This window comes from Haliotis asinina, chromosome 2 (genome assembly GCF_037392515.1).
Source record: "Haliotis asinina isolate JCU_RB_2024 chromosome 2, JCU_Hal_asi_v2, whole genome shotgun sequence".
In the NCBI taxonomy this organism is placed as follows: Eukaryota; Metazoa; Mollusca; class Gastropoda; order Lepetellida; family Haliotidae; genus Haliotis; species Haliotis asinina.
This window is the reverse complement of record NC_090281.1, coordinates 4,265,269-4,524,077: the sequence shown is the minus strand read 5'-3', so window position 1 is coordinate 4,524,077 and position 258,809 is coordinate 4,265,269. Positions and strand designations below refer to the sequence as shown.

The 258,809-nt window shown below is 39.5% G+C and overlaps 1 protein-coding gene across 8 annotated transcripts; it reads right to left on the bottom strand.

The window, feature by feature from the left end:
- Positions 1–16,524: 16,524 nt before the first annotated feature.
- On the bottom strand, positions 16,525–242,575 carry LOC137273155 (ras GTPase-activating protein nGAP-like). Of its 8 annotated transcripts, XM_067805633.1 has the most exons (25): positions 242,348–242,571; positions 185,144–185,268; positions 183,245–183,383; positions 152,949–153,008; positions 140,774–140,833; positions 104,044–104,162; positions 100,679–100,782; positions 84,328–84,426; positions 82,808–82,852; positions 37,133–37,354; positions 36,600–36,701; positions 29,908–30,006; positions 29,404–29,489; positions 25,848–25,902; positions 25,170–25,302; positions 24,415–24,577; positions 24,203–24,282; positions 23,400–23,578; positions 22,203–22,351; positions 21,925–22,000; positions 21,676–21,766; positions 21,268–21,378; positions 19,727–21,073; positions 18,843–19,045; positions 16,525–16,869 (listed from the first exon to the last, which is right to left on the bottom strand). In XM_067805633.1, exons 1-25 carry the CDS (start codon positions 242,415–242,417, stop codon positions 16,614–16,616), a joined length of 4,173 nt encoding a protein of 1,390 aa, XP_067661734.1. In that variant the 5' UTR covers positions 242,418–242,571; the 3' UTR covers positions 16,525–16,613. The 8 variants fall into 8 exon arrangements, with proteins under 8 accessions (XP_067661734.1, XP_067661735.1, XP_067661736.1 ...); XM_067805634.1 differs by lacking the exons at positions 82,808–82,852; positions 84,328–84,426 and having other exon boundaries at positions 242,348–242,575; XM_067805635.1 differs by lacking the exons at positions 183,245–183,383; positions 185,144–185,268; positions 242,348–242,571 and adding an exon at positions 164,604–164,737 and having other exon boundaries at positions 16,527–16,869.
- Positions 242,576–258,809: the final 16,234 nt, after the last annotated feature.

The following is a 258,809-nucleotide window of genomic DNA, read 5'->3' as shown; positions in this document are numbered from 1 at the left end:
ATCAAACGAGCTTTATAAAGGTCAATATGTGGCAATATGTTTTATTAATATAGTCCAAAACATATCTTTTTGTTAAACACACCATCTAGGCTATAGTGAAGTATTATGTATTATAAGATGAAGTCTGGGCACTTTTATTGAATGACTGTGAACAACAAAATCGCTTTAACATACAAATGTAATGACTCATCACATACCGGCCAAATGCATGGTCTTTTCATAACACTTTCGTTATCCAACAAGTTAAAAGAATTACAAGATTATAAACAATATTATGCCATGTCAGAAATGGTTGTTTAAACTTCACGTAAATGAATCACCCGAATGTGATGACTGTAACACTTTGGAGGACGTTTGCCATTATTTCTATAAATGTTAAAATGTTACTTCAATGATTATTCATTATGCGGTGTTTCTTTCTAAGTATTCACAGCAACAATTTTCTGTAGAGTCACAGATCACTTTGCCTCAACATTTGAGTTTCTAAATATGCATTTAAAATATTTTAAATGTCTCAATATACCGATATCAAAATTTCAAAGACAAAATTTCTAAGAAGAATTTTATTATAGATTTGAATATGGATGACAAGAATTTTTTATGGATGATCAACTTCTTTATTGCAGGGTAGCGACGTTTCGGTATAGATTCTTATACCGTTTTCAAGCGTGTGGGGAATGGCAGGGGGAGTACAATATATATACAGCAGAGATGAGCATGTGATGACAATACAACAATAACAGGATTAACAATAACTATTTGAGGTAACAATACATTAGAGAAGTGTTGAGGTAAGCTGATAAAGGACTGAAGCCAGCGGGTGAGTTGACAGAAGCCAGAGTGCTTCCTGGCTTCCACCAATTAATCCACTCATCTCACTCTGGCTTCTGTCAACTCACCCGCTGGCTTCAGTCCTTTATCAGCTTACCTCAACACTTCTCTAATGTATTGTTACCTCAAATAGTTATTGTTAATCCTGTTATTGTAGTATTGTCATCACATGCTCATCTCTGCTGTATATATATTGTACTCCCCCTGCCATTCCCCACACGCTTGAAAACGGTATAAGAATCTATACCGAAACGTCGCTACCCTGCAATAAAGAAGTTGATCATCCATAAAAAATTCTTGTCATCTTTATCTCAGCAACTTCTAGAATGCCTCTCAAACAGTAGATTTGAATATGTTCTGGAATTTTAGAAATATTGACAAGTAAAGTTTATATTGGTCGAAGCACTCATGATAGGTTAACAACAGAAATTATAATGATTATTGGTGAAAGGTCAAAGTTGTACACCAATAGTCCTTGAGCAGATAGACTTGACCACGTGGCATTTAAAGCCATTACCTCTTTACCGTCAATTTAATCGGCTTCCTACATTAATGTGTGACGACTGTATGAAAATAATATATTTCTTCAAAATTGTTTTTATAATAAATGGGTTATAAAATATCCAATACCACTCTGTTTTCTTCATACTTAGAACACAGCAAGTGGTAGAATCAACCAACTGATGTGACTGTCACAGGAACTGCAAAATTAACGCTACGGCGGATGCTTTTTTCACTTTGGAAAACCGGTGAATTAATAACCTTATAATATCTCACATAGAGTGTCTACACAGTGCATATAGGTTATTCACGACTTATCAATAAAATTCTAAAAATTGTGGTTTGCATCGGAAGATATACAACAAAAGCTGAGGCATCAGAGATCATTACCTTGACCTTCTATTTCACTTATAGCCGTCTCAGCGTAGGACCTGACCTTGTCGGCCTCGACCAGCAGGTCATGAGCCATGGCCTTCAGATGATACCAAATGGTCGTCAGGGCAGAGTCTCCTGAAATATCAAGTAGTGAATTACAGTAGAGATCGGTTGTGGCGAACATAATGGAGCATACGTATTGATTTAAAACGAAAATACAGTACTTTCATGCTTTGTATATATTCTGGTGTATGGTGTAGTCGTGCTATGATGTACAATGATGTACAATCGACCAGTTTGTTATGCGGTGCTTCTGTAACTGGTCATTTACTGGACATTAAACATCGCATTACAGATTGATGTCATATTGCTGGAATATTAAAGATTACGCAAAAAGCAAAACAAGCAAAAAACAAACCAGACATGTGGATGATATAGTCGACCTCTACTGTACAGTCTACCAGTGTTTTCAGTAAAGCTTCTGTAACTCTTCATTTACTGAACATTAGCAACAAGTCTACTGGCGCCACATGGACACATTACAGGGTGGCGTCTTCGTCTGGCTCCATCCATGTACGGAACTACAAACACTGCAACATTGCTGCTTTAGGTTCAGAAAATTAACCAAAATGGATTTACGTAAATAGTGGAAATATTGTTTTGATCACGAAGCATTGTGAAATGTTTCAATGATTCTTGAGATTTATTGTACACAAAGATTGAAAACTGAAAACCAGTTCATGATTCGAAAACACCAACTCCTGGGATATACACTGTACCTATTCCGACGGTGACGCTTCGTAGTATGGTGACTTAATGATTTGTTATGAAAGAGTCTGTAGTTTTACGCTGCCTTTAACAATATTCCAGCAATATCACAGCAGTCTGTAAATAATCGAATCTGGACCAGATAATCGAGTAATCAGCAGCATGAACATCGCAAATGGGCACCCGATCCCTTTAGTCTTACAAGCAAGGTTACAGAAGATCAATTCTAACCCGGAAGTTCACGGGTGGGGGACACAAGAAATGGACTTCAAACAATGTACCCATGAGGGGATTCGAACCCCGGTAGAGCGAACGCTTTAACCACCAGACTACCCTACGAGACCGTCTAGTTAGGATCCGACTGTACAGTATTTCTGTTACTTAAACACAAATGAGCTTTGTGTGGGAAGACATCATCGAACACTAATGATACCAAACGTCCGTCCGTCTACGTGAAGACCGGAAGTGATACCCCTCCCCGAGTCATACCAAAAGCCGTCAAAACGTGGTACTTTTTCACCCTGTCTCGTGCCAAAGGAATAAAACGAGGACTTAAAGCACGGTGTGATATCTCAATGGGCGACCACTATAGCACTGGTACATTCTTACTAACATACTCTCTGCAATAATCTTCAAAGCGAGGTGGAACCGCATGCTACCTCACTTAATCGTCACTTAAAGAAAACAGTCTATGTTTCCAGGGACCGGATTTTCGACGCTCACTCAGTCGTAAGTCAAAGCTAATGTATGAGACTTACGACTGTCTTGACTCTAAGAGAGCTTCGAAAATCTAGCCCCTGATCTACAACAGTAGCATTTTTATCATCCAAAACTGTGTTGTACAGGAGATATCGCTTGTGCGAGATCAGACGATATCTCCTATTTTGCACAATGCCCTGACAATGTTATGACGTCATGAACTTGATATCACAATGCTATGACATCGCTGGACTGTCAATATGCAGCGAATAGTCTTGCAGTTTCCGGGAATCAAATACTGTTCGATCATGTTTTCCAACCAATCAGATTACAGAACACGGTGACTTTTGGTTTACAATTGTCATTGATAACTAAAAGAAATGATTTTGGATGGTAAATAGAATCTCACCCGCGTGTCTACTGATGTCAGTTATATCAACACTTGTCGATAAAGGTAAAAATATCAACGCCAAGCTCGGATATTTGTTACTTTACCAACTCGTGTTGTGGAGACACGCGGGTGAGATTCTCTATATAACCTTTCTGACATCATGTCACATATCATCAGACAAATGGACAGCTCAGTGGGAACTGCATCACGTCATTATATAGTTACGCCCTGTCGTGAATGAGTTTGCTGCCACACCGCAATATTCCTGCCAGATAACGACACCAGGAATGGGCTTCACACATTCTCCCCATGTCGGATTTCGAACTCGGGTGACGAGCAAAAGCTACAGCCTTTAGGCTGTCCCTCCAACCTGTATTCCCAGACACTTTACTCAGTCTGGGTATATATGAAACATTTTCCATCAAAAACCATAAATATCTGTGCAAAGCACATTGTTTCGAACTGTCAAAAGTTATACCTGAAACATCCACGTTAAAATAAATAGTGTCCTTGCTATTCTTTGAGAAATATTTCAGCCGAGTACCCTCGTCTTTCAGATTTGTAACTGACGCCAGTAGCTCGGAGTCAGCCGGTCCTGGAATAAAATAACCAGTTATGGCGATTATGTGAAAATTGTCTCCTATTGTGTACCATGAGTGAGTGTGTGAGTGAGCGAGTGAGTTAAAATTAACATGGCTTGGTTATACATCAGGCATAAGGCGACGAGAACAAGTTGACATATTCAAGTTCTATAGGATTAGAAGGAGCGTAGTGTTGCAATATACAAGTGCTGAGATGTTTCAAATAATACTGTCAGTGATTAATATTACTGTATCCAGTTAAAAGAATTTGCCTAATAACTGTAGACTGGTTATTGCTCTAGGTTGCGGATCCTAGTCAACGGGAAACGAGCAATTTTGGGGCTTGCACCAAAACAGGAAGAAATGCGTACTTGCATCATCTTGTGCTGTTCCTCGTTGAGCGGATGCCTGTAATAGAAGGAATGGTTCTACTATCTACTATGCAGGTGCATGACGTACATCCGTGCTACTTTTATGGTCTTTAATAGCTGCAGTTTTTACATATTGTCCGACGGGCAGTTGTGTTGTCGTTAAGGCCTTCCCCCTTTACACAGAACATCCGGGTTCTATTCTCTTTGTATGTGAAGTTTATTCATGGTGTTCCTGTCCTGATATTGGAATAGTGCCGTAAAACCTAATAAATATAACCTTCGTCCTTATTCATGGACAAAAGACCTTTCAACACTCATGATAAATCTCTGCTAAATGCAATCTCTACTGCACAATTACAACCACACCATTTGAACATGTTGATGAGTCACTCTCAAATAGTCATGACACCAGGTATAAAACCTTCTATTGTACAGTTTGAAAATTCCATAGCTACAAATACCAATACATTGTCTAGTGCTAATTTTGCACCAGCCTTCTTTCGTCAGAGTGCTCAGAAAATATTTTCCTCTAAGGATGGCATTTTAGTGCTGAACGGAAAAACTCCACACTTTGGAGGGTTTTTTTTCAGGTCATACCATTTTTGCTTTTTCTATGTTATGAGCACAGTAAACAGCCATATTAAACCTATTAGTAAACAAATACGTGGATAAATGTTTTCCGCGTAATGGAGCCACAGCATGGAATTCTATAGAATACTCCAAACGAAACTGTATTTAAACAGACACATTTACACGGCACGACATTTGAACAAAATGATGGGAATATTTGCTGCAACCGCAAAGATCAGTCCCACCCCTTGCCCCATTTGTCAATCGATGGACACTGTCCACATGCCTTACGACTAATGACAATGTGAGGATAATATTCAGGTATACTTACAATAATAAAGAGCAGAACGCAGAGATGAGTACACATCTTGACTCTAAAAAAAACACTCGAGGTTTATCAGTACTTTCAGCTCTCATTTATAGTGTCGAAGCAACAGTATTTGCATATGGCGTTCTCTCAGTCAAACTGTACCGACTCATCTCGACAAGTTCTGATAAAGGAGTTCCCACCGAGTATAGGGTCACTGCCAGACACTATATCCTCTTTTGCATACACATTTACTCCTGTAGGGATATTTACTTATGGGGTAAATTAACTTTCAGGAGTTAAAGTATATTTCCTTTCTGTTCACATGGATATTTAACCGGTAAGAGTATATCTGTCTTGCATACCACCTAGACATCTGGTTTGGAAGACGTTTGATCATTTAATCTTCAGACACAAAATGAGTAGGCTGTTGAATTTAAAATGTAGACGCTTCTGCAGTATGATTTATCGACAGGACTTGTCCAAGGTCGAACAAAGGACAAGAATGATTGGGCAAAGACCCTTTCATGAACCAGTGGGTTGAGAAGTTTTGGATGACTTAAGGAAGTTTGGAAAACAGGGACCCTAATTAGTGAGAACATGTAGCACGAACCTGAATCAGCTCAATATCGAAATGTGTAAACCTCCTTGTCGAAACGATTTGAAAAGATGTGTCAAGAAAATTAGAACATGCCCTATTTGTCACGGCTGATTGCATGCTGCAAGTTCTTTACTACAGATCGTACCATGCAAGGACACCCTTATCACTGTATCTTTACAGTGGTAGTTGTTATTTTATGGCCATCATTATCCCAGTTACATCTTCAACGCAGTGGTGTAGGGGATAGATACGTCATCTGTCTTGGACATCAATGAACAAGGCTCCTCCGAGCACAATGTCTCAGCCCACCTAACTGTATGATGAAAATATAAACCATTAGTTCTCCAAGCATGCAGCGAGGCGGTATGGTCTCCAAGGAGTTGAAAAAGTATCGGATTGTACAATGATGTCAACTGCAAGGAATATTAATATACCAAGTACCTTGTGCATGCATAAAGAGTGGAGATGGCATGAGAGAAATACAGACTGGTGGATGCCATTGGCTGGGCTGTTACAATCTACATGTAGACGGAGCTAGTAATCCCTCTATTTACATCAGAACAACGTGTATTAAATAAGCATTAATACAGAAATGGAAAAGACAATTTGAAAAACTGAAATGTAAAATATTTACGTGAACTTTGTAAGTAAAAGTAAACACAATGTCATCGGTACGAATTTTGCCTTTAAACGATTTCTTCACGAAAGATACAATTCTGAAGTGACTATATATTTATGCAATATTTCATGTAACTGCAGAACCCATTGGGTGTATGTTCCGTAGTCTGGCGCGTAGCAATGTTTTCGTGTAAGCCCGATAGGGGCGGAGCGTATTATTCAGATTGAGGGTATTGAGGGTTTGTTCAACAACCATGTGTAAACCGGGGCATTATTTTTTCATGGCTATGCCCCTGGTAATGAACCTGTCTCAGTCCGCGCTTATACGCATAACAGAATGGTCGGAATCGGGGAAACTTGCAACAACCCCCAGGGGCAAAATGGCTGAATAACAAAACATCAGTCAGCATGCAACAATTTTGTAATTGTAATTTTACAGTCATTTGGCTCCCTTACCTCGGGAAGATGGTATTTCTGTGTTCAAACTGTTTCCCTGTTTGCTGGAGTATATATTTATCAAAACATTGCCAGGAATTTTCGGAATAGTCGTGTATGGGTGTTGGTTTTTGTCTGTGTTCATATCCCCACCCCCACCCCCCACCCCATGAACTTGTGTCTCTTGTAAAACCTGATAAACATTAACAGACAAGCGCTTACTTCTAGCTGCCTCTGCATACGACTTCAAACCTGCGTGTTACCTATATCCAAACCGTCAACGTTTATGTCATGATTGATTAACTCCACGGTTTTAAAAACATCCCCTGGTCACGTTGTTTCTTTCCAATGAGCGAGTTTTGGCACTATTCCAGCAATATCACGGCGTGGGAAACCAGAAATGGAAATTAAACTCGGGTCATCTACGAGAACAAAGCTTTAATCGCTAGACTACCCCAACTGTCCAGATTTCTACGGAAATTGATTCTTATGTAGCTCATGATAAATGTGTCAGGACTCAAAGAGTTAAGGGTTCGAAAACAGTGCTTGTTGTGGTCTGTATTATCTCGTCTATCCCTTTTCTAACACGGCGAATGAACCCGCTGTCTCACACGTATGCTTTATAACACGCGCACTTAACGCCCCAGGTGGTAGGTAATACATTTACTGTGCCAGGGCACCAACTTGTTTCTAGATCGTGTCAATGTATTCAGCTGTCAGTACCCAGTTCCACACAAGCAGCACCTGCTCAGCAGCGAACATTTGGTTTTATTTCTCGATATTTACTTGCGTTTTGTAAGATGACATGAATGCGCAAATTTCAGCTATGTACATATTGACCGTGGACCAGTGGGAGAAGACAGTATAGGAGAGCCATTTCACTGATGTCTAACCCCTGTTAGGGTTTCTGTGTAAGATTTCCTTGTGGTAGATAATGAACAATATAATACTGTCAGAGAACGTTCAAACGTGGAAGCCCATAAGATTTGTTGTTGAACATCCGTGCTGAACAGTGTTCCAGGAGGTTTGTAAATAATAATCAGAACAAACAACAGAGTGCATGAAATCATAAGGCTTGATGTTAGTAACGGGGATAGAATGATATGCATCAAACAAGACCTTGGGCCTGACCAACCGATTCCGTTAGTCGCCTCAAACGACAATCCAGACAGCTGGCATTTTAATACTAAAGGGACAGCTTGATACCAATTCATCTCCTAGTGCTACAGCCACCTGTTTAAAAACATGAAAAATGTCCCATTGGGTCTTTCATTTGTGGGGGAAAATACCCAACAACAAAGCAGCAAATGACGACAAATCATCGGACTCATCATGGCGGAAAGCCAATTACCTGAATGCCAAATCAACAATTTTAAGCCCACTTCTGATATTCTCGCTATATGAATGTATGTACCTTGAGAGTGTAAAAAATATCCCAAGTGTAAAGGTAAACTTTGCCCTTTACATATGTCTCCTATAGATTTCTGTGTCGTCATTGTTCATTGTGCCTGGAGGAACGTCCTCTGAGGCACCGAAGGAATAGATGAGTCTAGACTAATGCTTAGCCTCTGAATATACATAATTTTCACAGTAGCAAACTAACCTATGTAAACTGAAAGGAGCCCCAGGAAGACCAGAGATTCAGAACGTGAACCTGAGGAAAACTAGACTTGCTTCATTTCGGGCTTCTACATTGCGGGGAGGCTTTGGCAAAAGGAGAAAAATGTGGTTCAGGTACTGTGACACAGACTATGGTCAGACCATAGGCCTTTTTCAGTCTGGTTAATCTCAGCGGTAGGTTGCTGTTCGCTTGTATGTGAGTCACCGTGCTACTGGTAGATGTCAAGATTTCAAAACTGTCACAGAAGTCTGAGATAATAGGAACACGAATACCTCTGCATTACGTAACCGATTCCTTAACGCAGCAAATCTTCAGACAGAACGCTTCCATGTTAACAGTGTAAGGACATCTCTCGACTTTCAACGTCAGACGGACTCTGCTGTCGGCGGCTTGCATTGTGCGTTTGAGATGGAGGAGACATCAATGCCAGTGATCTCGTGTGCTCTTAACTGATGAAAGCAGATTCAGTTTGTTCTTTCTATGATGGTCGCCAAAGGACAGACAGACAAGACGATGTTTGTTATGTTCTCAATGTTAACTTTGAATTAAATGAAGCACGGTGCAATACCTTTTGCAGCCCTTGCTAGATTTAGCAGTCAAGAAAACCAAATTTAGTGCTATCTTCCTTCCTTCGATTTGCATTCGCAAAATATCGATAATTTCTGTATATCATACGTGATTAAGCGTTATTCGAGATACGGAATTACTACAACGAAGTACCAGAGGAGTTCCGCATTCCAAGCGGCGGGGTACATAGAAAATGTTACTCACTTGCAAGTGGGGTAAACTGAAAATAACGGACGAGCCATCAGCCAATCAGAAAGCGACATTTAGGTGTGAGGTATGATAATAAACATTATGATGACACTCTTGGTTCTATCATTTCTAAGAAACGTTTCTATGCATGTGATAGGCTATATATCATTTGGCCCTTTATTAATGACGACACACGCACGCACACACACAGGCGCGCACAAACTAACTAGCTTCGGTTTATGTTAAGAGGGAAACGTCCACCACGCTGAGCTTCAGATAGAGTAACGGTTACAAGAACCTTGACACTGCAAACCAAAGGCCTTAAAGAGGACAATGGGTGTATGCTTCCTCCTATTGTTCATAGGCTGTTTCATTCAGAACATTAACCTCTTCAAATTAATTCGAGGTGATTATCACTTCAATTGTATTACTTACATAGGCCCTCACTACTGTGTACCTTATGTACTCTCATAATGTTTACATGTTCGTAGGAAGTCGCGCGACAAGTACACTTTCGCACACACGATCCTACAGAAACGTTTTTCCCCTCTTGCCTTTGAATGTGTTTAGTTTTTGTTTGTACGCTCTGTTATATGAATCACATTTGAATTTAGATGATGTTTGGTGGTACCTGATGTGCCGTTGCATGGATAAGAATAGTTGGTACTGAATTTACAAATACTGCAAGAAAATGTTGTGCTTGGTGAAGACCGAGACGCCCAATCAAAAGTTACGCTTGAAGTGCTTGCTATGTAGTTAGTTGACTTTAACAGAACAATAACTGGGGCTTTAATTTCTGACTCTATGCTAATGAAGCTCAGATCGAGACGATCTATTACAGTCATCTCTGCCTCTGCATGGTCCATGCGCATGTTTGAAAAGACTGTACGATAGCGATCACTGCAAGAAAAAAGCATGCACAGTGGGTGTACAGTCACTGGATCCCGATCACTTCACGATCACACTTTGATAGATTAAATGAATATCATGCATTCAGCTGGGCAAAAACTTCACATGTATGTGGAACATGTATCATCGACAGTATCGGCTCATAGAAATGCTGTAAAATCAGAGCAGTAGGAAATAGAATAAGTAATTGTCCCAGTGAAGAGGCATGTTCTGCCGATAATCGATGATTGCTTTCTTCATGTTGAAACTAGCAATTTGAAACTTTCAATACATAACCATTAGAACCTGTGCAGTCGTGAAACGTTAATATTTAAATGATATTGTTCATCGTTCTCAAATGCTGGCTAGAGTTTTAATCACCGATCTTAAATTCACCACCAAAACAAGCACGAGATCAGTTAGTAGTTACCCTAATACTGCACTCTGCAGGACAAGAGTTCCAGGGTGCGACACTATTTCTAAGCGATACACACCCCTGTGCTGTGCACAATGAAGTCGTGCAGTTGCTCACTCTTCAACAGTTACTGATTGTCGTGCAGGTACCCATGGTCGATGTATACCATGGAATGCGCAGAATATTCGCTCCACAGGTGGCTGGCTAATTAATGCTTGACGAACGAGATCTGTATTATATACATAACCAACATGTGGTCACACTCATGGTCTAATGATTGACATATACCCACGACCCCAACTTCGGTTGATAAGATATGGAGGCTAATTTTGGTTCCCCTCGGGCTACATGTTTTTGTAATCTCGTTAACTGAAGTAAACCTTAGTCCTGGAATAGTGTCAGAAGAACTGATTGTCACGTATTATCAAAGTCAGAGCACTACTAAGGCTACCAGTGGATGTGACAGAGTGTGAACAAAATACCATCTCAGGAGTTATAGAACTGTATGTGAGCCCATTGATACACGTTTATACTTACTACAGCACTGCACCTCACTTCCACACAGATGTTCTCACAACGAGGTCAGTGTTAACTAAATAAGCTGACTGTGATTAGTTAACAAGGCCTGCGAACTTAAAGTGAGTAGAATCGGGTATGTATTAACGAGACATGTAAGGCACTTGTCAGTACGACAGTAGACCAATCATACCAGTTGTCAGAGGTCAAAGACTGTGCTCTAAGTATTCCAGTGTCTGATTGCCTCAAGTGTTCCTGTGGTGTGAATAATCCAAGTGTTCCTGTGGTCTGGATGCCCCTAGTGTTCCTGTGGTGTGAATGCTGGTAGTGTTCCTGTGGTCTAGATGCCCCAAGTGTTCCTGTGGTATGGATGCTCCTAGTGTTCCTGTGGTGTGAAGGCTCCTAGTGTTCCTGTGGTGTGAATGATCCTAATGTTCCTGTGGTGTGAATGCTCGAAGTGTTCCTGTGATGTGTATGCTCAAAGTATTCCTGTCTTCTGAATGCACCAAATGTTCCTAAAGTCTGAATGCTCAAAGTGTTACTGTGGCCTTAATGTACAAAGTGTTCCTGTGGTCTGAATGATACAGGAATTCGTGTGGTCTTAATGCCCCAAGTGTTCTAGTGTGAATGCTCCAAGTGGTTTGAATGCTTCCAGAAGTCTAACTCCTCCACGAGTTCTTGTGGTCTGAATGCTTTGGGTGTTTTTGTTTCCTGAATGCCACAAGTGCTCCTGTGGTAAGAATATCCCAAGTGTTCCCATGATCCAAATGCTCCAAGAGTTCCGAGTTCTCAATTGTTTAGGTGGTAAGGCTCATTGACTTGGTTGACACATGTCATTATGATTACACGATGCCATTTAGTAAGTGGTCAAATGCAACATATGTCATATTTGGGATTTCACTTTCTCAGTAAAGTACAAATTCTGGTACTTTTTTGGTTGAGTCCCATCCGGAATTCGAACCCGCACCCTCAGAGTCAGACAACTAATTGCCAGCACACAAAGTCTGCCGCCTACCCCTCTCAGCCACAGTAACTTCCACAAAAATGACAGTCGGACAACTGGTAGTCTAGACTGCGTACTTTGTGTACCCCTCTGATAAGTGAATTGGCATGGCTCCAACGGCCGAAAGCTATGATTACATGATGCCATGGGAGCCCTGATAATTCACACTTATCAGAGGGGTACACAAGGTACGCAGTCTAGACTACCAGTTGTCCGACTGTCATTTTTGTGGAAGTTGCGGTGGCTGAGAAGGCTAGGCGGCTGACTTTGTGTGCTGGTGATTAGGTGCCTGACTCTGAGGGTGCGGGTTCGAATCACAGATGGGACTCAACCAAAAAAAGTACCAGAATTTGTACTTTACTGAGAAAGTGAAATCCCAAATATGACATGTTGCACATGTCACCATATCCTAATTGCATAGGCCAATATTGGTGATGTTGCTTACTGGGTTGTCTGGTGCAGACACTATTATTTACAGACCGCCATAACATAGCTAATATACTGCTGAGTGCAGCGTTAAACTAACCTCACACACTCCATGCCCAAAACATCAGACCAGATGTGTTGTTATCACTGCAGGGAGATCCCAACCCTGTCAAGGCAACCTCTACAATATCAGGTCATCCATACTAGAACACTGAGCAAGTCAGTGAACAATAGCACAAAGGAAAAACACAGCTCTTTATCAGTAATTTATTCACATTTCATCTTTCGTCTCTCACACCCAGCCATGACTGCCATAGGGCAGTTCTGGCGGCAAGAACTACACGCAATAAATTATTCGATTTTGGTTCATAGTCAGCAATGAGTAAAAGGTTATGTACACTTGACTGTACACAAACTGGGAAATGTACAATGGTGTGGTTATAAAGATCAGTGGTGAATAACTGTTATACGATCCACCATAAATAACAGCTACCACATTGGTGATGAATAACAGTTATATCAATGATCAAGTAAATAATACCTGTGAGGAAAAACAGTCATTACACCAATGGTGAATAAAGGTCATAACATCAGTGATGAGAGTTGCAATGACACCAGTGATTGGTAATGGTTATAACAACAGTGTATATAACTGTTATAACATCAGCAACTGTAACAGGATTTATCATCACTGATATGTCTGACAGTCTATTATGGTGTCGTATAACTGTAACTGTAATAACAGTAATGATAAATAACAGTTATACCAGTCCAGAGTAACTGTAATAACACCATTGGTCAGTGACAGTTATAACAGTGCAGAGTCACTGTAATAACACCACTGGTCAATGACATTTATACCAGTGCTAAATAACTGTAATAACACCATTGGTCAGTGACAGTTATACCAGTGCTAAATAACTGTAATAACACCATTGGTTCATTGACAGTTATAACAGTGTTGAATAACTGTTTTAACATCAGCGGTTGATAACAGTTATAACATCAGTGGTTGTAAACTTCACAAATGTACACGGGGGGAAAATGCAGGGGACAAGGAGTTGTCTCCACTCTAGCCAAGGTAACATCATGCACGTCTTATTATTTCCCGAACTTGTCGAGAAGTTCTATCTAATTCCTTAATAATCATCTTTTGCAAATGAATGTTTATAACATATCACACTGAGAAATTAATCATTAAATATTTCTGTCCAACTCTGATAGCAATCACATGGTATTACATGAATGTAACTCTTACCATATAATATAATAATATCTTTTATTGTTTTCAAACACAACCAATTCAATTTCAATAGATCCTTAATTTCTCGAATGAGAATTCATTAGTATTTGTAGATCAATGTGTGTGTGTGTGTAGTAATACTGGACTGTTAGTACATGATGTGAACACTGACTAGAGATGATCCTGCCCTGCCCAACAAGATGGGTGAAGCCTGTGGTACATTATCCTTGTCAGTCTAATACTGCCACGACATTCTCTGGGACAGTGCAACACTGAGACATCAGACTTGTCAAACAAATGTCTTACTTCTGGAACTCAATCTGAAGGATTACAATAGCTAACACCTTATAGAAACTTTCCAAGTGTTTTAAATTTTTCTTTGTGTGAATGAGGCTGTGTGAGACAGACATTTGAGTAGTGATGCATCAAATGTCTGGTGCATTGCAATACTTATCGGTCATGCATTCATGCAAAACAAGTATATTTAGAGTGCATTGTAAAATCACATGAACATTACTTGTAAAGTATAAAATATTATTTTCTACTTAAACATTATCGCAAACGGTAAGTTGTTCATTAATTAGTGAATGGATATGGTTTCAGGAATCATTTGACAAACCTCCAGCAATATCACGGTGGACACCATAAATAGGTTTCACACATTGCATTCACATGGTGAATGTTTTCATTAATTAACTCAAATCCACTTTATACAATTGCGTTGGTCTTCTGGTACTTATTCCACATGAAGGAATAACAGATGTTATTTGTTATTTTACCATGCACCTCACCACAATTTCCCTATCAAGATATTTATCTTTACAAAATGTATTGCTATGGCCTCAGTACAGCCTTGTGAATTTGTCTTCGCCTGCAACCATCAGGTCAACAAATGCTCATCAAAATGACGCCTCATTGTCGTACGCCCCAAATGTCCCAAGTGACTACAAAACAACCATCATGAACATAACAATCTCAGGTGATGAGGTACAGGGAGATATTGCACAGACTGGAACAAGTCATGAGCAAGTAGCATCTCAAGTGTCAGAATTACTGTGATACAAGCTACTAGCTCTGCAAGGTAATGGAATGCCAAGTTACATGTGACTACTCTACCTGTAAGGCAGGGGATAGATACACCAGCAGCCCCACCAGTCAAATATACTAAATTCTTGTGACGATCATAGTGAAAATATTTGTAAATATTTCATGTTTTTGAATACCTTTTTAAAGATCCGAAATACCAGATTAAGGATTCCAAATTATGTACAGAGTCCGTACTATTAATTCCAGAAATTTACTGTATTTGTATAAGGTATGGTACAATCATTCAGAAAACTTTAATAAATTGGTTATCAATCTGAAAAGTCACTATCAAAATGGTAATTTCTTGAGTATTTTTGAAAACCAAAACAAAGAACACTGTATATTTGGATATACATAACTTAGCAAGATTGAGTAACGATGTTACTACTACCCACTGAGTTACCAGTCTTCCAGCTTCACTACACTATGATTGAACAAGTATGTTTATATCACCTCTACTGTGTTGTACACAGAAGGCTGACTGTTGGCCATTAAGCCTAGTTGTATAATCTCCCGACTGGGGCTGCTGTAGTTTACAGAGAGCTAAAGGTGTCAGGTGTGCAATGCCCTGCCTCGATAATATCGAAAAAATCACAAAAGAAAAGACATGACATTTGGAGCCACCCCAGCATGAGGGCGGAAATGGTGAAAAACAAAAAAAAGTATTAGCACCAGTTTAAAACAAAAATGCATCTTAAACCAATGAAACTTGGTCAGCTAAAAAGGCTCCATTCTCATGCATGCCTTTTATTCATTGTTCCTTCCAGAGAGCTTCAGTGAGAACCGAGGTACAGAAGCTGATGACATCGTATGGCAGTGATACATGAATTATACAAAATATACAACAAATTCAAGCTAACTAGTACGGAATCTCACAAAATCATCGACACTCTTACTCTAGCATGCTCGTGAATTAACAGAGTTATAAAGATGCATTAAATCTTAACTCTTAAATTTAAACTTTTGATTACAAAATAAAATGAATATAGATTATTCACAATGAATCACAGATTACAAGGTCACTGTTCACATTTATCCATTCGGTCAGTCTTTCATGATTGTTTGCTTCCATTCAGCCAACCTGGTGTCCGACTAGAGTTCTCTCCCTTGAACACTTTTGTCCATCTAGCACCAGTCTTAAGAGACTGAATCAGTCATAAAATCCCCAGTCCAAGCCCAGGCCCGAACGCAAGAACATGGTTAAATATAGCACTAAAAGATTCCTTGAAGGAACACCATCAGCCATCAACAATATCGGTCTGCACTCCAGATATAGCCAAGTCAGACTGTCAGTCATGGCAATAGCACTATACATAGTTGGACTATTTACCTCAAAGCTATTCATAGCTTCAAGTACAGATCATGAGTCTTCAATGGATTTCTACTCATTTGTGAAAGACCCAATAAGGTATCCTGCATTCCAAATGCATTGTTTCTGTATGATGAATATTATAAGTCTTGTGCCATTCATACATATATAATCCCACAACGAAATTCCATAAAAAGCTTGAGAAGCTACTGCATGTCCCTAATGAGTTCCAGCCTCAGACCAGCCACTGGTCAAAGATGGAGGGCTACATTCAAGCATCACCAATATCACAACTTGCACAATTAACACGAACTGCTTTTGAACCCCCCAAGATCGGCAGCAGTGATCTTGGCCCTGGGAGGCCCCGAGATTCCGTTTCGACTCTGTGTAGTGTTGTAGCGTTCCTTGAGGTCATTGAGCGCCTGCAAGAGTTTGGAGTTGGCACTGTCCAATGTGTGGATCCGCCGTTCCTGTGCTTCAATCACTTCTTGTTTCTTTGTAACTATTTTCTGCATCTGTTGCTGCTCATGTTTTAACTCCTCCTCAATTGAGACAAGTCTGCAAAAACAAGTTGAGAAATATTAAATCACATGACAGTTTGTACAAACCATTACATCCTCCAACAGCAATCTATGTATCTAGTGGTGTATGCTCATTCTAACTTTTAATCAGAAAACCTGATGACATTACGTGGAACATGTTGATAGACAAAGTGGCGGCTATGTGTCATCATCATAGTGACATCTAATAAAGTATACAAGTCTGTCTCCTGCAGTTACCAGTAACTCATAGAATGGTTGCTTGGCCGTTTAAGAAGCACTAAGAAACATCCAAGCTATATGGCAGGAGCATGTAATAATTGAGTCCGGACCAGACAACCCAGTGATCAAAAGCAATAGCATAGATCTACAAAACTGAGTCTGACCACCTGATCACATTAACCGCCTATTATGACAAGCATGTATTACAAAAGACCAATTCTAATCGGCATCTTCCCGGCTTACTGATAGAATAAAAGGTCAAGCAGAGTGTACATATTGGCGGAAATGTTTCTAGCCCATCTTACATCTTCCTACATCTGACACAGAAAAGAGAACATTTGTATGGACAGTATGCTCTGTGTCAGGTGACCAGCAACAGGTGGGGTGAACATGTACTGAATAAATAATGTGTTCCTTTCATGGTTTAGGTACAAAGACATTGCAGGTAGCACAGGACTGTATCTCCTCTACATGTATTCCACCATGTGCACCACCCATGAGGATGTGCATTTATTAACAGGGCTGAAAGCAACAAAACTGGTCACCAGGCAATGGTTCGCTTATCCACCATATACAGACAGATTAGCTACATGTGACTGCAGACTACCCAGGTGGTCACCAGGCGATGGTTTGCTGGTCCATTGTGTATAGGCAGACTAGCTACACGTGACAGTGGACTACCCAGGTAGTAACCAGGCGATGGTTTGCCGATCCGCTGTGTATAGGCAGACTAGCTACACGTGACAGTGGACTACCCAGGTAGTAACCAGGTGATGGTTTGCTGATCCGCTGTGTATAGGCAGACTAGCTATACATGAGTCTGGACTAGCAAGGTGGCCGTAGATTTGGTTTTCTAAAAGACTCCTTCGACTCTTCTTTAAGTGCTCAAAAATATGCAGTGGTTTGTTGGTGATCTGAGAGTTCATGCTCCTCTGCTCAGTAACAAAGCGCATTGACACCTACACTACTTCAAAAAACATCTAGATTTATCTAAAGTGTATATTTACATTTGAGACCTGCTGTTAATGATGGCTTGTCTCTGCCCATGTTTCTCTTGTGAAGAAGCTAGTCTACAAAAAATATCTAGAATTATCCAAAGTCTGCAAACCTGCCCGCCTGGGGTACGCTCGTCTAACCAGTGTTTAGTCACCTTCCTATCAGTATTGGATGCATCTCCTGTTGCCACATTTGACAAAAATCAAAAGTGGTACACCTTGTTGTGGGAGAGGATAGACAAGGACATTAGTCTGTGACTTTCAGGTGGTGGGGCAGCCTTATGGTTAAAGCTTTCATTCCTCTCGCTGAAGACCCAGGTTGATTCCCCACAGAGGTACTATGCGTGAAGTCCATTTCTGGTGTCCCCACTGCAATATTGCTGGATTATTGCTAAAAGTGGCGAAAAACTTAACTCCCTCATTCACGCACTGAGACTAGCAGATGGAGAGGTTTATTTGGCAGCAAAGGTAGGTAACTCTGTCAGCATTCAATGGAGACCACTATGATGGCAGGGTTGACTCCCATTCCCATGAATTGAATGAATTCAACCATCACCTCATCTCTTGTGACCACTTCTGCAGAGCCAAATTTGCACATCTAAGGCAGGTATTTCTCAGTAAATTTGTCTAAACATTCAGTAACAGCATGGAAGGAATATAATCTTTCTGTAAGGTGTTTACATGATTATCTCCAAAATATATGTATGACAGTCACAGGGACACCTGCTGATCACAGTAACCTATAGGATTATAAGAGTGTACTTGCATTTCACACCTGTTAATAATGGCCTGCATTTGTCCGTCCTTTTCTTCCTGTTGTTTCTTCATCCTTTCCTCACTCATCTCGAGCCGATGCTGCCACTCGTTGATGAGGTCACGTGTTCCCGCCTCATGGTCCTGAAGTCGGCCTTCGGCTTCTCGCAGCTGCACCTGAGCCTCTTGCAGCTGTGTGCGAAAAACTGCTACATCACTCTCAAACTGTGCACAGAAAACAGACAACTTTTAATTTGATTCAAGACATACTGTTCCCATTAAGAGTAATCTTTCTCAGAATTTGCATCCAACCTATAACATTGCTGAGAAGGCTGGCATGTTAACACTGTAAGTTATCATTTCTAACTTACTAGATGTAATTTCTTAGAGAGGCATTTCAGAAGTTGTATAGATGCTGGAAAACCAAGTTCCATGGATAGTCAACTTCTTTATGGTTGTGAGTGGGATATTTCAGTGTAGGTAGCAACACCATTATCACTTGCTTGATGATGGCATTAGTAACTAGTAACCCCAAAATGTCGCACTCTCTGCAATAAATAAGTTGACTATCCACAGAACTTGGTTTTCCTTTACTGGCTGGAATAACTGCAAATTAATGAAAAGTAACTTTACATTTTAATACTACAGCCTTTATCCAAAACCTAAGGAGACACTTGTTTTGCTGTTTAACACCATACACAGCAATATTCAGCAGCTATATTTTGAAAGCTATAGAAGACAACATTCAACAGCATACCTATAACTTGGACCTTGCTTAAAAGTTATACAAAGATTACTTGACAGAGTCAGGACTCTGCAGATGCGAACATATAAAGGATTTTCCTCCAAAAACATACAACACTTCTAACATGACATCCACACTGTACATGTTGCAAGAATGTGTACCTCTTGTTTGGTGCGTTCCTGCTCTTGTAACTTCCTCTGTACAGAACTGATGCCCATGTGTACAGCACTCTGGGGTGACAGGCGCCGATTGCTCCAAGACAAGGTGTCGTCTCGAGAGAAATTGTGCCCTAGAGAGCCTGAGCTACAAGAGTGAGCAGGGGAACTGTTCTGAGATATCACAGAGTCTGTAGCTGTTCTGCGCAGCTGCTCACTATACTGCTGCTGTTGCAGACAGCCAAAGTCCATGCTGTGGGACAGCTGATATGGTCTAACAGACTGTCGGTCTTTGGGCATAGTGTCATAGTACGAACATGACCTCTCTGGGCGAGGACTGCTGGTTGCTTGCAAGGGACTAGAGCTTCGAGGGCCGAGAGAGAATGATGCTGGGTTATTGCTTGAACTCAACTGAGATCCATTTGTTAGAGGCTTGTCACTTAACGATTCATTACTGGTCGAACTAGAAAGTTGTGAGAGTTTGCGTAATGGGTCATTTGACCGTGAACGTCTTTCCAGTTTGACTGGACTTCTGTGCTTCACCGTGCTCGCTTCGTCATCACTACTGTATGAGTCAGAGCTCGAAACATGACGAATCGAAGGTGGGGTTGATCCACGACTAGACTTCTGCTGATGTTTGTACAGAGGATTAGAGAAGGACAAAGGTTGCATTGGGTAGTGGATGATGGGTGATTTGGTAATCTCCCGACAATATTCTGGCTGATTGGCTGGGTCTACCGGAGAGTTGGATTGGCTGTACCCAAATGATTGATACCCTGACGAGGCAACCGTTGACATCTGGCTGATGGACATCTGGCTGCCATGGGTGATTGGTTCCAGCTCCATCGATGAATTCTGCTGATCCTCGTCCATGAAGGGTATTAAGTCTATATATTCATGGTTTGCAGTAACATTCTCAGCTGCATTCACAATCTGATTCCAAGATTCGTTAACTTTCTGTTCGTTGATTTCACTCTGAGGTCTGACAGACACATTGGCTACTGCACTCCTGTACGAGCGAGAGTACGAGTAGGTATTGTAATGTGTGTAAGTTCCATTACTCCTAGGGACAGTTTCACTGCTGCTGGTTGAGCCAGTGCCACCATTTTGAGCTGCCTTGCGACTGGCAAAGATTGGCAGATCATCGGCACTTTCCCCACATTGTCGGAGCATGTCGCGGAGTACCTCAGTTGGTGAGGTGTTGATCTGACTGCTCGGCGTGCTCATCATGTTGTCGTAGGCTTGACTCTTACGATTGTTCTCTGGTTTTGTCTTGCCGACCTCAGGGTTTTCAAGGGCATTGCTGATTACAAGCAGGTATCCCTCCAAACGTTTCAACTTCAACCTTGTCGCCTGGGGAGTAAGAACAAGGATATAACTATGGACCTGGTCGTAGGAAAAGTACTGTTTTTGACTTTGGACAAAGGGAGACAAGTTACCTTTCAAAACTATCAGAATAGCTTGATCCAGCTCATCAAGTTAAACATCAAGTAAACCTCATTACTTATTGTTATTACAAGAATATCTGTCTCATTGGCAGAACTCACCTCTGGTGCCTTATCAAGATATTCCTTGAGTAAAGTATAAATAATCGAGAGCTCCTTGCCAAGGTCAATGAAGCCATCATATTCCAAGAACTGGTTGCCTCCATCCAGACTCTGTGGAAACAATGTGAGATACTTGTAAGGCAAATGTGCTATACCATACCTAGGATCATTAGGGGGGAATAAAATGTCTGGGTGAGGCAATAAAATACCTCAGCTATCATCTGTGAGTAGCACTGCTTTTTGTGGTGCCATGAATATCAGAACTAGTTCTGAGAAAGTATTACACTTTCATTTAATGATTCTTCAAGCTAAATTTTGCAACTTGTGGTAATACATAAAGTGACTGTCCACCATTGTCATCATCATCATCATCATCATCATCATCATCATCAACAGTGAACAACTTACTGATATTTTCTTGAGGAAGTTCTTCATATTGGTAGCCTCTCTCTCCACAAAACTGTTCATGAACGTCATAAACTCCTCCTTCCCCCCGAACCTGCCAACATAAATGTCCATTAGCTACATAAACATTCTTCTGACAATATATACAGTTTGATAAAAACATCCAAGTTATATCATAAAATGTCTTGGGAACTTTATAATTGTTCGCTTACAAGAAGAGTATATAGACAATGAGAGTGATCCCCTGCTTACTTGGTGAAGTTGGCGAGGGTCTGGATGGTCTTAGCAATGAGGGTGAGGTTCCGAGCTGCACGCTCCTGGGGATACTCTGAAACAACAATTCAAATATTTGAATTGAACTGAATTGTGTGAATCTGTATTCCATGTATTCCTTGGTGTGTCAACTCAACGCGGGAGAAAAGTGATGAATATCTAAACATGTCTACCATGCATTTCAGGGATGCTCCTGACAGACCTTGGCACAGCAAACTACATTACCCTTCTACACCTCTGATGGAACATGTGCTTACCTTGTGTGAGTTTGAAGAGACTAGGAGACAAAATAGCCGGACACAGGAAGCGCAGAAAGATGGAGGCACTGATGAGGTTGTCGCTGAAGTCTTCCTTTCCTCGCTGACGACAGCGATCACGGAAACTCGCAAATACCTCCTTCAGTTCACTGAAAGACATTAAAGACAGCCTCTTAACTCATTGGGAGACAATAGGGTAACTCAACTAAATCACTGGAAGACTCTAAGGTGTTGCAAAGCATAACATCGGTTCGACTCGATGTTACTCAAGTGTATAGACTCCAGGTTAGCAGGAGTGAGGTGTCTGTTCAGGCAGACAGTGGATGTGGTGTGTTACAATAATAGACTCCAGGTTAGGAGGAGTGAGGTGTCTGTTCAGGCAGACAGTGGATGGGGTGTGTATAGACTCCAGGTTAGGAGGAGTGAGGTGTCTGTATGGGCAGACAGTGGATGTGGTGTGTACAGACTCCAGGTTAGGAGGAGTGAGGTGTCTGTTCGGGCAGACAGTGGATGGGGTATGTATAGACTCCAGGTTAGGAGGAGTGAGGTGTCTGTTCGGGCAGACAGTGGATGTGGTGTTTTACAATAATAGACTCCAGGTTAGCAGGAGTGAGGTGTCTGTTCGGGCAGACAGTGGACGTGGTGTGTATAGACTCCAGGTTAGGAGGAGTGAGGTGTCTGTATGGGCAGACAGTGGATGTGGTGTGTACAGACTCCAGGTTAGGAGGAGTGAGGTGTCTGTTCGGGCAGACAGTGGATGGGGTATGTATAGACTCCAGGTTAGGAGGAGTGAGGTGTCTGTTCGGGCAGACAGTGGATGTGGTGTTTTACAATAATAGACTCCAGGTTAGCAGGAGTGAGGTGTCTGTTCGGGCAGACAGTGGACGTGGTGTGTATAGACTCCAGGTTAGGAGGAGTGAGGTGTCTGTTTAGGCAGACAGTGGATGGGGTGTGTATAGACTCCAGGTTAGGAGGAGTGAGGTGTCTGTATGGGCAGACAGTGGATGTGGTGTGTATAGACTCCAGGTTAGCAGGAGTGAGGTGTCTGTTCGGGCAGACAGTGGACGTGGTGTGTATAGACTCCAGGTTAGGAGGAGTGAGGTGTCTGTTCGGGCAGACAGTGGATGTGGTGTGTATAGACTCCAGGTTAGGAGGAGGGAGGTGTCTGTTCGGGCAGACAGTGGATGTGGTATGTACCTGGGGAAGTAGCAGTAGGAGTTGATGATCTTCACCCACGCCATCTGGCTGTACATGTCCAGGTTCTTCTGGTGACACTGCAGCTGGGCGTTGTTCGGCACCTTAGTCGGGTCAACCTCGCAGTCGTCAGGGGTCTCAATGATGGACTTGACGAACTCTCCCAAAGTATCTTGCAGGTACTGGTCATAAAGTACTTAGTGTTAACATTCATTCAGTTCACACACATATTCTTTAGTGACACTTTCAGAAGATGGAAAGTACAATACTGATGAACTTAAGGACAAGAACATCACTAATGTTGACAGTGTGACATTTCAATACAGAATCTTCAACCTTTTTCAAGCACTTAAATAACATGAAGAGGACAGGATATAAATATATTGAATGTAACAAAGAAAACACCATAATTAACATATCTGACTAGGCAGTTAGCTAATCAAAGCCAGTGAGTTGACAAAGGTATAAGAGGTACAAGCCAGAGATGTTCAAACTGATTCATGTTGGGTTACTTGATCATTCTCCATTCTCCGGACTATTATTTGCTAAAAGATATCACTTATGTATGGATTTCATCTATTATGAGTATCACACAAACTCTAATATGTCAAGCCATATCTTCTTCTTTTCAAACATTGAGTTATCTTACACACATTCCTAGTAATTATCTCCCCTTGATCAGGCTGGTAGCCATGGTCAAGGGCTGACATCAACCAGTATACAGTTCAGTGTAATGGCTTATTTAGTATTTGCAAAATTACTCGTCCAAGTTGACTGTGTGCACCTGTGAGGATAAGAACACTCACCTTCTCTCCCACCAGCTTCATGTATGCTTCCATTGCCTTTGTTGCAATACTGTTCCCTCTAAACGTCAGATGTTCATTATCTGGAACACATTTCAAACGTTTCTGCTAGCCAGTGGGTAGGTGTATGATACTAAATTGATGAAAATTACACTGCAGTTTTCAGGAAAATATAGTCATAAACTCTTGAGAGTTCGTAAAAAAAATGTGCTCACCGAGTCGTGCTATTTCAGCCATAACAACATCAGACAGAAAGTTTCTAGCTCGATTGAGCTTCTGCATGATATGTACAAGGGTGGTGGCAAGGTCCTCCTTCTCTCGGACATTCATCAGCGGTTCCACAGCCTCACACAGCTGGCAGTAGTCTGTTGTCAGGTACTGTAACATAGGTCATTTATGATTGCATATTAGTCGGAGTTCTCTGAGTAGCATGCAATCCAGCCCACTTGTAAGACGCTAGAAGGTTCTCTTCCTCCTACTAAGTATCAATCCAGCTCACTTGTAAGACGCTAGAAGGTTCTCTTCCTCCTACTAAGTATCAATCCAGCTCACTTGTAAGACGCTAGAAGGTTCTCTTCCTCCTACTAAGTATCAATCCAGCTCACTTGTAAGACGCTAGAAGGTTCTCTTCCTCCTACTAAGTATCAAACAATGGCTGGATTGAGGCACACTTTAAATAAAGTTATAAGAAGACAACAAGCACATATCAATTCAAAACAAAGCCCTGAACAGTCAGTTGTGGTTATTTATTATCTCCTGTCACACAAAGATTGCGATATAAATAATGTCATTTGTAGGGCTAGTGGACTGTGATGTGGGCTAACAGCAGTTTTACTTAACTAGCCCTCCTGGCCAGTGACTTTTCAAAATTAATTCATACACTGCACCCATCCACCTTTTCTTGACGAATAAAGTTTCTAAACTCAGTCTGAATGTAATCTAGTTGCTCCATGCAGGACAATGTGCCTACCTTGACTAGATCCTGGTACAGCTCTATGGGTAAAATCTGCACAGTCTGATACCGAGCCTTCAGGCGAAGTATGGGCAGATCACTCTTGGTTTCCTTGCCAGCTTTCCCAACAGTGCCCGATGCAGCCGTAAACCTGTATTCACGAGTTCATGTTAGTTACATCATCACGGTCAACTGCCACAACTGTCACAACCATCATCTGCTACAATTGTCAACTATTACAACTGTCAACCTTCAACTGTCAACTGTCAGCTGCCACAACCATCAACTCCCACAACTGTCAACTGTCAAGTGCCACAACTGTCAACTGATACAACTGTCAACTGTTACAACTGTCAACTGTTACAACTGTCAACTGCCACAACTGTCAACTGTTACAACTGTCAACTGTTATATAGCTGCAGGTGTTTGCAATGTAAAGCACTTACATGAATTTCACTTTTGAATGGGAGTCACAATACTAAATTATTGTGGAAACCGCAGTGTCTAAGTGGGTTAGATTGCTGACTGTGTGCTGGTGATTATGTGCTTGACTCTGAGGGTGTGGGTTCGAATCCTGAGTTGGACAAAAGTAATTTAATCTTTATTCTACTGGGAAAGTGTAATCCCAAAATAGGACACATGTCACCCATCTTCACGTACAACAATTGTATCTGATGCATGTTCCTTAATACTTACCACTTCTCTACAAACTGCCGGTTACTGATTTCTGTCACCGGAATATTTATATAACCTGCAAGAGAAAAAGCACAAACTGTAATATTTAAAAATTCTGCAAAGGACATATGTTCATCAATGATTGAAATCCCATCTAAGAATGATATTCCTTCAACTATTTCACAACACCACTGGTAAACACTTGGTTCTGTAGGCTATCCTGGGGCCTGTTCCTCAAAACAACCATAGTCCTGTGACAGTTGTAAGTCAAGGTTAAAATATGGGAGTTACAATCATCTTAGCACTATGATAGCTTTGTGGGACAGGCCCTGGTTTCAGTTTGGAGTGACATGTCTCCCATCACTGTCACTAGTAACTGTGTTTCGATACTGTTTCACCCAGTTTGGATAGATGACAATTTAAAGTATCCTGTCATTAGATTCACATCAAAGATGAAACAGAGACCGGGGACAAGTTAGTTATCCCATTAAAACTGAGATAAGATTCAAACTGGATTACAAGAACAAACTGAACACTGGATCAGTGACTAGATGAATGAGCATTTACTTCTGTCAGTGTCTAACAAATCAAAGATCTGTCTTATTCTACCTGACACCAGGCAAGGTAATGAAGTTTAGACACAGATAGCAAGTCCCCTGTCGCAATAATGAACCAATGTGCCATTACAAACAATAACCTTACACGTCAGACAATTAAAAATATTAAAAGAATTGCATGTTTCATGTCATCGAGTCAAATCATGAATTTACATAACAAAGAAGATATGTTACAAACAGCAATAGCCAGATCAAACACACATTTCCTGTCAATGTTTTCAGTTTTACAACAGCATGAAAAGAGAAACAACAATATAAACAAAGGTGAATATAATCTGACAAACTTTCTCAGCTAACAGATTCTGGACATGACACCTTGTATCCTAGCTGGCTAATTTATCTAACATTCTCATGAAATACCTGGCCATTGTTTGAAGGTGCAAATCGATCAAGTGTTTCAACAAAATTCAAGACCAATTAAAAGTTGACACGGAAATGACACTGAGGTTTGTGAGAGTGAGAAATACCTTGAACAAAATGATTTTACAATATGTCAGGACTTTGGGAGGAAATAACAGTTTGCCAAGTCAACAGTTCCCAGGGTCTGTTTGTGATCAGGAAATTACGAACCCCTACTCGCTGTTAATAGCCAAATATTAACAGATCCGCTAAACCGTGTGGAAAGGTCAGAAACATTATCAGCTTCAGCAAAGGGGTGTTATTCTCAAAACTGGTCAAACTTTCAGCTTATTTGAACTCTTCCAGTCAATAACTGTTACAAGAACATTAGTCACTAGACAGATAGTCTCAACCTCGTCCCCAAGCTTCACAACTGCTACTCTCGGCATCTAGATCAGTCCTGACAACATTCAGTTATAAAATTTAGTCTTCATTCATTTGGTGCACATTTTCAACAACTGGTCTTAATGTGCACAGTAGAAGGTTAATCAATGAATTCCTCTTGCACATGGTAATAAATGTTTGCAGAACATCCCATTAATGACTGTTGATAAGTGCTTGGACCATTTGGGTTTTCCAACTACAGAAAACACCTCTGTACATGCTGCCAGTCTTAGTCTGATGTAAATATCAATCAGATGAACAATCCACATTACAATTCCTAGCGGATGTTTTATTCAAGAGCAGCATTCATTTGAAAATCTCAATTCAGTATGATTGGAACTTGGGCTAATCTGTCTGTTTCTGCCAGTGACTTAATCTGATGAAACATGCAACATACTGTGACAGATATTTGGCTACAGACACAGGTGTATAGCTTCAGACAAAGATTTATGGTTACAGATACAGATGCATGGCTACAGACACAGATATATGGCTGCAGGTATTGATATATATCCGAAGGTAAAGATTATATCAGCAGGTATAGATACATAGCAATGTAACCATCACTTTATGTCCAGCACAGTTCCCTACTTTTCAGCTCAGGTTTAACATCACTGCAACAGGCTACTGGACCACAGTGTCATAGTTCCATAGAAATTACTATATTGGTAAAAGCCATGACGCTGACCAATCAAGACTAAAATGCTGACAAATGATCACTGTAATATCAGTATAACTGGGCACAAGGCTTAGCGCGCACTTGCAACATCAACCTGTCTGCTATCCCTACATGACCTGGGCACAAGGCTTAGCGCGCACTTGCAACATCAACCTGTCTGCTATCCCTACATGACCTGGGCACAAGGCTTAGCGTGCACTTGCAACATCAACCTGTCTGCTATCCCTACATGACCTGGGCACAAGGCATAGCGCACACTTGCAACATCAACCTGTCTGCTATCCCTACATGACCTGGGCACAAGGCTTAGCGCGCACTTGCAACATCAACCTGTCTGCTATCCCTACATGACCTGGGCACAAGGCATAGCGCACACTTGCAACATCAACCTGTCTGCTATCCCTACATGACCTGGGCACAAGGCTTAGCGCGCACTTGCAACATCAACCTGTCTGCTATCCCTACATGACCTGGGCACAAGGCTTAGCGCGCACTTGCAACATCAACCTGTCTGCTATCCCTACATGACCTGGGCACAAGGCATAGCGCACACTTGCAACATCAACCTGTCTGCTATCCCTACATGACCTGGGCACAAGGCTTAGCGCGCACTTGCAACATCAACCTGTCTGCTATCCCTACATGACCTGGGCACAAGGCTTAGCGCGCACTTGCAACATCAACCTGTCTGCTATCCCTACATGACCTGGGCACAAGGCATAGCGCACACTTGCAACATCAACCTGTCTGCTAACCCTACATGACCTGGGCACAAGGCTTAGCGCGCACTTGCAACATCAACCTGTCTGCTAACCCTACATGACCTGGGCACAAGGCTTAGCACACACTTGCAACATCAACCTGTCTGCTATCCCTACATGACCTGGGCACAAGGCTTAGCGCGCACTTGCAACATCAACCTGTCTGCTATCCCTAATTGACCTGGGCACAAGGCTTAGCACACACTTGCAACATCAACCTGTCTGCTATCCCTACATGACCTGGGCACAAGGCATAGCGCACACTTGCAACATCAACCTGTCTGCTATCCCTACATGACCTGGGCACAAGGCTTAGCGCGCACTTGCAACATCAACCTGTCTGCTATCCCTACATGACCTGGGCACAAGGCTTAGCACACACTTGCAACATCAACCTGTCTGCTATCCCTACATGACCTGGGCACAAGGCTTAGCACACACTTGCAACATCAACCTGTCTGCTATCCCTACATGACCTGGGCACAAGGCTTAGCACACACTTGCAACATCAACCTGTCTGCTATCCCTACATGACAGTTGCATTTAGCACTCTTACATAAAGGAACACCAGAAATGGGCTTTACACACTGCATCCATGTGGGGAATCGAACCCGTTCCTTCAGCGTGATGAGCAAACACTTAAACCATAGGTTCCCCTCTGTCCCTTCCCCCCAAGTGGATATCCTAGGGTGCAGGAAGACATCAATATACCAGGCCTGAATCAACAGTTTACTTACCGACTAGAGTGTTTTTATCTTTCTTTTTCTTCCGGTCTGCCTCCCGGAACAAGTTGACAGTGATGAACTCCACTGGTGGCAGATTACTGCAAAATAAAAACATTGCAACTCCATCTGTTTGATAGGCTAAACAAGTGTTTGCATTTATGTTTTCATAAACTTGAAATCAACAGGTGAAACCTTCAAACACACTACTGTTTCCTGATAATGGAACGTGGAAGGGCATTTATGGCATTACTGCACTGAACAATTTCACTCATTTCATATTGTTGTGTTCAGTAAAAATTTCTGTTATAAATGAGTAACTTGTAAAGTTATCATTGCTGTCTATTAGCAAATTGACTTTAGAGAGTTATAAATGTAAATAATTGGATTTCTAACTTTGTGTTAAACTGCAACATGCATTTACACTGTGCACAAACTGTCTTTGGACCAGAAAAACCTGTGATCCATATAAACAGCACTGACACGATTCCATCACTATGTAACACGGACTACACTCACTTGAACTCAAAGTGTTCCCCCCAGAAGAGCATGTCATTCTTGGGTTTACTGGATGTCCGGGCGTACAACGTCTTGTCCAGCAAAATCTCACAGAAATACCTGCAAACAAACACTCAAACTAGGACACAAACAAACTGAGTAAAGTCACAAAAGCAAACATAAAACTCAAAGTCCAGTTACTTCTGTTAAGAGGCATAAAGGACTTTCTGATTCTATGTATATGTGAGGTTAGGGATTGCTGGGGTCAGGGGCTAGTGCTTGGGTAGTCTCTCTGATTCAGCAGATGTGTGGGGTAGGGTGTTGAGGGGAAGGTGTGTGGGGAGGAGAGTTAGGGTGCTGGCTTGGGGGGCTGCTAGGCTCAGGAAGTGACATTTCAGTGTAGATGCATGTGATAAAGATGTTGGCATGTACATCAAGATGTTGCTTATATCGGATTAAAGAAGTTATACATCTACAGAACTATCTCTCGTTTCTTTGATTCAGACTAGATAAGGAGGATGGGGGTGATGCACAACCTGCAGCTTGTCACTCCGAGATCATTAGTAAGGTGGTGACAAGGCTAAAGCAGAGATGGCTTCCCCTGTCATCTGATAAAGTGTGACAATGATTCAATACATCCCCTACCATGGTGGTCTTAGTGCTCACCAACATATTGTGTACAAGACAGTTAGATTCACAAGTGTCAGCTACACACTGATAACATCACATAACATGATTCATAGGACCAAGCAAGAAATCAGCACACGGGACAAATAGCAACAACAGGATATAATGTAGTTAGATTCCGATAAGAATGAAAAACAAGCTACTGCTGCAATAAATCTAATTAAAGTTCTTTCTAAGGAAAAAGCATCAAACAGAGCTGTGACTAGATCTTCAACATTAAATTATTTGCAATATAGTGTCGTTAGATTCTGTCCAGCACTTACATCACACTGAATACAATGTCAAGCTCCAGATGCTTTCTCAGCATTCATTATGTTATGATTACACGATGCCATTTAGAAAGTGGTCAAATGCAACATATGTCATATTTGGGATTTCACTTTCTTCAGTAAAGTACAAATTCTAGTACTTTTTTCGGTTGAGTCCCATCCGGGATTCGAACCCGCACCCTCAGAGTCAGGCACCTAATCGCCAGCACACCAAGTCGCGGTGGCTGAGCGGGCTAGGCGGCTGACTTGGTGTGCTGGCGATTAGGTGCCTGACTCTGAGGGTGCGGGTTCGAATCCCGGATGGGACTCAACCGAAAAAAGTACTAGAATTTGTACTTTACTAAGAAAGTGAAATCCCAAATAGGACATATGTTGCATTCATTATGTTCAATTTAAACTTTCAATGATATTTAACTGCTGCATCACTTTATCATTGTGAAAAGAAGTCTCTATTCCCACACATGAAGTGACAGTTATGAATCCCAGACATTCCTGGAGTTTCCAGGTTGTACTGGCGGAGCTGGGAGACCCTCACACTCTCTGACACTGATTGAAGCCAGCTCACAACTTGTATGTATTTATGTCTGCTTAGTGGTTAGGTAAATAGTACTGAGAGACACTAGGGAGACATAATTTTCTTCCAAGAGACAATCATCGGTGTAATTTGCACTGAGAAAGGGTACGAAAGAACAGCTGTGACAAAATAAACCTGTCCTTTTCTTCACACTTCAGGGCATTTAAACAATCATTGCAACAGGAACTTGGCACCTGACAACATACTCGGAATAATTTGCCAAAACTCCAATTGCAAAACGTATCACTGAGCAAAGAAAAAGAGAGACTTCATAATTCTTGATGTTATCTCTCCTAAATTTATGAAGCATATATAGTGATAGCTAAGTGATGTATTCCCATCAGTGCCTTATGATTCAAAATTGACACTTTAGGGGGCCTCTTGAACAACAATGTATTCCCAAATCATTTGCTGGAGTGAAGTACATTTTAGGCTGCTTTCAGCAATATTCCAGCAATATCGCAGTGGGGGACACCAGAAATGGGCGACAGACACTGCACCAATCACAGGAACCATAGGTGCAGCAAGTAAACACTTTAACAACTAGGTGACAACTAGGTGGATGTGCTCATGCACGCACATACCCTTCTGTCACCAATGTGGGGAGGTGGGGTAGCCCACTGGCAGAAGTGTTTGCTCATTATGCCGAAAGACCTGGGTTCAATTCCCCACATGGATGCAATGTGTGAAGCCCATATTTGGTGTCCCCTGCCGTGATATTACTGGATTATTGCTGAAAGCAGCGTAAAACTAAACTCACTCTGTCACTTATGGAAATAAAGAGTAAGAGTTATGTGCCCTTGGTTAATAATTCAGCAAAACAGTCAGACAGTCAAAACAGTCAAAACAAGACAGCCTAAAATACTTGAGATAGGGACCTGACACACTATTTTCAACCACCTAAAATATGTCAGTAAAGGCTATGAAGAATCATCAGATGACAGTCATGTGACACGGACACACATAAAGCCGGCTGTAAAGATAGCAGCAGAGTTAACATGAAACGTCGGCCATGATTTTCCTCACAGATGAATAAGCTTTATTGGAATAATATTTACATCCAGTGCTGAAAATCCCATAAATGCCCACATGGCTTTGTTGACATTCCAAATCTCTAATAACGTACTATTTTAGCTCATAAATTCAGACATAAATTTCACATGTACAAGCATGTGGCAAATTCAGAAAAAAGTCAAATCTCACAAAAAAAAACTAAAAACATCTGAGCTTATATAAATATTCAAATCAACTTATTGTTTGTCACAGTTTAAAATATCAATAGGGTTTCATTCTGTTAAAACAACAGTTCAATTCTCAATACATGATGCTCCTTTTTCACACACTAAAATCCATGCCTTAAATTCACAAAGTTTTCCATTCAAGTAACAATCAACAGGGAGACACGTGTAGCATTTGAAAGATTTTAAGAATTATGGGTAAATATGACACATGGGGACAACAAAACATGGTGCCGCGTCACGAGGATTGATGTTTGCCGAGAGTGAGCTCCAGTCTTAATCTTGTAACCTCAACTTAGTCTTTCCAAGAACATGGCTGATGTCGACACAAACAAAAATGGCACATGTTCACCCAAAATCCATCATAATCGCCTCAACCCAAAAGAATTGTTTAATCTTGGCTTGAGGGCTACAGGGCTTGGCTTTAGAACCATTGCAGAGCTTTGATGTCAATTGATAGGTTCTACAATGATTTGTATGCAATTTGAATTAACTATTTGCATCATGAGAAACATACCAGAACCCAAATGACATCTGAAATTTATAATTTTAGAACATATTCTTTGCACAAAGGGATTATCATGTGAGTTCATATTTCATCAGTAAGTTTATAAATCTGCTGGTTACCAATAACTTTCAAAAACAAGTCATATAGATAACATATCTGCACCTATCTTCATCTTTTAATCAACAAAAAACTCAAATTCATAGGGGAAAACATTTAATCCTCTTAATATTATACTCAAAAGAACCACAGGTTTCGAAACATTGAAATCTCATAAAAGTAAGCATTCATGCTTATGTTTTCTACCTTAAAAACATGGCAAAAGGCCAGAGTTGCATTTGATTTCATGTTCAGTATGCCCATGAGGCTTATTACATAAACAACTTGGTTCATGAATCCATAATAAATCCAACAGAAGTTCTTCATTTAGCATATTCTTACACCATTTGTTTGTTTGTGAATTATACATTTTACACTTGTTAAATACATCTCTCTCTGTGTTTTGTTCTGACATGAATAGCTGAGGTATGTTACTTAGGAGATAAACATGGTGTGTTGGAAAATCAGATATATATAACAAAATTGTAATAGCTCTAAATTTAATTTAAAACTGAACGCCTAGCATGAGGTTTTAAATAAAAAACCCAGTCTGTTGGAAAATCAGAGGTATATAACATGATAATATACCCCTGAATGATTTGGATTAACCAATCACAATCCAGCATTTACTGACATCATGGTAGAATGTAAAACATACTCCGTGTCACCAAGACCATGACACAATGCACAAGAATGACACTATTCACTGGTGGAAAAACTGTACCAGAGGTTACAAGACTAAAAGATTAATGAGTTGGGTTTTACATGGTTTTTAGCAATATTCAAGCAATATCACAGCTGGGGACACCAGAAATGGGCCTCACACGAAGTATCTATGTGGGAAATCGAACCTTGGCCTTGAGCATGACAGGCTTTTGACCACTAGGCCTTAAGACTAGATGATCAGTATCTTTCAGACTATTTACAGTGTTGTTGGGTAGAATGATCAATAAATAGATGGTTCATTTCAACATTTTGTAGTAGTTGCCCCAGACATACTGACCATATATCAAAGAAGCAACAGACTTAAACAAGAAGCAAAATAACCCCGCTTGTGTAGCATTCAGAGACAAACAGAAAACAAAATGTCCATTCTGTGACATGGAAAGTGAGAGGAATGACACCAGCAAACTACCCTGGGGGAACTAGAACTATACTCATGATAGAGAGCCTGACTGAACCTGGCACAGAATATATAGTGGGGGGGTACCCTGCTGATGGAAGCTGTTCAACCCCCAGGGAACATTGAGATCCATCCAAAACCTTGGCTCAACCTCAATCTTCTCAAATCTGTTCTCTGAAGGTTTATAACTATCACAACGTCCATGACCTAAGTAAGTGACATATCTATGGGTACAGTTTTCCTTAGTGAAATGACTAACCGACTATTATAGACTAACTAAATATATAGCCTCCACAAATTTAAATATTGACATGTTATTAATACTAATTAATAGCGATAGTAATATTACTAATTATTAGTGTCGTCTACTGATTTTGAAAAAATATTTGGTACAGTATTAAACAAACAGAAAAAGCTCCATCTCTATCTTGCTGTGAAACACCTCAGACTTCCCCACCAGACCTCACAAACATCTATCTTTACACAAGGCTGTGGCTTCATAATGAAAATATCATGGACTTTTGTATCAGCATTTTCAAAAATTATGAAAGGCACATAACCTGGTATGGTTAAACTGTATTTAATTCAAACAGAAATGTCAAGCCAGAGCCAGAGCCAGAGCCAGAGCCAGAGCCAGAGCCAGAGCCAGAGCCAGAGCCAGAGCCAGAGCCACAGCCACCATCAGCTGCTGTACCAACACATCTACATAATGCATGTTCCCCTGCCTTAGCACCTTCCCTCCCTCAAAGCTCAAAGTTTAAAACTTTACCTGTTTAAGTTTCACAGATTAGTTTCAAACATGGCATTCTACCAAGAAGGTTTTTAAACTTCAGTTCTGTTGGCCAGATATGAAGTATTCAGCACCAGTGTCTATCACGTGAAGAAGCACAAGTTCATACCGACTTGCTATGTCATATGGTACACTGTGCTGCTGATATTCTTCCAAACTGTTCTTCTTCAAAAGACAGTGATCATGCCTGACACTTATTTTTAACTGTTTTCACCACCATGTCAAAGCTTCATGTCAAAGTAAGTTTATGGACATGTCAGACAAATCACAGCAGCATCACACCTGATGCACAATATTCCACAAGCTTGTGTTCTGGTCTCAGAGAAAAGGTTTCCAATAGCTTGCAAGGACTTGTTTATCTTCAACACTTCATAAAAGATGCTTTACATGATCGTCATTCAATAACATTTTAACAAACATCAAATTTGAAACATCAGTGAAATGTTTGATTTCCAGCAAATATTTTCTTGGCTTATGCTGTATGTCTTGCCTTGAGGGTTGATATGGTTGTACATAGAATGCCATACAGATGACAGAATGCTATATAGATCTGTACAAAGACACCTACCACACAGCTTCAGGGTGTAACAGTTGGTCAGCCTAGCTTAATACTATACACATGTCCTTGCTGTTTGGGTAAGTGATTGCAGCCCTATGACAATGATAATTCACATATTCCAACACCAGTGGTACCTAGTGTTTAGTAAAATATTAACATCTAAATATTAAAGACATCTCAGATGCCAAATCTGACTACGACTCCTCAGTCCTCCACTGCCTCTGGCAAAATGCTCTCTGTCAACTCTTACAGACATGTTAATCTTTTAATCCCTACACAGTTAACCGTTTAATCTTTTCTCACATATAACACAACACGAAGCAACAGAAGCTTCTCAAAGAGAAACCGATATTCGTTATGACCAAGTAGCGACTTGAGCCCCTGTTATTGTGATAATCAGTTAGCAAAGAAGTGTTATCTACTGGTATTCAGACAGACGACTGCATGCATCATTCATCCTCACAAACTAAGTTGCATGGAAGTCTTTACATACAGGCATGGATTAACTCTTAACCTCAAAGAACCATTTCTTGAAAGCAAAAATGTTCAGATAATAAGACAGCAGTCTTCCTGAGTAGACAATGAGCCAACAGACACACCATATATCCCAACTACATAATTTCACAGTGAGGGAATCTTGGGATTCTAATGACTGGTGTCAACTGTATTAAAAACTTTCCACTTATCAGCCAAAATATTTAGCAACTTAAGCTTGTCGAGAGCAAAGTTACTGACATATATAGGATTCAAACCCATGAACAACTCAGCTAGGCATGGTCAAGGGATGCGAGGTTGTACATTGTTGTGTCTCTCAGGAGAAATGACTAACTCTGCCGTGGAGAAATTTCAAAGGTATTTGAAACACTTACCTCTTTTTTGGAGAGACATTCTTTGCTTCTATCACCCAAAGTTTCATGGAGTTATCTGTCCTTCGACATTCCTCCTGGTTGGGGCGAACAGTTCGCCGCAAACTGGGGGAAAAGTAACAACTGGTTTTAGACTTACAAACATTAGATTCTGACACAACTATGGATCTCAACTCATGGATTGTTGATCTTAACAATAGATCCATGGATCTGTCTTGTGGTTTCAAGCAAATTCTCAAACTATCTTTAGGTTGAATAAAAGTGATTCTTTACCACCATGGCTAAAAAACCAAACTAGGGTATGGAACTGATACCATATCACAGCAAGCCCAACTTGAAACCCAGAGACAAGTTTCTTGTGTGTACAAGTTAAGCAACTGTGCACAGTGAACTATGGAGTCATATACAACTGTGCCATCAATGTTCCAACAGAAAGACGTCAGACACATGACTGTTGAATTCCAGTCTTTCAACTACACATCTACTATGTTCGACGTGTGAGAGCCCTACAACTAAGTTATACAAGAGTTACCTACCTTTCTATCCACTTGTCCCTTTCCTCGGCAGTGCGGCAGGAGATGTACTTGCTGCCATGGCTGGTGGATACTTGGAAGCAGTGGTCCTGTCCCAGGACACTACTGTGAAGCGGTTTGATCTCCAGGTCTGGCGCGGTCAGATCGATTGAGTGCATACTGGAGGGATTAGTCAGGAGAGATTCATGGGAACGCGAGGTCCGTATCCGGGAACTAATCAGAGACCTGCAATCAAACAAACACGTTGAGAACATGGTAGACAATGTTGAAATGGACAACAGATCTACTGCTAGAAATGTTGGAAGTTATTAGCGAAGTCAGTGTGCTGAAATGACATGATGACAACAGAAGGAAACAACAAAAACACATAAATCTGCACCATCACAAACATTCCACCTGGAAAGATTCTAAAATGATGTAGGTCGTAGAGGATGACTGAGTATTCTGGCAAAAGATCAAACATGGATTTCAAACATGTTTTCTGTTCTTATATCTCTTATATGTTCTTAAACTCCATCACGTAACAACATCAGAGTTCATCTAGCTGGCACCTAGATGCTATTTACAAATCCTACTTTCCTTCGACTGTTCATATGTTTCATGGACCCCAATCCAAGTCTCATATTATTCATGTCATAATATAGCAAAGCTCCTTCTAGTTAACAATTCTCTGTAATTTTCAAATTCCATGTTTCTTCAACTGCATGTGTCGGCAGCAAAAGCTTCACACAAATGTGTAAATCTTCAAGAGACAGATGTGTCGTTGTTGTTACACCAGCTACGTAAATGATGCACATTCCAAAGTCCCTGCTGTGGCCATTCATGAACATATTGACACTTGTATGTCATAATGAATATCTGGCTGGATACCTCACACCTTCTGATACGTTCCTCACAACTTCTTCAATCAATAATCACTGACCTAGATACAGAAGGCACGGATTACATTTCCCATTAATGTCTTACTGGCATTCCTTTTGATTTACCAGGATCACAGGTTGATAGGAACACCTCAAACCAGATTCTGTCTGATTGGAGGACACATCTCATGAATTGTTTAAAATGCTTATAAAATTCCAGTATAATTGAAATGAATCACAAAGTAGTTGATCATCAGATAAGTTTCGCATTTAATTACTTGTATTGTGAACTGACTGAATATATGTGTAAATTATCTATACAGAAATATTGCAACTGAACAACTAAAACAGAAATCAATGAAATACATATCTTTGAGCTTCCAAAAGAAACAGGAATTACATAATGAAAGCTTTTAAAGAAAATAATAAGAAGTACCAATTGTTTATAAAACACCACCTGATTGGACAAAACAGTAATCCCAACCACACATCCATACTGTCTTCCTGAAAACTGGTGGTCACTAGTGTCAGCTGAATCCTTGTGGGAAGTACATCCGGATTGTAAAGGTGACAGCTCCCTCCAACTACTTCCACTCAAGTGGTTTACATCACACTACATCCTTTGAAAACATACAGGTTCCGTATGAGTGAGTGACACTTAAGTTGTCTGGAAAACACCACAAAAATCCATCACAAAATCGCATTATCCCACGGCAACAATAACACTAAATTATCATTGTTTTCCAAAATGACCTATTCATCTGCTACACCATAATCATTGAACTGAAGAAAAAACTCACAAAATCGAAACTAACAAGAGAAACTGTCTTACACGTACACTGTCAAAGACACCATCAGTTAACACAAAAACATCATCTAATAAGAACAGTCCCAAATCACAGTTAACTATTAAAATAATTCAGGTCAGTGGTCCAGCACAATGATAATCAACTCAGTAGGAAGAATTCATCTCCACCAGGGACAGCCATAGACATAGGTGGGTTTAATCTGATCACTGGTTTCAAGTGTTCAAACATCCTACATACATATAAACAGAAGCAACAAAACCCTTTCCAAATTGTACCCCTGTCACTATATCATCATCACATATTTGTTTCAGCAGTGTCACAGCTGTATGATTTTGTTTGTACACAAGTCTGGACCAGATAATCCAGTGAGTATCACCGTGTGATACAATGACAGAAATTGTGTTTATGAAGGACTAAGAATTAGAAATGATACAAGGTGTTTGTGATAAGGTGAGCGGATGCTGCCCCACTGTTTCAGCCGACATAAACATAAGCTAAGTCTAATCGCCTGAAATAATTCGGGAACGTATGGTACAAGTCATAAGAGAGACAAAGGAGCCAGTTCCATGTTTTTCTTGGAAGAGGCTTGTTAATTCTTCCCCTGGAAATGAAGAAGCACATCCTCAACATTTATCGCTGATTCAGTGGAGGAGTGACAGGGCTCTGTAATAACTGCCCCAGGAAGGAAGTACATGAAAACTAGTTCTCCATACATACTCAGGATATAAAGTGTTGGTGCACCTCGGCATGGGCTGATACATGACATCATGGTGGTAGGTATGACACAGCATCAAGCAGTAACTACCGATATAATTAAGATATATGAAATGCTATGCAATAAATATCTTATCACATAGAACTCCCTAATGAAAACTGACAAACACTGAGTTGACTACTGACTTTAGAATCTGCCATAGTGTTGCCTGAATCAGATGTATAAGTTGTCAAAAAATTGTCATCATTCTTCACTAACTTGTGACATGAAATCACTAACCACATCTGTGACAACACCATCACCACATCCATGAAGACAGCAGCCCCATCCCAGCACCACCAGTTGAACACCATCACAGAATGGTGTCAAACACAAACAGCATCAAACAACCATCCACACACATGAATCAGACCACAGTTCTTGCCCCAGTGAACAAACTGCAACTTCAACACGCAAGGCTGCAATTTCTGATTCCATGCAGGTTCATTATACCATGGTAAAATAGCATCAATTCCAGCTCCATGTGTTTCCTCCATGTCAGTCCTGTGTAAACACTAGCTGGTCAGCTGACTGGATTCCTGCAATGCATGTCTGGCACTGACAGATGGCAGGTATAACCTTGCCTGACCCAGGGCAGGCCAGCTGACCTAGAACACTGTTAGGTCATGGGTGTCACAACTGCATTCTAACCTTATTCCAGATTACATCTTTCATCGACCAATGGTGACTTGGAGGTCAGATGGTTGGTAAATTAAATCTTATCTCTGAAACAATTTAAATGATCACAAACAGAGTCAGCAGTGCATATGACGGATGGTGGTATCATCCTTACCCTTCTTAAATATACAGACTGAATTCACAACAGCATGGTTTTATTCTTAAGTAAATGTGGGACACTATGATACAGCCATGGGAAACAGCAACCTCAGCAACAGGATCATCAACATCAACCTCAGGATCAAGAACCACATCAACGTATATCAACGTCAACCTCAGGATCAACACACATCATCATCAACTCCAAGATCAACATCAACATCAACCAAAAGGATCAACAATCACATCAACACCAACCTCAGGATCAACAATGACATCAACATCTACCTCAAGATCAACACACAACATCAACCTATGGACCAACACACACCAACATCAACCTCAGGATCAACAACCACATCAACAGCTTCACCATAATCAACATCTGTAATGTCATCATCGATAGACACATCCAATAACCCCATATGAGATACACAATGACATTGTGAAAGTGGTCGAATGTAACACATTATATTTGGGGTTACAGTTTCTTAGTAAAATGCAGATTGCGCGCTGGCAATTAGGTGCCTGACTTGTTTTGTTTGAACCCTGGATGTGACTCAACCCAACTTAATTACTAGAATCTGTACTTTACTGAGAAAGTGTAATCCTAAATATAACATGTGTGACAACTCCATCCTAAAACACAGCCTCCTGCTGCAGCCGATGCTGACACACAAGCACAGGCTAGTGGTGTCCACTGGAACATTGTCTGCACAGACAGCAAGCTCTAGATTGACAGCTCTGAAGCCACATAAATTTCTTATTTTTGGAAGATGAGAAATCATGGTCAATCTGGCTGATTCATGGGTGGATGGACATAGGATTGTGTATTCAATGTGTGGAAGGATGTGACATCAAGATGTATAGCGATCCCTTCAGTGTCATGGTAACCATATCCAGCATATGTTTGTGATGAAGCAATGACAGTCAGAGATAAGGACAACAGTTTGAAGGTGCTTATCTCACACAAGATATTGAGGTTTGCTGGTGACAATATGCTGAAAGTCTGGGATGACAATAATGTCTGGGTTTACTTGTTTTCTGCGGAATATAAATCATCCCTGTCAAAGGGAATAAGTAACGTTTCACAATCAGGAAGAAAATAAATTGAAACTTTAGATAACTAGATTTGTTAGCATTTGTTTTAGAGGGTGAGTAAGTGTGGTTTAAAACTCCATATACCACCAGATATGTGATGGCGTATCGGACCAAACAATCTAATGATTGACATCTAGATTACCAGCCTGTGTACATTCAGGATGACATGCCAAGTCACCAACATCAATCCCCATCCACTACCTGTTTCTAGGCTGATGAAATTTGTAACAAAACACTAAATACATAGTACGAATGCAAGGAAAATAACTGATGATGGGATGACCCATTTGCAGAGAGCTGAGAGGCCATGAGGAATGCAGATGAGCCTACATAAAGCATCCTTTTCATTGAAGCTATGTACAATACTGTTCAAGTACCCTCATCAATCTGTTAAACCCTTTCTAACAGCAACACACATCCCCAAGGGCATTATGTCACGTATTACATGGTCATGTTCAGCCCAGCAAACAACACCATCTCCATACTGACGGTCTAATTGGATGGAAGAAGAAGGATCCCTAGGGATGAGACCATGTATAACTTTGTTACCTTACCACCCTATACAACATGCTCTTAATGGTTGCTGATGTCAGCATATCTGTTTCTATGCAGTAGACTCCCTAGGGCTCTGGGTCGTATATCACATCTCTCCCTGCCCACAGGAGCCTAGCAACAAGCTGTTACAGACTGATGACATCACAGCTATGTGGAACCATTGGGAACCCTAGGGAGCCACTAATGTTATGGCAAGTCACGCGCTACATGGACTGAATTAATGCAAGGCAAGTTAGTGAATGTTTCTGTGTGCTGTTTAAGGCAGGATCAATCTGCTACCAGTATGCCTATGGCCTAACACAAAGCCATAACAGTGTCACTTGAAAGTACAACAATGTATATAACAGTCACAGAAGGCACCAGCAGATATGGGATTTATAACATGGAAAGTTCATCTGACATAAATACCTCACATTCAAAGTGTTTATCTTGAATGTAATGGGGAGAGAAAGTTGCAGACTAGAACAAAAGGTGATATATATGTCCACAATTGGTGAATAACGTCCATGTAAACAAGTAGGGGAGATAAGATCCTCCCTCTCTATCTAGACTGCTACTATAAATGAAGGACTGACCGGATACTGGGGCTGCTAGACAGTTTCAGAAGTTCAGTAGGTTATGGCGGAGGTACAGGAAGAGGGACAATAGACATTCAAGTAGCAGCAGATCAATCACATCAAGGTGGAGGGTGCAAGGCTAGTTCTCTGGGAAGTAGTACTTGACCAATTCTACTGGTCACTCATAATAGGTATTCAGGGATTTCAGGAAATAAGTATTTCAAAATTGGAATTTATCATTTCAGTAACAAATGGTCCATAAAGTTCACAGTCCTAAAGTCGCATCTCAAAAATATGTCATGATATATACAATTTTAAATGAATTCTGTATATTGCCATTCTGTATATTGCCTCATATTGCTTCCATGTGATTATACTACATGAGATAAACTGCTGTAATGTACATCATTTATGTATCTATTAATTCTATATGTTTGTAACTACTGTGTTCATATTTGTAGTTCATAGAATATTGTTACTGTTTCTTGATGGAATGCTATGCAATAAATATCTTATCTTATCTGTATGTGGCCAGTGAAGAGATTGCACATGTAGAGAAACTTGTACAGGTTTTCAAAATTACCTTACAGCATTACGATAAGATACGGTAAGATATGATATTTATTGTATAGCATTCCATAAAGAAACAGTAGCAGTATTCTATAAACTACAAATATAAACACAGTAGTTGGAAACATATAGCCATAAAAGACCACTAACATATGCACTCAACACATGGTCACACTAAAATATTTGGCCTCAAAAGCTACTCCCAGACCTTCCCTCCCCTCTTAAAATCCCCCACAGTGATGGTCCAATGCAACCCCTCTCCAGTGAAAGTCCTATGGATGAACCCCTTCAACAATGTGTAAAGGGAGATTCTGTGACCTCTCCCCATCTACATACTATGGGGAGGGTCTGTGACTCCTTTCCCCATGTATATGCTACCAGGAGTTTCTGAGAATCACCTTCAACTATCTGCTGAAGGGAGGGCCTGTGATTGACCTGCAATCAACAGGTCACAAGATAAACCCTGACTTGTCTTGAAGGAGGGGGTCAAGACTGACCCTTGACTGGCTGCCACTGAGTCTACTGGCCAGGCCATGCTGTCCCTTGCAGAGTCCTTAAGTATCTCACCCTATTATCATTATAGAAACCTAGTTAAGTACTTGAGCCCCCTGAGGGTGTACAGCAGTTTAATGACCATCCTGCTTTAACTAGTAACATTCCTGTCCAGTGCCTTGCTTTCAACACGTGGCAATAATGGGGTTTGAAGAGAATGTTATGGCAAGTTTAGAGCCCCATGTATTTAACTGCTGAAAGTCAAATAGCACTCCCTATGGGGTGAGGTTTATGACAAATGGGAACATCCCTCATGCAGACATGCTGACAGAAATACCGTAATACAGCCTATATTGTATTCACATTAAGCAGATCTTGGCCATGGTGTGTGGCCTGACACAGAGCAGTGACCACAGACTGAGATGCAATAGGCTGTCATGACAAGGGCAGAGTACACAATAGCTGGATTCAACTACAAGCCCACCAATCCATACGCCTCATTGTTCTACCTGATTGCTCCCTTGATATAGGAGACAGGGACTCTTACCTGGGGCCTCTGTATACTCACACTGTCATTGAGCTGACACAGGGCAATCACAGAACCTGTAGGTCACAGAACCATTATGGAGTTCACAGAACCCCCACAGAGGTCACTGGGCAGTCCTGGAACCCTTACTTAAGCTATAGAGCTGATTAAACAGTCACAGATATGACTGAACAGTCAAAGAGTTGTGAGAACAATCACAGGGCAGTCGCATATCACCAGAGGGGTGGTCACAGTGCCAACACAAAGTAACCACAGAAGACATACCAAGGTCATAGAAGTCAAGAGATCAAAATGTCTACATCTCATATTGACATCACTTATCCTGCTTGCCATGTGATGAAGTAGATGTGTGATGCAGGACTATCTCCAAGAGAAGGAACCACATAGATCACCGAGTGTGAGTGGGGCCCATGGTATAATATAGTAATGTCATTGTCCACATCACCTCAGGGGACAAGCCACTTTCACAGCATGTAATTCTAACCCATAATTTTCAATAACCTATGACAAACCGATGACAAGATACATGACTGACGGATCTATGGTAGGCAGACAGATCAGTACAACTGAATGCTTTCACTTATCTCAAACATCACATACAACATTATTTCACAAACCTATATTTATGGTAAAAAAAAAAAATTTAATTCAGGCCTCAAGTGACATAAAAGTTTTTGTTGACATTTGACCCCACCCTAACCACAAGCTTCACTGTAGAAACACATGTGAGAATGCTTGGGCTGGAAACAATCACTAAGAGGTGTACACTATGTTCCCCTGGGACAGGCCATCAAACATGACGGACACATGTTGGTGAAAGCTCCCCAATAAAAGTGCAACAGATCTGCCCCCATAAACAAGAAGTGAATGCACCCATATGGGTATGGAATGTCTGGGCTTAAGTGGAAAATGGGTTTGTGATGAAAACAGAAGCATAGGTCACTGGCAAAATATGTGACATCTGACAAAGTAAACACTCTATGTATGGGTAGCACAGCGGTGTATGGGTTGCACAGCGGTGTATGGGTTGCACAGTGGGTATGGGTTCACTTGTCCCCATCAAATTAAGCATCAAATCATGGTGCCCTGTCATAACCCCTATGTTAGATAAGATAAGATGTTGCACAGCATTCAATGAAGGAACAGTGGCAATATTTTATAAATTACATTATAAATATTACAATTAAAAAACAAGGACCAGAGAAATTGTAATGTTCACGTTTCAAGAACAGAAGGGCTCTCACATTTAAAAGCACTGCCATTAATGCACAGGTTTAAACAATTACAGATGTTTATAAACAAGTCACTCACCAGCCTGTAGGTCATGCATATCTACTGTGTTGTCAGGTTTGATACATTTGGAGCCAAGAAGTTAAGTGATACATTTCCTTAAATCTAATTTCAACTTCCCTGAAGTACACATCCATGTTAACAGCCTGCTAGACAAACACTTAGTATCTGAATATATGTAATCTCGATAGTAACAAACAAACCCATGTAAAATGAAAAAGAGCCCCAGAGAGACTTGAACCTGAGACTCAGTACATGTCCTAATGTTCACTTTCACTCTAATGCCACACATAGATTCTATTCAATCAGTAATTGTGTCAGTTACCATCTTAACTTGCTGACCATACATAATTCAAAGCTTTCCCTCTGCAGGGAAAACTAGGCAGTAGGGAAAATAATGTGGTTCTGGGACTCCTTCCTTCATCATTTCTCTGACCTCTGACCTCCCTCTCACACTGACCTCATCCATCAGTCATCCAATGATTCTGTAGATCAGCACCAGCTGGTGCCCCTGTCTACGTCTCCCTGGGGCAATGCTCCTACCTGAGGGGTGGGTGGCTGAGGTAGGGTAGGGGTGGTCATCATGAGCGGGTAATGTCATTCACCAATTTGACATCATATGTACACCACCAACAGGTCAGAATCTAGCTATACCCTACCCCATCCCAGGGGCACTACCCATACCTTAGGTGGGTTATTGTGAGAAGCCAGGGTCACCAGGTCAGAATCTAGCTATACCCTACCCCATCCCAGGGGCACTACCTATACCTTAGGTGGGTTATTGTGAGAAGCCAGGGTCACCCTCCTATAACATCATCTACACACTACCCATGGCTGATCAATACATTCCTTGAGCATCAACCACAGAATCACACAAGCATTGTTACTGATCTGACGATATGTATGGTGGACTTCTCAATCACACAATGAAGACGCAAAGAAACAAAAAGGCATTGAACCAAGAATGCCTATGAGCGAGAGAGAGAGAGAGAAAGAGAGAATACATATTGTACTGAAGGAGGCACACAGTTCAGAAGAGCCTCAACAGGATGTGCAGCATGTGTGCTCCTGAGGGTAACATAGACAAGCTTTTACACAGTTAATAGGTAGCAAGACATACATCACATTAAAACTTTTGATATATGAGGTTAATTTGTCAGTAAATTGATCCCAGTTTATGAAGACAGCTAGAATCCTTTGAGGATGGTGAGCAGGTCATAAGACAGAATCACCAGGTCTCCACACACATGCATGCTATTGGCTCTCTGTAATGATAACCTTCTGATAACTCTGCCAGATTTGCCACTGCAAATCTCCCCAATCTTCATCCTCTAATCTTAAATCTGTGTATGTTATCTGCTTCTACTGAATTCTCCCCAGATGGGACTGCTATCTCCTGTAGTTTGTTGACTTTCTGTACACCTGAATGATCAAAGACCTACATATCCGATACAAGCAGTAGTTTACTCATCCAACATTGTTATCATACCACTGACCTTGATTAAACCAGTACTTCCAAATGTAGAATGTTGAAAAGTCCACAAACAAATATGCAACACATATCCCATGGCTAAGTGGCCCCTTTGTATCCTGAATGCTCAATCCATCAGGCTTTATCAAACATCTTGCCTTGAGGTATGAAGAATGATGTTTCCCAGGGCATTGTTAACAGATCAGTACTGCTGTACAGTGTGTGTGTGTGCCATGGATGAGGGAAGACAGGACAAGAGCTAACATCATCAAGTGTGTTCCAGCAACATGCATCTGTCCTATCCCAACACAAAACTGTAGTACCTACAGTGCTAATGCCATTATTTCTGGGAAAAACAACAGATTCAACAGATATGATTTCTTGATAAAACATCTGATAGGGTGAAGTAGGGATGTTTGGTTGGGCAGTTGCTAGTGATCTTTAAGGGTGAAGGGTAGGCTGGGTTCACTGATGGTGGGAGTGGCCTGAGAGTTCATAATGTCCTCCTGTGAGAGAGAGGCAGAGGGCATTAGGCATGGTGGTTGTATTAAGTTCAATGTTCCTACATACTAATTCCTCACTAAATCCTTCTATCTCTCAGGGTTGCAATCTGAGCTGCAAGATCCCAATTTGCTTCACATTTCAGCAACCAAGTCGGAGGTAGGAGGTATGTTGATGAGGTCCATCTATCACCTCCAACTGCCTAGTGATGACGACAAGCTGTAAATTGAGACAGATATTCAGGCAGACAAGCCCTGATCTTGACATCTCATTGATCAGGTGAACTAGCATGTATTGAACTGCATGTCTGGCTTAAAGACGGCCGCGATAATAAGGCAGGGTCTGCTACAGATCTTGTAAACTCCTGCAGCAATTGACCCTACAATAAAGATCAATCAACAGCAGCTATGCCTGTATCAAGGCATCATCAAACAACGTCTGCAGCTGAACAGCAATTTTTAATGCATCTAAATACCAATCTTTCTTGCACAGAATCAAAGTCACATCAACTTGACCACTCAGAAATGCATTTTTAAAACACTGAACCCATGAAAGACATGTATTAACCGGACTGACTGACATTATGTCCACAGTAAACGAATACTGTTGAATGTTGCCATTACCTGCCTTGGGTCACAGCGGTGAGTCACCACCGTCCCTCTAGCACTACCGAGATCAATGCAGAACACAATTAAGTACTCTCTGCGACACTCCCTTGGTGGGCAGACCATGTCGACTGACTAACGCAGCTGACACTACACAACTGCCTCAACTGTATCAACACCAACTCCATTCAATGGCCACACAATCACTACCTGAACAATTGCTGCACATGCAGGAAACAGAACAACACAATCATTTAGGAAAATGGAGAAAATTGATCATTATACACAAATTTCTGACTACCATTTTATAAATTCATTATAAAACATGAACATATGTCATGAAATACAACCAAGGAGATCAAAACTGCAACCAAGTATGTTGAAACATCATTAACTACAACTAAATAGATAGACCTATCTTGAACTACGAATGAAGAGACCTAAAGATCCATCTGTACAATGGAGGAAACCAATGTAAGTTCCAACTAAGGAAGCCCATGAATAACACCACATAACATTCACTAGAGATCATTTGCTTGAAATTAATTGTTCCTTTTAAGTTCATGGGCTCTAAGAGGAAAAGAATCTTGCCTACAGGCCATGAGCAAAACGACCGGTTTAAATACCTGCATTCCTTTCAGTATTGCTGGAACAGACACTTGTCTTCTCGAAGAAACAAAGGATAAGACTGTCTTCATTACTACGATGTATCAATGACAACAATGTAGTATATCCCACCTTGATGAGAAAAGACGATCACATCTCAACACAAAACTCCACATCTTATCCTTGCCCCGTGAACACCGCTTCATCACTCGCCTCCTCATCGTCAAGGAGTCACTGGAATACATGGCTACACCTACATCCAAGGACATCGCTGCTACAACCAGAAAATCGGTCACCACAAATACATCAATGTAAACTGTCCGAGACCAACATCATGGACTGACCACACTAACAGCGCTGTGACAAAGGCTGCAGTGTTGATGAAGACCTATACCACTCATCAGTGATTCACGGATCATCTGAGTCACTGCCGAACATTCACCCACCGTGATGCTTCAATCAAAGGCCTGTGTTGACAAACTTCACTGCCCGTCAACAATTAACATGTACCTAGACAGGTGAGACAATAGGTGTTCACAACAATAATGGAAACAAATCAATGTCTGTGAAACATGTCCATAGTGGTGCTGGTAGGAGGAAGATCGGAATCACACAATATCTATTTTGATTTCGGAGGTTGGAAAATGAAATAATTTCTGAATAGAATAGTAAAAACATCTTGTTACTGTTAAGATATTTACAATCAGTTATTTTTATGATAACCCCAATTTATCATGTTCACCATAGCTGGAACATGACTGGATGAGAAGAGTTTTGGCCAGCCAATATTTCAGGACAGGCACTCTCCAACAGCACATGAGGAAATACCCTGGTTACCAGGAACAGTAAAAGATAACAATCATTGTACCAGCAATTTACAAATTTTGATCACTAGGGACAGAAATTCAAAATCCATGCAACACACACATACAAACCCCACAAATGTCATCAATGGTAGACACAAATCCAAACCTGCCACCCACAAGTCCAACTGTGCCACTGATGTCAAACACATATCCACATGTCCTACATCTATCAGAACAGAACCAGCTGGGTCACGTTACCCCACATTTAAAGACACTGCACCCATACACAACCCGGGTCAACCAGCCAGTAGGTCCCTCAACCAACGTGTTCACCTGGTGCCATCCAGAGTCTCACTCCGATATTGAGGAAATTTGTCAATAATGTTGCGTTTTCGGGGACCTTGCTGATTTGTGGTGGAATTTCCCGATCAATAGCCACAAGCATGTTGCATTGAGCCGCGCTCTGTAACGTTATCATCAATGCCTGTGAGAGCTGACTGCCAAGGATGTGTCACACTCAAGGAGTGCCGTCATTAATTATGTAACCACACTGTCTCAGACCCGCTTCCTTTAACAATACATAGTGGCAGGAAAGAATTAGAATTTATACAGTTAAAAACTGGGCTGGAATCTGCCACAACAGTTGGTCATCATAGAGGAGAAGGATATTCTTCTGTTACCTACAGACCCTAGACATCCTGTGTAAGCCTAACCTCATCTTAGGCACAGGCAGTGGGGAAAATGTTTTAAAAAACGTAAGCCTGGCTGACCTATAATGGCTTATATTGTATATCACAGTGACTGGATCAACCATAGTGAGCTATCAAACACAAGCATGGATGTTGATGGTTCACAATTATATTTCCCAAACATCACCTTTAAGACCCTTTATTGACAGTTTGTCAGCAGTTCTGGTTTCCGATTGGGTAAACTGAATTAAGTAGACAGATAAATGTCAAAACATCTTTCCTAACTCCATCACATTACTTTTTAATGCAGCATCGAGTACATTGAATTACCTTGATACAATGCCAGACAGAAGTCTACACAGGAATAGCATACACAGTGGGCAAGGTGTAAACAGTACAGAATCCATTATCACGGAATAACCATGTTATCACACATGAAACCATGTTATCACATAATGGCATTTTAAGAAATAGAAATAGAGTCTGAGATTCATTCATAACCTTGCGAAGAAACCATCCCCAACATCTGTCCACATGTCGTACAACCCCACAAGCGGTGTAGCAAACAATGGTCAAGTGTTACAAGCTAAATGCCCCCAGTCTATGTGTCCCTCTGACCTCTGTGACCAATCTGTAACAATACTGCACAAACAAAAACAGTTGGTGTCCACCTGATCCTATATCACAGACCTTAGTCGCCATCACTTGAATGACTTTCACCATGTCCTGTACGTAATCGAAGTAATGGAGCCACTGCACTAATGACTCCACCGCCTCCCTCAAGTGTCACCTTCGCTATTATCAACTGTGAAATTGACCCCATTGACCAGGGCTAGAACCCATGGTCGCCAACATTGGGCACCCTAATGACTAGTTTCAAATGTATGATCAGTCGCTTGTAACTTCAGGCGATTACTGAGCAGAATTCTCCTTCTGAGAGCTGTGAAATGAGTTCACTCATGCCTGTGATACCGTCACAGGGATAAGTTATCACATATCTCAACACAATTACCAAGGTGAGGTTGTAACTCATGAAGCACAACAGCTCTAACCACTCCACAGGATTACAGGTATACCTTTACACCACTTGAGGTCTATCAAGAAATAATTATTGTCACAACAGCTCTAGGTCTGATAATATCTAATTAAAACATTGGATGAAACATCTTGAATTTACTAGAGACAAAACCTGTTTTTGAAACTGGTGTCATTAAAACTTCCAATGTTAACAAGAACAGATACATGAAGTTATTTACCAGAATTTCCCAACCATCTTGATGTAGACTTGGTCAATATACAAGAGCTACTTGGTCCCCACGATGTCAGCTAATCCACCACAATCAAACTTGATGACACTCCATGTTCGGGTAAGTTTGCTCACCCTGCACACATTCATCAGTCATCAATGTGACCATGGTATAAAAAGTCCAGCTTTGTAGAAAGTATGTCCAGCGTTACGTAACAGGGAACATCCAGGTAAGTCGTCATCAAACACACAGCTCTTACAACAGAAAGAAACGTCTGTGATTTCTGTGAAAATGTGATTTAGGCTTGCACACTGACCAGATGTGACCAATACCACCAACACCTCTCTTGTGGACACATGGGATGTACTGTGTATATGTGACCAGTATATCACAGCCAGTGGTGAGTTGACAGGTGATTTACACAAACCAAGACAGCATCAATCATAACTGCCTGACAACCATGAGATGGCTAGAGTATCCACAGCAGTCACACACCAGCAGTGACAGTACAGAGATGTTGTCAACAATCACAGGTCAAGTGTGACAGTCTGAACCTGAAATGAAGTCACTAGGTAGTCACAATGTTCCTTCACTGACAGAAGAGGGTTAGCGTAGATAAGTACTGCTGAAGGTACTACATGGGCTGTGTAAGACGAGGCTGAAACATAACCTGCCTCTCGGCTTTACATTGCTCAATGGCTGTGGTGTGTAGCCTACAGCCTTGCTGTTCAGCCAGGTCAGTGAGGTTTGATCTCCTTGTATAAACAACACTGTTTCCTCTCTCCACAATTCTAAAACAATCCCTGGCACAGTCCTGCTATCTGATTGGCTGGGATGTTAATCCCACCTCACATCTAACCCCCCCATTGGCTTCAGGCACCACTTAAACACTGCTTTGTGTAATTGTTGAAAATTAGTCTTTTATTATGAGCGTGCTTATTCAGCTAAATCAGGATTAAATTTCTCTTTAACTCAGCTGGTTTTGTTCACGTTTGTAATAATTCATTATCAACTCAGTGTATTCAAACAAATCAACGTATGTTCCCGATAACACATGAAATGAAGACAATTGGCAATCAATCCCTGGATATAGGATTACTTGTAGCAGTTTCTTAAGTACAAAACACTGGTAAAAAACAAACATAAAAATTCAAAGCACGTACTTGAACAAATCATTATTTTCAAATTTCTTGTTTTCATTTAGCTAGTCATGATGATTTAGAGACTTAACATGTGTTTACCAACATCATGCATGTTTTTGCAAACAGCTGTGATAACAAAATTGACATCTATCACATATTATGTTTTTATTAACACTGTGAATAATCATTGAACCTAAAGAAATTCTTCTCATGTGTATATTTCCAAATAGATCCTGAGATACAATTCATTTTTAAAGTTCAGAACAAATCTCAGAAAATATATTTGTAAAGTTTAAAGTAAACTTGAATAAACAGTCAGCCAGGTATAGATAGCAACTTGTGTTGATAGCAATATCCTTGAAGACATAGACGCTTAACTAAATAGGGTGAGGGGGGCGAGTGGAGAACTTGTTCATGACTATTGTTCTTCAGTCAACTCAGGATGTGTTATCAACAATGGCAACCCAAGCACATACTCTGTGATCACATTTGCTAATCCTCTCTCGAGTTAATCTTTGGCTTTTGATGTGCAGGAGTCAGGTAAACAAAACAATAAGTTAATTGAGACTGGCACCTTCCTATACACTTACGTCTCACAGCTGGGGATTATCCCAGCTGACAGCTCAGTTTACACTGTGCTAAAACAACTGTTTAAGGCCATGACTACAGTCTCTCATCTACAGCCAACATCAAAGCTTGGAATGTATATCTCGGTTAATCCTATTACAAGATTTTATATTTTTTTTAAAACATCAACATTGAGCATATAGAGACACATGCTGTCTGTTATAAACCAGAAGATCATGGCAAAAATACTAAATATTTGTATCCTTTATTTTCATTAGTTCCTTGAAAGGACTTCCACTTCTGAACTGAAAATTGAATTTAAAATATTTTAAACATTTCAAACATATAAGATGACAGCATATAATATATAGCATAAATTACTAGACTTCTGAAACAACCTGTAAACAGCTTCTTTCTGAGACACTGAGTTGGGAAGTACTATATAAACCAACTTTATTAATAAAGCTGGTCTATATTATCCTGCAAGATTCCTTGCAGATTACTTGAAAGTTCAATAATTATAATCTGAATGTAAATAAACCCCAAACATCTACACAGTTAAAACATACAGACAGGATTCTCCTTAGTAGACATCATCACCAAGACAACAAAATCCTTGTATCACCCTCCATCATCTTCACACTGCCAACACCAAAGCACCTGGAAGCAGATGCCAGGAACTGAGGGATCAATTGCTAATTACTCTAATTACCATGGATCTCCAAATTAGCAAGTGCAATCATCGTTATGAAAGGTAAGATTACCTGTATGGCTTGGTGCCAGCTAACACTACCTCTACAGAGGAAGAAGGAGGGTTATTGGCATACAGCCTTGTGGCGTGGCGACGAGAGGTCATAAAAATGTCAGATATCCATGCCAACATTGATTTTGGAAAAAAGTTCAAAAAGATCCAGTTTGACATTTGACTATTTTCAATGCCAGGAGGGGCTACTTCAGAGACCCCCAATCTGAGGAGTTAGCTGGCTGTGTCTGTGGTGGGAATATGGAGGCAACAGGATGCTAGCTAGCACTGATGTCAGGTAATACTGACCTGTAGTACTACCAACACTGAGACCTGTGGGCTCAAGGCCCGCCCCTTACAAACACAAAACATATTGTATGGATTTTATTCATTCTTAGGTCTTAACATCAGTTTCATCTTGATCCAGATCTGACGTGCAGCTTTGTCACATGAACTGTTGATAAATCAACATCTGACATAGAAAATACATGTATTGATATCTAACATCTGTTACATATACTGTAGGAAGGGTGGTGCGGTAGCTTAGGGGTCGTCACGTCGAATACCCGTGTGTGAAGCCCTTTTCTGGTGTCCCCCTCTATGATATTGCTGGAAAATTTCTAGAAAGCAGCATAAAACCACGCTCACTCACTCTCATATACTACAAACCCATAAACTCAATCCAACATGTGAAAATAAGTCAATCAATTGTGACCAGAAACTAAATGTTTAACATAGCGAATTATACTACAACCTATAATTCTCAAACTACACTACTATTGATCCCGACTGCAAATGCCATATACAACCATCTTGACCTTAATCTTCTGACTACATGCCATAACATCTAATGTCATTCATTAGATGACATTTTCTCTTGTCCCGATACTATTTCATATATCTATGCATAATGGAACGGTCTTTATGTGAGCTTGTTGACCAATCCAGTTCATGAAAATGTTGTTGCCTTTTCATGAAATAACTATGTTTAAACCACAGATACTACAGGTATATTTCACCTGAGGATTGTTTTTGCTGATAAAATTCCATACATATTATCTGATTACTCATGCTATGTTTCCTTATTATGTTATTAAAAACAATAAATTTGTTGATAGTCTAGCTCTCTATTACCACTGTGCTGTGGACAGTTTGACTGGTGTGTACCACTACATTACCTGCATATCTATCGTGGTTGACCCCGGTCAAGTTTACACTGACCTGTCAGTCAACACATTAACCCTGTAATTACAAAAACAATGCCATCATTCTCAACAGCACTGTAACTTACTAAACAAACAATGGCTGCTACTTCCTGTTGAAGGATTTACAGGACAACCGACACAAGAAGATAATGTCTATCACAGTATCATACCAGTCCTCCATGATCAGCATGTCAAAACACTGTCATTACAAAGTCTGTCAATCAAACATAAATGAATGAAATATATGACTTCAACAGATGAAAGTCTCCATTAAGGCTGACAAAAGCTGTAACCCAGCAAGGTTGTATGGAGTAAGTGAGTGAGTTCAGTTTTACGCCACACTCAAGATTGTACAGAATATCAAGTCTCGCAGATTCTAGAGAATTAGTTAAAATTAGGTGTCCGTCACAAGTCTCAAATGACTCAACTTTCTTTTTTTTCAGTTTAGATATTTTGACATGTTAAGAAAAGTTCCCGTGACTAAATGTCACAGCAAATCTACCACATCCAGTGCCAAAAACTGGCCAAGTTTAAGACTATCTTAGAATGAAGAGAGCATCGATTATCTAGGCGGAGCAAAAGCTATTCAATAATATTTCACATAAATGATGACCTTCATAACCATTAAATATTATTTCATTAGAAGCTGTCAGCTCTGTGATTGCCTAGTGAACTTTTATACCTCTTTCAACATTAGCTTAAACCTCCCAGTCAACATTTACATATATGGCTATGCCATAATTATTACTTGTCAGTCCCTCCATCATGTTGGATGTGAGCAAGTATCTCCAATCAGGGTTGGCTACACACACAAACATACCTGGTACAGTACTCTTAATAGGTTGTTTATCAATTCCTGTCTCCATGGTGTATTTGGTGGTGATGTGAAGCCAGGCCATGTCATCCAAAAACATGTTAAAACATTGAAGTTATTGTTACTTGAACTAGCAGGAGACATTAAGGGGATTTAACAAAGACCATCACTTTACAGTAAGTGTACCTTGCCAGCTGGTTTCAATTTTAAACAACAGCAAGGTATTACAGGGCGCTAGCTCTTCAAGAGTGCCATGTGTCCGGACTAAAACATGCAGATACACACATGCACATGCATCTCTGTACAAGACACTTTGCCCAGTGTTGAAGCATATTTCACTTTACACCATGTAACCAAAGTCCAGACATTTATTGTGGCTTAACACTCAATGTATCTTATTGTCAAACACCACTTTTACATAGATGCCAAAGTTGAAATATCTGACCATGATATGGAATACTGATAAATGCACTAGTGTCAATTTCTATCAAAGGGCATAACTGACTATAACCCCCATGGTGATATGAGCATTGTTCCCTGAGGATATCACATTGATATCACCTAGGTGGGATATATGTATCATAACAAGCATCTCATACCGTGGCACATGCTAAGTCATGGTTTTGTTTAACATGGGATAATCTTGTCTACATCATGTCCATCACTGGACGGACGTCATCATCATGTGATCAGCTGGTGGAGCAATGTAGGCGTGATGTGTCAGTGTCATCTACCATAAATACCAAGCTGTCCATTCATGACAATACAAGAAGTGTCACATTAAGTGTCACGTTGCTAACAGTCAACTCTTGTTTCTCTGCAACCACAGACAGAGCAAGAACGTAACGAGAGGGAGCTTGCTTAACTGTCACAGTTTATACCTAAGTTCAATGACTAACATGCAAGAAAATCAATCCAAGTATCTTGGATATTCTTCTTATACCAAACATCTACATACTAAAGCCACATATCCTGGCAATAAAAGTCAGTATTCCTACATTAATAATCATTTATCACAAATCATTCATCTACATATGGATGAAATATTTACCCTGCAGTTTAGCTGATATACTTATCCCAGTGAATATACAACATATGCCATAGATCAACATATGGATGAACAATTCATCCTGCAACAGGGTGGATATACTTATCCTGGTCGATATACTTCATATACTATGCTACATTCCATCTAACTGTCCCACTATACTGTATTGACAGAGGAAAGGCACTATTGTTGTATATTGACAACTTAAGTTCATGCAGGTCCCCTCTGTAACACAAGATGGGGCTTGACTTACATAACCCTATTACATCGATGTGACTCCCATCTTTAGGTGTGTGGACTAACTATACAAACAGAGAAGAGCCCAGACATGGCCAGACATGAGAAGGCCATCATTCATGATGGCTTACCCTTCCCAGGGAAAGAGTGAGTGAGTTTAGTTTTATGACACTTTTAAGCAACATTCCAACACAACGGGGGAGACAGGAAATGGGCATCACACATTTTACTTGTGTGGGGAATCAAACCTGTGTCTTCAGTGTAACAAGTGAACACTTTAACTACTTGGCTACCCCACCACCCCTGGAAATGGTAGTGATGAGGCTGATAGATAAATATTAAATTAACTGACTGACATGCGAATATGGATGCTAGCAAGATAGGAATTAAGAAAGTATTGATCTAGCATTTTCCTCTCCCACCTTGTGTTGGACACACTGCGTGTGACTGTCTGTGACAACACATGCACAGAACTCTACCTCTACGATCAACTAATCATGAACTATAAGAATGAACATTCCCTTACTCATGAACAACAATCACATGTAACTCATTCACCAGAGCAATATAAAATTAATCCTAGTTATATGAAGCATATATCTCAGAAATGCACTGACATATACTGAATATTTACAAGAGCTATATATATATATCACACTTGTCAATGCCAAAAGATTGAGCCAATGAAGAAGAAAACTATCGCTGAATTAACGGATATGGTGAATTAGCAGAAGACCCAGGTGAAACCCAGCATGTAATGTAATTAGTACACACATAGACATCATCACAGATACAGGAAGTAATATCAGATAAAATGAGTTGCCATGGAGATGGGCAGTCAATATTACCTTCCCTAGGGAGAATCAGAGGTTTATCTGTAGGTAAAACTATTTCTTTACCTGTATGTTGCCGTAGCAAACATTAGAACATTAAAATGGCCAATCCTTTAATCATCTTAAACTTTACATCAACCATCAAAAGCCTGATATGATTTATGTGGAAAACCTGAGTAATCTGGTACATTCTGTCTTCCCTATGATGTGCACCCACTTGTCATGTTAAGATGACTATCATATAATTAGTTTATGGCTGATTCAGTGTTATCTGCTAATAAGCAGAATGGACAAGGGTCAGTCTCTGGCCAATACTGCATAATTCATTCACTTAGCCAGCAGTCAGTCCATCGAGGTGTAAGTCTTGTCGTTTTGTTACTGTAACAACAGTCTGGCATCCATTAGGTGACAACACCCCTTGATATGAGTGGCCGCTAAGTCATTTGCTAGCCTGAGTTACATTGAGTCTGTTGGGCATCAGTCCCTTAGGATTTGATGTAACTGATGATGCATGTTAAATCCAATGGTCAGAATAAATCACCTTGATGACACTGCGTGTTGGCTGTTCACAACATCAATCACTGGATTGTCTGGTTCAAACTTGATTCATTAAAACATAAGGTAGCACCATCAAATGACTGGTGTTCATGTGGTGTCATACACATATCTGATGTATAGCAGTAATGAGATGGTAGGCAGATGTATGATGAGGTTGTACATGTGGCAATCAAGTCTTTTCTGTATTCTTGAAACAACAATCTCCCAAACAGCCCAAGCACCCCTGTATACATAAGCATATACCACACCTCTATATACATTTTGCATACTCAAAGTCTGTGTCTGCATAAAGGATATATCACACCTCTGTATATATATATTGGATATACGACACCTCTGTATACATAATACCACACCTGTGTACAGATATTGCATGTACCATGTCTCTCTATATATGCTGCATATATAACATTTCTGTATAAATGCTGCATACAACACATCTCTGTACACATACTTCATACACCTCACCTATATGTCCACACAAGCCTCACACTACCTGAAGCCAACATTCACCTGGTTATCTCCCAGGTGACAGGTAATTAGCAGAGAATTCCAGGAATGTTTGTGGATTGATTGGGGCATTAGTTCCACATGAATGTACAAAATCTACTTTCATCAATACATGTCACCATCTTCCCGACATTCATGTTCCAGCTAAACCATTTACCTAATCAGGACAAATCTCATCTCGTTCAGTAATTGGATCCTTACATTATCAGCATCAATGATGTGACTAGTTCATTATAGGTACAATTTGTAACAAGGTGCTACAGTTGGTCAACTTTGTACACTATGCTACCCTGGATGGTGGAGAGTATTTGCATGCTATATAACACACATATAAGTGATCATATCCTTCTGAACAGTGATCACTGTGTTCATCCCTGACATTCAAGCTGTACCAGTACACATGTTATAAGTATGTCAGTAATCCAGATAAACATGAATAAGGAACTATACACATTGTTAAAAAATAGCACTATTTAATGAAACATATTGGTTGCATATTGGCTGTATGACCTTGTAATTCAACAGTGAATTCTCTTACAGAGTGATTGAGTGCACGGGCTAGGTGGATGAGTGAGTGCTAACGCTACTTCCAACAGTATCCAGCAGTATGGCTGCACATTAGCTCAGTGTGGCGACCGGAAAGCCAGAGGTGATGCATACTTTGGATGTTTCCCAATTTGGTGACACTCACAATACACAAGGACGGAACACTTTGACAGAGTGTTTTGAAATACTGAACACTGACAGCTGAACATACAAGCCTGTATTGACAGACCAACTGTACATACAGCATCTTACATAACTGCAGAGTCTTACTGTGTACAACAACAACCAGCTTATATCACCATATCACATGACTGTATCAAAAACCATATCCCACCCCTATATCCCCCAGCTGTATCACATGCCTGCATCACATTTGTTCACAATGCACTGCACTATGGGAGGCATGAAAAAGTAAGTGAATATGGTTTTACACCAATTTTATATTCCAGAAATAACAAGCATAAAGAAATCAGCAATGGGCTTCACACATTGTTTCGAAGTGAGGGAGTGAACATGGTTTTATGCAGCTTTTAGCAATATTCCGGCAAAATCATGGCATGGGACACTAAAAATGGGCTTCACACATTATACCCTTGTGGGAAATTGAACCAGAGTTTTCCGTGTGAAAAGGACACATTAACCACTAGGCTATCAACCACAAGGAAGAGATAAGATGAAGTGACATCTGATAACTCCTTATAACCACCAACCTTCCGTCTGTTCTCCAAGCAGATGATGTATCTACAACACCCATCAATGCCCATCACAGTCACAAACATGGTGGGATTCATGAGGTGACCAGACTTCCAGTCATCCAACTCCTACATTTTGATCTCCCTGCTAACAAATCCATACCTACTTCCTGTTCAGTAGCTCACTTGTTATAACGACATGTAGAGGTAATACAGATGTGCCTTAGTAAGGTGTCCAGTGCCGACAGAATCTATTACAACCACCACATCAATCCTTACTTTTATAGTATCCAATTATGACGGCTTGTATCAATTTTCATAATAAGACAACCAGCAAATGAGAGGGCTGGGTTCCAATACGATTAAAAATAAATACACAACACAAAATATGTTAAAAACTACCTCATATTTTCATACTTTTTAATGTTAGGGATCAAAATGTATTGTCAACGGAAAAGACTGCGTGCTTCTTACTTTGGGTAGTATTTATACCCTTAGAATATTGTTTCACACTGAGTCAAATCAGCCATTTATTCATGCTGCAAGGAGAGGACAACGCCCACAAACTAACATTAGTACAATAATATTCTCCACGTCCTTCATGGACAGGAAACATCTGACATGAACATGTTTGTATAGTGCTTACAGTGACCAGTCTTGATCAATATTCTCCACCCAAACTCAAACTGACCAAAAGTTCCAACAATGTTGACAATCTCCAAGCAGTGCAGAATCCGTCTTCTCTGACACCCAGATAATCCCAAACACTTGATTCCTCCTGTGAAATCAGTTCCACCTACCTAATCCTATCTGTCAGTCACTTTGATAATCCTGGAATCACACGTTACTGCTTCCCTTCCCAGATCTAGCCAAATCTTCCCACAGTCCCTTGAACTCCCAAACATATCCCATGATGCCTGAGGGATCTCTGACATCCTGGGGTCTAGAGTTACCTGTGATCTCCTGGACACAAACACAAGGACATCCCTTCATTGAAATATCTTCCATGACTCTGTTGACATGGAAACTGAATACTGTACCAAATTAGTGAAAGGTCAGCTTTAGTTTGAACATGACTGTGGTCAGCTCAGCTGGTCAACATCTCTAGGTATCCATGCATTTAATGGATGTCTCGGAACCGATTAGAGTACGGTAATTTGTGTACTTGGTGAATGTGCAGGCTTTCATTACAGCTCGGATTAAACCCAATATGGCATCTTCATCAATATTAGTACAGGTGCGCCAGTGTCATTGTTTTGTCAAATATTGTACTCATGAAATACAGAATTACACATAAATAGGGCTGTCTACAACCTGCCCTTAACATAAAGTTAGAGCTGTCTACATCCTCCATAACACAAAGATAGAGCCATCTACAACCTCCATAACACAAAGTTAGAGCTGTCTACATCCTCCATAACACAAAGATAGAGCCATCTACAACCTCCATAACACAAAGATAGAGCTGTCTACATCCTCCATAACACAAAGATAGAGCCATCTACAACCTCCATAACACAAAGATAGAGCCATCTACAACCTCCATAACACAAAGATAGAGCTGTCTACAACCTCCATAACACAAAGTTAGAGCTGTCTACATCCTCCATAACACAAAGATACAGCCATCTACAACCTCCATAACTCAAAGATAGAGCCATCTACAACCTCCATAACACAAAGATAGAGCTGTCTACATCCTCCATAACACAAAGATAGAGCCATCTACAACCTCCATAACACAAAGATAGAGCTGTCTACATCCTCCATAACACAAAGATAGAGCCATCTACAACCTCCATAACACAAAGTTAGAGCTGTCTACATCCTCCATAACACAAAGATAGAGCCATCTACAACCTCCATAACACAAAGATAGAGCCATCTACAACCTCCATAACACAAAGATAGAGCTGTCTACATCCTCCATAACACAAAGATAGAGCCATCTACAACCTCCATAACACAAAGATAGAGCCATCTACAACCTCCATAACACAAAGATAGAGCCATCTACAACCTCCATAACACAAAGTTAGAGCTGTCTACATCCTCCATAACACAAAGATAGAGCCATCTACAACCTCCATAACACAAAGATAGAGCTGTCCACATTTTCCATAACATAAAGATAGAGCTGTCCACATCTCCATAACACAAAGATAGAGCTGTCCACATCTCCATAACACAAAGATGCTGAGTGAGGTAATATTTTAACCTCACATCATCAATATTTCAGCTATATGATGATGATCACAAATATAGAATTGTCTACATCCTCCATAGCACAAATATAGGGCCATCTACATTCTCCAAGACACAAAGATAGGGCTGTCTACAATTTATTCATAACACAAAGATAGGGTCATCTACATCCTTCATAACACAAAGTTAGGGTTGTCTACATTCTCCAAAACACAAAGATAGGGCTGCCTACATTATTCATAACACAAAGATGTATCATCTACGTTCTCCATAACACAAAGATGTATCGTCTACACCCTCCATAACTACAGTGCAGGCCTCTCCATAGCATGGATGCTACACTAGTGTACAGCTCCTCTGGCTTGAGCTACAGACCATCAACAAATATAGAAACAAGCCCAGCCTCATCACAGATCCAGCTGGTCAAACATCCTTGTTACAGCATCCTCTAACCAGACAGGGCATAAAACATCAGCAGTTGTATGCACATCCATCATCCTTACCTGCCTCTGTATCCTTAAAGCTGTACATCTCCGTACATCCACAACCTGTACATACAGACTCATCACATGGCTGCCATTTCCTACTCCGCCATCCCTATTGTCCAGTGATGGCGATCGCTACCACCTGTCACCAGAGGGCTTTGCAAAGCCAGGCCGCAGGGCCTCAGAAGACAGAGCCCCGATGTTAGCCGATCAAATACTGCTGGTGTTTTTGTGTGCTGGCCAACAGCACAGACTCCTTGTTTTAGATGTTTGACAGTTTCTAAACCATTTCACCTGTTGTGCTTGTTGTTACGCCTCACCGAGCGACGGCTTGGCCAGGTTGAGAGATTACATTGCAAGATCACTGATATTGTAACACCCTTTGGGGAGAAGAAGAGGGAGTATGTTTTCTCATCCATAAATCAGATATATTTTGCCCAGGGTAGTGAGACAAAGACTATGTCTATGTGCAGTTTCAGACAGTATTACGTACTGGAAGAAAGATCCACGCACATTTGGGACAGGGTAGGACTGGGGAGGAGGGTATCAGCGTTGCTTGTATATGGCCTTGGACGAATAATCCTGCATCAGTGTAACATTGATATTACACTACATATCAATTTAATAGAAATGTAGCTAAACATTGAAGTTATCTAGATAAAACAAGAGTGAAATTAATCTTATATCTTGAGACAGAAAACAGCATTTAATTCAATTTTACCAGAGTGATGACAAAAATCTAAAATATTCCAAATACAAATATACAAATGTAAACCCAAGGTTACTTCACCAATAAGATCTGGGTACCTGAACAATATAACCTTAGCAAGGCTATAGGTCTCCACAATAAAGAAGTCTCTGTCTGTTTGAACATGCGTCTATGTGTCACACAGCTAAACTAGTGAACTCACTATTTCCTATCACTCAGGCTTAACTAGCCCCTTCAACTAGAATCTCTCACATCACATCAATGGATATACTTTACTCTATGTAATCCAGAAACAGCTAATTTGCCGCTGGAATGTTCAAAATAATGAAACACTAGTGTCATCAAATTTCAGCTCCCTTGATAATTCCATACATCATGTATTAAAGCACTGACAGCAATATGTCAACTGATTATCTGATAGGTGTTTACAATCAATCATAGCCAGGTCGGGGCTTATCATCTTTTTCATCTCTGACAAATTCAACAAAAATAGCAGTCAGATGATATACAAATCTGTCAAAAGTAATATCCTGGACTGTCATAGTCATGTAAAACACATCGCCCAGGTGTTAATGGACGGAGAGGTCACCTCATACATCAAAGGACAGTACACATGTACGTACATTAAACCGAGGAAAGCATGCATGGGCTCATCAATGTCTCGTCACCATCCTGAGGTCCAGTTTCACTCATTAAAACACTTTTATCACTGTAACCGACCCTAATGGGGAAATGAATGTCCTCATAATGGCCTCCAACACACCCAGTCCAAACTGTTTACACTTTTACTGGTCAGATTTCTATCTTAATGGAAAAGGCTTAACCCGTCCTACCCTGATTACACCAGAATGTTTGTGTGCACGAGTTCAGGTTCCTTTGCATAGTAAACACACACCATATTGTCATTGTGTTTGGAAGGTAATATTTACCTGTGCCAAATCAACATGCTGTTCATTAAATACATGGAACAGAGGCTAGCTTTGGAATTATTATAACACGCTTTATCACTGGATTAAAAACCATAATATTAAATTTATAAAACTTAAACCATTAGCCACTAAAGGGCATCACATCTGAAGCTTAAGTATTGTTTTCTTTTTCTCAAAGTTTTACTTATTCTTGGTCAAACGTTTTACAGTAGGCATCCAGTAATTAACTTTAAAATACAGACAACAGTTAACAGTGGAGCTGAGTTGCATTACTCTAGCCATATAGTGATGAGATCAAGTTTACAATTTTTAACTCTCTAGCAACACCTAGCAAGTAGCTGAATAACATACCTGAGGATTTTTAGTGTTATCCTGAGAATCATGGTGCAGGTATTGTTGACAAAATGACCTATAGTTATAAATGTACCTGGAGATGCTATGGAGGAAGGACACAAGCACCAGGAAGAGGAACCTGCATCACTCCAGCAGGGAGACAACATGGATGAGATTGCCCTGCATAAACACTTCAGGCAGGCCCCTTACACTGGAGTGAGTGAGTAAGTAAGTGAGTGCGTGAATGAGTGAGTGAGTGAGCTAGTGAGTGAGTGAGTGAGCTGGTGAGTGAGTGAGTGAATGAGTGTGTGTCTCTGTAATCAGCAAGCTGTATATGAAAAGCTTAATTATGGCTCATATGATGCCTGAAAGACTTTTGATGAGCTTGGCGACTGAGGGTATTTCTAATGTTAAGTGCTGAAATATGTTGACCATAGAAACCACTGAAAACTAAATCATATTTGTTCCCTAACAGTCAACAAGAACACAACTACCTGACTCATTTTCCATACAGATTGACTTGGCTGTGTACCTGAGTGAGGTCTATGTCGTCTGGCCACTAACAGTAACACTGTCCACTAGTGCTGGAGAACAAGCAGCCGAACGCAGTCCTCCCACCATAAATAACAGGCCATTTGTCCAGAAACCATTCCCAGCATGATTCTCCCACCACCCTGATAGTGCTCCCCAGAGTCAAGTACCATATAGATCCTGTATTGTCAGATGGCAACAGTTGGAACATCTCCTAGACCCTACCAGAGACTCCTCCCAGACATCACTAGACCCCCCATTGACCTGCCCCTGCTTCAAAGGGTGGGAAAATGAGTGACTAATTAACCTAATTAGAGCTAATTGTGGAATCTGGCAACTAGGGGAGTTCCAGAATAATCAAAAACTGAAGTGTTGCTCTCGAAGAGCAAGAGGCCTGTGTATTGTAGGGTTGGTGCAACTATTCCCTTGACACTGGACACCAAAGGTGCTGTACTGTATTGAGTTGATATCACTGTTCCATCTGAGATCTGACCATCACAGGGTCGTCCAGTCAGCTAGCTCAGTATTGGTACACCAATACCCCAGTCTGATGTATTGACACTATTGATACACAGTTATCCACAGCACATACTTCAAGTGTGTAGAATGAGAGGTATGAGCTCCAGTCCGACAGACATATTCAGTGGGAGTCTATGCAGAAGGTACCATACAGAAGGCTAAGAACCCTTCAGAAGGGCAAGGCATCAAGCTCACAAACATAGAGGTCCTGGAGACTCCTAATTACTAGTTTTAAGTGTCCTTGCAGACAAGATAAGGGTCCTGTGAAGCAACAGTGTAGAGAACTGTAGTTTTTAGAGTCTGGAATGAATAATACTCTGCATCCCCGCAAGAATAACCATATGCCAGTTACTCCAATGTTGCTATTTGTTTAGGGCCAAGTTGGATGGTACTAGAACATTGCATGCAGTTATTCTATGACGTCTGCCGATTGAAGAACTTACCAAAATATCTTGAATCTTGAAACAATTGAATTTCATGTCAGCATTCTGAAGAGTTTAATCTAAAATGCAGACCCTCATTTGATTATTTTAGCTTAAAGAAAGTAATTGCCTCTCGAATGTTTACACAAGAGACATCAAAATCAAACTTCAGTAAATATTTCTGTAGTAAAGGTTTTTCCTTGTTTATAAACATTGTCTTGAGGAACCCTTGAGTCTCAGACTGGGCAGATATTGGCACTACAGTCACATGCAGTGTGTGAATGTGTGATGTGTTTGAGTGTGTGATGTGTTTGAGTGTGTGATGTGTGTGAGTGTGTGAGAAATGTGTGTATGTGTGATATGTGTATGTGGCAGAAGGATGTACAGTCAAAACATAAGAGAACTGTATCAATGCAATGCACAGAGGGTCAGGTGACTGATTTAGAAAAGACAACAACCTTACAAATGTCTGTTCTCACACACAGTGATTATCATAAAAGTGGTCACTGAATATAGTGGTCACACTCAGTGATGTGCTTCACAGTGAGTCATCATTTACAAAATCAATCACTTGATTGTCCAGTCTGCATTTTTTCCTGGCCACCATGATGTGGACAGAATACTCTGAAATGCAACAGCAAACATGTAGCAAAGTATCCTGTAATTCTGTCTAGTTGAGTCAGCTGCTTCATCTGATGGAATGACTTACAACACTGTCACACAGTCACTGTCCAGCCTTCCAGGCCAGTTGTCAAAGGTTAATGACAAAACAACACCAGTCAACTGATTGGTTGTCCAGACTGAGGTTGATCTGCTTCTGGCCACAAAGGCACTATTGGGGATCTCTGCTTCAAGGCAGGGGATCCATGTACTGTAATGACTGCCTACTTATCACAGAGTCTTCAAAGCAGTGGACACGGCGCTCATTACTTTGGTGCCAGAAGGTGTTTGTCTTGAGAGTCTTGGAGGCAGATAATACTGATTTATTCTACATAAATAGTTTGGGTAGAACCAAAACTTAGTAAGAGGGTGGGTGATTTGTTGATGAAGTGCCATGATACTCATGTGTTCACTGGACACCTGATCAAGCTGTGTGTCACTATTAGAGTCAGGACTTGATGATCATCTGGCTACATTCCTCCCATCTCAAAGATAAGGCAACAACAGGGAGTCACAAAGGAAGATAACTGCTCATGATATCAATCTCTCAACTGTCTCCTACAGAGCCAGTTATTTCCAGGCACTGGATATAGAGCTTTAGTGAGTGAGTTTAGTTTTACAGCATTTATAGCAATATTCCACCAGAAATGGTCTCCACACACTGTACCAACTAGGGAATCAAACCTTGGTCTTCAGCATGATGAGTGAATGCTTTAACCACTATGCTATCCCCACGCCCTTATAGAGCTGGAATATTTGTAAGGTTGGAATAAATAAGCAACAACCTCTAGTCTGTCTCTCAGTCCCTCTTCAGTATTACTTTCCCTACAGCCCAGCCTTCCCTGCAATGCTGGGGGTGGGCCTTTTCAATGTAAATGACTTTATACATTTACCATGAAGGAGTAGGACTTAGGTTTGAATCCCACCTCCCCGCACACCGCAATGCTGGCGGGGTGGGCCTTTTCTATGTAAATGGGATTATACGTTTAATATGAAGGAGTCGGGGATAGGTATGAATCCCCGGTGGGACTCAACCCAAAACAAGTACATGTACTATAATCTGTACTTTACTGAGAAAATGTAATTCTAAGCATAACATATGCCTCAACTGACTACTTTACAAATGGCATTGTGTATTATTGGAATATCCATATCCGGAGACTGATGATCCCAACATGTTTATACCACTATCACCACTGTCAGTATGGATTCTTCAACCACTTTTAAGACAGACTAAAGTAGTCATGTGATAAGTCTTACATTTCAGAAAGCCATCCTCTTCAAGACCTTGCTTCTTCAAAAATCCCTGTTTATTGCCAAGTAGCCATCTTGACTTGTACCACACAAAAAATAAACTGGATTACGTCAAACACTAGCTGTTTAAAACTCCCCTACAGCTCAACCCTGTGGTGGTCCTCACTAATTACAGTTAAGTAAAGTGAAAAACAGCACTTGCACTGCCTGGTATGTGCATTAAACTTGGTCTAATTTCCCTGACGTACATCCTTAACAATTGTTACAGTACAGTCTGCTGAATTTTAATATTCATGTACACCAGTTCGTCTTTCTCAAAAAGTATCTGTCAGGAGTAGCTGAAAATGCTTTTATTCATTTTAATGGCCATCAAACCTCCATTTAGAAGCATCAAAGATGTTTTCAAGCAGAATTCCTTCACAATACATTAGCTTGAGAGAGGTTCTGACCATTGGGTCATTTATAATTCCTTTCAGAATGTTCTCCATACCTGTCATTCATAACAAAGTCATGTCAGTTAAAACCCATGTATTTTGCACATCGTGGATTTATTGGGTCAACTATGTGACTTGAATAGCATCACAACACTCAGGACCACATGACTGAATTTCACATCAATATTTACATCAATGTGATGTCATTGTAGACTTGCATCTCAGCAGTCTCCCTATAGGGTGGGGCAGAGTCATCACACACACAGAGTACCCCAGGGGGTTTTCTTGCCCTGTATCAGTCTCAACTCCCTGCGTGGTGTGCTCTTGTCAGATTCAAGGGCTGAGAAGGTTGTGAGTGTCCCGTGTCTGGCTCCCTTTGGAGATTCAAAGGCTGGGGAAGTTGTGAGTATCCCAAGTCTAGCTACCTTTCGGGGTTCAACAACTGAGGAAGTTGTGAGAATCTCATGTCTGTCTGCCCACCGAAGTCTGTCCCACATGCATGTCTCCCTGTGCGATTCAAGGGCAAAGAAGGTGGAGAGTGTCTCACGCTGGCCTCCCCTATAGGACGCGTGGGCTGAGACAGTTGTCTGCAGCTCATGACAGTTTCCTTTTGGGGATAAAAACAAAACAAAACAAAAAAAAAAAATAAACACAACAGATTCTACACTAACCACTCTTGTCACAAGAGCAGACAGATATGGAGAAACACCATACACCAACAAAGTGGCTTATTGCTCACAATATCAACCACAGGTTTATCATTGACTTTCTTAAAACATTCTGAATGTCACAATCAAAGACATATTCAAAGGAAAGCTCAAAGGAACTTCCTCTTGTAGACTTTCAGTGTAATACATAATAATTATTACTCTAATGTCCTTTTTCCTATGTGTGCTTGCCCTGTTTATCTTTAACAGTGACAATCCTGCAATTGACAAAATGACACAATAGAAACATTTACATGTAAATCACACCATGAATCCAGCTTTATCAAACAACCTATTGGCACTATGTCGACTCAGGTCTCGCATTTAGACATTGTGTGTTATTCCAAATAAACAGCAATCAAACAGAATGCTAATTCTCAACATCTAAACATTGATTTCACGGTTCCCCCCTCAGATTTAAGCAACATGACAGACACAGTCAAGGCCAGCAAACGTGGATAATCACATTCTTAAATAGACAATGCTGATGCTGGCAAAGCTCCCGACTTGGCAGGAGGTCGAACACGAAGTCACTAATTACTCTGTGAGTTTTCTGAGACAATAAGTTGGGAGGTGGAGGATGAGACAGTGTATGTGTTGCACCCATCTGGCAATGATCTCATCACGGCCCCTGTGTATTAGCAGATAAGCCAACAAATCAGGAACCAGGGGACTCTCCTGACAGTCGGCTACAAATACACAGCTCATCTCCACCATTGCTGAAGTCACAAAGCTACATCTGCCATGTATTATACAAGCTTTGATATATTTGTACTGACTTGTTTATCAGCAAGGCCCAGAAATAGATTCAGTACAAAGAGAATAAAAGCATATATTTTTCAGTTTTACAGAAAATATGGTCCTCTTTTCACCACTGACAAAATAAAACAGCCCTAATACCCTAAACATTAAAACAGATTCAATATAAAGGTTGTATTTGTGTTGGTAATTGTTTTGATTTGTATACCAATATGGTCCTATTCTAACCAAGGACTAAATGACACCTAGAGGAATTCAAAACAGATTCAATCTAATGCGAGTCAAAGTATACATTTTAAGATTTGTCTGCCACTCTTATACAACTAACAAAATGTCAGGTTAGGCAACAGAGACATAAATATGAGCCTTGTAATATTTTATCTGTCCTCGTATCAGTCTCCTTGATGATTAAATGCCAGTCCATACAAGACACACTGGGTATCGTATGAGTTCTGCAGCTATGAAACTACATAATGCCAATCTTGCTTCTTCACTGTACAAAATGTCAGCCCACTCAGTGGAGACAGACATAGGTTCTACTGCCAGGTGTGTGTGTAGATCTCCACCGTCACAAAGCCTGCTGGTCAGGGAACAGACTGATAGTAACAACTCCCTGCTCTCCATCACACATACCGACATTTAGCAAATACTTCGTAGATCAATGTGCCTGAATGTATGTTCTCAGCAAGACTGAGACACAAGTGCCAGGCAAACACTGTGTAAATGACACAGCATTTATAGATACAAAGTCACTAGATATTCATGTCAAATGACTGGTACAAATCACCCATGTCTCTACGACATATCCGTCTGTAATGACAAGACTCCAAGAAGAATATCATGAGCAACGTTACATCTACTACAAGCAATAACACTCACCAGACATCTGACGCCAACACACAAGTATCCCAATAAACTGTCCCCAACTATTCACGAGGTATTACATGGATCTTCCTTCCTCCTCCCCAGCTGAACTGGAACATCTGTCGTGATGAATGCAGGCCAATGTTCCTGGACCATCAATGTCTCAGCTGGGGCTGCAGATGACATCAATGTCTCGTCCTACTTCCTAGTAATGGACACCTCGCTGTTAATGTCAGCCTTTGGTACTCAACCCAGGCCAATATACCCAGCTACAGCTCTACTCTCTCACTCCTATCTTCTCACTACTACACTGTAGGTACTCCCTCAGTAATGTCTCCGCCAACACCAAACTTTCATCTTTCTATTATCCTTGCAGCTCCTATGCAGGTCGATGCTAAAATTAGCACAGCGCCTGCTCATTAGCAATAATTAGCGTGTCTGCCTGTAACAATAGACCTAGTTCGTGGTAATTCATAACTTTCTCCTGGCTGTCGAAGCCCAACACTTCACATTGTTCGACCTTGTGATCACTGGTGTGTGAAATCAGGTATGGAGTTTGTGTTTCCAACTGAATGGCACATAAGTAATATGCCCTTCACCTGACTTAAACTTTGCACAGGGTTATGGCTTCAGCACCTGTTTATTGTCTATATATAAATGTCATGCATAGACTACTAGACTACGATTCAGGAATACAAAAACACCATTCACAAATCGTATTTTTGTGATTAATATTTAAAAGACCGTTCAACATCAAAGAACAGTGAATCACTTCATGCATGATAAAATGTCACGTTGTGATGTTTTGACGACAATAACAAGGTTATAAATACACTTTCAATATTGTAAAGGTCATACTCTGTATATAGAACTACAATGTGGCATAGATTAATCCCCATGATCAGAGGCAACATTATGTCACTGATCCTCACAGTTTAAAGTTTGTCTGCCTGCCACAAATAGCCAAATCATATTTTCAATGTACAATATTTTCTGTCAATATTATTCAGTTTCAATTTGTAGCTTCAATTCTAAGTGAGTGATTGAGTGGGTGAGTGAGTGAGGTTAGTTCTATGTCACCCTCAGCAATATACCAGATATATGCTGGCAGCCTATAAATAATTGAATCTAGACCAGACAATCCAATGATCAGCAGCATGAGCATTGATTTACAGAATTGGGTACAAGATGGCACATGTAAACCAAGTCATTTTGACAAACAAATTGACCATGTTTACATTTTTCATCACTTTTAAGCAGTAGAACTGAAATGTTGGAAACAGGTGTATTATCACAACACTTCTATGTTACTAGTTACTAAACTACCTTCATTACAGTTTTACTTGTCTTCAAATCAATTTATGTGTCTCGGGCTAACGAACTATCATGAATTTCAAATAGGGTTTACGATAAGAACAAATGTGTGAAAAGAAAGGTCATGCACAAATGTGTTTACACACATACTGATGCACTTTAACTCCTCACACATCTGTCTACAATGGCACAACTGATACACTCAATGTTGGTACAAGTGATGGTACAACTGACACTCTCAATGATGGTACAACTGACACTCTCAATGATGGTACAACTGACACTCTCAATGATGGTACAACTGACACTCTCAATGATGGTATAACTGACACTCTCAATGATGGTACAACTGACACTCTCAATGATGGTACAACTGACACTCTCAATGATGGTACAACTGACACTCTCAATGATGGTACAACTGATCATGACACTCTCAATGATGGTACAAATGACACACTCAAAGATGGTACAACTAACACTCTCAGTGATGGTACAACTGACACTCTCAATGATGGTACAACTGACACTCTCAATGATGGTACAACTGACATTCTCAATGATGGTACAACTGATCATGACACTCTCAATGATGGTACAAATGACACACTCAAAGATGGTACAACTGACACTCTCAATGATGGTACAACTGACACTCTCAATGATGGTACAACTGACACTCTCAATGATGGTACAACTGACACTCTCAATGATGGTACAACTGACATTCTCAATGATGGTACAACTGATCATGACACTCTCAATGATGGTACAAATGACACACTCAAAGATGGTACAACTAACACTCTCAGTGATGGTACAACTGACACTCTCAATGATGGTACAAATGACACTCTCAGTGATGGTACAACTGACACTCTCGATGATGGTACAAATGACACTCTCGATGATGGTACAAATGACTCTCTCAGTGAATAAACAAATGTAGCTGCTGTACTCCAACAGAAGCTACTGGTCCTACATCAATAAATCATTGCTTCCTCTTTTCCCGAAGAATTCTACATTTGCTTCTGTAGCAACCATCACAATAGATGCCGTAAAGATGCTGTTCAATCAGACTGTCAGGATCAATGGCATGTCTGCTACTTCTCGTGGCAGATGCACCATTGCCAGACTGCAGTGAATGGTTGAGGGATAAACCCCACCCCACCCCCCGTATCTCACTACATCAAGCAGTATTGTCCTGCATTCTATTGCCGACACAAAATCGTTAAAATTGTCATGCACATTTGTGGGGGCATCATTACAGGAGCAATATCATGTGTTCTGAACCTACTAACTGTACTACAATTACCTGTACTGCACCTTTTTAGAAACTGATTTGTATAAACTAAATGATGAAGAGCATAAAGGCATGTAACCATGACAACGCTGTCATTGATACAACATAAACACTGTCACATGGAAATTCTTTGAATTATTTATTCATGATGACAGTTTTGAGAGTGTATGATCTTTTACAATCTGCCTATAAATATCTTCAACTTGGCTAAATTATTTAGCAATTACAACATTAAGAGAAGGCTGAGAATGACAAATGCCAACTTGCTTTTCACAAACGTCTACTCCACTGATGCTACTTCTGTGAAACATGAGTTAGCTTCCAAATTATTTCTACACACTAGAATTTTCTCAGTAAAACCAGAAAACATTGCATGAACATAGCTGAAATATTAGTTGATGAGAAATCTCATTTTCTTTGCTCAAACTTGTACTGCTAACAAAACATCAATGTTTTTTGTTGAGATGCACCTGCTTATGCAAACACAACATCAAACATAACTGTTTGACGAGCAATTAATCAATCATATTAAACTGATCACTGGACAAGAAATAATATTTTCCTACAACATTTCTTTCCACCTTGGGGATTATCTGAAACTGGAGACAAGTTTAGTTCCAGTAGAACCAGCTGTCTGCCGAGCTGTCAATCACAATCACAATATGATGCCAAAAAACCCACGTAAATTAATCATTTTTCAATTATGGTGTATTTCAACATGGATGACACATAGCAGGGTTTGGTGAGTTTGTATACAGGCATTGTAAACATACAGCCACTGACAACAGACTGGAAGATGGCGGCACAAAGAGGGGATCTTCTCCTGTATGGAGGTGAATAGAGTCACGTGTCACTGGCTCATATTTCAGACGTTATTCAATTGTCTTCGTTACATGTAGGCTACATCCCATGTCAAGGAGTAACTGAAGTGAATATTTAGTCTTTGTGCTTGGGAAAACATATGAATGCCTCATTATTGATTAGTTCCTTTTTGTTAATTCACCTTTGGTATCAACCTCCCCCCCTTCCCCCGTCCTACAAACATGGCATGTATCTGCCCATGATTATTATTTTTTTTTAATGCAAAAATCAGCCTCTTTACAGATAAGAATGTAGGCTTGTCTTACCAACTTTGCACCTGGATTCATTTCATTGATATCAGTAACTTCAATTAACCCTGAATCATATTTTTATGTTAACCCATACCAATTCATTTCAAGAAGACTTTTCATTTGAAGATAATGAAAACTCGGAACAAACCGTCTAAAACATGTGTTCACTGAGATAATGTATTGAACACCATTCACTCCTGTATGTTCTTGGTTACTTGACAGGGAGATGGCCAACTTCATTAACCGGTATTGGTCCTAGTTTCATTAGATATATATCAGCAGTGTGGTATACTAATGTTTGATTGGACAGCTGATATAACTAATGTCCTGACAGCAGGCTATTGTGATTGGAATAAATGGATGGTACCTTGGCAGTAATTCGAGGGTAACAGGCCACCTCCAGTGATAGGATACAGAGTCTTGTGTCTGAGAGACAGATGAGAGTCCTGGAAATCGGCTGACTAATGCTGATGTGTCGAAAGGAAAGCTGTTTAGGCTGAGGTCAAGCTGGGCTATATAACCTGATATCACACTGTGATGTTTCTATAGTATCACAGATTCAGGGACATACACAGTCAATCTATAGGATGTACAGAGAAAAGCAGTACCAGATTCAACACCAAAATATAATTGAACGAGTTGATGCTATTGAGAAATTACTGGAAGATGTTCACTGAATGAGTTCAGGACTGTTTGATGCTTAAGAAAATGCCAAGGGTAAATGCAGTTGGTCTGCTGCAAAATGAAACATTGAGGCACATCCGACTGAGATCCCCACCCCCTCCACAGTGCAGCACCAGTAACAGCCAGTAAAACCTGCCTGGGATCCAGGGATCACACTGGTACACAAACACATATCATAGTGGGACATCACAGGATCATGGTGGTACACACCCTTGGATCATAGTGGTACACACCCTTGGATCATAGTGGGACACACCCATGGATCATAGTGGGGCATACCCATGGATTATAGTGGGACACACCCATGGACCATAGTGGGACACACCCATGGACCATAGTGAGACATGCCCATGGATCATAGTGAGACACGCCCATGGATCATAGTGGGACACACCCATGGACCATAGTGGGACACATGCATGGACCATAGTGAGACACGCCCATGGATCATAGTGTGACACACCTATGGACCATAGCATGGGGATGGCAACAGGAAAATCGATTTTCAGTTGAAAACTTAATACAGTCATTGAATGGGGGCTCAGACGATTCACGAAATTGATTAGTTTGAAATAATGGATCCATGGATTTGCGGAAAAGTGCAATCCCTGATAGTGGGACACACCCATAGACAATAGTGGAGCACACTATGCATCACAGGACACAGGATCAAGGTGGGGTGCACCAATGGATTATAGCGGGAAATACCCATAGATCATAGTGGAACACACCCCAGGATCACGGTGGGACACACCCATGGATCATACCCCAACAAATGTCTCCAAAGACACTATTCACACCCATATTTGCTCACCAGCAAGTAACAGATCAGGCTTCTAATCAGAGCAAGACCCAGAATCAACATCCCAAAGTGGCTGGGAAGAAGTAAAGGCTGTATGGCAACCCAGATGGCAACAGTCCCATGTTTCAAAACAATGTGAACCTGCCCAAAACATGAAGCATGTATTTGGTAAACAGCCTGGTGTTTGAGACAACACTGACAGACTCAAGTCAAACCTGTTTTCTTTCTGAAGTTGGATTGCTGAAAGACCTTCCGGTCAAAGGTTAGATGGTGGAGGCAGGTTGTGAAAGCAAAATAATTTCATCCAGAAATAAGAAACATATGAGAGTATCTAGGGAATTGGCAGGGGAGACCACTCCATGGACACACGTGGACCTTGACAGGGCCAAGCTCAACACACAGCCAATCTCTACAACCACTACACAATTCCACACTCACTGACACTGATTCTGTTACTACTTATTCACACAGACTAGGTCCGGCATCAAACAGCATGCTAGTATCTGCATTATCCTTCAGAAACTTACAGCATGAGGGCACAACTGACAACATCAAGCCCCAGTTCCCTGATGCATCCCATACCATAAGGTTCACTGTCACCTGTGCACTTAGTGTTTCATGTTGTCAGGAAATAATACTTCCTATCAGCCTGTTGGGCCACAAAGGCTGCTGACAAAGTAACACTAATCCCTCCAGCCTGGTAAAGGCAGTTTGGATCCTTACACGAATAAACAAAGCATTTCATAATCCAACGTTGGTGTACTCAAGAATTAGGTTTTTATTTCAACTGAAGAAATGCAGTTTGAGTATTTGTCGTAATGAGCAGCAGGGGCTTTTACAAAATTGACAAAGTGCGTGTGCTTATTAAACCAAAGTTGAACATTACTTTTCAGAGATCAACAGATGAGAACATATTGGAGTCAACAGTCGATGAAACTCAAACCTTTCCACAACAAAGATGCAGTGCAGTAATATACTTGAGCACTATGGTGTCCTCTGTAGCAATATAGACTGTCATGGAAGTTTCCAGGTAAGTAGAGAGGACTTACAAAGACAACAAACAGTCTGACATAGAAGCTGACTGGAAGAGCTTGATCTATAGGATGGTAAGTCTATCACACAGCCTATTTCACTCTCTATTTCTATACACACACATTTCTACTGCAAGTCTAGAATGTGTGGAAAGTCTATATTTCCACTGTTTCTCATGGCTCCGTTTCATTATATCTTTTCAAGTTTTATTATGAACTGTTTTGTTGGGTTTTTTTGTTTATGTAAAAATGTTCATTTCAGAGGCTAGATGTTAGTCTAATTGAACAATCCACTTTTCATCCAAAACCACAAAATATCTATATAACTATACCAAGCAAGGCCACAATCTCACCTTCAGGCATAAATATGCCCTGGCCCAATTTCTGTTACATAGTAAGGGACAATAAACAACAGAACATAAAACATTTTTTTTATTTCAGGGACTAAATGTGAGATCCTAGTCGGCAAACACTGGGAATCACCCTGCTTCTGAAACTTTATCATGTCCCATCATCTATCTAAACTTAATGGCGGGCAGCATTCCAAAGACATAGCCAGATTTATGACACAGCTATATCTTAGTGAACAGACGTTAAGAGATGTGCAAAAACAAGACATTTTTCACCTCAACTATGCTACAAATAGCATCCTGCACCCTCTAGGTCCTCTAGCCACTGTAATGAGTGAGTGAGTGCGTTAAGTTTTATGCTGCACTCAGCAATCTCACAAGTTTAGTCAGTAGTTTATCAAAAGATTTACCGTTACTTTGTTACAGAGTCATAATTTACATATCAGCTTATTAGGTCATGGAACCATTTAATTACTTTCACGCGAAATGCAGTGAACCTAACTTTAGCCTGTATTAATTAATAATTAATCAGAATTAAAACCTACTTGCTACATCACATGATAACATATTACACATCCCAAGTGCTAGCTGACATTGTGCACTGAGACTCTCAACTGATCAGACTGTCAGAAAACACTTTGTCTCCAATTAATTACAGCTTAGGTCACAGTCCCACCAGAATTTCATTCTACCCATCTGCCCTTGGACCATTGTCTTGTTTGTAACTGATACGGCTTTTATTCCACTTCATTAGAGGAAAAGATCAGGAATTCTCTTCCACATCCAAATTCCACATAAGTAGACACAAACCACTATTTTAACAAAAGAGAATAAGTTTCTGCATGGTTCTCAATGAATGGAGAATGTTAAGACAAATAGTGATAAACTTATAGCTATGTTCTTTTCTAAAAGCCTAAAATGTAATAAAGCATTGAACAATTCCTTCCTGATCTCCTCATATTTAACCCTATTTGGCGTGCCTCTGTTATGAAACATTACAATTTTTCAGACAGAAGAAAACAGCTTTTGCCCAAAGATACAGACACTTTGTCCACATAACACAGACATTATGGACAACTGTGGTAAAATCCCATTTAACCAGCGAAGATGACTTTCTTCATGAGCCAGTGAGCCAGTTTGTCTGAGCTATTGATGGCAGGAACGGGATGTCCTTGGGATGTTGTGGTGGCGGGAAGGAAGACGGTTGCATGGCTTACTCACCTGGGCCCATGAGCATGAAGAAACAATAGCATGATACAAATACTGTAGGTCTTTGCCTGGCAGATGTAACATAAAAACAGCTTTGTGCAGCCCTCCCCAGGAAATCTGGCTGCCCTGCAGGATTTCCAGTTTAGTCATGAATTACTTAATTGGAGTCGAGCTGCTGCATCAACAACTTACAGAGCTCACATACAGAAATGATAATTTCATAATTTTCTTATCTAAATTTACATTTCCCTTAATAAAACTGATGTGAAATTATAACAGTAGCATTTGACCAATCAATATTGAGAAAAAATCATAAAAATATGATTTAAGATATGATGTATGCAAATGCCAAATTGAAAACCTAACGTCACTCTGTTCTGTAACCTGATTGGTTGAAAAACATGATCAAATAGTATTAGATTCCCGGAAACTGCAAGACTATTCACTGCGTATTGACACCTAAACAATTGTTTTGTTGTGTCATCAACAGTGGTGATGTCATTTAAATCGTATTGTGACGTAAAGTTAGAATGACGTCACAAATGAACAGCTCCAGATGCTACCATGGGAACCAGCTGAAACGGCCTGCTGATGACACTTCACTGCTGTACCCTACTCGATGTAAAGGAGTGCAGACAGTAAAACTCTTTGGTTTACTTTTGTGTTTACAATGTCAATAAACATCATGTGTTGGCCAATTTCCAGGTGTTATTGAGTATTTGAAGCACGGGAATATTTCATTTGAAACCTCCTTCTGACGCCTTCAGTTCCAAATGCATTCCTGTGCTTCAGATACTAAATAACACCCGGAAATTGGCCAACACATGATGTTTATCTCCTAAATGTATAGTAACATAACATCTTGACATGACTTTATGGCTTTTCTCCATGTGCTATGGAAATATACTGACAGCAGAAGAAATGCAAGTTTAAGAAAAATGAAATCTCATAAAAGTAAGCATTTAAGTTTATGTCTTCTATTTTAAAAACTTGACAATATCAGAATTGTGTTTCTTTTGCAAGTATAGTTCCTGATTTCAGTGATCTACAAGACACTTATTTCACTGTTTCATGACTGATCACACACTCCAGTCATCTTACACCAATATCCTCACAATACATCACTTTCCCACACATCTCCTGTTGTGTCTGTGTTCTGAAAACACCTTGATCGGTACCAGTATATCTGTTCAATGAAACACGTTAACAATAGTCAGTTATGTTCCGGAATGTCAGCTCAAGGTGGAACCTATACTTACAGTGATAGAACCTATACTTATAGTGATAGAACCTATACTTATAGTGATAGAACCTATATTTATAGTGATAGAACCTATACTTATAGTGATAGAACCTATACTTATAGTGATAGAACCTATACTTACAGTGATACAAATAATAGTCTTCCCATATAAACAACACTGGCCTTGGCATCAGCAACAACAATTTCAGCATTTGAGAGACCAGAATTAGGGGGAAAGAATTCTAGCTCTTATGAATATTTGGTAAGTCTGGGGACTCTTGTGTGATGATAGCATGGCCTGAACTAAGTCTGAAGATTTAACATTTCTCAGAAGCAAATGACAGTCATCCACAAAAAGAGACAAGAAGAACCCTAAACATTCTTAAGCTTAGCCCTGTTCCAGTTACTCCCTTCTATTTTAAACTTTTATTCTCCATAGGATCTGATAACGTACACTTGTCTAGGACAGCTGGAAAAATATCACACTTAGTGGAACACTAAACAATACAGGTGCTGGATCAGCCATGTATCACCACAATAAGCTGAGTGACTTCAGAGTCAGTTATAGGATGTTCAGGATGAACTGACAATGCACAATGACAAGACCTGACTTGAACCTTTGACTGCTTATCTGCATGTAAGTCTGCAAATATGTCTGCATACAGTTCTGTAAGTCTGCACGTAGGTCTGCTGGTACGTTGACATGTAAGTCTGCATGTACATCTGCAAGCCTGGCTGTATGCAGATCTTCTGCGGCCCAGATAAGCTGTGTATGTGGGTAACATGAGCACAGAAAATTTCCAATTATATGTTGATAAATAACTGTTGCATACCAGTTACACATTTAAAATGTAAGGTACGCAAAAGGTCTAAAACATATGAGTACAGAATAAATTCATAAAATTGTTTGCATAATGGAAAATATATTTATTGCTATTAAGTTGTATTGCCAGTATAGGATGAGTGATTTTCTATGAAACCATTTCCATTATATTTAAGTTTGGTATAAAGGCAGATAAAATATAAGGCAGTACATACCTGCATAGTAAAGTTACTTGATAACAAACACTTAGGTGTGAAAAATCACAGAAATACTCACATATTGGAAAGCAGTGGGTAACGGAAAATGAAATAACCACTCAACATTTATGATACCCATTCCGAAAAAAAGTACAATGGGTACAGTATCCACAAGAACTAAATCTTATCTGGAGCTCTGAACCTTCATGTTGGTCTACATGTAAATCTACATGGAGAACAGAATGCAGATCATCATGAGTGTACAAGTAGATGAGCAAGTAAGGCTGTATATCTGAATGTGGGCTAACTGTTCTCACCAGCTAAGAGTCAACCACATGCAGGAAACTCATCATAGATCATTATGCAATACAACACCAATCATGAATCAGTCTCAGATTACTATTTCTGTATAGATAACAAGTCACAGCAGCAATTATCCATGCAATGTTCATATCACACAAATGTTATCACTGAAATTAAGAGACACATTTAGGGAAGACAACAAGAAAGTGGTTCAGTGCTGTCTTTCTTGAATTATTGCAGCAGCACATCAGTCAGGGAACCAGTAAAAAATTAACACCACTTAATAGTCAAACAAGGACCACATCCACAATGTATGAATACTTTCTGCTGCCCCAACCCACACACCACTTCAGATACGATAACAGTTAAATGAGGTAGCTGTGTCCAGCTTCAACAGGTTGAGAAGGTAACTGTTCAAGCTTGAAGGGTGTTAACATGGCAATATCAAGCAGCCTCTATGTAAGTACTGGCAAACAAGGATAAGTTGAACTCTGACCTGACAATTAACCCATATTAGCATGTATGAGTGACGCCCACTAATACTTGCCATTGTATGTGAAGAGACCCCAGGTTGTCCGTGATCTAGTGTCATGTGTTACCAACTTGCTAAACCGACTGTGTGAGTCATATGAGCAAAGCATATACAAATAAATTTCATCACCATGCACTGTACGTGCACTAGTCTACATCTGCTCTAGCTTTTACAAACCAAATGGGTCTGCTCATTGCCATGCACTTCCTACTTCTCATGAACATATTCTTTGCAATGGTCTAACTTATCCTTGTTTGCCAATAAGCATCAACACAAAACTGGGTGTGTTCCAGTACACATTTCATTGCAAAAATTGTATGTGGTTACAATATAGTTGAACAATCAAAGGTGAACGGAACATTTATGAATGATACCTACATTTAAATCTTTTACTGATGGTTCAGGTCAGTCATTACTGCAGTGAAGCACTTATACTGACTAGTGCATGTCCAATAATACTGTACACGCTCCAGTTTTTGTGTTTCCATGGAAATGCACAACACTCATGCAAGATTAGCCTCTATATACAACTGACAACAGAAGCTTCCAAATATTAACACACCAAATTCATTAAAATTATTTTGCAAAATCCTTTACTAAACTGTTAAATTTTCATAAACAGTGTCTATCGAGTTTATCACAAAAACTTCAAAGCCTTTTAATGAAATTGTCACATAAGTACAATTACCATTATTGATATCAATATTTTATCATCCTGAAACATTTTTGATGGATGAAAAGAATAAAAGAATTTCATTTGTTTCAAATTTGCTGAAATATACATAATTTTACAAGATTCTGTTGCCATGGCAATGAAGTGATGAATTTCCTACCATGTATGATCATTGTCGGGTGTTCTGACAACACACTCACAGGGGCTGTGGGGAGAAACAATGGGAGGGGTCAATGACACAACCAATGCAATTTCAACACGAGGCAGCATTAGACAAATTCACTAAAGCAAGCATTACAACATCTTGGTGACATCCTGAAAATTTCAAAATTAAGAACAGTGTTATTTATGGAGAACTGTTTTCATGCAAGTATTAACTGAATATTGTAATTTAGAAATAGAATCCATAAATACAATTTAAACAATTTTATGCAAGTCTTAATTATGACATTTTCTGGTCATAATATGATGAAATCAGAGAAGTAAAGCCTTTGTGTCTCTTGGGTGAGGTTGACAATGAAATCAGTGAAATTATCATATCTTAAATATTTAAATTTTTATTCCCATACACTTTGAAGTTAAATTTTTCAGTAAATACAATAATGAATTGGAAAGAATTAACACTACAGGCATTCTTTGAACTTGGGTTTTTTAAAAAAATATGCAAGTAATTTCCTGAAGATGATGGATGTGTGACAGCTAGTTGTGGGCTAGGACTATAGACAGCACATTGTACGCTCCTGGGATGCAGCTCAAGTGCACCAGCGGTACACACAAGGATACCACCCTGCCAAATAGCTGCCCGTTAGTGGCAAGTTCCATGCCCATCCATAACCATACATTCCCTCAACTTCAACTTGTGTCAATTATTCAAAAGACATTATGAAGGTTCACTATTCAGAATGAATGCTGAACAGTATGTGCATCAGAAAGAATTCCACAAATAGCAGCATGACCTTACATTTTCTTTGTAACTTTGATGTGAACGATAAAGAAAACATGAAGACTAACATCTATATCCAGTAACAAATATATCTGAGCACTCGATATGCACCATGTCATTTGCAGCTATTAGCACATATCACAGCTTATACCGTCTCATATACCACAATTATCACATATCTCACAGCTTACACTGCTACATAAACGTATCAACACAAATCTCCCTGCCTTGAGTCATGGTGTTGTATAAAATGATAATCACATGGCTTGCAACCACCCTGTGATATAAAACTTTCATAATGACTGCTTATACTTACTGTGTTCTATAAACCTTTTATCACAAATCTCATTCCTAAAACTTATTGTGTTCTATAAACAAATTATTAATAATCATCCAGTTCTATAAATCTATTATCACATGTCTCTCTGCCAATACTGTGCTCTATAAACCTATTTACTATCATGTCAAGTGTTTATACTTTTCAAATATATTGCTTTTCACACTTCCTGTGATGGATACTCACATATAATGTGTAATAAATATTTTATGTCACACACTGCACACATGTCCAAGTATTCTTTTATCAAGTTTTTTTCATCAAATTTGGTAATTATTCCACAAAGCATTTGCAAAGCATCAAAGCATCAAAACAAACTTAACTAATGAACACAAGAGGCAGGATTGACAGCAACAAAATTCAAAATGAAAAATAAACAAACCAAAGAGGGACTACTCACAACACATGCTGTTCAAGTTCAATAGATTTGGGGCGATTTCGTTTTCGATTCAGTCGACCAAGGCTCATACTGCGCTTCAAGGAACCAACTAATGAGTGGCTACAAGGAAATACACAAAATAAACACTACACAAAATGCAACAGCCAACAAAAGAAAATAAAGAGAAATTCATCAAAAGAGACAACCAAATCAGTTTCAAAATTTTCAACCCAAAGTATTTTGCAATCATCTTGAGATGTTGAAAATTCTGAAATTTCAATTTTATTCTTTTGCAATGGGATTTCAATAAAACTTGTATTTTTTAGTACAAATTACAATAGACAATTATAACAAGAAATACATACACTCACAAATACAGTGCTAAATTAGATGAGTTAGACTAATCAGTAGTAAAAGATTACACACTGAATGGCTTACAAGAATGCTGTGATGCCAGCCAGAGAGAAATATTTTGCATTTTCTTTCATTCCCAAAACTTAACAATTTTAATTCTATTTATCCATTTACTGATATGGCATTTTACACACTTTATATTCCTTTAACAAAACATTTTTGGATGAACATTACCAAATCTTTTTGTTGTATGTCACAGAAGTAACCAACCACTGGAAAATGCTTCTTAGTTCTCTGTGATGACATTTCATATAATCAACGATAAACAGAAATAAAACAAAACAAAACAGAAAAATTAGAACCCACTAAACCGAGGGTTCAACAGAACAACAATGCATGCTGGATGGATGACAAGTTCATTTATGACACAACTGAAAATAGAGCTGACAATGCAAAGAACACATTAGTATCCAAACATCAAAATAAGCAGTTACATGCCAAGAGATAAAATTCAGCAAAATCACAACGCAACTGAAAGGACAACTTACAACATTAATGGTAAGCTGGTGTCACTTGTGTCAACACTGGTTGACAGGGACAGACAATGTCACTGTACCGAAACATACTGTGGTACACTGTCAACAGGAAGTCTCTTGAAACGGAAACGGCTGACATGTAGATTGGGAAACGGAGTGTGAATCATACAAGCAAGAAGGCTCTACAGTCCAGCAACTCCAGCACATACATGGTGACCAGATATATAGTTTATTTCAGGTGACATGTACATTGTTCACTTCATAATCAATAAAGAATTATTTACAAAAAATATTCATAATCAATATCATAAAAATAATTGAAATGCTGTTCATGTAATTAAGATGTGACAAAACTAAGGCTATTTTCTGTGGAGAATTGAGCTGGGTCTGTTAGAGCACCAGCAACACTGCTATTTCCTGTGGAATAAAACCCTGTCATACAGCACATATGAGCTTGTACTGCTAGATCTTATATCTTAATTTGTTGTGAGAGCTGGAGCGACATGTTTTCATGTGACTAAAAAATGAATGAATGAATGAATGAATGAATGAATGAATGAATGAATGAATGAATGAATGAATGAATGAAAATAGAACTTGTATGCTCCCCTGGAAGTGATTGTACACTGATCCACTGACTTGCATACAAAGAGGTGGAGAATTCTATTATTATTTATGAAGCCCTTCTTGCTTCAGTAGTAACGTATCTATTATGATTATTTCAATTTAAACTTCACTTTTTAAACAACTTTCTATTACTATTGATATTTAATTATGCAGTATAATATGGTTGTACATTGTATTCATCTAAAATTGTCAATATCATGACATGTTTTGGAAACAGTTTCGGGACCTTTGTTTGAAAAAATTATTAAGAAAGTGTAGCAACTTTTTTATCATGATTAATTATTGTTGTTAGAAGTGATTCCCTGTTTTTGCAATAGTCTGTATAAGATATTATATGGTGTTTTCCGGTTATTATCCAGTTTGTTCAGTTGTACTTCCCAACTTCTAAAATGCCACGCCACGCCATGAACACCACAGTTCTTGCCACAAGTGAATTCAAGAAATATGCAGTAAAGTCAACAGAAAATGCTTGATCTCCAGTACATTATCTGACACTCTTCAGTGTTTCAGATCCTATACCATTAGCACCAACTTATCTGCCTTACAGATTTTATAACCCAATTGAATCCCATTGAAACATTAATTCAATGAAACCTCTGATTGGCTCTTCCTGTCCTGGTCTGACAGACAACAAGTCAATGTAACAAGCATGCATACTCAATCTCCCAAGCAGGTGCCCCTCCAGCCAACATGCTCTACCAGTTTATCTTGTCTGTCTCGGATTAAAACCACATGGGTACACACTTCCATTTTCCTGGCTGAGATTTACTTTATTTTCACTCTCATTCAACCAGACTAATTTATTAGAAAAGCTGTATTTTAATCCGGTGATTAAGAACACTGAATGAAACATGACCATCGTTGATCAAATTCTAATTGCCTCAAATTGAATCAATCTCAGTTTAAATTTGATCAAAATAATTTAAGAGATTCTTCATACAGGATGATGGATCAAATTAGATTTAATTCAGTTGAAATTCTTTTTTCACAAAATACATCTCATCCAAGAAGACAGTTCTCATCACACTACAGGCCATTCAATTTGAAACATCATTTATCTTGCATTGTCGTGTCTTGATTCCCGGGTAGGACCTCCCCACACTGATGACTATTCATATTCAACTTTTCAATTTCTATCAAAAACATATCCTTAAACGGCTTCTCATTTCCTGAATAGAATTAATCACATCTGAAATTTCAAAATCTTGATTGAATGTGAATGACTGGCTTGTACTGAATGAACATCAGCTTTCAGAATATAACACAAACTAGCACTCAGTTCCTTCAGATAAAACATAAAAACAAGGGCTTCAGCACCACAATATCTCCATGAACAAACCAAAAGTCTTGCCTACATGGGTCTGGCACAACTGAGTGGCTGCTATCCAAGGTGGCAACTGTCCTGCTCCCAACTATATAATGTAAATAAAACAATAAACTCGAGCCATGCTTACATTTGATTTGTATGATTCGTGTCACATGTGAGGAAGGAATGGAAAACCAGATACCTGAAGACATGGAAATATGTAACCACATGAAAAACTGACTGAAGAAACTTGAAGAGCACTACCTGCAGGGACAATGGCGCCGAGAAGCCCAAAACTCTCTAAGACAATGAGACAGAGACAAAATAAATTACATTTACTAAAATGTGTGCAAAATAAACTCAAAGCCTCTCACTTCAAATAATGGCAGCCATATGATGTCTATACACAATAACTTTGGGCAGGTATAGCTACAGTAATATATACCAGTACACTGTTCATTACATACACTGGAATGTCTGATGAGATAACCAAACGGGCACGCTTCCAGAAACTGCCATTAGGAATGCACTGATTTTTGAGAATAAAACTCTGAAATGCACCAGGTGAGTTGTGCATGTTATGTTTTGAAGAATCTCACCTGAAAGATACAGTTGTTTTCCATCCACTCTAGTTAAGCCAAGCAGGAGACTGATTGGTGGTATCTGAGATGTGTTGGCAGCCAATACAAAACGTTTCATCAACAAAACAACCAACTTTTGGTTCTAACGTCATCTGCAGAAATCCAGAAGTCAATCCAGTTTTCTTCACTGAAGTCCAGTTAAACATACAAATCTACAAAACCACCCAAATTCGCAGATTTTCATTATCAGAAATATGCATATGTGTAAAATATACACAAATACTTCACACAATATCCTCCCTAACCTATGCTTTCCTGTCAATGTTACAATGTACCCTTCCCTTGCTCACTGTCATCCTACATCCTGGCATCCTCATGTTTGCCATATATACTAGGCACATATTTACACAGACCAGACTGTTAATGCCAGTATCATTGTATCGGCCAGCGAAATGAACAAGGCATCCCTGATTCACTGACAGCCTCATCAGAGTGTGATAACACATGATATACACCACACCTTGTCAAACACCACCTTCGTTACACACAGTCTATTGCAAGAGTCACTAACTGGTGCCATCTTCAATTAAGCAATAAAGTTATACTGAAAACTGAAGCTGACACAATCACATTAAGCAATCAGAAAACATTTTCCACTCAACTTCATATTAACCAGTCATCAGAATAATCAGCATTTAGTGCTCATCAAGCAAATTACACATCTTCCGAACAGACCCATCAATTTAAAGGGGATTTGTCCTAGGGGCAACGGGTTCTCCCAACTCACTTCACTGACTTCATATTTTACAAGGTCAGTGAAGGCAGACATAAAGGTCCTAGGTTTGATTCCCCTCATGAGCATTTTGTGAGAAGTTAATTTCTGATACCACCAGCCATGATAGAGATAGGATAAGATATTTGTCGCTGAGTATTCCATGAAGGAACAGTGGCAATATTGTATAAATTACAAATAGACTTGGACCACAGTAAGTACAAAGATACAGAAATACACAGATATGGTCCACATATAGATCATGCACATTGTAACAATTTAATTTCACTAAATTGCTACAATGATAAGTTGTGCAAGACCTGGGCTGGACATATCTATATAGGGTAACAACAGAGTCTCCCTTTTACTGCCAGTCAGTCCTTGATAATGAATCTAAGAATCAACCAGCCTATTACTCTATACCACAATGGACTACAAGGTCAAGAAAAATTGGCTGATACTAAGTTTTGATTAGGATCTATATCTTATTGCATACAACGTCATGTTCCAGTCACACTACAGCTGACAGATGTTAGCTTTTATCGTCTTGTCTATGTGTGCTATGTAGAGAGGTGTATATACAGTAGGTGTAATTACAGCCTGTATCTAAGTGTGACAAGATAGCATCTGCTCCAACACATGTTGGGCTGATATCTTCTATTATTTGTCATCACAGAGAAAACATGGCAAGAAGTACTATCCTGGATCTCTTCTCTGTCATGGAGAACTATCTTCCACTACATCAACACGAGCTACCTTGCTGTCTTGCTTCAGACATCTAACATGCCAGTAACTTGCTACATAAATTTTATATGTATATTTACATGAAATATACCATCTACCAACAAAATATCTACCAACAAATCAGTAAGTGAAATGACCATAAACATCCTTTAGTAGACTGAACCTCCACCATAGGCTTGAGCTTGCAAGCAAGGTTTTGGATAAGGCAAAGGTCCAACAATACCCAACCGACATCCAATAAACATGAAAGGCAGACATTATAGATATCATCTATTGTCGTCCTGTTCTAACACGGCTCAAGTCAATGAATGGTTTGCTTGGCATGTAATTAAAAGCATGAAATCCTTGTAGAACGCAGGCTCTGTGTAACTATGCTGACAATATCATAAACGTGAGTTTACAAAACTTATTGCTGATGCAATGTATTCATGGAAAGAAAATATAGCATTTTGCAAGGTGTTCTTGAGTTAAGTTAAATCTGTAACAGTCTCTCATTAACAGAATGTGCAACATGGGAAGACACTGCCCCTTGTTTGGTCACACTTATGACATCATCATTGTCAGTGTACAATCACTGGTGGCTAGGCCTCATGACTGAAAGTACTGATGACTTAGGTATTGCTGCAGACTAACAGCTAGTCTCTGAAATGAACATATTTTACAGAGAAAAACACTCAAAGTAAAAATAAAACAACAAAATATAATGATAAGGAGCCCTGAGACTTTCTTCATTTGTGAAGCTGTGGAATTGCCACAGTTTTAGACTTGCATGAGCTATCCTAGATATATTTGCTTCAGGTCTGTATGACAAGACTATTATTCCTGTACAAGAAATTGTTACCCTGTGGCATTGGTATTTTAAGTGAATCTTGCAGCCCAGAACAGAACAGCTATTACACCACACATGGAGCAATGATGGGCGTGCTGACGGCATCAAGCATCATGGCTTCTGACAAGGTATGCTGGGTTGCTATCTGCTCGAGATCACACCGAAGATAAATGTCTGTACCACAACAAACATGCCACAACTGCTTCCATTACTGACACCACGTGTTCAGTGACAGACCCAAGAGGGGCAGGAGCACTGGCTCACTGATGGGTGCTTCTGACATTAATGACACCAGATGATCCAACTATTATCCTCACTACTATACCTTGGATCACACAACAGTTACAAATCAGAAGACTCAAGACAAACAGTATTGTCACACTTGTTCCATAGTGTATTGTCTCCTGCGATAAATATCATCAATCTTAATTCATGTTTCTAAATACTACTGCCAGACACAGCACTGATGTTATCTTCTCAATGCCAACCTGCCAATGACCATGCTGTCACTCTTTCTATGATATTATAACTGTTCCATCCAGCAATCTGGGTGCTAAGATGATCACAGCATACAACAGTGTTGCTAAAATTGATTTGCCAAAAGGAAATGGGCCTTTACCTAATAAGATGAAAGCTTCCAAGGGCCATCCACAACTTGTCACTCTGTGATGCTCTACACACCAGCTCAAGGTGACATCAAAGCCCACCCACCAACATGATGAGTTCCAGGGCAGTTGTCTCACAAACATGAGATACTCTATATTGGTAGAAGGTAAATTAAGACATCTCTCAAGTATTTCCCTGGGATACATTTGTTGAAGGTGACAAAAACGTTTCTGAAACAATGTAGCTATATTAACCCCAAAGAACAGAAACACAGATGTCATTAGTGAAACTGTGATTTCACCTATCATTTCATGCTCTGAACAAACAACTCCACCTGAAGCGCCTACAGCCAAAACCTAGATCTGACACTAATGGTCACTGAAAGCATGCTTTTTTTTCCATGTATGTTTATGTAGGTAGCTTCCCTTTGTTTGCTCAAACAACACCAGGGGGGTGTTGCTGCCAGATGACATGTCTACAAGTGCAACCCACAGCATGTACTACAGGTAGAGCTTCCATGTCTCTGATACATCCCATTAGCCCCTCAGTTGTGTGTTATGACTTGTTTGTTTTTCTTTATACAGAAATGAAACAAAACAAACAAAATGCAAAGAAATACAACAAACAAAATGCCACCAGCCATCAGTTTGTATTAGTTAAAAGACAATAGTAAACAAAGTGACAGAACCTACACACTAAACAATGAAAACTCAGTTGCCTTTACTTCCTGATACTTATGTCATGGAAATATAGGTAACATTACCCCTTGAAATGTCAAAAGAAATCAGTTCCACAATTCTCTCAATACTATGAAGCTGCATTTATGAATTGAGAATGCACGAGGCGTTGAGACAGAGACTTGGTTGGTAAGAGGAATCAGAGTGCGTTTTTAAATCACATCAGCAGTATCTCAGCCATATCGTGACTACAGGATCAGAACACATGGGAACATACAAGAACACTGTCACATTTACCACTGCCAGAAGAAGCAGTTGCTGGTGCTGGTGCTGCTGCGGAAAATCAGCTGTCATCACTATCAACCCCTAGCCCCACACCTGTCCTGTTCACACCCGTCCTCTTCACACCTGTCGTGTCCCTGCAGTTGTGTCTGAACAGAAACTCCTAATAGGAGTAGGATAAGATCCTTGGAATGTTCATAATGGGTGCATTGATGCACTGAGGAATGGTAATGAAGTGTTTCGCATATAAATGGAGTGAGTGAGTGAGTGAGTGAGTGAGTGAGTGAGTGAGAGTGAGTGAGTGAGCAAGCAAGCGAGCGAGTTAGTTTTGACGCTGCTTTTAGCAAAATTCCAGCAATATCACCACAGCAAGGGACACCAGAAATGGGCTTCACATTGTACCCATATAAACTGAGAATCAAAACTGGGTCTTTCATGAGGCCTGTGACAACCAAAAGCTGTAATAAATATGGCATCCCACCATGCCCTGCAGAAGTGGAAATATAATTATTATTCCAATTACCATTATCAACAAAAGATGACTATTGTCAAGAACAGACTTCTCATGTTGTTTTAGGATGATATTCGTCTGTGGTCAGCCTATGCTGAGTGGACAGCAATACATCCTACAAGTCTCCAACACTGGAACAATCTCCTACATAATTAACACAATTGTATTTTTCCTCTATTAGTGGTCAAGGGAGACAACAGCAGCTGAAATGTGGAGATTGTGGTTCCACGCTGTCTGAGTACAAGTGTCCCAAGTCACGTGACCACCAACCACTAGTCTGAATAGTGTGCACCGAAAGTCGGTTACACAGTAAGTAATTCCAAGCTGTCTGCATTTAATAGGTCTATTTATTCCTTACTGTGATACTGCTGGGCTAAAACACAGTTACACAGCCACTTGACACATCCGTTACACTTAGTATGAAGGAAAACAAATACTGCTGTTTACAAGCCAACACTGCAACAATCCCCTACAATGTACCGTCTACATCCCATCGAACAAACACTGAACAACCTTCAGATGGGGGCTAACATGATCCCTTACTGTAAATGTTCCTTTCCATACCCACTGTTCTGAAGCATCATCTCGGGTTGAAAGTTACCATATCTTTCAGAATTTGTCGTATCTTTACACTGTTCAAGAATCATGTTCACCATTACAAAGAACCTGCTCTCTGTCAATTACAGTCAGTTAAGTGTGACCCTGATACTAGACCAGTAGACTAATAGACAGTACAATAGACAGCATAAGCTGGAGGAACATCAAATAATCTGTTTTTCATTCCAAAATGGTCATGATCATGATAAAATCAAAAAAAAAATTTTAACATTAGGTTTTACACATAAGCGATAATCATTCTCTGGATGATCTGAAACTGGTGTTGTACATCAAAAAATATTTATCTGGATTCCATAGAATTACTTTTTATATCTTGAAGCATTGACACAAGAGAGCATCAGTACCAACCTTCCAGCCACCCTCCTCTCCTTTCCTACCACACCAGAATAAAAAACAGGCTGATCTCTATGTAATATGGACAGCTCAACATCAGACAACAGCAAATATAACATTCAAATTTCATGTTGACATTCAGATTTTCCATAAAGGACATTTAATTTTTAAAAAAATGCAAAACCAATGACTTGAAATATTAATGCATACTGAACATCAATGAAACACAACTTTGTTTTTTTTTCAAGTTTTAAAATAGAATACAAATATAAACACTTACTTTTATGACGTTTCATATTTTCGAAACTTTCTTTTGCTGTTCAGCATATATAGCTTTTAATGTTAATGGAAGGGATGAACACATGGCAGTCTATTTCTCCTGAACCATATCATTTACTTCTCCCACAAACCCTCAACATCGCTAAAAGGGTGGTACATGTCAGTTGTGCTACAGATATGTAAGGAGCCCTAGCCAATACCAGAAATGAAAATGGTACCCTAGTTGTACTAACATGATAGTCCCTTTGACTCAGAACATGGAAGAGTTTCTTCAGTCTCGGTATCACAACAGTTGTAACAAAGTATGAGAAGCATATATGGGTGTGTAAGGAGTTAGATTTTGTTCATCTACCATTTGTTATTTAGTGCTGCACTCAGCAATATTCTGACTACACAGTAGTTGTCTGGACTAGACAATCCCGTGATCAAACAGCAATATTTATAAAGAGGTAAAATATAAGAAAGAAGATTTTTATGGATATCAACTTCTTTATGAGAGAACACAACGTTTCGGAGTTAATGCTTACTCCTTCATCAGGTGAGGTAAAATAGTACAATGTGTACTTTGTTCCTCAAGACTGAGTGGAATAGCCCCTTGAACACCCTTCCAAATTATTCTCTAGCTCGACAAATGTTTCTCATCTAAAGGCTGTGATAACACTTCTTGTTCTACCCACTGACTTCTGACCTTCTGCCAATCAGTGTGTTGATAACAACTTACAGACATGGGCCATAATGCACCAATCAGAACACTTGACACAACAGGTCAGACACGTCTTCCCAATTTCCTGCCTATCACCCTAATTACCTTACCTTCATAACAAATCTAATCACCGGTTGCTTCAATGATATGAGAAGGTGGAGGCCAATTAGCAGTAATCAAAGGCAGAAAGCAACAACAAAATTTTATCACAATTTATCTGAAAGAGTATCAATGTCCAAAATCATGACATTGTTCAAGTTTTCGAGATTCTTACTGTTTTGAACTTCAGGAAATGCAGACTCATGGGAAACTAAATGGCTTTTGTCAGCATATGCTGCATGTTTATGTTTACATTTGAACAGAAAATAAAAACCATTTGTTCTTCCTCCCCCCCCCCACCCCCATCTATTTCTTCACCTTGTTTCACAGGCCTCTCTCTCTCCAGTCCCAGAAATATAGTGTCAAATTACTTCATGATCTTCTCTGTTCCAGTTTGAGTCACTCTTCTCTCCATCCCAACCACCCACAGCTTGACACTTCATCAACACCAGACAGTGCTCCACTATCTGCCCTGCATGTTTAGAATCTCCTCAACTCTGTACACTCAGAGTATTTCTTCAATAAGAAATGTAAGTTTTGCAGGAAACATGATGTAACACATTAGTTAACACTTACACAGTGGCCCCTGTCAGTACAAGTACATACTGCCACACTAACAGGAAGGGATCAAAAAGGGAGGGACACATATCAGCTTGTACATGGTAATCAAACAGTTTTTTCAAAACAAACTTGAAGGAATATACTAAGGAGACATTGCATCCTATTTCTTAAATCCACTTCCTCTCATCAGAGTACAATTTCTATTTGCAGCTACAAAGATATTTCTCACAATTAATTCATAATGTAGCAACATTTAGAAACATATTTCCTTCCGATCCCATATAAATATATGAGACATGAGAGAGGAGATCGCTTTCATTCACAGCAATTTAAAGGTCAAAACACTTAAGCTCCATTTTTTAGAGTTGTGAACTTGTAAACTTTATATCAGCTTGTTCCTACTGATAACATAACTTGATCATAATAACATATATAATATCTCCCGAAGAGCCAGCCAACCATTTTAAAAACTCAAATTGAAAAAACTTCAAGTCATAAACTGTTCATAATTGAAAATGTCACTTCAGTTGGGGCTGGCATATCAATGAAATCTTTAGCTTTATTTTCAAGTGGAAAAATCACACCCACTACAGGCCATAGTTTGTCATATTCATGCTCAGCTTCTGATCCTTCAGTAAGATAACCCTTGCTTTCATTTGCAGCAAATAAACAAAAGCAATATCTTGAAAAAATATATTTTTATGTTTACTTGGTGAATGTCAGGGGTATCAAACATTTGATAATGGAGTTCATGTATTTCCTGTAGCTACAGAAAACAGTAATTCCTTTTGTGAATCTCATTAGGAGAAAATGCAGACTGATAAGTTGGACAAATACTCAATCTAATTCATCCAACTGTGTGTTTGAAAATGAATAAAAAAAGCCATGACTTTATGATCAAAACAAACAAAAACTTAAAACAAGAATTTATGCAAATTAACAAAATGAATTAAGCTAAACATTTTTTTTCCGCAAAATGATGCCGCAATCAGAACAAAGTCTCCATGGAAACAGTGTTACCAGCCCCTTCCTTCGGCCCCTCTGCCATGTCTCGACATACATCAGGTTTAACAACACAAAAGTATGCCATTTGTTATGAACATAATTTGAACATTTTCTGGATACACAATACCTAAATTTACCTCATCAATCATGCATGTGTTATATATGACATTCAAACAAGCACCACTTCGCACTCTAGGACATCAGGTTGGAACTTACGCATGTACAAACTGACACCAGTGAAAATCATATGTACAAAATTGTTATCATCAATCCACGAGCAAACACCTACAAACTTCCAGTCCAACTTCACCTTAAGTTTGAATCTGAGTCCCCACTGTCACCCACCCACCCATCCACCCAGCTCTTCTCCCTTGACCTGAAAGCCCTGATAAGAAGGTCGGCAACAATATCAGGTCCTACCTTGCAGGTCATGATGTAAGAACCTCACTCCTTACAAGCCACTCGGCATCCTCAACCATTCTTGGAAGGATAAAAAACTCAACTGACAGCCTGACTTTCCTTCTTCAAATTCTGACTCAGGCCTATCACGCTACACATGCCTTAGGAACTCTCACTGGAATACGCCATTACACACCCAGAGGGGGCACAGAGTCTACCACTACTGGCAGAGAGGGGAAACAGGTTCCCAGCCAGCATTGATATCATTTTTACTTCCTTGCTTGAAACTTAAACTGCACTCACAACTTAATAAACTCCCTATGTTTCAAACAGCTTGTAAATTCTATAATCTAAAACACTCTAACTGACATGCAACTACTCAATATTTCCGTACAACCCTTAAATCAAATCGACTGTTCAGAGAATGTAAGCGGTAAATAAATATTGTGAAGCTTCTGAAAGGGGAGTTTTTGTTAGATTCTAACATGACCATAGGAAAGGCACGAGTAACACCTGATGGGGGAACACACTAATCAATTATAGGTGCTACCTTTCTTCTGCCAGCCTCTCAAACTTCAGACAAACAAATAAATAAATCTTCCTCTTTGCCATTCATGGTAGTTCCTCTTTGTGAATTCTTCTGCTTTTTACTGGCATAGGAGAAAGCATCCTAAACTTGCATCACCTGTCACTCGATATGCTATACCTTACATTTATCTTTTAAGATCCAGGGTTAGAATTGGTCTCCAACATTGCATGTTGACGTTGTAATCTCTTAATTGCCTTCTCCAAACTACAGACCTCCATCACATAGGCTGAGTATTGGTGAGTGTGCATTAAACAATAGATTACCTCGTATTAACACCAGAACATATTTTGTTACTGGGTAACATCTGAAATCAGAGTAGTATTTCTAATGCATATCCATGTTACTGTGATCCTCTCTGACCAGATAAATACATTTCCAGTATACTGACTCATGTGTGGGGAGTTACAGAAATGCTGAACGATTGTCCAGGATATAAGAGATCTACCTCCACAACGCTACAAAGTCAGGAACTGCTTTATACTACTCATCACAAGTTAAATAACACCTTTTGCTTTCATATTACTGCTATCATTAGTTAATTCTACTGAGGGGGAGAAACTTTGACATAACGAGCCAAATTATTCAGCCAAAGCATCTGTATTGAGCGAGTGAGCGAGTGAGCGAGTGAGTGAGTGAGTGAGTGAGTGAGTGAGTGAGTGAGTGAGTGACTGATGTTTTACAACACTTTCAGCAATGTTCCAGCAGTGGGGACTCAAACCTGGACTCGAACCTGGATCTTTCGCGTGACAAGCGACCGCCTTAACCTCTTGGCTAACCTGCCTCCCCATAAACAGTAACAATAATGACATCTACTGATATTTGATCATACGATTGTTTTGAAAACTCAGGATTCACCACTATTCAAGCTTCTTTGCAAATATTCAAGCTTGAATCAGATAATCCAGTGATTGATATTGTGTGCATCAATCCATCACATCAGTGAAAGTTTTACTAACAGCCTAGGCATTGAACTGCACGTGTCAGCTGTAAGTTAAAATTATGATCAGTATAGAACACTTTCGACACCAATCAATTTAGTTTACATTTTAATCATCTTGAATCAATTTACCTGTATATCAATAGTCTCTTTCGTTCACTGGTATGTTGTAATTGACATGACTAAGTTCACCTTGCTGTGGGACTGTCATAATTCAATTCAGCTCATTCTGGGACTGTCAGTTTTGCTTGCAGTGGAACTGTAAATTCAGTTAACTGAGGGACTATAAATTCTGCTTGCAAATGGAATATCAATTCAGCTCGTCAATGAACTAGTATGTCAGTTTGTCAATGGACTATCAATGTCAATGGGATACCAAGTGATATCAAGTCTACTTGTCAATGGATCATCACGTCTACTTGTAAATGGATCATCAAGTCTACTTGTCAGTGGATCATCTGGTCTACGTCTCAATGGATCATCAATTCTACTTGTCAATGGATCATCAATTCTACTTGTCAACGGACAATAGATTCTACTTGCCAATGGACTATCAACTCAGCATGCCATTGGACTATCAATTCTACTTGCCAATAGAATATCAATTCTACTTGTCAACGGACAATAGATTCTACTTGCCAATGGACTATCAACTCAGCATGCCATTGGACTATCAATTCTACTTGTCAACGGATCAGCAATTCTACTTGTCAACTGACAATAGATTCTACTTGCCAATGGACTATCAACTCAGCATGCCATTGGACTATCAATTCTACTTGTCAACGGATCAGCAATTCTACTTGTCAACTGACAATAGATTCTACTTGCCAATGGACTATCAACTCAGCATGCCATTGGACTATCAATTCTACTTGCCAATGGATCAGCAATTCTACTTGTCAACGGACAATAGATTCTACTTGCCAATGGACTATCAACTCAGCATGCCATTGGACTATCAATTCTACTTGCCAATGGATCAGCAATTCTACTTGTCAATGGACAATAGATTCTACTTGCCAATGGACTATCAACTCAGGATGCCATTGGACTATCAATTCTACTTGCCAATGGACTATCAATTCTACTTGCCAATGAACTATCAATTCTACTTGCCAATGGACTATCAATTCCACTTGCAAATGAACTATCAATTCTACTTGCCAATGGACTATCAATTCTATTTGCCAATGAACTATCAATTCTACTTGCCAATGAACTATCAATTCTACTTGCCAATGAACTATCAATTCTACTTGCCAATGGACTATCAATTCCACTTGCCAATGAACTATCAATTCGACTTGCCAATGGACTATCAATTCTACTTGCCAATGGACTATCAATTCTACTTGCCAATGGACAATAAATTCAGCTTGGTGTGGGACAGTCAGCTCAGCATGCAATGGGATGTCTACATCACACATAACATATCTAGCAACATCCCAGCTAAACCTGGCAGAAGCTCCACCTCAAGAGAGGCAGATTCCTATGCAGGAATGCATGGAGATAGTTTATAGGAATATTTACCTCCTACCACAGGTGCTTGCCTCAACACATCTGCTAGCTGCTGATATCAGCATATTTGTTTACTTTAACTGTAATGGACTACTTTTTTCATTCTCCCAAACAACATGTCTGCAGAGACATTGTGGCTTCGCTTCCTCTACAGGCCCTCCTTGCCAGCTCTGCAGGCCTTGGCACTAACCCCTATACATAAGTAGTATAGGTTTGGATGTGCAATGCTTCAAGCCTCATCAAATACTGTCTTGCTAGTTGATTCTGGCAAGTAAATGCATTTTAATTTGTTTGCTTTCCTTCAGCAATCCCTAACCAAGCTTCATATTATTGGTCTGGTTATGATAAGATACCTCAATATTGGGTAATTTAGCACAATCAGCTCAGGTACAGATGATTGGCCCATAATGCTAGCTTTTTCATCAAAGCCATGCATTTAGAGTCAACTGTGGCTTTCTTCAAAGAGTTATCACTCAAAAGTGTCTCCTCTGCTTCTAGGAAGAAAACAAACCTTTGACACTCACCCTGTGTCTGTGGCAAGTTTCAGAAGATATCGGCTTGTTTGTGTAAGCTCTGTCATTAATGATTCTTATCAGTAGTTGAATCACATGTTTCTCGATTATTTGTCTTAGATGAACTATCAGCTTCTCCAGAAATGTTGTGATTGAGTTAGGTTTATAATCTCTTTAAACATAATTTGAGTTTTAAACATAATGTGAGATTTATTATGGTGTGATGAGCTTAATTATTTGGAGGTGTGGCCTTGTGAGTTGCCCTGGGATAAGAATGTAATACACTCAGCTCATATTCAACTATACATAGCCAGTGAAATATCACTTTAGAATTCTGCAATTGGAACAAAGATGACCATTGCTTGAGTATAAGTGAAAATATTCAGGCTGATGCTTTGTCACAGTAGTGTTGACGTAGCTCCATACACATGACAGGGAAGATAATCCTTGCAACACCCTGCACTCATGAGGATGATCTTGAGCTGCATTCACAAAAACTCAGACTGTATTTTTCCTTTCCTCTGTCCTCTAAATATCCTTAGTATTCAAAATGTCCTCTCTCCTCTAAATATCCTTTATATGCTCAAAGTCCTCTGAATATCCTTTGTATTGTATTGTCCTGTGTATTCACAGTTTCCTCGGATCTCTCAATATTTTTTATATTCACAGTGTCCTCAGCATTCACAATGTCCTCTGCATTCACAATGTTCTCTCTGTTTTATTGTCTTCTCTATTAAGTGTGTCCTGTATATTCATGACGTCCTCCATAGTAGTATCACCCTCTATATCACACTGTTGTCAACATTCACACATCCTTGTTACTTGAAATGTCCTCAATGGTACTCTCCATATCCTTTCTGTATCCATCCAATCAGAATCACAGTTAAATCCAATTATGTAATTTTCCAAGAAAAATATCCAGAGCCTGAAATAATCACCTACTTCAACTAAGCTAACCTGAAAACAAGGAACTACTTTATGCATTACTCACGTGTCATTTTCAGAGACGTTTGACCCAGATCTCTTTCGGTCCAGTTTTGTCACACTTTTGGTTCTTTTCAAATTTGTCTTGAATCCTTTCTTGGTGAAAAAGTTCTGTAAAAAGAATGAGATTATTGAGTTAAGGTGAAATTATTTAGTTGAGGATACAACTGTTAAAAGACAAGCTGTTTCAGACCGACATCAAATTACATATGTTCTTGTTGGACAGACGAATCCAGCTTGTAATATTGTACATTTACATGACTGTTACCTGTTGCATCGACGTGCAATAACACCATAGTTACAACCATACATTGAAGAGAATCTAGATGACAGATTGAGCAATTTGTTACTCTGGCATCCATCCAAGCAACTTCCAATCACAGCTCGTTTTTCAGTACATCCAGCAATGTTTGAAAATAGTTTTCAATTCATTTGTTTCAGGAAATTGTCTGTTCCCATCTCAACAATACATGTACCAGCAACACTCTTCTAAATGCAAAGAAATCCGTTCTTTGATGACAAATTCAGAAGGAATCCCTTTTTTGATCGAAAAAGCAGAGGAAACTCTCCTTTAATAATAAATGCAGAGGGAATCTTTGGATCATAAATACAGAAGAAATCCCTTCTTTGATCACAAATACAGAATGAATCCCTTCTTTCACACTTGATGAGGGAATTCCTTCTTTGACCAAAATACTTTTTGGATCACAATTTTCAAAGACAATTTCTTCTTTGACCCTTAGTGCAGACGATATTCTCCTCGGAAACCATGCAGACTGAAATTGATAGAATCATAAAGCAGAGGGAATCTTATTACAGACCATAAAGGTTCCTTAGAAATCCCTTCTCACAGCACACATGCCAACAGAGCACAGCTGAAATATGCCATGATTGAGATAGGATGATGTAAGAATGTGATCCCTTTGACACAATGGCAGTGTTTACTGCATACTGAATCTAAATACCAGTATTTCAGATGTCACAGAGTTGGCTGCCTAGTGCCAGGGGCCATCCTGCTGATAGGAACCACAGTAGAAGGCATTCCAGGCAGAACTATCCTGGAAGTCACACTGTGAATGTATGCTTGAAGATAGAATGAATCTACACTCAACGTTATAATGTGACAGTTATGACTTCAAATTACAATAAAAATATCAAAGAAGCTAAAATGGCAGTCTCTCTTTTTGGTCATATTCCCTGGAAGGCATTTGCCATTCTAAACATAAAACATAAAATAAACATTCCAGAGAAGTTGAACAAGACTGAGCATGGCTTAAGGTGGTGAAAGGTTCAAAATTATTATTACAGAAGTATGTTCTATGTATGGTATGTTTATGCATCTACTTGTTGGTAGTATGTATCACCATGAACTCAGCCATATACGAATAGCTCCTAAATGGCAGTTCCTATATATCTATGCCAGTTAAATTCCCCTAAACCTGTCATGGTTAGTTTACATACATTGTTATCTGGGAGGGTACTCAGTCATACTGATATTATGTAAACACACATTTCCCAAAAGACTGGTGCGTAATGAGTTGTGAAAACACATTCAGAAGAGTTTTAAAAGTCTGAGGATAGTCTATATAGCTGAAATGAATTATGAATCAACTGCTGCTTGTGTCACACATCACTATACATCATACAGATCTTCTCTCATGGAACAAGGAGCTTCACTGACATCTGAAGAGTCTATTAAAACTGTTTAATACAAGCAATATTCAAGTGAGTGAGCGAGTTCAGTTTTATGCCGCTTTTAGCAATATTCAAGCAATATCACGGTAGAGGACACCAGATGGGCTTCAAACATTGTACCCATGTGAGGAATTGAAGCCCGGTCTTCAGCAAGATGAGCAAATGCATTAACCACTGAATATAATTAACAAATATTATTCAAGACATATGATAGTGTTCTGTAATTAATCAACCAACCAATCCAATGACAACTGTCATGAGGAATGACCCATCTGTGAACAATGACCATCAACTAAGAGACAAAGACCACCTGATCAACATGGTCACCTCTTATCACCAACATTTTGGGCTTCCTTTATATCAAAGTGCAAGAAATGATTAAGATATTCAGTCCAATGCTTATGAGCATGGATTGTTTATAAAACTCCCAGTCCACACTCCTAAGATTTCTGGAACTGATGAAATATCTGGAAAGGTCCATGGGATCTGATAAAATATTTGCCTTTCACTGTTAAGTATGTCTGACACTAACATCTGAAAAGGTCCATGGGCTCAACATCTGAAAAGGTCCATGGGCTCAACATCCTTCAGTAAAGTTTTCAATTAATCCAAATGCAGAGAGTTTCAAACTGCATGTTGGAGGGGGGATGTTGGCACCCTCTGTGATCCGTGGCCACCCACTCATGTACAAGGACACCCAGAACTTCTCTTGTGTCAGTGACATGCACAGTATCCCTCCCTGGGTCAGGGCACTCCTTCCACGTCTGGGTTCCCAGGAATTGGATAACACCAGGGTCTGTTGTTACAGCATGCACAAGCAGCTGGGGGAGAACCCAGTGCAACAAATCAGAAGACTACAAAACATCCCCAACACAGCAGCTAGAATTGTCAAACAGTCAAAAAAGGCCTGTCACATCACTCCAGAAATCAGGTATCTCCATGTGCTGCCAGTCAAAGAATGGATACACCATGAGACCCTCACGGTCATGTCAGTGTATCAATAATACAGCTCCTGTTTATCAGTGTGATCTAGTGGAAGACTTGTCCCTACAAGAACTCTCTGTTTCAGAGTGGTGAAATGCTACTGAACGTTCCCAACATCAGACTCAGGACATTTGGCAGAAGATCCTTAGCGTATAATGTAGCCATTGAATGGAACGATCTGCCATTGGATCTGAAATCAACTTTTACTCTAACTGGTTTCAAAAAGCATCTTAAAACCTACCTGTTCAACAGAAATGGCTCATAAACATGAGATATCTATGGAAACTGCTAGAGCCTTGAGCACACTTTGGTGTGAAGTTTAGTGCAATATAAGAATCCACATCATTATAAGTATAAACCGGAGTCATCACAGTTTCATACAGAGATTATTATTAGGATTTCTTTTTGGAATTTAACCCATAGTGACAACAATAAACAGTACTACAGGATGTCTTCTAGAATCAACTTCTGCATAATGAGTACACACCTTAACCACTGTGTTGCCCTACAGTTCAAACTATTATTTCACATTTCCCTTCACCAAGTCTTCATTCTAGTAATGTCATGATAACAGTTACCATGAAGAAAGCCTTTGGCACATCAACAGATGTGAAAGTGAAAGTAAACACACTACCACAGCTCGTAGAATATGCTTTAAGTCTTGGAAATCAAAAACAACATATCAGTACTGACCACAAGACGCGAAGACGTTGAAGGGGAGTCCATTACGTCGTTGTCGTCAATGCCGGCAGCTGAGACAAGGGGCACACTCCCCCGCCTCTCGTTTGCCGCCACTTTCTCAAAGGATGAGTCTGTAAATAAACAATAAAACATGCTTATTATCAATCATAAATCATATTAATTCATCATTCTGATCAAACAATCCCGGCAAATACTAAATCTGAAAATAAACACCTCCAACATTTAATTGATTTACAGGAATAAACACTACCTGAAACACAGAACAAACAGAATGGAATAAACAGCATCGTTTATCCAGCTCAAACTGAATTGCCTAACAAGCAGGATCACTCACCAATAATCAACAAAGTGTTTTGTGCCCGTCAATTACAAATTATTTTAGGCTAACTAACTGTTCATATCAAACGACTTAAACATGTGAATATCCGAATATACAAAACACTGAATTCTATAAAATGCAATGTGATTGGTTAACCATGTACACCTTTAGGATTTATGTTTGATACAAAGAAGACCTAATATCAACTTTTAACACAAACAACAGAGCTACATCATCAGCTCTCAACAGGACTTGTTTGTCATTACAGCACTATGTTAAACTATCACTAATAAGGGATTAGAACTGTCTTTGTTCTATCTGACAATTCACTCATCCCAAACTTGGCTCCATGGGAGATATCACTTGGGTGATATTACTGCTTCCCAGGCCATTATGACATCATCAGTTACTATGAAATCACAGTCACCTGTCTGGTACTGATGCTGCTGAACTGTACTCACGATCTAGACCTGGTTTAATACTGTCTACAAAATGCAAAATGTCATTGACTACTATATGGAATCCCTTCCTTGTCTTTAAATATTAAACATATCAACACAATTCCATAAAAGTTGAAATCTCTGAGGACATCATTATCAATAGACACTGGGGAAACCTGACACAATCTTAGTCAAGTCAGACTACCTAACTCAACAAAACAAAATTCTATCATGGCATATGCCTTAAAAACAAACACTCAGGAGTTATTTCCCTTTGTTACCATACATCAACATCATCACAAAATGCGGTTAGTTTTCCCTCAAACCCTAGCATCTCCGTAAGTTCATTCAGTAATTCTTTTAATGTTATTTCTGGACACACAATGACATGAAATATTCACGTAGGTTGTAGCCAAGTTTCCTTGTAATATGACAAGGTACTCGGAGTCAAGTAGCTCCCGGCATATATCAGTGGTTTATAGCCCTCTACATGACAAATACCTTTGTAATATTACCCGCACAACCCAAGCCTGGCTCCTGCCAGTCGCCTGCCAGTATTTCATCAAAGTCAATCCAAATATCCCCCTGTATGTGACCTATGGGAAGCTCCATCACATCAGGGGAGGTGCTATATCATTCCCAGCACCAGGGAATAATGGACCCAGGGGTTGCGATATCACTGATATCAACCCCTCACAATGTCCCTGTCAGCTATGGGAATCTCCATCTCCCTGAACAACGTCTAATAGAACCATTAATTATTTGGGGATGAAATAATTCCTGTCAGTCTTGTTTTGTGACTTTCAACTTAATCTTTATTTATGTGATCTTTGATTTATCACTAAACACAGAAACAGATCATTTGACATGTTACAAGATCTAATCTTCATTCAAGCATTTGTTTTCACACAGACCATCATTCTACACACAATAATTGTATGTTTAATATTTCAATTTTATGATGATAAACTATTTCCAGAAAGTCAGGGTCTTTGAAGCACATGTAAAATGTTCTGTAATTAGTGGTCAAAATAGCCACTAGTATGTTAAACCCTCCACCCCACCCCATGGGATGACAAAGGTACCTGTTTGTATCACAGCTAACCTTCACAAAAACTGCTTTTTATCTACTTCTGACATTTTATAAACTTATGTCATTCCTTGCAGTTCTTGTAAGAACAGTTAATCGATTACAAAACCATATCATAATCACGCACCATTATCTTGCAAACATACACTGACACACATTATAAACCAATTTTGAAATTGTACAATTGTATGCCATATTGCCTTGTTTGTTTCTGCATCTATGGTATGTATAATCCTTCACCATGTTCCTATCACCCCCCAGCCCACACCCTCCAAGGCAACAGTACTACAGCAACCCCTGCTCGACCCCCTCCCCGACCCCAGCATCACCCAAATGACATCCGCCCTCATCACTCTCCCACTAATCAGGGCTTAACATCCATCAGAGCTCAGAGCTATAGTTACTTGGTGCCTGGTCCGCTAGCTGATAAAACTGTTCATTAATCAATGTCAAACTTTTTACAGGTTTCCACATCTGGCATGACAATATATGTTTCTTTATATATACAGCATCATTCTTTCATAAAGAACTGTCTCGGGGTAGAATAGGCCTTCAGGAACCCATGCTTGACATAAAAGGCTACTATGCTTGTCGTAAGGCTCTGCTGACTTGGTTGACACATGTCATCGGTTCCCAATTGCGCAGATCGATGCTCATGTTGTTGGTCACTGGATTGTCTGGCCCAGACTTGATTATTTACAGACCGCTGCCATATAGCTGGGATATTGCTGAGTGCAGTGTAAATCTAAACTCACTCACTCATAAAGAAATGTGAAACCATTTTTTTTTTATTTTAAGATCAGAGACATGTGATACATATCAAACTGTCAATTCATATAATCAAATTAGCAACGGGGCCACTCAACAACATAAAAAAAATGTTTGCCCTAAGAAAAAAACCTGAGGATTTTCATCCCAGAAAGAGACCTCCTTCAGTTTGTTTGAACATGCTTGAGGAACATTATCTTTCATTTAGATTATCACTTACTGCACATTGAAATATAAGGGAAATCATTTATTACTCAACCAATCACTTCACCCTGACATGAAGACTCTACAGCAGAACCTCCTGGTATCCTGGAAACCAAAGCCACGTGCTGATTTCCATAACAGAAACAGCTAGAAGATGTATCTGTCACCATTACTAAACAGCAATGCTTAAACATCTTTAGGATCAGTCAAACTAACCTGCTTCAGGGACATCAAGTAGCCTTTTAGTTCCAAATGACCTATATCTCACCCACCCTTGCTCCTTTCCTCCCCTTCTCCTCCCCTCACCCTCCCCTCCCACCAAATGATGGGGCCATCGCTGACTTCATCATTCTCCTGTGATGCCACAAAAGCTAAATACTGACTGTGCATAGCTGATCGATCACAGTCAATACAGCCAGCGATGAATCCGACTCACATCATTCATCAGACACATTCCCAACTCAAACTAGCTAGTATTTCCTATCAGCTGTAATTCTTCTGGGTAACATTTCCTTAAAAACACTCAATAATGTCACTTGTCATCTAATCAAATATTGTCCAAACTCATTATTAAATAACTGTCAAAAGTTGTGTGTGGTATGTGTTTATTGTTAAATTTTACACCAGACTATTAAGAGAATCCTAGTTTCAAACACTGAAAGCTCATAAGTAATCTTGCTGTTGTTCAACACTGATCTTGTACACATGAGAAAGGAAATGGTTTCAAGAAAAATTTTACTCTTTACTATTTCATTCTAATTTGTTCATTTTCTAACTACTGAAGACCAGACCAGTTTTACTTTACAGATTTTTGTCCACTGAAAACAATCCAAGAAGAAATCAAATTGGTCTGGGACAAAAACATCCTCAATGTCAATGTGAAACATTTTTACCTTCAAAAACTGACAAATGATTCATTTACTCAAATTTTAATTTAATTGATAAAAATCAAACAAAATTCTGAAAGTCTATAAAAAACAATTCCAAATGAAGTTTATCAAACAAAATTTACTACCAATACAAAACAATATTCATTACTTAATTATATCAATTTCCTAAAAAATTGTTTAAATATTTATAACACGTACAGAGATTGTCACAATTACTCCTAAACGATCTGAACCAATATATGATTGACAGTTCTTTGTGCACTATATAAAACTAGCCATACTGTAACTACCCATGTATCATGCTATATTCACCATCAACCTTCAGGCCATATAGTTCCATATCATCTGGGCCACCCATCACACTGTGTATGTATCACATACATACTCACAGAAAATCAATAAGGTGTTTCCTCAATGGCGCTACTCCACAGCCGACATCAGCATGAGTGTACAACTCCCATGCATTCTCTCCTAAGTCAACATACCTGTCCTAATTTACACACCTGTCTTGCTTGACGATCGTAACAGGTCAGATAACGTAAATAGTGATAACCTCGACACCACTTTGCATAAAAAACAAACAAACACACCCCACTTTGACAGGATTCTGAATAAAACACTCAATTTTAAATGAAAACAAAGTTTAAACCACTGGCTTTTCAAATCAGTTACAACAATATGTAAATGTATTTAACAATGTTTAGCCGGTGTCATCTGTTACATACAGACAGGTGCTCTCACATCAAGAAATCTTTCACCACAGGCGACTGGACATCTCATGAGAAAAATCTATTAAATATTAAGACCTTATCATCAAAGAAATAAGTTGCAATACAGTAGGAACTAAAGGCTACACAGATTGTGAGACAATTTATTCTGTACAAAATAGTTTACAGATTTACAGATTTAGAACAATTTGGTGGATATGTTTTTAAATGAAGACCAGTGGATAGAAAAAATGCTTACATTTTTGTTAAGTAAATAAATATACATTGTAATGAAAACAATGAAGCACTTGAATGAACTGACCGACTGATTGATGGACTGAAGCACTGAGGAATGAATATATGGGTGGATTCCTGGACAAATAGGTTTGTGATGAAATCACTGGTGAAGTGGTTGAGATGAAGAACAAGATTAATAAATAAGTAAGGTGGAAGGACGAATTAGAGAACTAATTATAACGTTTGGAGGAAGTTTAAGTCACAGAAGATGACACAGCCTGACCATTTCCAGATAAAGATCCTGTGAAGTAGGGTGTATCTGTGGTTCTGAAGCACGTACAATGATATACTCTGAAGCTTCTGAAGGTCAGCATAACACATGGAGGAAACACTAGCAAACCTTGACATGCAAGTATATTCTCACCTGCGCTAATCTCTCCCACTTCCTCGTTAACTTCAGGTGTGAGAAGTTTTTTCTCTGTTCCTTCCCGCTTGGGTTGGGTACGAGAACACAAACAAGGGCAAATGTATTCCATTTTATCCAAGAAACTTTAGATTTCACTGATGAGGGCAAATGTATTCATCCTGAAATGTATTTCACATGACTTTCAGTTGTCCACAGCTGATATCAACCCATGATTGAGACCACACACTGATGATCAGCTGTCGCAGGTAAACTTTTCCTGTAATTCACAACGTCCGTTAATCCACTCCTTTCAATTCAAGTTATGCGCAACAGTCCACGCTGTCATCAGAAGTGTGATCAATCACGCTTGGCATAACAGGTAAATATAGGTATGTATGTCAGCTGATATTACTGGCGGATATATCAATAAGCTGTCACTGCCGACCCCAACACAACCCTTACGGGACACTTAAAGCAACTTCACATTTATTATGAATACAGAAAATAAATCTTAACCGACTGTTCAACTTTTTTTCAACTTGTAACCAAGTTGCCACGAATCAATCACACGACTTTTCCTTCCAGATTGCACCATGACACTGAAGAGGAATCAGGAAGGAGACCTCATCACTTGGATGTTTACCTACATGATATATATAGACCTTTCATGACGGAATATCTTCAGCTGACAGTCACGTATGTATGTGTGACAGTCATGGATATATTCAGCCCCAGGATCAGGAGCTGACCGCAGACATCACCTCCGTTAGTAGTCCTCCATATATCTGTATATCCTTCACTCGAATCCATGTCACTCCCCACATGTTCAAAAAATGTAAATATGTCCACTTACATACAACAATGCTGACAACTTGACAAAATGTTTCAGGGATTGTTTTCTAAGCCTTCACACTTTTCAAAATTATTCTCCCCATGTTCCAATCAACCCACAATAAGAAACAACCGACAGTAACGGAGCATATAAATGAACATCAATCTTGATTTCCCACAAACTTGTGTTTAATGCCACTGAGGTTATGGTTCTTATCAAGGCAGATATTGTGACAATACTTAGCCAGCACTGTTACAATCAGAATCAACTGCTGCTTGCACAGTTTCTGTTTCATGCACAACCAGTCTTCTGCATCCTGGTCAGCATCACCCACTATGTAATGTAGCTTCATCCAATGACTGTGATGCATTGTGTCGTGACAGAATCTCTGTTACATCTCAAATCCTACAGGGTGGCGCCCATCTCTTGTAATCTCACACTGTAAACATTTGCTGTTTAAACACTTTCACTCTGCTTAAATCATCATAACCATCACTCAAAACACCTTATCACATCTCCCTATCACCTGTCACAGGTAAGGCAATATCTAATTACCCATAATACTCTCTCCTCTCCTGACGTATGGCATGTAGAGAGGATTGAACATCACAAATATATCTATGTCACTACGCCCTAGAATTTCAAACACCTAACGTTCACTGAAGCTTGCCGCGCTGCTCCCTCCTGGAGCGCACAATTCTGTTCAGCACGAGTTCAGCTTATTGTAAATAATCACGACAGTGAATAGCTTTAATGTCCTCAGAGTCGTCTGTGGGCTGCGTTGTAAAGAAGAGTTGTTGTAGTCGGTCAATTGTTGAATGAGGAATATCATACACCCATCATTATATAACAACAATGTCGCTTGTGAGGGTCTCTGTTGCCTTAGAGGACACCTCGTTAAATTACCATATCAGTGTGAGTGGTTGGCAACGTCAGACCTGCCGCAGATAACCTTCTCTCTGTATCAGTTTGGTTTCCTGCTTCACTGACTGGTTCATTGTTTTAAACAAACACACCTAGAGGAACACCTGCACTGGACAAATTAAAACTGGTTGTTGAAGCCGCTTCCTAGTCCAGTGACAAATCAACAACTACATGTATCAAGGCCAACCAAAACATGAGGCTGTTATACAATAAATAGGTGCTGGTTTTCCGCTCTGAGGATTCTACAACATCAGACCTGTCAGACATATCCTTGCAGTCACACATGGCCAGCTTTGTACATTCATGTTCACTTTAGGCAATGTGAATAGTGTTTGATGTCCATGCCATGTATAGCTCTCTTGCTGTCACATAAGTAGGGATGTTGTACACTGGATATACCAGCTCATGTCAGATTTCACACTCACAACATGTCTATATCACTTTATTGAAATCCACGGTAGAACTTACTTTATCTTGATTCTGAAAAACAAAAATGTTCCACTTTGTCCTCATGATCAAACAATTACTTGATATCAGTTTTCTCAGTTAAGGCATAAATTGATACTGAAAATATCTTGCATCGCGGTTCAAAATATTCAGATCATTTTGTTAAACACCCATCATCGCAGCAGCAGGTCACATGATCAATGTTTTCCTGGTCCCGTAAAATCCAAAATCAAATATCTGTTCCATGTTCAGATGATTAAAAAATGGAAACACATCCATCTCAAATATTTCAGTCAAACATTAGACTCCATCAATTTCCTTTGTGTAAATATTACAAATACACTGTGTGATGAATGCTTTCTCTTCGTCACACACACACACTGAAATAAGTATATTTCAGGATGCTTAACTGACTCACATGACCACCTATGGTATCTTATGTATATTCTCCCCTTGTGTATACACAGTGGTATCAATCTCAAGAACACTAAATTTGTAAATTTTATTTACACAACACCATGCACTCAATGAACTTCGGTTTCAACACTAGAAAATACAGCATCTTAACACAAACTTCACTAAAAAAAATAACTGACTGGAAGTATATATGGAAGTATTTTAAAATTCTGTAGCTCTATGGCATCTCCCTTGTTCAGTCAACCAATAGATGTTAAAAGATGGTACTTAATGTTTCCTTGGTTGGCGTTGGCATGAAGGGTAGAAGGCAGCCACTGGTTGGCTTTAAGTATCAGTGTGTGGTTTTCAAGTTAAAGTTTGTCAATGTGTCTTTGTAAGATGACAAACTAGTAGACACAGCTATCTACCCTACTCACCATCACAATGCTCAGTGTCCCATGTTAATCTGAATTCACAGACATTATACCCCCTTTCACACCCCATAAACAAAAAACAAAAAATTAAAATGGATGAACTTAGGTTTAAAAATCTCGGAACATCTCTGAGTTTTAAAAAAATATCATTTTTCTTCTTAATATTCTCAATAAAAATTCTCTCCAAAAAATTTGCCCTTGAAATGACATATTTCCTCTTGTTGCTGCGGTCCACGTGTTTACTTTTGCTGCATGTCATGGAGTTAAATGATGACACTGTGGTCCGTGTGCACTGAGGACACTGCAAGTCAGCTTCCTGTGACGTATATCAGCGGAGGTCACTCAGTACATGTTATAAGGACGTAAGTGTCTTCCCTACCAATTACCAGTTCCTGTTTATGAACAAATTCCTGTTTCTAAATGGAGCATGTAATGAGTAAATCCATCTCCTGCCATCTTAAGTGGAGTAGTGGGTAGCCTAATGGTCAGTGTGTGCTTGTCTGATGTCTGTGTTCAGTTCCACACATGGGCAGCATGAAACCCACTCATATAGTCTTTAATGCCCTTTAACCTACTCATGGAGGGTGAGTGAAAGTTTGTTAGTGAGTTTCTATATTAACCTATTACGACACAATGAAATAATTACATATTCTTTCAATCCCTTTTTTTAAAAATCTATATTAATGATGAGTTGCATATACACCCAACATGTGATAAGTACATAGTTTTACATATCGTTCCTGCATTCCCTGTCCCTGGATGTGCCACACAGAAGCATGTTGGATAACGCACATGGTGTATATTGTTTACACCATCTCAAATGCAATCTATGCCAAATTAACTGTTTGAAAACTGGTATCAAATATGATGAAAGTGACATCCAGTATAGCCAATTTTGAACTAAGGCTACATTCTACTGACACTGAGTTAAAGAACACCCACTGTTTACACATGACTACTGACACTGAGTTAAAGAACACCCACTGTTTGCATATGACTACTGACACTGAGTTAAAGAACACCCACTGTTTGCATGTCACTATGGCCCATCAATTGTGGCTACAATAATTTTAACAAAATATTGTCAAACTTTACATAAATATTTGAATGGTTTGATAAAATATCAATTACAAATATAAAAATGGTTAAAGTTTACTCTTAGTATCTAGAGTCTTATCGATAAGTCAATTTTACCAATCTTACCATGCCAAAACACTCTCGTCTTTTACCCTATCCACTCTTCCACCCTACCTGTCTTCAAATACAAGGCTGCTGACAAATTCCAGACACCTAAATACTACAAGATCCCTTTAGATCTGGGAACTGTTTTTCTCTGTGAAGCCTTGTAATGGTTGACTGCCAGGTCCCCTGTGTCAAGAGCCATCAATACCACTTGGAACGGTTTCTCCCTGTGAAGCCTTGTAATGGTTGACTGCCAGGTCCCGTCAGGAGCCATCAATACCCATTTGGAATGGTTTCTGTTATCCTATGTATCTCCAATGCTGGAACTCATTAAGACATCGTGATCAAGTGCATCACCTCCTCTACACTCTCCTGATCAATTTCTGGACTTTCCCTTCATCACTTCTTTGATGATTAACCTAGGTTTCTTCATCTTTGTTGGAGTGGGGACAGTTGTGATTGAATCCAAGCCATGACTACAGCACACTAACAGGCTTGACAGTTGCTCTAAGCCATGGAAATTTTAACACTAATTTTAACCCCTCTCCAGTGAATGATCTTCAGGGATCAACTGTGTCAAAACACATAAAAACGTCAAACTGTTTCCAATTAAATACCACAAATAAGCATCCAGATGAAGCAGCTGACAATCCCCATTCCAGTGAATCCCAACATGCAACTCTTTGTTGAATGAACAGCTTTACAAATTTGTCTGTGGAGTTTGCCCATATGAGAGTTAATGCGACACCATATCCGCCCTAGTCCACCTTCAGCTCCATGCATGTCACACCCTCAGATGCAATTTCCATGCTCATCAACATCAGTCCCGATGGGATCTGTTCACGGATTTGAGAGGTTAATTCCACAGAAGATATCATTTCAATCAGACACACCAATATGCTTCATTTAATTCCCATCCCTCTATAAATGCATTTCAAAACAAGTTGCAATTCCACCAACAGAGGGCACCATTGGCATGTGATGTGTCAAGATACATAACACAGGTCATGAGTTGATGCATAGCTTCATCCACTACTCATTACACACACAGACAGGCATGGCCATCATCAACTGTTGTCACAATTAAACCTCCCAGCAATTATCGAAACAGGATTTCTTACTGGCCTTGTTGCAATAAATTCAAGATGAGAACCGATCTTTGGCTCTCATTTCAAGCTGCTGTTCACAGATTTTTCCCACCAGTCACAAAACTCCAGAATTGACAAACTCTCCTTCAGAAGAATACTTCCATTTGTGAAGGATGATAATTAAGTTAGAAAAGAGAACTGAATCATTCCAAAGCAGAGGACATTAATAGGTTCCCTAACGAATAATTCCCAGAAATTGAATCATAAATATCGGCATAAAACAACACTGAAGTTGAACACGTCAATTTTACTGGTTGATAAACTAGAGAGTCAGGTATCCTGCATCTACTGGATTCATCCTGAAATTTCATGACTGCATCAGCTGTAATTAGCACAAATATGAGGGATTATTGCTTTCCAAACACTCATCACTTCCCTCCATGCCATTTTCTTCAAGTTCATGTCATGAAACAGAAACAATTCTTATACAAACGGTTTCACAAGCCTACAGCCCACAGCTGACACAATGCTGCTCAACTTATCTTCACTGACAGAATGTGTTCCACTCCACAGATCTCACATAAGACAGCTTCAAAGTCCTCTTTACTGAGAGCACTTGCTTCAGATAGCTTCAGTTTTTCTTTACTCACAGCACTTACATAAGACAGCTTCAATTCCTCTTTATTCACAACACTATAACAAAATAGTTCCAAATCCTCTTTACTCACAGATCTTACATAAGACAGTTTCAAACTCCTCTTCACTGAGAGCACTTGTTTAAGACACCTTCAATTCAACTTTACTCACAGCACTTAGGTAAGACAGCTTTATATTCTTCCTTACAGCACTTCCTTTGCTAACGGAATTCTCCCACTTGAAGATGAGTATTGGTAAAGCTGGACTAGTGCCATCTAAAGATATCACATAGAGAATATAGGCAATACTGCTTATTATCCCATTGCAGCAACCACTTCTGTATTTTACATCATACTATAACATTCTCAGCAAGAATGTTGTCCTTGTAAACACTACACATGTTTCAGTTGTGTTTTTCCTGATCACTCTATTAACAAGTCTCTCATAACTTCATCAATGTAGGTTTCACACAATTACACTAGAATACTTCCCATCAACAACAGGAAAACAGGCTGCTCACATCTTGCTGAAATACTCCACTGTCACAGGTTTACTGAGTGCATGTTTCACAGGTTTACTGGGTAGATGTTTCACAGGTTTACTGGGTGCATGTTTCACAGGCTTACCTGGTGGTTTTGATCGTAAATTCACATAATTACAAAACAGTGCTCTACAGCAAGTCAGAATACCCACTGTACATAATGGCTTATGGAAATCTTCACAAATACACAGCAAATTATCCTCTTCTTACCATGAACTGAGTTGTTACAATAATCCTACACATGGCCAAAGCTCCCAATGTGCTCCCCATCATGCTACAAGAAGTACTCAGTCAAGCATGCAGCCTAATGTCCTGCTGATTGTGCAGATATGACCTCATTTGACTGATCAGTGAAATCTATCAAATTCAAATGAAAAGCAATTTGTCAACTCAGCAGAAATTCTGTTAGGGCCAATGAGTTTTTTCATTCAGTTTACATCAATACCAACTTTTCCATGCCAACTGTCATGTTTCTGCAGCCAGTTAGATACCTCAGCCCATTTTAAGAAAAACAGTCTATATTTCACAGCAATGTGCTTGTCTTGACACATGTTTCCATGAAAATGTTGACTCCTGGCCAGTCTGATCCCACCTTCCTCAGTGTGAGAAGGACTCCATAATAACACACCCTACTTAGTCTTGGTCTCTCCCACCTTCCAGCACATAATCCTCTCACCAATAAGTCATTAGTCACGATTTCAGAGGCACACTGACATTGAAGCTACCTTCAGTTTTCTTAGACACTTTGATATGTATGTCAAGGCTTGAACACATGAAACATCTTGCCTCTCTTTCACCAGTCACCCCATCTATCCATCATTGATAGGTTCCATCCAACCTTCCTGACCAAACTTGTTCCAGCAATCTCCAGACTCTCCGTCCCGACATCCTCAGAGGGCGATATCACTCGTATCCACCACTCTGCGCTAGTAACGCACGTATCCAACTCTATTTTCATCTATTGATCTGTGCTCAGTAACAAGAATCCACAAAAACATTTAGTCATGCTGTTCTGACTTCTCTTCATATCAGAAATCATACCCAGGAACTTATTCCACCTCCCAGCACTAACAATACCATAATTACATGATGGAGGAAATATCTGATTGAGAACTGAATTCCAGTCAATTGATACGGCAAATCCATACATGCTGGCCATGTCACTTCCAGCCCACCTAAAGCTCTATGTGTTATACAACAATACTTTCAAACATAATTGGAAAAAGATTTCCTGTCATTTTCCTTGAGTGCTTCTATAACTGAACACAACCATGCCAGTCTGAAACTTCTATATGGAACCACAGGCGCCAATTGATTTACCATTTTCTTCAAGAGTTACCCAGCATGTATAATTTGTTCACTTAAAGTAGGAATCCTATTGGCTACCTTCACGGTTCAAATAGACATAACACAGATTAAATGTTGTTTAATTATTTTTCCAGAGTGTTAGTTATTCACTGATACTGATTCTACCAATGTGAAACATTTATTTTAAACTATCTACCAACTTTAAACCTTCACGCAGACATTTTTCTAAATTGAAAAATTGTTTTTGCCTAATAATGTCTAAATAGCATATGTTATTCTCCAGGCTGTATTGTGAATTACCACTGCATCTGTAAGTATGTGTGGACTTTAATGAATTTCTCCTACAATGAATCTCCTACGTCATTTAATCAATATGGTTGTCCCATAGCAGAAGCATGATGCATCTGTTAGTACCTTTGTAAGTCCTACTAGAAATGTGGTCTCCGTAGCTTATTTTGTCAATACTCAAACCTTCCCAAATACAGCCTATGTACTGTCTTTCTTCAAACTCTGCTGATTCAGAGTACTTGGCCTTTCCCATCCAGTCATTGGCCATTTAACTGGTTCTTTTGTCCACTTTATGCAGACAGACTGTTTTTTACCAACAGCAAGACTTCAACCATCAGTATACAGACACAACCAGACATTCAGAAAAAGATTTGTATAACCTGTGTGGAGACACATAGATAAATTAAGCAAACTTAAAAGAAGGAGTCACAAAATAAATTTTCCTTTATCAGACAAGAAGCTGAAATGGAAAATATGGATTATGCACTCTGATAGATAAGATATGTCAGTGTCATCAAACAAGCAGAAAGTTGGAATCTTGTTTCATGTAATCAGATGGAGATTTGGGGAGTTCATGTCAATACAAGGCAGTTATATCAATATTCCTCAAAGCATTTCCTGGTCAAACAACTGTATCTGGTTGCCTGATGTCTTCCATCTGACACAGATGTGACATCCCATGATGCATTTCATCACCACAGCGTCAGACGTACAGATGGACAGTGAAGCACATGGACCCTTGGTTGGACCAAAATATTCACAAGCACAGATCCATGTTCATTTGCTTCAGTCAGTGTGAGAGGTCTGGTGTCTAGGCACACATACATCTCCATATTGGCAACAATACATACACTCTCGATAGACAGGTACTTGGTCGGCTGCCAAATCAGAACTCACAGGCACACGAGGCCTCCATTTGCCTGGCAGTTTATGTCTGAACCACCTGGAGCCGGGTTTACTTCTTTCAGTTATACGATGGGGTGTGGATTGTTAAAACAAGAGTAACACTGATCACAGATACTTTCCACTTTGTCACTGAGTGGTTCTTTCAATGTCCCAGGACACAGATAAACACTAGAAATTCAGCATGATCATTAAATGCTTCAACCACAAGTGTTCTCCACTTCCCTAAGTGGAAATCACAAAAGCATAGATTTGGTTTGATTATGATTCTGACCACAGGATCCTGCCACCAAGTGAAGCAAACATTTCCACTGTCTACTAACCATTATGTTTGTGTCAACTGTCCATTTTTCTCCATATCTACCATCCAGTATCTCCATGTCTACTGGCCATTACCTCCATATATACTATCTGTTATCTCCATATATACCACCCATTATCTCCATGTCTATGGGCTATTTTCTCCATATCTGCTATCTCCTATCTCCATGTCTACTGGCCATTATCTCCATATATACTATCTGTTATCTCCATACCTACCATCCATTATCTCCATATCCACTATCCATTATCTCCATATATACTATCTGTTATCTCCATATCTACTGTCCATTATCTCCATGTCTATGGGCTATTTTCTCCATATCTGCTATCTCCTATCTTCATGTCTACTGGCCATTATCTCCATGTCTACTGGCCATTATCTCCATATATACTATCTGTTATCTCCATACCTACCATCCATTATCTCCATATCCACTATCCATTATCTCCATATATACTATCTGTTATCTCCATATCTACTGTCCATTATCTCCATACCTACCATCCATTATCTCCATGTCTACTAGCCATTATCTCCATATATACTATCTGTTATCTCCATATCTACTGTCCATTATCTCCATGTCTACTGTCCATTATCTCCACGTCTACGGGCCATTATCTCCATATATACTAACTGTTATCTCCATACCTACCATCCATTATCTCCATGTCTACTAGCCATTATCTCCATACATACTGTTATCTCCATATCTACCATCCAGGGGTAGAATAGGCCTTCAGCAACTCATGCTTGCCATAAAAGGTGACTATGTTTGTTGTAAGAGGTAACTAACAGGATCGGGTGCTCAGACTCGCTGACTTGACACATGTCATCAGTTCCCAATTGCGCAGAGAGATGCTCATGTTGTTGATCACTGGATTGTCTGATCCAGACTCAATTATTTACAGACCGCCACCATATAGCTTGAATATTGCTGAGTGCGGCGTAAAACTAAACTCACCCATTCACTCACTCACCATTCATTATCTCCATGTCTTCTGGCCATTATCTCCATATCGACCATCCATTATCTCCATATCTACCGTCCATTATCTCCATGTCTACCGTCCATTATCTCTAAGTCTACTCACCATTATCTCCTAGTCTGCTACCTCAATACCCCTTATAGTCTTGAAACCCTTAACCAACATTGTTACACAGTATACACAATCTCCCTCCATGGTTAGTTTAGGTTAAAAGTGGCAAAATTATCAAATTACCACAGTAGGCCAAGTGTTCCACCACCAACTTTCACAAACAGAACAAGCCATAAATAAGTGATTGTGAAGGATCTCTAACAAAACACACAGTAACCAGCCAACAGGTGCCCCAGACTTCAGAGTGGTAAATCAATTCATTCATTTCCTTTCATGTCTGTCCTCCATGGATTCCTCAACAACCTTATCCTTGCACAAAAATTCATGTTGCCTCCTGTATGACTTCATCAACATCTTCACCTGTTTGGACTGGATGAAGACTACCGACCAACTGAGTTGTTGAGATGGGGTGAAGTCAGGAATAGCATTTGTCAACACTTCCTTGACCCAGTTACCTTGCCCTCACTATATTCTGGAATAGTGGGGCAGTCAAGTGGTTGAGGCATTTGTTAAAGACACAGGTTCGATTCCCGACATGGGTACAATGTGAATAGCTGATTTCTGGTGTCCCCTGCCATGATATTGCTAATAGTGGGTAAAACTCAGTCACTTTCTCACCATGTTGCCTTATCTCCCTCCACGTTTACTGTGTTATCATACCCCAACAGAATTAACTGATGATCATACTGTCAACCACTTGTTTGCCTGGACATAATTTACCATTTTACATACCATGGACATTCCACATTACAATGTAGAATTATTCATCTGCTGTCCAATCCCAAAACTTCCCATTCCCTTTCTTTTGATTCCTTGCCACAAAGTCCATCTGCTACTTTTTCTGTCACAATGGATAGACCCACCAAGTCAGCATGCTAGCACCATGCCTTGAGAAATCAGCTACTGGCCACTAACCTCAGCATCCCGAACACCCTCACTGATCTCATGCCAAATACAAATAGACAAAACTGAGAATAATCCTAGCATTCAGATATTGATCAGTTGTAAGCCAGGCATATGTTGAGACTGGTCACAAAGTCGGTGGAAGCACCAGCATATATTGACTGGCAGAAAATGTCTCAGGACGGTGTTTGGTAACTTTACTTTAAAACTATAAGTCCAGTAAGTAGCTCAACACCCTTGACATGTGAGGTGTTGTTGTGACTTGAAATAATGACAGCTCTTATAGACAACTTTCTTATTATCGAGTGATACATTATGACAATTAAATTCCTCAATGGTAGAAGAATTATAAAGCCTCATACCAAATTGGAAACAGATGGCACTTATAGTTTTAAAGTAAAGTTACCAAACACCGTCCTGTAACATTTTCTGCCAGACTATGAAAGATGAAATCTCACCATTCTCATGCAGCAAGTTACGGCAGCAGGAGAGCTGTTTGTTATTCTACAGTGAGTGAGGGAGCATGGTTTTACAAGAATTACAATGTTACCTAAGGGCAACCTGTTATATGTGCAGCCTGACCATCGATATGTTACATGTCTGTGTCTCCTATTTTATGTGTTCTGCTTTTGACCACTAGTTTTGTCAGTTCCTCATCTGTATATCCTCAATATCAATTGACTAAATACATGTCTGTGTCTCCTGAAGTCAATTCATATTGACCCATCTTCATATACACCCCTAATTTACGCTCTGAAGTTCTTCGCACCTCCATTTTGTTTGATTGTAAGGTACAACAAAGCAGCGCATGTTTAGAGTTTCACCATTAGATTCAGTAAATGATTTACAATAGGGAGAAGCAGCTGTCTGGCCGCCAGTACCACACCCATGTATTATTCACTAAACAACAACATGATCGGGGTCAGCATGACAGACATAATAATGATCACAGATGCTATGCACCTAACAACCTCTCTCAGTCACAATGTGGAACTACCGACTTCCTACTCAGATCTAACTACTCAGATCTAACAAGGAGCAGCCAGTTTGGTTGCTCTCTGACATACAGGCAAATCTGCTTGGTTGATATGTTTACTTGTCCTGCCTAAAGTGACTTAAAGTTTATTTAAGCCATTTCTTAAAACAAATATTTTGAGCATCTGTAGTGTAAAAATAGATCTGACATTAAATGATGGGAAGTCTGAAGAAAACATATTTGACATTCATGCTAGACATAAATTTCTCAAAAGTTTCCGGAGAAAATTTGTTCCTATCATCATGAGAATACAATACAGAATGTTCCCACTGAAAATGAATTCCCATTGACAAAGGCATGACAAAATCTATTTCAGTTTACAATATCAACCTTTGATAATATTGTACAGAAATGTTTTTAAAAAAGTCAGCTGTTTAAATCAGATATCTTATCAAGACTAGCTCTACATTTTCCCTTCAGTTCGTTTTTCTACCATGACATGTAAGTATGCTCTTTTTTCAATGGCTGTTACTAAAAAAATTGTTCGTGACAAATTTTCAATAAGTACTTCTGACAGCCAGTTCACTGCACATAGGAATATTTTGCACTCATAACTCCTTACAAAGGTAAACAAACATGTTGTCTGAAAAAGTTACAGTAGAATATGCATCTTCTTTGATGGGTTTAGGCAACTGTGCAAGGCGGTCAACTTTAAAAAGTGGTAGGTTCAACATGTAAGACGAATCAAACAATCACTGCTTCTTCCATCTTCGATGTCTGGTTTTTTCAAAACTGACATCAGTCAGCTTGTCATAAATAAGTACTTTCGGAACTAAGCAAAGCACTGACATGCAGCCAGGACAACCAGGTTTCGAAAATGGCACACACCAGTGACATCAGAACAAAGGTCACACCAGACAATCTATTTTTGATTTCAGAGGGTTGTTCCTTATTACATAACCCATCCCATTAAAGTTGTCCACAACACAAAAAGTAGAATGTCAGTACAGATGTTGCAACTGGCAATGTAATTAAAAAAAACTTTGTTGTGGAAATAATTAAAACATTTGACACTATGTAAATAGCTTCTTTATCCTGTTTCACCCTGAGTATGAGTGAAACCATTTTGAAGGCTCTATCCCCAGTAATGTCAAAACACTACGCAAGGGTAATAAGTGTGTATTTAAAAGACGTTTTATTCATGGTGCATACGTCATGGTAGAATAAATATAATCGTGTTTAAAAATTTAAATGTTACATGTTTCATTTAAATGGCATTTAGCAGCATTCAAATAACTATAGTCACTTCCAAACTGTAAACACAATAGGATTATCTCCAAAGTGGCCTGAAAACATCATTGAGAATGCGACAAAGGGTAGGGTGCTCTACCATCAACACTGCTACAGTTTAATTCTCATGTTTGAAGATGAACAGAGTTATGTCCCTTAGAACAATCACGCCTTACCTCTGCACAGAAAACACTATATATGTTATCTGATGTTTCTCATCATAATGTGATTAGATAGATAGGAAGGGTTTGGACAGGTAAATCAGCATAACCATCATTTTGTATAATTATTAGTTTTTCAAGAATATATACCATCTATGTTATAAAGAAAACATTTTTAACGACATCCAGTTAATAATTTTCAGGTTTTACTGAAGTACATTCAAAATAATTTTCGTGCAGAATTTCCGATATGTAATTTTTGTTTCATTAAATTAGAGAAGCCATCAAAAAAGCTAGGCTGGGAGAAAATTCTAATTCTAGCATTTCATTTGCATCATATGAGACAATGGGGAACAGTAGCAGTGATGTAAGTACTGACACTACTTAAAACATAACAATCCCATTTGGATAATGGGTTAGAATAGATCCCAAGTAACTGATATCAATCATATGAGGAGACTAGGTCAGATTCGGCTGCTTGTGTCGTAGCAGGCAGAGTCATCAATCTCTGGATTCTGAAGAGGCTGCCACAACACAGATTAAGCATTGCAGACTGATATTACATAATGAAAAAAACAAAACAAGCAATAAAACAAAACAAACCTTTGACACAATGAACATGAATAAATTTGATGTATCAAAACTCCAGTCCAAACATGAAGACATGTTCAAGCTTTCATTAAGTTATTCTCCCACATCAAATAACAAATTAAGAACCTACAGATTTAAATCTTAAGAATTATCTATTTCACTGTCAAAACAAAGCTCACAGATCACTTTCTCAAATTACTGTTAAGTAATCATAAACTCAAAATTAAAACTGGAAGATTTACAAAACCTGCAATCCCAATAAAACAATGTCTCTGTGACACACGTCTTAGAAGATGAACAACACTATATCAGACCTTGTACCAAGTATAGCAAAGAAAGGGAGTCAGCTCTACAAACATTGCTTTTTCAGGATAAAAAAATTGCTATGCTTTCAAGAAAAAAACAATTTTGAACTTTTTTTTTCAAAACAGAAATCTCGAAACTATTTCTAAATTATGTTATGATATTTACAATTTTATAAGAATTCTGTGTATTTCCTCATATTGTTTCCATGTGTCAACCAGTGGACCTTGCAATGGGTCAATAAGACCAAACACAAAGGATGGGATATATTACATATCTCCTACTGGAGAATATCAGTGTCGTTATAATATTTATCTCCCATCCTTATCAGCTGTCTCCTCACCACATAGATCAATATCACTCTGCAGAATGTAAACAAGCAACACAAATACTGCAACAAAACACATCCAGTGTCTCTAACAAGTCTCTAACAATAGAAGCTATCAAAATAAAGCTTGTTTACATTGATGTTTTCTCTATTGATGTCACATTTTCAGAATCTCCTGTCAGATATGAAAATCCCACAAAAAGAAAAAGTAGCATCCGAACTAAAGATCTTCACTGATTGCTACATGAGTAAAAAAGTATGTTTTTTCATTTTATCCTTCAAATGGTTTGTCACAGGAAACAATTACTCATTGACTCATCTTGAGACTGACATGTCGTAAATACTTGGCCGACAAGTCTGACAACAGGGAGATATTTGCCTGAGGAGATAACTGTCACATCACAGGGAGACAGGTGACCTGGAATCAAGATCCAGATTATTGCAAAATCAGCTTACGTTGTATCACTTCCATTTCACATATTTTAGAATAGTGTTGTTTTCTCTGGACAGTAATAACAACTACAGTCACAGCCAATGACTTCTCTATATTACATTTGAACACCCGCTTAAAACTGACCTGAAGAAAGGCCCAGCCTCTGATTGCAGCTGATAGAGATTGGCCTATGTGTAAACTGATCTTAATCAAGATCTGGATCTAAGGGAAATAGAAGTATAGATCATTAGACCAAGTATCTAAACAAAACTCCAACTAAACACCCTGTTATTAGTGTGAACCCAAGCAAGCTTGTACAGTTGTATATCTTGCACTGTCGGTCTCCCTACCTGTCATGTTGCAGGAGGTCTGAAGTAGAATCTCAATCCAGTCAATCCATGGATTTATGTAACGAGTCTACCTAAAACCCAGGCATAGTAGGACGCACTCAACATTTTTTCAAATGTGATGTTTAATTAATTTAATCTTCTCAAATTAGGTAGAATTTTCAATCTTAAAAAGATTCCCACTTGTTATAATTGGGTATAAGTATATACATAACTATAACTACAGAAACATACAATTCCATTAACACTGGAAAGTAGCACCAGTGAGATATGTGAACCTAGCATGAAAATCTAGACCTACCTCACTGAGAGTCTTTGCAGTACCTACAGGCCGAGATGGACCAAAGGGGAATAATATGGTAGACGGGCTGTGCAGCAGACCAATATCCAGTCTGCTGTAGTAGATTTTATTGCTTACCTGGACTCTGCACATATTATCTGAAGTGAATTGTCAGAAATGTCATTCCCTTGAGTGATGATTCACTCTTCAGCCGGGGCAGACTTCCCCTCTACCAATCTTAAACCGATGTCAATGCTAACAACATCAAGCACATAGGATTGTTATTTCCATGTTAATACTCATAAAAATCTGTTTCATATCTGAAATAGTTTAACTTGATTTTGTTGCATGGGTCATCCTGGCCTAGACATATGGATTTTGTATTCATCCTGTTTAGACATATACATTAACAAGCAGATCATGATGGTCTTTATTTGTTGTTCAATGGTGGCCACAGTAGGTGATATTTCACTATATCTGCAGCGCCCGGACATCATGTCTGCACTAGACAGCCAGTGCTGGACATAACAGGCTGTAGTAACCCCATAGCTCTGGTACAATGATGTGAAGTTTAAACATCATTACACCTTACCACTTGACTGACTTGATCTCTATCTGTTTACAACATGCACTGTTACTGAAGATAGGTGAAACACTCAGTCCAATGTGAAATGTTTGCCAGTATTATTAGTCAGCATCTAACCACCGTGTACCTGTTGCCACTGTGTGAGAACAATGACACAGTATATGACACACTGACTGTAAACAAGACATGGTATAACTGACGTACTCCCCAGCTGCTGACTTGAGTCTCTACAATGTAACGAGTATAGGATAATAACCATTATAGCATAATAACCAGTATAGCATAATAACCAGTTCTACAGCCAGTCACCAGGAACAATAGACAACATGGCTACATGTACACACCGGTAGATTGTCTTTCAGCAGAGATGAAACTACACACCCGGTGGGGGAGAAGCCTCTTGCACCTACACACCCCATGGGGAGATGTCTCACAGCTCAGCAGCATGTGCAGCATCGTAAGAATACAGGCATATCAGATATATCAGCATAAGCATAAGCGTACATTAACACATGGGAAAAAAACCTTCAACCAACTGAACAGTATTTGATCACACATTTGTGTCATTTCAAATATACTTTTGGAGAAGTTGAGGATCCAGTGATTTGTTCATGTCACTACAGTGAGTCTGTCAGAGAGATTTTGTCCCTGATTCTTTCTCATATTTAATATATTATGTGAACAAATTGGGTGCTCTTCTGACCAAAATATTTTCCTTCCACCATGATAAAAATTTGACAGATTACATTTCATAAAACTGTCTCATTCCTAACACATGAAGTAGAATGGAGGGATGACCAGGTAATTTTGCAGCCTTTGTCAGTTGGACATACATGGAATATTTTCTAGTTTGTGTTGAAATAGTTGCAACCAATGTTATGGTTTGAACAAGATGACTTACATTCCACTGAAAATACCATCAACAGAAGCAAGTTCATATTACTCTTTACTTAAATGCCAAGCTAAATATGTTAAATTACTTCTTAAAACAATACAATATATAATAACAAGGATCAAAATCTGAACAAAAAGAAATGAAATCCCCAATTTTACTAGCATAGGCACTTTACGTGAGATACCAGGTAAATCCCATCCCAAATAGTGCCACAACTGTCAAGCACAGAATCATGGTGGAGTTGTAACATCAACATCACAGTCCACTGAGTATGACCTTGATCTCCTCACCAATAATTCTCTATTCCTCTGTGCACCGGAGGGTAAGAGTGAATTGTCCTGTACCGTGAAGATGTGTAGTAACACAACATTGTCATATTCTAAACTTACCTGGAAATTCTCAGGTAAAATCCAGCACAGCTACTTGCAATCCAGACAGGTAAACAGGTAGCTAGAGAGTGAAGTCCAGTCGACAAGTAAGTCAGTTGGACAGTACCTGGTCACCCCCATAAATCTCCACAGGTGAGATAACGAGATAATCCTCTTCACAAAGCTAGAGTTGACAGCATTCAGCCACTGTCCTGCAATGTGGACATTGCCTATTGTCACACACTAATGTCAACGTTCCCACTCACGATCGACAGGCAATGGAGGACCAAGGATCGCTGATTTCAATCCAGGTCAAGCTTACTGTGATCAGGTTCTATTCCCAAAAGTTGACATCATGGTAAATTCCTCACGGAGTGGTCATCCTGGTCACTGAGAGGACAGGAAATGACTTGTCAACCCACATCCAGACAATACGTCAGTTGATCTCCAGGTACGACAGTGTGTATATCACTATATATATCCCATGTGACACACACTGCAGTGTTATCAATAACACCCCTAATTTCCTCCTATACAGAAGAGTTCTCGTGAGATAACATGATTCATACCTACATCCAGACCACCGACACAACCTAATGTTACCTCCACAACCAGAGTTCTAACAAACAAATCGGACAAGTCTAAATGCCACAGTATGTAAATATGGGAAGTGATAAGCTGTAGTGTATACAGTGTATACCCACTGCTCCCAGTGTGTATATGGACATGTATATGTGTGTCAGTATATATGACAATATTCACACTGACTCACAGTAGGCTGGAGTGATTGATTTCTGCTATCAACAACACAGATAACTGTAGTGGCTAGTAAATGGAAAGTTGAATTCTACAATATCAAACATTAGTTGGAATGTTTTCCCTGTGTTCCTCTCTTAAAGGTCACTGAATATAGAGAGTTGACATGTAGCATAATGAAAACACTCTTCAAACTCATAAATATTTCATAAAAGGCAATGTTCCGGCTGAGCATAATGGTGAAAACGTTTCCAGCACTCCTCTACATCAGTGAAGATGTGGCATTATTTCCATATACAAACCACTGTTACCTCATTTTGGAGGGATTGGTCAGGAGGAAGGGAGACCACGGTTATAAGTGTATTTCCTAACAAACTGATTAAACTATTATTTTTCAAATTGTTCATATATCATCCCTACAAGCTAATATCAGGCATTTATGTTATGAAAAAATTACTGAAACATATTAGCAAAATAGTACTTTTGATCTTCCAAGGTTTTTTCACTCAACTTGCAATTCTACCTGCAAAAACATTCTAAGGTTAGTTTGATTACTTGATCCTCAATGTAGCCAGCTAAGTGAAATCCCTAACTGATGGTTAGTACATCAGCCCTTCACAGAGATAGGTAAGTACACAAACTTCAGGATATATCCCCTCTGAAGCACTCTCACTTTGATGCAACTGTTACTGATTAAAATATTCCAGCCACAGGTTAATTGACTTTTATCGTCTCCACTGAGCATACACACTTGTTTTCCTTTTCATCCATAACTTGGGTGTAAAAATGCTTACCTACTTATTATTCATAGAATAATAATGAATATTCATGACATAATCCATCACAATGCATTACTGCTTGTTGAACCTTCCCCATGAGATAAATAAGAGGCCTTGTGTCCTATCATGGAATTGAGGAAGGTCACACATGGTTGAGTATGTACAACAGTTGGCCTTGATCCCAAAGGATGGAAAAACACTGTTGTATATACCACATACATGTCCCGACAATTAGTCAGTGATGGTATTATTTAGCCATGTCAATATCATGTATATTGGCCAGTTTGACTGGAGGACCGGCCTCCATGGTACAGATTCTCTCAGCGAATCCATTCATAACAATGTAGCAAGCTTGACAGAATTCAATAAACAGTATATCAGTTTATCTTCTGCCCAGGACATAAAATATGGCATGCTTTTGTCCAAAACTCTCTAATGGCACATTTTTGTGTTCCCTGGTCTAGTGGACAAGAGATACTATGCCCAAGGAGCACAGGATCTGTTGGTTTGATCTCTGGGGCAGTATCTATCAAACAACTTTAATATGTGGGGCTTTATGTTATCCTGCCTTGTGTTCAACACAAAGAGGATAAAACCAGGACTTGGTGGCTCAGAGTCAGTAGACCTGAGTAGCTATCTCAGTGGATCAGACTGGACTTGTACAGGCAGACACACATGCATGCATGTGCAACTAATATCATTTCATTTGTTGATGCAATACTTACTACGCCTAAAAATATATTTATTTATGTAAATTGTATAAGGGGACTCAACCAGACAACATCACCATTGTTCAGTTCACCAGAGCCATTGAACAAACATAATGGATTACTGGTAACTATACTAGAAGTCCAAATCTACAGAAAACCTAATTTGCATGAATGGAATCAGGACAAAATTATTGATTTTGAATACATTGCAATTGCTGTAATGAACCCAAAAAACTCATGCCATTTAAATGTTTTCAAACATTAACCAATTTCTCCAAATTCTCTGATGTGAAACATTGAGACTGAATGGGTTACGGTTGACTGCCTTGGGGCCAGCACTTCTTGGACATGGACAACTAACAGCAAGCCACACTTCTGTAAATGACTCATACGACATGCATCTGAAAATATGGTTGCAAAAAAATCCTGATGAATGTAAAATGTAACCAAATTACTCTTTCCGTCAATGGCCTGGTGGTTAAAGCCTTCATGCATCAAGGCCATTTCTGATGCCATGATATAGTTGGAATATTGCTAAAAGTGGCACTCACTCAGTCACTCACTCTCTGTCAATGTGATATTCAGTGAAAATGTCTTGATTTCAAGATGGAAGCTATGAAAGATGTCTGACATTCTGAAATTGACAAGCATTCAGTAACTGTAATGTTTAATAAATAACCAAAACATTATAACCCCTAATGTTTAAAAAACTTACAACAAATTTCAAATTAGTGTAATTCCTAGTAAATGAAACTAAAATTAGTGAGACTGCTCATGAACTGTTAGTTCAAGTGTCAGACTGTATACAATTCAGAACATGATATATTACACTGTTGTTCACAGCCACGCCTCCGATACAACCCCAACAGAACTGTACACAACATTGAGCAAACCCTGTTATTATTTGAAACCACTTAGCCTCAAACATACATGAGTCTGCAGAAAGTTGTGTCGGTTATCCTTGTGTGAGCCAGCCACGTGATATGTCAATCTATACTATTGACAGTTTCCTTACCACCTGCCGAGGAAAGTTCTTACCTCTTTGCAAAAGCATTTTGGGGAAAAAGATACTTAAATGTCAAGCACACGTTTGTATACAGCTTGTCAAGTGGTATCAGTTTTTGTAAAACCATCAAAAGTCATGCATCAAACAGTTTGATAAACCCGAACCACTTGATGCCCTCTAAAACATCAACATGGAATTTTAAGCATGAAGTAAATGGTTACTTGTCAATGTTGTTTAGCAATCTTGCTACATGGTACAAATAACAAGCGTGGATGGATTAGTAGGCAATTATATACTGAGTCTGTGAAACCGGCTCACTAGTACATAATAAATAGAAACTGTGCAGCAAGTAGGAACTACATACTTCCACATCCAAACTATTCACATCATAAATGGTTACCACTGGTGTAAATGTGGTCTGGTGTTTCATTGAATAATTTGTTCACAATTGTGTTCATGTCATCCCACTGACACTATAAGAAACATGACATTAACAGTATATCATGAAGTATATCATCAACAAGTACATGGCAAACAATAGTCATAGCAATGTATATCAAAAAGGATATCAATATTGACCTGTATGTCACCAATCACTGCCTCATCCCTAACCATATCACCAATCGTCTACAAGTATATCCCAAATTACTGTACTACCAACAAGGATGTGTACATCCCTGTATTATCCAAGCACTCACTCAGACTACGACATATGGTCTATACATCCACAAATGAATATATTCAGATACAGCTTCCTGTTGTATGGCAACTTACCTGACTTCCCCAAAAGAGATCTGAAGAATCGGATGATTATCATCATGATGTATATCCACTCCCAGACTCCTCAAGTCACTGATGATTGATCCATTCAGCTACTGGTGATGTCTTGCATCCACCTGCTACCGATAACAATCTCCTCCACACAGACACCTTTTGCTTCTCACATACCTCCATGTTAAAAACTTCCTTCATGAACACAGATATCAGGGTTTCATTTCACTTCCTAATCTAGACCACAATAAAGCATTGTGGGTACAAGGCAAGTGAACCATTGAGTGCAGCGGTCAGTTCAGTTGCAGCCCTTACATTTTATGATTTATTAAACTTTTCTCTGGTCTGACCAGCAGGTCTGAGAGAAGTCACAACGGCCTCTAATAATTTAGATTGCGATGTTTATAAATCGCCCTCCCATTTCTGCAGCCCTAACATATCAACGTCCCACATCCATTAACAATCCACATCCAAGACTAAATAATCAGTCTTCTTTCTATCTGGAAAAACTCAATGATTATGCAGCACTGCTAGGAAATACAGGATTCTATTCCATCAAGATTGATTCAACCATACACAGTAGAATTAACCCAGTCTTTCACTTTTATAATGATAATTCTGATTTGATCTATGCTGCACAGAATCTCAGAAAGATGACAAAGCATTATCCTCAACAGGTTCTCCTTACAACAGCTGTTTTTCATCCAGTAAGAAAACTCTCACTTTCTTCGAACAATAAGTCAATCTGTAATGGTATGTCTCAGCATAAATCTGAAGCACCAACAAATCCAGTGTTGTCATATTTGTATTGTCCTTCACCGTCCAGCAGTCGCTGTAAAGTCCACTAGATATGAAGGTTCTGTCCACACAGTGAATGCCATGAGTGTTATACCCCACTGGTGTTGGTGACGTAGTTGTTACCTTGTGCAACAGTTGTAGTGTGTCAGGTACCTGCCATATGATACGGATCATATCTCCATCAGTGCCAGTTGAACAGCCTCCAAGTGGAAACCCAGATAATCCTATCCTCCAGGAGGACTAGACAGTACCCAGTCAACACATGAGCTTATACAATTATTGCACTAACAGCTCTGTGTACAGTATAACATTGTATCCACATGCTGTAGACCTGTTATCAATTATTCCACTACATCATCTGTGGAACCAAGGACACTCCAGCACTCCATCAATACTGTCAAAGAGACTTTGGTATTATTTCCCATTCAAAATGCACAGTCTAACACAAACATCACATACTACAATGAAACTCAAGTCAAATATTTTCAAGAAGCTGCTGGTTCCAGTAATATCGAGCTTATTAATAAAAGGAATTTGAACCACTGTAGTTCTATCATTTCAAGATTTGAATCCTCTCACTTCTGTAAATTTCAATATATCACTCAAATGTATCCACAAATAAATCCCATTTGGCACAGTCCTGAACAGTTTGTACTTGACTCCAGTCTGGACCCTCAAAACCACACCTACTAATAACACAGCATTCAACATCAGCATGATTTGCTAAAACCCAAGTTTTGTGAGGACATCAATTTACTTCAGTTGGATCTCAATGTGTGAGAACACTGTCCCATCAAACACCATCATCTTGCATCAGCCATGTGACAGCCTAGTCTTCCTTGCATCAGTCACTCTCTCCATCAACAGTCAAGGTGAAAAGTCAAACTTGTGCTTCCTCCATGGACGAAAGACCCTGCTTCCCATTACACCCTGTGGTCACAAACCTGCCAATGACATCCCAATCATGTTCCTGAGCAAAACAATCATCAACTTCATCAACGTAGCGGTAGTGTCTCCCACTTTCAGCTGTTGAATAATCCCATCGAGATCACATCATTACCTCAGGACTGGACTGCTCCGGTAGTAATCTCTACCAGCTTAGCCTCAGATCAACAGGATCAGGATCTCTCCATTTTGTGCGTAATCAGAATAAATTAAACTAAAACAATACATGTCACTACAATAAATTCATTAAAGATGAAGTCACCAATACAACTCTAATCACATAAATGGATGTCAAATGGTCAGAACAAGAACCTGCTGCAGTTAAAGGTTAACATTATTTAAGTCCCACCAGCTTTCCATGTTGCAGGCATTCTTTTGATCAACAACTGAAGTTTCATCATTGAACAAATGTGTAGAGTATATCCCTTTCTTTGTTACAGAAATATTAACGTCAATAAACCAGAGATATCAGTTTACATTTCACATTCACTTCAAACAAACTCCTCGTACTTGAACAGTTTCGTCTCTGAACTATCATAATTTTGAGTTCCGAAACTCCCAAGTCCTTGACAAAATGGGTCCAGGCAATGTTGGGTCTTCTCAGACCTCACTGTACTGTAGGGGGATACATACCGTTATCACTTTCACAACAGGAAGCATCAGTAACAGAACTATCGCACAGTGTAACAATCTGAGATATTCTCTATGGCACCATACTCCTTCATGTTACACACGCCATCAGAGTTTTCTGAATTTCAGAATTTTGCTGCAAAATTTCATAGATTTTGCTTCAAAAGGATTACAATGCAATAGTGTTCACTTTAAGTGGCAACAAGGCAGCAGTGTCCATTGGTTGAATTCCCTAATAACTGTAACAACACTTAGGGCAACTTTACTGTGTTGATCAAAGGTGATCAATTCAATGTCCCATGAACACTTTTATACACTGAAGCATCGTCAAACACATTTCAAGCTGTGAAACTGTTTCCAGATTTTTAGTCTTTCTTTCCAAAATGGACATTTCACGGTGTACTGAATCCTTGAACAGGCGCTGATATTTCCGAACACAACTTTTTGCATCAGCAAAATAGCTTTGTCTCATACACGTCAATAATTCTATTCCACATCCGCTCCCAAGTCGATTCTGATGGATTTACGGTGGAGAAACATTGCTGAAAACTATCCACTTTGAAGATTTACAAATATTTCTCCATCACATGAGGTCTGCACGGATTGCTCACATCAATGCTCTTCCAATCTGATTTATATTCGCAAATTCCTCAATCCAGCCTAAAATTATCACATTAAAATGCATTATAGGGTATTAGACATTACACAATCTTTCATTATATTCGCTAGGACGTGGCTTATGGACACTTGGCTATCTTTCATCAGCAACTTGTTAGGACACAAGCCTCTCAGAATATCAATGCAGGATATAGTCTTCTCAACGCAGCCAGGAAAATGATCTGAAATGATCTTGGAGTCCTATGACTGATCAGTAACCGATCACAGCAACATAATCACTAAATATACATTTTTCTGGATGGGGAATAGTCAGGTTGTTTTCATCAGCCGAATTCGAAATTCAAGACTGTCTGATACTCATTAACGTGGGTAACATTGGACATTACAGTGTGATCAGTCAGTAGCTCAATATAACCAATTACGTAATTCACTGACGTAATCAGATCTAGACTTACTACAAGTCTTGACTTGGATACAATTGATTAACATTCTGTTGTGGTCCTCCTGAATGCTATTCTGCTTCGACACTGTTCTATTCTGTTAAGGATAGTTAGCTATGTCACACGTGTTACAAACATCAACACCATCGTCAACGTCATGAACAGCGCCAATATCAGCAGTATCTCTGTCAGAGCCGCAGGAGGAAGAGAAAACTGTGCTCCCACAGACAGTCACTGCATCATCAGCGACTGCAACATCAACCTCACTTCCTCTACAACCACATGTGGTCGACAGATGTCCAATACTTTATACAGTGTATGCTCTCATATAGTGCAGAAAGTCCTGTAGTGCTGACAGTTTGACTATACTTAAACAGTGTATTGTCCAACAGTGATGTGAGGCTCACTTGTTTCTAACTGTGTATTGTCCAACAGTGTTGTGAAGGTGAGTTGTTTTTTCAACACTCTATTTTCCAAAAACGCTGCAACGCCTCCACTTCCAACAGTCTGCCAATTCTATGGTTGTCCAATACTTTCAACAGCATATTCTCCCATCACTGAGAGAGTTCAACACTTGTCCTATACTTTCAACAGCATATTCTCCCATCACTGAGAGAGTTCAACACTTGTCCTATACTTTCAACAGCATATTTTATGGATGTCAGACACTGTCCACCCACAGGCTGCACAGGAATAGTATCCCATAGCACATCTCTTCCACAGCAGCCTGATATGCTGATTACTGGGTAGAGTTACTTGCCCCTCCCCTACACACCTCTGTACAACTCCTGGCACTCTGCCAAAGAACGTACCAGACACTACCAACACTGCTCTACTGCACTGGGACCAACCACCTGATTCACAATCAAACAGCGCAATAAACTTAAGGTCCTAATTCAAGACCCGATAATCATTCTCATTTGCTTATTCCCCAAAGTAAGAGAGACACCAACAAAAATTGGTTGCAATTTCACGAGTTTCCGCAGCAATTCATTCATGGAGCATGTTGACTAAGCCAAGGTCAAAGTTTTTCAACCCATGAGTAAAGCAGACATTAGGAACATAACAGGCATCACAGATCGATGTCCGATAATATCATCTGCAACATGACTCATTCATTCCAAAATCTAACCAACTGTCAGCCTCTACAACAGTTACTTCAAATTTCAACAGCACAAAGTAGTGCATCAGATGAATACACAACCACAGTTGATCATGATGTTTTTAGGAAGCTTGTATTCTGTATGGCAACATAGCTAGGAATCAAGCCTGGTACTTGGAAGGACTTGCTTCATCTGCTCTGATGCTCACAGATACAAGAGCCTATTACTACAACGATGAACAGTACCAAGAACAGTATAGATTAATGATGGGTGAATGCATCAAAACACAACATAACAAACTGCCTCCACCTTCAGCAATAACACAGAGAGATGCCACACTATTAGGCCACACCAATCAATATTAAAAGCTGAAACTCTTTCACAAAATAATCTACCTTTTGATCTTCAATACTCATCTGTCATGTTGTTTTTAATGTAAAACCAGAGAACTTTTTTTATTTTTTTAATGTAATTTCTTAAATTGTTACGCTTCATTTTCACATGTTCTATAGCCCACAATATGTATCTTGGAACGAACAGTTAAATGCATCTGCATGAGACAATTTATCAGCATTGAAGTGTTCAATATATCACATAGCCAGGAGGGAGTATATGGTGGCGTATACCCAGGAAGCAGTCCACTCTGATGCTCAGAGTGGCTAGAGCAGTCATCATAGCCTTATGACACTTTTAGCTCTTGCAAACAATCACAGACCGTCACAGATCTCAGGACTGACACAGACCACAGATTTCATGACTGACACAGACCATCACAGATCTCGGGACTGACATGGACTATCAAAGATCACAGAATACTCACAGACCATCACAGATATCAGGAATGCCAGGGTATAAACTATTCACAGCTATAACAACCACTGTTTCATGTACAATATTGTTTCCCATGTTGTCATTCTGCCCTCAGCACTTCAGTAACAGCCTGACATCGCTCACCACTATTCTCTTATCCATAAAGCCAATCGCGTCAACCCATCAACACAAATGAACCTAGTATCATTAAATATTTACACTGTTCTACAAGCAGAAATCACTTATACACCAAATGGCCCAAAAATCAAAGCCAGCATCAAAAAAAGGAAAAAGATAAAAAAAGTTCCCAAGATGAATCAAGGATTCTAGGAGGTGTGTAGTTTTTTCATCAACGTTTGCATCAAATCAATAGCAATTCATTCAGAGGGTGCATGTATAGACAGCATCGCATAGTTGATTGCAAGGAAACAGAATATTCCCAAATGCAGCAGTGTTTAGGAAAACAGTTTCAGAGATGTTCAATACCAATCCATGGTTAATACTGTAGACTTGTCGAACACCCATTTCACCCTCTGAATATTCACAAGTCAAGACATGTGACGGTCCCCGCTTACCTCAGTTTAAGACAGCACTATTGACTAACAATCTACACATATTTTGTGGCCACTAAACACTCCCATGATGCATCCCAATCAAGACTGCACCAATCAGAGTGACACAAACACAGTGTCTGCACATCTCTATCTCCCAAATGGGGATGTACTTCACATCTTTGCAAATACTCCTCCATTGGACCTGATCACCCACTCTCCAACATTTCAACAAAGAGCAGGAATGGATGATAATTATGTCATCTTTCAATATTAATTATTTTAATGTCGTATTGTTAAAATCCACAATGTTTTTATACCCAATGCAACATTATAATACATGGGACTTTACACAATGTGATGATGACTGGAGCGTCAAGTAAAAGAAAATTGATTAAATTACTTGCAATGTTAGGTTTAAAATACTCTCTATGTTAATTTTAAATAGCTCACAATGTTGGAAACATTATGCAGTGTGTAGGCTACAGTTGGAATTATGTCATTGGGTGTTTTTCTCTTTGTAAAATTTTGTCAACTGGGTAATTATATGTTTTTTGTTTCTGACAACATTTTATTTCAGTCGGTACATCCTAATGGCAATGACCTTTACAGGGGTGGAATAAACAGTCGTAATTACTGGCATCCCAATCTGCCTGGGAAAATGTGCACAGATAGGCTGTACACCAATACAGAGCTCCCAGCATGCAACACAACACATACACACGTTTCAGTTTTCAAGTGTCATCTTTTCTCATGCGAGCAATGGGTGGGCACAGGGCCAAATGGATAATGTGTTCACCATTCACTAGGAAGAAGAAATGATAGTCACAATAGCGGGTGTCCATCAAACATGTCATTTTACTAGATCACTCATTTCTCTCATGCCCATGAATAATTCTACATTGCCAAGTTGAAATTTATATGTGGAATCAAACAATGAGACTGTAAAGTTTACATCTAAATTTGAGAATGTGAAATTTCCCAAGGGAGCATGCTGAACTTTCTCTGAACAACATCAGGGGCATCAACTACTTCATCCAAGGTCAGATACAGGCGGACGGACACCTAAAGAAAACAGCTCCACAAATCTCAGTGCAAAAATTGAGAAATTCCATCATACAAAGCAATCAAAACTTACAGGGTAACTGACAGGGCAAGTTCGTACGAGCTGCTTTGTAATATCATTGATTTGGGGCCAAATGCTACCTTAGCATTGAAACTGAACACAAAATAACTCACACTGCTTAAATACTAAATGACCCTTGTGTATTAAAGCCCATACCACACATGCTCCAAAAATCAATAATTCAATGCTATAATAATGCAATAATTTCAATACAATTCATTCTTCCCTTAAAGTATCACAATTGGACGTGTTTTGGAAAGATCTGCTGATCTGCAATACAAATGTACCATCATTTCATATATTTTCACTTGTGAAACGTTTGGATACATCATGAGGTCAGGGTTTGAAATAATAACAATTTTATTTCTAAAACATATCTTCATGAAAGACTTTCAAAGTAATACCTTAAAAACGAAAAAACCCAGGTATTTGGCACTTTTCTGAGGTTGCAAACTTTTTCTCCTGTTGGTCTTCTCTAAAATATTTCGTGACTGTAATTCTGACGCTATCAAAAATGAAATACATTCCTTCTAAAGCATGTTACCACAAAATTGTAAATGCTTGTGGGCAGATCCACAGCCAGGATCTTCAGCTCTGTACCAACTTCTATTAAAATGAAATAAGACATGGACCCATGTACTTTCCACAGGGAAGAAACTGACTTAAACACAGAACAACAAACATTATAAAAATAACATATTGTTTAATTCCTTGTTACTGGCATGAACCTCTTAGATGAATCCCTGGACTTTTCAGAACCTGATGAAGTGATGCGATCATCTGAGGTGGTGCTAGTCACATGATAGGTTTAGACAGTAACTGGTGGTCACATTACATGTAACACTCACTATCAAATTATACATGTTTTAAGACACCCAATACCACTCACAAACACACCCAGTGTATTGTGTGTCTTTATGTTTCATCAGCCCCTCTAACTCTCCCTCTGAGACAGTGAACCATACCACTGCAGGGACCATCTCAAACACTAAACAATCATTTAATACCACTCAGAAATTCATCTGAATCTTCCGAGGTAAGGCAAACTACCCTTGAGATTCACAGGATCCAAGCTGACCCTGATCATGATGCTGTTTGTTTGTTCACCATTAACAACATCCATTTCAGTCAAATATCGTACAGCTTGCAGAGTGAGTGAGGGACTGCACTCTGGTCTATATTGATCTGTTCTCAACCTGGTTACACAGGGGACTATTCTAAACCTGGTTCATAGAAGGACCTAATCTTGGTTGTGCTAGGTAACTCCTGTAGTCCACATCAATGATACATCAACATCCTGGTCCACACCGGGATGACATACTGACACATCATCAGTATCAAACATGCATGAACTTGATTTAAACAGTAAGATATTATCTTATAAGAGATTTAGCTTCCTTAATCACTGGGTCTGTTAGAGAAACTACTTGTATCACACGATCCACAGCTGTCTCCAGAATATACATGTAATAAAACTGATGCCAACAGTCTACTGTACAAACATCACAACCAAAATAACTTTATCTACAAACAACCTACGAAGTTCTTAAGAATTCACAAAACAAACTTCATCACATTCAAGTTACTTATTCTGAAGCCTTGATCCAGATAATACTCCATAATGCTCAAGCCACTAGTAAGATATGCAGTTTGTATGGTAATATTGTCGGACATCCCTTAGCTTAAGGGCACTAGCATCTATCTATTTATGTTAGGCATTTGATACTGAGATTGACAGAAAGAATTCATTTTATGTGTAGTTCAAATCCTGTACACTACACACTGCTTCAACACCTGATAATGCCTGAAGATTTATCAAACCACGAGGCTTTTTTGAAGTTTTTCAAGGGCATTTACAGAGATTATGCACTAATAACCTTACCTGTCCACAATCTCATGGATCTGAGTATTCCTGAATGTTTGTTAATGAAATGTCTGTTGTGACAGTTTAAACTGATGATGGAGACTCTCCTACAGATGCTGAAATGAAACTGAAACCCCAAACGCAAGGTTCAGTCCCTAAATTCCCATGTTTCTGAAAATTTAAATATTCTTTGGCATCTGAAAAAAAAATTTTTTTTACCAAAAACACAATTTTTCACCTCAGAGGCCAAACATGTATACATGTATGACTCAAAAAAAGTATGAAAAAAGACCACTCAGTGTTTTCAGGCCATGACACAGTAACAATAATGATGAAAAAACAGTTGTCAAAGCATGCTTTCTGTAAACTTTAATATACATGTTATGCAGACAGACCAGTTCATCCAAGAAATCTGAGAAACAACAGGCAAGACAGCACATGGTGAAATGTTGTCACGAAACATTGCTCCAGGACCAGGTGCAGGAAGAGCCCCAATCAGCTATGGAATCGGTTGAGACACCAGTGAAGACATAGTCCCAGGTAACAAATGGCAAGCTGTTGTACACAAGGGCATGGAGGTGTCCTGTTCACACAACTTACCTTTGCATGAGATGAAACATAATATTGATAATCAATGGTACAGACACTGATATATCACTCGTGACTTTTCAAAAAGTGTTGAATGATAAACATTCTAAAAAAGTCTCTGCTGCGCCCAATGAATTCAACAGCTCTATGGCTTCATCAAGGCCCTGCTGAATCAGGGCTTTCGCCACGGTTTGTTTAGCTACAATACCCACATCCAAGTAGATCATAGGACCACAGACCATGACAACACTGTCATACATGTAACACAACAAAGCATTATGGGTAAATTATTGTACTTACTGAAAATCTTTCGAAAAAAGTGACCCCTTCCAGGTTCAAAGTCCAAACTTCGACTCAGATCTGAAAATGAAAGATTCCGTTTAATTGACTTATTCTTGACAAGGCCTTCACAATAATTTGGACATGGTTCTGACAAGACAAAAATCTATATCACAACGATTCGGGAATAATTAATATATGGCCAAACAGACCTTGACATCCACTCAACAAGTCACAATGCCTGGCCAGCTGATCTGTTTAGTTTCTACAAAGAATCAACAGGGTTCTTTGGACCCATTCTAACCTAGTTCCAAACTGGGACCCATTTCACAAAGCTCTCGTAAGCCTAAGGTCTCGTATCATTTCTCGTGGCATTCGTACCTCCTATACTGTAACATAAAGGAGATACGAATACTATGACAGCTTTGTGAAACAGGGCCCAGGAAGACAAATAAGTTGATGCAGACCTCAGGGTTGGAATTAGCCCACATAGTAGTGTGTCCTGGCACAGCAAATATTGAAATGGCACGGATAAAAAATGTTCTTGCTGCCTGTATGGCACACCTAAGTTTTGGGGAAAAATAACAGTGTCCCCGTTCTCCAGTAACTACCGTCTTCAGCAGCCGTCAGTAGCTGTTGCTGGTAAATTGTGTATTGCTTAAAGTTGCCTTTTTAAATATAGCATATAGGGCACATGCTGATCAAGCCATGTAGTGTGATTGGCTGATACAGACACTGCCATACGACACTGTCCTTGCCGTTATCTATTTACAGCTGTAGAACATGGTAATCTTTAAGAGCATAGTTAAAAAGAATGACTACCAGTAGTAAGGGGCAAAATAAGGAGCAAAGTGAAAGATAACCAACTAATCCCTTGTTCCAGTGGTCATGGATACAGGAAAGTACAGCAATGTTCTCCGTTTTTTCCCATTTGTTGCATGTCATAATGTCCCTGTGCCTTTCTCTTTTATATTTTCATATTTACGTAATCAGAAAATGATCACATCTTAGGTAATACGTATGGTTGTGCATTTCCCAAAATCAGTGGCTTTCCGCTCACTACCATGACACAATAGTGGAAAATACCTCCATTTTCAAAGCTAAGTATTAATAACATGAGAGACAATTTGCTTGATGGCGGGTATCATTCGATAGATCTGAGCAATGCATCACTGTACCCTTGACAAGAGTTCATTCACATTTCTAAGAACTGATTTTATTAGACAAAAATTGGTTTCTAATGGCACTTTTTCACCACAGCAGGTTATTGGGATTGTGATCTCAAAATCAAGCACAAGACAGTCACTCATGTTCTAATCTGGCAGCGAACTGGACAACAAACAACAGGGTGCCAGGTACCGACTCCAACCTGGTTCCAAACAGTTCCACAAACATTGGTGTGCTATGAACCTGTTTTATCCTAGTTCCAAACAGGCCACAACCAACAGGGTTGATATGGACCTATTCTAACAATACACATAGAGAAATTATCGTGATCATGTATCTTACTGAGCAAGTCACTAAAACCTTCATTTGGATCATTAAGCTGACACTGAATATTCATCTGGAAAAATACTGCCTCACAAAGTCCATGTCCTTAGGGACATCCCTGTTGTGACTTCCTGTCATGTTTACCCCAAAATACTCAAATGAACCCTGTATCCTCCAACTCTACATTGATTATTAATGAAGTGGAAAAATTGAGGTCACAAAATCACTCGTTCGTAGCACTACTTCAAAGATCTGTTAGGAAACCTCTACTTTCCACAAATCACAAACTAAATTCCTTTTCAAGAGATAATGTTTTGCAGACCTTAAATCTCCATAATTGAAAGACTTGGAGGGAGCAACGTCATGCTTGTGCGACTCCGATATGGGATAGATTAGTATGTGGCAGCTAACAAGGACACGTGTTTAAAGACGCCTGATAGTCTCATAATCTATGAAATGCTTGTTATCAATACCAATAAACATCAAGATATCAAAGTTGCCTATCATATTTCAAACAGGACTATGATGAAATGTGATTTGGTTATTTATTAATGAGAAAAAATCAGAGATACCACCACCATCTTGAGAAGTGTTTGTTTTATGTCCTTGTTTGTCTTCCTCAGTATTCTGTTATCACCAGCTGCCTACCATCAGTAGGTTCTCTCTTCCAGGTGAATGTGAAACATAATGCATACAGTACCATTCACGCTTTTACCTATAACATAATGATACATTATACTCCCATTTTGTTTGGCTGACTCACTACCATTTATGTTTCTAGTGAAATAAAAAACAATGTGTTCCGAGTGAGTGAATGCTTGAGTTAGTGAGTTAGTGAGTAAGTGAGTGCTTGAGTGCGTGAGTGAGTGAGTGAGTGAGTGAGTGAGTGAGTGAGTGAGTGTCACCATAGATTAATCTAGATCCAGAGACAAGGTATCAGCTTCCTGCATATGTCAGTATGTAGTTCCAGAAGGGAACTGTCTTTAATTTTAGAGATATTAGGACCAATAAAGAAGATTCAATGTTCCACTCTTACCTGATACACAGAATGCAAGCTACACTCTAAGGCTACAATGTAATATTACGCCACATTAAAATCTGATACTGCTTTGAAATTACAAAATAACAACAAAAGAAAAATTGCCATACAATACTTTCCCAATTTGATTGCCAAGTGTGCTAAATTTAAACCAACAACTTGATATTCATATGTACATGTCATTCAATCCAATCAGTGATTTATGTTGCTCATGATGTTAATCACTGGATTGTCAGGTCAGGACATTGACTAGAACCATTTTATCAATGTTATCACCTATCTGATATGAGTCACTGGATTGTCTGGTCAAAGAGAGAGTCTTGAACCCACACACAACTCCGATCTCCAATCACTGGATTGTGTCATTTAAACAAAGTCTGGGATCCACATTACACCTCTATCACCTGACTGATGTTAATCACTGGATTGTCTGGTTGGGATCTACACAACACCCTGATTTCCCAACAAAAGTAGAAGCACCCTGTATCACATACCGGCAACAGAATGTGAGGCCATGAGTTTACCTATGCCTCCCTCCCCTCGCCTGAATGTATTTATACCACCTGAACGTGACGAAGTGACCTGTGTACACAATGCTGCTTACAGACAGGTAAGGGTGACATCATGTACATAGCGATCCATTAATTACCCTGCACCTATTGTTCTGACAGAATGAAAACAAACACTGACATGTGCACCGCCACAAACCTTCAGGAAAATATGTCACAGAGTGTATTATTCAAGGTTTGATAATTACAAAACAAACAACATAAATACTATACCTTTGTTTATCTATGTATAATGCTAACTCTCCATTCCAATTAATACAACATCAAGTTAGTATTTAGTTTGTATTCATAGATCATGAACACCTCTTGATCTATGGTAGACGAGATGAATATTAATATCTTCGGGCAATAATTGTTATATTTACTTTTCAACTAGAATCTTGCATTTGATTTTAAGCCAAAAACCTATATCTAGTTTGTCTGTGAAAGAGATTCAAGTAAATTTATACACAACAATGTCACAAACAAGTTGATATTTCTAACTCACAATTGCCGTGGAGCTCCCTTGAAAGCTGTGTTTTAAATTTCTCTCTCCCCACACAGGTAAGCTGTTACCTGTGCTTCAAACAAAGCTGACCTACCTGACACTGCCCCAGTCAATGATTCCCGCGCCCCTCCATCACCTGCTGTCAACCTATTGTTTTCTCTCACCCTGGTCTAGGACACAGCTAAAGGGAGATAACTCTAATTGACTACCTGGAATATCAGCCTACCTTGATCTAACCTGTCAGGTAGCCAGAGTAGAGGTTGGTCTTACAGGTTTGTTTACAATAAATCATGGGAGGAAGGTTCAAGGTAAAAAATATTTCTGACTTTTTATTTGGTCCTCAAGCAGGTATTTGACACATGTGTTTAACAGTTGTAAGTGAGCTAGAATTTATCGTCGCATCGGCAATATTTCAGCCATATCATGACGAAAGCAATTAATTTTTTACACAATGATTAATGGTAAATCATAAAAACCTGTCAAGGAAGAACAGTAAAATAACTAGATCATCACAGATTCAAATCTTAAAACTAGCAATCAGATCTAAACTACAGATTAACTACAGATGACAATACAAGGTATTTAATAGTTGTGACTGCGTGTGGTTGATGGCTCTTTAATGTTTTACCAAGGCCAGTCTCATGAACATATCAAAAGATCATAATGCTCATAAAAGCTGTCAGTTACTCTCAGTTTATTTCCACAGTGTAAAACCACCTTTGAGTAAGTCTGTTCTGGATATTGGCACTGTATAAATTTCTATGTATCACTATATCAGTGGATGCTGGCCAGCTAGATGTTGGAGCAAAACCAAATGAATTAAGCCAGGCAAACAGTTTAACATGCTGTGATTATAATCCTACAAGAGACACAATGACAATAAGACTGTCCTCCCTCTATTACAGCATGCAGCTGTCGAGGATTCCTGTAATTTATGCTCTAACATAATAGAGGTTTACTTACCATACTACTATTTGTTAATAGTGTAACATGCATGGTTCTGCCTGTCTTGTGAAAACTAACATATAAATGTGTGTTTCTACTCTGCGTTGTATGTTTTTCATTCCAACTTGCATGTTTGCCACAAGAGGGTATGCTCCAGGTATAAACCTCTCAATTATGAACAGAATTCTCCTAGTTACGAGATGCAGCCTCACATCAGAACATATAAAAGAACTTCATTTCACCATTTTATTTACAAAAGAAATCAAACTCCATATGGAACAAACAATCCAAAAGATATTTCTGGGAAGTTTTAGTCTCACAGTGATCCCCATCCAAACCCAAAACTAGGCGAAATCGGAAATACATACAACTCATAACAGTGGTAAAAAACACCGGTCTTTCCAGCTGCCCAATAAGTACCCTGTACATGTATACATAATATAACCATATCCCTAGACCTAAATATCTTTATTGTCCCGAGGCGCCTATACCTAAAGTCTACCCTTGTGTTGCCTAGTCTAAGTGCTTCACTGTGAGAGGGTGGGTGGACTGTTTTCTACAATCACAGGGCACACTCCCACTCTTGGAACCTTCTAGTGTGTGCAGCCAGTCTCTGCACTGAAACAGTTCCTCATATACACAATGGCTGGCCTGTCCCACTAAACACAGGGCACACTCCCACTCTTGGAACCTTCTAGTGTGTGCAGCCAGTCTCTGCACTGAAACAGTTCCTCATATACACAATGGCTGGCCTGTCCCACGAAACACAGCTCACCCTCCCACTCTTGGAACTTTCTAGTGTGAGCAGCCAGTCTCTGCACTGAAACAGCAAGCGAAACCGAACAAACCAGCAGCAGCCATAACCCACATGGCCCTGTAGACACTGGTAAGAAAAATCCTTTTCATATTACTGAAGTTATTGACAACCCCAACTAAGTTATTAATGCTAAGCCACCCCTTTTCAGTATCTGTAGTACCAATCATAATCACATCTTGTATTTCTGAATGATAAATATTGATACTGAGATACCAATACTAATACTGAGATAAAGGTTTGATATTTTAGTGATGAAAGCTACAGTACATACAAGTTTGAGTTTGATTTTTTTTTTCCAATTTGGAACACATTTTTTTCCCTCAAAATGTTAATCAGGAAATGTAGAAACATTTCTTTTTTGTTTTTATTTACATTTTAATAGTTTTGTAAACCAGGTTTTCATAAATAATCTTACCTCATTTGGATTGACATTGTAATAAATTGCAAATATCAAGGTATGCAAACAAGAACACCTATATTTAGTGTCCTTGTTTACTGTCTGCATTTCTTGTTTTTATGAGTTTGTTTAGATATGTAAATGGCCTCCTTGAGCAAACCAGGACAAAGCCTGCCCATCTTCCTGCCCTGTTCTTCCTCAGATTAAAATCTGCTGCTATCAGCTATCTCCTGCTAAGTAAGCAATCTAAAGATATCAGCCATAAACAGGGAAAACCTAGTTAGATGCATACAGATTAACTCCAACTGTACAGAGTTTAGCAGTTAGAATCTGGAGATGGCAAAGCTATTCCAGTTTTGTGTGTGTGTGTTTTTTTCTTTTGTGGCTTTACTAGTGCCAGTGCTGCAGCTGGAGAATCGGTTCAGGTTTTCCATCACGCTGGTCTCTTTCCCAGTCTGGACCTTGAGTAACAATACTGCATGAGGGGCCCCTAACTAGGATATTTGTTTAAATTAGTTCCACCATAGATACATATGTTTACCTGGGGCGTTGCTGATTTGTCCATTCAAATACAATCTTTCTGGATTCATATTTCCCTCTTGTGAATACATGGGTTACAAGCACTTGGTGAGTGAGTGAGTGAGTGAGTGAGTGAGTGAGTGAGTGAGTGAGTGAGTGAGTGAGTGAGTGAGTGAGTGAGTGAGTGAGTGCTAGACCCCCTAACGACACGCTGTCAATGATTATCAAGTTGCTCATTAATGACATGAACTTACTACTATGTGTTTCAAGAGCTCTGCATGGTTTCCATCTTTACTTCTTTCAAGAATTTACACAAACCAGTGATTTTTGGTTTTAATTTTTAAAAAGTCACTTAAAGCATTAAATTACCAAAACAGTAACCGACACATTTTGTCCAGAGTGTTAAAACACTGGAACATCTGTACAAGGCAATAGGATGGAGCAGAATAATTATGGGATCATCTTACTGTTGAATATTGGAGGATGTTTTTCAAACCCATAAATGTTGTAAAACACAGTAGATAGCCTGTCATGAAACATGAAAGGAGACACAAGCAGGTTTCAAGGGAGATTACTCCATGTAGATGACAGTGAGTGAGTGAGTGAACATGGTTCTACGCCTATTTTAGCAATATTCCAGCAATATCACAGTGGAAGACACCAGAAATGGACTTCAATTGGGGAACTTGGGTCTTTCGTCTGATGAGAGGATGCCACCATCCCACTTAGATAACAGTCCAAACTTGACCTCAATCAGATAGCTGCTCAGTCTTCTACTAGTGTTGGAATTGATTGACAGAAATAAGCTGATAAAAGCGTTGCTGATGAGAGATGTTCACTGTGAAATGTTTACAGTTTGACAGAGATGTATGATAAGGTAAAAAGCATGTTTTAGAAGAAATCAAGATATCAAGTCAGAAAAATATTTATTACATCTTGTAGATTTCAGCAGTGCTACTGTGATGTTCTTATCACCACTTTATAATTTTTCAAGGAAATGAAATTCATAAGGGCAATACTGACTGGAAATGAAGTTGATAAAGTGTTTGAATATCTCTTTGCAGGCATAATTATTGGTATGAAATAACATGTTGTACATACAACTCTGATTACAGGTCTTTTAAGTCAAGAGAGTTGTTCACACAATGAGGATTTCAAAATAGTCAAAAAAAGTGGTTTTACAAAGAACAAATAAAGCAGTATCTTTTAAATACTTGGGTATTTCCTTTCAGGTTTGAGTATTGATCTACGCAACTGCAACACGATGGCATGTGTCAACCAAGTCAGCAAGCCTGACCATCCGATCCCATTAGTCGACTCACACAAAAATCATGGGTTGCCGAAGACCAGTTCTAGCCCAGATTTTCATGGGTTTTCTTCCAGTTGGATGTGGGAAATTGTATCAGTACAGGACACAAATGCATCTTTCTCCGTGATCAATAAATACCCACTGATCAAGATGTTGAGGACATGAGTGAGTGAGTGAGTGAGTGAGTGAGTGAGTGAATGAGTGAGTGAGTGAGATTTGTTTAATGCTGCTGTTAGCAACATTCCAGCAACATCACAGCAGGGAACAACAGATATGGCCTTCACACATTGTGCCCATGTGGGGAATGGAACACAGGTCTTCAATTTGATGAGTTTAAGCTGTAACCATTAGGCTACCTACCCCACAGCCCCTTGAGGAGGTGAAATAATAACAAAGTTAATATATAAGATTATGTATAGTGCCTATTCAAATAAATTGCTCAGAGGTGCTCATGCACGTTACAGGGTTATGACGGTACAGCCACTGAGTTGACAACGAATTTCTGTACATGCAACACCTGGCAAACCTCACTGATATATATTGCCCTCCTAAATTACAGGTAACTTTATCGTGTTACGGTAAACCTTTGTGACCAGTCCATGCTATTGCTTTGATGTCAAAAGGTAAAAAGACATCACAGCAAAGCCTTTGACATGAAAAGGAAGATATTTCCATTCTGTGTCAGAAATCTCAAACTTCAAGTCTGACTTTGAATGCCTTCTATGACTTAGCCTCCATATGTGATATATACCACATCTGAGTGGTGTAAAGCAGAGTGAAAACTGATATACACCACATCTGAGTGGTGTAAAGCAGAGTGAAAACTGATATACACCACATCTGAGTGGAGTAAAGCAGAGTGGAAACTGATGTACACCACATCTGAGTGGAGTAAAGCAGAGTGAAAACTGATATATACCACATCTGAGTGGAGTAAAGCAGAGTGAAAACTGATATATACCACATCTGAGTGGTGTAAGGCAGAGTTAAAACTGATATATACCACATCTGAGTGGAGTAAAGCATAGAGTGAAAACAGAAAAATACTACCTTAATTTGTGTGGTATAAATAATTAAGTTAAAACTGATATATACCACATTTGTATGTTGTAAAGAATTAAGTTACAACTGATGTACACAACATTCTTACAACACAGGACAAACTTGAAAACAACTGAAATGGCAAGATGAAGCATGTGAGCAGGGGTATGACATCTATTTGAAGCAACCACAAATTTCCTTGTAGTAACATCAGGTTCAGATAAACACTGAGACTAGGGGTGAGTTCATGTCTCCATGCATGTAGTGACTGCCTGTAGCAGTACTCCATATATTATGACACAGGAGCACCATTTGTACTGAAATAAGCTAAAACAGCAGTCACATAGATTTTCAGAGAATGTCAAAAGATTTGTAAAAATGGGAAAATTAGGTTGTGAGAACATGAAACTTACATGACAACAGCTTGTTTATTGCATATTAATGACACTTCACAGCAACATAGTGCCCTTTCACCAGGGGAATAAAAAAGCTGTGTTCCATAAGAGTTCCATGTGTTCATGTTCCTGGGTTTCCTACATGCCTGTACTGACATGAAGTAATGCTGGGTCAGAATCTCTGCCTACAGCACTCCTCATGAATAAGGGAAATACCATGGCCTGTGTTTAAGTTAACCCAAACTGACAGAAATTCAGACAGTCTGATGGACCACTGCTGATAATAAAACATCACACAACATTAAAATTTCACACAGGCTCATGTTTGGTCTCTGAATATATATAATTTTGACATTAACAAAAAAATTTAAATTGAAAAGGAGCACAAGTGATATGTGAAACCTGAACCAGGGGTAATCTAGACTTGCTTCATTTAAGGCTTTAGCATTGCAGGGCGGGGTGGGTAGCAGGGACAATAATGTGGTTCAGGGACTGTAAGACAGACTACATTGCAGGGACTGGTAGGTAGCAGGGACAATAATGTGGTTCAGGGACTGTAAGACAGACTACATTGCAAGGAGGGGTAGGTAGCAGGGACAATAATGTGGTTCAGGGACTGTAAGACAGACTACATTGCAGGGACTGGTAGGTAGCAGGGACAATAATGTGGTTCAGAGACTGTAAGACAGACTACATTGCAGGGACTGGTAGGTAGCAGGGAAAATAATGTGGTTCAGGGACTGTAAGACAGACTACATTGCAAGGAGGGGTAGGTAGCAGGGACAATAATGTGGTTCAGGGACTGTAAGACAGACTACATTGCAGGGACTGGTAGGTAGCAGGGACAATAATGTGGTTCAGAGACTGTAAGACAGACTACATTGCAAGGAGGGGTAGGTAGCAGGGACAATAATGTGGTTCAGGGACTATGAGACAGACTACATTGCAGGGACTGGTAGGTAGCAGGGACAATAATGTGGTTCAGGGACTGTAAGACAGACTACATTGCAAGGAGGGGTAGGTAGCAGGGACAATAATGTGGTTCAGGGACTGTAAGACAGACTACATTGCAGGGACTGGTAGGTAGCAGGGACAATAATGTGGTTCAGAGACTGTAAGACAGACTACATTGCAGGGACTGGTAGGTAGCAGGGACAATAATGTGGTTCAGAGACTGTAAGACAGACTACATTGCAAGGAGGGGTAGGTAGCAGGGACAATAATGTGGTTCAGAGACTGTAAGACAGACTACATTGCAAGGAGGGGTAGGTAGCAGGGACAATAATGTGGTTCAGGGACTATGAGACAGACTACATTGCAGGGACTGGTAGGCAGCAGGGACAATAATGTGGTTCAGGGACTGTGAGACAGACTACATTGCAGGAAGGGGTAGGCAGCAGGGACAATAATGTGGTTCAGGGACTGTGAGACAGTTTACACACAGAGTAATTCCTATGAAATTTGCAAGGTGCATACTTAGTTTCTGATCCTTATTTTGTCAATCTAGCTAGTAAAATATGGTCTGTCATTTACGTAGAGGAATATTTTTCATCATAATTATCATCTACCTTCTGTGCCTGGAAGAAGAGATGAAATCCTGCCACCCTGCCATTTGCAACTAGAAATATGATTGGCTACTGCTGTTGAAATGGACCAGTCAATGGGATTCACACAAAATGTTTGGGTGAAGTTACCTGACAGCATTTTCTGGAAAATCACATTTGTGTACACAATTGTTTATATTTACTCTGTGAGCCGAGTTCAAAACAGTGACATGTCTCCATGCAAGAACACATAGGAGAATGTTTAACCATGTTTGATGTAACATAGTATTAGTGAGTGCATGACTGAGAATTTTAACAAGGTCACAATCAAAACAAATTAACATTGTTTAGGGGATCAGGATACGCTATGTTTCAGAATCAAACACAGTGTGTTACTGACACCACCACCTATGGGTACCATATGAAACCAGAACAAGCCAATGGTGTAGAGCTGCTCCAGCGTGAACTCTGTACTTGGTCTTCTTTAACACAGTCTCATCCTCTGCAGGAATGCAACCAAACATAACAATGCACTTATTACAAGCAAAGTGTCCTGATGTTCTAGGTTCCTCATAACTCAATGAAGTCCCCTTTATGAAATACATTTTTCCCATCTCTGCTGTTCATGGGTTGAACCCATACATATCACATATCATAACTGAGCAAGCTCAAAGGCACTTTGGTTTCAGTTTCCATGACAACCGTTCAACAAATGTAACAGATACCAAAGTTAGACACACAATATTCCCTATCACAAAGCCAAAACGTGCTGCTGACTTAAATCGGGAAGACACTTTGAAACTGTATTAATGATGGAAAACATATAAGCAGACTCCATACTGTTATAGCACAGCTCTGTTATTTGAACTGGTCTGTAGCTCAGTCACTGAGATGTGCATGTTTATGATGCCAGAAGTGAGGCAGCTTCCTCTGGGGAGTACTAAAATTGTGCCTGGAACTGATGCAGAATCGGATCCCATTTTCAGACCATGAGATGATTACAATCTGCACTACAAAGTGTCAGAGAACTTGGGGGAATTTTGACTTGACTGATTGGTAATTAACTGGGAGTCGTGTAACACATAGTTACTCTCATATTAGATGAGGTGTTGATCGGCAAGGGGCCTAGTTTCACTACACCTTTGTCAGTATTCATTACATTTTATATTTCCAGTCTCACAGCTAACCTCCTACAACAGATATTTCATGGTGTTTGAACCAGATAAACTGGTGGTCGATAATACGAGCACCAAAAAGTCTTAGTAACCATACACAACATACCTCATCACACCTGGGGATTTCACTTCAGTAATGAGAAAACATTAATTACTTTTAGTTCTTGTTGTTGAAGACCACAGGGATATCTGTATCACATTTATATAATATATTTGCCTGTCTAGCTAAACAATTATTGTTTCTGGTTCAACAAACCTGAAACATATTAGGGCACTCCTGCTAGTAATCTACTGTTTCTTACCTGGAAGGAAACTAGTGAGCAGGATCTGTGCTGCAGAATCAAGAAGTGTGGAGACTGGTCAACATGATTTCAACTTGTCTACTGTTTTTACATTCATGTTACAAAATGCAAGTCACAGCGTTCTGCCACAAAACAACAGAGGTAAATCTAGAGAAAGACAACTTACCTGGTAGACTCTCATTTCTGACCTGGAATGTCCGGCTCTTGAAGAAGCTCTCAGCAGAGGCTATGGACAAAAAAAAAACAGAGTTAGCCAAAGTCAGCTACAGCCATCCTGTATAACAGTAGCATATAGTAGCATACAGCAACATACATCAGTAACACAGAGTAAGAAAAAGTGACATAAAAGTAACTTACAGAAGCATGTACAGAAGCATACAGTAAGTTACAGCAACTTACAGACGCATATAGTAACTTTATGCTGCCTCATAGACAAAGCTGTGTCAACACCTTCACATTGCCTTGCTGTATGTTCATAGCGATTGTGAAAGCAGACCATGGTAGACAACGTCATGAAGCTGAAGCATCAAAAACAAGGCTATCACCTAGCAATGGTGAATCAGGTCCCCAATGCCAGGCATTGATAGGAAGGTTGCGTGAGAACCATACAGTGTGTAGCATTCTGCTGGTTCTGTACACAGGGTTGACCTGCTGCAGTTGGAACACAGACATGCTACAAGACCAACAATTACAAATATCTTATTACTATAGTAATATTCTCGGAACAATTGAACATCCGAGGTGAGATTATGTTCTGAAATTGATACAATGCAAATATTTTAGTGATGCTAGGAAAATAGAATCAGTTATGTGTTTGTTTATATCATTCTCACAGTGACATGAAAATCAACACTGCAAAGCCATAGCAGTAGGTTTACCTTTAATAACACGAACGGACAATAATATTCCGATTTAGGAATATTTACGGATATAGCAGCAGATATTCTTCTGATTTACTCTAGAGAGATTCATGTATCTCTGATCATTATTCACCAGGGGGCATATCTCTTCATCTGACATATGCATTTGTAGCAAACAGCTTGAAAACAGATCCATTGGTGCCAGTCTTGGCATCCTGACACAAAGGTCAATGTGTCTGTTGTCTCCCTCTCAGAGTGTCAGTGTTTGAATACATCACTCAGAGGACATTGGGAAACAACCAATTATTACCTTATTACAATATTTAACATAACATGTTCATGGGTAAAAACTGACTTTAACATGTTTGTGGATTTCATATACAGAGCACTCTGTCTAATTTGGACTGGCTTGGGACTGATTAAAGAGTTGAAATTAGACATCAGTCCAAGTTACACAGATATTTCCTTTAAAGAAGGATGGGGTCCACAAGTTAAGCATCCGAGGAAGACAGAGTTTGAGTTGGACAAAGTGCACTGTATGTATGCACATGTGTCATGTTTACATGAAAACAAACACATCTTGAAGCTAGTACTTAATGATCACCAATGCTAATACAAACACATCTTGAAGCTAGTACTTAATGATCACCAATGCTAATACAAACACATCTTGAAGCTAGTACTTAATGATCACCAATGCTAAAACAAACACATCTTGAAGCTAGTACTTAATGATCACCAATGCTAAAACAAACACATCTTGAAGCTAGTACTTAATGATCACCAATGCTAAAACAAACACATCTTGAAGCTAGTACTTAATGATCACCAATGCTAATACAAACACATCTTGAAGCTAGTACTTAATGATCACCAATGCTAAAACAAACACATCTTGAAGCTAGTACTTAATGATCACCAATGCTAATACAAACACATCTTGAAGCTAGTACTTAATGATCACCAATGCTAATACAAACACATCTTGAAGCTAGTACTTAATGATCACCAATGCTAAAACAAACACATCTGGAAGCTAGTACTTAATGATCACCAATGCTAATACAAACACATCTTGAAGCTAGTACTTAATGATCACCAATGCTAATACAAACACATCTTGAAGCTAGTACTTAATGATCACCAATGCTAATACAAACACATCTTGAAGCTAGTACTTAATGATCACCAATGCTAATACAAACACATCTTGAAGCTAGTACTTAATGATCACCAATGCTAAAACAAACACATCTTGAAGCTAGTACTTAATGATCACCAATGCTAATACAAACACATCTTGAAGCTAGTACTTAATGATCACCAATGCTAATACAAACACATCTTGAAGCTAGTACTTAATGATCACCAATGCTAAAACAAACACATCTGGAAGCTAGTACTTAATGATCACCAATGCTAATACAAACACATCTTGAAGCTAGTACTTAATGATCACCAATGCTAATACAAACACATCTTGAAGCTAGTACTTAATGATCACCAATGCTAATACAAACACATCTTGAAGCTAGTACTTAATGATCACCAATGCTAATACAAACACATCTTGAAGCTAGTACTTAATGATCACCAATGCTAAAACAAACACATCTTGAAGCTAGTACTTAATGATCACCAATGCTAATACAAACACATCTTGAAGCTAGTACTTAATGATCACCAATGCTAATACAAACACATCTTGAAGCTAGTACTTAATGATCACCAATGCTAAAACAAACACATCTGGAAGCTAGTACTTAATGATCACCAATGCTAATACAAACACTATGAAAACTTGAACCATGGCCCATGTCATCGTAACATGGATGAATGGTCATTTACTGAAAATTGTTGTCCAGACTCTTTGTATACCAGATTCCCTGTAGTCCAGACCCATGTATTCCAAATGCCCTGTAGTCCTGACCCCTTGTATTCCAGATTCCCGGTAGTCATGACCCTTCGCACTCCAGATTCTCTGCAGTCCTCACCCCTTGCATTCCAGATTCCCTGTAGTCAGACACCCATGTATTCTAGATTCCCTGTAGCCCAGACCCTTTGTATTCCAGATTAACTGTAGTCCAGACCCATGTATTCCAAATTCCCTGTAGTCCTGACCCTTTGTATTCCAGATTTCCTGTAGTCAGACCCCTTGTATTCTAGATTCCCTGTAGCCCAGATCCTTTGTATTCCAGATTAACTGTACTCTTGACCCTTTGTATTCCAGATTCCCGGTTGTCCTGACCCTTTGTATTCCAGATTAACTGTAGTCCAGATCCCTTGTATTCCAGATTCCTTGTAGTCCTCACCCCTTGTATTCCAGATTTCCTGTAGTCAGATCCCTTGTATTCCAGATTCCCTATAGCCCAGATCCTTTGTATTTCAGATTCCCTGTACTCCTGACCCTTTGTATTCCAGATTCCCTGTACTCCTGACCCTTTGTATTCCAGATTCCCTGTATTCCTGACCCTTTGTATTCCAGATTAACTGTAGTCCAGATCCCTTGTATTCAAGATTCCTTGTAGTCCTCACCCCTTGTATTCAAAACCATAAATGCCTTTCAATTCAGGACACCTAATAGTCCATATACCAAGTGATATGCATAATAATCATTGTGAGCCCCTTTGATTCCAGATAAAACTTATAGTCCAAATCCACATTATTACAGAACAACAGAATTTCCAGCCATTTTATGCTGCAGAACCCTAGTATTGCTGACCCCAATAACACAGACACTGTATTGTCCATAGCCCCCACAGTTCAGACCATTACTAGCAGTAACACTTATGCATGGTCACCACAGCATTGATACTCAGAAAATACATATCAAGATGTGACCAACCAACATATTATCTTAATACTACAACTACAACCAAAACACATACTTCACGTGCACTTACTGCTGTCTTCGGTGAGATTCTTCCGTGACACAAGACGTGGTTGTTATCTTATATACTTGATACTTTGTCTCTGAGATACACTGGTTTTCTTATAACAAGGTTACGTGTACCTGGCTACCTAGACGACCAATAAGTTCAGACTGTTTTGCTGTAGTACTGTACAAAAAGTATCAAGTTTGTTGAAAGAGTGTCAGTTGCCATGTACTAATCTCAGTCAGAGACATCAAGATAGATCCCACCAACTGACAAGTACTAAAGCTGTGATACATTACACTGAGGTAAGACTTAATCTTACGTAGGTAGATAAACAACCAAATAGTTAGCCTATTCTTATCTTGGTCATACCAGATGATGTATGGTTCATGGTTATGGGGACAAGTCAGGAACACGAAAGTTAAGCTCACAAACAGAATTATCCCCACCACTAGGTTCCTTTGTACACATTGGATATCGCAGGTAGATGCGTTATTAAGCTGATATACATACTGAAGGTAAATGGCTACTATTTCAAGGATTGAATGAGTTTGGTATAATACCCCTTGGAAAGTTATATTTTCAGATATATCCCAGGTATTCTGCTATCATACCGATGTGGCATGCAGACCATTAATTTAGCATACAGACCACTAATTTAGCATACAGACCACTAATTTAGCATACAGACCACTAATGTAGCAAAAAGAAACCCAACTTTTGAGACAACTGATGTTATTCATTAATGAGACCAATCCAACTTAGAGACAACTGAAGTAGTTTAGAGACAACTGATGCACATTGCACCTACATAAACCTCTTCATGACTGTCATATAAAGTATAATGTATTATAAACGGTGAACTGTTTTCATAGAGACAACTAATATTATTTCTGATAAAACATATGCTGTTTTTATGTGCTGCTATTCTACAGACACAAATGCTACCGAATGTATTTGAGCTAAATAGTTCCAGTAACCTTTAGGAATGTATGCCGCCTCCAGTCTCTCACCAACAAGACTCCCTGAGTATCAGCATGGAACAAGCTATTACATGACATGCGTGCAGGTAATTGCTGCACAGGCTGATCACAGCTGAATGTCACTCCGTGTACATCTCATTACTGCTGGGACTAAAATAATACTCAGTCAGAGTGAGTGAGTGAGTGAGTGAGTGAGTGGAAGGGTGGGTGAGTGAGTGGAAGGGTGGGTGGGTGAGTGAGTGAGTGAGTGAGTGAGTGAGTGAGTGAGTGTATGTGGTACTATGAACTCATCCTTGAGTATTTCAAATAAATGAAAACATGATAGATGCTGAGAGAAAGCTATTGCTGATGCAGGTTTTAGGTAGCTCTTCTCTAAACCTTATAAGAATATATACTGAACAGCAAACGTAATGTAAGTAATGAAATATCATAAAAGTAAGCATTTATGTTTATGTCTTCTAACTAAAAACTTGAATAAAAAGTTGCATTTCTTTTGCTGTTCAGTTTATATGGTGCTGACAGAATTGTTTGCGTGAACTTCCTGTCCTCAGCAAAACCACATCCACCAGGAAATGTAACTGATGCTGGTCTTGACAATGTTATACATCAGTGGAAGTTATCCCTAATGAGGAAATAAAAAAACATGAACATTTTCAAAGATTAATCTGTTCATGGAGTAATGACACCCCGGCTCACCAAGATTTAAAGAAGTACATTTGACAAACCTTGACATGTAGCATCCAAATAGTAGTCAGCACACTAGAACACAGAATACTGATAGTAACCACAGAAGCAGACACAAGTTTCCTCCAGACTTGAGCCAATTGCCGAAACCAAAGCAGTGTTCAACTTACATGAGAGCGATAGCACAGCTAAGTCTTGCATATGTCTGACCAGATGGCTCAATACCAATGTTTGTGTTAGAATACACCTGCAGTGACAAATCACTGACAACTTCCTTCTGTACCAATACCTAAATCCACAACAGAATACACGGTAAATAATCTAGAAGCTTCCATTCCTACAGAATATTTAGAAACTGTTAGCTAAATATTTTTTTCCACAAATCCTCTTTTTGTTGTGTCACCCAAGTGCGAAGGGTAGGTGCTAGATACATCTTACACAATCAGTCATGATGAATATACAAGCCGTTATATTACCCTCATCACTCACCCATTTCAAGGTGTAGAGACTCAGCATCCATGTTTCCCAGATATGATACAATTACAAGCTCACAGACAAATACAGATGCAGGAGAGATTTAGCATTATCAACTTACCTACGTCATATTTCTTAAACCTGGAAAACATGCTTGCAACGGAAGAGTACTCCAGGAACACAACGAACATCCAAGGTGTGTTTTTTCAGGTGGGCGATCCCATCATCAGCTGTTTCCTCTGGTGTCAAAACATTTCACACATTCACAAACTCAACAAATCATCATCCATCACAATCACTAAACTCCTTCATCTAAGTTTTTTACAAAGGTGTTCAGGTTAAAAACACAAACAACCAATCAGTGAATGCAGCAGACGTCAGTATGTGTTTCGCATCCCATCATCCCAAGTATCAGATCCCATCACAGACTCTCCACCAGTGTAGCCACATGGGCATGTTCCCAGAGTGTATATATACAATACATGTTCACTCAGCCAGCAAATAACTCGCCAATTTTCCACTTATGCTAGTCATACTGGCGATGGGACGGCAGGTTCACGGTCAAGTTGTGAACTGTAGTGTTCTGCCATTTCCAGTTCTGTAGCAAGCGATAGGGACGTGGACTACGCATCAGAATAACATCCTCCCTCACACCAAACCTATATCTGCCAGGTTGGGAGCCCAGCTGTTATATCAGAACACAAGAATCTTCATTCCTTGAGGTCTTCAAGACCCACATTGCCTTGCTAATGCTTGATGGTGTCCATTTATATCACTTGTACAGCTGAGACTAGATATGGAAAAAGGGGTGAGGAGTCTCTAGGAACTTGTGAGATTGCTAACAGAGCATTTCCGACTGTTAATCACCTGAACTATACTTACATGAAAGTTGATAACATTTTTCCAGATTATTCACAGATTAAAATCAAATGAGAGGAAAACAGTTCAGGATAAAAGGCTGAAAAGAAACAGAACTTTAATTCATCTAATCATTTAGAATAAATGAGTCTTCCACGTGTCATTTGAAACCTGGCACACTGACTCTCTCATTTACCTAGGGAATTTCAAATACTATTTAATAACTAGCAAACATCCCAATTCTGAATATACCATTTATCATCCTGAACTTTAAATGTCATCTGTGCATCAGTTATGCCAGAGGGGCTCTTGCAATAAAGCTGGGCTGTTTACATGAACATGCCTTGGTACAGTCAGCTTGCTGTTTGATCCACTGGGGAGACTAAATATTTATCTCAATAAGTAGCAGGTGCTTGAGGAAGTGACAGATGTATGTTGACAGTTCATCACACCAGCATTACATGTTGTACACAGGTACTCATTCACACTATCAGTTCACTATCTGCATCACCTAGGTCTGAAAAATGCTTCAGTGATGAGGACTGCTCAAAGTCTGGCAAATCAACAGGAGGAAACTGACATGCATCAAGTGACTTGGGTCTCAATTAAGAGCCTAAGGAAAATACAGTCTCATAAAATGCACTTGTCCTTTATACCCTTTAAACCTCTAATGGCCTTAGTGTAAATAAAAATCTATACTCTGATACCTAAGCCATTAATCCAAAGCCAAAGTCTAGTCAGATGTGTTTCGGTCTAGTAAACTCCACTAACAACAGTCCTGATACATAGACTAACAAAGTCTCCCAAGGAGGTGTTGGGTAATCAAGATTTGTAGTCCAGTCTTTCTTGAGGAGTCCTCACTGGTTGTACTGTGAACGAGAAACGTTCCCTCGTGCCTAAGGATCCTTCAATACAGAATCAATAAATACGCATAATCATGGTGAAACTCGACTTTTCCTCAAACAAGAATGTCCTCCTAGTAAGTATAACAGTTCCACAAGAACCTTCTGCTCTACCACTGACACTTCGGGATCATCCATAAGACAGTCATACCGCCATGGTCAGTCATGCTGAATTGTCCTTTGTCTCATTAGGACCACGTCTAACAGTGTCCACCAAATGTCCATGAGACATATTTTCACATAATGTTTCATAGGGATGATTACATTTCATATATTTTTTTTGAGCCAGCTCTTTCTATTCATATATCATCCTTAAATGGTCAATTCACACTGTCACATAACACAAGGTCTCCACTAACAGCTCCATCCAGACATCCGCCAGTCTGCCCACTGTGACTGACTCCAGTCGTACTCTGATGCTGCAGTCATTTCTCATAGCCTTTGTACAGAACACAGAGTTCATCTCCCTTTCAAGGTTAATTGAACACATGAACCAGGCAGAAAATTGACCACATTTTTTACAAGTCAGTGAGAAATAATTTAATTACTGAACAAGTCATGCCCTTGCTAAACTAACATTAATTACCTCCCCTTTAGCCTCAATACCCTCATATTCGCTTTCTCAGTCTTGTTTCTTGCAGCTCTCGCCACAACAAAAAACTGACAATATGCAAAAGCTCATTTTCTGACAAGTTTGAGATTCCAGCTTGAAGCATAAGGTCATTAGGATTGCTGGTGTGCAACCATTAAAATATCATATTACAAACTGTCAATGTTTTTTGTTCTCTGATCATACTTACGACATTGATTCATTAGAAAAGAAATACTCAACTTACACAATTTGCAAGATGATATGAAATTCGACAGATTTTTTTTATGATCAGACTTCAAAGAAATATAAAACAAAAAGAATGTTAATGCTGGGAAAAAGCACAATTCAAGAAAGTATCAGATTAAAGTAGGTTTCACAGGAGTTAATTTTGGACAAAAAATGTCACTTGAAATTCCTGCTCATGTTTGAACATTCCCTAACCAATGCACACACAATGGCTTTAGAAATAAGCCTTGCTCAGAGTGATATACATATATTTTTCATACAAACTATATAAACGAAGTTGTGACGGATACATATCCCCATCACTCTTCAAAGGCTATCTTAACTGTGGCCACTTAATCACTTACATTTCACAATTGCGCAGATTGATACTATTGCTGTGAATCATTGGATTGTCTGGTCCAGACTTGACTATTTACAGACCTCCACCATAAAGCTGGAATACTGCTCAGTCTGTCCATCAACAGATTGAAATTAAACATTGTAGTCTCAAAATAAACCATCTTATTTATAAAACATTATTTTTCTCTTCAATTAATAAAAAAAAAATGTTCCTTATATTACTTTAGGTATTTGGACAAAATATAGCAACATCCTGCAACTGTGAATACAACACCATTTAGAACGTGGAAAAAGGCAACTTATGTTATGTATAGGAGAAAACACGCCTGCCAGGTTTACGTAGACAATGAAAAAATGATGGTTTGACATTGTCTACCAAAACTAAGGAGAAGTGTTTTCTTTAACACATACCATCAATGATGGATAATTACAATGTATATTATCATTTAATGAAGCTACATAACAATAACAGAAGTGCAAGTAAAATCAATTTAATGACAACTACTACGAATAGATAATTCAACCCCACTTCTTCCATCGGCCCTGTGGCCATGTGGTAGAGCATCTGCCTACAAGTCTGAACATTGCAATTCTAGGCTAATTAGGGAAAATATTTGTACTTTGAACTAAATCTTGAACGATATTCTTCAACTGATTTCAAACACTCATATATGATTGAATGTAGATGTTCAAATAGAGTTTGGAAAAGACAATTACAAAAAGTAATACCTGGAGAGGTCTAACTAATGAAACAAAAACCTGAAATGTGGTTATTCTGGGAGTTGACCTAACATAGGGTGAGAAGCACAGTTCAGGTTTGTATACGTGCAATTCCATTTTCTTAGCAAAGTACAAAAGTACTACAATCTGTACTAAGAAAGTGTAATCCCATATACTAGAACTCCCTCAGTCTGGACATAAACAGAATGTAAATCTGTTGTCTGTTCATGAAATCATATCACAAATTTGTCATCAGTCTTCTGCAAATAATTCACGGCTTATTTTTCTAGCCTCAAATAAGATCCATAGGTCAGTTCCATATATTTCGATGCTATCATCAACTCTTGGATGAAAATGCTGTAACACTAAAGGTCAAATGTAATATCACAAGCATTTTATCACTGAGACTTTGAACATTATGATTTGCTAAAGTGTCTTTTACAATGTATCTTCTGTATTCTGAAATCATTGTTCATAAAGGCCATCACCTGTCATAATCGACTATCTGTCACACACTATACTTCCCCACCTAACTTAATTCATCAAGCAAAAGATATGGTCATAATAAACAACATTTTCTGGCAATACTTAAAAGACTTTCTCCATTTCTATCTGAAGAAAGTTTGAATCATTATGTGTCTTAATTTTGCTGCACACCATCTGTGGGTAGTTACATCTACCACTGTTTGGCTTACAAAAGTGCCACCTCTCTCTTGGAGGTTATTCCCCAGCTCTCAATTTTTATTGCCCATGCTCTTCTAAGCATGGAGAATGTCCTGCTTCAGTAAATATAGGCACGTGCTCTCGCCCCTGTTACAGGCACGTGCTTGTTCTCTGTGCTGCAAAGAATTAGTCCCTTCATTTCTAATATACGATCAGTTACAGTACACAGCTTAGATCTTCCATTATTGTAGCTTTTCCCTTAAATCCTGGGATTATGTACCAATTAGTGTTTAACACAAGTGTACAGGGGGGATATAGGACTGATACGAGGCACTGACAGTCCCAACACACCAAAATAGTTGCTATTTGCAAGAAGGAGTGTTATTCAATAGAGGAATATTTTCTCACAAAAAATGCTTTCCTGTAAGGAAACTGCCTTGTCCCCAGCAAAAATGCTTCTTAAATCTTGTGGATATGGACATAATAAGATTGACCACCACCTCTGGTACCTGGTAAAACTTGAATCAAACATTCATCAGTTGAAGTTAAGTCATCTAATCTTCCTTTCTCAAACTGTCTGATGTAACATGTGTTAAAAAAGTATCACATATCATTTTGTCCATAAAAAATGCAATAGAAGTAGATTGTTTTGATGAATTTCTTAATATATCTTTCCTGCGGTAAAATGATTTCCAAGAATAACCTTTCAAGAAAGCTGCTGGACATTAACATGTAACATATGTCATATCTGGGATTACAGTTTTTCAGTAAGCCGGATACTACATATATAGCATGATAATTTGAAAATAGGTGTGTGGTCTGTAAACACAGTGATCAGAATGCCAAAAGTCAAATCCACGATAACCAAATCAAACATGCTTAATCCACAAATACCTGGCTGATCTTTTACTCATATAATACCAGCTCAGTGCCAGAAAAAGTTGAGATTAAACCATAACAAGTCAGTGGAAGATCATAACATTGTGTCACCCAGAATCCAGACAATCACAGTTGTATTTGCCCTGGCATGACAGCAGCATACTGCCAATAACATGGAGTCAATGGTTGGGTGAGTAGGTGGCTGGGTGAGTGAGTGAGTGAGTGAGTAGGTGAATGGGTGAGTGGGTGAGTAGGTGGTCGGGTGAGTGGGTGAGTAGGTGGTCAGGTGAGTGGGTGGGTAGGTGGTCGGGTAAGTGGGTGAGTGAGAAGGTGGTTGGGTGAGTGGGTGAGTGGGGTGGTGAGCAGGTGGCTGGGTTAGTGGGTGGGTGAGTAGGTGGTTGGGTGAGTGGGTGAGAGAGAGGCCAAGTGAGGGAATGAGTGTGTGAGAGGCAAGGCATGAGTTTGAGTTCACCACCCAAGTAAACCCTGCGGGAATGTTTCAGTTGCATCACAACATCAGCTGGATGTTGACAGAGAGCTGTTGCTGATACAGGTTTTAGATGTAAACCTCTTTTCTCAAACCTACAACCAAGAATATATGTGGTGCTCACTTCTTATCACCAGTGATATACATAAGAGGTAGTAGCCTGTCACTTACAGAGCAGGAAGGATGTCAGGTGGTGGGAGATTGAGAGAGGAGGTAGAGGTAGAGAGAAAGTGTCATAACAATATAAAGAAAACTTACCCCATCGATCCTTTGGCCGCACTCTTCGAGCATCATCCCGACTCAGTCCAGAGCCCATTTTGTTAAGATCCACAAGTTCACAACATACAATGTTTCTATGTCCCTGTAGTGTTCCTGAAGCTTATGTGACTGACACATACACCATGTTCCATGGTGTCCACAATGAGCCCTCACTCTGACTAATACCTCACTGTCATATAAAACAACAACTTCAAATGTTAAAGCTCACTTCCCAGGATGCACTGCTGCAGATCTGTTGCTCTGTCAGCAAAATAACTTTTTCAAAATTGACCTTTATTTTTCAAAGGTCAATTACATGTGCATGCATCCATCCAGACTGACAGTCCAGCGATTATATCACTTCCTGGTTGTAACACCAGCTCTAACATCAATACAGTCATGTGTTCACAAGTCACTATTGAAGATTCTTCTTAACAGGATGCAGCACAACTCCACTGACCATTGCCTGCACTGTGACTTCCAGTCTGTATCGAGGCAGATCTAGCATTAGTCTCTAGATGCTGCATGTAAGGCTTGATACTCTACAAGAAGACACCCAAGGAAGACATCACAGTGGCTGTTGGGAAACTAGAGCCATTCCAGTTCGTAATGCTGCAATAGAAACACGTGCCCCTAGAAGGATCACACAGACATGATCCTGCTGCTACCAAACACCTCACTATGCCACAGACTGATCAGACATCTGAGACATCAGTCACTTCAATAACTTCCATTAGAATGAAAAATAAACCTTTCACACAAATTCCACCTTAGATCATGTGAGTAGAGCAACTACATTACAAACAACACACAGGTGATCACTACTGGAAGGTTTATGCAAGAGGTTATGCAGGCATATATGTGCAGATTCAAACCCAGGAATTTAGTCTACACAGGTGAAAACACTGTCCACAGTCATCATCACTTACAAACATTAAAATGAAAATAATAGCAATGAAGAACAGCCCTATCCTGTCCCATGTTCTACATCAGTTGCTCAGATGTTTATCACATGACACAGGCTTTTGCCTACTAACACAAGTTGGAAGATATCACTAGACAAAATAATAACCAGTATGTTCGAAATACGTGAGTGAAGTGCAATGATGCCAGAGATAACGATTACAACAACTACTGCAGGCAAACTTCAAACAAACAATCCCAGAATGCTACACCCAAGGATATCAAAACCAGTTCACAGCAGCCGAGTCACAGCACTATGAGCCCATTGAAGAACGCCTATGCAATATCTTTATATCAACATGATTCACAGAACATCTATAAAAATCAATCCATAGTTCCCATTTTAAATCTAACACTGTCCTCCCTTGAAGAAATACATTCAGTAAGCATTCATTCCAAGAAACTCAATAAGAATTGTTCATATTAAAGAAGGAAGTATCACACCAATTACCTCTGATCCACTGAAAATCTGCACCTGAATGAAAACATGTAGACATATTCAGACACCTTCATGGAGACACCTTCACAACTCACAACCCTCCCTGCCTCTGTCTCAGAACATTCATCCACTGAAACTCACACACAAACAGCCACTATTCCACTGCACTGATTTCCTCAAACGTAAGAGGAGTCCATCAAAATGATTCATACTCACAAATCTAAGAAGTCATCAAACTGCAATTTGTTTGCATAATACAAAAATCTGAAATGAATATCATAAATTTCTTCATAAATCTCTCATACTACAACCACTAAATGAACCAATAGAAATCATTTTTGCTCAAAATCATCAGCATAATTTTTTCTTCATACACAAATCTGGCTGTTCCACTGGAGTTGCCTCTTGTAAACGTTTCTGAAACCTGACTTTCTACTGGGTAATTTGCACAGTACTGCCAGTATTGGTTAATGCACAACCAGGGCCAAGCTTAATTACTCATCTGCCCTAAATGAGCTCACAAAAAATTTCTGCATACAATCTTCATTCTTGACATGAACACACAAGTATTTTTCAATGATTGTTTGACGCCCATTCCTGTTGCGTCAACTCTGACACTAGAGTTTACGAGAACCTGTGATAATGCCCCCAGTCTGTGCCAGGACACATGTTCTTGTAGCATCTCCAACACACCACGTTCTGACAGCTGGACAGGTGTGATACTATATCCTTCATCAACACTGAGACTTAGCTTGGTAAAACTCTGCAAACAACACCAGCAGTAGCTCTCCCAGCCACAACACAACATCCACCCCTTCAATATCACCATTATTACCAAACTCATCTCTATCACTTAAACTACCAATGACTAAATTTTAAAAAACCTTAAGCAGAAAAAAAATGAAACAAATTTAGAAATACAAATTTTTCAAAATCTTCACCAAATGTGATTTTGTTCCAATGACAACCAAAGATAACATTACATGAACAAAAGTGTTGACCTTCACACTGACACCACGTACAACAGAAGCAGCCAAACACTAGCAGTCATCACGTGACAAATACCTGTCCTCACATCACTTGTGACTGACGATCTGAGCTGGAACTACCTTCACTCTTTAAGAAATCACATCTTCCATCAACATTCAAACACTACCATTCAGGGAAGGTTCCGGAAGTAGAGGAACACTACAAACAATCTGACTTATCTACACATTCTGAAGCAACACAACACCAGAAACAGACTGTCAGCCCAGTTGTTCCAGTACATTGAAACTTCCACATGCTTCTGCCATAACGAAGCTCTACAGGTGCGGATATCTCCTGCAATTCCTGGGTGAGTCATTCAAGCTACAAAAACAATCTTGGAGGTGATCTGGGCCAGTTAAATTTTCTACTCACTAACAGTTACGAACCTCCCTCATCTTTCCTGTTGCTTCTGTTAATCTGTTATGCTATGACGGATTAACCATTGTAATAGATATCTTTTCCGAATCATTGACACTCTATGCAAGAATAAAGACTGATTATTCTCTTGAAAATTATCTAAAAGCTATTGGCTCAAAAGATTCATTGTAATGTACATGATTTCAATGATAATTCTTACAGACACTCCAAAACTTATGAAACTGCGTTTTGCACTTCTTGTGTGACTGAACTAGAAGATGAATTACATATCACACTGGTGTGTCCTCTCTACAATGAACATCGTGCTAGATATTTACCTGAATATTGTCCTACACACCCTCGTGTCCAAATGTTTTTTGAATTGATGAAAACAAGTGATAACAATAGACTTTAAAGACTATGTATCTTTTTTAAAAAAGTGTTTGTACTCCGATCGAAACAAAAAAAAGCTGTGAAGATATAATCATATTAATTGTACTAAAATCCACATTTACAGTGTGGCGCATATGTATGTTTCTACCGCACTAATTACACATGTTGTACTGTTGGCCTCATGGCCATCTATACGTAATAAAGAATCTGAATAAAGAATCTGATTAACCAATGTAATAAGGAAAACTGGGTCACGTTGTGACAGATAATCCTAGAAATATGAAAGAACCAGATGGTCCTTCGGTTCTGTTTTTCTGAGTAGAATATCTGTATAAATCCATCACATACCTGGATGGATATTCAAACTTACTTCTTCCCAATGCAGATCTTCACAGTACTAGGATGACCTTCAACAGTCACCAGGGAGGAAAGGGTGAATAGAATACCTGACACCAAGCTGATTAAGTTAAGCTATTTGTGACTACAAATGTGTTTTGGAACAGTGAAAGAAGAAGAACAAGTCAATGTCTCCTAGTTCAAGGCAAAGTCGGTATCATCTGTATCTGCACGATTAGCTCCTATAAGGTCAAAGCCAAAAACATGGCATATTATACTAATCTGCTTAGGCAATTGCATGGTATGTCCAGGCTCAAACACAATAAATGTGGGATGTTAATCAGCACAGTGACATGATGCACAAGTCTGTGGTTGCCCTGGTTTTACATGGATGACTAAAGTATTGTACATCCTCCATATTGAACAGATTTGTATATATTACACTTCCAGCTCCTCCAAGTGACAGAAAGAGTTGTCTCAGAAGTATTATGTATATCATGATGACAGGGCAACAAATAAGCCTTCAAATACAATGCAGCAGCTTAAACATACAAAAGAACAAACAAATCTGCTGATCCAATCACCTACAGATGCATGAAGTCATTAAGGAGGCTAAAAACATACAATATACATGTACCCACATTTTTTCCTATCTGTGATTAAACTATACATACTAATGGAAACAAATAGGGGAGCAGATGAAAGTTCAAGTGTTTCTATATCTAGTTCCAGTATGTCAAAGTGCAATACATGGAACAGAATAAAGAAACATTTGTACTTTCATGTGTTCCCTTACTAATTTTCATGAGTATATATCAGATGTAACTATTCAGAGATAAAATTGTCTGTCTGCCTGTCTGCCCCACACAAACACGTGTTAACACAATCATGATTTTCTCAGGAAAAGGAGACGGTAATCCCATGCATCAACACGCATCAAAGCAGATTCTACCTCTTGCCTTTCATACTGACAACAAGTAGACAACTTCTGTCTACAGCTAATGCAACACTTGGCAATCACTTACTTGATCAACATACTCTAGCCATAAACAAAATAATCACAGAACATAATAATGTTTCAGCAAGAAGCTTGGAGTGTTAAGACTAGCACCAGACAGTTACCAATAACCATAGACACTGTATTATATTACCCTGCTACATATCAATGTTGACAAGCATCTTGACAAGCCAAGCATCAATGCTGACAAGCATCTATAACCAAACACCTGACAAAGATCTTGACTTCTCATAAACCTTTATCAATACAAATTAACATTACTAATATCAGTGGAACCAATCACAGTTCTGCAGTATCCCCAGGAAACCGTTAGAGCTGGGACAGGTAACCCGGGTACCCAACATAGGTGGGTAATAAGTTGGACTCGGGTACCCATCACAATACCTGGGCAATGTAATATGATATTATTTCATGATCAATAGGCTGTAGTATCTTTTAACATAATTATGTAGTCATCTGTTTTGAATATAACACATGGTTAAGATTCTGAAAAAACATCAAAATTGTAATCTCCAAGCTGAAGAGAATCTATTAATAGTATGTTGCATTTTCTTTTAAAATTTAGACATAATTACAGTAACTTCTTTTGAACATAATACATGGTCAACTGAAAAACTCATACTCTTCGACCTGAAAAATGTATTGCCCTTTTTTACTAATTTAATGTCAGAATTTAACATAGCAGGTATCCATGTTGGGTAGGGTAATATGGAGTGGCGTACCCGTGTAGATCCGTCCCAGTCCTACTGAGTATGTATAAAACCTTGAACCACCGCATCATCCACAGCTACATACATATCACTCCGCAGAGAATCACCTCCAGATTCTCCTCATCTTCACTAATGACCCTTGGGATAAAATGAAGGAATATCTAACAGCAATCACAAAGCTGTTAATCCGTGAACATATCACATCCATCTCCAGCTGTGATCCCGTTGTGTGAGTGTCTGTCATGTAACGTTTACCTAAAACTCAGCAGCAGCTTTTTGAGACACATATGACGGCAAGGACAGTCGTGGAAAAGTGCCACTTGATATGTGTCATAACAGCACTGAGTGTCCCTGATACCCACAATACTGACACTGAGACACTGACGACATTCTGACATTTACTGAAATGACATTCAAGTCACGATTTACAGATGGATCAAAATAAAAGCATTTAAACCTACATCTAACCTTTAGATATTCCTTAGTACTGTAACAACACTCCATTTATTGTCATTGACAAAACTCCTGTATTTAAGTTTGTTGATGTACAGAGGCTGTTGGTAACAACCCACGCTGTTGAAACACTAACCATGCAGCTCTCAAAAGCATGACACTTTGTAAAGTTTTTTAAAAAAAACCCTGAATCTCGAAAAGAAAAATATTTCATTGATTTGACAAGTTGAGGCTAAAAGGTACAACATAAAACTGATTAGACACTATCTGAAAATGCTTGCTTCACTTGCCAATATCATGTTTGTTACTGCTATGACAAAACACACACCAAAGGTCCCAAAGTTCAAAAACTTCTTTCACTTTGTGTAACAAGTTAAGTCAATTAATAACTTGACAGACAGCTATTCCAAGCAAGATTCACAATTCAAAGCCATTCCATCCATGTTTACTCACAACACTGAATTCCAAGAGACAATCTACGCAAAGATCAATGATCTGGCGCCACCAAGATGTACAGATAGTTGAAACATTGACACTCTTCACACTTTCATTTCCACAATCGCAGACATCAGGTGAAGCTTTTACCATTCAAATTAGAGAAGATCTTTGCCACAATGTAAAATACTTTAATTTAAAGTTCCAGAATATGATCTGACCGTTATTCTCAGAATTGAGTTGAATTTATCCCCTTGAACTCAATCCATAGGGAATTCTTGCAGATCACAGATCTAGACAACCCTGTCACATTTGTGATGTATTCGTACCTCTACAACCTAATTTAATTTGAATAAGAGTTCCTGCTTTGATCATTCTCAGAAAGTGCTGTAACAGAGTTCCTCAACCAATTTTGTCAGGATAAGAAGAACTGACGTGGAACAAACTTTCGGAAGCCAGAAAAGGCATGCGTGCTTCAAGAAAAGTGATCCATGATGTCATTTGTGACCCAGATATAATTTTCATCGAAGCCAGAAAAAAACATAATAAAAACAATATTTTTCTATCAAAAACCGCATGATCTGTTGTTGCAACCATCCTACAGCTTCCAGACATATTGCAACCAACACCAGTCATAAAGACATCCCTGGTGAAAAAGCATTAAAGAAACCACAAACACTTAACTACACATTCTGTGTTGAAATCACATCACATAAGACATAAGAATTCTCTTTTTCACAAAATTAAGAACATTTTACAGCACACAAGCTACTTGGATGCAACACTGTGCTCAGGAAGATACCTTAAACAGTGGAGACTTGGGCAGTAGAAATCACAGCCAAACAATTTACTGACTAGTCTTATCCAAAAAGACATGACAGGCATCCTATCTCATAAAGTAGGCCAAACACTTCAAAAAAGAAAATTAAATTTAATCAAAGTGATCTCTGAGAACCTTCTACTTAATCCTACTCCCACAAGAGGCAGAGTCATCGCCTACGGTTACAGCATTAGCTCCTCACAGCAACAGTGGATGGCATGGAGCCTATTCTTGGTATTCCCCACTGTAATACCAAGCTGGAAACTGCCTAAAAGCAGAGTCAGATTATGCTGCAGCACCTCTCCACTATACAAGTACACTGGTTTTTCTTAAGTCTAGAAAATATATACTCTAAAAGAAATATACTACTATTTTCTATGATGCACTGACATGCAAATCACACTGACACATTCGTCACAGTACACAGATGTTTCACAATCAATTCTCATGGCATTAGACCATCTTTAACGCTGTGCAAGGCGTGAAATGCATGAGGATACAAACCAGTGGTCAATGATGTCAGCATTTACCCATGATACATTTGATGGGCCAAGTGAGGTCTGATAGCCACATTCCACACTCAGACATGCCAGATACACACACTGTCCATTTCAATGGCCACTCAAGGGTCAAGGTGATCTTAAATCAGTCAATAATAACCAGAACATGCTGAGTAAATATTGCTTGGTTCCAGTTCCAGGTCATCAGTGCTCCAACTATACTAAGACCTGGGCAGTTAGACCAGTGGTTGACAGCAAGAGCAACAACCATGTCGTCCTTGGTTTAGTTGATCCTTACTCACCAAACAGCAACACAATGTCCTGGTGCACCCATCTTCCCTATTGGGAGCTCTGATCAGAATATGTCTTCAGGAACTGATGCCGGTTGAAGGAGTCTACCACTTGTGTGATCAACTCAGTGACTTAGTTGATAGGTGTCCTCAAAGTAGTGCACATCACTGGTCACAGAATGGACCCCTGACTGTATGACCAGTCATTGTCAACTGCTATTGTATTGCTGGAATACAGCCTACTGCAGAGAAACAACAAGTACACATACAAAAACTTGAACTTGCTTACGATCACAGAACAGGTCCACATCTCCAACATTGCAAAATTTCTCTCCTACATATGAAAACTGAAATCCAAGAACAAAATAAAACAACACTGCACAAACATTGTAATCCATCCCATCAACATTCCTTAAACTTTTAAACACTGGACAAGTGAAGAAAAACACAAGTTTCAGGACTGATGCACAAACAAAACTGAAATAAAACACACTGTTTCTAAGTTCCCTCCTATCATCCAGGAACTATCTGTAGATCTACCCTGTGTCCACAGACAACTGTTATCGACAACACACAAAACTTTCTCCAATGTGAGCTACTTCACCCACCAGGAAACTATGATGACGCCACTCACGCCATGAGCCTGAGTTTGGCAAACTCCATACACACCTTAGCCAATCAACACCAGTTGCAGAATGGAACTCTTCTTTATAATGAGGTGAAAAAAGATCAATGAATGTTCCATCCCAGCTGGTGCTACCACTGCAAGACTGTTACCTAAGACGAGCACCTACATCAAGAACCTGTCGGTCGGAACTATTCCCAAGCTATCAGTCACATCCCTTCTGTGAGCCTCTACATCTAACAGTTTATACAACGGAGCCGCAATCAATTACCTTTACAGCAAACGGCCTCTGCTGTCTCACCCGAGTACAGTTTCAAGAACCAAAACTAAAGGGAAGTTTAAAAAGCATATGTGCTGTAGACAGTATTCAAAATATTAGACAGGTACAATCAAAAAGGAACATATATCCTTCAAGGATGATGAGGTTGCACTATAGTTGGTTGAGATTTTGTATGCTTGATGCGGTCATGTACATGATGATAAAGTGCATGATGGGAATAAATGATTTTATCGCTTTTATCGTTGCATCTGTCACATCTGTTCTCAAAACACTTGTCCAAATTGTCTGGCTTATATTTTCATATTTCCAGACATACATACATTGAAACATAAGCAGAGCCTCCATTCAATATTCATGACATATGATCAACTAACACTTACCCACCTTTTGTCCTTCCTGACCAGCATATATATATAATGACCAGTAGTCAAAGAAAATACACAATCAATCAACAGGTGAGTAGCATGTATCAAACACAAATATCATAGGTCCTGAATTTGTCCATGTATTTCAAGCAAAGAAGAAAACCCTACATTATTGCATAAAACTTTGAAAAATACAATGCAACTTATAACTCCCCAGAAAACACTTTCATGCTTACTTCCAAATGTAGGTACACATTTGTTATTAATAAATCTGTAATAAATCTTGTATAATCATGTATCTAGTTGTGAAGCCAGATAAAATGATATATCCAGTAGTCTGCCTATGCCATTAGACAATACTACTACTATCTAATGGTGGAGAGTATTTCATGGTTGTGTGCCATTTGGGACTCTGTAATCATAATTATACAGAGTATTTCATGGTCTTGAGGCAGTAATTATATGCTGCATACCTGCTGTAGGCCACATAATAAGACCAAGATGGAGTGACCTTCATCTGACAGTTGGAACACACTTACCAACTACTGCACCCCTCTGAGTTCCTCTAAATACTTCTAAATGCCATCAGGACATTGGAGACAAAACATACTGGTGTAAATTGAAAGTTTGTTTAGTCAAAGAAAACTTCCCACATAAGCACTGCCTGGGGACTGGGAAGCCAATTAGAAAAATCACAAGTATGTCCACATTTGTTGAAGAGTAAGCTACAATGTATCATGTGGTGAATGGTCACTGATGAAGATCAAGAGTCCAGAGAGTTGTTGACCCAAGATAGCTGGCCCTGATTGTTCTGTGGAATAAGACCATGATAGTGCAGATAAATGGCCTTGATATCAGCCACTGGTTTCACAGACTCACGTAGAGTGATGGTTGTAAAACTGCTGACTGTGCTGTTTATTCTGTCCTGTATCAACAAACAGTTGAGGTAAGTGAATGAATGAGTAAATTTAACCAAAATCTCTCATTAAACTGTTTGCTGACCAGAATCAGTAAAGCTGCATCACAGGTATGTTTTTGTGTTTTGATGACACAGTATCAACACTTCTCCTTGACAGAATCAAGGTCACCTTCCATCACCATCACAGGCGAGTTAAACCTGCTAACACGTGTGCTTCTCCTTCCATCTCTCTGAGGCACACCTAACCCTTGCTAACTACCTTGATGAGCATCCTAATTACCCTCCCCACTGATTCTCAAACAAAATCTCAGTTCCCCCATCCCTCCTCACCACCTCAACCTGCCATCAGTGGCTGGAAGTGTGGCTATCTTGGTCATGTCTGAACTTCAGGAAAGAAATGTCAAATTGCCGAGCTAAAAGAAAGGTTTCTCAATCATCACCAAAGGGAAGATAATTCTCTCTGCACATAACACTATAGATTAAGTAAAAACAGAATATAGAAGTACACCTAATGATCAAGTTTGTTTAAATCATTCAGTCATTTAGAATCAGGCCTAATGACCAAGTTTGTTTAGGTCATTCAGTCATTTAGAATCAGGCGTAATGACCATGTTTGTTTAGGTCATTCAGTTAGATGATGATGCATAAAGACAAGTTTAAACAAGTTTAAATATAACTAGTTCATATCTGGATGGTGAAAAATAGACATAATAAGGGTAAATCCATGATGAATGCACACACAGACTCTTATTTTGCAAGAAAAAAAATCGTCAGAGTAAAATGAGATCTCTGATATGACACCTCTCTGGTGAGGAAACTACCATGATATCTCTCCATCAATAAGCCAATCAGAGATGAGATTTCTTAATTGCTGGATCAGCAGAGCACACCATTAAAACAAGAATATCTCACACTTAAAATACAAACTCGAATTTCTTAGTTTCTTTCTCGGGTCTTAATGCAGTAAATTATTGAATTAAAAAAGCAAACTTTTCTTAGATTGGATAAATGTGTACACACACAATACTATTTTAACCAGGAACGTGTACAGGTTTAAGATAGGGACTTTCCACATTTTCATGCCTCAGCTGCCAGTAGCATGAAGTACATACCACCCACAGAGGGCTATAACTGACTTACACCACGTTTCACTGTTGTGTGAATGAAACATCTGACCACCACCTTGTACATGTTGAGATAGTTGTGAGGAGTAACGATCTACCAAGGCAACAGACAAAATACATACACACGGTATACCATGATTTGCTGCAATGTGTAACTCATCAGTGCTAAGTGGGACCTTGTGCAACCTGTCGGAGGTTGTTTTATTGATGTGTCTGCTCAATGTCCTCTGTTTTGACTCCTGGTTGAACAAGTATTGTGTTATCTAATACAGTGGCCCTCTCACAACAATATCCATGACACCAAATAAACAATGTTATTAGTAGTGATGCTCGGACTACCCTGATTATATGACAGCAGGTAGATAGACTGTCAGGCACCTGCTGGGATGTTGTCAGCGAGAAAGAATTTTCCTAATTGGTTGGGAGTATTATTGGGAAGATCAAGGTGATGCCAGTTGAAATGAGTTTAGACAGCTTCACTTCTATGTGTGGGTGAGTGTACCTTGTTGCTGGTACTTATCCTAACCAATCCACAGTTTAAAATGGACACTCGATTCTAACACAGGTACTGACACCCAAACCACCAAATTGTATATTCCAATAACCACAAGCCAAGTAGTGAGCAGTATGGTGTCATGGGGTGGTAGTGGACACAGGGGCTACAGAGAGTTCACAGTGGTATGTACATAGAGAGTGGTACTGAGGTAGCAGACACAGAGGCTACAGAGAGTTCACAGTGGTATGTACATAGAGAGTGGTACTGTGGTAGTGGACACAGAGGCTACACAGAGTTCACAGTGGTATGTACATAGAGAGTGGTACTGTGGTAGTGGACACAGAGGCTACACAGAGTTCACAGTGGTATGTACATAGAGAATGGTACTGTGGTAGTGGACACAGAGGCTACACAGAGTTCACAGTGGTATGTACACAGAGAGTGGTACTGTGGTAGCGGACACAGAGGCTACACAGAGTTCACAGTGGTATGTACACAGAGAGTGGTACTGTGGTAGCGGACACAGAGGCTACAGAGAGTTCACAGTGGTATGTACACAGAGAGTGGTACTGTGGTAGTGGACACAGAGGCTACACAGAGTTCACAGTGGTATGTACATAGAGAGTGGTACTGAGGTAGTGGACACCAAGGCTACACAGAGTTCACAGTGGTATGTACATAGAGAGTGGTACTGTGGTAGCAGACACAGAGGCTACACAGAGTTCACAGTGGTATGTACATAGAGAATGGTACTGTGGTAGTGGACACAGAGGCTACACAGAGTTCACAGTGGTATGTACATAGAGAGTGGTACTGTGGTAGCAGACACAGAGGCTACACAGAGTTCACAGTGGTATGTACATAGAGAGTGGTACTGTGGTAGTGGACACAGGCTACACAGAGTTCACAGTGGTATGTACACAGAGAGTGGTACTGTGGTAGCAGACACAGAGGCTACACAGAGTTCACAGTGGTATGTACATAGAAAGTGGTACTGTGGTAGTGGACACAGAGGCTACACAGAGTTCACAGTGGTATGTACACAGAGAGTGGTACTGTGGTAGCAGACACAGAGGCTACACAGAGTTCACAGTGGTATGTACATAGAGAGTGGTACAGGAATCATGGAAGCAAAGCTGCAGATTGTTTGTTTCTGCTTGCCCCCGCTGAGGCTGCCTCCCCACTACATCCTGAACACAGATCACATCTATCTACCCTGATCACCTACCCAGATCACATCCATCTACATCTACCCAGACCACATCCATCTACACATATCACATACATGTACACAGATCACATCTACCTACCAAGAACACATCCATTTATACAAATTACATTCACCTATGTAGATCACATCCATCTACCTCGTCACTGATGTCCATTTTGGGGGGGGGAGGGGGGGGGGGTTTCGACTATTTAAATAATGGTTTGAACTCTGTGCATGTTTGTCATCCATAAATATCTCCAGGACATCAAAACCATGACTGTAACCAGCAACCCATCCCTACCGCTGACAATGACTGATGAAGGTAGTCAGGGCTCCACCACAGTACTTGTGTTTGACAAGGAAGATTTCCTGCCAGCAGATCACCTTACCAGGTTCCTCAGTGCACAGGACAACGTGCCTCTCTCCCCCAAACACCCGTCCCCCAACCTCATCACCACACCAACAATTGTGAAGTGATTGCTATACCATCTAAGTGAGTAGGTTTATATACAGTTTTCAACAGTTTTCCAGCTGTGCCAACGTGTGCCAAATGGATGTGGGATGGAAAATAGAATAGAATAAGGCCCATCATAAAGAACTGGACAGAGGTATTTGAACAAATATATGTTAAGTCCTTACAAACCTAGAATCAAGGCAAACCAGTATTCAAACCCACAATCACTGGATCCTTGCATGCAAGGGGACACAACTCTGGACAAGAGTTCCTGTGCCACGAGCAATGGGCAGCATGGAGTATGTCAGCTCCAGTCCCAGACACAACATGGTGCGGCACCAGCCCTCTGACTCACAAACCTGACCCTGGGGCCCTCCTGCTCTCTGTCACAGACACCTGACACTATCTTACAGGCTTCCTGTTGTTGGTGGTATTGTTGTTTATGGTGCAACTCTTCTTAACAAACATGTACCACATGTCTCCCTGATCTGCACATCTGTGCTGCTTAACTGTACTCACCTAGCTTGGCGCCCCTCTGAATCATATTGTCCCAGACGCACTTTAACCTGGCTCCTCATACACTTCACATAAAGAAGATATCTGTTGGGGTTTAGTGGAGACTACAATTAGTTCCTCTTGCTGGAGGACTCTCTGTCAGTGATGTGTTGTAAAGTAGTATAACACACTTCTTCTTTTACCATTGCTTCATGTTGTAAACAATGTATCTTTCTAATGATATTTTGCTTTTAGGTTGGACTTGCACCCTATGGAGCCATAGAACTCTACATGCCATTTCAGCTGTCACTTTTTCAAAGTGGAAAGGAGCATCCTACACCATCTTTTCATCTGAGGGAACCTGCATATTTCATTAAGGTCACTGCATGCCCTGTCTAAGGCCCCCTGGCATACTAGACAGATTGTAGGTTCAAATCCCTGGTCTTTACCAGTTATACTTCCAGGTTGTCAGCACACCAATTTCTTGAGTATTGTGTGGTAAATTGTTCTCCCACACTAAGCTGATTCACAGTGATTTTGGTGAAATTGTTCAGTCAATATATTTGTTAGAAGACAGTCTGGGAATGAATATATACAGCACCATATGCTGTGCACTGTATCTCAGAAAGAGATACATCTGCACTTTCTTACAATGCCAGTGCCAACTGATACCCCCAAACACCAACCACCACCCCACCCCCACACATCACATTGGTCATATTGATATTCTTAATGTATGTGAACTAGTATGTTGAAGAAGGGACACTACAGAGGTGTATATAATGTATAGTTTAGGGGAGAGACACACTTGCAGAGCTGAAGTGGATGAGGGATAAACAGCAATACAACTTTGATATCTTGCCACTGGTAGTTCCCAATTGTGCAGATTGACGCACATGCTGTTGGTCACTGGATTGTTTAACATCACACAGACAGACTGGGATTTAGCATTGCAGGGCGGAGTAGACAGTAGGGATAATAATGTGGTTCAGAGACTGTGAGACAGACTGCATTGCAGGGACTGGTAGGCAGCAGGGACAATAATGTGGTTCAGGGACTGTGAGACAGACTACATTGCAGGGACTGGTAGGCAGCAGGGACAATAATGTGGTTCAGGAACTGTGAGACAGACTACATTGCAGGGACTGGTAGGCAGCAGGGACAATAATGTGGTTCAGGGAATGTGAGACAGACTACATTCCAGGGAGGGCAAGGCAGCAGGGACAATAATGTGGTTCAGGGACTGTGAGACAGACTACATTGCAGGGAGGGATAGACAGCAGGGACAATAATGTGGTTCAGGGACTATGAGACAGACTACATTGCAGGGACTGGTAGGCAGCAGGGACAATAATGTGGTTCAGGGACTGTGAGACAGACTACATTGCAAGGAGGGATAGTCAGCAGGGACAATAATGTGGTTCAGAGACTGTGAGACAGACTACATTGCAGGGAGGGGTAGTCAGCAGGGACAATAATGTGGTTCAGGGACTATGAGACAGACTACATTGCAGGGACTGGTAGGCAGGAGGGACAATAATGTGGTTCAGGGACTGTGAGACAGACTACATTGCAGGGAGGGATAGACAGCAGGGACAATAATGTGGTTCAGGGACTATGAGACAGACTACATTGCAGGGACTGGTAGGCAGCAGGGACAATAATGTGGTTCAGGGACTATAAGACAGACTACATTGCAGGGACTGGTAGGCAGCAGGGACAATAATGTGGTTCAGGGACTGTGAGACAGACTACATTGCAGGGAGGGCAAGGCAGCAGGGACAATAATGTGGTTTAGTGATTGTGAGACAGATTACATAGCAGGGAGGGGTAGGCAGCAGGGACAATAATGTGGTTCAGGAACTGTGAGACAGACTCCATTGCAGGGAGGGCAAGGCAGCAGGGACAATAATGTGGTTCAGGAACTGTGAGACAGACTACATTGCAGGGAGGGCAAGGCAGCAGGGACAATAATGTGGTTCAGTGATTGTGAGACAGACTACATAGCAGGGAGGGCAAGGCAGCAGGGACAATAATGTGGTTCAGTGATTCTGAGACAGACTACATAGCAGGGAGGGATAGACAGCAGGGACAATAATGTGGTTCAGGAACTGTGAGACAGACTACATTGCAGGGAGGGATAGACAGCAGGAACAATAATGTGGTTCAGGAACTGTGAGACAGACCACATTGCAGGGAGGGATAGACAGCAGGAACAATAATGTGGTTCAGGAACTGTGAGACAGACTACATAGCAGGGAGGGATAAACAGCAGGGACAATAATGTGGTTCAGGAACTGTGAGTCAGACTACATTGCAGGGAGGGATAGACAGCAGGGACAATAATGTGGTTCAGGAACTGTGAGACAGACTACATTGCAGGGAGGGATAGACAGCAGGGACAATAATGTGGTTCAGGAACTGTGAGACAGACTACATTGCAGGGAGGGATAGACAGCAGGAACAATAATGTGGTTCAGGAACTGTGAGACAGACTACATTGCAGGGAGGGATAGACAGCAGGGACAATAATGTGGTTCAGGAACTGTGAGACAGACTACATTGCAGGGACTGGTAGGCAGCAGGGACAATAATGTGGTTCAGGGACTATGAGACAGACTACATTGCAGGGACTTGTAGGCAGCAGGGACAATAATGTGGTTCAGGGATTGTGAGACAGACTACATTGCAGGGAGGGATAGACAGCAGGGACAATAATGTGGTTCAGGAACTGTGAGACAGACTACATTGCAGGGAGGGATAGACAGCAGGGACAATAATGTGGTTCAGGGATTGTGAGACAGACTACATTGCAGGGAGGGATAGACAGCAGGGACAATAATGTGGTTCAGGGATTGTGAGACTGACTCCATTGCAGGGAGGGGTAAGCAGCAGGGACAATAATGTGGTTCAAGGACTGTGAGACAGACTGTAGCCACTGTCCATCCCAAGAGGGTAAAGGTCCAATCAGGTCATTTTAACCACATTTTAATCAGGACATTTACTGCAGTCCATTATACTCAGGGGAATGAAAGAAAACTATATGCTAAAACCAATCTGTTATGCTATCTGTTATGCTCTACATGGCGTTGGACTTCACTTCATACGTAACTAATGAATTTTATGTTCTTCAGTGAAATAACAGCATGTGGTGATCAGTCATTGGATCTAACATCTATCTGGCAAATGAACAGGAAAAGTAGCATACCGTGAGATGTGCTGGCCTTGAGCAGCCAGACAAGGGGCACCTGTTGTCCATAGATCTGATGATGATCCACACCTGCTCTGTCACTCACAAGTCACTGACCATAGTAACACACATCTCCACAGTGGAACTGGAGCATGGTGCACTTTGACAAGACTTAAAAACACCACCACAAAAACAGGATTCCTTATTCATTGGACTTTTTACCTCAGTAGGAAAGGAGTAAAATGTTGAGTGAGGGAGGGAGGGAGGTAGGGAGTGGCCAGTTGAGGGAAGGAGTGGTTTAAGTTGTTGGGGATACAGCAGTCTGTCTCACCGTCCCTGAGCCGCAATGCCTAATCCCTAAATGAAAGAAGTCTAGATTTCCTCAGGTTCTGACTTTCTGGCCTCCCTTGGGCTTTGTTTCCAATTCAAATCTGTTTATTTGTTACAATCAAAATTAATCAGAGGCTAAGCCTTAGTCCATTGTGCAGGTTATTGATGGTGCATGGGGAGAAAAAGTGAACAAAAGAGTGTTTTAAACCAAGTAAGTGGGTTTTGTTGGGGATGAGTGAGTGTGCAAAGTTTGGGAATGCAAGAATCATGTGTTCTAGTGTGTTTCTGATCAAGTGAATGAGAGTGTTACAGATCGACTTGGGTTTTAGATCACTTTTTTCCCAGAAATACTATGGCAATAGAAATACTATTAACAAATAAAAATGTCATACACCTTACACAATATCCACAAAACACTGACCCAACAGGCAAATGTGTTCACCCCCATCCTGCCTTTTCAGTCCTAAAGGTGTATCATTTTCTACAAGGAAACCATGTAAGTTACTGAGACCACCCACTCTCTACCTCCCAAGTCAAAACCTCCACAAAGTGTCCAAGTTGGATTAATGTTACCCCTGGGGCTTTAAGTTCTGACCCCAAGGCTCTAAATAATGACCCCTAGGGCACAATGCCCCTCTATCAAGTCAGTTAAAGCCCCATGAAACTAGCTCCAACATCAGTCCTTGATTCTGACAATAGAGGTACAAAAAACACATGGGTAGAGACAGCATCTCAGTAAACTGTCTACACAGGATTGTGTACCAGAACGGATACAGGTTTATTTATCGGTGTAATACAACAAATGTAAAGGCTTAATTTACATCTCCTAGGGTCCAGTGCCAAGCCCATTCCATGATGATATACAGGTGCTGCTCTTATCAGTAGATCGGCACAGGCTGGTATTTATGCTATCAAATGAGTTAGTTCATGTTTTGTCATTATTTGTACCTATAGGCCTTAGTCACCTGACTTATGCCTTAATGGTGTAACTTGGATAATACCTCAGTGTTGTCATCTGATTAATACCTGTATGATTTTACCTGCTTAATACACTACCTGATTAATTCCTTCTTGAGGCAATATGATTAATACCTTGCTGTTGTCACCGGTGTGACACCTTATTGTATTGGGAGTACCAGGTGTGCTATTGCTTGCACATTCCATTATCCAGGAGTACATGACCTATATTAGGAGTACCAGGTGAGCTCTCTCTTGCACATTTCGTTATCCAAGAGTGCATCCCCTGTATTGGGAGTACCAGGTGAGCTATTGGTTGCACATTCCATTATCCAAGAGTATATCCAGTGTATTGCTGAGCACTGGGAGCACCAGTTGAGCAATGGTTTGTACATTCCATTATCTGCAAGTACTGTTCTTGTACGAGGTGAACCAACGAATTATGTGACCTACCTTGGGAGCATGTGTGCTGTATGGCATTCTCTTTGATGCTTTCAAGAGTCTCATATCCCCATCTTTTGTCAAACTCGGGCTTCCCTCCATCGAGACGAATCCTGCGCAGTGGTCGAAACCCAGACCTCTCTTCTGCAAACTGAACACAGACATGTTGACAGTATGTACAGGCATAGGAAAAGAAGTGAACATTAATCCTGCATAATAAATACAGGTAAATCATTTCAAGCAGGTTAAGAGTATGTGTTCAGTATTAATTTTGAAAGTTACCTTCCTTACCTTATATATCTGATTGCTTGTGAATGTAACAGTGATGTACTACATGTGTTCATTATTGCTCCAAGGTAGTGGTTTTACTTACTCAGAACTGTAACAATGATAGCCTAAGATTCCATTACAAGGGTTACTGTCTGGTCGAATCTTAGATTCCAACGCAAACTAGCAGATCCTGGAATATATATTTGGATCTATTCACTGTATCCTCCTAGACCCAAGGGGCATTGGGGTAGCCTAGTGGTTAAAGTGCTCACTGTTCACATTGAAGAGCTGGGTTCGATTGTCCACATGGGTACAATGCATAAAATAGCCTAAAACTAACCTCACTCACTCACTCACTCACTCACGCCTTGACCACAGAGAATAGATCAAAAACATATTCCTGCTTATGTCTGGAATGATTGCCACAGCTCCTGAAATTATGAATTGTTCCAACGTCTTGTGGGTCTTTTCAAAAACATATTCTTGAAATCATGCACTTTTCAGAAAAATTCTGGAAATAATTTGGTTTCATAGACTTTTCAGGAACATATTCTGGAAATAATTTGATGTCATGGACTTTTCAGAAACATTCTTGAAATAATTTGATTTCATGGACTATGAGTCTGTCTTGCAGATCGTGGAAACTGACACCTCAAGATTATTCCTGCTGAACAATTTGAAGGGAACATAAAATTAATTCATAGATCTTATTCCTGAAACACTACTGGAAACACAGACTGATAAGTGTTGAATTGGGTTGAAATGTCAGTTAAAACTGGGCACATGGTAGAGGAACATCACACTTGACAAACTTAGTCCTCAATAAAGTAATACAATACATGATCCCTAATGTCATCTACTCTGCTGCTCATCTGTCCAGTACTTGGTTATCACAAATGAAAAGATATCTAATTATACCGACTGAGTGAGGTTCAGGGATTAGGAAAGAGACTTGATAATGGGCCATTTTCAGGATTATTAGCCATTTTGTGAATTTAGAAGGGGCCACTGCTCTTGCATCAATAGTAAACTTCAAAAACTTTAATGGGCCATCTTGTATTCTAATGTGCAAAATGGCCCATGGCGCCTGCCTTTCCCAATGCTTGGAGGTTGTGTTTCAGTTTTGCTATACTGTGTATGTTTGATGAATGCTTAAAGCACTCTTTCATATCTAATACACTAATACATGTCATCAGAACTAATGACTTCGCCAGCTGGTAACAGTACCCTTGTAACAGACACAATGATTCAATTTGACAATTAGAATACTATGGGACCAAACCAAAATCAAAAGATTGAAAGATGAGATTTTATTGCGATAGGGTCATATTAATTCAGAATTCTCTCTGATTCTACAGTCCTCTGCCATTTAAAACTGGAAATCTTGTGACATTACTGAAAGCAATCTGGAGTCTGAACATAAGTACTCCAGGGAGAGTTATCTCCCATTGTGTATAGAAAGTGTGCAAGCAAGACTACTTCCCCTCCACATTCAACTCAGTGAACTTAACCAGGAGCTGTAGAAATTCAATAAAATCTGTCTTTCCCATCATCCATACAAAACAGAACATTTATAAAAGAGAATTGATCATTAAGAAATTTCAGCAGATCTGGCCAGAGGACAGACAGCTAGTGATGTACCTCTTCTCGCTTGTGCAGCGTGAGACTCCCAATGTCCTGGAGGATGACACTGAAGTATGGCTCCCACTGAGGCAGCGGCTGGTGACCGTCAGCGAATACTCGGCGCTCAAAGTCATGGTCAAGTTCTGGAAAGTTAACAGAAAAGATCAGTCAAATATTTCTCAAGATGAAAACTGATGACAAGATAGTATTCCTCATGATCATTGTTGCAAGCGGACAGTAGAAGTAGCCTAGTGGTTGAACCTTTCACTCGTCACCCCGAAGATCCGCGGTAAATTCGCCAAATGGGTACAACGTGTGAAGCCTGTATCTGGGGTTCCCCACAGTGATATTGCTGAAATATTGCTAGAAGAGCTAAAACTGAACTCACTCACTCGCTCAGTTGTTTCAGGTGACATGTTTCTACAGTTGTGATGTGTACAACCTTATATCCACATACAATATCTGTTTAGTTAGTTGTCATCAGTATATAACTATCAATATTCTTCCAATATCATCAGCATGTCTCATTTAAGCCTGGGATATAACAGCTACCAGTAGAGAAGCAGTGATGAAACTTTCTGAAGCTCTCATAAAATCTCACTCTTCTTCCATTTTCCTCAGTCTGTATGACAGTCTGCATGAACACATGAACATTAGAAGTGATGCAAGGTGATGTCATTAAGAAAATATGAGCAGCTGAAACCTCAGCTCCTGTTGGCAGTCTATGGTCAACATCCTAAGCACTCTTGGAGCTGGGTCCAGCAAAAAACTGATCAGGCTAAGAATGAGCAACTGCTTTGAACACCCAAATTAGCAAACCATGCACTGCTGCTTGCATGTCTGTCACTTGACAACTTGATCTTGAACTCCAACACTAGACATCAGTGGCATCTGATTTATTCCCAACCTTTTTGATCAGTCTTAAATACTTTGATGTCATCAAAATTTATTATTCTGTACATAAATACACGAAGCATGAAATGAAACAGTCTTGTCTGAAATGTACTCCCTACTTACTGACTTAATCCTTGTATTTTCTGTATGTAAGATAACACTACCCTTCACATAACATTAACTGAAATGTTGAAGTGGCCACTTGTCTGTCATGACAAACATGTTTGTTCATCAAACAGTGAAATGGTTTCAAAACTGCTACGTTAAGTCTGCCATTAAACACATGGAGAACCCTGGTCAAAGACCCTAACATCCTATGCTGCCTATCGATAGGGTTGACACTCAGTGACTTGCTTGGTGGCAGACAGCACCAGACTGTTTGACTTGACTATCTACACGCTGCCCTCGTACAGCCAGTACATTGATAACTGCAGCATTAAACAGTCTGAAATATCATGCCAGACACTGTACCACACCTCAAACTACCAGACTTATGACGCTTGACCACCCATCATTCACTCTAGCCATCAAGTCCAAGGCTACTAAATTGTGCTGTGGACAGTTACAAATCCAAAGAAGCCTTCATAGAGGAGAAGCATTTGAAGTCTATGATTCAAAACCAGTTTTCAAAGAAAACAGGTTCAAACTGGAACTGCAGAGAACAGATAGAAAGCATAACCTTAGTAAAGAGCCACATACAGTTTCAAGGGCTGCTGTATGTATACCACACAGTATACACATTAGACACTGTTCATAATATCACCCATAGTAAACAGTCACACAAAGTTTCCAAGGCTGACCACACAGTATACATATTAGACACTGTTCATAATATCACCCATAGTAAACAGTCACACAAAGTTTCCAAGGCTGACCACACAGTATACACATTAGACACTGTTCATATCACCCATAGTAAACAGTCACACAAAGTTTCCAAGGCTGACCACACAGTATACATATTAGACACTGTTCATAATATCACCCATAGTAAACAGTCACACAAAGTTTCCAAGGCTGACCACACAGTATACACATTAGACACTGTTCATAATATCACCCATAGTAAACAGTCACACAAAGTTTCCAAGGCTGACCACACAGTATACATATTAGACACTGTTCATAATATCACCCATAGTAAACAGTCACACAAAGTTTCCAAGGCTGACCACACAGTATACACATTAGACACTGTTCATAATATCACCCATAGTAAACAGTCACACAAAGTTTCAAGGGCTGGCCATACAGTATACATATTAGACACTGTTCATAATATCACCCATAGTAAACAGTCACACAAAGTTTCCAAAGCTGTCCATACAGTATACATATTAGACACTGTTCATAATATCACCCATAGTAAACAGTCACACAAAGTTTCAAGGGCTGCTGTATGGTTACCACACAGTATACATATTAGACACTGTTCATAATATCACCCATAGTAAACAGTCACACACAGTTTCCAAAGCTGTCCATACAGTATACATATTAGACACTGTTCATAATATCACCCATAGTAAACAGTCACACAGTTTCCAGGGCTGTCCATACAGTATACATATTAGACACTGTTCATAATATCACCCATAGTAAACAGTCACACACAGTTTCCAAGGCTGACCACACAGTATACATATTAGACACTGTTCATAATATCACCCATAGTAAACAGTCACACAAAGTTTCCAGGGCTTCCCATACAGTATACATATTAGACACTGTTCATAATATCACCCATAGTAAACAGTCACACACAGTTTCCAAGGCTGACCACACAGTAAACATATTAGACACTGTTCATAACATCACCCATAGTAAACAGTCACACAAAGTTTCCAAAGCTGTCTATACAGTATACATATTAGACACTGTTCATAATATCACCCATAGTAAACAGTCACACACAGTTTCCAAGGCTGACCACACAGTATACATATTAGACACTGTTCATAATACCACCCATAGTAAACAGTCACACATAGTTTCCAAAGCTGTCTATACAGTATACATATTAGACACTGTTCATAATATCACCCATAGTAAACAGTCACACATAGTTTCCAAAGCTGTCCATACAGTATACATATTAGACACTGTTCATAACATCACCCATAGTAAACAGTCACACAAAGTTTCCAAAGCTGTCCATACAGTATACATATTAGACACTGTTCATAATATCACCCATAGTAAACAGTCACACATAGTTTCCAAAGCTGTTCATACAGTATACATATTAGACACTGTTCATAATATCACCCATAGTAAACAGTCACACAAAGTTTCCAAAGCTGTCCATACAGTATACATATTAGACACTGTTCATAATATCACCCATAGTAAACAGTCACACACTGTTTCCAGGGCTGTCCACACAGTATACATATTAGACACTGTTCATAATATCACCCATAGTAAACAGTCACACATACTTTCCAAAGCTGTCCATACAGTATACATATTAGACACTGTTCATAATATCACCCATAGTAAACAGTCACACAAAGTTTCCAAAGCTGTCCATACAGTATACATATTAGACACTGTTCATAACATCACCCATAGTAAACAGTCACACAAAGTTTCCAAAGCTGTCCATACAGTATACATATTAGACACTGTTCATAATATCACCCATAGTAAACAGTCACACAGTTTCAAGGGCTGTCCATACAGTATACATATTAGACACTGTTCATAAAATCACCCATAGTAAACAGTCACACACAGTTTCCTGAGCTGCCCACACAGTATACATATTAGACACTGTTCATAATATCACCCATAGTAAACAGTCACACAAAGTTTCCAAAGCTGTCCATACAGTATACATATTAGACACTGTTCATAATATCACCCATAGTAAACAGTCACACAAAGTTTCCAAAGCTGTCCATACAGTATACATATTAGACACTGTTCATAATATCACCCATAGTAAACAGTCACACAAAGTTTCCAAAGCTGTCCATACAGTATACATATTAGACACTGTTCATAATATCACCCATAGTAAACAGTCACACAAAGTTTCCAAAGCTGTCCATACAGTATACATATTAGACACTGTTCATAATATCACCCATAGTAAACAGTCACACAGTTTCCAGGGCTGACCACACAGTATACATATTAGACACTGTTCATAATATCACCCATAGTAAACAGTCACACAAAGTTTCCAAAGCTGTCCATACAGTATACATATTAGACACTGTTCATAATATCACCCATAGTAAACAGTCACACAAAGTTTCCAAAGCTGTCTATACAGTATACATATTAGACACTGTTCATAATATCACCCATAGTAAACAGTCACACAAAGTTTCCAAGGCTGACCACACAGTATACATATTAGACACTGTTCATAATATCACCCATAGTAAACAGTCACACAAAGTTTCCAGGGCTTCCCATACAGTATACATATTAGACACTGTTCATAATATCACCCATAGTAAACAGTCACACATAGTTTCCAAAGCTGTCCATACAGTATACATATTAGACACTGTTCATAACATCACCCATAGTAAACAGTCACACAAAGTTTCCAAAGCTGTCCATACAGTATACATATTACACACTGTTCATAATATCACCCATAGTAAACAGTCGCACATAGTTTCCAAAGCTGTTCATACAGTATACATATTAGACACTGTTCATAATATCACCCATAGTAAACAGTCACACAAAGTTTCAAGGGCTGCTGTATGGTTACCACACAGTATACATATTAGACACTGTTCATATTATCACCCATAGTAAACAGTCACACAAAGTTTCAAGGGCTGCTGTTTGGTTACCACACAGTATACATATTAGACACTGTTCATAACGTCACCCATAGTAAACAGTCACACAAAGTTTCAAGGGCTGCTGTTTGGTAACCACACAGTATACATATTAGACACTGTTCACAACGTCACCCATAGTAAACAGTCACACACAGTTTCCTGAGCTGACCACACAGTATACATATTAGACACTGTTCATAATATCACCCATAGTAAACAGTCACACAGTTTCCAAAGCTGTCTATACAGTATACATATTAGACACTGTTCATAATATCACCCGTAGTAAACAGTCACACAAAGTTTCCAAAGCTGTCCATACAGTAAACATATTAGACACTGTTCACAATATCACCCATAGTAAACAGTCACACACAGTTTCCTGAGCTGCCCACACAGTATATATATTAGACACTGTTCATAATATCACCCATAGTAAACAGTCACACAAAGTTTCAGGGGCTGCTGTTTGGTTACCACATAGTATACATATTAGACACTGTTCATAATATCACCCATAGTAAACAGTCACACAAAGTTTCAAGGGCTGCTGTTTGGTTACCACACAGTATACATATTAGACACTGTTCACAACGTCACCCATAGTAAACAGTCACACACAGTTTCCTGAGCTGACCACACAGTATACATATTAGACACTGTTCATAATACCACCCATAGTAAACAGTCACACACAGTTTCCAAAGCTGTCTATACAGTATACATATTAGACACTGTTCATAATATCACCCATAGTAAACAGTCACACAAAGTTTCCAAAGCTGTCCATACAGTATACATATTAGACACTGTTCATAATATCACCCATAGTAAACAGTCACACACAGTTTCCTGAGCTGCCCACACAGTATACATATTAGACACTGTTCATAATATCACCCATAGTACAGTCACACAAAGTTTCAAGGGCTGCTGTTTGGTTACCACATAGTATACATATTAGACACTGTTCATAATATCACCCATAGTAAACAGTCACACAAAGTTTCAAGGGCTGCTGTTTGGTTACCACACAGTATACATATTAGACACTGTTCATAACGTCACCCATAGTAAACAGTCACACACAGTTTCCTGAGCTGACCACACAATATACATATTAGACACTGTTCATAATATCACCCATAGTAAACAGTCACACAAAGTTTCCAAAGCTGTCCACACAGTATGCATATTAGACACTGTTCATAACGTCACCCATAGTAAACAGTCACACATAATTTCCAAAGCTGTCCATACAGTATACATATTAGACACTGTTCATAATATCACCCATAGTAAACAGTCACACAGTTTCCAAGGCTGACCACACAGTATACATATTAGACACTGTTCATAATATCACCCATAGTAAACAGTCACACATAGTTTCCAAAGCTGTTCATACAGTATACATATTAGACACTGTTCATAATGTCACCCATAGTAAACAGTCGCACACAGTTTCCAGGGCTGTCTATACAGTATACATATTAGACACTGTTCATAATATCACCCATAGTAAACAGTCACACAAAGTTTCCAAAGCTGTCCACACAGTATGCATATTAGACACCGTTCATAACGTCACCCATAGTAAACAGTCACACATAATTTCCAAAGCTGTCCATACAGTATACATATTAGACACTGTTCATAATATCACCCATAGTAAACAGTCACACAGTTTCCAAGGCTGACCACACAGTATACATATTAGACACTGTTCATAATATCACCCATAGTAAACAGTCACACATAGTTTCCAAAGCTGTTCATACAGTATACATATTAGACACTGTTCATAATATCACCCATAGTAAACAGTCACACACAGTTTCCAGGGCTGTCCATACAGTATACATATTAGACACTGTTCATAATATCACCCATAGTAAACAGTCACACACAGTTTCCAAGGCTGACCACACAGTATACATATTAGACACTGTTCATAATATCACCCATAGTAAACAGTCACACATAGTTTCCAAAGCTGTTCATACAGTATACATATTAGACACTGTTCATAATATCACCCATAGTAAACAGTCGCACACAGTTTCAAGGGCTGTCCATACAGTATACATATTAGACACTGTTCATAATATCACCCATAGTAAACAGTCACACACTGTTTCCAGGGCTGTCCACACAGTATACATATTAGACACTGTTCATAATATCACCCATAGTAAACAGTCGCACATAGTTTCCAAAGCTGTCCATACAGTATACATATTAGACACTGTTCATAACGTCACCCATAGTAAACAGTCACACATAGTTTCCAAAGCTGTCCACACAGTATACACATTAGACACTGTTCATAATATCACCCATAGTAAACAGTCACACAGTTTCCAAGGCTGACCACACAGTATACATATTAGACACTGTTCATAATATCACCCATAGTAAACAGTCACACATAGTTTCCAAAGCTGTCCACACAGTATACATATTAGACACTGTTCATAATATCACCCATAGTAAACAGTCACACAGTTTCCAAGGCTGACCACACAGTATACATATTAGACACTGTTCATAATATCACCCATAGTAAACAGTCACACATAGTTTCCAAAGCTGTTCATACAGTATACATATTAGACACTGTTCATAATGTCACCCATAGTAAACAGTCGCACACAGTTTCCAGGGCTGTCTATACAGTATACATATTAGACACTGTTCATAATATCACCCATAGTAAACAGTCACACAAAGTTTCCAAAGCTGTCCACACAGTATGCATATTAGACACCGTTCATAACGTCACCCATAGTAAACAGTCACACATAATTTCCAAAGCTGTCCATACAGTATACATATTAGACACTGTTCATAATATCACCCATAGTAAACAGTCACACAGTTTCCAAGGCTGACCACACAGTATACATATTAGACACTGTTCATAATATCACCCATAGTAAACAGTCACACAGTTTCCAAGGCTGTCCATACAGTATACATATTAGACACTGTTCATAATATCACCCATAGTAAACAGTCACACACAGTTTCCAAGGCTGACCACACAGTATACATATTAGACACTGTTCATAATATCACCCATAGTAAACAGTCACACAGTTTCCAAAGCTGTTCATACAGTATACATATTAGACACTGTTCATAATATCACCCATAGTAAACAGTCACACACAGTTTCCAGGGCTGTCCATACAGTATACATATTAGACACTGTTCATAATATCACCCATAGTAAACAGTCACACACAGTTTCCAAGGCTGACCACACAGTATACATATTAGACATCGTTCATAATATCACCCATAGTAAACAGTCACACATAGTTTCCAAAGCTGTTCATACAGTATACATATTAGACACTGTTCATAATATCACCCATAGTAAACAGTCGCACACAGTTTCAAGGGCTGTCCATACAGTATACATATTAGACACTGTTCATAATATCACCCATAGTAAACAGTCACACACTGTTTCCAGGGCTGTCCACACAGTATACATATTAGACACTGTTCATAATATCACCCATAGTAAACAGTCGCACATAGTTTCCAAAGCTGTCCATACAGTATACATATTAGACACTGTTCATAACGTCACCCATAGTAAACAGTCACACATAGTTTCCAAAGCTGTCCACACAGTATACACATTAGACACTGTTCATAATATCACTCATAGTAAACAGTCACACAAAGTTTCAAGGGCTGCTGTTTGGTTACCACACAGTATACATATTAGACACTGTTCATAATATCACCCTTAGTAAACAGTCACACAAAGTTTCAAGGGCTGCTGTTTGGTTACCACACAGTATACATATTAGACACTGTTCATAATATCACCCATGGTAAACAGTCACACACAGTTTCAAGGGCTGCAAATACAGTCAGTATACATCAAATACTGCTCATAATATCACACACTGGTTTCACACACTTGGTTATTTATAGATGCTTGCTGCACTACTATAAGCACACTACAAACGTCAATGGACTTCACAGTATACCTATATGGGTAATTGAACCCAGATTTGTTTGATAACAAGCAAACACACAAGGCATAATGCATTTGTCATCATCATGAAGTTAATCACTATTTCAAAAATCTGCAGTTGATTATCCTTGAGGACAGCAGGGGTTAAAAAATACCACTGCTCGACACTCAGGTCAAGTGTCAAGTAAATATATATATCAAATTTTACTTTGGTACAGCAGTGCCAAACTACTGTATTTTGATGATGAAATAAACATGCAATCATCTGTTGCTTATAATTGATAAAAAATTACTTGCAAAAGAAATTAAGTAGTTAATTATGGTCAGGTGAAATAAATATTTGGTCAAGTGGATTTTGAATGTTTACTGGACCTGTGGAGTTCTGAAGGAACTTTAAACCGCTTTACTCATTAAGTATTTATATCGATGTCTGAAAGTCATGTGTGATAAGTAACAACTGAAGGTACAATCGGGTCATCCAGGTCGAACAAAATGGAATAAATTGAATATTCCGTTCCTTAGACATGAGGTAAGAAGCTTTTAACTGCCAACTTGTAGACATGATTTGCCTGCAGACATGTAAACAACTTTTCAATTTGCACACTATATGAGGTAGACGCACATGAGATAAGGATGCCTTTCCGCAGTATCACAAGCATTTCAGTATTGCCATGATGAGATGACTCTAACCAGCAATGTTTCCTTACTCAATACCTAAGTCACAAGCCGAAGAGTCACTTCAATATTGTCTCAAAACACACACATCTAACATGGAATGAAAACAAGATGAAAGTAATGAGGCTACACATATCGTCCATGTATGCACCAGGCCAGTCCGCTTCCCCACACAGCAGCCAAGCTAAACAACCACTTGCACTACTATCACCTCACTTCCCGCCCAGACAGATAAATATTGACTACAACCAGCCAACAGTTTCAGGATCACAATCTATTAACTTTAAGTGAGATACCAGCCACCTCTCTTTTATCGACTCTAAACAATTGTCTGGCATGTCCTTAACAGAGACATATACAGTCTCTGGAAAGTTCAGTGAATGCTACAAGGCAGAATTAAAACACTGTATCTATTGCTGTCCCACCCTGCACCTTGTCTACCCACCATGCTCCTTGTGTATCCCACCATCCCTCCCGGGGCATGGTTGGCAAGCTGGCTAGACGCAAGGCTAGAGATTCAGCGAGGTTGAGTTGTCGGGATCGAGCCCACCTGTGACCCAGTGTATAAACTTTGGAGACAACTTTGTGTGCAGTCTCTTTCCATGTTGTATACTCCTCTGGGAGTTGAGACTGATAATACGGTGTGACACTGAGACTGACATCCAATGATCAAGGGAAACAAATACAAGTGCCTTGAGCAAGCACTAGTTGCATGGATATCCTGTAATTAATAATTATAATTAATGGATATCCTGTAATTAATCCCAGGACCGAACACAACATCAGCAGAAAGACTTGGTTTCCTGACACCATGACCTTGTCTTTTTTTACGGAATTTGTCCGTGACTCTGCTGAATACTCCTAATGATGCAGTTGTCACAAAAGCTCTGAACTGCTTGCAAGTTAAAACCAAACAAAATGAGCCTTTCCAGTGAGATCTAACAGTGTTTGCTTCACGATTTGGCATCAAACATTTGTCACTGAAAGAGTTAAAGGCCAACTCAAAAGTAATGTTTCACAGTATCAACTTCTCCATTAATACTACGATAAATCCATCAGTGTTACCAAACTGCTGACACAGCTACCCTGTGATCACGTGATCCCTCAGTGACTTGGCAAACTGCGTGTGACTACACTGAACATGGTCTGTTGATCATAACATCAATCACTTGACCAGGATAAACACAGATGCTTTACACAACAGCTAATTACAACTAGTTGCAATTCAATTATATCAACATACCATAACTACTGCTAACAGAAACTATGAAGGATGCATGTTGTCTTCAGTAAACCACGCTTGTCATAATAGGAAATTGACAAGGTTCATATATGTCGATTCCAAAGGCAATGATTGATGCTTATGATGTCCGTCACTAAGATTGTCTGGTCCAAACTAGTTATTTACAAATCACTCTTATATAGGCAGAATATTGCTGAGTATACCATCAAACAGCTAACCAATAAAGCAAACAGTAACTGCTTCAAGGGCCTTTACAGAAGTACCCACTTCCATAATAAACAGATATTGGACTTAAATATCTCTGACTTTTTGCTAGTAATACCAGCAAAGCCTTTTTGATTTCTTGTGAGCAAATGGCTGTAGAATGATTTCAACACCTGACCTTAATATACATGGCTTCACTTTACATAACTGCCTCCTTATCTTCAGTGTTTCGCAAATAGCTTGCTATCAGCTAATTGATTTTTTAAATTCATAATAGATTTGTTAACTGTCCTTGAAATGTGCCATAAAGATTCCTGAAATAACATTTTCTCTGCACAGATGGTATTATCAGCCCCTTGAATAGACATAATCATCCACCGTAGTCAGTGTGTCTGGAGTTAAAGGTGTCCTGAGGACAACTGGAGGATTCACACTTTTTACAAATTGTTCTTGTATCATTTCATTTGGGAATCCTTAGTTTCTGCCAATATATTTCTCAGATTAGTTACCATGCAGTATTAAAACATGTTCACAATCAGACCTATCACATGAGCACTTGAGAACCCAGCTAGCAGTACATTTATTTTGTAATTTGTTTCACTACATCAGGATTTACAGAACTGGTCCATTGCTCCAAGTACAAGGGAAGCTATCTAAACCGACACTATATGGGACGTAATGAACCTGTTTTGTCAGTCTCATATACATTGTTGTATCATGTAGTTCTCTCAGTTACTTCATACAGAAACAAGATTAACTTACCTTTGTCACAACCACATAGTTTCAACACAGGATTAATGGATGAAATACAAATCCGTCCAACTCCATGGGCTGGATTAAACAGCACTAATTGACAACTGCCTGAGTGCAGAGCTTTTAAATAATGATAAACGTACCAGTCACAAACAGGACTTTATGCTAGTGTTGACAAATTGCCAGATTGGACACATGCTGGTTTTGACAGCTTTGACTGCATGGCTGGCCTATGAAGTTGTTCAAGGTTGTCTTTTCATAATATCTGCTGGTGAAGAATGCACATCTTCAAGTACTGATTGGGACTTAGTTGATGATATGTTTAGGTCTGTCTATCGACAATATCAGATCAGATCCAAAGTGAGATGTCATGAACCAATTGGAGGCAGTGAGGTGGTTTAGTGGTGAATGCATTCACTCTTCATGACAAAGATCCAGGTTCGATTCCCTACATGGATACAATGTGTGAAGCCAATTTCTGGAGTCCCCCACCAAGATATTGTTGGAATATTCCTAAAATCGGCGATAAACCATACTCACTCATTCAATCACATAAGTCTAAGGTTTGAATACATATTTTGCATTTCAGAACACCTCATTCTAACACCTTACAAATGTTTTGTGGGATAAAATCAATTTTCTGTGGACTCAATGTGCATGTACATTATTCCCAAGATGTTGTCTGTAGAGACACATGTTACATTGCCCTAATAAATAGAAAAGGCTACTTTGACGGAATTTATAATCAAGTTCTAATTTGAAAGAAGCACCTAATCATCAGGTATCAGCCTCATGGCAGCACCTGAACAAGACACCTGCTTGATGATAAACATATGACCCTTATCTTCATCCTGGTGGAGATGTGTGCAGGTCGGCGTGACCGAGCTTAGCAAACTGCAAGAAACCACTCATCATGATCTTCCATAATCAGATTACCACATAAATACTTCCACACAAATCAAGGTTGGCCACAAAAATCAATGCCTGCTCCTGCTATGTTCTATTTATCATCTGGGCGAGGTTAATGATTAGGATCGGTGAAAGTGTCACAGCTGGCTTAGAAGCATCTGTCTGAGACTCACTGCTGCCTTAGAAGGATCAGTCTGAGACTCATTTGCTGCCACAGAACGATCAGTCTGATAGTTACGGATGGCTTGGAAGGATCAGTCTGCGAGTCACAGCTGATTCAGAAGGATCAGCCAGACAGCATCAGCTGGCTCAGAGGGATCAGTCTGAGAGTCACAGCTGGTACAGAGAATCAGTCTAAGAGTGGAGGTACAACCCAATGATAGAGATCAGCTGACGTTCACAGGAGGTGAAATTACTCATTCCATAAGTCCTAACTTACAGACACTGTTCATACTTAGTATCAAGTGTTGTACAAAAACTAATCTCACAAGTAGTGATGAAACATACACTTTTCAGGCCTTCTAATCATCAAACCATGTTGGAAGTGATTGACTGTCGTTCAATAACTCTTCAGGATTATTCATTTAGTGACACCAGCCCTTCTTTTCATTTCCTTTCTCGTCATATTTTCCCGTACAAAACAAAACTTTGATGATCGGAAAATTGAATTACTTTTATCACAAAGCATACATGAAAAGACATCTTGCAGCAAACAGACACCTTGTGATAGACAATACTCATGTAATAGCATACTAATGAAATCAACTCCACAATATCTACCGCCATGGCAATACCAACACTGGATGAAAGCATGTTTCACAGAGCTTTTTACACATAAACTAGCTTGGCTGTTTTGAAATGAAATTTGCTATAGTTGAATATTTTTTTGCATTTGATATGACTGTCCAACTTTGTCAGTTAAAAGAATTGTCTGTAAATTTCTCTCCAGTCATAATAATTAACTTCTCATTATTAACTTCTTTTCCAAATGTGAAGATCATCATTTGGAATGATATTGCCTTGCTCCAAGGCTGCACTGAAGCCTAAATCCATGAACATAGAGTAATTGTTGCCTTTAAAGAGGTACGTCTTAATTACAAGACACCAGTCTGTTAGAGGGATATTTATGTTTGTAAGAATTATTAGGGCTGCCATGATTCACTCAGACTGTGACTAGATTCGATGTACGACATTTGACTCTCAATTCAATCATTTTCAATTTGATTCTTCACACAAGTAAACCATCGGATTTCATATAACCTTTGGAAGCGTAAAATCCATGTCTATAAACAACAATTCTCATTAGATAACTAGACATGCGTGAACCAATCACATTTTGTCCAGTGTCCTAAACTATTCAGTTTGAGTTAAAATTATGTTCCAGTTGTGAGGAAATAATTCAAATAAGGACTTAAATACCAAATCAAAATAGTGATAATGGTTATCGGAATTCAAATATAAGTGTCAGATTTGTTTTGGATGAATCGAACAGAATCGTTGCAGCTCTGGAAATTATAACTTAAACTATTAATTATTACTTTGTGTAGTATTTGAATAAAACTGTAAGGAGTGAATGAGAAGTAACTTTAAAACTATTGTTTTGCACGATGCAGCACAACCCCGCCACTTCCATCAACAGCCAATCAGGATAGATACATCAATAACTGGGTGTGACCTATATAGCTTTAGATTTTTTAAAATATAAACATAAAAAGAACATTTGGTTAACTCATGACATGCCATGAGTATTTAGCAATGCAAAAATGACGACAGGCAATGCAAAAATGACGACAGGTAAATACACTGCACAAGCATCCTCGAACTTGCAAAGTGAAGATGACGTTAATGGCCCCTGAGATGGCTGTCAGTCTGCTGCTCTACAGCACAACTTTGCTGGGAGGTCAGCTGATTGAACATCCAAGTCACCTTTAGGCAATTTACATTACAGTGTTTGGTGCCGAGATGATTTCATTTCAAAGTACAGGGTCTGCCTCAATAGTGGAAATAAAACCATACAAGTCTCTTTTCAGAGTGGTATCTCAATACCAGCGGGGAACAATAATAGGATGGGAAATACACCACATAAGAAATCTCTATTTAGAATGTGTCTTTGAAGGTCAAGTCAAAAGAGTGAAGTCCCCCATCATATTGGCCTACACATGCTCTTTCATTACCAGAATTTGTAATCAGATTTTCCATATTTAACATCTAAGTGACTAGCTGCATGCAGTAACTAGAATGGATGAGGTTACATCTTTGTTGGGCAAAAGATGGACGATTGTGAAGACCTGAAACTTTTATGGACAACCATTTCTTGTTTGTAATGAACTTTCCACGCAACTTCCTGCTCCTTCAAAAATTAATTCTGAATGACACCTTAGATTATAACATGATGATATGACAAAAAATTTGCTTTAAACAAATGTCAGATTATGCATATCTGATGTTGAGATCTGAAATGTTCCATTCTACTTATCACTGGACCTGATTATTGTCTTCTGGCATATTTGTTGAATCATGCAGGACGTGAAAATAGATCCCAAAGCAGCCATCATTGCTTGCTTTATCTTCCATCCAGCAGGTCTTCTTTTCATGTGACAGTCTTTGAAGTCTGAATACCCTTGAAGAATCTATAGGTCTTAATGGAATAAATCATGGGACACCAATATCATACAGACTCTCGTGACTGGGTATTAATAAACGACCTTCCACACCATATCTGTATGATTGGTCGTCAGCACTCTTTGTCAGTGAGGTAGCCCAGTAGTTAAAGTGTTCACTCATCACATCAACGACCCAGGACCATGTGATGTTGCTACAACATTGCTTAAGGAGGTGTAAAACTAAACTCACACACTCACTGGATGCAAATAACAAGTTCAAGTAGTCAGGCTATTTGACATGCTCAATACAAGTCAGTATATACAAATAGCTTAAACACTCATGATATCAACCACTGGATTGTCTGGTACACATTTGATTATTTACAGGTAACAGTCATAAAGCTGGAATATTGCTCAGACATACACAAGCAATAGACCAATTTGTAGCATTGACACTACCGGGACAAGTATCAAGAAGCAGCAGCTGACCCCAGATCAAAAACACAATCATTCAACAAAGTAATAATATTCCTGAGGCAATCAACTTGTAACCTTACAACCCACTACAGCTGCCAGACAACCAGCATCTGCCTGGCAGGGAGACCTTCTGTCAATCACCAGGAAAGTTCCAGAGGTAGCTCCTGTGGAAAATAATCCCCTCTGTCAGTAGCCTCTCCTAAATATCTCTAACATGTAGACACCACCCTGGTCATTTCTGGAATTACAGTATGTTAACAGCATGTCCTGAACTGGAACACAGCCAAGAATTGATCCAGTTCTAAATAACCAGCCTTGTATTGTGGATATACAGCAATGCTTTATGTACAGCCGTGTCTGTCATCCCTAAAAAGGATGTCCCCAGTGTTGAGCTGATTGCAGTGGATGAGATCCCATACCTTGCCCATGTAATATGATGCTTTACATTCCATTGTTACGCACTGATGTTGAGTTGAGTGAGTGATATACTGCTGAAGTTTACAACAGTCACATTGCACTGAGGTCATAGTAGCTAAGCCAGTGGTTTAAATTTCAACTGTTTCAACTTCATTTGGCTTCACTAGACTGTCTTACAGTCCCGGGATCACATGATGTTCCATTTCAGACCTTAATATATTTGCTGTAGCCCTAAATGAAGCACAGGTAGATCTTCCGCAGGTTCAGGTAGAAATGCGAAGGACCCCATGCATTAACATAATGTCCCTGGATTGATGCAATATCACATCCAAATACGACATTAAGTATCAACATCTCCCAGTCCCCGAAGCCAATCATGCTCCTTTCTGCCCAGCTCCAGTAAAACTTGATGCTAAGCTATGTGCCATCCTAAAAATCATGTAATGGATCAATTCAAGACATTTCCCGTCTATTTTTTTAAGTGTCACATGTAAATACCTTTATCTTCATTTGTCTTAAAGTATTTGTATGTGTCTTAATGCAATTGCACGTGCTACCCCCCAAGAAAATTGTATTTTACAGTTTCACTTATTCTTTCAATTGCATTTTATTTTTAATATTGATTTTGGTTACTGGACAAAAACAAATTTCTGAGATTAAAAATATTGATACCATGAACTTGAGACAAAACTGAGAATGAAGGTGAAGAGCTGTAATAAAGGTTCTTTGAGGAATATGAATTGATGTAGTGAACATCTATGAAATCTATGTGTCCAGTCTAGTCACTTGAGGACCAACATGTGGGCAAGCATGTGGACACACACCAACATGTCTGCTCAGAGCGATGGCACAGTCCCTCCTCCAGTAATCTCTTCATCCTGTGCGGACCTAATTTAACCACAACAATATTGACTGGGAGATCTCAACAAACACACAAAGACTTCGGACAAATCACATGGCTCAATATTACCTTAACATTTACTTAACGGGTCATTCATTCAAAGACATAATGGTACGAGCAATCAAGAAATGTACTGAATGTTTCTTTGAAGCATTGCTAGTGAAATTCACAAGACACCAACGCCAAGATATCTGTTTGTGAAATGGATACACACAGTACATGATCTAGACTACAGTACCAGTTGTCAGACTTCCATTTTGTGGAATCCACAGTGTCTGAGCAAATCAGATCACTAACATTGTGTGCTGGCACTAAGATGCCCTAGTCTGAAAGATGGGACTTAACTCCCTTATAGTGCTAGACTCTGAACATTACAGCAAAGTGTAAACCAAATACATTATTATGTGCAAATTTTAAAATACGTTAATATCTATTTGTAACTGATCTCCCACATAACATAAACTGCAGATGTATGGTCCTGGCACAAAACATTGGGTATTGTTAAGGAAACAAAAGCTCCTTTAAATGTTCTTAAAGAACTCATTATCTGATGGAGTTTGGGGTGGAGAGTGAAAGATGTGACTTTAAGGTTAAAGGGAGCAGTTGGTAGCCACCTAGATAAAGCGTTCGCTCATCATACAGAAGACCTGGGTTTGATTTCCCACATGGGGACATACAGTGTGTGAAAACCATTTCTAGTGTCCCCTGTCTGTGACATTGCTGGAATATTTCTAAAAGCAGCGAAAAACTAAACTCACTTACTCACTCAGGTGACTGTCAAATCTGAACCCTTGACCCAGGATGCATTACCGTAGTCGAGCTGATCATCTCCATGACAAATGTTACACAAAGCTTATATAGACCACATCGGCAGGAAGTCAGAGATTTCAGGGTAAATTTAAGAAATGTTCTGAAGCAATCAAAATACCTGTCCAAATATGTAATAATCATATTTTGTGTTGGATGATATAATTCATCCATGTCATAGTAATACTGGCAGAAAGAACCAGGTCCAGTGGTTTCAACAGCCACAAGATGATAAAATTAGCAGCGATAACCGAAGGTGGGAGATAACATCAGCAAAGGAAGATAACCCTGGTAACAGGAAATACCCTAAATTTAGAGATGATAACCTAAGTAAGAGAAGATAACCTGAAATAATGCAAAAAGTTACTTAAGCAAATCAACTCATCTGTCTAATGTTGCTTAAGTGTATAGGGAGATTCATGCCACACAATGTATTGGCCAAATCAGCAAATCCTACTGGGAAGATGTCTACCAAGGAGGTAGAGCAACACAATAACCAAGGAGGTAGAGCAACACAATAACCAACCAGCTTGTTTCAATTACTGATGACAACTGGGGCAAAGGTCACACATCCCTGGAAGCTAATCCAATTTCAAGGCAATAAACTCAGGGACAAGTGACACTGAGGTCAGTACAACATAACCCATGGGGTGACAACAAGAAAATGCAAGGGTGAGGACAAGAAAATACAATGGTAAGGAGAAAACATCAGAGGAACGAGAACAAAACACTGTCCTGAAAGCAGATGCTAATATGGTCAGATGAAGAATACACACTTTCCTCCGTCAGTTTTCAAGAACTAAGGATTGGAAAGTTTGGAGCCTTACTATCACTTTCAAAGGACACAAACAAGTGTATGAATGAATGCTGCTGAAAAACTTGGTTTGCATAAACTTAATCCAGCATGATTTCAGGCATCTACAATATCTACAAGTCAAACTGGTATACTTTATAGATGTATATTTCCAGTGACAGCGTGCAAGTATCGAGTGATAGTAAGTGAAAGTAAAGACTTAAGCAGAATGGCTAAACAGATAATGGGATAGGACAGAATAAAGAATAGATGTGTACTACCTGTGATGAAGAGATGGGGTTCTGTTATAAGTTATTTTGTTATTAGTTCATTATTGCATCACAATATAGAAAACTTACACTTTACTGAATGTTAGCAGAAGCAGCATTTGTCAGAATGACAGAGCTCCACTTGAGACTCAGATGACTTACTCCCTCCCCTCCTGACATCACTGGGACATTACCTGGTACCCAACACGGATCACAACGGCCCCTCACATTGGGGCCTACTGTTTTACTTCCGTGTTATGTCTGTGAACTTTGAAAAAAAACAAGTAGTTTTCAAACAAGGCAATTTGGTGTGTGGAAGCACCCTGTGAAGAAATACTAAAGCACCCGCACGGAGACACATGAAAGGTCTGGCTGTCAATAATGAAGGCAGCACTCACTGTTGAATGCTGTTCATGACAAATCTATTTTGTCTTTTGATTTTACACATCTTTGTTCAATCCCAAGAGATTTTGTTAAAGACAATGGCATTTTCCTGATCTTACAGAATCAAGGAAACAATACAGACACATTTGCAAAAGCAAGTTGACTAGCATGTAATTGTTCATATATTCCCAGAAACAGTGCTTGCATGAAGACTGAAGTTACTGATTACACAGGATACATCTTGAAGGACTTGCTGTGATGGTAAATGGTGCACTTAGTCAAGAACAGGGTCAGAATCAGTTGTAAGCAATCAGTGCTAGCCAGAGGACTCAACTATAAGGTGGTCTGGCTGACTTGTATGATACAGGTACTTGCATACCAACTGTACAGATTAGTGTTTAAGTCCATAACTAGAGACCCCTGTCATAAAGTTGTACAGATCAGTGTTTCAGTCCCTTACTAGAGACCCCTGTCATTAAGCTGTACAGATCAGTGTTTCAGTCCATTACTAGAGACTCCTGTCATAAACCTGGAAACGTGCTGAGAGGAAAGTTAAACAAAACAAAACAGGGTCACATGCCTACAGGTACAGAAGCAATACAGAAGAATCCATCTTAAAGCTTTATACCCTGATAGATTATTATGAAACTCTGATGGATGTGCCATCGAGCTGACCAAAGTAAATCTCTGTCTAGTTTGTCTCTCAGACTCAACACAAGTTTACAATGATTTGACATGTCTAGATTGCTTCTGCTCTACCTGAAATAGTTCCGGGCTCCTTTCACAAATCATTTATTTTTCTTCTGGTAGACTGGTGGTTTTAAATGACTTTATATCAGTCAAATACTTGTCACGAGCCCTGCACCCTACACAAACCAAGCACCTACTCCCTACCCGTCACACTACCAACCAACCAACCTTTATAACATAACTCTTCACATCTCATTCATCAGACGATTATAAACACCAACAACAGCTCTGTTACATGCGTGCTAATATACCTCACACCAATGAAATATTTCACATCAAACATTCCTGATATAATTGGGTTTTAATGTTATCAGATAATTATCCCTGATGACTGATATTCTTCAAAGTGCCACATGATTCATCATGTCTTTGAAGAACATCTTCCTGCTTAACAATGAGGCCTTTCGCTCTGAAGACATTGCTTAAACAGACATGGTCAGTATCACAAGACTCTCGGATCCCAGATGCTAAAGATTTAATGAAGTGATACATCTTGAAGCCGTAAAGTCCACAAATGGCATCAATTATCTAAGGCTTCATTACAGGAACAAATCAACTTTCTTCTCCATGCAATCATGTCATATCTGAAGATCTTTAGACAGAAACGTTTCATTTCCGATGGCTCAGTATTCCAAACATCCACAGGCATTATACTGAATCTTCTAAATACAAGATATTCTTAATCGTAAGTTAACATTTAAGATAACTGTAACAGACTCAACAGCTCTCCTCACTATAGTCACAGTATTTTAGAAATGTGAACTTTCAAATAAACAATGTCTATTTGTCAACATGAATTACAAGTGCATCATAATATTCCTGTTGGAAATGAACAATATAATTATGTATGAAATTATATTCACAATACCCCAAATAATTACAGTACCCATTTCCACAACAGCACTTATACACTTGTCAAATGTCACAAGTCACTTGTCTCAGCTCCCTTAGCAACATACATGTGAGGTACTACTAACATCTAAAACTATATAATTTTGTCAAGCATAATTCTCAGCTTCCTGGAAGCATGCAACTCAACTACTACCAGTTGAAATTGCATAATTTTGTGAAATAACACTTTCTGCTAGAACTACTCTCATTCTAAATGACACAGTGCAGTGATTTCCAATAAAATTGCAAAGACAATACTAACAAGATGTCTGATGCCAACTCTAGTTGTTGAATTTGCTAAGAATGTCCCTGATGGCATCTGTAATTTATTTTGAGAATGTTCATTCTTTTCATGCAACACAATTTCGCAGATCACTGATTTCTCTAAATCCTACTAAAGATATGCATGCATCTCAACATCTGGTGTAATATATCTGACCATCAGTTCATCATTCACTTCCTAGTGTCTCCCACTGGGATATTGCTGGAATACTGATAAAAGCTGCATAAAACCAAACTCACTCACTTTTTCACCATGTAGAGTTATGTCCCTTAGACAAGTCCGGATGCTATGACAATGGCTTCCAGTCCACAAATGACCCTTAACATACTTTTTGGTCCACATGCACCATGGTAGATTTCACTATTGTATTAAATGTCTAAGACTTGGTTCACCTCAGCATTAAGCTGATACTCCACAATAAACTTCAAATACTTTTCATATTCAAAGTGGTTGTCAGCTCAACACTAACTTAAAAAATGCTGATACGATGGAAAATTTTACCTTCAAAGCAGTTGTCAGTCAAACTCCCTAAGAAAAAGATAAGAATACAAACACACAATTCTGCACGTTTTCATTTCAAAAGGTCCAAATTATACTTGTAAAATACACTTTTGGTGAGAAATATGTGAAATTAAAGCAGTCAAAGTCAAGCATCAGGAAAGCCCAGTTACGGTACAGTTCGCACACTATGTGGTGTGTAGTGATAAAACATGAGGCAATCGATGGATCGGGAAAATACATTGTCAGGCCCAGCAGAGATTGATATATGGCTGGTGGTAATACCAGGGATAAAAGAGATTTAATCCCCACCATCACTCTAGAGTTTTGGACAGGACTTACTCAGTTCCAGCTGAAAGAAGATCTTTGCTGATTTAATTCTGCTGCGACTTTAGTGTTCATTGATTACCTGGTGGCTTGATGGAAGGGGCATTTCTGTAGTCAGGGCAGTCGATCTGGCACCATCCCTGGGTCAGTCACTTACACCAACCTTAGGTCTACTAGCATCTTATCTGTCAACCTTAGATCTGTACTCCCGCCATTCCCTAGATCTACCCCTTAACCACCTCAGGATCTGTCACATACACCACCCTGGTTATACCATAGAATATTATCTGTCACCTTCAGATCTGTACTCATGCAGTTCCCTAGATCTATCCATTCACCACCTCAGGATCTGTCACGTGCACCACCCTGGGTCTACCAAAGTATATTATCTGATAATCTGTCACCTTCAGGTCTGATCTCATGCAGTTCCCTAGATCTATCCATTCACCACCTCAGGATCTGTCACGTACACCACCCTGGGTCTAGACCAGGACTTCTGTCACCCTTAGATCTGCCCAAGACTCAGCCCTCAAACCACTTTTGGGTGTTACCTGCACCATCTGGATCTATTATAAGGCTTAACCTAACCTGGATCTAACCATCAAATCACACATGGGTCTATCACACAGCCAGCTAAATGAATAAACTGGTTGCTCTGTGATAATATGATCTCAAACGTTTCCAAGCTACAAGATTAACAAGCTTGGAGGAGAAAATCCTATTCATTATTCCTGTATTAGCACATCTGAGTGGGTTACTCTTGGCGGGGAAGTGCAACACATACCAGCTTCCCCTGCTAATTCTGAATGCAGATTTTATCAATATGTTTCATACTATTAACGTGGGTAATATTTGTTTTTTGGTCAATGTATGTGTTAGTGATTTTCACTTCAAACTGTTTCCAGTAAAAATTCCATTGCGCAGATCATGCACAAACTTCAATAGTTTCTTGCCATCTGTCGGTTCAGACAATACACAACCACGGAGTTGTAAAACGATGTCAACAATACAATGACATGAATACAAGCAGGGGGGGCCAGGTCAGCTGATCCTGGTTCTAGGCATACAAGCAAACAGTCTCCTCCTTTCATATCAACCCACTGAGGCGCTAAGCTTTTATCCCAGCTTCCTGTGTCAAGATGTTGTAATGCCACACTTGTCACAAAATTGGGTTATGAATATACACGCTCCAAATAATTTAAATGTGAAAAAAGTGGTAAAAACGATAGCAATGTTTCTTCAACTGTGCCTTAGACACAGCTTGACCCCTCCAACCCACCTCAGCCCAGTCAGCAACACACTTACATCCCACCCACACAACAGACCATGGAGAACAATAGCCAGCAAGCAGCACCTGTCTCCAGATCCATCGGCTACCACCACCGCTGGCAAGTCACAGGTGCATATGTTTACTCTGTTTATGAGCTGTTTACTTCTCATGAAAGTGTTACACAGCTAGTTATTACAGTAACTGTCTGGTAATTTATGCCATGTTGGCATGATAAGGAAGAGGAATCTACAAATATTTGGCATCTGGGGTATAAATACATTTAAACATGTGATTGTATCATTTTATTCACAAGGATGATATCAAGGTTATACGCCATGCTTTATTTGTCACATCTAGCAGTGTTGAAACTGATACTTTTACAAAGTGTGGCATGCACATGAATGCTTTCCTTCAAGCCAGTAGTTTATTGGGATATTAAATGAGTGGTTCCTCTCTGCATTTCCCGTCTTTCCTGGTTTGTCCTGTCTCTGATTCTTGTGTTGTGTCTGACTGTCTACAGTTGGAATAGTAGCAACCAAATACACACTTGCGCTTACAAAACCTCACATAGGAAAATACAGACACAAAACTACTTGCAATCTGACACAAAAAATTAAAAAAATATCTGCTTAAATCAAATGCAGTCACAGGAATATGTATGCTATATGACTTATATCTGTTCATATGGCCAAAACATGCAACAATTTACAAATCCATTGTTCCTGAAATTAACTAGTAGTCATTCAAAACCCTGTTGGTCACACTTAAATAAGCAAGGGTCATAACCATGGAGAGTCTCAGGTTCAAACCAACCATGAACTGAGTACCTGAAGGGACACAACACTGTATATCACAGAGCACCACCCATGACACTATCCCTCAGCTCTGGAGTCTGCCTTGTATGCAAGACCAATTGTATGGTTATCTAGTGTAGGGCATATTCCACAGCATAAGACTGTATGTAGCAAAATATTATGACCTTTACATCATCGAGGTTGATGCTTTTCTTACTGACTCTCACCCATGTCTTTCTGGAAGCTCTGATGGTTTGCTCTCCAAACAATGCACATATGTATAGCAGAAAAATGGAAATCTTGTGTTATAAATCCTAGTGGGAAAAAGTCCATCTGTTTTGATCACAGCACCATCCTCCACTGTGGAATACCTGGATTACATTCCATCACAATGTCAGACAGAACACATCCCTCATATCACCTGACCTCAGTTGCCCTCTCCCTGCATCTTGCTCATCCGTCTGCCACACTGTGTCTAACTTGAATCTGCCTTCACGGATGTATTACTGCTGTTGAGAGGTGTTCAATGGCATTAATCAGAAACCTACACTCACTTGTATGGGGAATTTTCATCTTGGAATCAGCAATGAGCTTGATATGTTTGATGTGAGGCTGTCTGACTAGGATTCAGATCACTGGTGCTAATGTCAGAATTATCTTTGGGCCAACATGGGTTGAAGCTTTACAGGTATTATCTGACTTTCCAGTCTGTACGTTTCCTCTATCAGACACCAGACCTACAATACAAACCTGGCACTAATTGTATGACTGTAGAATTCAGAAAGTGAGTTACCAGATTGTCAGAATAGAAGAATTATGGTATATAAAGTTATCATAAGTGACAATGAACTGGTTTTGTCCAAAATGCAGTGTTCGGATGACAGTCATGAAAAGTACTCGCAAATATATTTGCTTGTTTTGTAGTTTTCAAGCAAGCCATATGGAAACAGTCTGTAAATCATCAAGTCCAGACAAACCAGTGATATTATGAACAAACAACAAAAGGTGCATAACGCAAAGATTTCAGGTGTGAGATGGTCTGGAAGGATTCAGAGTCATTAGAGATTTTGAGCTGTAGCTGATGCTTGAAGATGCCAAGACCTTTCGAAAGGTTAGACAATAGCAACAGTACACCAGAGACATTTGTTGCTCTCCAACAGGTTTATCACCATTCAATACTAGTCATAACCTATCATTCACATATGATGTACTTTGTATTCAAGAGTGGTGGAGTACAGCCATGATTAAACCAATACTCTGTCACACCCAAGACCCGGGTTCAAATCCCACATGGGTAAAATGTGTGAAGACCATTTCTAGTGTCCTCTGCCATGATATTGCTGAAACTTTGCTAAAAGCTGCAAACAACTACACTCACTGACCCTGAAATTTGACTGCAAACAGCTTGTACAGTGACTTTTTGCATATTTCTCCACACATGCAGTTTTATCAGGGGCTCTGTTGAAGGGAGTTCTGTTACTAGCCCAGAATGAATCTCTTTACTTTCAGTACATTTCTCTGAAACTTGACTAACCCATTTCTTAGTTTGGGAAACCATATAGGCTCATGTCCCTCCGCTCTATACTCATGTCCCTCCGCACTATACTCATGTGCCTCCGCACTATACTCATGTCCCTCCACACTATACTCATGTCCCTCCGCACTATACTCATGTCCCTCCACACTATACTCATGTCCCTCCACACTATACTCATCTCCCTCCGCACTATACTCATGTCCCTCCACACTATACTCATGTCCCTCCACACTATACTCATGTCCCTCCGCTCTATACTCATGTCCCTCCGCACTATACTCATGTCCCTCCGCTCTATACTCATCTCCCTCCACACTATACTCATGTCCCTCCGCTCTATACTCATGTCCCTCCACACTATACTCATGTCCCTCATGTCCTTCCGCACTATACTCATGTCCCTCCGCACTATACTCATGTCCCTCCACACTATACTCATGTCCCTCCGCTCTATACTCACGTCCCTCCGCTCTATACTCACGTCCCTCCTCACTATACTCACGTCCCTCCGCACTATACTCATGTCCCTCCACACTATACTCATGTCCCTCCGCTCTATACTCATGTCCCTCCACTCTATACTCATGTCCCTCCACACTATACTCATGTCCCTCCGCACTATACTCATGTCCCTCCGCAATATACTCATGTCCCTCCGCACTATACTCACGTCCCTCCGCACTATACTCATGTCCCTCTACACTATATTCATGCTCATGGGTTTCACGAAAGTGAGGTATTTCTTTTTCGTTTTCTTCTAAAAATTCTGAACTGATTCGGACCCCAAATCCAAATGATGTCTGATGTCAATGATTCACCATCACCATCAAGTACACCATGAACTTTAACATCAGTGCACAGAACAGCTGCTTATAGATTACCACTTGCAAAGTTTATCTTACCTAGTTTCCATTAATATGTAACAACATTCTGACATAGACCTGACAAAATATGTAACTTGCGGCACTCTCCCAAAGAAGAAGCAGGAAGTTATTTTCATCGCATCTCTCAACTCATCTGGGTTTCCACATGGTATGTGACCACATTTTCAAAGCGGAAACTCTTTCTACACTATTAGTGTTAATGCTTTTCTTGCACTCAGTTGGACATTTCTAACCATTCTTCCACAGGTTCACACCAAATGACAATGCCAACACCTCCCAAAGATCAATCAACCACCAACAACCATAAAGACCTGCATCAGCCATCGTTTTAACTTCAAACACTAGCACATTATCAGCATTTCCACTGTGTGCAGAGACACACCCTCTCTGACAGTAGATCTGTGTTTACATACACAGCCCCTGTAACTGACCATATCAAATCCTGCCATGGACAGTCATCCCAACTATCTTTCAGTATTTACCTGTCACCTTTATACCACCTCCAGACACCCTTCCCATTCAAACACATTCTTCTCCTCTCACACGCCTCACAAGTGAATACCACATTCCAAATGTTTGTTTCCAATATCAAAGTGGGCTTTCTTGCTGACCATTTCTGTTTCTTCTCAGTTTTCATTAAAGACTTCAAACCTGCTCACAGTCTCATGATGTGGAAAAGACTGCTATTTGTCGGACAGTCATCTCTGAAGATAACAAGGTCTCCAGCAATTGTGAATGTGACCATCTTACAACAAGTAGAGACTGAGGGCTCTTTCCACTGGTAAAGAGGCCACTCGAGCAGCTAACTGTTCCGGCTGTTTCTATAGGTGGACATGTTTGTACTGAAGGGCCACTCTAATAAAAGCAAAGGAACACCTACAGGTCACTTACACTCTCATGTCCACACAACGAATGTGGCTTTGTTCTGCCACCAAGTTACAAGCTTCATTGTTTCCCAGACTGTTGGATGAGGACAATGACTGATATCTGAAGACATTTTTACAATTGCCACACGAAGCACGGGAAGAAAGCATTGGTCGTGTGGTCATGTGGACAAATGTTTATGTACAGTAACAAGATAATGATGAGACAACTTGTGGTCCTGATTGTTTGTTGTCTCGCAGGTGAACTAGTTCAATGCTATGTTGTTGCAGTGAGTGAGTTTAATTTTACAGAGGACAACTGAAACTGACTTCAAACATTGAAACCATGTAGGGAGTGGACCCACGTCTTCAATGTGATGAGTGTACACTTCAACCACTGGGCTTCCCCACAGCCCCTTTCTGTGCAGAGACCTGGCCTGTCCTTCCCTACTTCACACCTCTTCACACCTTTTGTTCTTCAGGGTTTGCCTGCACCATGCTTGAGTGTTTCACTCTAGACTCAGCTCTACTTCCTCCTCTTTAAGCAATGGTATAACTAGAATACCACTGTCAAGCAGACTCAAACAAGATTCACTTATTCACTAGTCATGGGACAAGTCTAATGGCTATTCTTATGGAAAATATTTAATTCCAGTGCAGATAGGTGTCACTTAGGCAATCTTATCTCATACATTACAAAATAAACAAATACAATTGGCATAACCATACCATGGCCGAGTTTTTAATTACAGTTAACAGATCTGGTAACCATCTTGTGTTAGTTTTGACAACTCCTTTTCTGGTCTTAATTGGGTTCTGAGCAATGGTCTGCAAGCAAACAACATGTCAGCACTTGTTTTCCTCTCAGTAGTGAATAACAGCTGTAGATTACAGAGTCTGGGACATCATTATCACCCCTGGGTCACAGTTTACACCAAAGTGTTCACTGGACCCATTTAATACTGAAATCAGACTGTGTAACGACACATCTGAGTCGTGTCCTCTCACCACAGTAAAAGGCCAGTCATCATTGATTGTAGATGGTACTGAAAGTCTTGGGTCCACCGATGTAGAGACATAAAGCATTCAGCAACAACTACTTTACCACTACCATTCTCTCCTATAGAACAATCAACGTCAAACTTAGCAGCCAGATGGACATCAACTGTCACAGACGTCTTCCGTAACAGACATATATATCACACAGGTTTTTGTCATTCTGCTCTGCTTGATCTACTAGGAAAAGGTGACCCTTTCACTCTGTGGATATCAAAATGCCAGAATGCATTTAGAAATTTCCAAACTCAGTGCCAGGGACAGTCAATATTTCAGGTATCTAGTTTTAAGTTTTTCAAGAATATTCATCCAATAATGACAGCATTTGATATTCTAGTGGTCCATCTTGACAAAAAGGTACGTATACAAGATACAAAAAATACACTAACGAAATTTTAGTTAAGAGTAAACTATTCTAATATATTTATTCAGAAAATCTGAGTTTTGGTTCCCTAGATTTATCAGATAAAACATCATTAACAGATGACACTTGTTCTAACTGTGTATTATGACCTCCACTTTAATGGGATAAAACTGGAGTCATTAAACCATGTCTGTCGTGTCACTCCAGAAGAACAGTCTTATAACATAGATGACCTGGTAGATCCAGGCACCATTCAGGTCACATTATATCTCTTGGCTGTGTGTTGCTCTTAACCCCTCAAATAAGCATGACCAATTTACCAATCATGTTTTATTCTCCATTTTCCACACTGTTCTACGTAGATTACAAAGCATGCTTCATCCTGCTGTTTCCACTATGTTCTACACAGCTGTCTCACATCAGTCAAGTGGTCTTGACACTGCCCCTTACACCACTTACTGACATCCTTACTCTGACTGCCAATCACTGACATTACAAACAGGCCACAACCTGCAGGGGAGGAGACAAAGATAATATGACACTAATCAAGAGTGAAGCTTAATTTCACATGCCTCCAGCAGCAGATTTCCAAATTATCAGTATTACATTTCTTCTTGTCATCTCTGTTCAGTAAAAATGTATTTAATAAATGAAAATATATGATTCTGTCTATCCATTTGAATTTCATTGAATTTCCTTCAAATTTCAGAGAATTTCTAGTGCAATCATATTGGTGTAGTTTCAGGCTAAAATTTGTAGCAACTCAGATAAGATGGCAGAGGTCAGCATCTCTGCATCTCTGTTTCATTACAACAGTTGAATGTTAAAACTACATAGTTTGACAGTGTAAGCACCCTGAGTGATACAAGGATTAAATGAAACCAGATGTACAATAGCTGAAGAAAACAATCTGTTTTCCAGTTAAGTAAAAAGCAAATCAATAATCATCTATCAGACACTATATCTGAAATTACCCTTGTTACTCTCTTGCTCCAAATTCATGTGACATGTGACCTAACTTAGGAGTCATGACGACCTTCAGATTCTGACCTCAGGAAGGTGATTAACATAATTCTGCCAGACAGACATACTGATCCTCTCATAACACTGAGAGTATCAGCATACTATTTAATTCTTTCATAATAAAAATGGTCTTGGTATTTGACACCCACTGCCACATAAGCCCATTCCTCCTTCCCATCACAGAGGGGCTACACGGTTGTCCGTCCTCCTCCTCCTCCTTCAGTTAAAGCTGTGATTCCAGATTCATTCCTGCACCTAGGACATGCTTAAATACTAATCCCACAGATTGACACAGGGGCGCTACATCAGACAAGACAACAGAAGCTCAATGAGAGCCAGCATACAGGCCAAGACTATCTGTTATCCCTTATACTCTGAACAATCATCCCTTCCAGCATAAACAAACGAACTTGCTGACTCTGTGAAACTTTCTCCTGACTTGGATGTTCAGTTCCTGTCACAGGACAACTGGTCATCATTACATCAGTATATACAAGCAGGTTTGTTTGTTTGGGGTGTTTGTGTTATACAGGTCTGCAATATTCCAGTCATAACACGCCAGTCAGGACCACGCAAACACATGCATCATATTACGTCACAAAATCACCACACTTTGGGGCAAAATAACAAACTATCACCATGTAGCCAAGCCCAACCAGCTGATCCAATTAAGGATCTCTCTCTCTAAGGAGAAGAGTGTTGAGGCCTTAATCCGACCCAGGTTCCATACAATGCACAAAAGAAGATAATACAATGGATGTATTTCAGATCACTTGAATCCTAGGAACACTGACTGACTGCAATAAAAAACTATACTGACAGATTTGCTTTGATACAGAAGTATATCAAAGCTGTTCATGAGAATCTGTTATTAATGTATTCTTTAAAAATAATCAATATAATGGATTATCTTTCAGTACCTTGCCATTTGTATTTGTGGAGGTAATAATCTGGAGAGTGAATTCAATTTTGTCAAGTGCATTCTTTGAACTTTTCAACTAAACATCTTGTAACCAAAAACAGAGTAAAATATCTCAAGAATTGCATGTAATCTATTTGGTATTACGCTGATAATGAAATTGTAAATCAAAACTTATCTAAAAACCATGACAACATAATACCCCTAAAAACAGCATATAAATATTACCATAAATAAAATATTCACATACAAATATTGAATAAACAACAAATAAATATTAGGGTTCACACACAAATATTGAACAATCAAAACCTGAAGGGCAGAAATATTACCTCGACATGATCATACGAAAAATATGTCATTGAAACATTATTCAGAGTTTCTAGAACTCAACAGTAAAATTTACAATGACTGCCAATGAAATCAAGGTTGAAAGTAGTTCCGGCAATGTGACAAGCACAGGAATGGTAACCAGCAAGCCCTTCTATAACAACACCCTCAATATACAGTGACTTATGATGTCACTATCAAACAAATTCCCTTGTTCTCTCTTTGATCATAATCACACACACAATTTATTGACAAATAACATAAATTTTATTATCCAGTCTTTAAATTTCAGTAAGTTATTTATAGCTTCTTATGGTAATTGCATCATATTTCTAAAAAAACAATTTCCTTTGACATTATGCAGTATTTATTATCTGCGTAAATGAAGAACAAAGACAATGTTAATGTGATTAATACAATAAAAGCTGAATGACATAACCACAGCTTAATCAGATTGAAGAATTACTTCCAAGAACGTGTCTAAAAGCTGAAGGACATCTGTGAAAAGGTCACACAAACGTGGTCAACCAATGCAAATGAAAGTCCAGCAACGCAAAGGTCAGTTCTGGTCCCAAGTTCACTTGATAGCAGGCACAATTCTCGGCTACGCCTCACAAATTACATTAACTGTCATTGGCACTGCATGCACAACACTACGACTTGAGGTAAACTAACAAAAAAACTATGTTAAGCTCTTATGAAAATAGCGAAACACAGAGCCAGTCAACAATACAATCTTCCTTACAAGGTAAAAAGGAGGGAAAATGAGCCAGCTAGTCATTAAGACTCAATTACAACTTCAAAACAGTTTCAACATTGAACCACACATTCAATTTGCACAGGCTAGTGAAACATACACTGCTTGTTTGAGTTTCACCTTCCATGCGATACGTCACCTCAAGTCCGGTCAGTTGCTGCAGAATTGCTGGGCCTATCAGAGGTCATGTGACCCATTACTGGTCAGTTGATTAGGGAATGTGATAGAAATGTGGCGCCAATGATTAGTTGATTAGTCACATGATAACCCAGTTATACAACCTGGATGATCTGGATGGGCACTGATGTGGACAGGAGTTGAGTGGAAGGTGGCAGACAGGAGACATTTAACGTAAAATTACTCTTTCACAATGTTTACAAATAACTTTCACTTCAGTGTTATGGCAAAGAAAAACATTCAATCAAATTTAGCCTTTTTCATTAAGTGGGTTTAAGACATTGATCTGCCAAAAGCCATAAATCACACACATCGAACTGACTTCTGACAACTGTTAAAATGACTGATACCTAAATGTTACTATGAAATGAAATGAAAAAGATTAAGTACTGGAGAGTAAGAATCTTTGATCAAACAAAAAGAATGCAATTTATGAACTTTCAAAATTGTTTGCTATCGTTCTTTCATTAAAGTCTTTTTGGTTCACTTGTGGCAGTAGGAAAGTAGACAGTGATCATTTATACGATTCAGCCACCTACATGGACTTTTATGCTGAACAATATGGTGGTCCGGCAAGGTGACTCTGCAAGTTGGACTGGCCAGTTTGACACATCAGCTTCCTCAGACCTGTGAAAATCCAGGGTAGAATAGGTCTTCAGCAACCCATGCTCACCACAAAAGGCAGCTATGCTTGTTATAAGAGGTGATTAATGGGTTCCAGTGGTCAGACTTGCTCACATGGTTGACACGTCATTTGGTCCCAATTACACAGGTCAGTGCTCACGCTGTTGATCACTGGATTGTCCGGTTCACACTCAATTATTTACATACCACCGCCACATGGCTGGAATTTTGCCAAGTGTGGCATAAAACTAAACTCACTCACTCAACTTCATTACACAATCTTGTTTTATCAACATTACAAAGTTCAGATCAAAACCATTCCCCTCCCAACTAACTGAGTTGCATGTCAACCAGATTTGCAACAGGATATGTGTGGAGCCAACTCACTCCACTCAAGTGGGTGGGCCCTTACAAACCACTTACATTAGGACAGTGTCTTAGAACTGTGTCGTGTCATTAATTAGACGCATTCAGAATAGCAGTTGACATGCTCCAGTTTAGACACATCCTTCCCCTTGACATAGGGAGCTAGTTTAGTAATAACATGGCTGTAAAGGGCATAATGGCTTCTTTGTCCAATAGTAGGTTGTGACATGGACAGCTAAATAACTGGCTTAACCAAAGACAGGTTTGCATTCTTTTAAAATCAGTTTTTAATAGTTAACATTTGATCCTTTCTTTAATAGTTTACATTTGATCCTTTCTATCTGCCATGGATGTTTCCAGGAGTCATCTGGGGTGGTGGGGTAGCCTTGTGGTTAAAGCGTTCACTTGCCACTCCGAAGACCCGGATTCGGATCCCCACAAGGGTACAATGTGTGAAGCCCATTTCTCACGTCCCCAGCTGTGATACTGCTGGAATATTCCTTAAAGCAGCATAAAACCATACTCACTCACTCATCCAGTGATTTTCTTCTGCTTTTGTTCAGCCCAGTGTTTACATCAACTATGAATAAAACTTCCTCATGTGGAATTTAAATTTTGGGGTTTTTTTTATGCTAATCATGCTTTTCAGTGATCTGCTGACCTAATGTTCACCTGATTTACACCCAGTGAATCTGTTTCAGCAGAGAATTGAGACTAATTATTCCCTGCACTGAATTTTTTTTATCATTCCATGAATATCAAGATTAACAAGACAAATGGCACACAGATATAACATCAGTTTTCAATACTGCACTGAACAGAAGACACAATAACTCTGAATTTAAGAATTGATAACTTTTCTGTGCTGTTCCTTACATGTATAAAAGAACTTTTTTGTCATCTGCAACCTCATGATAAATTATATCACTGCTGCTCAACAGCTCCAAATCATGAATTGGTCTGGCTGGTAAATAAGACTTGGTATACTCTGGCATTCTATATTTACACCACTGTGTAAGCAGAATGGTCAGGACAATGACCATCAGAATGACATAGCAGTCTGTACTGTACCAAGGTTACAATTCTCATTGGGATATTCCTGCTTATCAACACAAATATTACTGTCTCAAATATACACTACTACTTGAATTTTCACTTCAGAGCTCAATTTTAGGACCTTTTACTTCTAAATAGAAACTTCCAAACATCATGTCTAGAAAGTTTCTAAAATGTGGTAAATTATCACTTAATGTGTCTTTGATGAAGGATAATTTATTGAAATTTAAGTGTTAATGGTTTTCCCTTCACATCATGTTGACTTCCACTTTGTATTTTCTACAAAGAATCTCAAAAAGGCAGAAGGAATATTTATACTTTGTCAGACATATCAACTAAACATAATCTTCCTCCACCATGACTGATGTCCTCAGATGGTCCTCTTGAAGTTTAATAGAGTGAATGCGGAAGTGAAGTGTGGAAACAATATGTATTCTCAGTGTTCTACTGGGTGACCCTGTAAGCAGATGCTGGTGATGTTGCTGATGCCACCTGTCATCTCCTCCACCATCTCAATCACACGTCTGCTTCTGGTGCAGCAGACACAAAGAGCAGAACCAGTGCTCAGCCTTTCTCCATGTCCAGAGGAGCTTATCAAATAGCATTAAACTGTTCAATGGAGTTTATCATGTGCAAACTTTCAGACCCTTGAAAAAGCTTGTAGTGTAATGATGTTTTTTAAATAGCATCTATGTCACGGTGACATTGAGTTTTTGTTCATATCACAGTGCTATGAAACATGTATGGAGAACCAAAAGTGTTAATGAAAATGTATTGATTAAAATGAACAGATCATTCTTGAAAACTTACAGTGAGATGCAAAAGAAAAATGTAATGATTACTTATTTAAATATTTTTCTCATTTTATTTCTACAGAGGACATGAAAGGAAAGATAAAGACTTTGATGGCAACAGTTTTCAAATTGACTGTCTGAGTTGATGGTGTGGAACAAGAAATCATCAGCGCTAGACAGAAATGTCGACATGGTGGCGCCTCCTCAAGTCATCGATGATCAGTTATAATTAGCAATCAATACGTGTGGCATGAAATTGAAGAAATCATTGAAACTCAATACAATATAAAAATTGAGGCTCATAGCAAAGCCAGGACCTCAGCTTTTAGTTAGACACGACAGCAGAGAGTTGTACATCAGTGCCATCCATGACAAAAATTCCATTTCCGACAAATAGAGAATTCACTTCTCAGAGTGGTCAAGACTTGCATTATGTTAAATCCAATCTGTGCATCAAAGTCAAGGCCTAACTTGGTTCTCCCATAGAGTACTCAGTAGACAGAAAATCTATGCTAGCTAAATTGAAGTGTTCGTCAGTTGCAGGGTTTGTACATGCATTGCATTGGTTTTGGGACATCAAAGGATCTGTAGCCCTCATGGCAGTTTCATGATGAAGGTGTTGAGGCACCGTTGTAGAGTGAGTGAGTGAGATTAGTTTCATGTCACATTTAGCAATATCATGGTGGGGTACACCAGAAATGAGGGACACCAGAAATGGGCTTTACACCCTGTACCTTTGTTGTGAAGCATCGTGTCTATATAAGACCGTCACAGCAACACCATCATCACAGTGGCCCAAGGGTGTAAGCTGCTCGTTGTGAACATACAGATCAAGATGTTGTGGAACCTAGAGGCAATGTAACTGGATTTCTACACAAGTTTGTCACTTCAATAAGAGCTTGAAGTCACTACTGATGCAGCAGTTAGACTACGTAAGTCCTTTAGGATCTTGTGGCCCCTAATGTTGAAGGAATCTGTGCAGGTCCATCACTGTAGGATTAAAATGGTGTGATCCCTTGTACTGACGATGTCTACACAAATTCATCACTGTAGGATCAAGAGGTGCAACCCCACCTCGAGAAGCAACTTGATGTCTACATAGCCCACAATGCTAGATCTAGAAAGAATCACCTCCAGAGACCTATCCTCTACAGAAAGATCATCACAGGAATTTCAGCCACAGATCAAACATATAAATGGCAAAAACTTGTTATCATATTCTCAAAGGTCACTTTTTAGCCTCACAACTGGCCCTGGTATTTCAAGCCTGTGATGATCAATGGTTGACTCAAATGACTGATGTGCAATTTACCATCTCAAGTTGCTGTCTGCTAGTTGGGAAGTCTCTCCACAGGGGTATCACATGATCATATTACACTATCACATGATCATATTAAAGAGTTCTGGTATGATTCTACCCTTTTCAAACATTTGACAGTTATCATAAATGGTCTTAGCATGTAAAGTGAATTGATAAAATTGCTGATAATAATTAAGTTAGTAAAATCAAATATTTTTATATACACCGCTATAGACATATGACAGCACACACCTGTGAAGAAGTTGACTTGCTCTAAGGCTCTTCTGACTGATGAAGCCATGGATGTACAGCAATTTTATCTGGTCTTAAAAGGGCAATGTGTTCTTGAGGTAGCCTAGTGGTTGCGGCAATCACATGTGGTAGCCTACATGTTAAAGCAGTCCCTTGTCATTCCAAACATGCTGAATTCGTACCCACATGGGTACAATGAGTGAAGCCTCTTTCTGGTATCCTCTGCTATGATATTACTGGAACACTGCTTAGGCAGTGTAAAACCACTCTTATTATTCACGTAAACTAATAATCATATTCTTCTACAAGGTTGCTGAAGGAAGTCTGCATCAACCCTAACTTTACGTGTTCTCAGATCTTCCAAATGTCATAATGTGGAATAATACCACTGTTTCATTTTTAAATTCAACTTGGGATGACATAAATTCCACTTTCTCAATCTTGTCAGTAACAATAACAAAATCTAAAATGACAAAAACAAAAACGATTGGGCATAATAAACATCTGGAAAAGGGCGGGGTTCACCTGTACATTTCAGGTGTTTCATCCAGTAACATCCATGAAACATAAAATATTGTCAGGCCCTTACATCGTACTCATTACTCATATCTCCAATACTAAATTTAACGTGAGCCCGAACAAGCTGTTTAACAAACTGTATAACTGACAAAACTCATTGTCAGGCTGATCACTTCAGAGCCAAGTAAGGTTCAATCAATGGCTATTAACGTGATCAATACATTCCAGCATCATTTTCAGCATCTTCGTCCACAACACCATTGGTAGGGGCAACATCAGCACCGCTGCACTTGGTGACCATATGCTTGTTCTAAACAAAATCAATCCTCAAAGTAGGCTATATAAACAGGGAGTTATTGTTACGCACATACTAGGAAAACTAGTCTGCTGATTCAATGGCATAGCTGCCTGTTAGATATTACTGTAATTTCTGAGAGTATATTGTTCGGAGCTCCAGGAGTTGGAAGCTTGTGTACACTGTAGCCTTGGAAAATAATCCGAAAATCAACCAATATTGAGAATTGTTCCATCGAGTTGTGATAGTTGGAAATGTGGTCTCTAGATCTGTGTCACTGATGCTTGCTGACGACAAACAGAATACCTATAACGGGTTGCCTTACTGTTCCTGTTACTGTTTATGTTCATAGGTATTAGTGATACCAGGTCTTCAGAACTGATGCACATAAGAGAGTTATTTAATGGATGTCAACTTCTTTGTTGTGAGGATAACATAGTTTAACCTCCATCTTTGTTGTCGTCCTATTGTTGTTCTTAATGTATGGATATATGTTCTCTACCTCATACCATCCATTCACCTGATGAAGGAATAAGCATATTTTCATATAAACATTGTGTCCCTCATAATAAAGAACTTGGCATTTATAAAAAAAACTTTCTTTCTTATAAGTACTTGTGGTTAATGCTGATTTATTCTTAATATTCTACAAAAACATTCACTTTACTGAGATTCATCCTTTATACTCCATTTCTCTATGTATTCTCTGAACACCAAATAAAATAAAATGGTGGTCATATCAAACTTTCTCACAAATGCATAAAAGACGATGCTATCCATGAAACTGCCTACTGGTTAAGTTCTGGAATGTCTGTTGGATAACAGAGAGAAATCCACTGGACTAGACACTCTGTCTTATGGGTTTTATCTCTTTAAGCTTGCTGGTATCTTATTGCAGGTAATGACGCATGGTAATTGATAATTGTGTAATGGAGTATGTATACTGTTCAAAAGAACTTAAGGAACACTTGATTTTTACACTTAACTACAGTTAAATAGCATGCAAGGTTTACAATAGTATCATGAAAGAATCCTTTAACTTGTGAGTGAGTGAGTGAGTGAGTGAGTGAGTGAGTGAGTTTTTTACAGCCTCTTAGCAATATTCCTGAAATATCACAGCAGTTGGCACCAGAAATGGGTTTCAAACATTGTACCCATGTAGGGAATCAAATCAGGATCTTCACCGTGATGAGCAGATGCTTCAACCATTACCCCCAAGTATATGTGAAACCAGCTGTACCTGCACAGAATCAGAAGCCTGGCTGTCATGGTTTCCCATCAACACAAGCTATTCCTACTAGATACTGGTCAGCAGAAGAGCAACTGACACTTATACCAACACATAAGTACTTGATATACTTACTTGAACTGATGAATAATTGATCTTATTACATCCATGCACTCTCTAGTCTATGATTACACAGATTTAAAGAAATTTAATAAATTCTCATACAGTTCACATATGTCAAGATGAACAAAAACAGGTAGTCAGTTTGATTATTTGAGGATCCATATTTCCAAATTAGTTTGTGACAAATTAAACTTAGCAAAGTCAAAGAGTTACAGTTCAATAAGTTGATTGATAACAATGAATTTGATGCTATATAATCTACACACAATCATCACTTGGAAATAACACAGAAACTCCAACCCAGCTATAAAACAACCGTGCCACCAATGTTTATTTTTTATTCGGGCATGGCTTTATTGTTAAAACACTGAACACCTTGCAATTATTAAAAACATACAATCACTCTTCTAAAAAATATCCAACAGAATGTTATTGGAACTTTCGTAAACAGAATTCCCCCAGATTCCTGACAAATGTAAATAATTTGCACCGCATCTGGATTAAATACCACTGATGTCTCAGTTTAAATATTTAAAATTGTCTTCAGATTCTAATTGAGCAACATTTCTTCTATAAAATGAAACTGTTACTACACAATACTGAGAGAATATTTTTCGATCATTAGCCAAAAGAGATCCATCTTTCCTAGGGTGTATTTCACATAGAAACCCACCACTCACAGAAAGGCTGAACCAAGGTACTGCCTCACATATTCCACACTCATGAAAATATACACCCTCTGATGTACAAAAGCGTGTTATCAGGAACAGATGCCCGATTCTGTCTGTTTGTTTGTTTTCATAAAGAGGTGTTTAAGTGAGATCTAATTTATCTCATCTTAAGTAAATACACAACCAGAATGTCTTTGGCAGATTCAAAGCTGAGTTGCCTGGCCTTTGAACACTGATGGTGACAAAGTTACTTTTAAAGGAAGAAATTATTCTGACTGGTTACTTTAGACACATGGAAGAAGAATTGTCATAGTTCAAGAATCACAGGAAATATTTATCTTGATCCTTCACAGATACTGTAATGCCAAACAAACATATATAAATATATGTGGTTACAGACTGAGGGTGTGAAAATTGTGCTGTTTGATTTTTCAAACAATTCAAACTCACATACTTTACTACGCATTAAGACATAATGTATTATTTTGCTAAGTACCTGTATGGCCATGTACCTTGTTCTATGAGAATGTGCTTTACAGTAAACCTTCTACCACCCATCCACCCATCCTCCACAACATCACAGTCGCATATTTATCAGTAACCACGTTGCATGGTCCATAGTCCTCTTTCCTACTCTAATACTTCGTCTAGGGTATTTCTGTATACAGAAGCAGACATGCCCCAGTGAGTGAGTGAGTGAGTGAGTGAGTGAGTGAGTGAGTGAGAGAGAGAAAGAGTAAGCCTGACCGCTGCCTCCAGCAATATTACAGCAGGGGACACTAGATATGGTCTTCACATACTGAAGAGTTCTCAGCGTGACAATGCTATAACCAGTAGGATACCCCACCACCCCAGCTGTCATGTGACAAGAAAAAGTCTCAGTATGCACCTTCAGTCAAACACTTGGAGCTGGTTCAAACTTGGTAGTTGAGGTTCACAGATAACTGCACTGTGGACCCTTCCACCAACAGACAATAAACATTCACTCTCTCCTTTGTTACATACTTATTGGCTTGTACATACAAGCAGAGGCAGGAAAGCCAGTCCATTGTCATTTTGGTGATAGATGTACCTACTAAACAACATCTCAAGTTTAACCTTCACCTTGTAAATCAGGACGCTCCATCCACAACCATTATTGTGGAGGACCATTTGTTTAAGGAGATCACTGAATATTAACAATAGCCCCGTTTATATGCTACAAAGATAACAAGCTCCTGACTGCTTTAACTGGAGACAGCACAATGCATGGCATGATGTACATAAGTAGATCTCTATGCTCATCTTCTACCAATAAACTCTTTGAACTTTCAGCTGACAGATGTGTCACAAGCTGCAGTAGACCGTAAATGGGGAAATAATCTCCACAGGGTCAAGAGTCCTGATTCTTTGGGAGAGCCTTCAGTTTCTATGCTATGGTAGAGAAGGTAATTGAAGGGTTGCCTCTCTTCACGTCAAAAAGTATTTAAAATGTATCAAGATATCATTCTGTCAGGCCAACAGGTTTTGGATAATAACAGTCGAAACACACATGTACAGGGATAAGTACAGAGCAGAGCCAACCAACAAGGGATAGGCTGCACGCCCACTTTTAACCACTGTCGGCATTTTCCTGTTTTGGTCAGTGGTATTCAATGGTTCTACTTCTAGTTTACTGCTGTCATTATTTAAGTTTACATCAAAATGGTTCATTTTCAATTTACATTCCCAATGCTGCCGTTAACATTACTTCATGCAACTTTGACAAAGTCTCATCTTAGCAGTAGGGAAATTAGACTTTTATGTCAATATTCAAGCATGTTTGTGTGTTTCTATGTTTGGTTGTGTGTAATTGTGCTAGACCATCATTTAAAGTCTCTTGGTGTGATGCAGTCAAGTCTAAACCACTGATCTGCAACTGACCTGGCAAACACACTATCCATTACACCAAGGATAGTCCTGCAGTGGCACTGGAGTCAATGTTCCTGTCAACCGTATCTCTAAAACGTACAACTAAAATTATAACAATCAGAAGCTGAGATCAATTTGTGGAATGTTTAAAACTAGTTGTTGAATTGCTGAGTCGAGTTTTAAGTGGTACTGGCATTATTACAGCCATATAGCGAAGAGGCCAAGTCTGCATACATAGACATTTTGGTTACAAAGCTTAAATGATTTGTGTTTTTCAAAAAGCATATTTATGCAACACGTTAATATTTACAAACAGAACATGTTAAAGCGCAAATTTAAAAAACTTGAAATAAGTCTACAAATTGTTTCTTATATGAAGACTATGCTTTCATTTTGCACTTTTCCAAAGTTATAATAATAGCCAGATATATTTCATTTTCTATAAAAGACCCATATGGTCTCATGGACAGTTCATGAAACCGAGGTAAATGAAGGTGTCGATAGCTCAATCAATATTCTGTGTTGGCAGATATATTTTAAAGTGCACATTCGTATTTCAGTGGGCTGGCACAGGATAACCACTGTAACATTTGGTTGAGTTTAAGCCTTGATCATTTCAAAATCTCATTTCTACTTCCAGACATAAAAAACTAATAGCGAGTTATTATGTAAGCACTTTATTTACTGTTGTTTAACTATCCTTAAAGGGAGACTACACACAACTTTTTGGCATTCCCAGCAGATTTATGTATCAGTTCCTTCAACATTATTCAGTACCACTTACTAATTAGTTTAAATACAAGACAGTGTCTTACACTGAACAAAGTAAAATATCTTGGACTATGCCCAAAATGTGCAAGAGACCTTAGAAAATAGTCAGTCAGGGTTGTCTCCAAATATAGTTTTGATGGTATCTCCTAGTACTAGCTCACATGCCTAGCCAATCAATCCAACCAAGAACAACAAACACAACCCCTAAGACAAACTGTAATACCCTACCACTAACTTTCTGTGCTTACAAAAAAACAAAACAATTTTCACTTGATGTGAATGAGCATCCATTAGCGTCAAATCTACCTGAAATGAAGATATATTTGACAGTGGCAGCAGTTTTTATGAACTGCTTCCCAAACCTTTAACATTTGCAAAGATATGCCATATTTATTGTGTTATTCAGTTCATAAATTATACATTTTTTAAGAAGCACCACCACAGTCCTCTGCTCCTTCTCCGCGGCCATCTGGAGGATACACTCCTCCCGATGAATGTCAACATCTACAACAGTGTGATAAACACTCAGCCGCTGCAGCAAGCATGTAGCGCCATCACTGACCCCTGTTACACAACATGCTGCTATCTGTACAGTGTTTGCACTAGCCATTTGCACTCCGTTGAGGAAATATCAGCTCTGTAAAAGGTCAAAATAAAATTTGCTTTCCTGACCCGACTCAGTAAAAAGTGTCAGTTTAACCAATTAGCAAAGCATGATGGCCATGTGTGATGTATGTAGCCCCATCAAAAATGCTTCTGAAGCTGGCAATGTTTGGGGCAATTTCACAACACAAACATTATTAAATGGTTGGGCTGAGTCTTTCACCAGACCTGACATACTGTCATTTTTTAAAAAGTGGACAGATGGAAAACACAATTGCACAAATGTAATCTTGCTGGTGCTTCTTATAATTTAAGAGGAAATAAACTAGAAATAGAACACAGGGACTCCTTTCCAAATACTGTCTAGCCATCAAATTGCTTTAAGGTATAGGTACATCAACTCATCCACTCAGGACTATCTATATGCTTGCCACTAACCTATCCATCACATACCCAACCACTGACTTCCAAAACAAAATTTTAACTCACTATCTTAGTACATCTACATGCTTTCCCATCTGTGACACAACTAACCTGGGCAAACTGCTGGAACTGAATATGGAGAACAGTTCCTGGCTGATTTGATGGATGTGATAAAGTCATTCAACTCATGATAAACCCATGATAAACTCATAAACTCATTCAACCATCAACAGCCCATGAAGGTCCAAACCCTCTCTTTCCAAATTCCAAACACTGGCCAAGACAAGCCAAGCCAAAGTAGTGAAGTATCACTGACAAAATGTCCATCAACAAGTCTGACATCCTGCAAAGTTCCACACATCACAATGTTAAAGGTGGCGGAAATGTCAGAGGAAAATTGAGAAACATCTGCGAGAAGACTATGACAGCATACACACTGGATGACATCAATAAGAAGCCACAAGGGGGAGCCACAAGGAAGCCACCAGGGGGATCCATTAAACGACTAGGCTAACATATCCATGACACCACTGTGTCTGTGCTATGAAAAGCTTGATACAGCTTACATCAGAAGACTGATGAAGACAAAGGTTTCTTTGTTTCAGAGAATCTGGAGGGAGGATATACTTCTCATGAAAAAACACCACTAATGTGGTATAATTCCAGCTTCTCTGTCCTCTCAAGTCCAAGTTAAGGAAAGGAAAGATTATTTCAATTTTTTATCTCATCTTTTTTAAGATACTCTATATGGGACTTGTGTACATAAAGTGTAATTCTATCTAATCTTCAGGAGCCGGTTGCAGCATCAATTCATCACAGACAAGCCAGGACTGTGACTTTCTCAGCCAATTGCAACATTCCATAAAGATGAGAGACATCAATACAGAGCAGCCAACACCTTGATACCTTGACCTTGTAACAAAGACCACCTACCAATGCTTTCAGGAGGGAAAACAGTTGGCCTCAGAAATAACCAATTTCAAATTAGGCATTCAGATACATACAGTCATCTGCACTACATTGTGACTTTTGCTGACTAACCTGTCATTGAAACTACATCAAACATCAACACCAGTGAATAAGTAGTCACCATTATTTCACAAAACTGGGTATGCAGGAAAAGACAAAAAAGGTTGAGAAAAAGTAGAAGGTCATGCATCCAGCACCAAGTCATTGAGTCTGACCACCTGTTCCAGGCGGTGGTCCAACCAACAAGCATGGGTTGCTGAAGAACAATTCTAACCCAGATGCTCACAAGGGACAATGTATAGCATACAACCTTATTTGTATTCACATGCTCCATTTCAACCTCTAATTGTACAACATGAACTGAAGATCAAATCTTGCTCTCTGCCTGACTTCTTATACATTCTGGTAACAAATCCTAAAACACTGTAACCTTATTACACCCCTAACTAAATCAGTTGTCAGGCATGGAACGCCCTGCTCCAGTAATTGTGAAGCAGGAGACGTGGAGAAACATGAACAGTTGTCAACATAATAACATCTTCCAACAGCAAACACAAAAATCAGCATGAGAAGTCCCAGGGTGTAAACCTGCTACAAAACCAGTTGTCAGGGTAACAGTGATAGCTGTAAGGCATACAGGGCGGTTATTTGGCCATACAATGATACATATTCCTGTGTGTTCTACACAGTCTGATATCCTGGATGATTGAGAACGTTATGGTAGATCACTACTAACAGACAATCAAGCTGACATGCATGACAGGAAGGATGAACAAGTTCTTTGTTACAGAAGAAACGACTTTTGGTGTAGGTTCTAGCATCATTATCATGCAAGTGGTGAACAGAAAGAGAAAGAAAGAGCGAGAGTGATTGAGTGAGTGAGCGAGCAAGCAAACGAGCATGGTTTTTGCAACTTTTAGCAATATTCCGGCATATCACAGTGGGTGACACAAGAAATGAGCTTCGTGCAACTGTACCCATGGCTTCAACATGATGAGCGAATGCTCTAACCACTAGGCTACTCTACCACTCGATAAACAAAATAGAAAGAGAAGAATCCATACAATGTTTCATTCAAATATATTCTAGGGTTCTTCAAGACAACCTGGCAAGAATTTCTTCCCAAGTGTAGCAAGGTGTGGAGTCATCCAAGCTCTGGACCAGAAGTTCCATGGTTTGTATCCGCTCAAAGGTTCACAAACCCCATGACCTCTACAAGCACTGAGCCTTGGTGCCAAACTGCTGACTCAGTTTCAATATCATCAACCCATCAACAAAAACTTTCTTACAAATAAAAGCAATAAAACTGTCTGTATATTCATGACAAATCTCTGCTAAAGAAAAGTCAGAGAAATATGTCTTTTATTTCAATCTGCTGCCCTTACAACATCTATTATTCATTCGTGATACAAGGACATGTGACACTTGCGTAAGAACTAACACCTCACTGTAACACGATGTTAAAGTTTCACTAATGCCTCTTCAACATGTAACCTTTCTTGAAGTAAACATAAAGAGGTGATTCATTCACCACACAACCAACTAAATGAGAAATGTCAGTCAGTTCTCTATAAAGTTTTTTAATGGGCAACAAAACCCTGAACACTACACCACTGTTATAAGGATATAACATTTACATTTCAAATAGCACAGTCTACCCCATCCATTAAATGTTTCAAATAGCATAATTATATTCTGTATATAAACTCTCCTCAGTGCAGTGCAATACGACACTGTCCTAGAGCACTACATCTTTTCATCATCTCAATCTTGTTCCATAACATTTCAGTCGTCTATTGTGGTGTTTAGTGTTGAATGTTAACATGCAAATGTCAATGACAGGGCCAAGGTTTCTTTACAAACAGGTAACATTATCCAGATTTTTACATCTCAGTCCTCCCTCATCAATTCAAGGTCGTTATATTAATGAAAATCCATTTCATGTTTAGTTTCAAGTTGTGTATGAAGCATTAATACTTAAGGAAAGATTAAATTTCAGTTCAGATATGATACATAAAACTGTCCTGATGAAAAAGTAATTTTGTATAAAATCACTTCATCATTCATATGAAAAATCGTCAAATCTACTTCACATGGAATAGGATCGGTAGGCCTCTAAGGGGAGACACAAATAACTTGGCATTTACGAGGAAAATTGAGTGCAGCTATGAACTACATCAACCCATTATCACAACCTGTACATGTTGTACTGAAACTGACTGAGCTTCAACAGCTGCCCTCTACCAAATATGACAGCCAACATCATCATTCATACACATTTATCACCTGTAGTGGAATTACGGGGAATATATACCAGCCATATCAAACATCCATTGGCAAAAGCACCAAACACGTTAGCTTGGTTTACATTCCTGTGGATCTTCAAAATGAAAACATCAAAAGAATATTAAATCAAAAAGACAACACTTTTTTAACTGAAATGGGACAAAATGGAACAAATAACACTAACATATTGCCATTATATTTTACTTTCAGAAAGATCAAATCATGGTTAAAAAAATGTTGAACCCCTGACAATGCATTTCATTATGGTGGGGTTATTTTTCACCTATTTACTATCAAAATGCATACATAAAAACTGTCTGTCCTTTCCTCTGTTTAGGTCTGAATGTAATATTGCGAAACCAAACAAGATCAACGATCAAATATTAGACCAATATTCGAACACAAGGAAAATAAGTCATGCCACGAAGTTGTCCGAAAATCTACATAATTAGCCTCCGTTATTGCTCAGTTAATTCTGTTACTAATGATGCAGAGCTTCATGTACCGGTACACAAATACAACAAATTTGTTGAGGATACTCTCTGTCCTGAGTATAATGTAACAGGGAAGATTCTGAAGTGTCTGTGTAACGTCAGCTACATCTAAATGAGATGGTGACCTTAGGATTAATGTGTGCATGTCAACATGAAATTCAGAAACACTCGTATGCAGACCAGCATGTAAGGAGTTCTTCACACTTTCATGTGATGAAATGAATGACAACCACATTAAGACACTACACCATGTCACTGTCAACCTACATAATATGTACATCATTTAGAGCGATATCCTCCATCCTAACATCCCTCCTGAATGTCACTACCTGCCTGTGAAACAAGCACGATTAACCTGTCCAGGCAAGACACCTGCCTACCAACCATTGCTGACTTACAACATAATTGCAATTTAGATCAGGAGGGCGTGTCCATGTAGCACGATGTGACATGGTCATTCAGCCATGGTGTAACTTGGCCAGTACCTTGTCAGCACTTGGACAATGGAGCAAGTATGAGATAAAACGGAGGGTAACTGACGGAGTAATGTAAGCAGTTGGTAATCGTTCTGGTCAACCTTGTCATTTAGATGATTTCAATGCTAAGCTGAACACAGTAGTTGAGAAATGAGCAGTCATGTCGTCTACCTGTATCCTTTGTTAGACCAAGTCAATGGCTAAAGCACCCGCTCTTCATGCTAAAGGCCTAGGTTCAATTCCCCACATGGGTACAATGTGTGAAGCTCATTTCTGTTGCCCCACCACAGTGATACTGCTGGAATATTGCTGAAAGCAACATAATTCCATACTCACCCATTTACTCACTCATACACTATCATATCTAACAGAATAGGTTATGATATAGAGCTTCACAATGACCAGTTGTGTTCAGAGTAGTTTCTGTCGTGTGTAATTTAACAGGGAAGATGTCTGGATTGCTTTCCTTTCACATATTCTGTTTGGTCTAAGAGTGGCAAGTGTGGACATGACTGCTCTCCTCACAGCTAGCACCAAGACAGGGTTATGTTCTCAGCCTCTCTTTACTGTCTGTTAGGCTTAACTGAACAGCACAGAGAGGATATCCCTGTAGCACACCAATTGTGATGTGAACTGCCATAAAAACGACAATCCTAATATGAAGAAAGGAGTCGTATTCCATAAAGAAGTATTGAGGAAGATAGTTTCATCAAAAATTCTTTTGATAATCTACAATTAATGTATCCATGAGTTTATGAACAAGATTGAATGTACTTACTATAAAGACAACTCCCAGGAGGATAACATACATGAAAAAGTGTGCATGCACTTCTCTGACTTCAGTAATATTACAGCAGTTTATTTGTGTGTTGGCCACATTGTACACTGTTTTGGAGACTCAATGTACCTAGTATTGATGCATAGAAATTAAATGATTTTTTATGTGATAAGGGAATGTTTTAAAAACTAGGCTACCTCTGATTCATTTGTGAGTGAGCGAGTCAACATACCAATTTGCAGGTTTCTAGCAGTATTAAGGCAGGAAACACCACAAATGGACTGTCTACAGCATGACAAGTGAACATTTACCCACAACGCTACCAAACTACCACTCTCTACAATAAAGATAAGACAAAGGAAATATTCCAGCTGACTGTAGGCCAGAAAGATGGACTTGAAAAGGCACTGACTTTGCAAAGCAGATAAGCATGCTACAAATCACCAAAGAATATTTTTATTATGATAAACAAGAAGCCAGACAAAAGCATTTTCTTCAGAAGGGTCAATAAAACAAATGTGCAGGATGGGTAAATAGGTAAAGGACAGAATAACAGCCCTGCATACACTCTCACCATAAAACACATTCTGTGGTCAGAGAAGAATGTCGACATGCTGACAGAAAGTATTCCATTTCCATCAGCTCACTGCCATGTTACATATGTACATAAATACATGGCGAATCCCTTTTACTATCAGAAAAACATATACGTGCCTTGATAGTATATGTCTGGAAATAAGTTCAAAACCATTTTGTTTGTAAATACATTTAAATAAATACATAAAGCCAGGTAAAGTTCCTTTTAAACCATTTTCTCATAAGACTTGGAGGATCAGGTTTCCAGACTCCGATGACAATATATTTCTTCATACCTGAATTGTGTCAAATGCTCCTCATGAAGTCAGTCACTGGATCATCTGGTCCAGATTTAATCATTTACAACACAAACTGTTTCTTGAACCTGGTCTTGATATTGCCAAAACATTTTACACAACAGAACATTCATTGTTTAAGGGACATGATGAAAGGTAAATTAGCAATCCCAATATTAATTGACAGTGAAATAACGCCGTTGTTTAGAACATTCTGTGGTACACGTTCAATGGATGCACTATTTCTGGACAGGTTGCTGAGCAGATGTTGAGCGACCAAGAAATACTTTCATCAATAGTCTGCATAGTATCCATCAATAACATCTGTTTATGTTCTGTTTTATGATGAAACCGAAACATTCTCCTACACAAATTTCCAGCATATTTCAGCCATGAATAATGTAAACACAGCAGATTATCCCCATAACGAGCCAGTGAGTGAGATGGGTTTCACACCTGATGAAGGCCCAAGGAAATACTCCAAATTGTTGTGTTACTCAAACTGACATCCATATAAACTCTCTTCCTAAATAGTTTTACCATTTTTAACTACTTCAGCAATTAAGTATTTCATTTAGACTTTAATATATTATATTTTCTAGCAACAAAGGTAAAAATACGTGAATACACTTTACAGTCATGTACTCTATAGTCATGAACTTTTTGAGACCTGAACGAGAATGTTGATTTAACCCAACTCTCACAGTAGCACAACTAAAACTTTTACCACACTGTGATGTGTTTCTCCACAAATGCCTGACCTTCTGAAATTGACAGTTGTTTGCACCCACACTACACTAGATATCAAGAAATCAAAAAAGCTTTGTCAGTTAGGTCATCACGTTCGAAGTTCCAGTTAAATCCCTTATTTACTGTTATCACAGCCATTCAACAACTTCACCTGTAACCTAATTAACAGGAGCAGCTAAAGTACTTAACAGGTGTGTGCTACATTGTAATAGGCCTCATCAATAAACACACCTCATCATGGTAATTGCATGATACACATCAGCAGTTTGCAATTGACATGACTCACAAAAACACTACTTGTATCCTAATGAAACTGACTCGCTAAACTACCTCAATATAATCCTCGTTAACATGCCAACCAGCTAACGGAAATTTGTTCACACTTGAAATATGCAGCTGCATTGATTGGTTATATGGAGCTGAGAGAGGTTTAATAGCATCATGTTCATGAAGGTATAAGTTTCGCTTTCATCTCCTGGCAGCTGTGTAACAGAGGCCATTTGATAAACGTCCATATCAGCCCACAAATATAACTCTGTATTTAACAAAAAAACATCCCAAATGAGAAATGTTTTGTAATACAAGCGTTAGCTGGTTAATTACAAGTGGTCAGCAAACATTCTGGACTTTGTAACCATAACCCGCCTTGACACAAAAAGCATCATGTAACTATAAACAAAAAACATGGTGCCTAGCCAGTCTGTGAGGAACCAAGTTTGCATTACAAACATATTGTGTTCCCTTGGAAAATGTTGTCTGTTCAAAAACAGCTCAGCTGTCCACTGAACTGTAACAGCCACAGGTTGTAAACAGAATATAGCAATGTAGTAGAATACTTTTCCGAGTTATCACATTATTACAGGCATTTTCTCAAGAGTAGATACCATGACGGACAGTGCCACACTTTGGGCTGTTACAAAACTAGTTACTGTATCAGTATATACACTGAACAGCAAAAGAAATGCAAGTTTTAAAAAAATGAAATGTTTATGTCTTTTATTTAAACTGTTGACAAAAACACAGCTGTGTTTCTTCAGCTGTTCAGTATAAAGGCCAAAAATATGTGTTTCCACTTTTCCCTACCAACCTAAATTTGAAGCTCCCAATCCAAAATGATCTTTTGTCATACATTTTTCAAACTGTCACAGTGTTTGTGTCAGTCAGGCGGTAAGATGAGCTACACGGGACCTACATTATTTGAATTGTATAGGCTTACATTGTGCACTCTGACAGATAGCACTGGCTAAGTTGTCCCCAAAGAATATTCTCCCCACATAAAAGGTTATCTGAAGCAATGCAGGCTCATCAACGTTAATGTTTCTGGTCATGTTTCAGATTTCTACACACACTCAATCCCCTGGATTTGGCGTCAGGTTTTAACTCCACCAGTGAGTGTCTTCATTCAGTACTCTGATTTACCTATCATACTTTAGCAGTTGTAAGACCACACCAGTTAAATATTTTGGCATTCAGATTAGCATACTGTAATTTGAGCAAAATCAAAAATGAATTAAAATGCTTGTCCTAATATTTTATGGCCATTTCTGTAAAAACTATAATTTTTTTATGAAAGAAAACAATCACAGCAACTCAAATTATATTTTTTATTTCTTGTTTTTCCTTTGGCATACTAATGATGGAAATTTGATAAATATGAAAATATACATTTCCTAAAAAAACAAACATGCATATAATCAGTTGTCTATCTATCACAACACAAAAAAGCTCCAGAGACTTGTACCAGCTAGAAGTGAGTGAGTGAATATAGCTTTACACCACACTAAGCAATATGCCAGCAATATGGCAGCAGTCTGTAAGCAATCGAGTCTGGACCAGACAATCCAGTGATCAACAGCATGACAATCGATCTAGGCAATTGGAAACTGATGACATGTGTCAACCATGTCAGCAAGTCTGACCACCCGATCCCGTTAGCCGCCTCTGAGACAAGCATAGTCGCCAGTTATGGCAAGCATCGGTTGCTGAAGGCACACATTCTACCCCAGACATTCACAGGTCACAACAGAGATACACAGAGGTCACAATCAGGATACAGAGACAGCCATTACTGGTATTTAATAACCCACATAAGTCTAAAGAAAAGCTGTTATGTTCTAATTCAATAAGGGCGAACAGAAAATTAGTATCAGGTATACTAAACGTCACTTATCTGATAAATCCACTTCTCACTAACCTTAACAGGTATCTATCTACAAGAAATGATATCTGATGAGATAGCTGGTTTGAAGGGTTTCTGAAAATTGCTGGAATTATTTCCCTGCTTGCAGGCCGTATCTATTTGTTATCAGTCAATATGACCCTGACTTTGTATGTAACCAGCCAACCATGGCAGACAGGACCCAGGTTAATAAGTACATCAATTAGCACATTAATTTGGCTGCAGGACTGCCATAGCTTGTCCAAACGTGCAATATACAAGCCTTCTCAGGATCTAGAAGGCTTTCACTGCAAAACAAGCTGTGACAAAGAAGTAAAATTTATGTTTTTAGCAGAAACAACTGTCTTAACTGATCCTGTTTTATTGACATATAAAATACAAGCTCTAAATGTAACTTGTATTTAAGAGTTGCAGAAATGACAGCAGTGACGGTGTGTGTCCTCTGTAACACATAACATATATCCTACTACTATAACATAGAAGTAGTTACTGCATACTGTTCTTACATGGAACATATTTTCAGGCGAGAACGCTTTTCTACTTTCACATAAATTCAAGACAATGAACACTGGTACACCTCCTGACCTTACTTCACAAACCTGTCAAAACGTAAATTTTCTAAATGAAGTTAACAATATCTGGACAGTTGCACCTGTGGCTTGTCACTATAAAACATTACAAGAAGCGGGGGGGACTGGGTGCCATGTCACCTTGAACAATATTTCAGTTAGATCCAGGTGTGCCACAGAGAAGGTAACCAATCTGGAAGGCTCACAACTCTACCACTCAACACTTAACAAAGACTTCAGTCATCACAGACCATGCTACTTTGTGTTACACTCCACTGCCAAACCTTGGTCCACACAGACAATATATCCCAACTACAATAATAATACTACCTCCCATCGCTACAGTTGTCGTATATACAGTTTATCAACCACTTCACTCTAAGGCACCAAACAACATACAGTCATGTGTGACACTTATCAGGAAGCCTCTCTGTCCAATATCAAAGGTCATCAGAGCCCCTTTATGTGGTTCATCAAGCTGTATATAACCGCTGTTTCCATGCAAACCACCACACTGGTGACAGCTGACTACCAGGGTAGCTGCTAGCAATGTTGAAACATCACATATTGCTCCCTAGTAACTGGTAGTAGGGTATATATTAGCTCTCACTTCTCTGTGATTAAACATATCACATTGACTCTTTTATAATGGGATTCATGGCAGACAGACTTATCCAGTGAAGAATATATATATTTGCTATTGGCACTGTGTTCCTCTGAAACCACTATTGATTCTTTCCCAGTATCATATAACTGCTGGTCTATGTTCCTGTTATGGTCATGTCACACAGTCCTTGACTTATGAGACATTTGGCGCCATCTGATTCAAACAACAACAGATGTAATGTGATTAAGCTATATACTGTTCACCACAGTCTAGATGACCAGCAGCGCCTCCTGACCAAACACAGAACCACAAGAGATAAAAGATTCCGATATGCATGTTGCCTGACAGTCAGGTCCCTCTCAGTGCCCTCTGACCAAACCTTTCCAAGATTAGATGACTGTTATGTCCATGAGTGAGATAAACATGGCTTGTCAGGAACGTCTGGCAATCCCTTGGGTCAGTGTCATTCAGCATTGGGCAAGAACATCACTGAAGGTAAGCCAATAGAGTCACTCAAGGTGAGCCATCAAGGGTGGGGTCAATGTAACCACCCCTGGGTTGAAGGTCTCCCCAAGAAGAAGGGGTTAGCATAGGCTCCAGTCCTCCATGAGTGGGGACTGACGTACCTCTAGGGGAGGGGAAAAGTAGCTTCTGGGGTGAAAGACCACATTCTCTCATGAGTACATGGGTGCATACCTCATAGGGTGGAGTTATTTTCGCTTCTGGATTGATGGCACAGTTCAGATCAAAGCAACCTCTGAAAGTTTGGTGGTCAAAGTAGGCACAGAATTAAAGTGAATGTTCCTCATGTGTAGGGGTTAGTGTACCTCTCTTGGTGGGGTCACGGTAGCCTATAGAATAAAGACAGATTCCCTCAGGTCTGGGATCAGAAGTCCCCATGAGTGGGATCACCACAGCCCTGTGGCTGAACCTAGAGAGAAGGGCAATTGGTATGATGCATGCAAGTGTTAAAATCTTACAGCATGCCCCTTTCACAAAGCTATCACTAGAGATATCCTATCTCACTGGCAGGGTGTGCACTCATGCATTGCTTGCTCCTATCTTGAATGTGCGAGTCATGCTAAAGCATGACACTATAGAAGTGAAATAATGTGCACTACCCAAATACATCACACTGCATACACAGTAAAGACGTGTAAAAACATCTGCCTTTACATAAATCATATTGAATAAAGTCAGTCCAGGGCTTGACTTAGTGCTTTGTAGCTTGCACTGGTGTTTACAAAGTGTAGAGGTAAACTTCTGAATAAACTACCTAAATAATCTTTCATTATATATTGCAATAAAAGCAGTGCCAATGGAATTTGGCTGATACAACTAGTTTTTAGGTTGCACCTGGTGCAAGTAGGTCAGCATCTCTTAAATCAAGCCCTGCAATCAATGATCTTGTTTTTGTAGCATCGCTCATGTCAAAGTCCACATCAACAACTTCCACAAATTGCGCAAATGTAGAGTCAAACCTGAACAACAGGCATGGTCCACTAACACTGAAACAACTGAGCTACTTGTACCACAACCCACCCCAAACTTTCCACTTCTATCCCGCACCCTCCTTTCTACTACAACCCCAACACCCTACTTCTAACTCCACACCCTCTTTTCTACTGCAACCCCAACACCCAACTTTTAACTCCACATCCTCTTTTCTACAGCAACCCCAACATCCTACTTCTAACTCCACACCCTCATCCAATCCATCCCAAGCATTTCTATAGACACCTCATGCTGGATTCATTATATTAAATGAGTTTCAACTAACACTTCAATATAGCAAATTGCAATATATATATCACAGTAACAAACTAACCCACTTCTGAAGTCGATGAATATTGTTGCAATGATCAATATTATTTATGAAAAAAACACCATATCAAACCAAATGCTCTTGTCGAATTCACTCTACTCTCAAGCCAACTACAGTCCCCCAACTATCATTAAAACGTCCATCTTAAATGGGAAATTGAATGGATATTCCCTTCAGCCAAAATGTCAATTCTGTCCCAAATCTAGTTAAAAAATTATATCTTTTAGTTTTCTTTGTTACCAAGCAACACCGTAATGTGACTGATAGACCAGACTTGACGGTTCCCCTAAAGCACTTAAACCCTCTTCCTACATACCATGCTCAGGAATACCCAATAAAACATTTACCTGGCTCCAAAAACTGCCACTTTGTAAATAAGGAGTTTGAAACAGTCTGCACCAGCACCTTGAAATGTCTGTACTTACAAATGCTCAGCCACTGTTCAGACACCTCAGCTCTTATTCCAATCATCTTTTTTCATTTCGTTTGTCTGATAGCTTTTCATGCTGTCTATCTGCTTTAACAGTGACAAAGCTGGTTGCATTTTACACATAAACTGAGTAAATCTTTCATACCATGCAACACGATAATAAACTAAAGACATATTCTTTCACTTGCTCTATCAATATTGAAGCATATTTTTAATGTCCATTGCATTTAGATGCTAACAAGTCAGTGACAAATCACATCCAAAACATTCAAGAATCACATTTTGAGGTCAAAGCTTTATAGAGAATAATCATTTTAAATGCAGAATATACTATGCTATATTTCTCAATGTTTTCCCCATGCTTCTTATCATTCATTGTAACAATTATATATTGTTCAAAATGAAACCAGGCAAGTGCTGAGATAAAATGCTTCTAGTATTTTTTGGCATCCTTCCTTACGTTCAAAAAGGCATGCATGTTTACTATCACAAGAAACGGTTTGGGTGATGACAATGTTTTCCATTTCCAGCGAGCCTATTACAGACTTCATTAGTTGCCAACTAACCCATTCCTTGGTTCTACTCAGAAATGTTTCCAATTTTCAGGTTTTCATGAAGTGGGTGTATTTCATTTGGGGCAATAAACTCACAGGTACATCAAGCCCAACTGCCAGCTGAGCTACACACCATCACAAATTGTCACTTTACACTGACCCTCGAGGCATCACACTATCTCGTTGAAATCACTTATTGGTTTATTGTCACTCAGTGTACTCATGGCACTGGTGCATGAAATTGTTGTACAGCTCAAAGATACAATAACTTGTTATAAAACACAAAATGACTACACAATAAATCCAATTTAGGATCTAAAATTAAAGTTAGTCCTGATATCTTTGGACCACATCTTAAACCTGCACCATTAGGTGTTGAGCAACTTGACTATGATGAATCAGCTATAAATAATGTAATCTTAATTAGATATTTGTGAAAACTACTTAAGAGATCAAACATCTATATTCCTTACTTCATAACAATTGTATTTGTTTAGAAACTACATAGTACATGGACAAGCAGGATTTTCCACAACTACTTAAACAAATTGTGTATTTCTTATGAGCAGTTTACAGATCCAAAACATAGCTGAAATAATCGAACTTGTAACAGTCACATACTATGGACCACAATATTACCTTCCACTACGACTCAAAGTCGTCACTATAAAGGGCATTTTTTAGAATATTCATGTGGGTTGCCAGGAATAAACTCTCGTACTGTCCCCGCCAAAGAGAATCAAACGAACAATCTTGTATGCCGCCAGGTATAAACTCTCGCACAGTGCTCGCCCAGAGAACCAAACGAACGCTCTTAGATGCGGGATCAATTTACTGGTGGTGCAAAGCCGTAGAATCAATAAATTCATTATCTCATTAAACGCCCACAGTTGAATATATTTCGTTACGTAAACACGGTACGGTAAAATAAATACTGAGACAACGGTAATCACCCAATTAAATTACTTAAATTAAATGAATATTCCACTCGACGGGTCTTAAGCCATGCGGCATACGTCACCAGACAGTAGATCACAGCCACCTGTTTCAACCTCTCGTGGACATTGCCGTTTGCAATGTGAAATAAGCATAAAATGGACCATAACATGCAATATCTACCCCGAAATAGGCGATATATTCAATATTGCTCTATTTGATAAAATGTCGCGTGCGCCATGCATTATAAGGTTAACAGGTTAACCCCGACAGCCCCCTGCGGAGCGTGACTGAACACCTGAACCTGCACGTGGGGAGCACCGTGCATGGGGTGTGTAGCGCTTCACGGGTGCAGCCAGGGGGATGTTAGTCTCCCATGCAATAGACATGTTGCTAGGTTTACAGTAAAATCAACAACTGCTATTGTCAACCGCAGTGTCGTGTTATTTTCCCAACTGTGTGCACGCACAAAAGGCTTCATTGTACCGACACGATCAATGAATGATTAAATTTTCAATGAAAACAAACCCTGAAATTTACAACCATGTGTCACGAGAATAGCTTTGCAAAAATTCATCACAAGTCATCTTTCAGCGATAATTTATCACTTGATATTTCGAGATGTAAATGTATCATTATGACCATACAGTGTCGTAATGATAATAAATTCTCCCAGCATCTCTGTATCACTATCACTGAATGAAAAGGCTTAACTCACCCCAAACATTGAGCCATCCTTCTACACGACACGGAAAACTTTCAATCGTAACGGTTCGTTTTCCTGCCATTCTGACAGGTTTTTGTCGTTCGAAGATCTCCTCCTTGCTAAATCCCCATCATTGAAACAATAGCACAATATTCCGTTAGAATAAGCGGGTAAGGTATCCAGTCCGCTTTCAACTGACGGTATCGAGAGCGCCTTATTCCGAGGCTATGCGGCATAAATAAAGCGGAAGGATACATGGAGTTAACGCACACAAGGAATAAAGACCGAAGACTTAATACTCGAAGCAATTGTAGCATGTGGCTTATGTTATCATTGAACTTGTTTAAATTATAGTCATGTTAATATCAAACATTTAATTGTTATTTACACCACTCTTATGTCGAAGAACTATTTTGTTATGGACAGTGAATCAGCCCGCCGGTGACATGTGCGCTGGGCAGTGTTGTGTGTTCTAAAAATAGTATTAGGAAATCCAACAGATTTCCTCCGCAACTGTCCGTGAAATTCCTGTCAATATTAACCCGGGCTCCACACCAACAGCAACGTTTTCAGGCAGATTCACAAGATAAATAAACCCAGTAGGTCCCTCCTGCACTTTGCCTCATCTGAGTTATTTAACTGCAGAAACAGACTCAAATGCCACATTAAAAAATTATTCACCGCAGTTTCGTGTGAGAATGAACGATTTCCCGAAATGTATCATTCAAGTTCAGTAGCTTTCTTTTGATAAATGCAATACAGAAGAACTAAATTACATGTACATGTAACATCACCTACTTATTTTTCTAAAACCTTTAATATTCCTAGTTTTAGAACGTTCAACGTCAGTATTCAAAATTAAAGCGAGATAATTGTGATTGTTTATAGAGCTTTGACCTTACAAAGAAATGTTGTGAACTCATTGATCACATGACATAACGTTATCTAACCTTTTTTCCGTCGTGACCAATAATGACGTCATATCGCATAGTTCGCTAGACTATGACGTCAAATTGTTGCACCTGGCCAATCAGCATAGAACCATACCCGTATATTGTCTAAATATCGGGGAAGTGTTCCGCTTTATTCCCTAATCGCTACTTTATTTGATGTCATGTCGTGTTAACAGTATTTGGGACCTCTCTTTGAGTGGCTTATGCATATTACAAGGTGATTAATGATAAGAAAGACAAGATGCTTAATAGATGTCAGGTTCTTAACGGTATCTCGTATTTATCATGATAACAACATTACATGAAAGTATGTGACTAAAAGCCCCTCATAAGTCTGATTTTAGGATTTTCATTAAACCTTTGTCATTGATTTGTCTTCTTCTTTAATCGCGTTTTTCCCCTTTTTTCATATTTTCTTTCTGTATATATTGAGATTGAGTTGCAGTAATTACATAATTTTTTGTACAGCTCAAATGCCTCATGATTCGATGTTTGTCGGATATATACATGTACGCTCGTAACTTAGATAGAGTCAACTCTCAACTCGATTAATCCCCGCCAACGTTGGCAGCCTGTCGGTAGAGTAACGTTGTATTACAATCCCAGCCCTGTGTACAGGAATAGCACGCTAATTGCGTCACACAGCGCCGTGCATTGCTATTTACTGCTCTGAAAGACAATGCCCTCTAAACGAGCAAACTTTGCAGATTAAGCGTGCAAAAGGCGAGTTTAAAATGCCCGAGCTTAGCACACTGATGGTTTTATAAATCCTTCTTGCAAAAATATCTACAACTAGGTTTCATGTCTGCCGTGTATGTGTTTTAAACACAGGTCGTTAAACCTCAGTACATATAATTGGGGGCGGTTCGACAGCGCAGTGGTTATATTGCAGATCGATCGCGCAGAAAACATAAGTTGTCTCAAAGGAATGTGAAGGTCGTATTAAAAAGGAGAAGGGCAGTCCTTTATTCCTGCGTGCGAAGTTCTTTTTCTCCTGCAGCTAAAAATTTCCTTACCTAAGGCTACAAATCACGCCCAACTCCGCACACCTAGGCCTATTCATACATTGCAGAAACTATCCCAATTATTTGGATGAACCAAAATGGGCTTTAGACATTTTCCCATGTGGGGAATCAAACCTGACTATTTCGCGTGACGAGTCGACGCTTTAATTATAAGGCTACCTCACCGTACCTATTAATCACATGCAGATAGAGATTGTCTCCAAATTCAAGTCTACAGAGAAGCACCAATATTTGTTGTTACCCAAGCACCTAGGGAACGAGCGTTTGGATTTGAACATAAATCCTCAGCTCTAACTTCAGATGCGTAGGCAGAAAAATAAACTGTTATAAAATCAAACTAACTACCATATGACAAAACACATAAAACCACAGTTCTAACCCTATTCTACCTATTCAAATTCAAGAGAGAGTACGGACTGAAGATGAATGGCGGTTCGGACTCTTTGCAGAGACAGCAATCATCGTACTGGCAAGCAAGGATAAGTTGGACCGGCGCTTTTACGACAACGCTTGTACGAGGAATAGTAGGTGCACGGCAATGAGCAAACCCATTTGGTTTGGGAAAGGGAGAGCAGATATAGGATAGTGTACGTGCAGTACATGACGATGAAATTGATTCCGCGCGTAGCTGCACACACCTTGCTTCACCCATCTCACAACACTTGATCGCGGACAACCTTGGTTCCCTTCACAGTGGCAAGCACCAGTGGCCATAACTCAAACTTGTCAATACGGGTCAATTGTCAGGTCGGGGCTCAACGTATCCTTGTTTGCCAGTACATTTAAGCTATTTTACTGTTAAGAGAGTGTTTCGCTCTGTTTGGGCAACAGAAATCATCACATAATGTTTTCTACAACGATTTCTGTGTACGGTAAAGGCCCATGAGGGTAGCTTAATGGTTAAAGCTTTCGGTCGTCAAGCTGAAGACCCAGGTTCGATACCCCACATGGGGGCCTCTGTCCCCGACATGATACTGCTGGACTATTGCTAAAAGCGACGTTAAACTATACTCTCACTCACAAGGGTAAACATACTGGTAAACTCACAAATGCAGTCTGCAGAATAACATGTTCTGTTCGGTTTCATCACTGATTACATCTGTATGTTACCTGTCGTACACATTCAGCGTATCAAATAAATTCATATTTCAACGCCAGACATTGAGATTGTTGCTACCCTGGCCTGTCATCTCGTTGTGGAGGAAAGTCTTGCCGCAACTCGTGGTCAAGGCCCTCGTGAAATGCACAGATATAATACTGGCAGTCCTAGATCCAAAGAAGGCTGTCTTTAATCATAGGATTCTTGGATCGCTAAGTGACGCAACTCTAGACAGCGAATCACAGTGCCATTGACGGTTATTTAACGCATGTCTCAATAGAAATAGCAGAAGGCGATTCCAGCGCAAACCAGTGGTGGGTTTTCTGAGCAGTAGTTTGAAGCCTCGATGCAATACTGACTGAGCGAATCCAAAATACTACTTCCAGTCGTACATGGACGCCAAACGGTAAGTAGGCGTACGAACCGTTCATTGTGCCGGTAGATGGGATAACTCGCCCAACATTGGGCTTAAAGTTCAACTATAAGTGAGCGCGTGAGTTTTCGGTTTTACGCCGCTTATTTCAATATTCAATAAACGTCACGGCGGGAGACACCAGAAACGGGCTTCACACATTGCACTTGTGTGGGAAATTAATAGTATTTTAGGTCTCATCTAAAACAAATACATGTATATGTATATCATCAGTTCATATAGAGAGAACCCGTGAAGGTCCCTGGGTAGAATAGGCCTTCAGCAACCCATGCTTGTCTTAAAAGGCGGCTATGCTTGTCGTAGGAGGCGACTAACGGGATCGGGTGATCAGGCTCACTGACTTGGTTCACACATGTCATCGGTTCCCAATTGCGCAGATCGATGCTCATGTTGTTCTTCACTGGATTGCCTGGTCCAGACTCGATTATTTACAGACCGCCGCCACATAGCTGGGAGATTGCTGAGTGCGGCGTAAAACACAACTCACTCACTCACTCATGTAGAGAGAATGGGCGAAGACAGTCAATCGTTGGTGTAGTACGTTTCCGCAAGTCATATCACGATGCAAAGTAATCAGAAATACAGAACACTGATGTGTCATTGTTGCTAGGTCAGGTCAACAGAGTTGTCTCCCGTTGCTGATGGAGGATGTGATGATGTTTGATTCGAATTCCACATTCGCCAGGAGTAGGATTCTTTGATTTCAGGTTGTCAACCCAAACCATCTCGCGGCTTCCACCCGTATAGTAAACGTCAGACACACGTGACACTTCAGCTTCTCCAACACCAAGCAGCACGCATGTGCTACGTAACTGGAACAGTCAAATTTGAGCCAACAGAGGTAGCAGAGTTACTAAACCATCATTGTAGGCAGTACCCGAATTAGCTTCCACAAACTGTGACCCCGTTGTATAATGCAAAATGGCTGCCAGGAGAAGGAGAAACCATTGAAGCCACACAAGTGTATTGTTATGACACACAGCTAGGGGGATAACAAGCGTTGTACTACTTGACAAAGCTGACATTGTACAGTTCCTGTTTAATGCAAGGAAAGCTGTCAGATGGTTCGTAACAACGCCCAGAACATAAAATCAATGCAAGACTGTCACCAAAGTTTAATTATGCATTTATTATACATGTATGAAATGAAAAAAAAATATCCGAATACATTTGGACGATCATAACCTGGTTATAATTATATAACTAGCTGTATTCATAAGAACGACTGAATAAACTTTGATTAGCATAACGATGGCGTCCCTTGGTTGTTAACCAGATTGCCGCGCAACCAGGCCTTTTTAAACATGGACAGCTTCAGCAGAATTATAGGACGTCATTGGTCAACTTCGATTCTCCAGTAAACTACGGGCTTGTGAAATCAACCTCAACCATTGTCACCACTACCATTATCAGTAAGTTTAATTCTACCACGAGAACAGTATATACTGGATTGTGATTGGTTAATCCAAGTCATTCAGAGGTATGTAATCATGTTATTTATTATGTAAGTATATTTTTCCGGCTACCTGATTGGCTAAGAGGTGGTCACGTGACCGTCGACAGAAAAGCATATTGACTCCAACCCGGGTCCGACCAAAAGTCATTTTGACTAGAGAGCACTATAATGTCAAGCTATGAAGTCATTCTATTGTTTACATGTCACAGTTTTGTTCACATGATGTTACTGGTTTGTAGTGAAAAACGCATTACTTTTCTTGACTAAATGGTCATGTTTTGGTGTTTAGATGCTCTTTTTCGGTAATTACACATTAATACAATTATAGAGACTAGTGATTTTCCAACACTATGATACTATGTATTTTTACTAAAAAGAAGACAATTCTTGATATAACGCGATTATGGTAGACTGGAGATAAAGGTACTGCGTTGGAAAATCAGAGTTATATTACGAAATTATTATAGCTTTTAATTTTTCATTTAAAATTTCTCGCTATGTGTTCGGTTTTATATAAAAGTTGGAGCTATTATAATTTCGTTATCCCTAAGTTTCCAACACAGTATGTTCACCTACTTAATACATCAAGCATGTAAGTCATCTGGACATATTTTCTATACTACATAATGGCCCACGACATTATATACGCACACGAATCATACACATCATATTTCCCTGGCAAAAACAGATGGATTAAATACGCGCTACTGTAGTCCCTAATTTAGTTAGTGTCAGGGGTAATGCTGTTTTGACGAGTGCTATGCGACAAGTGCCGAACCCTTAACACCTCACGGAACCATGGTGAAGAACCACAGACCGGCAACATTGTGGTTTGCGCATCTGTCCTCCTGCTAGGTAACATCTATATGTTAGCGGGGATTATGATCCGGATGTGGTCAATACCAATATCAATTGTGCAAACACTGGCTCTGCCCCGTATTGCGTCTGTTACGAACAGCTGCAACCCGGGCAACGTGGCCAGCAACAGTCTGGGTCACAACATTGAATACTCGGCATCGTTAGGTCCTGTTTTATCTACAGCTAGAGCGATGTCTCATCACTATGGTCGTTGTTTGTCGTTTAAATCCCCTCTACCCAATTACGATCAAAGTCGCTCTACGACTTTCAGGCAAAATTTAAAGAGTCTTCAAAGGAGGAATTAATGGTTCGTCTTGGATGTATGGCTGTCTTTTGTGACGACATTGCCGTTGTCGTAGAAGATGTGCAGCATCACCAACTCTCTGTGTACATGAACGGAACGCGGAGCTTTAGCTTCCTGGCAATGTATCACCTCCGTTCCATTCTTACGTCCCTACTCAACCCCTGCATCCCATTCTCATCTCCAGTTTATCCCGCATTCAGATAACACTTTGACAATGTTTGCCCATCTTGCAATCAACCTGACTCTATACAGTTCCCTTGCTACTGTAGTCTTTCCCATTCCCCTGAACCACATTCAGTCCCGTACGCCCCGTCCTTTCTGCTACGAAAACGTCCTCAATCAAGGATGGATGTTCAGGCTGAGGATCTGAACGATCGGCCGTTGGTTCAGTTCATCTGAAAATAAGTCACTTGATTTAGTCAAAATTACATATTTTCAGACTAGGCTTTAGTCTATATATTTCAATGCCTAGGCCATGCTCAAACCCATTTGCAACTCAAAAGAAGAATTATTGCTGCTCTTTAAGTAACAACATTATCGTGAATGATACGTATGCATGTTGGTTGTTTTTTTGTTTGTTTGTTTTTTTTGGTTTTTTTTGTTTTTTGTTTTTGTTTTTTGTTTTTGTTTGTTTTTGTTGTTTTTTTTGTTTGTTTTTTTTGGGGGGGTTGTCCCTTTTAACGCAGCACCCAGCAATATTCCAATAATATGGCTGCTGTTTGTAAACAATCAAGTCTGGACCAGACAGTCCAGTGATCGATCTACGCAGTTGGGATACGATGACATGTGTCAACCAAGTCAGTGAGCCTGACCACCCGATCCCGTTAGTCGCTTCTTACAAGTTTGTGAGTTAAGTCCAATTCTTATCCGGACCTTCACGGGTGAAACACTACACGTAATGCAGGTGTTCGATTCAACAGCGATGCTGCAAGAGCACACAGAGCATGGTTTATATATGTGTGTGAAGAACGCCACAAAATGCAGACCGGTATACTAAGTCGTAGTGAAACGTTTCAGTTCACACACCCTGCATAGTGTGTCCGAAGAGCGTTAGTCTTGCAGTGCGTTCTTGCGTTAGTCATCTGCATTGTTTGTAATTAACTCTGTCCCCTGGGGACATATTTCTACTCAACAGTTTGCGGTCCATATTTACTGTTCCGGTAAAATTAACACCACAGGGTAGTGCACTGATCCATTAGCAAATGTTGTGGGACACTTTCATGGACTGACCCAGGCTCTTGGGACAGGCCCTAACCGAACGCCCTGCTTTCGTTGCCTTTGGTGTAGTAATCACAGGGCACCGCAAGGCCTCGTTTGGGCTGTACAAGTTATGGCGCATCTTTTGTTTGCCAGTGGAACCTTAGACAGGAGAAACAGCGCATGTGTTAATTGGGAAACACATGATACATAACAGAGCAGCCTTGCGAACATCCAGCCAAAACAATGGTCATTCAGTGTATCTCTCACAGTTTGTCCCGCTGAGACACAGTACGGTAATTTACTGTTAGGATCCTTAAATTATGAGGATGTATGATCTTGGTTCCAATCACAGATTCTTAGTGTCGGTGATCCTTTAGCACCATAAAACGTGCACATATTACCATATTAAACTGAAAAAAACCCAGTTAAAATCGGCGTTAAACATAGTAGTGATTAATGCCATGAACATCTAGCTACGCAGTACGAAGATACGCATCAGATGAACCCGGGACCCGTTTCACAATGCTATCGTAGCGTTGGGGACGGGCCTTGCCTACCACTTAACTCCTATAGGAAGCAAGGGCGTCTCAAGACCGATTATTATCTCAATATTCACGAGGGGTTTACACGTTGTTGTTACTCATACTATCACCCACTCGATGTGACGAAGTAGCAATATGTGATAAGGGTGCAACTTTTCAATGCAAGTGCGGCGTAAAACTAAACTAAACTTTTCAATGCCCACAGAAGATGTGATACGACAGTGGTTAAAGGTTCCCGCATCACACTCAAAAGCCCGGGGTCGATTCTCCCCATTGTTATAATATGGGGAAAGCCGTGTTCCCAGCCGTGGTATTCAGTAAAACCACTCATTCAGCACATTATCTTTCATCGTTCCAGTTGTCACAGAGTGGTGGGGTAGCAACATGTTTAAAGCCGCACCCCGTCACGCTGCAAACCCGTCTTCGATTCATAAACATGTGTGCAATGTGAGAAGCATGCATACTTCCCCACGACCTTGACCTTGAAGATACGTCCATATGTATCAATGACCTCGACGTCTCAATTGCCCAGTGAGGGACACATGCGTGGGGAACATCGGCTGTGTCTACTTTAAGGCGTGATCAACGTGGATTATCTGATGCATAATGACACTCACCACCAGGGTTGCCGAGCATCGTGTAAATCGCACCCACACGATGATACGGGTCTTGAAGGGCGTGAGGAGGTAGTGTTGACACATAACAATCACCTGATATGAATGGAGTGACACAGACAGCCAGTGGGGTGGGGGGTGTCGGGGATGGGGGTGGGGGAATATTGTGTGATAACGTGTAAGAACGTCCCAGTAGAGCTGGGCTATGTAACAAGTCTATATAGACACACAAACAGAGATGACATCATAACCGGCTCGACAAACATGACGTTCTCGTGGAACAAGAGAGTTGTCCCTGTGTATGTTCGTGTATTTGTATTTATAAGTACAATATTAATAACGAAAGGGCGAGATTGAGAATAGTTTGCAGACAACCGTAAAAGAAACATTGCATGGTTCAATCATCCATTCTGTGTTAAAATCACGTGGTTTTGTGAGTAGCGATCACAGAACAGCAGCGGAACCAATCCTCAAGAAATCCGTCTTCATTTTGAATAAAATATTTACAAGAAAAGCGCCATGCCTTGCATTAAATCATAACGGTCAAACTGTCAAATCAATGCTAAGACTTGATTAATAATTAACTAAAGGTCGTGACAGAACTGCCCTTGCTGATCTGTAAACAATGAACATTCATGACGGCCAAGTTGATGTGTTTTAGTCACATATCCCGGGCCTGTGGTACTTTGTATTAGCCTGACAGACAGTAATATAGCGACTTGCTCCGACTGTTGATTCCGATCGTTACTACATCCCAACACGACCATTGTCTCACAGCAATGAATGGCACCGTTGCAGCTACCATCGTTTTTCGTGACAAAATCTATTAGTTCGTTTGAGAATATAAACCACAGCCTTTGATAACTATCCGACATTTGAAGTCTCGGTCAAACAGGCCTGCAATATCAAACCCTTCATCAGTCTGATGGGCCACACAAAACACACTGGCCCTTCAACAAACTAGTTTGTTTCGCTAGGATGATTCATAACTCAAATTTCTTTGTACTCTCAAGGGACATTTTTTCACACGTGTGAGTAATGGCATTGCCACGAGTCGAGGCGTTCGTCGCCGTCCATGACGTTGCACCTTCGACTCAATATGTCGTCCATGTCACCGTGTATCGATCCTTGATTTTGACGACGTTCCCAGTACCGGCACCACGTCCGTTGTTCGCTTGTAGCTGTCAAAAATACAACTTTGCCGTCTTGGATCTTTGGTCTTGCCGACCTTCATCAGTACAATTCTAGATTCTCATTTACAAAAACATGCTGTCATTATTTTGATATAACATACTAACGTACTTTGTTTATTGTACGCAATCATCCATATCTGTACCTGAATATCTATCACAAACAATAAATGGGATAATTATCATGGTATTATTTAAATGTCAAAATTTGTATGGATCTGTTCGATAACGTGTGAGTCATGCTTCCGAAACCTATTTTCAATATAACAGTATAATCGTTTTCTTCTCCCTAATATGCACGACTATACAAGGGAAGCTAAGGTGGTCCAGTGGATAAAGCCATCGCTCGCCACAGAGAAAGTCTCGGTTTGATTCTCATATAGGTACATCGTGCAGTGGATTCTAGGGGTTTTTTTCATAGTGAGGATCGATGTTGTTTATAAAAAAACCCTGTCCTCCACGTCTCGCTATAGGCTATTTGGTATGTACGGGGAGTAAAATGGTATTCAAGTTTGTAGATTTACGCAGAAGGCGATATCTTTTTATAAATTCGTATATGAAAACATCTGTTGAAGCTAGTTCTTATAATCTGAAATTAAACCGAATGTCACGTCAAGTAGGGGACGACTGTGTTCTGATTGGTTGATAACAGAGTGGACGGGGGTTCGCTTTGTATTACTCCGCCCAATCAGGTTACTGTTTTCATTTCGTTGTCATCGTATTTCTTGATAACATTAATTAAACATGTCGACTGTTATTGTTGTGATCTAACTTAGCCCAGGGTGGACAAGCAGCTCATGGCGTAAGCTGATTCTAAACACCAGTGATAGTTTACTGTAGATATTTACTGTCCTTCGATGACGGGATTCCTTATTAAAAGTACACGTACTTGTCATATGTGTATAACGTTTTCTAGTCGCGATATGGTTGAAGTAATACAGATGGTAGCTCACTTTCCATAAGCATGGCCCAGATAATCAGATTCAACTTTACCATATATCTTACCGACAGTCAAACACTTACAATGTTTCTTCTCACAAAATACAGCAGATTCGGTTTGCTGTGTGCAAATTCAGTAAATAAAACAGCTGTTTAAACAAATATTATGTTAGTTTTGATTGTTAACTGACATTGTATAATATATGATACATTTTTGTAAATCCCTGAATTGTACAGATATTTTCAAAAACGTGGCAGATGTGTTCAAATATGACTGAAGATGTATGGTAACAAGGTAGCATTGTCCAATGCATGTTTCTTATAGTGGGCACAAGAAGGTTAAACAAACACCAAGATGTCCAAGTGCTGTCTGTATTTGGAATCAAACACCCCTGAAGCAATTTCAACTTTTTCCAATCATGGCGAATATATAGTTTACGGAAGTAACGCTCAACATCACGTATATGTTATTACATCTCACAAATGTCCCAGCATAACTTCCTTATCCCGAAACCGGTTACCGCTTGTAATACAATCAACTTCCTAGCCGACATGTAGGAAATTGTCATCCGGAGATATATCCTGCTTTATGATTGTCATAAAAGGCGACTAACGGGATCGGGTGGTCAAGCTCGCTGGCTTGGTTGGCACATGTCATCGGTTCCCAATTGCGCAGGTCGATGCTCATGCTGTTGATCACTGGCTTGTTATGTCTAGACTCGATTATTTACAGACCGACGATATATAGCTAGAATATTGCTCACTCATTTTTAACACAATGGTCGGTAAGTAATCACTGACAAGACAACCCATTGCCAAAAACCTCGAGCAAGGACCAATCTATCTCTTTAGTCGCCTCTTACCACAAGCATAGTTTGACGAAGACCAGTTATAACTCGAATCTTCAGCACTGTATCATCATCAACATCATCATCAACATCATTGTCGTCGTCGTCGTCGTCAGTTTCTTCACTGCCCATGAGGTTGCCTTGTGCTTGAGTCACAGTAACATAGCTAGTCACAGTAACATACCTAGTCATGGTAACATACCTAGTCATGGTAACATACCTAGTCATGGTAACATACCTAGTCATGGTAACATACATAGTCATGGTAACATACATAGTCATGGTAACATACATAGTCATGGTAACATACATAGTCATGGTAACATACACAGTCATGGTAACATACATAGTCATGGTTACATAACCTGTACAGTTCAGTGTTGATTGAAACAAATGTTGTGATGAACCATTCACTTCTGTACAGTGGGTACAGGAACTCACGGCCATCATTCCAAACACATGCTTACTCTGTATCAACAGGAAGACTACAAGTCACATCGATTTAGTCCTACAAACTAAACCTCTATAAGTATCGCTTACGGTGTGATACAGATCTTCAATAGGATCAGCGTAGCGTGTCGTGACATCGAAGTATCCACCATTGCATACCTGTCGAAACGAATCGTTTCAGAACCAACAGTTCACGTTTCCAAGATTACCATGTAAAAGCGTCCACCACCGGCCGATCGTCGACATTCTGGCAATACTGACACAACACGCATTTCCAAAGTGCTTTACCGTTAGTACCCTCCATAATGGGGATTCTGAAAAGTCACTGTTAGTTGTCCACGATTATCCAGTATGGATAATATTGTCACTGTTCATAAATTGCAGTGACAAAGGGTATGACTTATGAAACCCCCCTTTGAACCAGCAAAATATAACACAGACAAGTCTAAAATATTCACTAGTATATTGAGCAAACAATGAGCAAGTTACAATGAACGCTACCCAAAAGGCCTCGCGCTAAAATACTGTTGAACATACCTGTATATGATATGAAATGTTACTCCCAATCCACTCTCAAAAGTCCAAGCACTGTGATCCAATAAAATATATCACTTAATCAATGATAAAACAAATTACAGAAAACACACTCTCGTAACAATATCTCAGTTTGTTATGGCGCTGGACCCTTGAAGATGCGGGTTAGAACTGGTCTTTAGCAACCCATGCATGCTTGTCGTAAGAAGCCACTAACAGGATTGGGTATCGGGTAGTCAAGCACGCTGACTTGGAGGACATCTGTCATCGTATCCCAGTTGCGTACATCGATGCTCACGCTATTGATCACCCGACTGTCGATCATTCGCAGACTCGATCATTCGCAGATATAGCTGGAATATTGCTTAAAACCACAACTAAATAGCTTACTGTCATGGCATTGGAAGGGACCGTGGTATTTTATCGTAACAGAAAACAGACGTAATACCATAGCACCCTGGACTGTGCAAAGCATTAGATGGGGAAATGCACTTGTCGGGCTGGGTGTGTTGGATGAGGTGAATTGAGCGTGTCAGTGCTTGAGAGAGTTCAACGAAGTAGGTAGCATGTATCTGTGATTCGGATACGAACAGGCTGTGGGTGCGGCGAGATTGCATATGCGTGCGCGTGTGTTCTAATGGAGTTAAACTACAAGTTGTGTCTCGCAGGTAGCAAGGGAATGCATAGCTTTTACTTTGCGGCAGCAGAGATAAAAGCCACCAGATCAATGTGATAGAGACGAAGTTAAGAGATGCTGTTCCGGCAGCTCCATAAACCAGCCGCTTCTACTTCCAGAAATACCACAGAGAACGCAACGCTGACTCAACAGCCCGTCAACCACGTCAGTGACAACCGACGTTGACCTGATTACGACGACCACGTTAGATCACATCGCATGTAGCTGCATTGGGTAGTGATGTTACCGACTGATGTAATGGCGTCCGTTGCTGGCGTCGCCGACATCGCTGTCAATTAGTCGATGTAAAAAGCAGGTTGATATAACTTTTCTGGAAATATCTCCAGACAGCGTGATATTGAACCCAGTGCGACACTGTGGAAAGCGAACACTAAGTAATCACTTCCGTGCAATGAGAATCTCGGAGTCTCCGACCAGGAAGTAACAACATTAAGGCATAGAGTCTTCTCGTTCTGAACACACGGCCAGCTTACACCAAGGGGATCGCCGAGCGTCAAATATAACACCGTCGGGCGTTGTCAAAAGTCGCCCCAGAAGTAAAGTATCAAGATGTCATATTTATGGACTCCATACTACGGTGTCATAAAGTCTGAGACGAGTTCTTTGATTAGAAAATTACCCTCGCCAAACATTATTTTTCAATTATCCATGCCGAGAGAGGGCGAGCAGGTTTCATGTATTACCGTATTACCATGGTGCGGAGACAATTCCATATATCTTTTTGATGAATGCAAGAAAAATTTTAATGTGGAGATATAATATTTCCATCTCAGCATGAAGTGGAATAGAGCGGAAAGGAGATGAATGTCACTGATATATTCATACATCTTTACTACAGAACTCCAGTAGTCGGCGCCTATCTCTTGGCGTCCCTGGCATGTCAGCGACAGGTGCCCCCTGTCCCGTACCCAACCCAAACTGTCACGATCGCCCTTTGTTGGCATGGTCAGCTTATTCTCCGTAGGTGGTCACTCGGTAACCGACAGGGGTCACATATGCCGAAAAACTGGACAGGTCGGATTAAAATGTCTGGACTTTCATCAGATCTAAGTCACGTCAAATCTAACGTGATTGTCATGCTAGACTCTATCTTGCTATACAACATTAATTGCTTTTTGAACCGCGCCATTGTAGCCCCAGGGATGTCTATAGGTCAGTCTTGACCGTAATGAGGGTGGTGTTTAACCATTAATTCAGCACATGTAGATTCAGCTGGTTTCTCCGACTCCTATTGTTTGGGGATAGCGTCAGTTTAAGATGTTATTTTTAAATCCCTCTTTGTAAATAGAATCAATTACTGCTTAATACTCTGCTTTTGTCTCTTGGCTGTACACCGACCAGACTATATACATTCAAGCTGAGTCTCATCAGTGTGTCCACATGCACGCATCTAAATCCTCGCAAGCATTAGTAATCTCATAACTATACCACGGAAGAGAAACAGTTCCGTATAAAAGCATTGTGTGTGCTTAAATATCCATTGAAGGTACGAGTGCGCCAATGGTTTCTGTTGTGTTGGAGCATGATAGGTGCAATATATGCTGTCCCCAGATACGATACCTACCAAACTGTGAATTCCAATACTGAACACATAACCCACAAGGCCAACACAACAACCGTTATCTATCCAGTCATCTCGACTTTATTGTCCATATTAAATGACGGACTGTGAAATATGGTTCCCCCACTCCTCGTTTGCTGTGTGCATTTTCTTTTCAAAGTGTAACTTCAAGCGAATATCCACGAAGTTTGATCATGAGTGAATGAATTTAGTTTTACGCCACCCTCAGCAATATTATTATGAATTGCATGCGCACTCTTCTGCAACTCATGCTTGTCTTCAGAGTCGACTAAATGGATCGGGTAGTCAGGCTCACTGAATTGGTTTACACGTCATTATATCCCAGTCGCGTAGATCGACGCTCATTACTTTGATCACTGGAATGTCTGGTCCATATTCGCTTATTCACAAACCATCGTTATACAGCTGGATTATGCTGAATGTTGCGTTAAACATAAAACAAACACATGCGCGCTAATATCTCATTAGTCTGGTAGTAAATATTAGTAAATGGTAAATGACGATAAAGTTGTGAAGCCAAAAAGCTAACGGTGAATGTTGTACAATATGTGAAGATACAGAACTGTTGCAGCTTCTACATGCAGTGTATACGTATTTGAAACAGCCACGTTACCACAGTGTCTGCCAGGCACCGAGTGGGCTACTCAAACCGAGCACCTGAACACAAATGTCTTGTGAGACTGGTGTGAGTGAATGAGTGAATAAGATAAGGACGAACTTTATGGGTGAAGAACTTCCTTATTCAGGTGATGCAGGTATATACCATACTTGCTTGACAACGATACAAGAATCTGTATCAAAACGTCGCATCACCTTTATAGAGAAGTTATTCAGCCATATAGTTTATCCTTATCTTACTCTCAAACTTCTAAATATGACAATAAATAGAATGTCGAGGGACACCAGAAACAACCCTCACGCATTGTACCCATGTGGGGAATTGACCTCGGGTCTTCGGCGTGACGAGCGAATGCTTTAACCACTAGACTGCCCCGTCTGGAGTGAGCTTTCCCTGCTGGTCTTGACAACCCTTCGCTCGGCCTGAAGTCTCAGGGGCTTGGATACATCTCCAGTTCGCAACTCCCGGGAAAGCGCACGTACTATGCACCACCATAACGTGTGTGAACTTCGCCATCGCCAATAAACCGGGTTATCTTTCCATTAAAATGTCAAACCGTTAATAGAATTAAACACCGCTAAAATGGCGTCGAAACCAATTCACAATTAACATCTTGCCAAAATGGCCCCTTGGGGTTCAGTAAACATGAATGGGCCATTGCTGTGTACTTGGCACCAAAGTCGTCTATGTCAGTCTAGTTTAAAGGTGTAGATCGATTGCAGGACAAGCTCCGTGACATGGATGGAACATCGCCATTTTTTCGTGCAATAGAACACGAAGGTGTTTCCAACAGTTGACTTTGTCGGATGAAGATACGTGATAATGTACAAAATGAAAGCGGCTGAAGGGTGATTTTTGACAACTAGAATCAAAATCTTCTGTATTTTAATACCAAACGTCTCAAAAGTTGTTGATAAATGCAAGTAAGAGGCCGACGGTAAATAGAAATTGTGGACGAATGTCTTCCCTCATCGCTACGATAATCACATTCTGTCTATAGATGTCCAGCACTTCGACTCTTGTCTACATAAATACACAAGCATCCGAAGTTGGATTTCTTTATGTTGCGGTGATCACCTATTTGTTTGACACTTGCTATGTCCAGGAACACCTCACAAAACCCAGTCCACC

Excerpts from the sequence above, each read along its gene's own strand:
- LOC137273155 (XM_067805633.1), bottom strand. The coding sequence starts at position 242,417 with ATGGCAGGAAAACGAACCGTTACGATTGAAAGTTTTCCGTGTCGTGTA. Across the intron at positions 104,163-140,773 it reads CTTTTTTCGAAAGATTTTCA|ACTCATCCTTTGAGAAAGTG; the intron begins GTAAGTACAATA and ends GTTTATTTACAG. Across the intron at positions 24,283-24,414 it reads GGCTGAAATAGCACGACTCG|ATAATGAACATCTGACGTTT; the intron begins GTGAGCACATTT and ends AATGTGTTCCAG.